Here is a 288,358-nt window from a genome sequence, read left to right on the forward strand (position 1 = left end):
CTCGCCACGTCACCAAGTGTTACTGCAGTGCTGGTTTGAATACAACCGGTGTGTACTAGGCCGCTGGTGCTTGCCAGTTCACCAAAACGCTACCAAAAAAACTGTTAGCGATCGCAGGGATCAGGCCTGACTCTGTGAACGCTGCAGTTATGCGTTTAGTGTTTTGTAAGTGACAGTGATCGATCGATACTGCACTTGGGTGGGCTGGGCCGGGCAGAGGGGCAAAACGCAGGTGCTAGCAGGTATCTGGGCTAATCCCGCTAACACTGCGTTTTTGGGAACCCTAAACTGCTGGGGACGCCAGTATAGATCTGATCGGATCAGATATTGATCCGTTCAGATACTATACCACTAAGGGAGGTGTACGGTGCGTGCGTGGGTGTTAGCGGTACTGGCGCTAAACCTGACGCTGCCTGGGGCTGGTGCTTGCCAGTTCACCAAAACGCTACCAAAAAAACTGTCAGCGATCGCAGGGATCAGGCCTGACTCTGCGAATGCTGCAGTTATGCGTTTAGTGTTTTGTAAGTGACAGTGATCGATCGATACTGCACTTGGGTGGGCTGGGCCAGGCGGAGGGGCAAAACGCAGGTGCTAGCAGGTATCTGGGCTGATCCCGCTAACACTGCGTTTTTGGGAACCCTAAACTGCTGGGGACGCCAGTATAGATCTGATCGGATCAGATATTGATAAATTCAGATACTATACCACTAAGGGAGGCTATGCTGCATGCGTGGGTGTTAGCGGTACTGGCGCTAATCTGACGCTGCCTGGGGCAACGCACATCACCGCCGGGCGATCAGGGGGCTAAACCTTTATTCGGTAATAAGCGGCGGGTACCCTGACACTATAAAAAAAATAAACGAACTAACCAGCGTCACCTGTAACACTTATACGGTGATCAGTGGTGAAAGGGTTAACTAGGGGGCAATCAAGGGGTTAAAACATTTATTAGGTAGTATATGGGGGTCCCTGTCGCTATAAAACGCTGACGGTGAACCTAAATATTTACCTCCCTAACTATCGTCACCAGCGACACTAATACAGCGATCAGAAAAATGATCGCTTAGCGACACTGGCGACAGGGGGTGATGAAGGGGTTAAAACTTTATTAGGGGGGTACCCTAGACCTAAAGGGGGCTAACCCTAACTGTCCTACCACTTCTAACTGTCACAAACTGACACCATGCAGTAATCAGAAAAAAAACTAAAAAAAAAAACTGCTTGGTGTCAGTTTGTGACAGGGGGGGGAGGGGTGATTGGGGGGTGATCGGGGGGGGATTGGGGGTGTTTTGTGTGCCTGGCATGTTCTACTGTGTGTGTGTGTTTTGTGCACTTACATGTCTTCTCTCCTCGGCGCCGGAATGGAAACTGCCGAGCCGAGGAGAGATGTCATCACATCCTCTGCCTGTGTGTACTACACACAGGCAGGGGAGGATTCCCATTGGCTGGGAGCGATCGCGAGGGGGGGGCCACGATCGGATGGTCTCCCCCTCGCCTCTCAACGCTCCCAGTCACAAGCCGACCGCCGCTGGCACCGCCCGCGGGAGGCAGATCACGTATGGGTACGTGATTCTGCCTGCCCGTGCCATTCTGCCGACGTATATCGTCGTTAGGCAGTCGGCAAGTGGTTAACTGACAATTGCGTGGTCATGTGACATTGCACCCAAACAAAATTGACGTCCTTTTTTCCACAAATAGAGCTTTCTTTTGGTGGTATTTGATCGCCTCTGCGGTTTTTATTTTTTGCACTATAAACAAAAAAGAGCGACAATTTTGAAAAAAAAACATTATTTGGTACTTTTTGCTATAATAAATATCCCAATTTTTTTTTTTTTAAAAAAAGCTATTTTTTTCTCAGCTTAGGTTGACATGTATTCTTCTACATATTTTTGGTAAAAAAAAAAAAAAAAAAATCGCAATCAGCGTATATTGATTGGTTTGCGCAAAGTTTATAGCGTCTACAAAATAGGGGATAGATATATATATATATATATATACATATACACACACACACACACATATATACACACACAGGTATACTATATACAGTATCTCACAAAAGTGAGTACACCCCTCACATTTTTGTAAATATTTTATTATATCTTTTCATGTGACAACACTGAAGAAATGACACTTTGTAAAGTAGTGAGTGTACAGCTTGGTATAACAGTGTAAATTTGCTGTCCCCTCAAAATAACTCAACACACAGCTATTATTGTCTAAACTGCTGGCAACAAAATTGAGTACACCCCTAAGTGAAAATTTCCAAATTGGGCCACCATTATTTTCCAGCACTGCCTTAACCCTCTTGGGCATGGGGTTCACCAGAGCTTCACAGGTTGCCACTGGAGTCCTCTTCCACTCCTCCATGATGACATCACGGAGCTGGTGGATGTTAGAGACCTTTTGCTCCTCCACCTTCCATATGAGGATGCCCCACAGATGCTCAATAGGGTTTAGGTCTGGAGACATGCTTGGCCAGTCTATCACCTTTACCCTCAGCTTCTTTAGCAAGGCAGTGGTCATCTTGGAGGTGTGTTTGGGGTTGTTATCATTTTGGAATACTGCCCTGTGGCCCAGTCTCCAAAGGGAGGGGATCATGCTCTGCTTCAGTATGTCACAGTACATGTTGGCATTTATGGTTCCCTCAATGAACTGTAGTTCCCCAGTTCCAGCAGCACTCATGCAGCCCCAGACCATGACATTCCTAACACCATGCTTTACTGTAGGCTAGACACACTTGTCTTTGTACTCCTCACCTGGTTGCCGCCACATACGCTTGACACCATCTGAACCAAATGCGTTTTTCTTGGTCTCATTAGACCACAGGATATGGTTCCAGTAATCCATGTCCTTAGCCTGCTTGTCTTCAGCAAACTGTTTGCAGGCTTTGTTGTGCATCATATTTAGAAGAGGCTTCTTTCTGGGATGATAGCCATGCAGACCAATTTGATGCAGTGTGTGGTGTATGGTCTGAGCACTGACAGGCTGACCCCCCACCCATTCAACCTTTGCAGCAATGCTGGCAGCACTCATACGTCTATTTCCCAAAGACAACCTATGGCGCGGAGCGTGTGCACTCAACTTGTTTGGTCGACCATGGTGAGGCCTGTTCTGAATGGAACCTGTCCTGTTAAAGCCACCGTGCTGCAGCTCAGTTTCAGGGTCCTGACAATCTTCTTATAGCCTAGGCTATCTTTATGTAGAGCAAAATTTTTTTTTCAGCTCCTCAGAGAGTTCTTTGCCATGAGGTGCCATTTTGAACTTCCAGTTACCGGTATAGGAGCGTGAGAGTGATCACACAAAATTTACCACTCCGGCTCCCCATTCACACCTGAGACCTTGTAACAGTAATAAGTCACATGACACCGGGGAGGAAAAATGGCTAATTGGGCCCAATTTGGAAATTTTTACTTAGGGGTGTACTCACTTTTGTTGCCAGCAGTTTAGACATGAATGGCTGTGTGTTGAATTATTTTGAGGGGAAAGCAAATTTACACTGTTATACAAGCTGTACACTCACTACTATACATTGTAGCAAAGTGTCATTTCTTCAGTGTTGTCACATGAAAAGATATAATAAAATATTTACAAAAATGCAAGGGGTGTACTTACTTTTGTGATATACTGTACATGTGTATGCCAGCCCAAGCGTATGACTCTCTTTACTTCACTGCTATGGGCTCTAGACCCAGATCTTTTGTAGCCCTAGCAACTAGGAATGGGCCAAACGGACACCTGTTCGGTTCGGAACAGACCTGAACACCGAACCCCTATTAAAGTCGATGGTACCCGAACATTATATATCAAAAAGTGCCCATTTTGAAGACTTAAATGCAAGTAATTATGCATACAATGGTTATAGGAGTCCGGGTCCTGTCCTGGGGGACACGGATCAATAAAAAAAGTTTGTGAAAAACGTTATTTTTAAATGAGCAGTGATTTTTTGATTTTTAAAGTGAAAGCCTAAAAATGAAAAATTCCTTCCAATATAGTGCCGGGGGGTCCCCTTAGTCTAACTGTAAAGTGGCAGATCTGTACCATGTCTAGAATCTGCTGCAGCAATAATTGAATTTATAAAGCCAAAAAAAAAAAAAAAAAAGACATTTTTCCTGCAAGCTGCCTTTATTTTGCTCAGCAACAGCTGAGGAGCCAGTGTGTATGATGAAGCCACAATGTAGTGCACTGGGAACAAGATTAGAGACTTTTTGGATACATTCTGGTGTCACTTTGACTTTGGATAGAAGTAACAGGTGCATTAAAATTGGTCTTTGGGTGTCGGTGCACCTTCCCGCTGTAACCCTATAGAGATAATCTTGATGAAAGCAAGAATGTGGGTGGCAGGGACTGTATTTTTTTTCCGCTGCAGAAGATGGGGCAGAGAAATTTGCCAGCTACAGTCTACAGCTGGTGGTGTGCTGCTGGTAGATGAGCTGCTAGGACCTTGGACACTGTCACGGAACGTCAAACACTCCGCTTGAGTGCTTCCGTCATATACCACTTCCGCCCAGTCTGTATACAGATATCAGATATTCCAACCTCTCTGAGCACAAAACAAGGCGACACTTGCTTGTTGCTACCATGAACTAACTTTATTTAGAATCAAAATTACAAGACTTTATATGCCGTTGGAACCTCCTCTAACAATACAACTGTAACCTAATTAACCTAATTAACATGAGCTAATTAACTAATCCTTTATACAGCCTAGGTGATTGAGACATGACCTTTTGCCCAGACTGAGTTAATTATCACAGGACACCTTCTCACAATAGCAGCAGCTCCAATAGGAGTCGTCCCGTCTCCTACATTGTATAGAGGACAATGTGATCAGCTCATTCAATTAACATAAACACAGGTAGTTGGAGTGGATGACACCAGCATCTCCTCACAGGATGTGTCCCAACAGTATAATTCAGTCTTATCATTCTAATATGGCATATAAAGGGTTCCCCAGAGTCTGTGTGTTTTGGGGGGACATGGAGCCGAATCCAAAGTAACACCAACCCCAGGGTCCCCAGGCATACAGCTCACAGAGAGCACCATTCCCCCAAATGCTAGGTCCCATAATCAAAAGGCAACAGGCTTGCATTCAGTCCTCTCCAACAGCCTCTGTCCCAGACACCCTGTGCAATACCTTCATCCCTGTCAGCGGAGACTGCTGAAAGGTAATGACTCGGTATCGCAGGGGCAGACAGAAGTGGGTAAGGAGGAGGAGGGACAGATTTGTGCCCCTTTTGTATGGCTTATAGGTGCTCTTGTTAGGCATGTGGTACCCAAATGGTTGGCGTTTTTGCCACATTTGATGTGCCTGTGACACAGTTTGCAGATAGCAACAGTGCGATCTGCTGCAGATGTGCTGAAAAAGGCCCAGACAGCTGAGCTTTGGGGAGTGGGCCAGGAGATAACAGCTGCAGAATGTGATGGAATAGTGAGGTTGCTCTCTACCCTTTCTTGATGCCGACCTCCTTGGGGTTGTGCCGCCTCACCTTCAGTTTCCTCCTCTGCTCTATCTGGCACCCAAGTCGCATCAGATTGGCATTATGGTGATCGGAACCTGGAGTGCTACTTGTGTAATCAGTCATAGTTTTTGGTCCGTATAATAATTACAGCGGTGTGAACTAGTAAGTCTTCCTATTATTACCAACTATTTTTTGCTCTTTCCTCCCAAGCCCCTTTTCCATGTACCCTCATCATCTATATTTCATCTTGATACATCAAAATTTATTTTGATTGGTATATTTTATTCATGTACTTTTCTAGATTATACAATACAACTTCACAGGAAATCCCTGAAGAAGGAATCACATCTATAATATTCCGAAACATGTAGCGTCTCTAAAATGTATCATGTATGCATGTGTTTCTTTGATTAGAACCCTCATTAACATGATATTAGTGTAACAGCTGTATGATATATCCATTGTTTTTAACTTCTTTTGTGATAATTTTTGAATAAAGCATATATTTTTTAGAATCTTATGATCACTTGATCTATACCAATCCTATATCCACCATTGATCACAACCTTATGTTTACCTGCCCCTCGCACCCGTAAAATCCCTGGGGCAATTCTCCAATTTTTTCCACTATTTTGGGATGAGGTGAGGGGTTGGACTTACAGCTTTTTAGACTATTTGTCTTCCAGTTTCTCTTGGTAGTCTGTTCATACATATCAAGTCGCATCAGTGACATCATCATCACCATCATCTCCATCTTCATCATTACCACTGGAGACAACTTGGCAATACGCTATGGCTTGGGGAACATGAATGCCAATTTATCTACCAGTGTTCCTCCCTCTCTCTAGGCTCACGTTCCCGTCATCCTCAACCTCAGAACCAGCATCTGAATCCAGTAATGGCTGGGCATCATCAAGGAGCAAGTGGCTGACGCTGTGGTCAAATAACTCAGCTGACTCCTCAATGGCTGATGTTAGGGCTATGGCAGGAATAGATGTGGACAAGGAGGCAGGTTTATCCACTCTAGCAACTGCAGGGGACTGCACACTTGTCTCTGCTTGTGTGACAGAGGATGAGGAGGATGAGTAAGGTCTAGTAAGCCAGTCTACCACCTCCTCTGCATGCTATGGCTGGATAGCATGGGCAAACTCACTAAACAGAGGAAATGATGCCTGAGGACTGACCACCACGTCCACCTTTGCCTGTGGACACATTTGTTGCTGGCCCCCTTACAGTGCCAAGGGAACATCTGCCTCTCCTTGTTGTTCTCCCAGACATTATTGGGAGGGAGGGGGCGGTGATTATAAGCAAATGTAAAGGTGAAGTTGAAATCTGTTTGTAGATGCACTTTAATCAATGTAAAGAGGTGTTTGGTGCCCTTTAATTTGAGTACTCACACTACAGACACACTCCACGGATACAATATAATATACTGCAATATAATGCGCCAAACGTACAGTGATGCACAGAACTATATGGTGTTAAACTGGCAGTAACCCACACAGAAGTAAATGGACAAAACTATATGGCGTTAAACTTGTAACACACACAGAACTATATGGCATTAAACTGGCAGTAACGCACGCAAAACAATATGGCATTAAACTGGCAGTAACGCACGCAAGACTATATGGCATTAAACTGGCAGTAACACGCAATACGATATGGCGTTAAACTGGCAGTAACGCAATCAAATAGACGGTGTTCAACCGTCACTACACTGACACGATCTGAACTGTCCCTACTCTAGTTATATACTAATGTCAAGATTACTGACAAGGTCTCACTACACTACACTGAAACTATCTGAGGCGTCCCTACTCTGCACACTATGAAAAGCTGAATGATGATCCTCCTCAATACACTCACACTATCCCTAGACTGACACTAAACTAATATTCTACACTGACAATTGAAGCAAAATAGCACAGTATAGAACACTAACTAATAGCACTGAACAGAGCCCTGTTCTATCTCTCTCCACACCAAAATCACACTGAAAATGGCTGCCATTGAAAGAATACTTTTATACTGTGGGGCGGGAATGAGCTATGATTGGATAAAGTCATGATGACAGTGTCCAATCATGACTCTGACAGTGCTCTGTGCCCTAGCAGTGAAAGCTTCAGCCAATCAGGGCTTGCAATGCACTGTTCAACGCCACAATGCATTGTGGACAGTTCGGGGGGGGGGCGAACAAACGGTTGAACGTCCCGTTTGTTCGGCTGTTCTCCGAACGTCCAAACAACGAAAGTTCGGCCTGAACTTATGCTCCGGCTGAACTGTTCGCCCATCCCTACTAGCAACGCCCCTGGTATGCATGCCCCTAAGTCGGGATGCATGTTCCCATCCACAGTGTAACACAGCCATGCCCCCCCCCCCCCCCCCCGACTCCCTCTTCACAGGATTTGACTGGCAGGCAGGAACCTATGGGCGCTCAGTGTATCTTGTGCATCCAGGGAGAGAGTGCAGTGGTGTTGCAGCTGGGACAGCATTGGAACAGTGAGGTGACAAGTATTTAGGGACAGTGGACAGGACAAGTAGTAGACTTTTTTTTACTGTAATAGAGGGAATGCATTAAGGTAAAAAAATGTTTTGAATTTAGAACCACTTTAAATAAGGGGGAAGCACTGTAGCAAATTTCAAATGCCCCCAACATTGATTGACGTTTTTCCTTTATGTTGAGAATGGTGAGTAGCTCCCCCCAGTCCTTTTTGCATGTGCATTGTGGGTTGCTGCAGCACACGTGTTGAAGGCTGCTGTAGTAGAATATTACTACAGTGTATAGATGTGAGGCTACTGCTCTTAGTCAATCTGAAGGCTTTTTTCTGACTCCTTCTCCTCCCTAACTGCATTCTATACAACAAAATAAATGGAAAATCCAGTGTGCACAAATGCACCTGAGAGAATTAGAATGTCACATACTATCCATAGCAGGTGGGGGAAGCTATGAACCTGAAATCTCTCCACTAGAGTCCAAGACGGATACATGAAGGAGCTTGGTGACTAAAACCCAGCATAATCTGCCCCATTAAAAAGCGAAAAACACCAGACAAAAACATTTTAAATTAACATTTATTTATCACAAACATATAACATCACTGACACTTTAAGGCTGTTCTCTTCAAGTACTGCAAATAGAAAAAAAATGCATATTTGCAAATATTGCATAATGCAAAATTTTGAAAAGTTTTTCTTTTTTAAAAAGAGACCACCTTGATTGAAAAAACACACGAAAGGTTAACATTGGACTCAAACACAATTTCAAGTAAATTGAAATCATTCACTTCATCAATCCAGCGATGCACTTTTAGAGAATGCATTGTTTTTTTTTTGTTTTTTTTTTTAAAGATTCAGCTACAGCATAGCAAATGTTTTGATGTAGTAACTTAAACAATGTAAAAAAAAAATATAGGAAGGACTCGTTGAAAACTTGTCTAGATTAAAAAAAAGGCACTTTGTAGTGTGATCTATGAAATATTTCAAAATAAGAAAAAAAGCTGTCCGTCGAACCAATTTAAACTATTCCTGTTGGCATTGTATCTCATTGGCAAAGAATCAGTTAACGGTTTTAGGCACTTTGGTCGTTTTTGCAGAATTTTGGAACTAAACTGACTGATACAGCTATTTCATTTTATCATATAAAAAAGTAAAGGTACAGTAATCGTTTATATTGCAGCCAAATCAGACTTCAACCTTTTTATTTTTTTGGTGGCTTCTAACCTTGTATCTGTGGCTCCATCAGAGCGTTTGCATTTAGTGGCTCAAAAGGACAGAGCATGAAACCATCTCTAATAAAAACAGTCAATTGAACATTAATGTCAGTATTAACCCATACAAGGGTACCAACAGGTGGCTAGCAAGCAGCATCATCTTTAAAAAGGATCTGCAAACTTGCAATTTTTCTATTGATTTCTACTTGACCATGTTAACTGGGTTCTTTTTTAGTGTCTCATAGGCAGACATGGTCAGATCACCTGTGAAGTATTTGCAAGCTTTACATGGTTCCGTGAATGAGCCATGCTTTGCAGTAGAAAAATGGGAACTCTTGCACTCGCCCTTTACTCCTAGTACGCTTTCCAAAACATAAGTAGGTAAGCATAGCACCTGTGTTTTATTCCTCTGAACAACTGCAATAAAATTGCACTAATCAATTATATTGCAAGAAAAGTCTAAGCCTAGGTTCACACTGGTACGGTTTGGCATGCAATTTGACATGTCAAATCGTATGCCAAATCGGTGGCTATTGCCAGCAATGGTACTATCCGAATCAGTGTGGTGACAACTTTGCGGCGCTGCACCGATTCCCAAAAGTAGTTCCTGCACTACTTTTGGCGACTTCAAGGGCGATTAGTATAGACATCTGTGCATGAACCCCCACAGATGTCTTTCAAAACCCCCTCCCGAAGTCGGACTGCATTGCCGTGTTGAAATAGTGCTGAACTCGCACAATTTCAAACCTGCAGCAATGTGAACCTGGGCTTAAGGTATCATTATTGCTCAAGGGTGACATCTATTAGGCCTTGGCTGCTTGTGGTAAAATAAATAAAAATAGCTAAATGAATCATTATACAATAAATAAGCACTATGTAGGAACAACACTGACAAACTGGTATTACTTTTTCCCCCACAATAACCAGTAGCATATTCAGGCTAGGTTTTTGGGATATTCAAAAAGTGCTATTTTTTTCAGTGAATTAAAAACATGTGGACATTCATGTGACCTGAAGGTTTGATAGAAAGGGTATTTATTGAAAATGTCATATTTTATTTGCAATTGCTGTGTTTTAGCTGTGGGCTTAAAGCGTTTGTTACCCCAACACTTCATATTCCAGATACAGTATGTGTCTGCTGTACCATGTACTTGTTTGAGAACATATCTTGTTCTCTTTGTATTGCTTCCTTTGTATGAAATCCCTTGATCATGCTAGTCCCTCTGCTTTTTGATTAAAAACTGACCACACTAAGTAGAACACACCGTGGTCAGACATGTCCCGCTCTGCTTCTCCTCCCCCCAGCTCTCTTGCAGCTGAGAACAAGGGGTATGGGATTACTTCTAAAAAAAAAAAAAATAAATAAATACCTTTTTTAGATCTATATAAAAATGTTTTGCCTTTAATTTCTATTTTGAACTAAATTGTTTTTTTTTACAAGGTGATCGTGGGGTGAATAAAAAAAAAAAAGCCATATCACTGTACTAACACAAGTAATGTTAGTTCAGCAATCTCCCCCACTGTGCTATTGTGTTTGGACAGGAGGACCATCATTGGCTGCAAGCGGTGATCAGGTGCTGGTCGGCTGCTGGTTTTAAAGCATGGTCGTTTGACAGAAGCCATTCTAATAGGCTTCTTTCGGACAGGCAGCTGTGTACACGGGACAAAAGTCGGCCGGTTTCTACTGTAATGGCTGATTTCGGATGATATTCAGCCCGTGTGTACCCGGCATTGGAAGATGCACTGCAAGCCTACGCCACAGATTGGTTAGGCCTGATGTGACTAAGATTCCATCATGTTATTATAACATAGCATTGTTTACAATATATCTATATCTATGCACTTTTTTTTTTTAAATTTAAGATTGACAGCAATGGAACATGTTTTTTCTTTGGAAAAATAAATCTGTTTGCCACAATAAATATATGTACACTGACTCAGTCATTGCCAATTTGCATTAACATGTACTTTTCTAAATGTTTAATACTGCAGACTCACAGATTTTGGGAGGTAAAAAATGTATATTAAAAGGAAATCTGCCTACAAGTAAAGCACCAGATTCAGAATCAGTTGTAAGATTCTATTTCCTAACTCATAGGTTGTGTATAGTAGTTTCCAGGCAATGGCTTATGTTGCAGTGAACCTGAATGGAAGCTTCTAAGACAGTCAGGGCCATCATTGATGAGCCCTGGTCTCAGTTTGACATCAGTTTGAGAGGTTTCTGAGATCATTCAGAATTTATTGACAGGTACATTTGAGTTCCCTTTGACCTGTATTTTACCCACTTCAAGTGGAATATGCTTACTTATAGACTTATATGGTAATGAAAAACCCACTACATGAATGTTTATTTTGCTTCATAATAGATACCCCTACATTTAAAAATTGACTGCAGTGCAAAACAAATACAAACTTGTATTGTCTATATTTAAAAATGTCTGTTTCTTAGGGGCTTTTTTTTTTTTTTTTTTTTTTTTTTTTTTGCTACTAGGCATTACTGCTTGAACTTTTGGCATATATTAACATTGCCTTAAATAAATCAGTGACATTAACTATGTTCATCTGTTTCATGGGCTAAACCATGCTCCAGTGATGTCGCTAATTCCTACTCAATTGATGGTTGAACACCGCTTCAGCCCACAGAAAAAAAAAAATAAGAGAATCAAATTATACTATGTAGCTTTCTTGATTATGTGCTTGTTTTATGATGGAACCTCGAGATCTTAGTTTTTTTTAAGCAGTATTCAGTTGTCTGTGTATTCTTGGAGTTTGAAAACTGCAACATGGGGAGTAGTGAGGGGGTAAATCCCATGTGACATTCAGAATGTGTATTTTTCTGGTCCCCATGCATCCTTATCTTTCCATATTCTTTTAAAACAGTAGTAAATATTGTGATCTGAATTAGAAAAAAAAAAAACTATAAATAAAAAAAAAAAAAAAAAAAAAAAGGTCAAAATAGTTTGCCGATGAGTTCAAGAGTCTGCCAGAGTTCATGGATCAATAAAGGAAACTGCAATATATCTTGTCCCATTTGTCACAGGTAGTCCTTCATGCAAGTGTGTGAGTCGCCCTGGGTGCATAAAGCTCCACCCCTTTCTTGGTGCCTCAACTGAGCAGTTATACCTAGCAAATCTGCATCCGCCTCCCTGCATGAAAAAAAGATCACAGATGTATTATTTTACAGACAGGAATTGCTGATCTTTTAATGATTTAATTCAACCCAATTTTAATATACATAAAAACAACAAAAATTCCACTCAAAATTGATGGTAGTGCTTGAAAAAACACTATTTTAGACATTGTTCATTTTTTATTACTAGGAGAGGCTTTCTTTTAAAGGGAACCTCTTATCAAAGCATCAGGAGGAGAATTCGCATTTCTGCTGGTAAAAGGGATTCTTCAAAGCCATGTTAATTTTTTGCTTTTAGAAAACACATTTCTATGCCCTAGAAAGAAAATATTGTATCCAACTTTACAGCTCTTGCTTTCCATTTACGAAGGGGGTGTGCAACAGTATACAACTTTGTAAAAGCTCAGTAAACTTAAATTATAACTTTTTATATACAAACACACTCACAAAACATATGCTTATATAAAAGCAGCACCAAGCTTTTAGCAAACTGAAAACGATTAAAAACGATTTACACAGGCAGGACACATCGCAAAAAAGCCCAAATACTGACCACCCTTGTTAAAACTGCTGGAGACCAAACGAAAGTGCTCATAGGCATGAGTTTGATAAGCCAATCATACAGACTTTAATGTAAGTTGGAAATTCTTTTCAACAGGTGGTCTTGGCTTTAGATATTATACCATTTCATCAAGGGCATACCTCTAGGCATAGTAGACCATGCAGCTGCAATGAGGTCTGAAGTCACAGGGGGCTCAGCAATACCTGTATTAACAATGATTTACCCAGGCAACAGAAAGGCACGAGAGTCCATTAATTATTATGGGGCCCTGTCACAAATAGTTACTGCCGGATACCTGATTATTATTAGTGACTCTCTAATAGATCACATTTCTAGCAAAAAGAAAGAAATAAAAAAGCCAAGCTGTAGTTACAAAAAAAATAGTATTAGCTTCTGCTTTACATGACAGGAACTTGCATTCAACTAGCCTATTAAAGTGGAAGTAAACGCTTCCATACTTAACACCCAAGGAAGCGGCCATCTTCGCCTCTCTTTGGTTGGCAGTTGCCATGGTGCTGCACATCAGGGCACCAGCCATTTGATGGCTTGACAGTTAGGCTTCATTCACACCTGAGCAAATCGGGAAATGCTCACAGAAACAAACGTTCCATGCTAAGAGAGCAGACGTTTTGTCATGCAAAAACGCTTTTTGGAGCGGAGGGCAACCCATTCAAGTTAATTGTGCAAAAACTCACAAAAATGGAGCTTCAGGTTAAGAGCATACGCATCTGGGAGAGTCATCATTCAAGGCATGCTTTGAATGTAGTTGTTTTAGGGAACTAGTAAATCGATGGCTTTAGTTCCACTTTAACCATCAATATTAGCTTTAGTAAGAATTTGTCCATTCAGAAATATGGATGCTACTATTGCTGAAAAGGTTGCAAGTAAAAGGTTGCATTCTTTAACTTTAAACTACGTAGAGAGTTCTTTACTGTAAGAGCGGCAAGGATGTGGAATTCCCTTCCACAGGCGGTGGTCTCAGCGGAGGGCATTGATAGTTTCAAGAAACTATTAGATAAGCACCTGAACGACTGCAAAATACAGGGATATACAATGTAATACTGACATATAATCACACACACATAGGTTGGACTTGATGGACTTGTGTCTTTTTTCAACCTCACCTATTATATAACTATGTAAATTTGCAATGAGTCAGTATTCAGAATGTGCATGAAACTAATGTTGTGTCAGGACATTTAATAAACACATCCTTCTCCAGAACAGAGATGGAGTGATAAAAGGATAGGAAAGCCCTAGAACTTGCAAATTCAGTCAACAATAGCATTTCACATATTTTAATCTGGCATCTTGAACCCTGTGTTTTTTTTTTTTTTGGTTTAGACCTCTTCAGCTGTGACATGCTATGCAAAAGGAGCATGTATGTTGTAACTTTCTGCATGCCTGTCAAATGTGCCCATGCAGAACAAAGCAATAGTTTCACTTAACCACTTGCCTACTGGGCACTTTCACCCCCTTCCTGCCCAGGCCAATTTTCAGATTTCAGCACTGTCACACTATGAATGACAATTCTGCAGTCATGCAACACTGTACCCAAATGATATTTTTTAAACAAAAAAAACCCCAGCATAACCGGCAATACTGATCAGCTGTGATTGGACACAGATGGTCACATGGTAAAGAACCGCTGTTATTGGCTCTTTACCCCGATCTGTGATCAGCTGTGTCCGAAGGACACAGTGATCAAAGACCCGTGCTGATGCATGCTGCAGGGGACGCGCGGTTAGTGTGATTACAGGAGGACATCCATAGACGCTATCTCGTCACGATGTAGCCGTCTTTCAATTATAGCGTGGGTGGAAAGTGGTTAAAGTAGTTATAAACCTTAAACACGAAATATGAAAAAAGGTACATCCTTCTATACTGCGACCTTGTCTCTCTCCAAGGCTCTGAGTGCCATTTCTCTCTGTTGCCCGAGTCCTCTGCTATAAGCATGATTCAGTTCTGGCAGCTCTTCTCAACACCAAGAGTTAAAATGGTGACAAGGGAGAGAGCTGCAGCACACAGCCTGCGACTGTTTTCCATGCTGTGTGAAAGGGGGGTATATGTCCCTTCCCTCCAATCTGGGCTCAGAGCTGTTGGCTCAAAACCCCACCGCTGCTCCTAGAACTAAGGAGAAATTTGAATGATCTACAGAAGAAATGGCTGCAGATGCAAAGCTACAATTTATGGACAACTTATGTAGGAGGGTTTATTTTCATCTCTGTGCATCACCGAATGCTAGTTACTGGGTATATGTAAGGGTTTACAACCACTTTAAACCTCCAAACCAATACATACTCAACTTTCCTTCACTGCCACACAATTCTGTTAAGCTGCCAGGAGAAAGCACCCTGTATAAGCTACAAGTTGCTTTGGCCATATTAAACACAGGGCTCTCCCCACGCGACTGTCCTAGTACTTGGTGATTGGTCCAATGCTGCCACATGGAATGAGTCACATGATTCCCCATACCCCCAAGAGCCAGTTTTTTTGGGTTTTTTTTTCTCCTGGCTGCTAAACACACAAGTGGTACATAAAGTATCCTAGTACTTGGTAAACACCTTATTTTACACCACTAAAGGGACATAAACTGGCCACACCACACCAATGCAGCCTTAGGGTAGATTTAGATGTGCATCTAAATTGCCCTTTCTTCTGAAGTCCGATCTGTGTTTGGATTGTGCTTCAGAGGCTACAGAAGGTGGGGAAGACAAATGACGATGTGACACCTCCTCACTGCTTATTATAACCCAATTGTTGGAGACAAACACGACAACCATGTGCACTTGTCGTGCTTCCCCCATTTGCTAGAGTGTGTAGCGTTTGGCAGGCTTGCTGCCCATTGATAACTACATCTCAGGTAAAGTTTGCTGCGGGTGCGAAGAATCATGGGCGTGACATGTAAAAAAAAAAAAAAAAAAAAAACTTCTGCTGCCTATTGCAGCCCGTGGGGAGCTAGGGTGGCAAAAAGGCAAAAACAAGTCTCAACCATTCTTTTTTTGCAGCCCCTCCACATGTCCAAATGAAGCCTTAGTCCAAACATTTTTTAAAAATTACCTGAAAATCTTTATCCTTTTTGTTAAGAGCTATGTTGATGGTAAATGTTGAAGCATCATGATGAGGTCTCAGGTAAGACTGTCGACTAGGTGTATATTTCACCACAAAGTTGAGTACAGCTCGGCCCTGAAAATGAAAATCAATACATTTGATCTTATTAAACCAACAGGCTTTTAGGTAACAAGAGCCACAGAAAAGCTATAGGATATACATAAGACTAGTATTAACAGGCCGTTACAAGTAAACACCAAAGTTAGCGTACTATCAAGTCTCAGAATAGACATTAAAAGGGAGACTTACTTTTGTGTAGTAGCCAGCAAACACTTTGAGAGTTACTGGAGCAATATATTCTCGAATAAAGTGGAGCCATTCATTGTCCATTCCAATTTGACTCATGTGAATATCATCTGTTGGAACATTCTCATAACCTCCAGCAATTCGTGTGTCCTAATTACAAGGAAAAAAAAGAGGTGGGTTAAAAAAATAGCTAGGGAAGGTTAATAAAGATTTATTAAGATGAAATCTTGGTTCTGCATGCTTCGGAAGACATGCTATGGCTGCGGATACTCCCACCACAGGATGTACAGCAGAAAAAGGGTTAATTATTGTTAAGGGTGTTTTTGAGTGGATAAATTATTGTAAGATTATTACACTGATTCAGTATATTAAAATAAAAAAAAAGAAGTCACGTGATTTGACGCAACGCGTAGGCACGCAACCGGAAATACGTCAGTGCGGACCGGAAGTGACGTAGCGAGTATCGCTATAACGCTGTTCCCATCGCTGTTTGGCGTTTTTTGTTTACGTTTATGTAAGCTGATTTTTTACCTTTAATAAATCCATTGGCTTTAACTTTATTACACTATTGGAGTCTTTTCAATTACCCCTATATGGAGCTTAACAGTCGGAGGAAGTGACGGCCCCCTCCCCCAGAAGGATTAGGACGCCATCACCATCACTGCACGAGAGTGACCACAGACCCATTGGAAGTACATAGGCACCCCTACTGTGGAATAGAGGCCCTACCAAGTGGAGGAAGTGACGCCCCCCTCCCTCCGGAAGGAGTAGGACGCCATTGTCATCACTGCACCAGAGTGACCACAGACCTATTGGAAGCACACAGGCACTTTTATCGTGCCATAGAGGTGAGAGTTCTGGGAGCCCCGAGTGGGTATCCGTTACCACGAACAGTCACCAGATCACCTAGCAACGCATGTTCACCCACCAGTCACAGTTTATGTTATGTTTTGTGCTTTTACTGAGTGACTTTTATTTGATTAGCACTTTGTCACTATGATACACCTGCTACATGTTTTTTAATCTGCACATATTGCTCTACCCCATTAGGGGATTGTTATTTTATTTTTCAGGTGTGTAGTTTATGCATTTATTCATTTACTTCATTTTGTGTTGCGCAGAATCACTTACACAATCCATTACGATTGTGCCCTTTTTAGTTTATTAGTAGTGTAAGGTGTTCACTATTTGATTTTGCAGCATCACTAAGAATACATCACCACTATTATTTCATTTCATTATTTCACTTAGTTTTAGGTAGTAGCGCAGAAGTCTTTTTTAGATTTTTTGATTCAGTATATTAGTGCTTAAGTGCTCACTTTAGGGGTTAAGAATTTGGGTTACGAGGGATTAAAGCAGCCCTGTCGCTTTACAAAACTTTTTAAAATCAAGCCATACCTGTAAAAGAATACTGTACATATTTCATATAAAGTCCACAAGAAAACGAACACTAGGTACCCCACAAATTTCACTGGTTCTTTTTGCTATAACATTACTCTCTGCTTCAGTCATGTGAAGGTCAGTAGGAGGAACCAATAAGAGCTGCAGACAAGCTAGGACATCAACACCACTGGTAGTGTCAGTTTCCTATCCAACTTTACATGAAGCTTTTTCGAGAGCGCTCAGTAGGAGGGGGTGATGAAGAGACGTGTCTAATTTTACAGGTATAGTTTAGAGCAGCAGTCTCCAAACTGCAGCATTTTGCTTCCCCTTATTCACCCCAATGGGCCATTATTCCTCCCACTAACACCAATAATTGGGGATTATTCCTCCCACGGACACCAAAAATAGGGGATTAGCCCTTTCACTGACATCAATGATGGGGCACAATTAATCCCACAGATACCAACAATGGGGCACCATTGCTCCCATTGACACCAACGATGGGGCACTACTCCTCCCCACTGATACTAACAAAGGGTCACTATTCATTTTGCCAATACCATTGATGGGCACTATTCCTCATTCAACTGACCACAGTCATTATGTCATTTTTTTACTCCCATTGGCCACCAAGTCTGAGGCAATATTTACTCCCACTGACACTAGGGCATTTCTACTCCCACTGGCCACAGCCCACAGTCCAGCCCCCCTAAAGCCTGAAGGGCAGTAAACTTGTCCTTTGTTTAGAAAGTATAAAAATCCCTGGTTTAGAGGCTACATATCATGTGAATGATTTAGGCAATGCATTATTATTTGTTGGGGGAGGTTGTTGAATAAGCATAACAGTTATTTCATCAAAAACTATGTATGCATATTCTCTATGTTGGAAGCCTGGTGTCCAAATCCACCTGCACCAAAAAACATGGTTTTGCTGATCACTGTTGCTTTAGGTAATACTTCTACTTACTGTACTTTTTGAACCAGACCATTGGCCATAATGCTCCATCTCCTCTACAATTTCATCACAGGCTTCCTCAGTAAACACAGGAAACCAAAACACATCTGGACAGGGCTGCATCAAATAAAAAAAATAAAAATACACTTCAGATTTGCACCATATATTTTAGTATTCATGATACAGCTCTACTTTCTTTTACTCATGTTTTAGTACTTGACTAAAAATTAAAGTGGGAAAATAGGATTTTTATTGCCGCTTACCTGTAAAATCCCTTTTCTTGGAGTACATCATGGGACACAGAGCCTTAAGTACTTACTTAATGGGTTATGGGCCACCTTCAGGTGTTGACACTGGTATACCCAATCAAGGTTCACTCCCTATATAACCCCTCCTCCTTCCAGGAGCACATCAATTTTTGTAGCAAAGTAATATACTTAAACCCCATAAAAGAGGGACGGGACCTCTGTGTCCCATGATGTACTCCAAGAAAAGGATTTTACAGGCAAGCTGTAATAAAAATCCTATTTTCTTTATCTTACATCATGAGACACAGAACCTTAAGTAAATACTTAATGGGACATCTCATAGCAATGCTACTTGAGGGGAGGGAGAAACAACCCGCAGGGTACCCACAGACTTGAGGACTTATACTGCTGCCTGCAGTACACTGCGCCGAAAGGTGATATCTTCATACCTCCTTACATCCACCTGATAAAATTTTTGTGAATGTATGCACTGAAGACCAAGTTGCGGCCTTACAGATCTGAGCCATGGAGGCCTGGTACGGCACTGCCCAAGAAGCACTAACCGCTCTGGTAGAGTTCGCCTTAACTTGAAAAGGGGGAATCTTACCTCTTAAATCATAAATTTGAATTATAACTTGCCGTATCCACTTAGCAACAGTGGATTTCGACGATGCCTGTCCTCTTAGGATCCTCTGGCAGAATAAATAAGACATCAGTCTTATGAATCTGAGCAGTTGCCTTTAAATAGATTTTCACTGCTCTCACCACATCAAGACAATGTAGTGACTTCTTTCCTGGAACATGGTATTTGAAAAAAAAAAAAAACGATGGCAGGACAATATCTTGGTTCAGGTGAAAACCTGAAACCACTTTTGGCAAAAAAGCCTGGATGAGGGCGTAACACCACTCTGTCCTCATGAATAATCAAATATGGTTCTTTATAAGAAAGAGCAGCCAATTCTGAAACCCTCCTTGCTGAGGATATAGCAACCAAAAATACTAGCTTCCTTGTCAGAAGGACTAAGGGAATATGCTGTATTGGTTTAAATGGCTGTTTTTGAAATACTGACAAAACAAAAATTCAAGTCCCAAGGGCTTAAGGGTGATTTAACTGGCGGAATAATCCGCATCACCCCTTGCATAAAAACCCCAGGACTAAAGAATGCGTAGCAAACGGTCTTTGAAATAAGATCGATAAGGCTGAGACTTGGCCCTTAATAGTACTCAGGGCCAATTTCATCTCTACGCCTATTTGTAGAAATGCAAGAATTCTGCCTATGATATATCTCCGAGGGTGTCAACCCTTGGATTCACACCTGGAAACATAAGCCCTCCAGACTCTATAATATATAGTTCTGGAAGCTGGTTTCCTTGCAATAATCAAAGTAGAGATAACTGACCCGGAAAGCCCACGTTTCCTCAGAATGTGGGTTTCAATAGCCAGGCCGTTAAATTTTGCATTCATAAAAAGTAGGATGAAATAATCGGCCCCTGTGAGAGCAGGTCTGGCCTTAGTGGAAGGGACCATGGATCCTCCACTGCCATCTTTACGACCTCTGCATACCATGACCTTCTGGGCCATGCTGGTGCTGCCAGAATTACCAGTTTTCTTTCCAGCTTGATTCTGCAAAGTCATCGAGGCAGCAATTAAATAGGGGAAAATGCATAGATCAGTGAGAACTGATCCCATGGCATCACCAACGCATCTGTTCTGCATGCGAATGGATCCTTTGTTCTGGACACAAAGTTGACTAACTTTACGTTGAACTAGATGCTAGAAGATCTACGTCCGGAGTCCCCCATCTTTAACAAACAGCCCGAACATATGTCGGGGTGAAGAAATTGGGAATAATTTGCTGGAGACTTAAGTAGTCCGCATACCAATTTTCTATTCCCGGAACGAAGACTGCCGATAGGCACGGAATATTTCTTTCTGCCCGAGTTAGAATATGGTTCACCTCTCTCTGCGCTGAGAGAATCTTGGTGCCCCCTTTGGTGATTGATATAGGCCACAGCCGTGGCATTGATGGATTGGATACTGTCAGGACAATCCCTTAACCTGGAAGTCGAGGCTTTCAGAGCCAGATGCACTGCCCGAATCTCTAGGATGTTGATGGGCAAGGCTTTCGGTTCTTGAACACTGTCCTTGGACAGTTGTCTTGTCTGTCGTTTACCACTTTCCAGAGTGGTCTGAAGGATCTACCTTTTAGCAAATTCCTTAGTAACCACCAATTGAGGCTTTGGGACACCCTTGGGGACAGCCGCATTGGCAAGTCCAAAGCTTGGATTGTTTTGTTCCAAGCAAATAGAATACCGTTTTGCAACAGTCTTGAATGGAACTGGGCATAGGGAACTGCTTCGAATGAAGCCACCATCCTAACAACCTCATGCAAAGGTAAAAGGAGGGATCTCCTTTTGACCTGACCATCCGCACCAACTCTCTTATGGATTTGCCTTTTGCCTGGGCAAGAACACCTTTTTTCTGGGCTCTATGATCAGACCCAAATACTCCAGCTTTTTTAGCAATTTTAAGGGAGACTTCACTAGGTTGAGAACGCAACCCAGACTTTTCCAGGTGGCTGGTTGTAATGCATACACCTTACTCCGATTGGTCTATTAGCAATAGATCGTCTAGGTATGCCAAGATTGTTTAAGAACTGTGCCCTTGACCTGGCTAGAGGTGAAGCTAGCACTTTTGCGAACACTCGGGGCACTGTAGCTGGCCCAAAGGGCAAGGCTATAAACTGAGATGCTGCTGTTCTATTTCGAACCACAGAAACCTTTGGTGAGCGGGAAATATATGGACATGCAGATATGCATCCCTGATTCTGATAGATGCCAGAAGTTTTCCTCCTTGTAGGATAGAAACTACTGACCTGATAGACTCCATAGAAAAAAGCGGATCTTCAGGAACTGATTTAGATTCTTTTACATCTAGAATGGATCTTTTGAATTTTTGCGTTGATCTGTACATGTACAGGAAACGCATGAAAAAAGCAGTGAAGGTTTTAAGGAACCTAAGAAAAAAAACAGATCAGCTGACTCTACTAGAGGTAGCTTGAAAGAGGCACGAACCATCTCTGCAAGAGATTTGTACCAGCAATCTCTCAGATTGTGAGGCTGAAAAAAAGGTTCAACTCCAGTTGTTTCCTCCGCTGAGGAATAATCGGTTTGCCTTTCTTTCCTGATCACCTGAGGGTAACCCTTCACCCTCTACCCACTGTTCCCTTGATAAGGGATCTAAGGTGGGGGAGGGGGATCTAACATGCTTCCTATCATTGGATAGCGGATGCAGTTAAAGTCGCTAATTTTCCTTCTAGGCCCTGCAGGACGGAGGAAAATGCATTTTCAATCATGTATACAGGGGCTGAATGTTTTTCTCCTCTGGAGTCTGACGGTGGAGGCCATCGCCACTGCCTGGAGGCAGCTGCCCCTAGGCAGGGGAAGGAGTCCGTTTTAAATAAAAGGACATTTATACCTTCTTTTTGGGTAAAAGAGTACCTCTCCTGCTAGAAATCATTTGGATGTATTTGACCAAATTCTCCCCAAATAGTCGCTTCCCATGAAAGGGGAAACTAGTCAGAAGCTTTTTTGCAAGATGCTTAGGCTGACCAACCCTTTAACCACAGGGTCCTATGCATGTGTTTTAGCACAAGCGCAAAACGGGATGCTTAGTGGATAGAGTCCCTTTATGGCGTCTATAGCAAAACATATCGCCCTTGGTAGTTCGGCTACTCATGGGCCTGTTGTGCAGGGACCTCCCTAAGGGCCTCTTGAACTGGTCCTTTTAGGGACTGACAGGTGCCTATTGCAGCGACTGCAGGCTGAGAATGGTACCTGCCAGGAAAAAGTGGATTTTAACAAAAAAAACTTCCTATCTTTAAGCATTTGTGCACGGTCTACTGGACAAGTTATGCTGGAAATCGCAGCACCTACTGCTGGTACTTTCCATCTTGTGAATTTCTCTTCCATGGGATAGAGAACTGAAAAACTCTTTGCAGGGAAGAAAATGCTTATTCGGATGATCCCATTCAGCATAAATAAGCTTTTCTAGTAATGCATGAAAAAGCTGTAAAGGTTTAAAAGAACCCAAGGAAGGGACCAAACTTTCAGCTGACTCTGTTAGGGGTAACATGAAAGTGGAATGAACCATCTCCATAAGAGTTTGTACTATCAATCTCTCAGACTGCAAGGTTGCATAAGGTTCATCAATTGTTGTTTCCTCTGCAGAGGAAAAATCGTCTTTTTTTACGTGATCGCCTGAGGGTAATACCTCATCCTGTGCCCACTGTTCCCTTGGTAAAGGTTTGAGGTGGGGAAGGGGGATCTAGCACGCTTCCTATCCCTTTGGATGGAGGATGCGCTTAAAGCCGCTAATCTTCTTTCTAAACCCTGCAGGGCAGAGGAAAATGCAAGTGTGAGAAGCAGTTGCACCACCAATAGGTTCCAAAGACTCACCCTGGCTTGCCATATCTGTATTTCCGGAGAGGATGACAGTGTGGAGGCATGGCTGGAGTTCCCAGCGCCTGGGGGTGGAACTTTTGTTGCCTTAGTAGTAACCTTGGGAGCCATAGTGCTAAGCACAAAAGTAGAGGTACTCTAAGAACTGTTCTATTTGCTGAGCAATAGTAGTAAAAATAATGGCAGCATAGATTAATCTGATGCTAAACAATGTCTTTCCTGTACTGAAAATGCCTGTGTACACCCCTCACGCGCTCCAGCGCTCCTGTGTCCTATTGCAGCCTTGCTTCAGCTGTTCTGGTGGACATTTTTAGTTCTCAGAGCACAGCTTTTAGCCCCTCACGTGTAAACCTGATTGGCTATGCGTGTGCTTTCCAAGGACGCAGAGTCCACACACGGCGCCGACCGCTTAAGCCACGCCCCTTCCCTGAATCTCCCCCCTCCTCCTTCTTTCAAAGTAAAAACCTCAGCCTCGTGCGTGCAGATAGCTTCGGTCTGAGACCAGGAGAGGAGGCTGCATAGAGGGGTTCCACTCCTCTGGACCTGTATACAGGCAAAACCTTGTTCTATGCGAGGCCCAGGTACCATCCGGTGGCCGCAGTGGCGTGGATGGATCCGGTTGTGGACGTTTTTTAAATCCAGCATGGATCCCTCCTGGAGCTCCTCAGAGCACATCTTCACTCGTGACCAACACCTTAGACACTAACGAAAAAACTGATGTGCTCCTGGAAGGAGGAGGGGTTATATAGCGAGGGAACTTCCTTGACTGGGTATACCAGTGTCATGGCCATAACCCATTAAGTAGTTGCTTTAGGACCTGTGTCCCATGATGTACAATAAAGAAAAGTAATTTTTTGAAATTTCTGTGGAAAATGAATTTGTTTTTACTGGACTATATATCTACCTGCCTATTCAGGGTAAAATTTAGCATGATATTTAAAACCTTAAATTTTACGCATTGTTAAATACACTTTCAATTCGATATCTTCCAATGTTCATCAAAATATTTGCACCTGTTCCTAGGACAGGTATGTATTCAGCATAAAAAAATTAAAAATTTATATATATATATATATATATATATATATATATATATATATATATATATATATATATATATATATATATATATATATATATATATATATATATATATATATACGCCCTTTGTTTTCCCCCCCTTAAAATCAGGAGAGAATTGTGGGTGCGTGTTATACGCCGAACCGCTGCCTCGGAGGGGAAGTAGGGAACGAGCAAAGCCGAAATAGACAGAGCCAAGTGTACTGTGTACACGGCTCCGCTTGCAGTCACGCTCAGTCCCCGCCTCCTACGATTTACGTCCCGCCATTGGAACGGTGTTGTGTCTCCGTCATAGGGGCCGGGCCAAGGGGCAGGATTGCAAGACAAGCCAAGAGGAGCTAAGTACACAGGACATCCGGCTCTGTCCATCTCGGTGGCGCTCATTCCTAAATTGAGTACCAGTAACAATTTAAAACCGATCATGCTGCAATTTTGAGCAAGGCTGCGGATGGACACTGATCATTCTACAATGATGGGCAAGGCTGCAGATGGACATTGATAATGCTGCATTGATGGGCATTTAAAATGTACATTTTTTTCCTTAAACTTCCCTCCTAAACTTGGGGTACGTGTTATACGCTGGCGTGTGTTATACGCCAATAAATACAGTATATATATTAAAAATGTACTAAGATATCTGTAGTTTTGGTCAGGTCTTGATTCACTCACCTCTGCCACACTGCAAAGCCAACATGGAAAAACTAATATTTTATATTTGCAGTTTCACAGCTTCCTGTGTCACATGCCTGGGCATTAGATTATAAAAGAGCATGATGCTATTCTTGTACACTCTCTCCCTTGTAAATCTTCTGAACACCTTATCCCTATCTCCTAGTGCCTAAAAACAGACTGACAACACTGCAATGAAACATAGCCTGAATGGCTTAAGGTAAATAACCTACCATTTTCAAGTAATATAAATTTATTTGAGTTCCAATTACTCTCTCTATATATTTTCTTACCTGTTCAACAAAATTTTCTGTAAAAATCTTCGAGTAGTTAGCATTTATATATTTTAGCTTCCAATCCTGTAAAAAAAAAAAAAAAAAATAAAAAGGAGTTCTCAGATAAAGTAGGTTGCCCAAGTAATTTAAAAGTTTCCACCTATTTACAGCTAATTTTATATATTTAGTATAAAAAAAAATTGTTAATACAATATTTAAAAAAAAAAATGCTGCTAAACTTTTTACTTGCTTACCCAGAATTCCCCTTCTATGTATGGGGTTGGGGAGTTTGGGTTACCATAATTGACCCTGTCTGTAATGTGCTGGCAGATATCTCTATCATTTGCAAACTACATGTGCATCCAGTCTGTCCTAGCAAGGGTTAAAGATATGGGTAGTACATTGTATGTAAATGCAATTGTCCCACAGTATGCCTTAAAGTGACATGAATGATATCCTTATTTCCCATTAATAGCTCTGTAATCTACTTTTCATCAAATTGTTTAACAGCTTGCCTACCGGCCCACGCCGATATACGTCGGCAGAATGGCACAGCTGGGCAAAACAACGTATGGGTATGTTGTTCCTTTTAAGAACCGCCGGGGACCCGCTGTGCATGGTCGGCAGGTGTGATCCCCGCCGGCCACCCGCCATCGCAGGCACGAGAGACAGCATGGGGATTTGTGTGTGTAAACACACAAATCCCTGTTCCATCAGGGAAGAGAAGACACATCTTTGTTCCTACTAAGTAGGAACAAAGATTGTCTCCTCCCCCAGTCAGCCCTATCCCCATACAGTTAGAACACACATTTAATCCCTTGATTGCCCCTAGTGTGTTAACCCCTTCCCCACTAGTGACATTTACACAGTAATCAGTGCATTTTTATAGCTCTGATCGCTGTATAAAAGGTCAATGGTCTCAAAAATGAGTCAAATGTGTCAGCCGCAATGGCGTAGTATCACTCACAGATCACCATTACTAGTAAATAATATATATATATATATATATATATATATATATATATATATATATATATATATATATATACACACACACACATACACATACACAATATACAATCAATATACGCTTATTGCGAATTTATTTTACCAAAAATATGTAGAAGAATATATATTGGCCTAAACTGATGAAGAAATTTGTTTTTTAAAAACATTTATGAGGATATTTATTATAGCAAAAAGGGAAAAAAAGGACGCAAATTTCATTTAGGTAAAGCATTACATGACCGCGCAATTGTCAGTTAAAGCGACACAGTGCCAAATTGTAAAACGTGCTCTGGTCAGGAAGGGGGTAAAATCTTCCGGGGCTGAAGTGGTTAAAGTGATTGTAAACACTCAAAAAAAAAACCCCCGTACACGGATGTGACCAGTGAGATGCCTCCAAGAGTTATTTCCGGGTTTGCAGGCTCCGGCACTGATTAGCTGGAGCTGCGATGACGTCACTCCCGCACATGCGCGTGGGAGCTGCCAATCATGGCACAGCTACTGAAGAAAAAAAAAGTTTTCACCAAACATTGCGTTTTCAACACCGAGATTTAAATTGCTAAAGTAGTTTAGCCTTTACAAATCCAAAACGGGTATAAAAGCACTCACGCCATCGAAAGATTGACTGGGCTCCATTGAAACATTGTCAATAAAATGTTGTTGCTTTAATTTATCTCTGTTGCAAAACCTGTGAGTGCCTCTATTGGTATAGAGTGGTGTTTTGCAATTCTATGAATTTCTTTGTGGGGGAGCAACCAAGCATTACCTCAATGTGGTAACTACCCTTGTGTAATTAGCACCTTTCTAAAGGCTAAACTACCCACTATAGTTACATAAATAAAAATCTCATTGTAAAAAATACCTTTGTAGTGTGATATATAAACAAAAGATAGGCGGCCATTACATACAGGTGGTATACCAACAACTTGTGACAACATATACAGTAAAGTGCAGCACTAATGTGATTCATAAACAGTAAATATGAAACGCAGTCCACATAGTTTTTGTAGTGCAAAAATCAAACAAAAGAAACAGCGATAAGCAGATCTGAAGCCTCCCCACGTGGAGAAACAGCCCATAAAAAAAAAAAAAAACGGAAAAAATATGTACTGTGTGTCCATAGCCAGCAAAACTACACAAGATAACAATTTGAATTTATGTGTAAATTGGGGCAGTCTCCCAATCTGACCACTTTCAGTCCAATATCTAGGAATAATCTTGCCAGCTGGGGCTTATTCAGGAGGAGAAAATCAGACAGCTTAAGACCTCCTCTATGATAAGCCAGTGCAGGAAATGTCTGTGACCCCTCCCCTTTCTTCCTATCTTCATAGTTTGGAGATGAATGACATGAACAGCATGTTTATGATGACCACACTGGAAGATGGAGATTATGCCTGCACATCAAATTGTCCACTAATATCCATGGTGGTCTTAGCCTGAGCACCATCACTATACAGTACTATAAAGCAGGAAGCAGAGTCTAAGTATGTAATGAATAAATACAGCTACCCTTATCTAGACATATAATTGCAAACTACACACAAAAAGAATGTTGACAAAAACATACATATAATTATTGAGGTCATGTTAATCTCTTAGGGCGCACTCACACAACAAAGCATGTAATAACATAACTTTTCAACTGGTTGCACTTTTTTGGGAGGTGGGGGGGTCTCTATATCCTTACAATGGGCTGTGATAAAATGCAATCTATCCATTTTTTTTAATGCACAGGAATTCAGGGCACTGATGTAAACTGGCACAATGGAATACAACAGATCCTAGCATCAGTCATGTGAATGATACAAACCAAAAAATGGTGAAAATACTTGAAATGAAATAAAAAAACAAAAAACATACTTCTAAATAACCACCATTTTAAATTCATTATTTTTTACATCCGTAAACCTTGCACCTACCTGCTTGCACAAACAAAAAAACAAAAAAACAAAAAACACTTTCTTGGATACATACCACAGGATTTTCAAATATTTGCCAAAGGTCGTTGTTATAGTGGGAAATATTGTAGTTAGCTGTAGAAATGAGTCTTCCAAATTCATGACGATTTGTAATGTACATAAAAACACCCTAAGATAATTAATGGGAAACATATTAGTTAGAGTCACTAGCCATGCAGAAAAATGTGAAAAAATAAATAAATAAATTAAAAAAAAAAAAATGTAGAAAATCATACCATTGGGGAAAAAAGTTGCAATGTCAAAAATGCCAAAAATTACCCTTTTATGTAAATTCCAATAGATAAAAAAAAGCTTTTAGTTTAACAGGTTCCAACTTACTTTATTCAATGTTCCTCTCCAGTTAAAATGATTAATAAGAAAGCCTTTACTTAAGGAAAGTTTAGTAAACTTAATTTTACAGTTATAAAGCAGAGTAGAGGCACAAAATGTTTAAAATTCCACATTAAAGGGGTTGCTTTGTTGAGCCGAGAATACGGTATTAAAGTGTACACCTATGCAAAATACAAAAAAATAAAAAAGTACGAGTACATCTCTGCAATATGTACATGACTTGTCCCTTTAAAAATGCTGCAAAGGCAAAAAATACATTTGATCCTGCCAGCAATCCAGTGGGTTCCTGACTTCCTATTTCAGCTGACAACTCTGCCTTTGTTGCACTGAAATCCAAAGCAGTGTTGTCAGCCCTGCCTGAGATCTCCTCTGTTGGACTACAGAACACCTCCCATTATGGTATAGGGGTTGAGATGTTAGGAATTACAGTGCAACAGACACACTATTTTGTCAACTTACAGAGGAATTTAGGAGCTCGCTGGATTTCTGGCAATCAGAAGGTATTTTTCTACTGCATTTTATCTTTGCACATGTCCCTCTTGCATAAAGGGAGGTGTATATATATATATATATATATAATGTTGTTGTGACTGACAATACACATCTATGTCAGCATTGTACATGTCAGCTGTTAAGCAGTTGTGGCATGCTATGCTCTTGCTGGATAATATAATAATTGTTGCAACTTAGGATTTGTTGCAATGGCCTCATATAATGCTCTACAGTTTTAGGATATATAGTACTATGGTAGCATTGTATACTGCGTAAACCTTTTACCATCAGAACATGTCCCTAAAACAGCAATGTTTCCCTACCCACTCACAATAATTTACTTCTACAGCTAAGGATACTTGCACACTGGCGTAAAAAACATTGTTACTACAGGAGTTTTGTGTTTTGCCTGTAGAAGCAAATCAGTGTTATCCTATGTGTCCAGGTACATTAGGACGTTTACAGGCATATTTTGAGATTAACATTTAGAGGCAGGAAAAAAATCCTTCTCATTCGCGTTTCTGATTGGAGCTCACTGGAAGAAAAAAAACCTAAAACTCTCCTAAACTCGTCTACACTTTGTACAAAAAAAACGCACTATATGAGCGTTTTTTACTCCAGAAGAGAACATACTTTTTTTTAAGCCCAGTGTGCATGGAGCCTAACAGTAAAGCTCTGAGTTTACCACTACAAGGTGTGCATCCACTCATTTCCTCTGGTGGGCCCTTAAAGAAGTACAGATTGCCTGACAAAGAAGCATGCATGCTCCAAACGCACACACCACCCACTCTACCCTTAACCCGGAAGTGACGCCAGCGGCTCCGTCTGAGTGTACCACAGTCCCAGGAAGCGTTGGGAGACACCAGCATAGCCGGAACCAGTGGATGAACCCAATATATCACTACATGCACTGTTATCTTTGTGAGTTTTATCATTTATCCTTGGCATAAAATGTTATATCATTGCTGTACTTAGATGGTGCTGCTCTCTTTCTTTATTGGATTCCTACAGAGCCCCTTTAAGCTCTTACAGGGCCTGCAGCAGTCAGCACCTCACCCCCAGAGACTATTCCTTTTATGAACTTTAATTTTATGAACTTTTAGAGACTTTGATTGCCCATGCTCTTCCCATTTAACTAACAGTGCTCTCACAAGTGTGTTGTTTGTTCCTTTAAAGAAGTATAACCAAACCTTTTTTTGGCTGCACTTCTATGTATCACAGGAGTGCAGTTCATTCCGCATTCCTGTGTCCATTTTTCAGCCATCAGCGGGCTCAAGCCAGCTGTTGGTTGATGTCACAGAGCCAGCCCAGGCTCTGAAAAGAACCAGACCATGTGGTCAGGATCCTTCCTGAAGCCTGAACCGGCAGCTGGCTCAGTCTCTCAGTGAGTGGCTGAGAGCCAGAGGCAGCCGCTCCCACTCATTTCACAGCCCAGCATTTCAGTGAGCACTTGAGGGGTAGAGCAAAGAGCGTTGACTGATAATCACCGCTCTATGCTCAGAGGAGAGGGGAGAACTGAACGATTAGCAGTGTCTCATTGCTCAGTTCTCAGTGCAGAGCTGGTGAGTATAAGGTTTGTTTTTGTATAGTCCATACTTCTCTTTTAGGAAGTACCCCAATCCTACACTGCTTGAAGCATTTTAAAGGGATAAACACCAGAAAACGTGCATGTATTGCAGAGATGTACTGAATGTTTGTTTTTTGTTTTTTATTTAATTTGCCCAGACATACACTTTAACTGTTTGTGAACGTCAGTGTTTTTAATTTGTAAGCAGGAAGCACAAAATAAAGAATGGAAAATACTGCGCTAGGTGAATGATATATACAATAAAATTATAAATAATAGTGAATGAAAAGAATCGGCTCTAAGTGAGATACACACAGATACAAAATTATAAAAGGGGGGAGAGTCTCGCTAACCAAGGTTGCAAATTAATACATACATGGTGCCCCAGGACGAAGTCAGCTTGTGACGAAACGCGCATCGGGAGGAGTGGCGTGCTGACGTCAGGTCGGCTTTTTAAATTTGATGCTATATTTTAAACTGCAACCTGTGTATTTTTAATTACACTATGATGAGTTCTTTCCTTTTTGGGTATACTTACCTGGCCTAAGTCCATGGTAACTGGATCATTGAGTCTCCCTGGTTCGATTGGCGGGTGCCCTGCCAATCTAATGCAAGGAATCAATTATTGATTACTGATCTCAACACTCCCTGGATAAAGGCCCTGGCTGGGTTGATAGCCGCAAGCTTATGTAGCTTGCCTTCCGATAAGCAAGCACTCTACGTGGTGGAGGTTCACGAGTCTGTAGCGGTGTTTGGAAGTCGTTTTAAGTTTTTGAATCATTTACGTTATGCACATTCACTTGTTATTTACTATTTATAATTTCGTTCATATATTTTCATTTACTAGTAAATATAAATATATATATATATATATATATATATATATATATATATATACACACACACTTTTTTTTTTTTTTTAATGTATGTATTAATTTGCATCCTTGGTTTTCTAAGCACAAAGGAAGACCTGCAAACATTTCTCATTTTCCTTTCCTCATACAGAACTGCACTAACTGCAAAAATAATTTACAGCCAAAAAATAAAACGCAGCTCAACCTACTATATTGATACTTTACTGACAGTGATTTTTAGGTTTAACTTGCACAACCCCTTTAATATGGCCACCTATATTAAATCAGCAGAAGGTAAATGTATTAGCAAATATTTTTTTCCCAGACCAACAGTTACTCACATATTTATTTTAGACTATTCACAATTAGTTTAGATAAATAATTCCAAATTGGTACTTTCCATTTTGTAGTCTGGGGAAAAAAAATCTGAGTAAGTATGGAAATGGCTATGACTATATAGCAGATGTATTGTGTGAATTTTATCAGCATCCCACACAATATACTCACGGTACAAGGAGATAACCGAGTGTTAAAGACCATTTCTGTCTTTCCTTTTACAGTATAAAGATAAGATTCTTAGGCCCTGTTAACACCATGGCATTCCGGATCGCTGGCGAAATTGCAACGATTCTGGCCACAATTCTGAAACACCGCAAAACGCGTAACACGCTTGCGATCCCCCTTACTTTCAATGGCACCCAAATAGCATCACGATTTTGGAACTTCTTTTGGGCTACAGGCATCCCGCGATTCTGTTTGCTTGATTTTACCACGAATTGTCGAGCGACAATCACAGCACAATTGCGCTGCGATCTGGGTGCCTTTGAAAAAGTAACAGGGATCGCAAGCGTGTCTCGCGTTTTGCGGCTTTTTGGAATCGCGGGCAGAATTGCGGGGATTCCACCCTCGATCCAGAATGCCATGGTGTGAACTGAGCCTTATAGCCAATAAATTAGCAAATTTCAAATCAAAAAGTAAAAAAGTAGCCAAAAAGTGGCAGCAAAAATAAATGGCTTGCAAGATTCCGTTTGGTAAAATATGGCAACCTTCACAAATAGGGGGATGTGCTTATTAGTATTTGAAGTAAAATGTTCATCTGATTTAATTTTTTTCCCAGATTGCAACATAACTTTGCAGTTCTGGAGTTCAAGCATTATAAAAAAAGGCTAAATAAATCCAGTATAATAATAACAAGTCAAAGATAAAAAAAAGTTTAGCCTGTTTTTGGGACCAGGAACACTTCAACCCAGTTTAATACTGGTTTGAGAAACACCTATAGTTAAGCAAAGATGTGTAGCCAGAAGTGTAGCATGAATCCTTGACCATGGTGTAAGCTTTGTGATACTGTGGGTGCCACAACTTGAGTGAGAGCCATTTGCTTAATCTTTGTTTATGAACCTAGGTGAAAACTGCCATTGGTCTGAGGTTTATGGCATGCTTTGTACCTAATGAGCCAGCCAGGCAGGTATTCTTTTATCTTAAGTTGTCCATGTACCTGTAGTTTTGATGACTCAACTGACATCAAGAGAACAGATACTTAGGTTAGGCATTTTGATATGATCCACTATAATGTGCTGGCAGTAATAGGACAAATACAAACAAACACTGACATCATCATACATGTATGGGTAACATGAGACACTGAAAGAGCTATGGTCTCCCAGTGTAACCAGCAGGACTGAACAGTCAGTGTGAATGTCCAGTCCTGCACGCATTTAGAAAGAAAAAAACATTACTGCAGTCCTCAATCATAATGATTATTAAACTATTGTTCTGAGTAAAAGTGTAAAAAATGTTTTTCAAAACATATTTGCCCCTTATTGATCCCAAAGTGTTTTTTTTTTTTTTTTTTTTTTTTTTTGTATTGACCCTTTTATCCCTTTCTTTCCTATGTTTGCAGATTTTTTTTAATCATAAGTATATAAACTTTTTTAAATATGAATTAGTCATACTGTTTTGTAGTACTGAATTAAAAATTGCAGAAACAAATTCTAGTGGCTTTATAAAAAAGGGGAAGATGCAGCATACAAGTTACACATTTGCCAAGCTAAAAAAAATGACATTAAAATTAAAAAAAAAAAAATTACTTTATTCCCAAAATGGAAGTGGAAAAAACAATTGTTTTAATTATGTTAATGGGAATCTGGATTCTCCATCTTTTTCTGTTATTCATAGACCAAAAAGGTAGCTACCTAAGTACAAGTGGACAGCAGCTGTCATTTTTGGACCCAGCACTGGTCCCACCACTGTATTTGTGGATTTGCAAGCTCCATCCATCTCAGCTTGGAGGATAGGAAAACACTTTGAAATCTTTGCCTAATGCCGCGTACACACGACCGGTTTTGCCGTCGGAATAAACTCCGAAGGTTTCTCAGACGGAATTCCATTCAAGAGGTCTTGCCTACAGACGGTAAAACCAAAGTCCGACCGTCCAGAATGCGGTGATGTACAGCACGTATGACGGCACTAGAAAAAGGAAGTTCAATAGCCAGTAGCCAATAGCTTCCGTCTCGTACTTGCTTCAGAGCATGCATCGTTTTTGGTCCGTCAGAACAACAGCATACAGACGAGCAGTTTTCCAGATAGCAATTGGTTCGAAAAATTTTAGAATATGTTCCATTTCTAGGTCCGTCAGAATTTTCAAATAAAAAAGGCCGATGTGGCATACACACGATCGGAATAGACGATGAAAAGCTTTCATCTGACTTTTTCTGTCGGACATTCCGCTCGTGTGTACGCGGCTTTAGGTAACACAGGAACTTTGCTGTACAACACTGTAGCACTGAATACTATGATCCTGTTTGCTATCTGCTTGGAAAGCAAACACCAACAGGATTCATTAGAATATGGAACTGTCCAGATTAGATATAACATTTGCATAATATTATTGGTTTGCGTAGAGAAACTTTCAATTTAGACTCAAAAACAGGTGACGGTATCTGCGCTACAATATACATCAAGCACCAGGCTGATGGCATGCACCAGCTTGGGGTAAAAAAGAACAAGCCAAGCGCAGAGCTGCTGCGGTTTAAAAATGTGGTATCACCCTTATGAGTGGGAGATGAAGCATAGTGAAACAGAAAATTGGATGTCTTTTATTGGAGTCTTGTTTGGTGAAAAGGGATAGAGGCACGTTTCCTCATAAGTGTTACCATGGTGTGGAGGCATCCACCTGGTGCTTGAAGCTAGTGCTGCTATACAGATCCTGCTTATTTGCCTGTTTTATCTATTCTTCTGGTAAGGAGATTGAATTCACACTGTGGTGTGATGCAATCTCACACTGAAGCAGGTGCCTCATTTCTTCCTTTCATTAAACTCTTACAGACTTTTATTTGTTTTTTAGCATTGCTTATGGACTTTTCGTTTCAATTTAGACCATCAAAGTAATATTGACAGACTCATAAGAGAGAACAAAATTAAGTGACTTTTTATTTCTATAGCCACTTGTTGACCAGGCCTTTTCTGAAACTTTTTGTCAAGTTTAAATTAGCATTTTTTGCTAGAAAATTACTTAGAACCCCCAAACATTTTTTTTTTTTTTTTTTTTTTTAGCAGAGACCCTAGAGAATAAAATGGCAATCATTGCAATAGAGTGCCTTGAAAAAATATTCATACCCCTAGAAACTTTCCACATTTTGTCATGTTACAACCAAAAATGTAAATATATTTTATTGGGATTTTATGTGATAGACCAACACAAAATGGCACATAATTGTGAAGTGGAAGTAAAGTGATAAATGGTTTTCAACATTTTTTATAAAACAAATATCTGAAAAGTGTGGCATGCATTTGTATTCAGCCCCCTTTACTCTGATTCCACTAGATTTTAGTTAGGGGTACCCCATTTCCTTCAGAAGTCACCAAATAGAGTCCACCTGTGTGTAATTTAATCTCAGTATAAATACAGCTGTTCTGTGAAGTCCTCAGAGGTTTGTTAGATAACCTTAGTGAACAAACAGCATCTTGAAGACCAAGGAACACACCAGACAGGTCAGGGATAAAGTTATGAAGAGGTTTAAAGCAGGAAATATCCCAAGCTTTAAACATCTCATGGGGCACTGTTCTATCGATCATCCAAAATTGGAAAAGAGTATGTCACAACTGCAAACCTACAAAGGCATCGCCATCCACCTAAACTGACAGGCTGGGCAAGGAGAGCATAAATCAGAGAAGCAGCCAAAAGGGCCATGGTAACTCTGGAGGAGCTCAGGAGGAAGAATCTGTCCACAGGACAACTATTAGTCATGCACTCCACAAATTTGACCTTTATGGAAGAGTGAGACATCCCCAAAAAAACTTACAGCTGTAATTGCAGTGAAAGGTGGTTCTACAAAGTATTGACTCAGGGGCTGAATACAAATGCATGCCACACTTTTCAGATATTTATTGTAAAACATTTTGAAAGCCATTTATTTTCCTTCCACTTCACAATTTTGTGCCACTTTGTGTTGGTCCATCACATAAAACCCCAATAAAATACATTTACAGTTTTGGTTGTAACATAACAAAATGTGAAAAATTTCAAGGGGTATGAATGCTTTTTCAAGGCATTGTATTTTATGTCACACAGTATTTGCGCAGCGGTCTTTCAAACCCAATTTTTTGGGGAAAAAATGCACACTAATGAATAAAGAAAAGAAAAAAAAAAAGAAAACACAATAGCTACCCCAATTATTTTGTATATATGTGAATGATGTTACCCGAGTAAATGGATACTGAACATGCCATGCTTTAAAATTGTGCATGCTTGTGGAATGGCGACAATTTACGGTACTTAAAAATCTCCATAGGCGACGATTTAAACATTTTTACAGGTTCTCTCTTTAGAGTTACAAAGGAGGTCTTGTACTGGAATTATTGCTCTCGCTCCACCGATTGTGGCAATACCTCACATGTGTGGTTTGAACACTGTTTACATATGTTAATTTTGAAGTGATGCACTGCCGAGTATTAATAAAGGTGTGGGTTAATACCCCCTTCACCTCATCCCGATATATATTTAGAAACATATTCTTTTATTTTTCAAATAAAGTATATCTTTTTATTACTTTTGGGCACCTTGTCATACCAATCATAGTATCCATTATTCTCTTTGTATACTCATTTCCCCCTCACCCGCACAATCCCAGGGTCTCTCCTTTTTTATCTGTTTACATATGTGGGCACGACTTGCGTTCACTTCTGTGCGCGAGCACAGAGGGATGGGGCACTTTAAACAAAAAAAAAAAAATTCTCATTTATTTTACGTTATTTTTACACTGTCCTTTTTTTCTGATCACTTTTAATTCTATTACAAGGAATGTAAACATCCCTTATAATAGAAATCAGGATGACAGGTTCGAGAACCCGGAAGTGACATCAGACTTCGCTCTGGTCCTCCAAGGGCATAGAGACCAGTGGTGGCCATCTTGGCCTCACTCGACTTCCTGCCCAGCAAAATTCCACATCAGATCGCTCCCAGGGTTTACTGATCCATTAGATAAGCCTGGAAATCCCTGGAAAAGACCCACGTGACCACTTTTATCTGATGCAGAACCGTCCACAGTAAAAAATGACACCAGGGTTATTGGCAGCTATTGCTGCCATAACACCGGTATTAAACATCAAAATAATGACGTATTTTTACTATGGGCGGGTTGGCAAGTGGCTAGACACTGCACACCACAACATACACTAATATGTGGTGGTGCATACCAATCTATTGACTCAGGATCTATGAAAATGAATGGCACCACAATGAGCTGTCATGTGCACAATGCATTTCTGCAACATAATGTCATAAAACCAGCCTAAAGCTTCTATTCATATTAGAAAGAGCCATAACAAAAAGGTATAAACAAATCTTTGTAACCTTTTTATATATTTTTACTGAGCTTACTGTAAACTATTTTAAAATTGTTCTGCCAATAATTACCGCAAAGAGACCCATGAATAGTGTGTAGATCAAAAACAAAAGAACAGACCAGATCTAGAAGAAGAAATAAATATAAAAAAAAAACCTTAGGGGGTCTGAACATATGGAATGTTTCCGCAGATGGGGAGTCTTTCTGTCTTTGTAAACTCTAAAATGAAGAAGCATCAAGTAAGTTGACTTGTATATCCTCTTTTCCCTTATTTTTTTGCCTAGATTGACTGTGGAAACATGAAAACACAGATTCAAAAATAACAGCTTAGGATGGCGGCTGAAGAGCTGTATTGGAGCTGTATGGACAACATGCAGTTTAAAGCAAAGCTTATGTCTGACACACAACATGGCTTGACATGCCTGCTGACCTTTTCAGCCTTAGAAAAAATGAAATAATATGAGCAGTGAATGAGGAAAGACAACTTTTTTGCTTAACCATGGGAGCTGCAAAGCATATCTAAGCTATTAGCTATGGTAGAAATTATTGAAAGAGCTGATAGAAAGCATTAGAGATGTGCAGGTAGCTATAAAATATAAAAACGACTAAAGTTTGAAATACTTGCCAACTTTTGTTGTACATTTCAATAAAATTTTTAGAAGAAAAAAGAATTGGTGACTTTACAAAGATTAATTCTGATCAGTAACCATAATACAAAATAAGGTTAGCGAATAATCAAACCACAAATATTTGTCCAGAATTGTGCATACAGATGCAACTTTACCACAAACATGAATACATACAATGACAAAATACAAGTCTAAACTCAACCAAAAAGCCAAATTTTTTACTTCTATAAACATTTATAAAATATTAAGAGTTTAAACCTTGATATACAATGGTCATAATTGTAGTTAGGAAGGAAGTGGGTCATGTACTGTAGGTGTATAGGTCATCTTGTTTCTTATACTATTTTACTTTCCCAGTAGTATAAACAAAGATCGAGTTAGCTCATGTTATGTTGGATGAGTATATAATTTCTCGGCAGTGTATCATGCAGGTGCAGAAAACAGATGTTTGCACAACATTGGAAATAATTTAGCAGCAAATTTTAGTTGGCTCGTACTTTTTAGAATAATGTGTAACATGAAAGACTAGACAAACAAACAAAATGTGTACAAATAGACAAAGCTTTGTTACCAAACCTGGGCACAACCTTACCATTTCCCTGGCATTTTTGCATAGTGCCATATCAGGATCCAACCTGTCCAGGATAAAATGGTTTCTCTCTTTTAGCTCAGTCCTAAGAGTTTGTCCTTTGATGAGGTAGACGTTGGCCAGATATGGAATATTCCATACACCTCTGCGTGAAAATACGGTAAGAAATGTGTTAGATGATGGTGCCATTGACTTACTTTAAAAGGCGCAAATGAGCACTAGTGAGATCAGCGTTATAATCCATAGAACAGATTTTGTCAGGTGTAGCTATACTACATGTGCAGTTTTTTTGTTGAAAAGCACCCAGATATGAAGGGCCATAAATGATTTACAACATCTGCTAAGCAGACCAGACCTACAACATTACACTTCTTATCATTTGGTCTACACTGTAGAAACTTGAGAGGTTAATGGGTTGTACAATGGGACTGGGTCCAATGGTGCTCTTAAATTACAGTAAGGGATGTCAGTGGTGATGGTGAAGTCATTGTTAGAACATTTGGTACAAATGAAATGAACCAGTGTTTGGAAAGATTTGGCAATGAACAGGGGATGTTCAGCTAGTAAAAAGTGCAATAAATGCATGCAACCATTCATATTTTCTTTTAGTGTCTCAATACTTGTTTTTTGGTTTACAGGCTTTACAGAGCCATTGCTCTTTACAAAATAAACTTGTTCTAGTCTGAAATATGCATTGACCAATATTGCCTAGCATCAAAGCAAGGTTTCAGGTTTTCTTTTTTTTTTATCTCAGAGATACTCTAATTTGTTTTGCTATTGTCTCTCATAATTTTTACTCATTTTCAGTCTCCTCATCGCCAAGGCAGAAATCCATCCTAATATATGAATTATTCATAGCTACATTTATTTAAATAGAACAAATTTCATTTACTGATAGCACTGGAGCCTCGGCCAGGCATTTGTAGCCAAGTGATGTGTATGCATTGCTGTCAACCAGAACCAATTTTTGGGGACAGTCCCTAATTTTACAGACTAGTACATAGAGTAGTACAAATACTTGGTCTTACGTATATAAAAAAAAAAAAAAAAAAAAAAAGGTTCAGGGCCTTCCAATCCCAGCATTTAATGCTCAGGACTACTGCAGGCTCAGATATATGAATGAAGTGCTTTGGCTACTGCAGAGGAGAGGTACTCCCAACCACATATGAAATTTTGTCTAACATTTATTAAATCCTTTGAAGTCTAATTTGTGACCAGCTCTGTCCCTTATGTCGCAAATAGCTGCATCGCTAATTTACATTTATATGAAAACACTACTTCAAACTTGATTTCCATCCCTTGGCACCAGTCTCCAGCCATCTCCTAATCACCAATCCCAGAGGACGCGGATTACGGGGAAACGCGTCCGGCAGAGTTAAGGCAGTGAGGTTATGTTTGGGCATGCCGGAGTGCCTCGCAGACGCTCTATGATTTTATACGCTGCTTGTATTTTCCGATGTCGAAGTTTGATGAAGCTTTATTAAAATCTGATTTTGTACATATGGCGCTATGAGATATCTCCTCTTTTGCATCTAATATACATCCTTGTTGGGGAGTGTTTGGTAGAGTGGAGACCAGAACACACAGCCCTGTGGTGGGGATAGAGCTGCTGAATCTGGCCATGGGAGTCACTGACTGATGAGAAAGCCTGGTGGTTTGAGTGTCGGTTCCTTGACCCTGTGCCTTTTAAAAAGGGACAGCGCACTTTTTTGATTCTTTAAAACCAGTCTCTAGACAGTCTACTGTACAGTCTACCACTGTGTAATGATAGGATTTTATTGAGCCATGCTCTTCTGAGATGCTATGAGTATTCCCAGAAATATTTAAAAAGCTGGCAATCGTGACTAACATGTATATGAAAGCAGTTTGTAATTTTACAAAATAAAGCTGTATTATTTTTAAAAGGGCTCCCTTTAGGTAAACTATACATAGCAATATAGTGGATGGTGTAAAACAGCTCTTTGTTACTGAGAGAGGCTTCGTGAATCATTCAGTAACAAAGAGCTGTTTTGCACCATCCACTATATCGCTATGTGTAGTGTACCTAAAGGGAGCTCTTTTCATAGCTGTCCAGACAATTCACTGAAACCTAAGTTTTGCCCTTTTTAAATGTGGTAGTTTTGTAACTTTTGGAGAGTCTGCATTGTTATAAATGCCTAGCACGTAGTACTACTTTACAGGAGTGACTGAAATACCAAAAAAATAGGATTTGGTTCACTTAGTTATTACAGGTACAATTCTAATCAAATTACCCATAAGGACCTTAAAAAAAGACAGCTATTGGGTTTCTTCAGGAGGTAGAACAGCAAAAACACGCACAGATGCTAGTTCAGTATGATGTTACTTACACTCTAATGGCTTGAACAATATCTATATAATCTTCTGATCTTGCATAATACCCATCAGGGCTTAAGGCACCCCAAAAATTTGACCAGAGTTGGCCATGACGGGTCACCAGGGGTGCAACGATTTTTCTGGAGAAAGAAAGAACAGTAAAAGCTTGGTTATTTTGCTGTATTATAGTTAAGAAAAAGCCTAACAGTCACACAATAACTACCCATAGGCGAGCAATTAAATAAGTCACTAAACTGCCATGCTGTGGGATAAGTTAAAAGAGAGATATAGGTTTATGAAAAAATAAACATCCATACTGAACTCTGCAGCATAGGAGTGTTGTGATGCTGCCACCATCCCACTTTGGCTCCAAGACCAAGATATGAGGAATCACATGACCACTGATCGCTCAGCATGCGGCGAGACGGAGTCAACTGTCAGGGCAGCTGGGTAGATCCTGCCAATATTGTCAGGATCTTTCCAAAGCCTGGATCTGCTCCATTAGCTAATAGCAGGCAATATTCCACAACAGAAATATACCCACAACAGTACAGCCAAAAAAGCTGGAATGAAGAGAGGAAAGACCCTTAGTGCCACACATCCACGGAGTAGTATGATGGTAATAAGAGAGACAACCTCAACCTGGGCTCCTGCCAGGCCATGTCTCCAAGGTATTTTGCTCCGCCCCGCCCCCTGGAGCTTAGTCATGGGAATACAGCCAAAAAAGCCTTGGTGAGATTTATTTTTTATGATCTCATCTCAAAAAGGAACCAACACACAACCACTATATGAACACACTTAGGAATAATAATAGTAGATCAATCCCAGTGTCAAACCAAAACTTGTTCAAACCAGCAGCATGCACTATTGCATGGCCACTGGTGTGTAATCTGAAGGCAGTGGTACTGATGAGCTGTAACTTTATTAGAACTTTATTGAAATGTCACAAATCGACATTCATGCAGTTCTGTTGACCACAAGGTGGTGGGATTCAGTGTATTGATGTACTTTGTTTTAATGCATACCATTGCAGCACAGTGGTGTGAACTGTCAAAATAGGGCCTTGTTTATGCATTGGGACCCAGTTGGACATGGCTGCCTAGGGCAGTCTAATACATCTGGTGTGAAGGGGCCAATAAAACTTCAGGCATAAAGCTAAATACATATAAACAAGCTGTTTAATTTGAAATAAACCTGCCAAACTATTTATATATCTGTCATTTCACAGAATAGAAGAGAGCAAGCTTAGGCAGAGAATTGATAGAGGTTCTCAGAGCTGAAGGTTTTAGGAAATGAGGAATGCATTTTATTTCCCTAAAAATAATAATAATTTGACATTTTAATGTTTTAAGTTTTTTTTTTTTTTTTTTTTTTAAGAGAAACATTTGAGAAACAATTTTTTTTCTTCCATACTAGGCCTATTCTAGCACTCCTCTCCTACATGTAAAACTCATCATTTTTTTGCTAGAAAATTACTCAGAACCCCCAAAGATTATACATGGGAATAAAATGGCGGTTATCGCAACTCTTTATGTTGCACGGTATTTGCGCAACAATTTTTCAAACTTTTTTGGGGGAAAAATACAGTCACACCAATTAAAAAATAACAAAATAGTAAAAAGTTAGCCCAATTTTTTTGTATAAATGTGAAAGATGATGTTACGCCGAGTAAATAGATACCCAACATGTCACGCTTTAAAATTGGGCACACTCATGGAATGGCGCCAAACTTCAGTACTTTAAAATCTCCATAGGTGACGCTTTCATTTTTTTTTACAGGTTACAAGTTTAGAGTTACAGAGGAGATCTAGTGCTAGAATTGTTGCTCTCGCTCTAACGCATGTGGCGATACCTCACTAGTTTGAACGACGTTTACATATGTGGGCAGAACTTACGTATGTGTTCGCTTATATGCGAGAGCACACGGGGACGGGGGCACTTAAAAAATTTTTTGTTGTTTATTTTACTTTATTTTTATAAAAATATTTTTTTTGATCACTTTTATTCCTATTACAAGTAATGTAAACATCCCTTGTAATAGGAATAGTATGTGACAGGCTCCACATCTCTCCCTCAGGCTGGAAAGCATGAGATAAAAAAAAAACCAAACAAAAACATTAACGATCCCATGCTTTCCAGCCGCGACCGCGGCTTTGTTTACAACTGCGGCCCGGAAGTGACAACTTCACGCCCGGGCCCCTGACGGTCATAGAGAGGACTGATGACGATCTAGTCACCTGAAATCTCTATGCTCGTCTTCCGGCGGCAGCGGATTCTTTCTCCGGGTCCCCCGATGGCACGGGAGAGCCCGGATAAGTACCGGAAAGTGGCGGGGGGGGATGTCCCATCCCATCGCCTGTAAGAATGATCAAGCAGTGGAACTGCCGCTATCATCATTCTTATGGTGCACAGAATCGCCGGCTCTAAAAGTTAATATCTGAATGATGCCTGTAGCTGCAGGCATAATTCAGATATCCCCACTGAAATTCAAAGACGTCATATGATGTCCTTGGGCTGGAAGAGGTTAACATATCATTTTTTTAATGGTTTTGGATCTGCTGAGTCACTGCCATTGGTTTACTAACAAAAAATAGGCTGTTCACATTGCAAGGGAATCTTTCCCCCGAGCTTAGTGAAAATGGTAAAACGTCACTTTGCAAAGAATACCCACATGCTCACGTGGGTAAATTAAACAAAATAGAATTTTTGCTTGTACATGATTGGATGATGGATGTTAGCAGCTTTGGGGAAAATTCTCTTGAAAACGTGATCAGTCCATTTGCCTTTAGTAAACCAACCCCACCAAGTTGAATTGTTCAAAATTCATCTTTTTGACAGTCCCCATCTGGACAGACATCCACACAAAGTAAAAACCGTTTAAAACTCATGTAGTATTACAGTATACAGTACCTTTTGTCTTCTCTACACAGGATGTTCTGCTGGGTGTTGCCATCTTGGCTGATGAAGTCTGAACCCCCATAATCTTTACTTAGGTACAGTTACGGTACTTAAGGGAGCCAAGTGAGGTACAGAACATCTACACCAATCTCTTGGGTGGTAGTTTTGAGAAACATTAGGCCTGCCCTTACATAGAAGCATTCTAATGCAATATCACACTACATAAGGAATCAATATTAATTTTAGGCATCCTCTCCGTGCATTATATACGGCTTTTCAAATGCATCTTACTAGTTTTCTGAGCATTCTTAATGCATTATACAAAGAAAGGGATACAAAATACACCAGTATTTAAATCTAATATGTGAACTGAGTTGAGGAAGGAATCTCCCAGGGGTTTGAAGGAAGTGCTTTCTGACAACCAGAAAATATTAAAAGAAACCTTATGGCACCACTAACGTCAATAATTTATTGTTTTACTACACTTTAAAATATATATATAATCATTGTTATCACCTTCTGTATAAGGGTTGCAAAGAAATAATGCTTGCACTAAAAGATGGAAGTATTATTTACTGTATCCCTAAACTTAAAAGGTAACAAATTATTTTAGAATGATTGTAAGTTAGCCCACATTTCTTTCCCTAGATCACTTTACATGAACTGAAAGTTTATTTATTGTGCATTAAAAGAATGTTCATTAGGCAGCTGCTGAAAGATCTCTGCAAGACTTCACTGTAAAATGACAAGAACATGATTTCTTAGAAACCTGGCAACTAAGATTGCACTACTCATTACAATGTGTATATTGTAGTAACATACCAACCTGTTTTGTTCAATGAGTATTTTTAAAGTCTTTGGATTTGTCAAAACCACATCAGCATCGATGCTAAAGTAATAGTCGCATTGCTCATCCTGTCGGCAAATGTCCCTAAACAGGACAAGAAGATTGTGTTAAAGTAAAATTTAACAATTGCAGATAAATACTGGACTTGAGTTTCTATGCCATTTTACAGCATGCCAATAAGTCATTGAATTCAACAGGTAACAATTGCACAGAAAAATATAAACTTTGTTTAGGGGTCTTTCAAAATATATCAAAATGCCATGTAAAGAAAAATATAAATGTAAATGCTTTTTCTATGCTTGTATAGAACCTTAAAATAAGGAATCCTGTTATGGAGAAACCAGAGTAAAAAAGCCTAGATTATTGCAGTAGTATAAAGGTTAAATCAACAAACACTGGCATCTTAATAGATGTTGGCAACTTGTTTAATAAACTAGCTTATTATATGTCAGAAATTTCTCTGGTAACATCCAAGGAAGAATTTCTAGGTCCACCAGCCTTTACAAAATGACCTCAGGATTACTTACATTTTCATTCCCTTTTCATTATGATTAATGTAGCAGGATAACTGCAGGAGAAGTGAGATTCTTTGGCATAGCTAGAACTTGGATGGGAGGGTCTCTGTTTTAGGATTTTAAAGAAATGTAAGAAGAAAGTACATAACTGAACTTCAGTACAAACTACTGGCCACTCCCCACACTTATAACTGGCCTTTGCAGCAAGAAGCACCTAATAGGATGACGCATGTAAAAAAAACAAAAAAACAAAGAAAATTCCCAGCTCAACTCACCAGCCAGCCTGCAACCAACTGAATTGTCCTGTCTCCTCCTGTTAGGACTGCAGGTAATACTGGAGTGGCTCTGCAGCTTACCCATGTATTTGCAAATGTGTGCCAACTAAACCTGTTTGAACACAAATTGACAGACAGGGGAATTTGGTTGGCTGCAGGCTGGTGAATTGAGGGAATTCTCTTTGGTTTTGTTTTACATACAGTAACTGAACGTACCAGCATTTACTCAAAGCTAAAAAATAACCTTTAAGTGGCCTGACCCTTTAAGATCAGCTTCTTTAGAATAAATACAAGTGAAAATACATGGGATAATGGCGCAGACTGTAGTACGAATAATGTGACACAAGTCCATAGAAAGTGCTTTGAGCTAATTAGCTCTGTGTGAGAAAACAGTCCACTGTAGCAGGGCAGCCTTGCAGAGGGAGTTGAAGCACACTCCAAACATGTGAAGAAAGAGAAAAACATAGGTGCCTCTGAGTAAAGACTGTAGTATTTAAACAAATAGCATTAAAAACTCACATTAGAGGTGTCCTGACCAGCAGGAATTTTTGGCACTCGAGCGGGATTCAGATCCACCCAGGGTCTGGATCCAGCTCGAGCGCCAAAGATTCGTGCTGGTCAGGACGCCAGCTCCACCTGGATTAGAGATGTGGCTACTGCAGACAGCCCAGATGGTGACTGTGCGGTCTCACTGGACTTCATTGTGCCTACTAACAGATACCTCTAATGTGAGTTCTTAATGCTATTTGTTTATTAAATACTACAGTCTTTACTCAGAGGCACCTATGTTTTTCTCTTTCTTTAGAATAAGTAGTATGATTTAATTTTGTGTCCTTGAAGGGCATGAGTCACATTTAAGGGTGAATTGACAGGCCTTTTTTCAGCATTGTAAAAACGCCCGTCACTGCAAGTAAACAAAGAAGACAATGGTTTCCTGGGTGTCCCATTCACATTGCAACACAATACAGAGCTGCGATAAAATGCAAACATGCTGCATTTTATCGCAGTGCACTGTACAGAATCGCATGGCTCTGCGGTACAGCACATATAAAAGAAAAAAAAAAAAGGAGCCATGTGCAATCCTCTGATTTGAACACAACACTTCCTTATAACTGCAGAGAATGGACAGCAGCTGAGAGGTAAAGCACTCTGTCAGCCGTTGGTACCAGTGTAAATGTGCCCTTAATGTTTTCAATTACACTTAGGTTTTTGTAAGGAAGCTATAATTGGTTTGGGGGGGGGGGGGGGGTATTGTTCTAGTTGGTTTCAAAATCTGTTTTGTATCTTGGATAAGTCACTGTAATGGATCATTCAAATCCCAGCTGGGACTTTTCTTGGACTGAATTTCTTGAAAAAACAATAGGCTTTACATGAGAAAAAAAAAAAAAAAGGGAGAACCTAGAAAATCTGAAAATTAATCTAAAGCTCCATCTGCAAGCTCAAAAGTAGAACTTGAAATATTATCATGCAAAATTTCATTTATAAAAAAAATATATATATTTATTATAAAAAAATGTAGGCCTGCCCAGAATAAAAATATTATGAGCAAAACCCACTACATGTTCCCTTTAATAATCAGAATAGCTCTACTGTCAATGTGCCACATTTTATGTTGTACTGGGGCTTAAGATCACAAATGTAGATTCTTAGAAGGTTAAAATCTTCTACTGCATAACAGCAGCTGCTGCTGACAAGCAATCTCTATCTAGTCTTCGAATGTCTCTTTTCTCATCTTAAATAAAATACATAGAATAGAAATGTTATTGGATTTGCCAAAACAGAACATTAATGTGGAATTGCTGACTAAATAAATGGTACTTTAATTTTGTTGACAGTTTGTGGAAATAAGCTAAATTGTGGCAAGGATAGGTTTACTGACATGAAGATATTATTTGCTAAAAATCTAAGCACAACTTAAAGTTATTGTTGGAAAGCAATGATTTAAAGTCTCATTAAAGTTCATCCAAAACTTTTGTAGAAAGCTTGATTTAGGTGCTATATTGAAGCACACATTAGTTGTTCATGAACCTTCAAAATCTATTGGGAGGAGAATCTGGGAGATCCAACATGGCCATTGGTATTGTGATTCTCTTTCAGATAAATCTTTTCAGACATAAAACCCTAATTTACACCCATAGAGTATTTTCAGAACAAAGATTAACAGCAAACTCTGGCCAAAACTTTTAAACTGAGGTATATATTATAGAGAGGGGACAAGTTAGATCCGCTGTTAGGTTGTATTGCCATTTGTGTCCTTGTGAAATTGATCTATCCTCACTTTATGTCCTTGTAACAAGGTGTCATAAGAATAGGAAGTGATATGATTCATATATTTTTTTTTTTTTAGCAGAGCAGATAAACAAAATCTGTCAGGTTTTCGATTACTATCTGTGTCTTCTTGTCTCAGGGACACCTGCATGCTATTTCTTGTGCTGGTGTCAGTGGGACAGGAAATTTGGTGGGAAATCCCCAATAAGCGTACTGAAAATTTTTAAAAAAATTGACAGTAATTATAACCATACTATCTCCCCCAAGAAGTAAGAATAATATTTTTAACAACGCTAACAATCGCCTTGGTATAATTAAAAGTCAGGAGGTCAGGTTGTTCATGTGTCTAACATCCAGCCATCAACTGTCTTGTTTCATAGAAAGCTGTCTTTCATATCACCCTTATAACAAATTAAATCTTTTGTTGATTTTCATTGTTCCAATTGACAATATAATGTCCACTAAAAGAAAGGACAATTAACTCATACACATAACAGAGGTAAATATTTATCCGCATGCATCTAAAGGTGGCATTACATTCCCATGTTTCTTGCTTCTGCTTGTGTGATCTCTTCTTCAGGTCCAACTACTTTAAAAGTCTTAATGACTCCCTTGGCTTTTTCCCAAAACTTCTGGATATGTTTTTCATGATAAACCTCCTGTAATGAAGGAAATGTACCTGAGAAAGTGATATTTTTAAGATGCAGAAGTACATTACTGGAATAATTGGATAACAGAGGAAACAGACACATACTAATAAAAACACAAGCAAAAATGCATAAGCAGCTTTTGGGACGTACAGTATAACACATATTGTTTGGACTTTTTTTAATAGTTGCTGTGTTTTTTGGCTGAACTCCATGGATGTTTTTTTTTTTTTTTTTTTCAACCCGACTTTGTAACTGTTTTCTCACATTCTAACATTTGTGGCCAGCTTTATATTAAAATGAATTTTGTGAACTAGTGATTGTAAACAGCTTTGTTGATTTTGTAACAAATTCCATGATCAATGTCTAAATAAAAGTTTAAATGTGAACATGTCAGAACATTTAAATTCAGTATGAAGTCACAAAAAAATTATAAACTGCATATGGAAGACAGGTGTTTTTTCCCCATGGTACAGGGATAAATTGTAGTAAAATGTTGAGAAATGCTGGTATACAGAGGCTCCTAAATTAATATCCCTGTGGATGCAATTAGAAGTTCAAAACATTATAAACAGTAAGTTTCTTCCATCAAAAGGTGCTCATTTGGATTAGATGTGACTGTTTTATACAAAAACAGTGCTTGGAGTTCTTTAAAGTGAAAAAATATAACAGTGTTAGGCAGCTGAAAACACTGTCACTAAATGCCTCTTGCTGTGAAATATCTGACCTCATTTGCATAAGCATAGACATGCTCCCACTGACCACCACCCTGTGATGGGAGTCACTTTGGGCGGGGGGGCCCGTGGAACCCAGAATCTCTTGGAGAGGTTGGGAAACCCTCATTTCAGCTCCCCAGGCCCCTCGTATGTCTAAGTTACCCTGTGTCTATTAGGGGGGGCACAGGGTGACCAAGAAAGTGAAGGACAACTTCTTAATGGACACTGAGAATGTGGTGGATTACTTCAGATGGGATAGTAATATTTATCGACAATATCTCCCAGAAAATAAAGACTATTCCTGGTTTGTTTGATTTCGAATTATACATGTTCATTGAAAGAGCTGGCCACATTGATCTCTTCAATGTAGGTGCCAGTCTGCTACGGAGGTCTCCTGCTATAGTCTGTTGCCTACTAGGCTGAGGAGGGGGGAGGTCACTGTTTGTATTGTGAATTGTGCTAACTGGGATACCTTTGGTCTCTCCTAGCAAACCCTTGGGGGATGCGTTTATACTTGTAACAATATGTAGAAATTGTATCAGCGCATGTATGCCAAAACCTGAAAGCAGCTGAACACCAGGGTCAAACGATCAAATCCCTCTAAGCAAATAAATAAAATAGGTGCAGCGCTAAAAGCAAAAACACTAACCAAAAAAATATATATAAAATACAATAATCCAGGGATGAAGAAAATAACACTAGGGTAATGTCCTATAAATAATGCAGAGCACAAAGAATGTCCAGATATTAAACATGAATCCACCAGGCAGACGTGATATTCACAGCAAAGATGTGTGACTGATAGAAGGACCCTTCACCAAAAACCGAATGGCCTCTCACCTGGTAACCAGGACCCTTCACAGAAGAGTCAAGCGAGCATTCCCATAGGGATCAACAAAGTGAAGATAAAGGTCCAATGGCAAGAGACTCCTCCAGATAACCACGTAGCAGGGGGTCAGCGTGATTCATATAAACAAAAAGGGGACAGACATAGTGCTCTCCGTATAGTATACTTTATTGAAGGAATATAAAAAACTCACTTACATGACAGGCACTTCACAAGTGCCAGAACGCTGACATAGAATACACACAGCAGAGTGAGTGCGAGCGGTGGAGCATGCGCAGTAGCCGCGGATGACGTCACAACGTCACGTTCTGGACGCGTTGCGTCCCAGTGGGGGGGGACTTCCTCAGCAGATGTCGTGACTACGTGGGCACCCGCGCTATAGAGGTGAGTTGTTATGGCAACACCAAACAACAACGAATGACGTATATCTGATGGGGACCGGCTCCGGAAGTGTCTCCATACACATCATTCGGAGTAAATGGAACCCAATCAGATTATGAAGGCTCGTATCTGCACATACTCAAAGGATTAAAAATATATGATCTGGTGATAAAGCACTAAGACACACATTATAAAGTGTAATCTTAACAGAACAGACAAAAACACCTAGATCGCATAAAAGATAAATATTTAAAAAATTCCCAAATTTAAAATTGTTATTATAACTTTCCGTCATCCGCGACCACCGACTGCTCCCAACAAAACAATATCAAAAAGATATAAAAATCAGATAAGATTATAATCATTAATAAAAAATGTATATAAAATTCCTACCGATCAGATATAAAACAATTAGTGTCGAACTCTACATTTAACCCATCGGGGCACATTACTCCTGTCTCATAAATCCAATGGGATTCTCTTTTACTTAACTGTCTGATGAAATTTCCCCCTCTCCAGTGCTTTGTGACCCTTTCAATGCCCCAGAATTTCAGACACTTAGGGTTTTGTTGATGAAAGATCTTAAAATGTCTGGACACATTGTGGGTCTTAAGGCCTTTCTTAATATTGTTGACATGTTTGGCCAATCTAACATGTAAGGGTCTTGAGGTCCTGCCAACATACTGGAGCCCGCAACTGCACTCCAGCATGTAGACCACCCCAATGGTATCGCATGTGATTAGCTGTTTGATCTCGTACTCTTTATTAGTGGCCGAAGCTAAAAAATTTTTTTTTCGTTTTTTAATATTTCCCTTGGAGTGCCTGCAGGGGACACATCTACCACAAGCATAGAAACCTCCCAAGAAAGAAAAAAGCCTATCTGAGGCAGGTACTGGAGGATTAAGAACACTTGGCGCTAAACGATCCCTTAGTGTGGGGGCTTTTTTGTAGATAAACTGAGGTCTATCCGGCAGTATAGGGCCTAAGACTCTGTCTTGCTTCAAAATAGCCCAATTTTTTTGAATAATTTTCTCAAATTTCCGGTATTGTATGTTGTAATCTAATACCATTTTGAAATTATGACTATCGCTAGTAGGGACCTTGGAAGAATTAGCAATGAGTTCATTTCTTTCCAGTGACATGACTTTGGACACCTCTTCATCTAATATAGCCCGATTATATCCCTTCTGTTCAAACCTGGAAGTAAGGATTTTAGATTGACTAACAAAATCCTCAACAGTGGTGCAATTACGACGCAATCTAATATATTGACCCCTGGGGATGTTACACAGCCAAGAGTTGTGATGGCAACTCCCCAGGGGGATATAAGAGTTGCGGTCAGTGGGCTTGAAATAATTAGTAAGGATAAACTGATCATGTACAATACTAATAGATAAATCCAAAAAAACTACCTTTTCAGAACTGATGGTCCATGTAAGAGATATATTTTTGGAGTTGTTATTTAATGATTCAATGAAGTCATCCAACCTAGATCTCTCACCATTCCAGATTAAGATGAGATCAATGAATCTCCTGTAACACAGCAACTCAGGGGGACTAATTATTTCAAGCCCACTGACCGCAACTCTTATATCCCCCTGGGGAGTTGCCATCACAACTCTTGGCTGTGTAACATCCCCAGGGGTCAATATATTAGATTGCGTCGTAATTGCACCACTGTTGAGGATTTTGTTAGTCAATCTAAAATCCTTACTTCCAGGTTTGAACAGAAGGGATATAATCGGGCTATATTAGATGAAGAGGTGTCCAAAGTCATGTCACTGGAAAGAAATGAACTCATTGCTAATTCTTCCAAGGTCCCTACTAGCGATAGTCATAATTTCAAAATGGTATTAGATTACAACATACAATACCGGAAATTTGAGAAAATTATTCAAAAAAATTGGGCTATTTTGAAGCAAGACAGAGTCTTAGGCCCTATACTGCCAGATAGACCTCAGTTTATCTACAAAAAAAGCCCCCACACTAAGGGATCTTTTAGCGCCGAGTGTTCTTAATCCTCCAGTACCTGCCTCAGATAGGCTTTTTTCTTTCTTGGGAGGTTTCTATGCTTGTGGTAGATGTGTCCCCTGCAGGCACTCCAAGGGAAATATTAAAAAACGAAAAAAAAATTTTTTAGCTTCGGCCACTAATAAAGAGTACGAGATCAAACAGCTAATCACATGCGATACCATTGGGGTGGTCTACATGCTGGAGTGCAGTTGCGGGCTCCAGTATGTTGGTAGGACCTCAAGACCCTTACATGTTAGATTGGCCGAACATGTCAACAATATTAAGAAAGGCCTTAAGACCCACAATGTGTCCAGACATTTTAAGATCTTTCATCAACAAAACCCTAAGTGTCTGAAATTCTGGGGCATTGAAAGGGTCACAAAGCACTGGAGAGGGGGAAATTTCATCAGACAGTTAAGTAAAAGAGAATCCCATTGGATTTATGAGACAGGAGTAATGTGCCCCGATGGGTTAAATGTAGAGTTCGACACTAATTGTTTTATATCTGATCGGTAGGAATTTTATATACATTTTTTATTAATGATTATAATCTTATCTGATTTTTATATCTTTTTGATATTGTTTTGTTGGGAGCAGTCGGTGGTCGCGGATGACGGAAAGTTATAATAACAATTTTAAATTTGGGAATTTTTTAAACATTAATTTTTTAAATATTTATCTTTTATGCGATCTAGGTGTTTTTGTCTGTTCTGTTAAGATTACACTTTATAATGTGTGTCTTAGTGCTTTATTACCAGATCATATATTTTTAATCCTTTGAGTATGTGCAGATACGAGCCTTCATAATCTGATTGGGTTCCATTTACTCCGAATGATGTGTATGGAGACACTTCCGGAGCCGGTCCCCATCAGATATACATCATTCGTTGTTGTTTGGTGTTGCCATAACAACTCACCAACTTATAGCGCGGGTGCCCACGTAGTCACGACATCTGCTGAGGAAGTTCCCGCCCACTGGGACGCAACGCGTCCAGAACGTGACGTCGTGACGTCATCCGCGGCTACTGCGCATGCTCCACCGCTCGCACTCACTCTGCTGTGTGTATTCTATGTCAGCGTTCTGGCACTTGTGAAGTGCCTGTCATGTAAGTGAGTTTTTTATATTCCTTCAATAAAGTATACTATACGGAGAGCACTATGTCTGTCCCCTTTTTGTTTATATGAATCACGCTGACCCCCTGCTACGTGGTTATCTGGAGGAGTCTCTTGCCATTGGACCTTTATCCTCACTTTGTTGATCCCTATGGGAATGCTCGCTTGACTCTTCTGTGAAGGGTCCTGGTTACCAGGTGAGAGGCCATTCGGTTTTTGGTGAAGGGTCCTTCTATCAGTCACACATCTTTGCTGTGAATATCACGTCTGCCTGGTGGATTCATGTTTAATATCTGGACATTCTTTGTGCTCTGCATTATTTATAGGACATTACCCTAGTGTTATTTTCTTCATCCCTGGATTATAATACTTGTAACAATGTGTATTGTATTTTGGGAGTTTGATGCCGGCAAGTCTGACTTGAAGTAGGGATATCTGATTAATAACAACATTGTCTAGGTGGGCATTGAGTCACCCTGGCTGGGTTAAGTGACAAGTTAATTAGCTTTTGTTAATTATGTTCTTGGTTACAATTTGTATTGTTAGGGTAATATGAACAGGAGGGGGAGATGTCCTCCTGTGGTATATATTCTGTTTTAGTTGGTCAAATAGACATTCCATGTTGCAGTTTTGTAACCGAGCTAGTCTCGCCTGGTTCTTGGTTACAACGTGTGGCTGTAATATCTGGTATCTGAGGATCCAGACTGGAGGAAGCAGTTTACTGATGGAAGCACTCAAGCGGAGTGTGGGAAGCGAGTCTGTTACACACCCCATCACCACTAAAACCTCAACTCAACTGACAATGCTTGGGCCTGCTTGATAGGTTGCTTGTTGCATTGTTTGGTGGAGAGATGCATCTTATCGCTTAATTCTCTCTCTTATAATGTAGAGGGCTATATGAGGTTATGTTTTTAACTGCTGCTACTGTTATTTTAGCAGCTTTATTTGTCACAACAGCTTTGCTTTAGAGTGGGAGTAAACTCCCATGCATGAATTTTACCCCTATACAGTAGGCCTATAAAAGTGCTTACCTATAGGTACTGTAAATAATCTCCTAAACGTGCATCGTTTAGGAGATATTTACTGTACATGCAGCCAGTGATGTCCCTAGCGCATGCACTCTGAAGGAACGGCAAACCCATGCTGTTCCTTCAGAGACCTGTGCCATAAGGCTCCCACATGCATGCATGAGAATGACCTCATTGTGGCTCCGGTCATTCACACAGCTGGAGTCTGAACTTGGAAGGAAGACCAGATGAAGATGGAAGCACCTTCAGCGTCCACTGGAAGGCTTCATTTTCAGGCAAGTTTCACATAATGTGCTAGTATGCGATGCAATAAAAAAAAAACCCCAGTGGTTTACTACCACTTTAAGTAATCCGATTTCTACTTTTTGAGAAAAGGTTTATACTCCAGAAATTCTTCCAATTTACGAATTATGAAAAACATTTATGTAAGCAGAACTAAAACACAAAATGGAATTACGTTTAAGCCTCTTGTTACTAATCAATCATCAAGTTTCTCGTGGCACAGCTTACATCATTTTATGAGGCGTTTTCTTGATTAGAAGGAGCACTGATTAATACAACTCATGATGTGAGTGGTTTATTTGACTAAATCCTAGGCAGTTACACTCTGGTTTTTAGTGATTGCTGTTAGATTTTAAGTGATTAAATTGCATGTGCATTTTGAAAATTATCATTAAAAGACTTTTCTATGTAAATTAGGCCTTGCTCATGGTAGGTCAGTCAGCTGTACTATTATGATGTCAATAGGAGTTCTGCTAAAACCTTACTAGGAAATTAAAAAAAAAATAAAATAAAATTTGCTGCAAAAACTAAATCTAAAGAACAACATCTACATGTCTGACACATAGAAATGATTAAAAAAAAAATTAGAGTATGCTATTGTAACTCACCCCACTTCAGGTTAAATCACAAAAAAAATAAATACCTGATTATTGGATGTAGGCTGCTTTGCATATTTTCATTACTTTTAGCACTGTTTAACAGTCTGCTGGAAATGAGTTATCATGAGACCTCCAACATTTGCTATGTATAAACAGAGACACTGCACCAACATGGCGATTGATGCCAGTGAAGATATATGAGAGCAAAGGCTTTCTATTTGATGCTATACCAGGATATTTGTCTAAAGAACAAGTTTTAATGTCTAATCATCCCATCCTACAAACAGGACAGCATGAAAAGAAGAAGTCAATGCTTGTGCACTGGAAACTCAACAGTGCTGACAGCAAAGTAAAATGTGTGCTATTCTGAGACACTCTGCGCACCATAGATTAGATCCATAAATACACACACACACACACACACACACACACACACACACACACACAAGCAGTGAAGAGCATTCACTACCACTACCGGGATTCTGACCAATTTGCAGGAAACAGGAAAGGGGGCCCAAGGAATACGTTGTGAGAAAACCAAAGTAATCAGCATGAGAAAACCAATGAAAATTATTATTATTATACAGGATTTATATAGCGCCAACAGTTTGAGCAGCGCTTTACAACATCAGGGAAGACAGTACACTTACAATACAAATCAATACAGGAGGGATCAGAGGGCCCTGCTCGTTAGAACTTACAATCTAGAAGGAAGGGTCAAGTGGAACAAAAGGTAATAACTGGGGGGGTGAGCTGATGGAGAAAATGAAAATACAGTTGTTAGGTGTGGGTAGGGTAGGCTTCTCTGAAAAGAAGGGTTTTTCAGGGATCGTCTAAAAGCTAATAGAGTAGGAGATAAGCGGACAGATTGTGGTAAGGCATTCCATAGGATTGGAGAGGCTTTGGAAAAGTCCTGAAGGCGAGCATGGGAGGAGGCGACAAGGGAGCTAGAGAACAGGTCTTGATAGGAACAAAGAGAACGAGTAGGTTGGTATTTAGAGACTAGGCTAGTGATGTAGCTGGGAGCTAAATTGTGGATGGCTTTGTAAGTAGTTAGTATTTTGAATTTAATATGTTGGGTGAGCGGAAGCCAGTGGAGGGATTGAAAGCGAGGAGTAGCAGACACAGAGCGATTAATAAGGTGGATGAGTCTGGCAACAGCATTCATGATGGATTGAAGAGGTGATAGACTATGTAGAGGTAAGCCAATGAGAAGGGAGTTGCAGTAGTCGAGGCGAGAGATGACTAGCGAGTGAATTAAGAGCATTGTAGTGTCATTGGTTATATTGGCATATTTGGGAGATGTTGCGGAGGTTGAGGTGGCAAGATTTGGACAGTGATTGGATGTGGTGCTTTAAGGAGAGTTCAGAGTCCAGGACTACACCTAGAACCTTGGCATGCGGGGATGGGCTTATAGTTGTGCCATCGATTTTGACAGAGAGATTGGGGGAGGGAAAGAGGGATATGGGGGAGGAAAAATTATAAGTTCGGTTTTGGACAGATTGAGTTTGAGGAAGTAGTGCGACATCCAGACTGATATATCTGGTAGTAAATTAGCGATACGTGAGGAGACGAAGTGGGCTGAAGGGTAGAGAAATAGATTTGGGTGTCGTCAGCGTAGTGGTGGTATTAGAAGCCATGGGAAGATATCAGCTGACCCAGGGAGGAGGTGTAGATTGAAATAGGAGAGGTCCAAGAACAGAACCTTGGGAGACCCCAACAGAGAAAGGAAGAGGAGAGGAGGAAGTAGAGTTGTAAGAAACGCTATAGGTGCGGTTGGATAAGTTGAAAGAAAACCAGCGACGTAGACAAAAGGCGAGGAGGGGGGGTGGTCAACCATATCATAGGCAGCAGAGAGGTCCAGGAGTAGGAGTACAGAATAGTGTCGATTGGTTTTGGCCATTAGTAGATTGTTTGTTAGTTTTAGGAGAGCAGTTTCTGTGGAGTGTTGAGGACGAAATCCAGAGTAAAGGGGATCAAGAAGGCTATTATCAGCAAGGTGGACGGTCTGACAAGTGCATGTTTTAGAGAGTTGGGGAAGATGGCAGAAGAGAGGGAGAGATTGAAGATGTGGGTTAGAGAGTGTAGCATAGAGCCAGAGGGTGAACGTAGCATTTGCGAGGGAACAGGATCCAGAGGGCAGGTGGTAAGGTGGACTTTAGCAAGTAGTTTAGCAACCATGTGTATATTGGTGGGGTTGAAAGAGGAAAGTAATGATTGTACCTATAGGCATGAAGTGCAAAGCGTGGAGGATATCTGAACAGTAGAGACCTCCTTGCAAAGTGCATCAATCTTCTCTTTGAAGTGATTGGCGATCTCCTGGGCAGTGAGTGAGTTGGCGGGTGGAGGCAGTGGAGAACAAAGTAGAGAGTTGAAGGTAGAGAAGAGTTGACTGGGACGGGATGATAAGTTGCTAATGAGAGTGATAAAATAGGTCTGCTTGGCAGTGAGGAGGCTGGAATTGTATATTTGGAGGGCAGATTTATATAGGTTGAAATCTGAGACTTAGTCTTACGCCACAGGTGTTCATGAGCACGACTGTTTTTTCAGACTTCTAGTATCTGTTTGCCAAGGTTGAAGGGGTTGGGTCCCAATTCTGTGTGTAGTGAGGGGGGCCAGTGAGTCCAGTGAGGCTAGAAGTGAAGCATTGTAGAGTGTAGTGGCTAGGTTGGTGCAGGATAGGGGTGAGATTTTGTCAGAGGTTGTCGGTAGAAGAGTAGAGAAAAGAAGGGTTTAGATAACATAGGTTTCTGCGGGTAACTGTTATGCCGCGTACACACGATCAAAATTTCGGCCCGCAAAAGACCGATGAGAGTTTTTCATTGGAAAATGCGACCATGCATATGCTCCATCTGACTTTTGCTGGCTGATTTCCAGCCAGCAAAAGATTGGGAGCATGCTCTCAATTTTTCAGTCGGGAAAAGTTCCTATCCGAAAATGCAATAGTCTGTGGCAATTCCGACGCGCAAAATCCCTACGTATGCTCGGAAACAATTTGACGCATGCTCGGAAGCATTGAACTTCATTTTCTCGGCTCGTCGTAGTGTTGTACGTCACCGCATTCTTGACGGTCGTAATTTCAGCTGAACTTTTGCGTGACCGTGTGTATGCAAGGCAAAGTTGAGCGGAATCCCGTCGGAAAAGCCGTCATATCTTTTTCCGACAAGAAATCCGCTCGTGTGTACGCGGCATTAGGCGGTTGGAGGGAGAGGAGATTGTGGAGAGGGTGGACTAATAAGGTAGTGATCAGAGAGAGGGAATGGATAGTTAGAGAGGTTGCATGGAGTGCAAAGGTGAGAGAAAACGAGGTCAAATGTATTGCCTTCAGAGTGAGTAGGAGTGTGTATCCACTGCTTCAGGTCAAAGGAGGAAGTAAGGCTGAGAAATTTGCAAGTGGCAGGAATGTTAGTATTAATAGGGATGTTGAAGTCATCCAGAATGATTGTGGGGATTTCAGAAGAAAGAAAATAGGGTGGCCAGGCAACAAAGTCATCAAGAAAGATTGATGCTGGTCCAGAGGGCCTGTAGATCACAGATATCCTTAGAGAAACTGGAGTGAAAAGAATGTAAGATGCGCCATCATTATGTCCAATATTTCCCTCACCCAGTTTGCATCCAGCTAACAAATCAATAAACAATCCACTCCGTGACATGGTTTAAAGAGCCAGATTAAGCAGATCGCTATGGATCATCCTCTCCCGCTACACATTTGGGCCAGAGAAAAGATGAAGAACTTGCTATCCCTGTAGTGGCAACCCTAGGAAGAAGGCAACTAGTTGCAGGTCAAATGACTAGTATGATCTTTATCTACCTGGACTAGTCTCCATTTGGAGCTGAGACTTGGCAGTGGAGACAAAGGGTGGCACGTGCAAAATCGTGCTCAGCCTGCTATTGAGTCACAGTAACTACTGTATTTATTGGCGTATAACACTCACTTTTTCACCATGAAAATTGGGTGCAAATAGTGTATGCGTGTTATACGCCAATACTTCAGTTTTAGCTGCCTCGGAGGGGACAGGGAGGGGGGGCAGGACGAGCACCGTCAGATTACATAAAGTGAGAATCTCCTGTTTACTTGGTGGCCTCTGTAATAGGAACTCCCGTCTCCTGGGCCTCCATTGGACCACTGTTCTGTCTATCATAGGAGATTCTCACTGTATGTAATCTGTATGTAATCTGTCGGCGCTCATCCCGCCCCCCTCCCTGTCCCCTCTGGGCTGCAGATGGGCAACGATCAGGCTGCACTGATGGCAATGGTGAGTCTGCATTGATGTGGACTGATGAGGCTGCATTGATGGCAATGGTGAGGCTGCAGATGGGCACTGATCCTTATTTTGCTTCAAAGTTCCTTATTTAAAATGTAAGTTTTTTTCCTGAAACTTCCCTCTTAAAATGAATGTGCGTGTTATACCCCTGTGCGTGTTATATGCCAATAAATACGGTATTTACAACTGGAAAAACTGGTGGAGGGGACAGAATGAGAAGGACAGCCAGAAATGGCCAAACTAGGGAATGGGTGTAGAGATCATTTATGGCGTGACCGAAGGGCAAACTGAGGGATGATTTTGTCCATTGACTGTCTTTTAGGCTTTAGGAAGGAGTTTGGACTAATAGTACAACATACATTACAAGATGTTCATTTATGTAGAGCTGATAGACTTGCGATCTACCATATGTTAGGTAAATTTAGTAACTTGTTTGTTAAATAGGTTAGGTTTGCCTCTGTTCCAGCTTGGCTGATGTTGTGTGTGTTTCCGTGCTGACCGGTGGATGTCGCTGTTGTCACTGGTCAGTGTTGGAAATGCAACGTGTCGAGGTGTATGGATGCTCTTCTGTTCCGGAGACGGCTGGGTGAAGGTGGTCCTCCGAGATGCATTCTGGGCGAGGGTATTTATGGGACAGACGCCATATTGTGGGTTCGTTTTACAGCCACCTGCTGGCCCTCCTGGCCGACAGGTATGCGTTAGAGAAGCAATCTTATGGTCCTCCGTCCCAGAGCCCCACATCGCTGCGGCGCAGGGGTGGGCTCAGGAGCTTGTCTGGGGCCTACCACAGCAGCCGAGGAATGGTCCTGAGCTGTCTATCCAAAGGGAGGAAGCTGGACAACCGAGGAGATCCCAGGGGAAGACCCATCATGGAAGGATCACGCAGCGTGCTGGTCTGGAGTGGGGCCTGGTGACTCGGTTGGAGGACGTATCCTAAAAGTAACTATACGGCATAGTGTTGCCGGGTTGGCTTAAAGGTTCAAGCACTGTGACTGACGTTCATTGCAGAAAAAAACAATACATCCTGTGGCAGAGGATCGTACCGGTTTATCCCAAACAAGTCTGTGGCAGAGACTTGTTCGTGCTACGTACTGGCTGCTAGGCAAGTGAGAGAGGCCTATCCAGGCGAGCAAAGAGTGTGTCCCATGAGGGGAGCGCATTCTGTTATAATATCCAAATTCTACCAGGACATTTGTCAATCCAGGCGAGCAAAGAGTGTGTCCCATGAGGGGAGCGCATTCTGTTATAATATCCAAATTCTACCAGGACATTTGTCAAGAACCTTACAAGAAGATATTTGAGTTTCTTCTGCAGTTTCCCTTCTGCCTCTTTCCTGCTATTTCCTTAGTAAATTGTTCAATAAAGCATTGAAAATGTACTCGAGTGTTGGTGCGTGTATCGTCCAGAGGTAAACTCAACGGAACCCCTGGACCCGGTGCCGGTAAAACAGAGGGAAGTAGAGTGAAGGTAACAAACCCGCTTAAAACCAGCAGCTCCACTGAGAGTTAGTGCTACATGTGGGGGCGTCGTCCGGGATTTTTTGACCGTCAATTCTCGCAACCCAGAGAAGTGTTTTACCGTGAGTTTATGAAATTTTTCAGGAAGAGAAAAGGTTAAACTGCAGGACTTTATTTCTGAATGCGTAGACGGCGGGCGCCAGTGAAGGCCCGGGAGCTACGTGACCAGAAGAACAAGTGGGAGGAGCCTACCCTACTTGTTACTGCGTGGGACGCGTGTATGTGTTTGGCGCCAGAGAAGAGGAAAGGCCTTGTGATCGTGCTGAGAAGATCAGAGTATGGCCGTGACTTTTCCGGCGATGCAGCCAATCATGGGACCGAGAATGTTCCCTACAAGCACCGTGATGAATACTGTGCTATCTGGAACTCTGCTTGCGGATGCTGGAGTTCGTTTGAAGCCGCAGGGGAGGTTTGTCTTGTATGCCTCAGGAGATGTTGGGGGACTGGGCATGATCTGCCACCGATGTGAAGGATTGGCCGTGCATGTCCGTCTGTTTGGCCGAAGCCCACAATGTGGAGAGTACTTGTTTGTGGTGGAGCAACCTACCAAGTCGCTCCGTGCTTATCGAATGGATTGGGCAACAGGTATCGCCACAGTAGAAGCTGCTACCGCTATGGAGAGAGAACAGGCTACCACTTTGCCTGTTGTTGCTGATAATGTTTCGGAGAGAGACACTGCTGCTGTCGTCTCGTCAGGGGACATTACTTTGATTTCTGCATCCACTACACCTACTCCTGTTGTACCGACTCAAAGGAAGGTGGGATATGTGAAGGCTTCTCGCGGCCGTGGTCGAGGCCTACCCCAGAGGTTACCTGAACCGGAGCTACCACGTCAGGAATGGGTAAGCCACTGATGGGGAATGTATCTGGAACTGTGAGTAAATATCTGCCAGCGGAAGAATTGGGAGACTCGGAATTGGAATCCATGTCGGAACTTTCCGGGGATGATGACCTATTTGAGACTATGTCACAAGAGCTGTTATGGTCACAAAGTGGAGATGTTGCCTCTGCTATGACTCTCCTTGAATGGATAGCCCTGAGTTCTGGGGGGACGTCACCCTGTGTGGAGCCACACAGTACTGTTACTGGGACTTTGCCAAAAGTTGCTAGTTCACTACAGACACCGGCAGGGTCTATGGTGAGCAAATCATTGGATTCCTGTGTACCGCCTGGTATGGGAGAGACAGATCTTTGCCCAAACTTGCACGTTTGCAGAGGATGTTAAACAAGTGTGTAGCTGCCAAGTATGGTTTGGAGTTCCCCTATGTGCCCCAGGACATAATGCAGGTGATTGAGACTAATCGGGAACTTTGGTACAGTGAAGCTGTTTGGGACTATTTGTCTGTGCCTAAGCCTTTTCGAAAGACTGGATGTTCTGTTAAGATGGATGAACGTTTTAGTGGATGTTTCATGCACTGGAACTTTGATCAGCACATCTATGCTGACAAAGTGGTCATCTGCAGGCCCGGAAAAGATGACGTTGTCTATTTCATTACCACCGTGGATAAAACAGGAAAATCACTGACATTGCCAGATCCCCGTTTCTATTGGCGATTCTGGACAAAAGAACTTTGCAAGTAGTTAGCTAGTTAGTGTCAGTGTAAAGAAATCTGCGTGGTCAAGATTTACATATTCTGCTCAGTGTTTTAAATCCAAGGACTTCTTTTTGCTAGCCGGATTTTTTTTCTTTATGTGAAGAGATCATAGTACAGGGATGGACTCCTTAAGTTTATTCCGATATGGATAAAAGGAAGAGAGGCTCATTTTCTCTAAAAATGAGGCTTCGCCCCTGATATTGTACAGTATATATGTGTGTGTTTAATAAGTTTTCCTTTTCAGGAATTATTGGATCTCCTATCAAGCTGGGAGGCTTTTCAGCTAGATAGATAGTAAGGTTATGTACAATCATAGGATGGTTTTGTTTGCGGATGTAAACGTAATGTTTTATAGATGTAAGTCTTATAATATCTTTCCACTGTCTTTTCCTCTCTCTTTGTCTATTCAAGTTATAGGAAACTCAAATACCTACTCCCAGGCTTGGGAGTTACTGTTACTGTTTTTGGACAGACGTTGGGGACAACGTCTACTGCAGTGGGGGGAGTATGTAGTGCTGGTAGATTTGCGATCTACCATATGTTAGGTAAATTTAGTAACTTGTTCGTTAAATAGGTTAGGTTTGCCTCTGTTTCAGCTTGGCTGATGTGTGTGTTTCCGTGCTGACCGGTGGGTGTCGCTGTTGTCACTGGTCAGTGTTGGAAATGCAACGTGTCGAGGCGTATGGATGCTCGAGATAGAGATGGCTCGGTGGAGGTGGTCCTCTGAGATGCATTCTGGGCGAGGGTATTTATGGGACAGATGCCATATTGTGGGTTCGTTTTACAGCCACCTGCTGGCCCTCCTGGCCGACAGGTATGCGTTAGAGAAGCAATCTCGTGGTCCTCCGTTCCGGAGGCCCACATCGCTGCGGCGCAGGGGTGGGCCCAGAAGCTTGTCTGGGGCCTACCACAGCAGCCGAGAAATGGTCCTGAGCTGTCTATCCAAAGGGAGGAAGCTGGACAACCAAGGAGATCCCAGGGGAGGACCCGTCATGGAAGGATCACTCAGCGTGCTGGTCTGGAGAGGGGCCTGGTGACTCGGTTGGAGGACGAATCCTAAAAGTAACTATACAGCGTAGTGTTGCCGGGTTGGCTTAAAGGTTCAAGCACTGTGACTGACGTTCACTGCAGAAAAAAAACAATACATCCTGTACTGGTTTATCCCAAACAAGTCTGTGGCAGAGACTTTTGTTTGTGCTACATACTGGCTGCTAGGCAAGTGAGAGAGGCCTATCCAGGCGAGCAAAGAGTGTGTCCCATGAGGGGAGCGCATTCTGTTATAATATCCAAATTCTACAGGGACATTTGTCAAGAACCTTACAAGAAGATATTTGAGTTTCTTCTGCAGTTTGCCTTCTGCCTCTTTCCTGCTATTTCCTTAGTAAATTGTATAATAAAGCATTGAAAACGTACTCGAGTGTTGGTGCGTGTATCGTCCAGAGGTAAAGTCAACGGAACCCCTGGACCCGGTGCCGGTAAAACAGAGAGAAGGAGAGTGAAGGTAACAAGCCCGCTTAAACCAGCGGCTCCACCAAGAGTTAGTGCTACATTTAGTTTATATAAAAATGTTACACCAAGAAGCCAGTCCATTCAAAACTAGAAAGTTATGGCATATCAATTAAGGGTGGGTTTCACCTCTGAGAGAGCGAGCAATAGATACAGGAGGGAAGAAAAAAAAGTTGGAAGTAGCCCTGTTAAACAGTATGTTACTCATACATCATTTATTCACTTTAAACTTAAACAACCACCGCATAAACAGTTTGTAATAAAAAGCAACAATCCGCCCCTTTTATAGCGTATTAAATTTGCACCATATAAATGCAGGTCCTAATAACAAAAGCTCAGCTGTGAGCTACAAGGTCAATTCAATGAAACAACCAATCAGAATAATTCCATCTAATGGAGATATATGTCAACATGGATAGTTCCAAAGTACTAAAACTTTATGAGCTTTCAAAGCTATAACTGCCCATGTATAACTTAACACACATTTTTTAGATCTCAGAGCTTGTAAAAATTAAATGTAGAAACACAGCTAACAGATATTAAAGCCAATAACACAATATGACTACAAGACAAAAATGGAAATACACATGCTTAACATCTCACAATACTTACACTGTTATGAAGAAAGACCGATAGCTTATCTTTGGGATAGTCAAGTGCCAACAGTCTGCGGAAGAACTCTGGCAGGAAAGGAGTTGGCTGTTCAATAAAGATTCCAACGGTTATATCTGGATAGTCCTAAAAATATAACACCAGTCACTTAAAAAGGAGTTAAAAATTACAATATTACGTTAGTTCATTTAGACTGTTAGATGTATTTCCATCATTTAATGCTTCAGTCAAAGTACATGTGAACAGCAGTATATAGTTACTATCTAGACCAGGGATCTCCGATTTTTTTAAACAAAAAGGTATCCAGACCATCTAAATAAAATGTGAGGCCTAAAGCCGGCCATAGATAGTTCGAATTTTGACCAATTCAGTAGGAACCGGCTGAGATTCACACCATGTATGGGCAGGCTAAATGCAACCAGCCTGCCAGATTTTACATGTGATTATTGCTAGCAGCTTCTATAGCTGCTAGCAAGAATCACCCACCGTCCCCGCCGGGAAAAAACTATGGCTCCATGGAAGGGATCCCCCTGTCAACACCACAATTAATTGGTTAAAATAGGAGCAATAGATCAGATCACTGGTATCAATTCACACGTGTGTGTAGCCTTGTGAAAGGGGTGAACAAGGAAGTTCACACACCAAGGGCATGGGTTATATTTCATTATATTTAGAGGCTAGACTAAGTACCAAAGGAATTTATTGTATAAAATATACATTTTTATTAGGAGGTCACAATGAATAATTATACAACCACATTATATATATATATATATATATATATATATATATATATATATATATAAACACACCCATAACAATAAAAAAATGTTGCCTTCCCACATGTGTACAGACAGTTAAATGTGGGCACAAAAGTTACAGTGCCTTGCAAAAATATTCACCCCCCCTTGGCATTTTTCATGTTTTGTTGCCTCACAACCTGGAATTAACATGGATTGTTTGAGGATTTGCATCATTTAATTTACAGAACATGCCCACAACTTTAAAGATTTTTTTCCTTTTCTTTTATTGTGAAGCAAACAACAAATAGGACAAAATAATAGAAAAAGTCAATGTGCATAACTATTCACCCCCCTAAAGTCAATACTTTGTAGAGCCAGGATTTGCAGCTATCACAGCTCCAAGTCGCTTTGGATAAGTCTCTATGAGCTTGCCACATCTTACCACTGGGACTTTTGCCCATTCCTCCTTGCAAAACTGCTCCAGCTTCTTCAAGTTGGATGGTTTACGCTTGTGAACAGCAATCTTTAAGTCTGACCACAGATTTTCTATTGGGTTGAGATCTGGACTTTGACTGGGCCATTCCAACACATTTACATGTTTCCCCTTAAACCACTCAAGTGTTGCTTTAGCAGTGGGTTTGGGGTCATTGTCCTGCTGGAAGGTGAACCTCCGTCCTAGCCTCAAATCACACACAGAGTGGTACAGGTTTTGCTCAAGAATATCCCTGTGTTTAGCACCATCCATCTTTCCCTCATCTCTGACCAGTTTCCCAGTCCCGACTGTTGAAAAACATCCCCACAGCATGATGCTGCCACCACCATGTTTCATTGTGAGAATGGTATTCTTTGGGTGATGTGATGTGTTGGGTTTGGCCCAGACATAGCGTTTTCTTTGATGGCCAAAAAGTTCAATTCTAGTCTCATCAGACCAGAGCACCTTCCTCCATACATTTTGGGAGTCTCCCACATGCCAATTCGCAAACTCAAAACATGCCATTTTGTTTTTTGCTGAAAGTAATGGCTTTCTTCTGGCCACTCTGCCATAAAGCCCAACTCTATGAAGCGTACTGATTATTGTTGTCCTATGTACAGATACTCCAGTCTCTGCTGTGGAACTTTGCAGCTCCTCCAGGGTTGCCTTAGGTCTCTGTGCTGCCTCTCTGATAAATGCCCTCCTTGCCCGATCCCTGAGTTTTGGTATGAGGCCGTCTCTTGGCAGGTTTGCTGTTGTGCCATGTTCTTTCCATTTGGTTGATAGATTTGATGGTGCTCCTAGGGATCAAAGATTTGGATATTTTTTATAACCTAACCCTGACTTGTACTTCTCAACAACATTGTCCCTTACTTGTTTGGAGAGTTCCTTGGTCTACATGGCAGTGTTTGGTTAGTGGTGACTCTTGCTTAGGTGTTGTAGCCTCTGGGGCCTTTCAAAAAGATGTGTATATGTAATGACAGATCATGTGACACTTAGATTGGACAAGGGTGGACATCATTTTACTAATTATGTGACTTCTGAAGGTAATTGGTTGCACCAGAGCTTTTTATGGGCTTCATAACAAAAGGGGGTGAATACATACGCACATGCCAATTATTTTTTTATTTCTGAAAAATAGTTTTATGTATATATTTTTCTAATTTTACTTCAACAACTTAGACTATTGTGTTCTGATACATCACACATACCGGTAATTCACCATTGAACTAAAGGCTGTAATGTAACAAAATAGGTAAAAAGCCAGGGGGGGGGGGGGGGGGGATACTTTTGCAAGGCATTGTATATTGGTCAGGCTGACGATAGAGAAACCTTTTTTTTAGTCAGCCTGATGCCCAAATTCTATTCTAATACCACACCAGTAGACATTAACCTGTGTACTTACCGACAAGCAATCAACTCAATGTAACCCTCCAGAAATTACCATCTTGTATCTTATAGACCCTATACAGGAGCTAGCAGGAAACAAACCAAAGCACAGCCATAGTAGAGCCACTTGATGCAGCAGTTGTTACAGTAACCATGCTGAGTCATGGTGTTGGAGATCACTGTGACTGATACAACTTTTAAATCATTGCTAAATAAGATTCCAAAGTTTTGGCTAGAGTAAATAACCACTGAGAGCCAGAGATGCTTTCACACCCTGCCCAGGGTGTAACAACTGCTCTTTCTAGTAAGGACTGTGAGCAAATGAATGCTGGAAAAAAACAGGTTTATTATATCTGTATGTCAGACACAAACTCTCCAGATGGCAATTCTTACACATTCAGTTTATGAAGGAAACGGGTCTACTGTTTAGGTTAAAGTCATTCAGCCAGAATAGTTGGATTTAAAGAGATTATGTTTCCATTACAAAAATATAGCATGTTTAAAATATCCACCAGATGAAACCTATGAGTATACAGAGGCTTAGGCTCATGAGTCCCTGGGACCTTCAAGACAATACCATATAGTTTCTTTCATAAATGTATCCCAAGTTTGATTGAGCAGCAGTCAGAGGTTAATCTCTGTATAAACAATGGTTGGTGGGAACGACTATAAAAAATACAGGGAAGGCAAAGCCTATGCTAAGTTTGTCAGTCTAGCAGCTTTGGCATATGCTAGAAGTGCTAGAGTTTAAAAAGGCATAGTTCAAAAAATGCCTTTGCAGATAAAGGGCATCTGCAGATTAAAAAAAAAGTGAAAAAAACACATTTATCAAAATTGGATAATGCCCTTGCTAAAGGTGTAGACCATTTGTGTACTTCATGAAGCCTGACTATGCTCCCAAAGATTGCTTCTCCACAACCTGACTTGCTGCTAGGATGTTGCTAAGACATTCCCACTGTAAAGCCTTGTACGCACGATCAGATTGTCTATGAATTTATCAGTTTTTTGTTACATACCGAAAGTGAAGAGATTACTTTTATACGAAAATTATCGTATGACCGAATTCAACTTCAGTGATGTCATGTGTTGAATTGTTTTTGTATTTCTTAATTTCTGAGCATGCAAAGTCTTTTTTTTCCCCAGACGAAAACTGTACTAATTGAATGAAAATCAGACATTGTGTTCACATGATAAAAACTTTATAGCCTGCACAACCAGTTTTTGTCGTCCGAAAATTCGTAAATTGGCTGTTGAAAGCGCCATACTAACGATCCGAAAATCGTCTGACTAAATTTTACTTCCGATTTTCTTATCGTGTGTACGGGACTTTACTGTTCAAATCCAATGCTGAGCTCAGAGCTACTGCATCAGTGGAGAGAAAGCACATGTGATGGGGTTCGAATCAGAGAAAGAGCTCAATCCTGTGGTGGTGGAGGTGAACAGTAACAGTAGGCATGTCTTAACAATGACCTAGCAGCAAGGCAACATGGTTTTAACCACTTCCAGACCAGCCGCCGCAGTTATCCCCGCAAAACCACTTACAGCTGTACGTTGGCTTGTGGGGTCCGGATAGCAGGCACGCACGGCTGCTGCACAGCGGGGGGGGGGTGGTCGATGCTCGTGGCCGACAGTCGCGATGACCGCCGGCCACGAGCGATCATGACCAGGAGACACAGAACAGGGACGAGTGCGTGTAAACACACACTTCCCTGTTCTGACAGGAGTGACAGATCATGTGTTCCTATTAGCTAGGAACCACGATCCATCAGTTCCTCTAGTTAGTCCCCTCCCCCTTCAGTTAGAATCACCTCGAGGGGAACACAGTTAACCCCTTCACCGCCCCCCTAGTGTTAACCCCTTCACTGCCAGTGACATTTTTAAAGTAATCAATTCATTTTTAATCACACTGATCGCTGTATTAATGCCAATGGTTCCAAAAATGTGTCCGCCATAATGTCGCAGTCACGATAAAAAAAAAAAAAAAAAAAAAATTCGCAGATCGCCGCCATTACTAGAAAAATAATAAAAATGCTATAAATCTATCCCCCATTTTGTAGACGCTATAACTTTTGCGTAAACCAATCAATATACACTTATTGCGATTTTTTTTAAGAAAAAATACATACATATAGGCCTAAACTGAGAAAAAAATTAGTTAAAAAAAAAAAAAATGGGGATATTATAGCAAAAAGTACAAAATATTGTGTTTTTTTTTTTTTTCAAAATTGTCGCTCTTTTTTTGTTTACAGCGCAAAAAATAAAAATCGCAGAGGCGATCAAATACCACCAAAAGAAAGCTCTATTTGTGGGAAAAAAAGGACGTCGATTTTGTTTGGGTACAACGTTGCACGACCGTACCATTGTCAGTTAAAGCGACGCAGTGCCGAATCACAAAAAACGCTCTGGTATGGAAGGGGGGTAGATTCTTCCGGGGCTGAAGTGGTTAAAGGAGAAGTTCACCTTTTGACCAAAAAAAAAAGCAAAATTTTTTTTGTATGTAAAATAACATGTGCATCGATTATTTTTTATTTTGGGAGCCTGTAAAGTATTGCACCAGTGATCAGCAGATCGCTGATGCCATGCAGGTTTCATACAAATTTCATGAAGATCTGCTAGTGTATCAGCTTGCTTGTACCTCATATGAGGAAGCTGATACATTCTGACAGGAAGACTCAATGAACTACCACAGCGCCCTGGTAGTTCATTGAAAACCACAAGCCGACAGCCGCAAAGGACTGTGAATGAGTGACATGGCAGGATGGGCAGAGCCCGGCACGGCCACATCTTTTTTGAATTGTGGCAGCAGACATGGGGAGAAGATCTTTGGTCTGATGTCACAGTGGCAATCGGGGGGGGGGGGGGTGTGCATTAATAACATGTTACACCCTGAAAATGGTGTAACATGTTATGAAAGTTGAACGTATCCCTTAATTTCGGGCGAATTCCTGAATTGGCTGAAATTGCAGCTGTGGTTAAGCCCTGTGCTGAGCTGTGACTGCATCCTGTCAGTTGTAATTAGGGATGAGCCGAACACCCCCCCCGGTGCGGTTCGCAGCAGAACATGAGAACAGGCAAAAAATGTGTTTGAACACGCGAACACCGTTAAAGTCTATGGGACACGAACATGAAAAATCAAAAGTGCTAATTTTAAAGGCTTATATGCAAGTTATTGCCATAAAAAGTGTTTAGGGACCAAGGTCCTGCCCCAGGGGGCATGTATCAATGCAAACAAAAGTTTTAAAAATGGCCGTTTTTTCGGGAGCAGTGATTTTAATAATGCTTAAAGTGAAACAATAAAAATAACATATTCCTTTAAATATTGTGCCTGGGTGGTGTCCTTAGTATGCCTGTAAAGTAGCACATTGTTCCCGTGTTTAGAACAATACCACAGCAAAATGACATTTCTAAGGGAAAGAAAATGTAAAACTACTCGCGGCTATAATGTATTGTCGGGTCCCGGCAATATAGATGAAAATCATTGAAAAAAACGGCATGGATATTACGGGGAACCTTGCACCCAAATTTAAAAAAAATGACGTGGGGGTTCCCCAGGCACATTATACTCTGAACAGCAGTATATTATACTATACGGCCTGCCCTATATGCTCTGCAGAAAATTGGGCCTTAGGTGTTGGTGGTACCAGAACACTGTAAGCCCTCACAGTTACTCTTGGTGGGCGCAGGAATGGGCCCTGCTGTGAAATATTATATCAAACATTATATATATCAAAAGCATCAACAAGATTGAGAAGGAATAGTATAGTCAGCATAGGCAGTCTTCAAGGGATCCCACGTCCATAGCAAATTCAATCAGTTACATCAGCATCAGGTGCTTGATAGTTGCCGATTCAAGCCGGATTCATTTTTATGAATGGGAGCTTATCAACAGAGTCTATGGACAGGCGCATTCTTTAATCCATTACAAACCCTCCAGCAGCACTGAATGTGCATTCAGAAAGCACGCTGGATGCAAGAAAGGCCAGTATCTCTATTGCATATTTGGCAAGTTCTGGCCAGTGGTCCATCCTCAAGACCCAGTAACCCAGTGGATGCTCCAAGTCTGCTCTTGCCCCTAGATATTCCTGCACCACGTAATGCAGACGCTGGCGATGGTTGCTTGAACCGATCAGACCTTGGAGCTGAGGACTGAAAAATTGTTTAAAGGCATCAGTCAGCCGGCCACCTTCTCCACCGCTCTTCCTCTGACTGAACGAAGCATCAGCAACACGTTGTCCAGCACCAGGATATTATAACCTCCCAGGGTCTGGAAAAGCATTGCACAAACCTTTCTTCTAGGCTTCCTGAAGATGTTTCATCCTCTGCTCCATCTGCAAATGCAGGATAAGTTCTGCAACCTTACCCCCGTAACATGGATCAAGAAGGGTTGCCAGCCAGTAATGATCCCTCTCCTTGATACCACGAATCCTAGGGTCCTGTCGCAGGCTTTGCAGAAACAGAGGCCATGCAGCATAAATTTGCAGAGGCATTCGATTCTGAGTCCTCTGGTCACTAAGGATCACATGATACGTAACAACCTCCTCCCAGCCACGTACAACTCCTTGGGTTTCTGGGGACTGAAAATTATCCCTTGAAGACTGCTACTGAGTGTTATCCTCTACATCCATGCTGACACAATCCACCTCCTCTTCTTCCTGTGTGTTTGGCAGGCCCTTGGGAATGCTATCTGGATAAAGGGGGGCTTAAGAGGTAAAGAAGTCCTCTTCCTCCCACTGTTCTGTCTCAAGTGCCCTGTCCATGATTCCACGAAGCGTGTGCTCCAACAGGAAGGCTAGAGAGACATTGTAACTGATGCATGCATTGTTGCTGCTCACCATCCTTGTGGCCTCCTCAAATGGTGACAGGACAGTGCATGCATCCTTGATCAGTAGCCACTGGCGTGGCAAAAAGAAGCCAAGCTCCCCTGTCCCTGTCCCGGTGCCATACTCACACAGGTACTCATTGATGGCCCTCTGCTGTGTGTGCAGCCACTGCAGCATTGCCAACGTTGATTTCCACCTGGTGGGCATGTCACAAATAAGGCAGTTGGTGGGCAGGTTGCATTCCCTTTGAATGTCAGCCAGACGAGCACTGGCACTGTATGACCGGCGCAAATGACCACAGGCTTTTCTGGCCTGCCTCAGGAGTTCCTGTAAGCCTGGATACCTGCTCAAGAACTGCTGCACCACCAAATTCAGGACGTGTGCCAAACATGGAACATGGGTCAAGTGTCCCTGTCGGAGGGCAGAAAGAAGAATGGTGCCATTGTCACATACAACTATTCCTGGCTGAAGCTGGCATGGCGTCAACCACCCCTGAGCCTGCCCCTGGAGAGCTGTCAGAATCTCTGGCCCAGTGTGGCTCCTGTCCCCTAGGCAGACCAACTCAAGCACCGCATGACATCTTTTAGTCTGACTGCTTGCCTAACCCCTTGAACGCTTATGGAGCACCGCTGGTTCAGAGGACAAATCTGCACAAGAGGCCAAAGAGGAAAAACAGGATGGGGTGGAGGATAGAGCTGTGACAGAATCACCATTAGCATTTTGGAGGCGTGGTGGCGGAACAAGCTCCAACAATACTGAACCCTGTCCTGCATCCTTCCCAGCTGCCAGCAATTTTACCCAGTGTACCGTGAAGGAAAGGCAACGTCCCTGCCCATGCCCGCTGGACCATGAGTCAGCAGTAATATGCACCCTTCTGATGACCGCCCTGTCCAACGAGGCCAAAACATTGCCTTCCACATGCTGGTAGAGAGCTGGAATGATCTCCCGTGAAAAGAAATAACGTTTTGGAACCTGCCACTGAGGTACAGCACATTCCACAAATTCACAAAAGGGGGCAGAGTCTAACAGCTGAAAAGGCAGCAGTTGCAGTGCTAGCAATTTGGCCAAGCTAGCATTTAGACGCTGAGCATGTGGGTGACTGGGACAGAATTTCTTTTTACAGTTCAGCACCTGTGGTAGGGAAATTTGCCTGCTAAAATCAGATGGTGGTGTACTGCTAGCAGATTGGCTGCAAGTACTTGGGCCACCTATTGTTATACATTCATTCCTCTCAGTGCAGATTTTTGAGAGGACTGGAGGTATAATAGGGTTGGAGATCCCAGATGAGGAGCAAGGAGAATTCCGCCTTGTTCTTTGATGTGGGTCTTGCAAGTGGTGCTGGCAACGGACTATATGGCAAGTCATCATATGTCTGGTCAAGCATGTGGTGCCCAAACGGCTGCTGTTCTGGCCACGCTTGATCTGCTTCAGACATAAGTTGCACACAGCAACAGTGCGATCTGCTGCACACATGTCTAAAAAGGCCCACACCAAGGAACTTGTACTGTGACATAATGAAGCAGAGCATGATCACCTCCTTTCGGATACTGGGCCGCAGGGCAGTATTCCAACATGATAATGACCCCAAACATACCTCCAAGATGACCACTGCCTTGCTAAAGAAGTTGAGGGTAAAGGTGATGGACTGGCCAAGCATGTCTCCAGACCTAAACCCTATTGAGCATCTGTGGGGTATCCTTAAACGGAAGGTGGAGGAGCTCAAGGTCTCCAACATCCACCAGCTCTACTATGTCATCATGGAGGAGTGGAAGAGGACTCCAGTGGCAACCTGTAAAGCTCTAGTGAACTCCATGCCCAAGAGGGTTAAGGCAGTGCTGGAAAATAATAGTGGCCACACAAAATATTGACACTTTGGGCCCAATTTGGACATTTTCACTTAGTGGTGTACTCACTTTTGTTGCCAGCCGTTTAGACATTAATGGCTGTGTGTTGAGCTATTTTGAGGGGACAGCAATTTTACACTGTTATACAAGCTGTACACTCACTACTTTACATTGTAGCAAAGTATAATTTCTTCAGTGTTGTCACATGAAGATATATACACACACATACATTATATATATATATATATATATATATATATATATATATATATATATATATATATATATATATACACACACACACACACACATACATATACATATACATATACATATATATATATATATATATATATATATATATATATATATATATATATTTTTTTTTTTTATTATTATTATACAGGATTTATATAGCGCCAACAGTTTGCGCAGCGCTATACAACATCGGGGAAGTGGGTACAATTGCAATACAATTCAATACAGGAGGGATCAGAGGGCCCTGCTGGTTAGAGCTTACAATCTACACACACATATATATATATGTGTGTATTAGAAACAGTACACTACAGAATGCTGTGGCCAGATCTTGAATCCTAGTCGTTAACGTGGATAGGAAAATCAGTGTTTGGGTATTCAGACAGCCACTGCTGTGGAGGTTGTTCAACCCATGCCTTTAGCGTGGATAAGGGAATCAATTGATTTTGGCTTGTTCATCCTGTAGGCAGAGTATGGCGGTCCTACAGTAGGTCATAAATTAAGCCATAAAACTCCAAAAAAAAAAAAAAAAAAAATTGTTTTTTTTTTTGCAGATTAACCAGCAATAAACCTGGCTTGTGAGTGAGGCAAAGCCATAGTACGTCACATGCCCTCGTGATATTTTTGCTATTTTCTATCTTTCACCCCTAGCAACACAAAGCAGAGTTGAATAAGGCTGGGTTCACACCTTCTCCACGTGCGGCTCACAGCAGGGGTCCAGGGTGTCCTGGTTTACCATTTCAGGTCCAAATTCAGCTCGAATTTTGGGCTGAATTCGGAACTGAAACAGACCCAAAAACGCACAGCGTTTTTGTGCAAAATGCACCAGACCTGCTGCGGAGATATGTGAATCGGCTCCATAGAGAGTCAGTCAAAATCTCCTGCTATTGCGAATTGGATGCAGTGAAAGTGCACCCAATTCGCAATGGTGTGAACTGAGCCTGAGCCTGGGTTCACACATGTGCGGTGCGAATTGAAGCTCAGGTTTCACTGGGGAGATAAAAATCTCCTGTTCAAAGGAATCACTGCGTTTTAGCTCAGGATCAGTGAGCAGGGAGAGGGGGAGGGAGAGAGGGGGAGGGAGAGAGGGGGAGGGAGAGAGGGGGGGAGGGAGAGAGGGGGGGAGGGAGAGGGGGGGAGGAGGGAAGGAGGGAGAGGGGGAGGTGTAGTGAGGAGAAGGAGAAAATCCATGTTCAGAACGCAATGCATCTGCGAAGCAGATGCGTTCCCATAGAAGATAAGGGGCTCGTAATTCGCACCCCAATGCCCAGAAAACACACACGTTTTTTGTGCAATGAGCAGTGCGAATGCAACGCACATATGTGAACCAGATGCATTCATATGAATGTATTTTAAAATGTCCTGCAAATTAGATGCAGTGTAAGCCGCATCTAATTCGCATAGGTGTGAACGGGGGCTAAATGTGATCCCCTGACCACAGCTCAGTAAAAAACAAAAATTAAAAATGATTACCGACATGCACTGCCAAAAAATTAGTTTTGTTTTCGTTTCATGTGTTTTTTTTCGGGTCATTTGTTATGATCGAAGTTCGTTATTTCGAATAAATTCCTAAATTTGAAAATTCGGAAAGAAAGAAAATCCGAAAGAACGAAAATCCAAAAGTCACTAAATAACTATTACTATTAAATTATAGGTATTGGAATTTCCTTTCAAATTTGGCTGTTAGTCAAGGTAACGAATACAAATTTATCTGAAGTTATCCAAAGTAACGAATGCCATATCTAAATGAATGGAGCGTAACAAATTATTAATCAATAATAAAAGTTTTTATTACTGTTATTATTAATTCGTAATGTTCCATTTGTTTAAAATGTGGCATTCGCTATTATGGATCATTCATAACTTTGGATAAATTCGTTTTCATTATGTTCACCAACATCCAAAGTTTAAAGGAAAGTCCAATACATAATTTAATAGATGGTATTATTAGTTATTTCAGATTTTCGTGTTTTCAAATTTTCGATTTTCTCAATTTCCAAATTTCTGAATTCCGGAAAAATTAAAAATGGGTTTTCGTTAATTTGAATATTTCAGAATTAACAAATTTGTCGAATTTCTTCAAAAAACTCATTTGGAACTAAAATAATTGCACATGTCTAGATTTTGCATGAAATGTTTTGCCAATTCCTGAGCTGCAGAAACAGTTATTAATGCCATGTGGAGCCCAGGGCCAAGTAAGATATTTTGTACAGATGGATACATTTATAGGAAATTACAGTAAAAATTACAAAATTAATCTGCTCATTGTTTCACATTCAATATCATGCCCACCCGGATCCAATTATATTAACTTGAGCTATATCTTTAGGGTAGAAATATTGTGATCTTCTAGGACTAAAAATAAAAATATTAAAAGAAATTGTATTTAAGTATAACTAAAGTCAAAACTTTGTTAGTTTTGGATAGAGTGGAAATGGATTAGAACACCTGTCAGGTTTTTATTGCTAAAAAAAAACAAAAACAGAGGGTGCATAAGCCTTGCGCATTACCTTTGCAACACTAAAATTTATTTATAGGTAAAAATAACACTCACAAACGAGAGAGAAAATAAAGCAGATTATAAAAAGTCCATCATATGTATCATCCAGCAGGATCCGCTGGCCAGTAAACTGGGGTGGGATGAAGATCCTGCTGGATGATACATATGATGGACTTTTTTATCATAGTCCTCTGTTTTTGTTTTTTTTGTAGAATATCTTCTGGGTTCTCTCTGACCTGGTGTGAGTGGCAGCACAGCCGATGTGGTATTGTGATTTGTGGAGATTTTCTTCCCTACTTATCCCACTGCAAGCTTTTGAGCACAGGAGCATTTGTTTCTTTAGGTTTTTGTTGCTGTCTGTGCTCCCGTTAGCGAGATTACTTCTCTCTATGTGTCCTGTTTACCATTATCATTGAAAGTGAAAGTAAAAGAAAATCCCAAATTTCGGGGTTGTCCCCAGAATTGTTTCCAGTGGGGACACTAGTTCTGGCGACCTGGAGTTCCCCAAGCAATTCCTTTAACCCCTCGCCCCCTAGTGTTTAACCCCTTCCCTGCCAGTGTCATTTACACAGTAATCAGTGCATTTTTATAGCACTGATCACTGTATAAATGCTACTGGTCCCAAAATATAGTGTCAAAAGTGTCCGATGTGTCTGCCATAATGTCGCAGTCATGATTAACCACTTCAATACCAGGCACTTAGACACCCTCCCGCCCAGGCTAATTTTCAGCTTTCAGCGCTGTCGCAATTTGAATGACAATTGCGCGGTCGTGCTACACTGTACCCAAACAAATTTTTTTATCATTTTGTTCCCACAAATAGAGCTTTCTTTTGGTGGTATTTGATCACCTCTGCGGTTTTTATTTTTTGCGCAACAAATAAAAAAAGACCGAAAATTAAAAAAAAACACAAGTTTTTCTTTGTTAATTTTTTGTAAATAAGTACGTTTTCTTCAATGATGGGCACTGATATGGCTGCACTGACGGGCACTGATATGGCTGCACTGACAGGCACTGATATGGCTGCACTGACAGGCACTGATATGGCTGCACTGACAGGCACTGATATGGCTGCACTGACAGGCACTGATATGGCTGCACTGACAGGCACTGATATGGCTGCACTGACAGGCACTGATATGGCTGCACTGACAGGCACTGATATGGCTGCACTGACAGGCACTGATATGGCTGCACTGACAGGCACTGATATGGCTGCACTGACAGGCACTGATATGGCTGCACTGACAGGCACTGATATGGCTGCACTGACAGGCACTGATGGGTACCGATGAGGTGGCACTGATGAGGTGGCACTGGTATGCAGCACTGATGGGCACTCATAGGTGGCACCGATGGGCACTCGTAGGTGGCATTGATTGGTACATATGGGTGGCACTGATAAGTGGCACTGATAGGTGGGCACTGATGTGCACAGATGGGCAATGACAAGTGGCACCGATGAGCAATGACATGTGGCACTGATGGGCAATGACAGGTGGCACTGATGGGCAATGACAGGTGGCACTGATAAAACTTATTGGTGGCATTGCTGGGCATAACTGAAACATAACGGTGCCAATCAGTGCCCATTTGTGGGCACTGATTGGCACAGATTGAGCACATTGGGCACATGTGGATGGCCATGGGGTACATACCTGGCCATCCACATGTTGCCCCTTCCCTGGTGGTCCTAGTGGCGATCCCTGGTGGTCCAGTGTGGTGAACTGAGGGGGGGCTGCGCTGATAAACAATCAGCACAGACCCCCCTTGTCAGGAGAGCCGCCGAACGGCTCTCCTCTACTCGCTTCTGTCAGACACGAGTGAGGAAAAGCTGATCAACGGCTCTTCCTATTGACATCGTGATCAGCCGTGACTGGACACGGCTGATCACGTGGTAAAGAGCCTCCGCCGGAGGCGCTTTACCAAGATCGGTGGAGTGGTGTGTCAGGCTGACACACCGCTCCACCAATCGCCGTGGGCGCGCAGCGGCTTGTAATCCTGCTGGACGTCATATGACGCCCAGTCAGGATAACGAAACCACTTCCCGGACGTCAATCCGCTGTAGGCCGGGCGGGAAGTGGTAAAGAAAAAAAAAAAAATCGCAGATCGCTGCCATCACTAATAAATAAAAATTAATGATAAAAATGCAATAAATCTATCCCCTATTTTGTAGGCGCTATAACTTTTGCGCAAACCAATCAATATACGCTTATTGCGATTTTTTTTTTACCAAAAATATGTAGAAGAATACATATCGGCCTAAACTGAGAAAGAAATGTGTTTTTTTATATATTTTTGGGGGATATTTATTATAGCAAAAAGTAAAAAATATTGCTTTGTTTTTCAAAATTGTCGCTTTTTTTTGTTTATAGCGCAAAAAATAGAAATAGCAGAGGTGATTAAATACCACCAAAAGAAAGCTCTATTTGTGGGGGAAAAAAAAAAAAAAGAAAGGACATGAATTTTGTTTGGGTGAAACTCCGCACAACCACGCAATTGTCAGTTAAAGTGACGCAGTGCCGTATCGCAAAAAAGTGCTCTGGTCAGGAAGGGGGTAAATCCTTCCGGGGCTGAAGTGGTTAAAGTGATACTAAAGTCTCATATTTTTTTTTGTTAAAAATAACAAACATATTATACTTACTTGCTCTGTGCAGTGGTTTTGCACAGAGCAGCCCAGATCCTCCTCTTCTCGCATCTCTCTTTGGTGCTCCTGGCCTCTCCCTCCTGTTGACTGCCCCCACAGCAAGCAGCTTGCTATGGGGGTAGCCGAGTCGAGCCAAAGCTCTGTGTGTCCATTCAGCCTGGCCCCACCTCTTCTCTCTGCTCATTGGCTCACTGACTGATTTACAGCAGCGGGAGCAAATGGCGCTTGCTGCTGTGTCCGCCAATGAGGAGGAGAGTCCCGGACAGTCAGTCTCTCTTGCAACATTGCTGGATGGAGATGAGGCTCAGGTGAGTATTAGGGGGGCTGCTGCACACTGAAGGCTTTTTGTCTCGATGCAAAAAATACATTAAGAAAATAAAAACCTTATTACTTTACAACCACTTTAATTTGCAAGGATTTCCTCACTTCCTGTTTTGGCTACGGGACAGAAAGTGAAGGTAAATCTCGGGAATGGGACACAGATGGCAAAATATAAGTTGACAGGGGTTATAACCTTCCTTTACTGTATCAATAATAAAAATAAAAAATTGCCTATAGTGCAACTTTTTACCTGCCCAAGTTAGGTCTGAGATCTACAGCAATATGGCCCATTCATGAAAAATGGCAAGCCCCTCTGATTTTCTACATACCAGAAAGCCATTGTGCATTGCACTGGAGGATGTGAAGGGGAATACATGCTTGCGCTTTAGATGGAGAACTTTTGAGATGGAAACACCGGACTTCAGGAATTCATATAGCTCTTCACAAGATGACAAAAAGTGCATGCAGACACCTCTATCTGATTTCAAATTCTTCTCTGACATTTATTACAGATTAAGCCAGACAAGATGGTTTTGTTTTTTAGGATGGTTCCTGCTCTTTAAATTAAAGTTAAATTATACTATATTTACACAAACATTTTTTTTTATATTATCATTGCCTTGCATGCTCCCTATTTGTTCTTGGTTATAATGCAGAATGATATTTTCAGAGCAAACGTGTTTCAACTTCCCGAGATTTTCTTTCAGTTTTGCAATGTTTATATCAAGCCTGTGCTGTAATTTACTGGTTCCCGTTTGTCAGCTATCCAAAGCAAATCACAGATTCGGACACAGTTGTTTTCCTTTTGTTTACCAGTCTGGAAACAGTCTTCCAAAATAACACATATAATCAATATCTAAACATAAACACACTTATCTTTCATGGTCCAAACCATTCAAGCTTGTGCCAGAAGGGAATTCCGTTGTGCTGAATTCTATTGTTTTTTTTTTTTTTATTATTCAGAACGGCTACTGTTCTGTTCTAATCTGAGTTTATATGGTTCTCCTATGTCATTTTACAAGCCCAGAAGTGACTGACATGGACCAAATTAACATCAGACACGTAAGCCATGTCTCCAGGATTATGTGACAGGAAACCAAGAAATGAACACGGTGAATTACAAAACAACTTAATACAAGGTGAGACCCAGACTGTATATTCCCAAAAAAAACAGTATGACCGAGGATGAAAGTGGAACATCTGTGAAGGTTTATTTCCAGCACATCATACTTTCCCACATTAGGAATTGTCAAAGCATGTTTGTTCTAGACATAATACTATAAATGACAAAATACAGCCACAGACTTAACCTGCTGAGTCTTCATTCACTGCTCATTCAGAAACTGACCTTCTGGATTTTTATGTTTTCATTAAGGGTGGTGTTATATGGATGACATCTATTTTCTTTCAAAACATAGAAATGCTGAAAATGGCTCTGAATAAATGGTGCCCAGTGTGATTACTTCACAGGTTATGTAATGCACTCCATATAACTTCCCTTCTAAAAAAAAAAAAAAAAAAATTGGCAGCTCTGTTGAGAATGGCATACCTGATATAGTGATGAATGCACATCATATCATAGCTATTCTGTTGAGATTGACATGTTTGATGTGGAGAAATATGGATAACATGTTCTGCCCTATGTTTGGTTTGTATAGGGCTCAGCAAACTTCAAAGAAGTTCAGATGGCAAATCTGAATCCCAGTCAAAATCAATAGGAGCCAGGTTTGTCAAATTAAAAATGCCACTTTTCTGGGCTATTAAGCAAGCAGGCATGAAAAAACAAAAACAAAAAAAAAAAACACTGCGCTGGGAGAAAATAAACTTTTTAATATTCGATTTGACCAGGAGCAGTGATTTATAAATACTTACAGTGAAATGTAAGAATACCCAATTCCTTTAAATAACATGCCTGGGGGGTGTTCCAATCCTGTTTGTGAAGTGCTGCAGCTGCACTGACATTTACAAAAGGAAAAAAGGGTTTACAATTTCTAGCAAATGACATGCCAATAACTTTTTTTTTTCCAATCAGCAAACAGCACACAGACCCCTCCAATGGTCTGCTGTGTATACTGTGATACCTTAGAAGCTGGCAACAAATAATAATTTGATAACAATTTAAACGGTATAATTTATTTTACTTTGTAAATGTCATAAGGCACATCCTACAGCAGAATGAAAACAATTGTATAGAGCAGCCCCAAAAATGCATACCAGACCCTCATGCAAAAAAAAAAAAAAAATTGCGTGAGACACCCAGGAAATCATACCAGAACCTTAATCTGAGCATGCAGCCTGACTGACCAGTAAAGGAGGGGGGACATCAGCATGTACATTCCCACAAACTATACCAGGTCCCATGCCCCCATAGGTCTCCTCCTGGAAAGCCCCTTGTCCCCATATTGATAAGGACAAAGGCCTCTTCCCCACAACCCAGGCTGATGGTGGAGGGGGTCTGCGGGTGAAGAACTTGGAATCTGGAGGTCACCTTTGATAATAAGGGGTCCCCCAGATACCACCCTACATGTGAATGAGTATGGGGAACATAGCACCCCTTCAAATAAAAATGTAAACTAGAAATACACCAAAATGTTTGACGTGTCCTTTAACAAAACAAATCCCAAAAAACTGTCTCTTGATGAAATTCCATTGTCAATCACAATGCCCACCAACTCGCTGAATAAAAAAGAAAAAAAAAAAAAAAAAAACAAAAAAAAAAAAAAAAAAAACACACCACCAATGACCTGGTGCGCCTATCCCAATGGTACTCCCAGCCCGGTGACAGCTCCCTGAATTGTCATCAGTTTATATGGGACGGAGTGAGGATGCAGGTGACTGACATCACTGACTAAATATGGCCATGGCAATATTTCAGCACTGCGAATACCTAAATATGGCCAGTGGCCAAATTTGGGCAGTGAAGGCAATGCTATCCCTGCCTCTTAAAGCGACAGGGATTTCTGATGACATCAGTGGTTTCTAGGGATTTAGTGAGTGCAAGCACCTGTGGCATCCTTAGCAACAAAAGAAAGGAGGAAGGAACCGGTCATCTATAAAAATAAAAAAAATTAAAAAGTCGATTAATTGAAGGAATTGGTTGGGACGTTATATGAAGCGCAGCTAAGAAAGTAGGGGTATAAAATCACGATAATGGATTCCAAAACATATACATTAAATAAGGAGGATAACACGATAACATGAATAGGACCTTGGCAATTATACAGAACGACATAATTCATAAACAATCTATGCATAGGTATATGGTAAAAAAATTGTTCCAGTTCATGAAAGATATTATGTTAATAATAGTAATGATTAATAATCTAATTCATAGCGTTCGTATTGCTGAATCTCAGAATCACAGGATTGTATCGTATTGTTATGTTACACCATACAATCATGTGATTCTGAGATTCAACAATACGAACGCTATGAATTTTATTATTAATCGTTACTATTAACATAATTATGTCTTTCGTGAACTGGAACAATTTTATTAGCATATACCAACGCGTCTATTATGAATAGATGGTTTATGAATTATGTGGTTATGTACTGTATAATAAACCCAACCAATTCCTTCAATTAATTTTTTTATATATATATATATATATATATATATATATATATATATATATATATATCTATCTATCTATCTATCAACCACTGACACCACCTGCCTGCTGGAGTTTGCATGTTCTCCCTGTGCCTGCGTGGGTTTCCTCCGGGTACTCCGGTTTCCTCCCACACTTCAAAGACATGCTGGTAGGTTAATTGGCTTCTGTCTAAATTGGCCCTAGTATATGAATGTGAGTTAGGGACCTTAGATTGTAAGCTCCTTGAGGGTAGGGACCAACGTGAATGTATATGTAAAGCGCTGTGTAAATTGACAGCGCTATACAAGTATAATAATAATTATTTTATATATACATACATACACACAGGGATGGAGGCAGATAAACGTACCCACTCATTGCCTCATACAAAGTCCCACAACCCTCCTTCCCCCTCTTTAATCTATTAAAAAAAATGGAGGTAGAAATACTGCTTCTATATATGATATTTGGCTCCCGCCAAACAGGGGCCAAGGGGGGAAAAGTTCAGACATTTGTCTCAACAGCCAAAGTTCAATCCCAATCTAGCTTTCGGACCAAACCCAATGGGGAAGATTTCACATCATATCATAGCCATTCTGTTGGGAATTAAGATACATGCTTGAGAAGGGGATACATTCACATCATATCATAGCCCTAGCCAGATGTAGATGACCATCACACCATCTACTTTCTGTCTGCTAGGCTTGACCTAAACTATACTGCAAGTTCTGCTTAAACTTAAGCAATCTAGGCTGCATGGTGGGAGGGACCCTATTTCCCTGCATGTCCTCCATTTCTTCAACAGTAATAATTTTAGATTTTGCCAGCAGCTGGCCATTCAGACACCAACACATTCTAGGGCCACCATTATATCCTAAAGGAACATAGTACAACGAAAAAAAACTAGCAGACCAAAACCGCAGGGGTCAATGTATTGTCTTTGCTGCTAAAACAACATCCTAAAGGACAAAACGGCCATCAGGATAGCATTAAAGAGTAAGAAAGATGGCCTAAAGTGGTTCTAAAGTCCTAACTTTTAACATTTTAATTAATTCCTTGCATTTGAGCTGAAGTCTCCTGCTGCCGTCATTCAAATCCTCTGAGGGAGCAGGATACTGACACACGGAACATGGAGAGTACCGAGCCACGCGCAGCACAATCCCGGATCCCGCAGCGAATAGAGTACGGAGGGGAGGGCGGGATTCGCTATTCCCTGCGGGATCCAGGATTGTGCTGCGCGCGGCTCGGTACTCTCCATGTTCCGTGTGTACCGGCCATTAATAGAGGATAATTCTGCTTTCAAGCTTTCTGGATGTCTGCTTTTCCAGTAGTTCCTGTGAGGATATACATGCTGAAGGTTCAGATCAAGAATATCTGATGATTCCTTGTAGTCATTCCATACCCAGCACACATCAGCTTTACTGTGAGGAGACTCAGATCCCTCTATGAAGGTTTTGAGGACTCCAGATTCCAATCACCATTGATTCCTTAGGTCCCTTCTCCATTGCCGGTTGGCAATACAAGCTCGTTTGACTCCTAGAACGTAAGTTCTTTGCGTCCAAACTTTCTGGTAAGCCTGCATTGCACTCTGGTGGTGGCACCATCACATGGATATTCTCACCTTTCATCTACTGTATTGGCTATTCACATGGTGTTCAGGATCGTCCCACTCCGATTTGGATTATGATTAATCACCGCAGAAGATTGACACTTGGATATTATTAGAGACTTTATTTTCTATTTTGTTATATAATTTTTCACTGCATGTGTTACATGTATAATTCATTATCTATTATGGATATTTAATTTGGCACTACAGCGCTATACTTTGATACACCCAATGTAAAAATATGTTAATAGTTTTACAAAGATTAAGATCCCTGCTGCATTTTTCCATGTTCCCTGCTAGTAAAATGCACTGAGTGATTAGCCAGACCTTGGGAGGCTATGCCTATGGAGGAGCACAAGCACTTTAATTATAAAATACAATCTTTAAAAAAATAAAATGTTGTGACTGGTCAGGGATTTAATCATGCAGGCGTGTAGAGTCACTGATAGTTTACGGTCACTGTTTAAAATGAAGACTAGCAGTCCTATCTGTACTCTAGACATTATGGAAAGCTTGTTAGCAAAAGACGCGGTCATGGCATCAGAGAACACCTGGCTGGCACAAATGGGAGTTAACACAATTAAGAAATCTGGCAGAAAGCAGATCAGATCTGCTCAAGGAAGAACTTGCAGTTACAATAAGGTTTCTTGTAGAGATGGAAACTGTCCAGGCACAATGAACAATGTTCCCTTTTGTAAGGAAACAGTGATGCCTATTTAAGAGGATCCAGGACATACTTTACCGTCTGTGTCAGTTACTGAGGGTGTTGTGGTTGTATACTCAAAAATTCAAGGATTAAGTGAACCTAGGGTCATGTTGCTGCACCTGAAGATAGTTTAGCTGACCTGTACTATAAACACCAGCCATTAGAAGCTAGCATCTGTATAGAACATATACTCACATCAATTGTTGATAGATCAATGGTGTCTAAATCACAATTTCGACATTTGATTTCAGGTGTCCACAAATCAGGAACATAATTTCCAAAGTAGTTTAGTTGAACCTTTAGAGAAAAAAAGAAACATACATAATACAGGTTAGTAAATAATATGCAGTACAAAACATACATTTATAGTAAAGCTACACTATAAAAAGAAATTAAACCCTGTGCAGCTACACCAGTCATGCTAAGCAGCGAAGAATTTTGAGACATAAAACACAGAGTAAAAGAAGTGTTAAGTAATGTTTGCACTTCAATACACTCTTTTATAGACATTTGCTTTAAAAGGTGTCAGTATGAACGCCGTAAAGCAGGTGTTTCAGTGCTGCTGTAAAGGAAATGACAACTGTCAAAGACATTAAATACCCTGTAAAGTTCCTTTATAGTGGTTGCTCGGTAATTTACAAATTGTTAAAGTAAGCCCTGATCTGCTATGGAAATAATGACATCAACTTTTAGCCTGATTACTTAAGGTTTAACTTCTGGCAGATATAACATACTCTGTAGGCAGTAATGATTACCTACATGTATGGCTTTACATAATGCAAGCAGTGTTTACCTGAATAAAACTTTGTATCAGCCTCTTGCAGTCCCTGTACAGTAGAACTAAGATTTGGAGAGGCAGAAACCACAAAAGACAAATCGGTTGTGCTGCAGTGCTCATGTGCGAGCAATGAACATGCTGATGGGAGGAAAAAGCAGAGTGACGGAGATAAACTCATCAGTTTTCAGTTTCTTTCATTGTCCAGTCAGTGGCTCTGAAGTGTTACCGAACTACATCAGAGAAAAATCAGGTATCCTCCCTGCCAGAAAGAGGCTGTGTGATTTGGACGTGCTGTATAAGGCAGACCATAGATTATGTGATTTTCATTCCTACAACCACAGGTTACAGGAGAGGAAATTGCTCTATTCCCCCATCAATGCAGTCAGTGTTGATGGGGGAATCCTTCCTGTGGAGCCATTGTGTTCTTCTGGCGGGTGGGGGGCACAGGGATCCATCCCTGCAGGAAAATACAGTGGTTATTGCTACCGGCTATAGCCGCTGGCATGAATGGCATGTGAGAATTCTACATGCTGGGCGTACCCAAGTTTAATCCATGGATCAACTTGGGTACAATCAGCCTAACCATGGAAGGTTAGAATCTTTGGTGGTCCCTGCTGAACTGGTTGAAATATAAACCATCAGCAGCCTAAAGTGGTTGTATAGTCACATCTATTATATTATTTTATCCTCTCTGCTTTAGGAACATATTAAATGCAGTATGTGTGTTTTTTTTTTTTTTTAATGATAAAGCTAAATAAATTCTTTGACCAGCTCTTCTGTGTGGTTACAAGTCCCCCCCTGCTCTCCTTCTTGATCCAATTAGTACAGTGGGAAGGGCTGAAATTCCCCTCTGACATTGCAAGCTAGCAGAGGGAGGACATGTGACCACACAGCAGAGCTGGGCAAAGACGGTATTTAGCTTTACAATTTTTTTTTTTTTTTAATATACACACTGTACTTAATGTGTTCCTGAAACAGAGAGGATAAAAGTATTTACTGTAACACATGTTACTTTACAAAGGGGGAGGAGCAGCTGCAGCAGAGTACTCAATCAGGGCAGAATGAGAGGGGAGGGGATTGAGTTCACACACACAGACTACGGAAATGAGAGAGGGAGGGGGGATATGCAGAGACCCTGAATACACAGCAGGATGAGGTAAACTGACCACGCTATCAGGGATCAGCAGCCATGATAAGAGTTGTCAGTACACACAGGGGAGCATAGGAACAGGTGGGGTCAACCAGGTATTGTACAACATAGAAAGGGACAATTTACATGGCAAAACCACTGTGCTATATCTCATGCCTTTAAGGGACAGGAGATTTTTTTTTTTTAGGGTTACAACCACTTTATATTTCAAAATTGGACTGACAGCTGACAGGAACTTAGCAGGTGATACTACAATAAATGTTTTTTATATATGTAATTACTTTTTGCCTGGAGTTCAGCTTTAAAGGAGTTGTACACACTCCCACATACACATGATTTAGAGCTCTGTTTGCAGAGCTTAGAAGGTCCCCACTTTAAACAGCCTTTGTTCAACTGCTTCAGCCCTGGAAGATTTTACCCCCTTCCTGACCAGAGCACTTTTTGCGATTCGGCACTGTCGCTTTAACTGACAATTGCGCGGTCGTGCGACATTGCACCCAAACAAAATTGAAGTCCTTTTTTTTACCACAAATAGAGCTTTCTTTTGGTGGTATTTGATCACCTCTGCGTTTTTTATTTTTTGCGCTATAAACAAAAAAAGAGCGACAATTTTGAAAAAAAAACGCAATATTTTTTACTTTTTGCTATAATAAATATCCCCCAAAAATATATAAAAAACTATTTTTTTCCTCAGTTTAGGCCGATATGTATTCTTCTACACATTTTTTATATAAAAAAAAAAAAAAATCGCAATAAACGTACATTGGTTTGCGCAAAAGTTATAGCATCTACAAAATAGGGGATAGATTTATAGCATTTTTATGTTTTTCTTTTTTTTACTAGTAATGGCAATGATCTGCGATTTTTATCGTGACTGCAACATTATGGCGGACACGGACAATTTTGACACATTTTTGGGACCATTGGCATTAATAAAGCGATCACTGCGAAAAAAAAATGCATGGATTGCTGTAAAAATGTCTCTGGCAGTGAAGGGGCTAACACTAGGGGGCAGTGAAGAAGTTAATGTGTGTGTCTTCCCTAGTGTGTGTTCTAACTGAAGGGGAATGGGGACTATGCAGGGAAAATAACAGATCGCTGTTCATACTCTGTATGAACAGACGATCTGTCATGTCTCCCCTCAGAGAACCGCAAACTGTGTGTTTATACACACAGTTTGCGGTTCTCCATGTCTCAGCGGCGATTGCGGGAGCCCGGCGGCGATCAGGACCGCCGGACACTCGCATCGGCTCAGGGGGCGTGCCCCCTAGTGGCCACAGTTTGAAGCGACGTTACATAACGTTGTTTTGCCCAGCTGTGCCATTCTGCCGCAGTACAACTGCGGCGGCAGGTCGGCAAGTGGTTAAGTAACATTTCTGTGTCCTGTGTAGCTCCAGTTTCCCCAAAAAGCAATGTAGTCGTGAGTAATCAGGACACCAAAGAATGACAGCTCATTGGTGGTCTTGTGGTACTGAACTTTTCTCTAATTAAAATGTAAAAAAAAAAAAAAAAATCTCTCTGAATCCACTTGACCTTGTAGCAGACAAGATATGTAATTTTAAAAATATGTGCACTTTTTACAAAAAAATATGTTGCCGCTGGCTATGTCATTTGTGGGCACTTGACCTCAGCAGAAGGATGGTCAGGAGTGCACACATCCGACAGAATTTCTATGTGTGTGTCTCATCTGGAAGCAATCAGTCAGTTACTGTCCAAGGTTTTTTACATTAATGTGGTGATAACTAAGACTCATTCAGGCAGGATTACACAGCAGACTAAAACCATCATTCACAGACACATATCATTTGAAGAGTCCACTGCACAAATCAGTGAACACACATCAATCATTGTGTCCTGTACGAGTTTACAAAAGTTGATCATTACTGGGTCGGAACAGTGCAGCAGAGAAAGAGGGGGAGTATTCACTGATTTTTAGCCAACTATAGGAAAATTTATAAAAACACTCGATCTTAAAATGATATATTTTTTTACATTAAAGTAACTCCTTTCCACAGAGCCTGCTGCCTTATTTCAGTCTGTGACTATCCTCTTTCAGGCACCGTGGATTCCACTAAAATGTTGAGTCAGATTTTGCATTTGCATTAATCTTATAATCTTAAAAATTGTGTTTTAATTGATATACTTTTAAACTGATTTTTACTATAATAAAAACAATATTGTATACATGACACTCTAACCCATTACACTGCCTGTGCATTGCATTATGAGCTTTGTAAAGGGAGCACAGCAATAGCTGTTTACCTTCAGAATGTCTCTCTAGAATTGAAAGTTACAATTAAACTGTACTGGGCAGCTTGAAGGCTCCCTTTATATTAGATTGTTTTTATTATAATGCACAAATTCCAGAATCAAAGCTGAATACCAGGAATTCAGCCACTTTGTAAAAAGTGAAGACACGCTGGGAGGTAAAGAGGTAGTAAACTGCAGTGGATGGAAAAAAAAAAATCTCCTGTAAGGCAATGTCACAATGTGCTAGTATGCATCACATACTAGCACATTATAAGAGCTCTACCTTAGAACGAAGCCCTCCAGCGCCATGCTGTCACCATTGAGAGGGCTGACATCTCCCCCCCCGGTGCACACAGGAGCCACCTTTTACGGCATGGGCTCTGAAGGTCCGACACTGTATGCCGAACCTTCAGGGCTTATGTGCCATTAACGTCACTGACTGCATGCACTCTGAATATCTCCTAAACGGTGCAAGTTTAGGAGATCTGCACAGTACCTACAGGTAAGCCTTACTATAGGCTTACCTGTAGGTACAAGTGGTAGAATAGAGTTTACTACCACTTTAAATCCAACTAGGCATATGACATCTCCTGGGGACTTCTCTCTATTACTTACATTTGACTGATTTATTTCTCTGTCCAAGAAAGACACTCCTGGATCTGAGAGGAGAGCAGCACACAGTGCAGCTATACCTGTCCCTCCCCTCTGCTCCCCATTCACAGAAGCCTTTGTATTTTGTGAATATGTTCACATAAAACCAAGGTTTCTGTGAATGGGCAGGCGGTAGGGATGGGTGGGTTTAGCAGATGCAGTGACTCTACTATTGAAGATGCAGAGCTCAGAAGTATCAGCATTTGGGCTCCCAGAAATATAGTGGTCGCTGTGTTCCAGGAGAACTTTAAATCTATTAAATATAAATAGAGATACGTCTAGGGCAGTGATGGCGAACCTGGCACTCCAGATGTTTTGGAACTACATTTCCCATTATGCTTAATTACACTGCAGAGTGCATGAGCATCATGGGAAATGTAGTTCCAAAATATCTGGGGTGCCAAGGTTCGCCATCACTGGTCTAGGAGATGTCATGCACCTCCTTGGACTTAACTAATATTGTGCCTTTACTTAAAGAAGCTGATTTCCTGGAATTCAGCGCAAACATATTTTATTCGATCTGATGTCTAATGAATAAATAGGACTATAATGAGACATGAAACACATTCCATGCTTCTGATTATTATCTCTAGCTTTAGAAGCCATTTTCCCTTCTTTCACATGAAAGTGGTAAATTCTGAATATCTTTAAATTACAAGCTCAATTATCACCGGTCTGTTGGAGATCACAGACTAGTAACTGGAAAAAAAAAAAACTATGAAACAGCAGAAATGATTTAGGATTTAAATAGTTGTTAGTAATGGTGCTGCTAAGGCTACTGGTAGAATTCATGGAGCCCCACAGAGCCTACCCATCAGCTCCCCACCTCCCAATCAAAAAAATAAAATAATATTTTTGCTAAAAATACAATAAAATCATTATTAGTGAATGCAAACACAACATAACTTACAAAGTCTCTGCTCAATCTAAAAGATAAAACTGTAAGGATATGTGGGTGAAAGAGGTGTTAGGGCTTATTCACATGGGCCTATACAGTGTGAAAATGTATTTTTTTTTTTTTTTAATGTGGCTGGAGTTGTGTGCAGGCAGCCTATGTGTTGCTGTTGGGATGCAGCAGCTGCACGAACACAACTCCAGGCCCTCATTTGACAGACGTGTGTGTTCAGGTGTACGGCCCCTGGACACAGACAATGGGGTGCAAAATCTGGTGCAGCTCTGCATGGTAGCCAATCAGCTTCTATCTTCAGCTTGCTCAATTAAGCTTTGGACAATAAAACCTGGAAGCCGACTGGTTTCTATGGAGACCTGCACCAGATTTTGCACTCTTCAGTTATAATAAAAAGAACCCCATTGTGTATTCAGGGCTACTTCCCAGCACTGAACACCTGTCAAATTAGGACCTGCAGCTGTGTTTGTATAGCCCATGTCCCCATGGTGTAACAAGCAGCTCCAGAAGCATGAAAAAAACTGCTGATTGACACTGTATGGATCAGAGAACTGTGTGAATGAGCCCTTTAGTTAAAAAAAAAAAAAAAAAGTACAATTTTTTAAATCATTTTGTGCAATATTTTTATACACCTTTTTAGAATCTTTTTAATTATTTTTTTTTAACAATTTACTGGTCACCTGCCAGTAACATACTTCCTGTCCTAAGGTTACAATGTTCACTTAGACCCCATACACACTATAACACTTTTGTTGTCGGATTTCCTTTAGATTTACCAAAACAATGTAGTGCAAGGGCCTGCCTGATTGCATACAAATTAAAACTCTTAAGGTTTGACCTCATATTATATGGTTTTGGTAAATCTGAAGGAAAAAAAAAAAAAAAAAAATCTAATCTACAGAAAATTGTATAGTGTTATGGAGAAGCAGTGTTGTCACCCTAGGGCAGAACTACAGAACACCTTCACTCTCCTTTTTTCTACACCATAGGGCAGTGAAGGCAAACCTTGGCACCCCAGATGTTTTGGAACTACATTTCCCATGATGCTCAAGGACACTGCAGAGCGCATGAGCATCATGGTAAATGTAGTTCCAAAACATCTGGGGTGCCAAGGTTCGCCATCACTGCCATAGGGGAAGGTGTGTCACAGAGATGATCTGGGCAGGGCTGATAACCATGCTTAATTGAACACTGCAGTGTGCAGAGGAAGTTACAATTGCTGGTTTCTGGTAGGATCAAGAGGTTGTTTTTTTTTTTTTTTTTTTTGCACTTCTAGTGGAAATATTACAAAATGTTTTTAAAAAGATATATGTAACAGACCAGAAGTGTCAAGCAAATAACTTTGTCGTTAGGGTTCACATACACTTTTACAAACAGCATGGGCATTCCTCGACATATTTGAAACACTATTAGAAAGAAGCTCTAAAGATCCATCTTTAAAAAAGGAAAAGACCATTTAATTCCATTAAATTAAAAAGTGAAATGAACCATGGCTGGGACCTATAATTGAAGGGACGTGTAGTTCAATATTTTGCAATCCCACCATGAATCATCCGTTTCTGTTCCATTTATTCAGTTGGTGTTCCATGTGATAGGCTGGAATTTCTTACTGCCTACTCCATCTCCGACCATGTACTGATAAGGACATCTGCTGTAAAACTCAACATACGCAGCCTCTTACACGTCTTCTATTACCACATCTTTGTGCTGTTTCACTTCTAACACTACCATAATACCTTATTAGTTTATGCCTAGGGACTGTAAAAAAATAAAGTCTGATGATGAGACCAAAAACCACAAGCTAATGTTAGCAGGAAAAGAAGCAAATGTTTTCCAGATGACATCAACCTATCACAGTCTGGCCCGTCTCTTGTAAGACAGTTTTTCCTCCTTTCATACAATTTCCTTCTTTCCGTGCTACTTGACTAAAACGAACTCATGTGGGAATTCAGAACCATCTGAACAGACATTTAACCCAGCAAGCATTAGCAGGGCCCACACAACCCAGACATGGGCATCAGAGGTCAGAGAATTATGAAGTCAGACTTCCTTCACACATATAATCTCCCTTCGAAGTCGACACTGAAAACCAATTCTAAAAGAAACGGTGAGTCACTCAGCAAAAAGGAAGGTTTTTATGACAGCGGGTTCCCAAAAGGAATATACGGTACATCCAGCTCAGTATTGTATTTTATTGTATTTAATTTGCCCAAGAACAAACAGTACATCATGGTTCAAGCCGTTCTTGAACTTCACTTTGGGGGGGGGGGGGGGTTTACTGTAGACAGTGGCAGTACTAAGAAAAAAAAATATGTAAATGTAAAAAATAAAAAGACATGACAAATTATTTTTTCGTGGATCCTAAACAAAAATTAAAACTGCAGATATTTTAAGTTTCCAGGATATGTTTCAAATACAATTATTGATTTAAAGAGGAACTGCAGTCTGCTCACATAATTTGTATTTGAAACATATCCTGGAAACTTGAAATATCTGCAATTTGAATTTTTGTTTAGGATCCATGAAAAAAATTATTTGTCATGTTTGTTTATTTTTTACACTTTTTTTTTCTTATATAGCCCACTTTCTGTTTCTTGTCTGGTAAAAAGCCTAGGCTTATGACCTTAAGCACAGCTCTCTCTTACTCTTGTGAGCGTTTGCCAGGAAGGGAGGGGGGATGAGCCATACGAGGGTCAATGAGAGCTGCAGAGCTGGAGGTGTGCCTGTGTGTGAATCCAGGAAGTAAACAAGCAGCAGCTCCAGCTCCCCACAGTTAAAATGGCTGCAGGCAGACTTCATGCAGCATATTTGGCAAGTTAAGAACCGCAATATATATAAAATAATATGCAAAGTGGTTGGAGGGAAGCTTCAGAATGGCAAAGATGTTTTTACTACAAATTATGTGAGCAGACTGCAGTTCTTTTTTAATCAATAATTGTAATAAAAACATCTTTGCCATTTTGAAGCTTCCCTCCAACCATGCATATTATTTTATATATATTGCGATTCTTAACTTGCCAAATATGCTGCATGAAATCTCCCTCCACTGAGTCTGCCTACAGCCATTTTAACTGTGGGCAGCTGGAGCTGCTGCCTGTTTACTTCCTGGATTCACACAGAGGCACACCTCCAGCTCTGCAGCTCTCATTGGCCCTCATATGACTCATCCCCCCTCCCTTCCTGGCTAATGCTCACGAGAGTAAGAGAGAGCTGTGTGTGAGGTCATAAGCCTAGGCTTTTTACCAGACAAGAAACAGAAAGTGGGCTGCATAAGGTATTTACTGGCAGTAAAAAAAAGTTTTACTATCCAATGTTAAAACAACAAGGGCAGAAGATTTAATAGATGGAGTTGAAATAATGACTGAAGGTCTGCTTTAAATGCATTAAAGGCGATGTGGAGAAGCTATTGTGCAACTGACAACTCCTCTAATACAGTACTGACTGCAAACTAACAACTGCCAGTTATAGTGTAACATCATAAAAAACTATCAATAAATGTGTATTACATGATGTTCATACTCAGTCACTGTGAGATTCATTCTCTAGTCTGCAAAAAAACTGATTGATCCTGCTGCTCTCTATCTCCAACTTCTGTTCACATCTTCTATTTAGCTAAGGATTTTGCACATGCTCAGTGAGTTTCTATGCTGAGCAGTTCCTCCCTGTCACATCTGAGCAGCCCATGTGACCATAAAGTCACACATGTGGGTGTATACAGAGTGGTAAATGACAACCCACTCCCTCCCTCCTCCTCTATGCCCACTAACCAGCTAAACACAATGGGGGTGGGATATTACATGTAGATTAATGAAGGCTTCGCCTCCCTCTTATTCTAAGACACAGGCTGAAGGAGCTTGGAGGTTTGACTGGTAAAAATCTGCACACACCATGTTATTGCCAAAAAATAAAGATTTGATCTCAAATATATATCTGTATGACCATTTAAACCCGTTTATTAAAATTATTTATTTTTGCTCTGTATTCCAAATGCTTTTTTTTTTTTTTTTTTTGAAGAGGTGACAGGCAGCAGAGGACTAGAAGCTCCTACTGCTTAGGTTTCCCTGCAGACAGGCTGGGGAAAGATCTGGGTCATGTGACAGCTGTATATGGATTAGGAAAAAGGTACTTAGTTGTTTTTGTTTTAATTAATATAATTACAGTGCCGTCATCCATATACAGAAATAGAAGGGATAATGTAAATTAAACAGTGTGTGTTCATTATCACTTTAACTATTCCTTCTCTGATTTGTTTCAGATTTTCCACACAATACATTTTCACGAGTTCTACAGCTGGTTCCCTTTGTTTGGCATCAGTAAGTTTTCTTGTTAGGCTCTTGCAATGTGTCCTGGCTTAATCTGATGGAAAGGTCAAAATGTACTTTGTAAAGTAACTGAATATGGGTACATGTTTCATGGACAAGGAAAAATCATAAATTGTATCTTTTTCATTTCTATTACAGGAAAAGAAGAACTGTTTTACGGCAACATCTAACAGCTCAAGCGCTATATTTATCTAATATAGATTTGGAACTTTTTTTTAATTTTGTGTATTTTTTTTCTTGCAATACTGTATTCTAAAAACATTTTTTTTTTTTTTTTTTTTTTTTAGGCACCACAACCGGTCAAATATATTTTACTAGCTCAAGTTCCAAAGATTACCTACTGTGGTAGACTGCGCAGTAATCAGATCAAGAATTGTTAGATACATATAGTTAGTAGCCAACTTCTAGCTGTATACATATTTTTACTGTACCTTGGTAGGGCCGTTTCCGTGTATTAAAATTGGAAAAGTCTCATACTGGGTATTCTGTGCTCTGGCTCTTGGACCATCGAAGTAAACTACAACCTCATCTGTAATACACAACAGAAGCATTAATACAATAATAATAAACAGGCAAGAACATTATATGAACAGACTAATCCTACATCAACCGTAAGGCTTGGTTCACCCGGTTGTGGTGCGTTCTACCCCACTTACTGTATATGGGGGTTTTTTTGTATTTGTTTATGTTTAGTAGTGTGCTGACATCTAGTGGTAGTTTTAAGCCACTGCAACTGTATCACTGAGATTTAGTTTCTCCCTCCTCCCCTCCTGTTTTTTGCTAGTTAGTTCAATACTAGCTAGACCCTATCCAACTTGTCCATGTTCCCCAAGTCGGTGTTAGTACTTCACAGGGACAGGGCTTAGGAAAGTCATGGTCTTCTTATACTTCAAAAGACTGGGAAAACATAATTTGTACTGCAATTACCTGAAATAAAAATCGCGTGGTGCTCAACATCTTTGGCTTATTGAAGAGTTAAAGTGGTTAAGTCCAGTTTTTGAGTTATACCTTCAGGCAGGCCTAAAATAAGGCTTACGTGTAGGTACAGTAAAAATCTCCTAAGCAAGCACTGTTTAGAAAGATTTACTTTAGTTGCAGCTGGTGATGTCTCTGACGCATGCGCACTGCGGCACCATGGCATGCCGTCACTGAGAGAGCTGTGCCATGGCCAAGACTTCCGTGTGAATGCATAAGAGTGACGTTTCTGTGGCTTGGCCATTCAAATGGCCGAAGCCTGCAAACCCAGAAGGAAGACCGGGTGAAGATGAAAGCCCCGGCAGTGATGAGAGTGCTCTGCTGGAGGGCTGCATTTTTAAGGCAAGTCTGTCATAATGTGCTAGTGTGTATGGGCATACTAGCACATTATGGCATTATCGTGCAGGGGCCTAATTTTGTTTTTGTTTTGTGTGAAACTGCATGTATATTTGTTCTGTACAAATTCCCCTGACTATTTTCTCTCCAGGTTGGATGTTCGTCATTCATAACAACATATTTCCTATGATAATCAGCTCCATCTATTGTTCATAATGTGGTATTTTCATGAATCATGCTATTCTTATGAATGAAGAACCTCCTATCTGGAGAGAAGATAACCTAGTAACATTTGTGTAGCAATAACTCACGGTGGAGCTGCTGGTTTAAAGCGGGCTGTTACCGTTACCTTCGTTACTTCAATTTTACCAGAAGCGTGTCTAGGGTCCTGTTGAGCTTAATACCAGACAGTGTAGGCACTGGACACTTGAGTATCTTTTCCAAGGTTTTAATAAAGAGTAACTGAAGGAAGTAGCAGGAAAGAGGTAGAAGAACAGTTGCAGGGAAGTTCAAATACCTTTTCTTTGTGTACTATTAGGAATTGGAATCTTGTAGTTGAATGTACTCTCCTTTTAGAGTTGAATCTTTGCCCGCCCGGATAGGTTTCTCTCACTAACCTAGCAGCCAATACGCAGCACGAACAAAAGTCTATGCCACAGACTTGAATGTAATAGAAACCCGTACGATCCTCTGCCACAGGATGTAATGGTTTACGATGAATAGCAAACACAGCACTAGAACCTTTAAGCCAACCCGGCAGTACTATGTGGTAGGTTAACTTTAGGATGCGTCCTCCAACTGAGTCACCAGGCCCCTCTCCAGACCAGCACTCTGCATGATCCTTCCATGATGGGTCCTCCCCTGGGATCTTCTCAGTTGTCCAGCTTCTTCCTGTAGGACAGACAGCACAGCACCATTCCTTCGCCACTGTGGTAGGCCCCAGAGAGGCTTCTGGGCCCACCCACACGCTGCAGCAACGTGGTCCTCCCGGTCGGAGGACCACAAGGTAGTACTCCTAACACATACCTGTCGGGCAGCAGGGCCAGCAGGTGGAACGAAAGAACCCTAAAACATGGAGTCTGTCCCATAAATACCCTCTCCCAGAATGCAACTCGGAGGGCCACCTCCGCCAAGTTATCTCCGGGACAGAGGAGCACTTATACACTTTAACGTGTTGCCTTTCCAACACCGACCCATGGTGACAACGACACCCACAGGCACAGTGTAAAACTACATGCAACACAGCCAAACTGGAACAGAGGCTAAATCTGTCTATGTATGAACAGGTAACCCACTAAATTTACCTATAAGCGGTAGATATAAAATCTACCAGCGCTACATTTGATTTTGTCAGCAATCACAAAGAACGAATGTACATGCAGTTTTGTAGGAGGAATATCTTTGCATATTATTTTATATATACACATCAATAATTTAAAGGGAGTGAGTGGAGTATGAGGACATGCAAACACATTGTTTTAAGGTTTCTATATTTTCCAGTAATTAAAATTAACGTGCATAAAATGTATCAGTCTATTTGCTGTAAGCAGCAAAAAAGCATGATACTCATGTCCTCGTTAAAGAAGAGTAGAGCGATTTGTAAAACAAATTTTGCCTTTGCTAAATTTATAGTGAAATTGGCCTCTAAATGTTGTCAGGTTTAATTTAGAGGGTTAAAGAAACACACATGTTTTGCCATTTTCCTTGTTTTTTCCTCACCCAGTAGCTTTAATATATATTTTTTTAATACAGTTACTTGAAAAAGTATTCATACCCCTTGAATTTTTCCACATTTTGTTATGTTACAACAAATAATGTAAATGTATTATTGGGATTTTATGCGATAGACCAACACAAAGTGGCACATCATTGTGAAGTAGAAGGAAAATGATAAATGGTTTTCCAATTTTTTTACAAATAAATATCTGAAAAGTGTGGTGTGCATTTGTATTCAGCCCCCTTTACTCTGATACCCCTAACTAAAATCTAGTGAAACCAGTTGTCTTCAGAAGTCACCTAATTAGCTGTTCTGTGCAGCCCTCAGAGGTATGTTAGAGAATCTTAGTGAACAAATAACATCATGAAGGCCAAGCAACACACCAGACAGGTCAGGGATAAAGTTGTGGAGAAGTTAAAAGCAGGGTTAGGTCATAAAAAAAATAACCCAAGCTTTGAACATCTCACGGAGCACTGTTCAATCCATGATCCAAAAATCGAAAGAATATGGCACAACTGCAAACCTACCAAGACATGGCCCTCCACCTAAACGGACAGCAGCCAAGAAGCCCATGGTAACTGTGGGAGGCGCTGCAGAGGTCCACAGCTCATGTAGGAGAATGTGTTCGCAGGACAACTATTAGTTGTGCACTCCAAATCTGGCCTTTATCGATAAGTGGCAAGAAGAAAGCCATTGTTGAACGAAAGCCATAAGAAGCCATATGGGAGACACAGCAAACATGTGGAAGAAGATGCTCTGGTCAGGTGAGACCAAAATTGAACTTTTTGGCCTAAAAGCAAAGCGCTATGTGTGGTGGAAAACAAACACTGCACATCACCCTGAACACACCATCCCCACCATGAAACATGGTGGTGGCAGCATCATGTTGTGGGGATGATTTTCTTCAGCAGGGACAGGGAAGCTGGTCAGAGTTTATGGGAAGATGGGTGGGGCCAAATACAGGGCAATCATAGAAGAAAACCTGTTAGAGTCTGCAAAAGACTTGAGACTGGGGCAGAGGTACACCTTCCAGCTGGACAACGACCCTAAACATACAGCCAAAGCTACAATGGATAGGCTTAGATCAAAAGCATATTCATGTTTTAAAATGACCCAGTCAAAATCCAGACTAAAATCCAATTGAGAATCTGTGGAAAGACTTGAAAATTGCTGTTTACAGACCTTCTCCATCCAATCTGACAGAGCTTGAGCTATTTTGCAAAGAAGAATGGGCAAAAATGTCACTCTAGATGTGCAAAGCTGGTAGAGACATCCCCAAAAAGACTTGCAGATGTAATTGCAGTGAAAGGTGGTTCTACAAAGTATTGACTCGGGGGGCTGAATACAAATGCACACCACACTTTTCAGATATTTATAAAAAAAAATTTGAAAACCATTTATCAGGTTTCTTCCACTTCACAATTATGTGCCACTTTGTGTTGGTCTATCACATAAAATCCCAATAAAATACATTTACGTTTTTGGTTGTAACATGACAAAATGTGGAATTTCAAGGGCTATAAATACTGTTTCAAGGCAATGTAATTATAAATTTCCTTGACCCAGTTTTTTTATTAAAAAAATTACATATATTTATTACAGTACAGTATAGAATATAAGAAATCCCTGACCAGGTGTGAGACTGGCTGAAAGGGTTGAGGACAGTATTTAGGTGTCACCTAAGTTTGTAACCTACACATGGTAATGGACTCAAGAGTTTGTGCATCCTATGGCGAAAACAAGCTTTTTGCCTTTTTGACAGAGATTAGTAAGTTCTGGTCTGGGTCCTGAAACCTGGAAGCCTTTTAGAGCTTTAGGTGGGACACCTCCATTCCTAGGTCTACATCTTAGGCTGCCCCTGAACTGTCCTCTATGTTATCTTATCAGTACATGTACACAGGGTTGTTTATAGTCATTTCTAGGCAGCTGAGTTTAGAAACATTTTTTGGAAAGCAAAAAAAAAATGTGTTCAGGAGGGATGTTCAGAGGCATTTGAAACGCCAAACGCATGTAACAGCTTGTAAATATGTGTAAATGCGGTAACTCGCGTTTAGCCACGTTTCATTTAAAGGCGCTTTTAATTTTTGACTATTTGAAAAAAAAAAGAAAAACGCTTCTAAATGCATACGTGGCTAAACGTGGCATTTTTAAATGTCGGTAACTATCTGTCAAGTTAAATTGTTCAGGAGAGGTTGTCCCCTGTACATTAAGCCTTAGAAGATAGCCAGTCTTCCCGGATTGTGCAACTTGGCACAGGTCCTATTGTTTAGGAGCTAACTGAGGCTCAGGACTCCTTCCTCTTCAGGAGGCAGCTATGAGACAAGTGAGCAATGTATGTATGCCTGAAAAAATGAATGGATTCCCCCTTCTACACAAGTGAGGGGGATGGAGGAACCCTCCCCGCTGTGCTATTGTATTTTGACAGCACCGCTGTCAATATAAACGGATTAGCGCTGCAGCCGAGGCGTGGATTGAATAAAAAAGTTTCCAAAATCCCCATTCGAGAGACGTTGATCTAATGACCGACTTCTCTGGAACAGGAATGGCCATAGATGGATCAATCTTTCAATCCATCTATGGCCAGCTGTATTTCACCAGGTCAACATCTACATGGGATAGTTTGGTGGCATTAGTCAAGAGACTACACAAGTTTTTGTTGTTTGAATGAATAATAACCCATAAACCCTGCTGTAAAAAACATTTTCTTTTAAAGAATTATGAAGTGTGGACTGCCCAAGCTCCTCCCTCTACTTACTTTTCTATTTCAAGGTAGGCATTCACTCCATGCTCTTGAAACACCCTTTCATAATTTAGTGCAGGCTTCCCAGGCCACCCCTCTCTTGACAAGCAAGGTATGGGACGCTATAATAAAAACTGTTAGGGGTATCCTCTTTTACTCTGATTTGGCACAATGACCTCTTTCCAAAGATTTGCAAATTACAGGGCTTCCAGAGATGAGAGAAGGATTGAGTTTACACCCTGTCCCATCTTTATGAAAATGGGTCTCTGAAGTTCTATGCACAACTAACCACAACGAATTTGCACTTAACCCTAAATGGTTTTATCCTTCAGCTGAGACACACTATACAGGCACAACCAAACCCGGCTTTTGTCTCTTTTTCCCATATGTATAAAATTGGTAATATTGTTTGGGCATCCTCTGAAGGCTTGATCTCAGTCTGGTTTTTATTGAAATCCCCACTAGTTTGCAGATCATGCTGGGAGAAGGACATAGGCCCCCCCTCAGATGATAATTTCTCACAATCCCTCAATAAGAATTCTCTCTCTCCTTCTAAGAGATTTACCCAGGCCTTCATTTTACTCGGGGTATACAGAACCCCTAAATTTGTACACACCATTGGGATGTGAGAAAATCCCTGTTGTGATAGGTGTGGTCATTCTGCAGGATCCCTTATCAACCTCTTGTGGCAATTTCCCAGGTTGATGAGGTATTGGGCAAAGGTTATGGTTACCTTGAATGGTTTACTGGGGACCAGCTTTTTAGTGGAGCCCCTCATGTGCCTTTTAGGCTACAATGACTTTTCCTGACTGGGTAACAAATCTTAAATATATTTCTTATGAAAACCATAGCTATTATCTTGGGAATACTGTGCACAAAATGTAATGCCATTTGGTTCAATTGGATTGAATATATGCACCCTCTCTTCTCCTAGGTCTCTGTGTCTCTCACCATATGTAGTTTAGCCAAGTATTCTTTGTATCTGTATGGATGACTCAGGTATTTCTCAAGCTCCAGGTCTAAATACTGGATATTTTGCAATTCTATTTCCTTTACTGTTGGTTTGGTCGCTCTTTTTATTTATTTTTGTCTTCTGCCCTGCGTGGCGGTTTGTTTCTATGTTAACTTACAGAAACCCTTCTTAAAGTAATATTAAAAGGTAATTAAAAATAAATAAAACCTATGTATTATACTTACCTGCTTCGTGCAATGGTTTTGTACAGAGCAGCCCTGATCCTCCTCTTCAGAGTCCCCCCGCCGGCTCTCCTGGCTCCTCCTCTTCTCCGAGTGTCCCCATAACAGGCCCCTTGCTATAGGGGCACTTGTACATGTCCCTCCTAAACCCTGCTCTGTGTGTCCATAAAATAAACAGGATGGGGCTTGGGCCCTGCCCCCTCCTCACTGGCTGTGAATGACAGCAACGGGAACCAATGGCTCCCTCTTCGTACTCTCAGAAAAATGAGGGAGCAGAGATCCGGGAGAGCAGATGCTCTAGTGTACACTGATGGATTGCAAATCAGGCTCATGTAAGTGTGTGGGGGGGGGGGGGGGGGGCTGCGGAGGGAACTGCACACTGAAGTTTTTTTACTTGGGGTCTTTTTATACAGGCTACAGATGCAAATACCACAATAGAGCCAGGGAAAGTTGAACGTTCTTAAAAGACTATTAGGTTGCATGAGCAACACCATTCTTATTTCAGAAATGTCACAAACAGGCTATTTCTGTCATAACAAACTTTTAAAAGATGGGGTTGACATTTCTACTTCTCAAAGCTTCTTGGAAAATCGTTGTAAAATTGCCAATATTTTTTGTCTTCGTTCTACAATAGCAAGTAGTCTAAATTCACTGTTGGGCAAGAAGCCAATCAAAACCTAACGTTCATGTCATTTTGAATACATTTGGGCTATTTTATTATAGCAGTTAGTTTAGTATCTACAAACTGCTGTATACATTTCACCCTGTTGGAGAAGTGTATATCAGGAATTTATACATCATGAGCTCAATGCATAAAGTTACTATAATCCATTATTGGATCAATGTAGCAAATTTTATAAATTAACATTTAGCTGAAGTGAAAGAAAAGTATAACTTACCAACTGCTCCATTTAGATTTTGGAAAATCTGAGATTTGTGATCCAGTGTAATGTTTATACGCTCCTGTACAGAGGGCAAAAAAGAGGAAAACATGATCTTAAAAATGGACATTGTTCTTTTCAATCCACTGTAATAAAGCATTTTTTTCTGTATAAATTAGATGCAACTAAAACATTGAAAAAGAAAAAATATATGTCAAGGTTAAAGTGATAATAAACCCTCAGTTTTTTTTTTTTTTAATTACTTACCGAGTATGCAGCGTCCTTATTTTTTACTCCTTGCCTATGTCCCCCTATAAGCTTGTGCCATAACCACTGCCCCAGATTTCCTGTTTCAGGTTGACTAAATTTTCTTTCAGCATCCTATGAAGCCACTCTTGCATGTGGGGACTAGAATTGTGTCTCCCTACACTGCATGTATCAATAGAAACACACAGCCCCATAGCCTAGGATGGCAAGGCATTCCCTCGCTCTTCTTTCCTTCTCCTTCCTCCTGCCGCCAACTTCCCTTCCCCAAGCGAAGAGACTGACTGGAGGAGACTGCACTATCCACTGCTAACTCTTCCCTGTGAAATCCAGAAGTTCAGGGAAACCGCACTAAGAGCAGGGACCAGGAGCATTGAAAGTTGTAAACTGCAAGGGCTGGGGTAAGAGGTCATATGCTGCTTATCAGTTTACTGTCTAGTAACAGACTGGGGTAGGGACAAGACTCACTGTAACTAAATGGCAGCTTAAAAAAAATCTCACCCTGACAGGGATATGCTGTGTGGCAGTGTTGTATAAATGTAAGACTTGGATGAACACACATGGAGCCCCTTGTGTCCATCCTTACTGCTGGAGCAATTATTCCAGCCAGAATTTGGGTCAGTATGTGGTTTGGTGGATTGTGGCACTGATCCAAAAAAAATTTTTTTTAAATGGGAGAGGTTTTTTCCTTCTGAATTATGACTATATACAAATTTATTATAAAGAACAAGATTCCTCTGGTTTGGGACTTTAAATGGAGGCAAGGCAATAATATTATAAAAGTACAAAATTTATGCATGCTATCTTATTTTTCAATAAACTTTAATGTTAAAAAAAAAAAAAAAAAAGAAGTACAAAATTTCTCGGACAAACAATAAATAAATCAACAAATGTAATACAATATAAATATAAATGAATGCAGATAACTGATGATAAAAGAAACATCTATATAAGGGGAAAAGACCAGCTTAAAAAGAAGGGGGAGCTCGCAAAGCAATGTGCAATCCCTTATATGGATGTTTCTTTTATCATCAGTTATCTGCATTAATTTATATTTATATTGTATTACATTTGTTGATTTATTTATTGTTTGTCCAATAAATTTAGTACTTTTATAATATTATTGCCTTGCGTCCATTTAAAATCCCAAACTTGAGGAATCTTGTTCTTTATGATATGCTGTGATGGGACGCATAGGCAACCTAGTCGGCTAGATGAGGCAAAGCCCTACCATTACTTTATACAAATTTATTATTTCTTGCACAAGCATTGAATGCCTACGCTGGCAAAGCAAATTTTTCCTTAAAATACTTTGAGTTAAGCAGTCTGTTACCCTCCAGCAACACATGCATTGATATACGACATTAATGTAAAAAGATCCTAATATTATTATTATTATACGTGTTACAAAATGGCCTCTGATGTAATGTGTTAATATTTAGTGGGAACATTCATGATGGGACAAAATGCAGATGCACAATATTTTCAAGAAATGGTTAACTTGACACAAAAATTTGATTTGTTTTACGTGAGTACAAACAGTAAAAGGTACATTTGTGACATGTGCTGCCACCCTTGAAAGTCCCAATTTTTGGTTTCTGTACACAAAAGATGTTTATTGGTTGTTTAGGTCATTTTTTGTATTACTTAAAAAAATAAAAAAATAAAGTAATTTTACAAATAAACGTTTAATATAGGGTACCTTTGTGACAATGTAATTGCAAGGCGTTCTGAGCCTTCTAAAAATGATAGCCTAGCAGTAAGCGCCCTCTAGTTTCTGTATTCTTAGACTACGTTCACGATGGTGCCCACCCTCTTTTTTGCACATTCCTGTGCATTGCGTTTAGGGCAGCCTATTGATTTCAGTGAGCTGCCCTACACACAAGAAAAAAAAAAAAAAAAATAAGTCCCTGACAAATTTTAAAAATCATGCAGCCTCAAAATGCATGGTACTTCATGCACGTGTTCGCAAAATGCTTGGGAGGTTCCATTAAGAATTAATGGCACCGCCGCACATCTACAAAGGGGCAGCTTGTTTTTGTGTGTTGTGCAAAAGCGTGCAATTTTTTGTGTGTTCCTGCAACACACTGGTGTGAACAAAGCCTTAGTGAAAGGACTAAACAGCCCATCTGTTAAAGATATTCAAACCCTTTTATATAAATGCACTTAATTTTCAACAGAATTGTAGTTTTGGGGATAAATTACTAGATGGAAAGTTATTGATTTACGGTTATCTATTTCAACATCTATGAAGTTAATTAATTGAAAGGAACATCACACTCTAGAATGCCAAAAAGGCCAACAGATGTTAAATATCAGGAAAATAAAAAACTGAGTAATACTTTGGCAGCCATTACAGAAAAGCCTTATTTTATACCGCATTTTAGTCCACATTTATCATACTAAACCCACAGACATACAAGTATGTGTTTTCATTTCTCTCTCTCACATAAAAAGAAAAATGATGTCAAACTGAACATAATATATTTTACAGGTGTGCACACTACTGAAACACTGGCTACAGTAAAACGAATGTGGAATATGGCCATTTCTTTAATTTCATAGAAATATAATACTGAGACAGTACATTACTACATTAGAAGGCTTCTACATTATTGGTTTTACTAAAACATAAAAAAAATGTCCAAATATGCTAGAAGATAAAATAGAGTAGGGCAATGGCTATACAGATACATGAACACAGTAAAGTGATCCCACTCAACCAACTAGACTCAATTTTACATCCATTAGAGTTAAACAGGACCTGAGTTATGTTAGCAAAAAAAAAGCAGATGGCAAAGGACTAGTCAGCAGTATTGCCTGTAGGCTCCTTGCAACTGACCTTTTCCCCATACCTTGTTCCGCAACGCCTAGTTACACACCATGGTTGGTTTACTAAAGGCAAATAGGCTGTTCACTTTTTAAGGTAGGTGAAAGTACAAGGGAATTTTATTCATAGCTTAGTAAATATGGTCAGTTTGCACCTTAATCATGTGAAAGGAAGATAAAAACAGCATTTTTGCTTTTATACAATTGGATGATGGAGGTGGGCACAGCTTCACCTCATTCACTAAGCTTCAGGGAGAACTCCCATTCAAAATGAACAGTCTAGTTGCCTTTAGTAAATCAACCTCAATGTGTCTGTGTGTAGAGGTGGCCATTTGGTAGGTCAGACACAGAAGGAGGAAATGGAGGGCACATACGGTGGGGAGATGGAGATCAGGGTTAACATGCAGAAGAAGGGAGTTAAAGGAGCTAATATAGAGGGCACATAGAAACAGCTTTGAGAGAAGATGTAAGAGTGGATGGGTAAAAGGGTTAAAAAAAAAAAAATCCTACAATTAATTGCAACTCCGCACAACGAATCGAGTGCTTCTGCAGATCCTTCATTCACAAACCTTTATTGGATTGATACGTCCTCTCTTCCTCTATTGTAAGAAGAAAGGGAGGGTTCTCAGATATAAACACTATATTGATTCATTGCGTCATCACAGTGATTATAGAGTACAGGGCCACTCGGACCAGCTCTGTACATTGCATCTGTGTTCTGAGCTATCCGGGTTATGGCTTACATAATTATTGGGCGCAGCAGCCATCTGTGCATTATTTCAGCAATGTCATTTATAAATCATGATCTGATTGTAAGAGCATTGCAGCGTCATTGCCACACCATCACAAGAAGCTGCACTAGGTGGGCCTCGCTGGCAGAATCAACAAGTACTTGTGAGACCTTAGGGACCAAGAGAAAAGAATAAGTGCAGATGCACGTATGATTACGCTCATCAGCACTTTTTTTTTTTTTAAAGATGAACTCCAGCCTTATCATTCTTGAACAGGCTCCACTCCTGTACTAAAATGGCTTCCACTGTACACAGTGAGCTTCTCACAGTGTGCAATAGAAACTGAAGCAAGTCAAAGCCTTGGATTTCAGTTCTTTAAACTAATAAACGTGCACCATCATATGGGGCCCTGCTTAAAGCAGTTCTGCCTGCAAAGGCTGGCTGTCTAGAATGCCCACACCCCAGACTGGCACCCACCCAACTGCTTGCTTCAGATTTAAGGTCTACTTTAACATATAACTAAAGCATTTAATCTTGCATAGAGTGGAGAAAGATTAGAAAACCGGTCAGGTTTTTATTGCTGTCTGGGTCCCTGTTAGAGAGATTCACTCTGGTTACCCTGGTTTGACCTGCTTACCATTACTGCAGAAAGGGAAGGAAAGTCCCACATTTTGGGTGATCAGAACAGAGGAAATCTTTTAGTGGGGACACTAGTACTGACCCTGGTGACAACGAGGAATTACGTCACTTTGGAGGGATTTCCTCTCACTTCCTGTTTTGACCATAGGACAGGAAGTGAAGGGAAATTTCACACAGAGGACAAAAAAAAAAAAAAAAAAAGAAACGATTAATATTATAACCCTTCCTTAAATTGAAAAAAATAAAATGTTGGCTATAGTTTTACTTTAAGTATTCTTTGTGAGAAGTAGATTTTACAATGTTGACTGGAGTGTACCATTATCTGACACACGTCAAAAGCGAGTGAAAGTTTACTTTTATTACATCCATAACAGCTTCTAATTTTAAGTGCAAGTGCCTAATAAACTGATATCCCTAGTTTCCTTTGATTTAGGCACTAATGGACATTGCAAAACTTCCCGCCCCAACTGTGTATGCACAATGGCTAAAACTGATCAATTTACAAGCCATTAAAAAAAAAAAAAAAAAAAGCTCCAATTTACCAAACAATGAAAATCCAGGTAGGCCAATACTTGTTTCTAGTAGCTGTGCTGTATTTTCATGGTATTTTGTATTAGAAAGCGTACTATGTTTACTGCTCTACTCATTTCCTCTGGTGGCTCCTGTGTTTACAAGTGACGACAGCATGCCTATTCCAGCAGCTCAGACTTCTTCCTGGTCTCTCTGGTATGCGATATGCACTACTGAGCCCTTTACTCTGTGTTACGCATTGAATGGGTGACGATATTCCACGCTTAGGAGAATAGGAACAAGGAAGGACTGCTGCCCCCCTAAAAATGAAAATCACCTACGTGAAATCCAGTGTACAGAAATTGCTATAAACAGGGGAATTGGCGCTGTCCGGCTATATGTGCATTAAATAATGATTCCTACAAGTGTAAGAAAAAAGGAGGCATACATGTAGAAAAAATAATAAAAAATAATAAAACAATTAATATGCGTGTGACCAATGTATTGTGGGAGCTATTAAAGTGCAAACAACACTCCCAACAGGTGTTAGAATAATAAAGTGCAACTTGCTCCTGAGATAAATATATATGTGCCAATTTCTCAATAAGAACCAACTGCCTATGCATGTATAGAAATGTGCCCAAAAGTAAAAACAAAAACTCCGAAATAAACACTTATGGCAATAAAACAGTATTGGCAGTAAAGAACAAACAATTATGACAGTAAAAAATCCCCAGCATGTGTGCATAAAAAAGTCCAACAAAGCAATGTGTGAAAGGTAAAGAAAATATATATGTGAAAAACAACAAAAATGTATAAAGCAGTAAGTGTCCAAAATCAAAGTCCTAAAGTGTAACCTTTTGGTGAAAAAAACGTGATTTCAGCATTGACTGGTGTTGTCCCCGTCCTTCACTGCACCCCCACTCGTGCTTACACTCACCGGACTGCCTAAACCCTGCAGGGGTAAAAGGCATATGTGGAAAATCCTGCGATGGCAAAGTCCAGGAAGCGGTCCTCCATCCAGGGGTGTTTATCCTTCTCTGATGTTTTTGTATCCCCAAATGTAAGTGATGTTTAACATTTGGGGATACAAAAACATCAGAGAAGGATAAACACCCCTGGATGGAGGACCGCTTCCTGGACTTTGCCATCGCAGGATTTTCCACATATGCCTTTTACCCCTGCAGGGTTTAGGCAGTCCGGTGAGTGTAAGCACGAGTGGGGGTGCAGTGAAGGACGGGGACAACACCAGTCAATGCTGAAATCACGTTTTTTTTCACCAAAAGGATACACTTTAGGACTTTGATTTTGGACACTTACTGCTTTATACATTTTTGTTGTTTTTCACATATATATTTTCTTTACCTTTCACACATTGCTTTGTTGGACTCTTATGCACACATGCTGGGGATTTTTTACTGTCATAATTGTTTGTTCTTTACTGCCAATACTGTTTTATTGCCATAAGTGTTTATTTCGGAGTTCTTGTTTTTACTGTTGGGCACATTTCTATACATAGATAGGCAGTTGGTTCTTATTGAGAAATTGGCACATATATATTTATCTCAGGAGCAAGTTGCACTTTATTATTCTAACACCTGTTGGGAGTGTTGTTTACACTTTAATAGCTCCCACAACACATTGGTCACACGCATATTAAATGTTTTATTATTTTTTATTATTTTTTCTACATGTAGGAATCATTATTTAATGCACATATAGCCGGACAGCGCCAATTCCCCTGTTTATAGCAATTTCTGTGTTACGCATTGCCAAACCTTGCACCTCGTGCGATATGCAGTTCAGAGACCTGACCACACTAACCATTTGGTGTGACATTTTGTGCACCTCTTTACTTCTCTCCCTTGGGGTTCAGGGGCAGTTGGTGGGGGGGGGGGGGGGGGGGAATACAAGTACCTGCCACCTACCATTCTCTAACAAAAAAGTCTTGCTGATAAAGTATACCATGGGAATTAAGTTACAGCATCAAAGGAACTAGTGGGAATCCATAATTATGCCAGCAAGAAGATTAACCAGCAATTCACAAGGACATAACACCTCATCACAAGACTGGCTTAAAATGTTTGACTATGACAAGGTGTCCAAAAATCTAAATATTTGTAAAGGAATATTAAAGCCAATAGATGCAATATATATTCTCTGTCTTACCCGTTGAAGCACGTCAAGATAAACTTTGGTGTAGAAAAGCTGATCATCGTCATTATCTTGCAATGTCCATTGTTGTACAATGTGTTGTATATTGGGTACATAGCCAATAAATCCTGGAATAAAAATATTTACTTGAGTATTGTAGCATAAGTAACTGCACTAAAAAATTAAGTATGGAACAGTTGAATTTGTGAAAAAGTTACATTAAAGCATATTTTACAAAAAATTAAAAGCACTGTTGGGTTAATAAACTACTCCTGCTAAATATTTCTTGAATGGTGGGTTCTTACTTAAAGAATAATATGCCTATCTACTGAGGGCACTGCTGGTTTTGTAGAACGCACAGTTGAGAGCACAGCTTTTCAGTCAGATAGTCATTATCCCAACAATCATGGTATTAAAGAGGTTATAAAGCCTAAACATTGTTTTATCTTAATGCATTCCTTGTATTAAGGTAAAAAATGTTTAGGCATCTGCAGCAGATTGTGGGACACAAATTATATCGGTGTCAGGAGGTGCCAGCATGCAGTTCTGGCACATTTTGGCACACTAAAATGTCTGGTTCTAATAATCCATAAAGGTATAATTAGCAATAACAGATCCAACTACTGACTGCTAACACATAAAATAATAAAACAAACTGTTCTAATCCCTAGTTACAAGCTTTACCCCATATAAACTTCTTGACACGTTATGGATTTAATTACGTCTAAAATGGAGACAGATTAGACTCTAGAGAATACAGGGTTAATATGTGGGAAGCTTCACCGGAGATTCAAATGAAGCATGATAAATAGAGAAAGGCAGCTATGAAAACCTCTGTGTTTCAGCCAGGAGTCCCAGAGAAAAGGTCAACATAGACTGATTGCAGGCTGTGCAGTTATGCGTTCCATGCATTCACAGTACAAGCACTCTGTTTAAACTTTGAGCAAGATCCAAACCCAGCTTAGTTCTTCCTGGCTAGCAATTTCACTGAAGGTGGTAATTTAAGGGGAACTTGGTAATTTGAAAGTATAGCTCGACTGTTGTTCTAAATAACCAAGAATAGCAAGAAAGCAAAAGTGATATGCTGACCAACACAAAGCATTTTAGTTTTACAAGATCCTGCATTTCCATTATGTTACGGCACCTTACGGACCCTGACAAAAAAATAGCAAAAAGAAATAGACTTTTGCTTTACACATATATTTAGTATTGTCATTTTTTTGACAGCAGCATTCACATCAGTCTTTACACCCCCCCCCCCCCCTTCAAAAAACATACAATTGAATGTATCTACCACAATTGTACACAGGCCAACACTCATTAAGGTCAACTTGGCAAGCCAATAAACCTACCAATATGTTTTTGGGTTGTGGGAGAAAACCAGAGCACCCGAAAGAAACCCATATAAACATATGGACCCATACAAACTTCAGGCTGATAATATTCTTGATGGCGATAGAACCATTAACCCTAGTGTTGCAAACCCACAAGTTTTTAAAAATGTATACCTATTCCTCTGCCATGTAGTTTTGGTAAAGCTTTGACAATTCACACCAGCTGACAAGTGTTATGCAGAGAGCACACCTACTGGTGTGCGTTGCATAGGGGCAGTGTGATGTCTTGCTTGCCTTTGCCATCACACATTCAACAGCTTGCCTTTTTTTGTTTTTATTTTTATTGAAATGCCACACAATGGCATTTCATTCAACTCTTTGCACTGCAGAACGCTGCAATGCTGTGCAGTACATTTTAATATACTGTGTAAAAATAAAGCAAACGCATGGCAGGGACGCTAGGGTCACAAATTGAATGATGGCTTATGAGAAGATCCACAACAGGCAGCTCACTGCTCATATGAACATGTATGAGGAATCCACAAAACAAAGTCATTCAGGAGCATTACATGTCATCTCCAAGGTCACAAGAAGGCCAGGCATAGCAGTATAAAACAGTGTATTCATCCACATGGTATAGTTAATATATTGCACACAAAAAGGTTAAAAAGTATTGCCAGCTTGCTAAATTGGAACAAAGCAATCACATACTCTCATACAGCGGAATCAGGGGTGTATCCAGACCTAGTCTCATGGTATGGGGAACTAATCCTGGATGACAACTCTGTGGCGGCTTATGATCAAAGTGAATTTCTGGTGTCTACCAGGGCTCAGTCCGCGAGAACTGTGGACCGGAAGTGACAAGGGTGGTGACCCAGGAAAGGGGCATGCCCTAAAACATGTGGTCAAGACAATTGGCTTTTATCATCATTCCATCTACTTGTGATTAATTGCTGCCAGAACATCCAGCGATCTACCCTTCCAGCAGTTTTCCTTTGGAGTGTTTCCACCAGCCCGTGACATCACATCCAGGTTACCACCCATGTCACTTCCGGTCCACAGTTCTCGCAGACTGAGCCCTGGCAGACATGGAAATTCACTCTGCTCATAAGCAGCCACAGAGTTGTCATCCAGGAGTAGTCCTCTATACCATGAGACCAGGTCTGAATATACCCCTGACTCTGCTGTCTAAGGGTAGGCGATTGCTTTGTTCTGATTTGGCAAGCTGGCAATACTTTTTAACCTTTTATGTGCAATATATTGATTATACCATTTGGATAAAAAAAAAAAAAAAAAATTACTGCTATGCGTGGCGTTCTTGTGACCTTGGACATAACATGTGGCGGCTCCTGAATGACGTTGTGTTGTGTAAAAATAAAAATCGGTCTTACGTAAATCATTGTACACCAACAAAGAATGTTGGTGTAAACTGAAACAATAGGACATAAGGCAATTGCCAACGCAGCTCAATGATCCTTAAGCCTGGTACACACCAATAGTCTCTGGTCATGGCCGCTGTACTAACGAACTAACCTTAGTACAGCGATCTCCCCCGCTGAGCTATTGTGTTCTGACAAGGGGACCCACTGGCTGAGAGCACTGATCGGGAGGCGGTCGGTTGCTGGTTTTCAAGGATGCTTGGCAGGCTTCTGTCGAACCGAATGTCGGCCGTTTTTTATAGAACTGCGACAATGGGCCAATGGGCCCGTGGTTACTAGGCTATAGGGCTAGTTTTTATGAGCTTTTTCTTGCAGCATTAACCAAGCACCTCTTTCATTTTTTATGCCTGTAGCAACTAGTTAGCTTAACTATTTTTACAGAATCATAGAAAGTCAACATACGAAACTTATTAAACAGTTCCAAAATATTATACAGGAATTGAGACGCATTCCCATTGACTTCTAATACAGGAAGCGTCCAGACGTTTCAACTCCTTCCAAGCACTGCTTGCAGTCACCAAGTCTAAGCAGTGATGTGAAGCAACTAAACACTTGTTTAAACAATGAACTTGTATTAACATTTCCTTACACTTGCAAGATTATGCAAAGTGTTTGGGAAGCATTGTTAATATTTAAAAGTGGTTCTTTGTAAAAATGAAGTCAGTAGTTATAAAACTGTAGCGACTGAATTCTAATAAAGAGCCACTCATCTGTCCCAGGATCCAGTGATGGATCCAGTCGGTTCCTTCACCGGTATTCTGTGACTGATGCAGGCATCTCAACTGTGGGCAGCTCCATAGAATTGCGCCTTGTGACTGGTCCTGCAGTCTTCTGGGACTGGTGTGGGCAGGGAGGGGAGAAGGAGAATTTCAGCTCGAATTGCCTAGACAACCTGTCATAACCAGATACCTGCTCCCCCCAAAAATTAGGTGCCAAATATTGGGGGGGGGGGGGGGAGTGGAAACTCCCCTTTTTTGTGAAGTTCCACTTTAACACCGGCCATTAACTCAAGTGTGATTAAGCTTTTACAAATCAAAGTGATCAGTTCTCCCAGTTCCCTTTGGTGATCTACAGAACACCTCCTTGTATATTTTGGTGATTTACACAGGCATACCTTCCACAACTACATATCTCACAAGCTATTTCCCTATACACAATGTGTGAGCAGACTTGCGAGGGTGAAAGCAGCACTGTTTTGCTGGGAACTAAATACTCAATGTATGGATGTGAAGAGGGAGTAGGGGTGGGGATAGTTAGAACTATGTAGTCCAGCAGGCAGGGTTGAAAACGTGTTGAGATTTTAGTGCAGAAATGACACAGTGTTGTCAGCCCCAACAGGAAGTTAGGAGCACACTGATATATAGCAGATCAACATGTACATTTCTGTACTTGCAGTGTTTTTAAATTAAATTTTAAAAAAACACGGGGAAGTGTGCACATATTGAAAATGTGTACTTTTTTTGTTTTTGTATTTTTTGCCCTGACATACAATTTAAGGAATAACCTGAAAGTGAGGTGCTTAGAGACCACCAGATTTTACTATAGTGAAAATACTCTGACTCGCAATGGAGTTTAACCTGTCTTATCTGTACAAAGAAAGCATAATATATGTTAACACTGAAATTGTCTCCTGGCAGAATTTTTGTTTTACTTATGGAATTAAATTTGGTTAAGAATAGCATGGAGTTAGCACAAAAAAAGGTTACCTCCTGAGTTAAGAAATCGTTTCCCACTGCGCACCACGGGGTACTTGTCCGCTAATCTCTTGTCAGGCCAGACTAATGCTTCTGCAGCAAATACAACCTTGTGCTTTGTTTGCTGGAATTTTGTGAGCAATTCTTCAGGGCCTCCAGAAAAGATGACATCATAACTAGTAAAAAAAAAAAAAAAAAAATATTTTAACTGTGGGGTTATATTAAACTCCTTTTACAAAGCAAAGGTAATAGTCTATGAATCATCAATGCATGTTCTGAATACTATACAATTCTGTCCTTTCTACTCCATATAAATTAGAGATGAGAAGAATGAGTTTTGCAAAACTGATCATGAAATTCATAAATTCCCAATAGACTCAACAAACCATCACATGAAGAAAAAATATTGATAATAATAGTCAAAAATATCAAAGAAATAACTAAACCATGGTAACACCACCACCCTTTCAAATGCTTGTCCACTGGTCAGCAGTAAAAATATTATCAAATGGCATGTGTGCAAATAAAATTAACACTAGCTATTCTAAAGATGATGCATGTAAAAACATTGGCCATCACTCTACAAGCGTATCACATCAAAATATTCAAAACACAAGTGAGCTGCCTAATCGGCTGTCACTCAGCAAATTTTCATTCCATGATATCCTCTGGAGAAGAAATAAAATATCCAACAGATGTGCACAGGAAATTTATACGCAAGTCATATTGTGCTGATACCATTTCTTTTATCGTTTATAGAGCACATACTGGCAGGAAAGAATGGAAGTACCCAACAATCCACAGATATAATTTTGCCCAGATGTACACAAAATAAACTTGATCGAGTGTAAGAAGCTTGTTTCCAAATACGAATGGATTCCTTGCATAGGCGTGCCCACAGAGTGTGCCGGGTGTGCCCAGGCACACCCTAATCCCCCCATGCACATTAGTGTTATCGTTCTGTGTAGCAACAGGATCATGGGAAAGATCTCCCTCTTACCGGCTCTGCCATAAGAGAAGTGTTTATCCTTTTCTCTTTCACTGTGCCAGAAGGGAGATCGATGTGCTGGGGTCATATATATGTAGATACATACACATGCATGTGTGTTTGAGCTTAAGGGTACACACCCTAATGCATTAGACTGCGCACACCTATGATTCCTTGGTAATCGCAAAGCCATATAATACCAAGTGAAATTACAAAGCTTCAGACCTATGCATATCGAAAAAATATGTCCATAGAAGATTCTGATAAGAAGAAAACTTCCACTATAGATTCAGGCTTGTTTGCAAACAGACAGTATTTGTAGTACACAAAATTCGTTACCAGTAACAGCGTCAAACCATACTCCACTGAGCTTACAAAATTTGAATTGTGTATGCATTGGCATATATTCATAAAGAGATCTTCTGGTTTAAATTTTTCGCTGGAGATGCTAGCACTATGATATCAATTGTCCTTCCGCAGGTAGGCAGTCTATGTAACTGTGGGGACATAGCAGGCAGACAGACACTGTCACTAGGGGTTTTCAAATCTGGACAAGCAGCTGTATCCGTACAGCCACTGCATCCCCACAGAGTTACATGGGCTGCCTACATGCAGCTCCTAGTGGATTGAAATAACATGGCAAAAAAAATGAATTCTGTGTGTAAATAGGATGGCAGTTAGTGGCAGTGCCAATCCAGTATTCAGTAAAACATGAAAGTTCTTGTATGTACAAGCAAAAAGATGTGCCAAAAATGTCCAAAGTGGTTATACTCCTCCAAACTGTAGGCAAATCTGACTGCATTCACTGAAAGCTTGAATCTGACTGGTTTTGCAGTATCAGTTTGGGTTGCCCAAATTGCTTTTCTCACAAAATTACCAATTTCAGCAAAAGTGAAAAATCCTAGGCCTCTTGCACATGGGAGGAGTAAAAAATGCTGAGTTTTTTACTGATCTGAAATTAGATGCATTGTCTACTATGAGAGACTGAACACAGCTGAGAAAAGATCAGTAATAAAAACTCTGGGTACAGAGCAGTAAAACCAAAATAGAAAATTTTACATATGAGTTTAATTTACTCATATGCATGTTTGCTCGTCTAAGCATGTTGACGTGAGTATAAATGAGTATATTACAATACTGTCGATGAAGAAGAATTTTACTTGTCTACAAGCTTACGCACCTTTACTCGCCTATACTCAACATTACACAGTTTTTGACCACCTTGAACATGGGCGTCACAAGTTCCTGAGTAAACATCAGTAAATGACAACGCCTGTGTGCAAGGATCCTAAATCTTGCCCACAGAGAAGCAAAGACAAAATTTGTTTGGAAAATAAAAATATACCCACTTTAAGGAAGAAAACCCTCTAAATATAGAGGGGTATATTTTGGATAGCTTAGTTTATTTCATGCGCTTTGTATTTTTTTTTGGTGTCAAATTTATTTAATAATTTGTGTACTGTCTCCCCCCCCCCCCCCCCCCCCCCACTGTCTGCATTTTCCTACTGGGCACTTTCACCCCCTTCCTTCCCAGACCAATTTTCAGCGTTCAGTGCTCTCGCACTTTGAATGACAATTACTCAGTCATGCTACACTGTACCCAAATGAAATTTTTATCATTTTATTCACACAAATGAAGCTTTCTTTTGGTGGTATTTATTCACCACTGGGTTTTTTATTCTTTGTGATACAAGCGAAAAAAGAGCAAACATTTTGAAAAAAAAAATATTTTCTACTTTTGGTTTTAAAAGAAATCCAATAAAATCAAACTTTGTCATAAAATGAAGGCCAGAATGTATTCTGCTACATGTCTTTGGTAAAACAAATTCTGATAAGTGTATAATTGGTTTGTGTGAAAGTTCTAGAGTCTACAAGCTATGCTACGTATCATTGAAAATTGATGTACTGATGGCCTCTCATTTCTTGAGGCCCTAAAATGTCAATAAAATACAAATACCCCCTTTTTGGAAAGACGACAGTCCAAAGTATTCAAAGTATCTAGTAAGAGGCATAGTGAATTTTTTGAAGTTGCAATTTTTTTCCCACAATGCTTTGGAAAATGAAAACTTTTTTTTTTTTTTTGCCGCAAAATTGTCATATTTACAAGTTTTTTTTCACGCACTCCATAGGCATACTTGCAATTACACCCCAACACACATTCTAATACTCCTCCTGAGTATGGCGAGACCACATGTGTGAGACTTTTCCACAGCCTGGCCACATACAGATGCCCAGCATTCAAGCAGCACCTTCAAGCATTCTGGGAGCATAAAATTACCCATCTAATGTCATGACTACCTATCACACTTTCACACTTTTGAAGGCCCTGGAGCACTAGGACAATGGAAACGCCCACAAAATGACCCCATTTTGGAAAGCAAATGTCTTTGGAAAATGTGGAAAGAAAATGAAAAACGCTTTTATTTTATTTACATAAAGTTGTCAATTTATAAGAGATTTCTAACGCATAGCAAAAATGTGAGATTTCTAACACATAGCAATAATGAACACAGGCACACTGGGATCATGCAGCCACGCTACAGCACCCAGTACCTTAACCACTTACAGACCAGCTGTTTGACGTTGAATACCGGGATTATGGCAGCATATAGCTACCATAACCCCGATATCTTTTTAAACAGCGGGCGGTCCGTTTTCAGATAAAAGTGGCCACTGCGGCGGACTCGCCAGAAGATCACTTTTATTGGCGATGGGAGAGGTGCCCCCCTTACCGCAGCTCCCCGGTGATCTCCACCACTTACTGAAGCCGTCGGTAGCGGCGGAGGCGATCGGATCCTTTCCCCTCTAAGGCATGGAGTAGAGTGAGGGAAAGATGTCCCCCACTTGCCTCCATACCATTGGATGATAGAAGTGACATCAAACGTCACACGTCACTTCCACCCAATGGTCTTAACCACTTGCTTACTGGGCACTTAAACCCCCCTCCTGTCCAGACCAATTTTCAGCTTTTAACGCTGTCGTACTTAGAATGACATTTGCGCGGTCATACAACACTGTACCCAAATTAAATTTTTATTATTTTTTCCCACAAATACAGCGTTCTTTTGATGGTATTTGATCACCTCTGCGGTTTTTAGTTTTTGTTAAAAAAATTGAAAAAGACAGAATTTGAAAAAAAAAGAAATATATATATATATATGCCCATCAGTGCCGCCTCATCAGCGTACATCAATGAAGGAGAAAAATTACCTGTTTGCAAAATTTTATAACAAAATATAAAAAATATATATATATATATATATATATATATATATATATATATATATATATATATATATATATATATATATATATATATATATATATATATATATATATATATATATATATATATATATATATATATATATTTTTTATATTTTGTTATAAAATTTTGCAAACAGGTAATTTTTCTCCTTCATTGATGTACGCTGATGAGGCGGCACTGATGGGCACCGATAGGTGGCAGTGATGGGCACTGATTGGGCACTGATTGATGGCAGCACTGCTAGGTGGCACTGATTGGCACCACTGGTGGGCATTGATAGGTGGCACTTGTGGGCATTGATAGGTGGCACTTGTGGGCATTGATATGTGGCACTGCTGGGCACTGTGGGCACTGGCAGGTGGCAATGAAAGATGGCACTTGCAGGCACAGATGAGACATATGTGCCTCCTTCCTCTTCGGGACTGTTGTCCCTTTGACATAAGTCGGTGATCGGCTTTTTTTTCCTCCTCACGCTGTCAGCGTGAGGAGAAAACAAAACCGATCACCGAGCTTTTGTTTACATCATGTGATCAGCTGTCATTGGCTGACAGCTGATCACATGGTAAGGGGCCAGGACCGGCCCCTTACTCGGATCTGTGATCACAGCGCGTGCACAGGGGAGGACGTCCCATGACGGCCTCCCGGAAATTGAGGTCCGCGCTGTAGCCGTCATTCAGCTATGGCCCGGACCTCAAGTGGTTAAAGGTTTTTTTTTTTTTTTTTTTTTTTTTTTTAATTGAAAAAAAATAAATTAAAAAAAAAAAAAAAAAAAAGGACATTTATTTTATAAGTGTAAGCTTTTAAGTGTAAAGGTGAGATCTGAGGTCTTTTTGATCCCAGACCTCACATTAAAGAGGTCCTGTCATGCTTTTATTCTATCACAAGGGAGGTTTACATTCCTTGTAATAGAAATTAAAGGGACACAACATTTTATTATTTTTTTTTTGTAAAGCGCCCCGGCCCACCAAGCTCATGTGCAGAAACGAACGCATACATATATCGCGCCAGCATATTAAAACGGTGTTCAAACCACACGTGAGGTATTGCCGCGATCGTTCGAGCGAGAGCAATAATTCTAGCCCAATACCTCCTCTAACACATAACTGGTAACCTGTAGAAATTTCTAAACGTCGCCTATGGAGATTTTTAAGGGTCAAATTTTGTTGCCATGCCACGAGTGGGTGCAATTTTGAAGCATGACCTGTTGGGTATCAATTTACTCGGCGTAACATTATCTTTCACAATATAGAAAATTGGGCTAACTTTACTGTTGTCTAATTTTTTAATGCAAAAAAGTGTATTTTTTCCAAAAAAATTGCGCTTGCAAGACCGCTGCGCAAATACAGTATGACAAAGTATTGCAATGGTCGCCATTTTATTCTCTAGGGTGTTTGAAAAAATATATATATTATGTTTGGGGGTTCTAAGTAATTTTCTAGAAAAAAAAACTGATTTTAACTTGTAAACAACAAGTTTACAAAAATAGGCCTGGTCATTAAGTGCATTCCAGGAAAGCGTGCGTTGGGAATATGGACTGAGGTACATTCATTTGACGCAAGTTGCACCACTTTTAGAACACATGGGAGCCGCTTTGAAAAGAAGTTTTTATGAATTCAAGGGAGTGTGTTTTGACATAAGAATGAGTACAGGACAGTTGAAATGACCGTCTGTAACCCTCAATAGCAATTTAAAGCCCATTAAAAAACAAAAAAGCACCTTAAAGAATATATACACTCAAAAATTAAATATATTTTGCAGCTTATCATAAGAGGTAGTGGGTGCATTTTGTTTTATTTTTCAAGCCAAGAATATTTTCATCTACAGAAAATATCTGTTGATCTTGCCAGAAATGTAGTCTCCTTATCACATCAAGTGAGACAAAACTAAAACCAATCTCATCTTTCTTCTGTAAAGTGGGTGGCAACCATGGCTCCCACCACAGATACAGGAAGTGTTTTATCACAGTATTACCAGGTGAAATTTTAAATTAAAAAAAGTAAAAAATAAAAACTAATGCAGCAAAGAACTGCAAAGCTGCAAAATCTTACATTTTGAGTTTTTGAATTAAGATATGCTTTAATTTTACATTTCCTAATAACTCCATTGCATTTCACCTACTTGATGATGTTTTGTCAAAATGTCATGATTTTCACTGAGATTTCAGAGAAATTAAAGATCTGAGCTTTACTCATCTTTAATATAAAACAATGAAAACAATGAAAGGTTACATGCATGGCACAAGTTATTTTATAAAAAAAAAAGGCTGCCAGACTCTTTGGTGCGGAGGCGTATTTATGTAGGAGCTCAGGGTGATGTTTTCTTCCTAACAGTTGCTATATCTATTTTAGACAATGTTAGCACTGTAGTCCTGTCAGAGAAACAAGAAGCAGATACAGATTTTTCCACCGAAGACTTTAAAGTAATCACACATCGATGATAATCTAGAAAGGGCACAAATCTGTGAAATGGAAATATAAATTCTGAAACGTGGCCCTTAATTGTGCACAATTTTTCATCATAAGGCATTTCATCCATGTCTCCAAGAGGGAGTTGGGTACACTTATGCACTTACAGGAATGTTAAAAATGTTCATAATAATCCAACACATAAATCAGAGTGCAGGGAAGTGTGAGGAGTTTAGATAATTACATAATTACTAGATAATTTTATAGTTTTTAAATGTAAATTTGTTTTAAGTCCTTGCAACCCTTTTATTCATCGTTTGGCCATAATTATTAGGGCCCCCCCCCCCAAAAAAAAGGTCTTTTTGCAGGCCAGGGAATGATAGGAAAGTTCTTAACAGAGATACAAACACACGGTGCAAAGTTCTTTCCTGCAACCACAGGTTTCGTACAACTCCCCCATCAACACAGACAGACAGTGCTGACAGGGGAATTCTTCCTGCCGAGCAATTGTCTTCTCCTGGCGGGGGTAGGGGTGGGCGGGGGAAGCCACCCCGCCGGGAAAAGACTGTAATTATCGCTAGCGGCTATAACAGCCACTAGCAATAATTTCAAGAGAATCTGGCGGGCTGGTTGTAACCAAATTGATTGATCAATCAGCTTGGTACATTCAGCCTGCCCATTATCGATTCGAACCATGTATGTACAAATGCAGAGCTTTGCCCTTTGGGACTTTAGATGGAGAGCCACACAGTCAGTAATAAAAACATAGGGGGTTATTTACTAAAGGCAAATCCACTTTGCACTACAAGTGCACTTGAAAGTGTAGTCGCTGTAGAGCTGAGTATATGGAAGGAAGGGTAACCCATTGAAATCTATGGTATCCTACTGCAATGAATGGAGTGGCAGCCTCAGCCTGGACTCCAACCAGGCCACGCCCCCAATGCATTTCACTCCCCCCCGGAGCTTGGTCATAGTTTGAGTATATGCCAGCAATAGAACTGGGAAAAGGTGTCATAATGCCAAACAGTTGGCCCAAATATACAAATCCATTACACAGTTACATACAGCAATCAATTAGTCCATGGTAAATGGGTCATAGCATCTATAGTGACCCAACACGTTTCATGAGTTCAGTCTCACTCTTCAGGGGTTGATGCATAGACATTATTTATAAAGTAAAAATGGTTAAAAAAATATAACACATTTGGTTTTGAACAGTGTGTGGCCGGCCTTCGAGATTCGAAAAGGCTTCCTGTCCCACGGATAATGTATCTTCCCATTTCTTGTCCTGAAGAATTGGCACAAGAATTAAAAAGTCGCAACCTTCTCATGGAGGTTACAGGCAAAAAAAGGCCTGAAAAAAACACATTAACGATTTTTTTTTAGATGTCGTCTGGTGCCTGTTTCGCCAACTTTGGATAGAAGTAACAGGTGCGTAAAAAATTGGGTGTTGCTGGTGCCTTCACACCGTAACTCTACAAAGGTCCTCTTGATGAAAGCAAGAATGGGCCTTGCTGTAAAAAATTGAAATGATATGCACCTGTCAAACAGGTGCGAAAAAATTGGACCTTGGGTGTTAATTGTGTCCATGGAACCTATACCAAAAGATTACTTCAAGATAAAATCAACACCCACAAAACTAGGCAGCCTAGACAGTCTTGCAGAGATTTCAGATCCCAAACACATTTAATCAGCAACATCGGCATCAGGGACTTGATAGCTGCTGCTAATCTAGGACCGATTCATTTTGAGAAATGTCAGTTGGTCAACGGAGTCTGTGGACAGACGCACTCTTATCTGTTGAAAAACCTCTGGCAGCACTGAATGCCCATTTGGAAAGCACGCTGGATGCAGGGCAGCCCAGCAGCTCAATTGCATACTGGGCAGGTTCTGGCCAATAGTCTATTCTCATGACCGACTAACTCAGTGGAGCGTCTACTGGAAAGCTCTCCGTGTCTGTTTTTGTCCCTAGATAATTCACCATATGATGCATACGCTGCCAATGGGATGTTGAAGCTGACAGCCCCGGGCGTCGAGGACTACGTGCAAAGAAATAGCGACTGGGAACCTGTAAATTGAATCCACCAGATAGAAAAGGCAGGAGTTGTAAAGCCAGCAATTTGATCAAGCTGGAATTTAGATGCTGGGCATGTGGGTGGCAGGGAGTGTATTTTTGTTTTTCACTGCAGCAGCTGGGGCAGAGAAATTTGCTTGTTATACCATCATCCCTGTAAGAGGAGGCTGCCAAGAGGTCACCATCATTAAAATATAGCAGGGGTAGAGATGAAAGGTGAGGAGAAGTAGTGTGTCCCTTGTGTGTGGCTCTTGCCAACAGGCTGAGTGGTGGGAGGCTATATGCCTTTGCAAGCACGTGGTACCCAAATGGCTGGCGTTTTTGCCATGCTTGATCTGCTTGCGGTGGAGATTGCAAATTGCAACAGTGTGATCGGCTGCACGTGTACTAAAAAAAGGCCCACACAGCTGAGCCATGGGAAGTGGGCCGGCTGAGAAGATCTCTACAATCTGATGGAATAGAGTGACTCCTCCCTACTGTTCCATGATGGCTGCCTCTGGAGGACATCCTGCCTCATTGGGGTTGCGCCTCCCCCTCACTTTCCTCTTCTGCCCTATTAGGCACTCAAGTTGGGTCGGTGACCTCATCATCATCATCCCTTCCATCTGCATCATCACTGGAGTCAACTTGGCAATATGCTGTGGCTGGGGGAACATGACTGTCAAATTTGTTTATTAGTGTTCTCCCCTCTGTGCAGGCTCGTGTTACTCCCTTCCTCTACCTCAGAACCAACATCAGAATCAAATAATGCCTGTGCATCGTCAAGGAGCAAGTGGCTGATGTGGCGTTTTAAAAACTCACCTGACTCCTCCATGCATGATGGTGGGACTATGGCAGAAGTAACTGTGTACACGGTGGCAGAATTAGTAAGCCAGTCCACCACCTCCTCTGCATGCCAAAGCTGGATAGCACAGGCAACATCACTAAACACAGACAAACATGCCCTGCCTGAGTATGGACCACATCCACCTTTGCCTGTGGACACAGACACTGCTGGCCCCCTCATAGTGGCATGGGAACGTCTGCCTCTCCTTGTTGGCCTCCCAAACATGATGGGGGGGGGCTTATTATCCAAATTTAATAGATACTAGGAAACAGGTGATTTAATGCACTTTATTGAATGAAAAGTGGTGTTTGATGCACTTTAAATTGAGAACTGCCGATGACAAAATCGAAAAAACTATATAAAAAAAAAAAAATTAAAAAAAGGGGGGGACACCAGCTTCACAGTAAAGCAGTGTACACACAAGCAGAATGTCCGACAGAAAGAGTCCGACGGAAGCTTTTAATCGTCTATTCCGACCGTGTGTGTGCGCCTCAAACTTTTTTTTTTTTTTTTTCGAAAATTCTGACGGGCCTAGAAATAGAACATGTTCTAAATATTCCCGACGGAACCGATTCCTAATCGGGAAAACTGCTCGTCTGTATGCTGTTCCGACGGACCAAAAACGATGCATGCTCTGAAGCAAGTACGAGACGGAAGCTATTGGCTACTGGTTAGTGAACTTCCTTTTTCTAGTCCCGCCGTACGTGCTGTACATCACCACGTTCTGGACGGTTGGACTTTGGTCGGACTTTGGTTTGACCCAAGACCGCATGAATGGAATTCCGTCGGAGTTCCATCGGAGAAACCTTCGGAGTTTATTCCAATGGTAAAACCAGTCGTGTGTACGTGGCATAAGAAAAACTTCGGCTGACAATTAAAAAAAAAAATGGGGACATGCAGGGGATCAAAAAAAAAAAAAAAAAAAAAAAAAAGAAGATGCAGCAACCAAAAAAAAAAAAAAAAAAATGTGTATATAGCACTAAAATGTAATGTAATGCTGTTAAACATTGCACTACACTATACTCACACTAACTCGCTAGTAGCTAAGTAGCTCTCCACTCCAACAACATACTGCAAAAGGTTCCTGTGGGAAGAAACCTTTTATAGTGTGGGGTGGGACTATGAGCACTGAGCCATGACTGGGTAAAGTCATCATAACATTGTCCAATCAGGGCTTTGACAGTGCTCGTTTTAGGTTCTTTTCATACTTAGGTGGAGAAATTAGCTAGCTCTTTTGAGGACCGCTGTCTTAGGTCAATAATGTGTGCAATTTTAAATGTAATATAGTATATTATTAATAATTATCCCTGGTCAGTTACTCATTAACGTGAGAAACAGCCAGTGCTTTTTACATCAAGAGGACTGATTAAGAGAATATTTCACAGAGCTGTAGGCTGGATTAAATATGTAGAATGTAGTCCCATTTATGATATGGGTTGGATATAATGATTTGTGCTTAAACTTTTTCATCCCCACAGAAGGAAACTGTATAAGCATCTTAAAAAAGGCTATCTTATAATTTATCCATTTCAGTTGCTTTCAGAATTAAACCTGAATTCTAAGTACAAGACTGACCAATCACAGATTGTTGCCTGTATATATCATCTGATTAGGCTGAGACATATTTGAAACGCCCAGCTCAATGCAGTTGGATATTTTCACTTACAGGCCAAGTCAGCTTCCTAGAAGCGGACAAGAGAAGTCTGATAAACAGAAGATGTGGTTGCCGCAGTGAGACAGGCCAGAATGAATAAACACTAAAAACAGTTATCTCACTGTCCAGCAATCCTGCTGTACCTGCCTTCATCTGGATGTCTTTATTACACAGGAGCTTACTGTTCATGTAAAGGCCATTGTTTAACTGCCTAGAGACAAGTGGGCTGGAAAACGCATTCAATAAAAGGAAGATTTATATATGCATCCTACAATTACGTCAAAATTACTTTAACAGAGCACAGTTTGTTTAGGCATTGTTTAAAGACCCGTGTTTTTCTTTTGCTTAACCTCTATTGCCCATTAAAAAGTTTAGCTTAATTACCAGAACAGTTTTGAGCGTTTTATTCCATACATGTATTCACAAAGCCTAACTCAAAAAAGATTTCAACGTGTGACCAATTTTGAAGTTTCTTAAACTTGTTTAAAGAAAAAAAATGTATCCTTATTCCCATGTCTGTTAGGTATTTACATGGGCCTGTAGTGTGAAAAATTCCACCTATTATATCTGATTGTAGGCCACATGTTGACAAATGATGGTAATCTCTGGAAAGACAAGGTGCTGCATTGTTTTTATGTAATCTATAGCAGTACATATCAGTTTGAATCATTGGTCCTCCTAAAAGATCACCAGACAAACCCAACCGTCTAAAAAACTATGGTTAGATAAGCCACAAAGTAGATGGCAATGTCTTAACTGTATACGGCATGTGCAGTGAAGGCCACAGGGAACTTTTTGATATTTGTCATGGAAGTAGTAACCTTCTCTTCCATTCATACGACATGGAAAATCATTTTATGGCTGAACTACAGATGAGATTTTCCATCATACTGCTGCATGCCTCTGCAACAAATGTAAGTTTACATGTCTTGGCTAATTGGTTTGAAAAACGTATGCACAGTCCTGGAAAACTATGGCACTGAAAGATCATTCACAGTAGATAAAATACGATTATACATTTGTAAGTAAAAACATTAACAATAAAGGCAGTATATGCTTGTATGTATAGGAGAGTGCATTTCACTGTGAACCCCTACAATCTGAACTTGGCTTCAGTTAGTGTGGGAATATTGCTAATGTAAAACAGGTCAGCTACAAAGTATTATCTGCCAAGCCTTGTAAAGGATTGTTAGAACACTAATAAGGTCAATTACAGGGGTATTTAAAGTTACAATGGTGAAATGAACAATGGAGGAACGCTAAATTTAAAAAAAAAACAAAGATTGTCAGTTACGATGTCATGTTCTAGGCTTGTTTTCTAACACAAGTTTGACTGTGGGATCCAAGTATAGTATATTTTATTTATTAGACAGTGACATTATTAATTAGCACAAAAATGTAAAAAAAAAAAAAATATGAGATCATCTCATGATTCAAGATAGATGTTTAGACGTCTTTTAATCCAGACAAATAGCTGGATTTGATTTACATGAGCTCACAACAGCAAAATACAGCTGTTTAACAAATTGAATTGGAGAGATTTTCCCTTTGGAGTGGAAGTAGCATTGACACTAGAGTGTTTCAATATAATAGAAAAAATATGGTTTCCTAATAATCTGTATTACACCCAGGCTGTCAAAGGGACAGGAAGCATGAAAAAAAGAAAAAAAAAAAAAAACTTCAGCACAAGAACAGAGACAGTAATAAAATCTCTTTAGTAAGAAAAGTGTTTTTGTTGAAAAGATTTCCCACCATTTCCCATCCCAGTGAAAGGTAGGTATGAACAGAAACACAAATATAACCAGATGGTGAGGATTGAGTTGGCAATTAAAAGGGTAATCTACAGTGGTGAAATAATTATTTGACCCCCCTGCAGATTTTGTAAGTTTATTCACTTACAAAGAAAAGAAGGGTCTAGAATTGTTATCATAGGTGCATATTAAAATTATAGAATATTAACCAAAAATACAGAAAAAAAAATCATGATACAAATGCTATAAATTGAGTTGCATTCCAGTGAGTAAAATAAGTATTTGATCCCCTACCAACCAACAATCATTTTGACTCCCACAGACTGGCTACAGTAGGTGCTCATGTGGTACACAGATTAGTCCTGTCAATTTTTAAAAGGTGCTCCAAATGACAACTCCTTATGAGTATAAAAGACATCTGTCCACAGAATCTCTTTCTTTCATTCAAAACTCACCATCATGGGCAAGACCAAAGAGTTGTCAAAGGACGTTAGGGACAAGATTCCAGACTTGCACAAGGCTTGAATGGGCTACAAGACCATCAGCAAGAAGCTTGGTGAGAAGGAGACAACTGTTGGAGCAATTATTCGCAAATGAAAGAAATACAAAATAACCATCAATCGCCCTCGGTCTGGAGCACCATGCAAGATTTTGCCTCATGGGGTAAAGGATGATCATGAGGGATCAGCCCAAAACTACACAGGAGGAGCATGTGAATGATCTCAAGGCAGTTGGGACCACAGTCACCAAATAAAAAAAAAAACATTGGTAACAAAATATGCCACCATGGATTGAAATCCTGCAGTGCCCGCAAGGTCCCCCTCAAGAAGGCATATGTACAGGCCTGTCTAAAGATTGCCAATGAACATCTAAATGATTCAGAGAAGGATTTGGAGAAAGTGATGTGGTCATATGAGACCAAAAATAAGCTCTTTGGCATTAACTCGACTCGCTGTGTTTAAGGGAAGAAAAATGCCAACTATGACCCTAAGAACACCATGCCTACAGTCAAGCATGGAGGTCGAAACATTCTTTGGGGCCGTTTCTCTGCTGAAAAGGTCTTTGCCGCATTGAGTGGCCAACGGACAGGGCCATGTATTGTAAAATCTTGGATGAGAACCTTCGTCCTTCAGCCAGAACACTGAAGATGGGTCATGGATGGGTCTTCCAGCATGACCCAAAACATACCACAGAGGCAACAAAGGAGTGGCTCAAAGGAGAAGCACATTAAGGTCATGGAGTGGCCTAGCCAGTCTCTAGACCTTAATTCTATAGAAAATTTATGGAGGGAGCTGAAACTTCAAGTTGCCAAGCGACAGCCAAGAAACCTTAAAAATTTTGAGAAGATCTAGAGAGTGGACCAAAATCCCTCCTGAGTTGTGCGCAAACCTGGTAACCAACTACAAGAAATGTTTTATCTCTGTGCTTGCCAACAAGGGTTTCTCCACCAAGTACGAAGTCTAGTTTTGCTTGGGGATCAAATACTTTAACTCACTGAACTGCAATTCAATTTCTAACATTTGTATTATGTTTTTTTCAGGATTTTTGGTTGACATTCTATCTCTATCATTTAAAAATACACCTAGGATAAAAAAAAAATTACAGACCTTTAATTTCCTTGTAGGTGGCCAAACTTACAAAATCTGCAGGGGATTAAATAATTATTTTCCCCACTGTACATGAACAGCTACTGAGAAAAACATGGCAGTTGCCATTGCCAACTTCATTCTGCTGGACATGGCTGTTATTGTGATCCTTTAATTAAATTGTTTCAGTCAATAAAGTGATTGTAAAGTTATTTTTTATTAAAATAAACATTTTATACTTACCTGCTCTGTGCAGTAGTATTGCAGAGAGAGGCTCTAAACTTCCTCTTCTGGGGTCCTCCGCTGGTGCTCTAGACTACTGCCCCTCTCTGAGTGCCCCCATAGCCACCCACTTGCTATTGGGACACTCATGTGGGCTGAATCCTGAGCCAGGCTGTGTGCATCTATAGACACACACAGCACAGCTCGTCCTTGCTCTTGCTCCCTCCTCACTGGATTTGATTGGCCGAGTGGGAGCCAATGACTCCCGTTGATCTCAGTAAAGTCCAGGAATGCAGGAAGAGAGCGCAAAGCTGCGATGGATCGAGAGTGGTGTCAGGTAAGTGTGTGTGTGTGGGGGGGCACAGACAGTGGAGGGTTTTTTACTTTAATGCAGAAAATGCATTAGGGCAAAGAACTTTCTGCCTCTAGAAACACATTAAACCTGATTAAGTATCAAAATAGGGACGTTCTTCCAAGTTCCCTGGTCTGCGTATGTCAGTGGGGTGGATTTACTAAAGGAAAATAGGCTATTTACTTTTCAAGGGAAGCTGCACTTTGCAAAGGGAGTATTTCCCAGAGTAAATTCTGTGAAATTTCATTTTGGAAAGACGACCCAATCACATGCAAGGAAAATCAAAAAAGCACAGCATTTTTGCTTACATATGTATGAATGATGCAAGTCAGCAGAGCTTCACCTTTCACCACTTTGCAAAGGAATTATTCCCAGAGCAAAGTGAACTATCTTTTTGCCTTTAGTAAATTAAACCCTCATGGCTCATAGTATTGAAAACAATAAAACAGCATTACATTTAGGCAACTAGAGGAAGGACAGAATGTTTCCTCTTCTTGTTACTGAGCAATTTAATCACATGATGACAATTACAAATGCGATTACAATCTTAATAGCTAAACTACACTGATATACACCAGTTTCCACATGCAAACATCCCAATGATAAAAAGACAAGGTACATCTACCTACTGTATTTTACATGGGTTGCCTGAAGCACCAAGCTTACAGATGGAAATGAATTATGACGACAGGTAGACCTCTATCAAAGCATCCAACATAAACCAGAAGCCAGAGAATGGCTCATTCCACCAGGCTCCATAACTAAATATCACTTTGGGTTGATTATTTAGTAATAAGTCATGCTAAATGATAGTGTAATGAGCAGCAGAAGACCATCAGATTCTGGCATAGTCTCCATATTTCCAATGTCATAGTGGAAATCTGTAAAAGGATATGGGCACTCATGGCATTGCTCATAAACTGGTAGCTGGAGATTGAAAATAGATAATTATATAATCTTTAGTGATCAGTTTTTTTCCCTCTTACTGACAAGGCATTTTTTTCCTGTACTGACTAGCCATTTTTTCCCCATACTGAACAGACAACTGACCATGCATGTTTTTCTGCTACTGACCTCCTTCCATCTACTAACCTCTGATGTTGAGGCATTTTTTACAGCAACGGATGAGGATTTTTTTTCCCTCTTACCGACCACTGATGTCAGAGTATTTTTTGTTTTTACTGATCACTTATGATGCAATTTTTCCTGCTACTGACAGCTAACACCTGGGCATTTTTACCTATCACTGACACCAGGGCATTTCTCTCACCTTTAAACACGGCTGCCAGGGCATTTTTTTTCCTCCAACTGAAGACTATTGTGGGGGATGTTTTTCTTTACTCCCACTTAGTGGAAGCTTTTTTTTTCTCCTACTGACACTTGAGCATTTTCACCTACTATCCATTGCTAATAATATTTTAATAATGCCAGTTATCAGAGGAAATAATCTGTAAATATGTCATATTCCAGGAATGTTAAGTACACTAAAGAGGAAAAAAAATTTAAAAAAAGCATGCAAATGGACAGAACACTGGATACGTGATAAAAGAGGAGTCAATTTTCAAAAAGGGGCCAAATTTAACAGTAAATTTAAAAAAAACATTTATTTTAGCGACTAATCGTAGATTTCCCATTTATCATTCTTTTCAACACTCTCTATGTCTTTAGTACAGAGGATCAGTTAAATGTCTCAGGTTTTCCTGATTATGATTCTCTATTTTTCTTGCCTAGTTTAAGTTACCTAAGCATGACTGCTGCACTGCCATGGGTTGACTAGGAGGTCAATATTGCGTGCAAATATCTGTAACCACCAGGTCAGAAAAACAATCTGCCAAATCTGTATTCTGTGCAGATTATTCCTTAGATTTAAAGGAATCTTTAATATGAATCAAGTATTTTTGAATGATAAAACTGATAAATCTTAATATATAAAATGCAGCCATCTAATATACTGTATCAATTGAATTCATCCATAAGCCCCCCAAAAAAAAAAACAAAAAAAAAAAAAAACACACACCGCACACAAAAATAATCCCCCCTTTTGTACAATTATGCAATATTGTACCACTTAATTTCCAGCAAACTTGTAGTTGTAAGCTTCATTCTATGCATGAAGGTAAAAAACAAACAAACATTCTGTGTGCAGCATGCCCCCTAATACTTACCTGAGCCCCCTCTTGATCCAGCAGTGTCCACAAGAGCCTTACCTCTCAGGGGACTCACACTCCTGATTGGCTTTTGGCACCAGCGGATGCCATTGGCTCCCACTGCTTTCATTCACAGCCAGTGAGTCAATCAGGAGACAGAGGGGGCAAAGCCGAGCTATGGCTAAGTGTGTGAATGGACATACAGAGCCACTGCTCAGGAGTGTGCCATCATGGGTGCCCCCACAGCAAGCTGCTTGCTGTGGGGGCACCCAGCAGGAGGGGGGAGCCAGGAGCACCAGTGTGGGACCCGAGAAAAGGATTCAGGCTACTCTGTGCAAAACCACTGCACAGAGCAGGTAAGTATAAAATGTTTGTTTTTTTTTTTTTTGTTTTTTTTTTTTAAAAACAAGGGCTTTAATATCGCTTTAAGGGAGCCTGTCCTATGACAATTCAAAGTAAAGTAAAAAACACTCATGCGGCTATGCACCTTATATTTTCTTGTAATTCTAGGGGCAGGTCTGAGCCATACCCTTAAAAGGGCTTAGTATCCACCAGTCTAGCTATTGGCTACTCAGGTGTTAGGCAATGCAATGTGGGAGCCAAGAGAGTCTTGTGTTCCCTTATACTCAGAAGACCTTGTTTCTTCTCAAAGTGGCTTGGGAAGCATGTGGAAACTATGTGACAAGCCTTTTACATTGTTCTGGATGTGAAAACGTTCAGACTTTGTAGAAGTGTTAGTTTACACTAAATTCCTTTTGGCATTTGCAGTCTATTGCAGTGCATTTTACTTATTTTTTTCTAGGACACAAATGTATTTTTACAAACTTAATGCAACATTTCTTGGGTTTTATGAGGGGAAAAAAAATGGAACATGAAGTTCCAGTGAGTTCCCAGAACAAGTACAACCCAAAAGTTTACCCATAACTATAATTAACAAAACTACCAGTAAACCACATGAGTGTGACCATTATGAAAATAGCATGATAAAGTCCCAAGACAAAGCTTGACTGAGTTACATAGTTACATAGTAGGTGAGGTTGAAAAAAGACACAAGTCCAACCTATGTGTGTGATATAAATTAAAAAATAAAAAAACTGCACTTGGAAAAAAAATTTTTTGAAATAAAAGCAGCGGTTATAAGTGAGGCACACCAATACAGAAAATAAAAACAAAAAACCGCGCTACAAAAAGTTTTATAAAGGTGTATAGTCCTATACAGAAAAAAGTCCAACAATCATAAATCTTAAATGGGTGACATGAAATTCCTCAATAGTTCATATATTGTAGGGTGAAAATTCAGATGAACACATCTATAAGGTGAAGCGCTTACCAGAAGTAAGCCAAAAAACGGGCGAGTGGCTTAAACCCAGCCTGGGCCTTTGGAGAACGATCCCAATGGAGCAGGAAGGTCACACTCGTACCGTGTGTTCAGATCCGCCAAGGATTATCCAAAAATCAGATGTCAAATTAATATGTGCAGATTCACACAGATGAAGTCTAAACACCATAAGAAGTGACACAGGATATGAAGTTCCAGCGAACCTTGTGAAAATCCTGCTTACCAGATGTCAAATATGGGTGAGCAGATTGACACAAACACAGACCGAAATCCCGGCAGGAACAGCATGGATACGTCCTGGAAATCTTGACCCGAGCTCAACAGTGCATATTGTATAAAAAAGGGGCCAATAGTGTGATACTGTATGTAACTGGGGTTTATTAAATTAAAATAACACTTACAATATAAAACGAAAAGTAAAAACGATGCCGGCCAGCACTAAGACAAGCTCCTGTCCTCAACAGGGCGACGTGGTGACGTCAGCACGTCCTTTCCAGACGCGTTTCGTCATACGTTGACGTTTTCAAAGGGGAACGGGCAGCGTGCTGAGCCACCACTATTTATGCGCACACCAAGCCTCGCTCTGAGTCCTGCTGTGGGAATCTCAGAGCGCCATCTTGAATGAGGGCACTAACAATATATATCCAAAGGGAAGATAAGGAATGGAGCCAAATAGTATAAAAAGGCCACCAGACTCGCATCCTTATGATCTAAAAAGCCAGGTACAAATATATGATCATCAAGTGACTAGCATATCAAAAATTATTATTAAAAAATATAAAACATTACCATTACATGTATAGCACTGTAATAAGAGGACCTCATTAGATGTCAGTCCACAAATGGTCAGGCCCCCCATTGATTAGGGGCATAAACAATGGCTTATATATTGAATTAGGACCAATTCATAGAGAGCAATGTAAGGTATATAAAACCTAAAACTGCCACTATAAAATAGGTATAATGTCAGACATAACGAAACAATAAGTTACCTCTACACAATAAACTTAATACTGGAATAAAAAATGGGAATTGAATTACTCATTAAGTGCAAGAGTTGTTAGGCCCCATATAGGCTGTGGGCGAGATCACTGCTCACATACCCCAATTAGACCGGCCTTAGCTCATACAAAAAAGGAGAAAGAGGCAGGTACAAAATATGAAAGGCAATATAAAGCAAATCCTTTCCATACCACACGCTTGCCCAGAAGGATAACCTCTTGATTAAAGAATATTATATATAAAAGAAATATCCTAAAAAATATTTTTTTATGGTTAAATCTATATCACAAATTTAACCAAGAGGATAACCTCACAAAGAACAAATATCCCTAGGAAAAATAGATGATTGGATTTCAAAAATTTGGTTGGTTCTATTACACCTTTCTTGGTACCCCCAAATTACACCAATATTCAGGAATTGTCAATAAAAGCATTGACATCCACATCTATGTTTAGTCCATGGGGCGTGTAGCTTTTGATCCTATGGATCCAAGTCATTTCCAATTTGGAAATCTTTCACACCATGGAACTCCCTCGCCAGTGAGGTTTGTATCGGTCAATCCCTAAAAAAAGGGTGTTGGAGGGATCTCTATCATGTGCCAGACGATAGTGTTTGGAAACCGAATGATTCTTAAAGCCTGTGAGAATATTGGTGATGTGCTCATTGAGCCTTACTTGGAGGGGACGCTTGGTCCGCCCCACATATTGCAAGCCACAAGGGCATTGCAACATGTAGACTACCCCCAAAGTAGAACAGGTGATGAATGGGGTAATGAGATGAGTTTGGCCTGTCCTAGTAGAAACAAAAGACTGGGTCCTCCTATTCGAGCAAGAGTTAAAAGAACAGTGTTGGGTTTGTTCTTTTAACTTCACTGGCGAGGGAGTTCCATGGTGCGAGAGATTTCCAAATTGGAAATGACTTGGATCCATAGGATCAAAAGCTACATGGACTAAACATAGATGTGGATGTCAACGCTTTTATTGACAATTCCTGAATATTGGTGTAATTTGGGGGTACCAAGAAAGGTGTAATAGAACCAACCAAATTGTTGAAATCCAATCACCTATTTTTCCTAGGGATATTTCTTTCCTAGGGATAGTTCTTTGTGAGGTTATCCTCTTGGTTAAATTTGTGATATAGATTTAACCATAGATTTAACCATACAAAATATTTTTTAGGATATTTCTTTTATATATAATATTCTTTAATCAAGAGGTTATCCTTCTGGGCAAGCGTGTGGTATGGGAAGGATTTGCTTTATATTGCCTTTCATATTTTGTACCTGCCTCTTTCTCCTTTTTTTGTATGAGTTAAGGCCGGTCTAATTGGGGTATGTGAGCAGTGATCTCGCCCACAGCCTATATGGGGCCTAACAACTCTTGCACTTAATGAGTAATTCAATTCCCATTTTTTATTCCAGTATTAAGTTTATTGTGTAGAGGTAACTTATTGTTTCGTTATGTCTGACATTATACCTATTTTATAGTGGCAGTTTTAGTTTTAGTTTTTATATACAGCTTACATTGCTCTCTATGAATTGGTCCTAATTCAATATATAAGCCATTGTTTATGCCCATAATCAATGGGGGGCCTGACCATTTGTGGACTGACATCTAATGAGGTCCTCTTATTACAGTGCTATACATGTAATGGTAATGTTTTATATTTTTTAATAATAATTTTTGATGTGCTAGTCACTTGATGTTCATATATTTGTACCTGGCTTTTTAGATCATAAGGATGCGAGTCTGGTGGCCTTTTTATACTATTTGGCTCCATTCCTTATCTTCCCTTTGGATATATATTGTTAGTGCCCTCATTCAAGATGGCGCTCTGAGATTCCCACAGCGGGACTCAGAGCGAGGCTTGGTGTGCGCATAAATAGTGGTGGCTCAGCACGTTGCCCGTTCCCCATTGAAAACGTCAAGGTATGACGAAACGCGTCTGTAAAGGTCGTGCTGACGTCACCACGTCGTCCTGTTAAGGACAGGAGCTTGTCTTAGTGCCGGCCGGCATCGTTTTTGCTTTTCGTTTATATTGTAAGTGTTATTTTAACTTAATAAACCCCAGTTACATGCGGTATCACACTATTGGCCCCTTTTTTATACAATATGCACTGCTGAGCTTGGGTCAAGATTTCCAGGACGTATCCATGCTGTTCCTGCCGGGATTTCAGTCTGTGTTTGTGTCAATCTGCTCACCCATATTTGACATCTGGTAAGCAGGATTTTCACAAGGTTCGCTGGAACTTCATACCCTGTGTCACTTCTTATGGTGTTTAGACTTCAGCTGTGTGAATCTTCACATATTAATTTGACATCCGATTTTTGGATAATCCTTGGCGGATCTGAACACACGGTACGAGTGTGACCTTCCTGCTCCATTGGGATCGTTCTCCAAAGGCCCAGGCTGGGTTTAAGCCACTCGCCTGTTTTTTGGCTTACTTCTGGTAAGCGCTTCACCTTATAGATGTGTTCATCTGAATTTTCACCCTACAATATATGAACTATTGAGGAATTTCACATCACCCATTTAAGATTTATGAATGTTGGACTTTTTTCTGTATAGGACTATACACCTTTATAAAACTTTGTAGCGCGTTTTTTTGTTTTTATTTTATGTGTGTGATATGTCAGTATTCATTGTATATCCCTGTATGTTGCAGTCATTAAGGTGCTTATCTAATAGTTTTTTAAACTATCAATGCTCCCCACTGAGACCACCACCTGTGGAAGGGAATTCCACATCCTTGCCGCTCTTACAGTAAAGAACCATCTACGTAGTTTAAGGTTAAACCACTTTTATTCTAATTTTAATGAGTGGCCACGTGTCTTGTTAAACTCCCTTCCGCGAAAAAGTTTTATCCCTATTGTGGGGTCACCAGTACAGTATTTATAAGTTGAAATCATATCCCCTCTCAGAGTGAATAAGTTCAGTGCTTGCAATCTTTCCTCATAACTAATATCCTCCAGACCATTTATTAGCTTAGTTGCCCGTCTTTGTACTCGCTCCATTTCCAGTACATCCTTCCTGAGGACTGGTGCCCAGAACTGGACAGCATACTCTATGTGCGGCCGGACCAGAGTCTTGTAGAGCGGGAGAATTATTGTTTATCATTTTATCTCTGGAGTTGATCCCCTTTTAAATGCATGCCAATATTCTGTTTCCTTTGTTATCAGCAGCTTGGCTGAGACTATCATCTACTAGGACCCCCAGGTCCTTTTCCATCCTAGATTCCTCCAGGGGTTCTCCCCCCAGTGTATAGATTGCGTTCATATTTTTGCCACCCAAATGCATTATTTTACATTTTTCTACATTAAACCTCATTTGCCATGTAGTTGCCCACCCCATTAATTTGTTCAGATCTTTTGCAAGGTTTCCACATCCTGCGGAGAAGTTATTGCCCTGCTTAGCTTAGTATCGTCCGCAAATACAGAGATCGAACTGTTTTACCCCATCCTCCAGGTTGTTTATGAACAAAATAAATAGGATTGGTCCCAGCACAGAACCCTGGGGGACCCCACTACCCACCTCTGACCATTCAGAGTACTCCCCATTTAGCACCACCCTCTGAACTCGCCCTTGTAGCCAGTTTTCAATCCATGTACTCATCCTATGGTCTATGCCAACGGACCTTATTTTGTACAGTAAACGTTTATGGGGAACTGTGTCAAATGCTTTTGCAAAAACCAGATACACCACGTCTACGGGCCTTCCTTTATCTAGATGGCAACTCACCTCCTCATTAAAAGGTTAATAGATTGGTTTGGCAAAAACAATTCTTCATGAATCCATGCCGATTACTGCTAATGATACTGTTCTTGTTACTGAAATCTTGTATATAGTCCCTCATCATACCCTCCAAGAGCTTACATACTATTAATGTTAGGCTAACTGGTCTGTAATTCCCAGGGATGTATTTTGGGCGCTTTTTAAATATTGGTGGTACATTGGTGGCTTTTCTCCAGTCACCTGGTACCATTCCAGTCAGACTGTCAGTAAAAATTAGGAACAATGGTCTGGCGATTACTTGACTGAGTTCCCCCAAGTACCCTCATATGCAAGCCATCTGGTCTCGGATTTAATAATGTTAAAGTTTCCCAAGTCTAATTTTAATTCTGTCATCTGTTAACCATGGGAGGTGCTTCCTGCAATGTGTCATAAGGATAAACACTGCAGTTTTTGTTACTGAAGCCCCTCAATTCCCTCGTGAAGACTGAGGAGAATAAATTCAATACCTTCACCATCTCCCCATCCTTTGTAACCAGATGTCCTTCCCCATTCTTTATGGGGCCAATATGGTCTGCCCTCCCTTTTTTACTGTTTACATTCTTAAAGAGTTTCTTGGAATTTTTTTTGCTCTCCTCCGCTATGTGTCTTTCGTGTTCTATCTTAGCCGCCCTAATTGCACCCTTTACATTTCTTATTGCATTCTTTATAAAGTTTGAATGCTGATGATGATCCCTCAACCTTTTACTTTACTTTAAATATGCATTTTTACATTTGAGTGAAGCCATTCAGGACTTTTGCTCACTCTTAAATTTATTACCCAATGGGATGCATTGGCTAATTCCCTTATTTAATATGCTCTCGAAGCAAACCCAACTCTCCTCCATGTTCTTTGTTCCTAAGATTTTATCCCAAATCATGCCTTCTAACAAGGTTTGTAGTTAGGGAAGTTGGCTCTTTTGAAATTCAGTGTCTTTGTATTCCCCTTATGTTTTCTATTTGTGTGATTTACACTGAAGCCAATTGACCTGTGATCGCCGTTTCCTAAACTGCCCCGTATTTCCACATCCGTGATCAGGTCTGTATTGTTGGTAATCAGATCCATTAATGCTTTATTTCTAGTTGGTGAGTCTACCATCTGACCCATAAAATTGTCCTGCAAGACATTTAGGAACTGGCGAGCCTCAGAAGAATGCATGGTTCCCTCTGCCCAGTCTATGTGTGGACAATTAAAATCCCTCATTATTATAACACTTCCCATCTTTGCTGCTAATCCAAGTTGTGATAGATCTGTCTCCACTTCCTCCCTCAGGTTAGGGGGCCTATAGCATACTCCCAGTAATATTTTCCCCTAGTTTCATCCCTTTGGAGCTCTACCCATAAGGATTCCACCTCCTCCCTAGCTCCCTTAGTGATGTCATCTCTCACATTCACTTGTATTTTATTCTTGATATATAGGCATACCCCTCTCCCTTTTTTACCCTCTCTATCCCTGTGATAAAGGGTATACCCTTGAATGGTTGCCAGCCAAATCATGAGAGCTGTTGAACCAGGTTTCTGAAATTCCCACAAAATCCAAATCCTCCTTGTACAACAGTATCTCTAGTTCATTCATCTTGTACGCCAAGCTCCTGGCAGTGGTGAATATGCCACGTAGTTTAGATCAGTCACATACGATCCTCTTATTGGGTGTAATTTATGAAGGAGTTTATGAATCGTTTCCCCCTTTTGGCTTCAGATTTGGATCCACTCAGGTGAAAAGTATAAGAATTATTTAGGTTGGAGCAGACAGAGATTGGTGTAAGGCTTTGCTTATACTTGCATTGACAGTAAGGAGGTATTTTACCGCCTCCTCCCTGCCTGTTTGAACCTTTTAAACCCCACACCAGCATGCCGCAACTGTGTACATTGCACAATGTTGCAGGGCACCCCCATTCAGTTGAATGGGCTACATTCAGTGGGTAGTACTTCTGGCTGAATTATTAGTGGTAACATTTTATGCTGTATCACATTGCAAAGCATCATAACCCCAGCTTATATACACACCGTTCGCTGTCTTTTCAGCTTAATGGAGAACGAGGGGTAAAAACGTGGCTCACTCACGGGTTTTTACCGCCCCCTAACTGCATGTATAAACTAAGCTTACCAGTTCTGTTTGTGATGACCACAAAAATGCCATATGATGCTGCATAGATTTATATAAGTGCTTGATGCTCACAAAAGCACAATAGTTATCCAAAGTATTATATGTACTTGGTGGCAAATGGGAATTAAAGTGCTTCCCAAGTGAGAAGGCTTTCTTTTACCTTAATGCATTCCCTGCATTAAGGTAAAAACCTTCTGCATGCAGCTCTCCCCATACTTAACTAAGCCTGAACTTGATCCATCAATATGCATGATAACTGCAGATCTCTCAACTCTCTCTCTCATTATTGGCTCAGAGACTGCAGTGGGAGCCACTGACTCCTACTGCTGTCAATCACAGCCAGTGAGGAGGGAGTGGGGCCAAACCACACTTTGCGTGTCAATGGACAAACAGGGCGGGGCTTGGTAGCAAGCACACACTAGTGCCCCTAGAGCAATATTATTTTAATTTTAAAAAATGAACCTTTACAAATCACTTTAATTGGTATGCTGCATTGTTCAATTTCATAGGTTTTTTTTGTTTGTTTAGAGTAACCATACGAGCACAACTATACTTTGGGCTGCTGGATGGGAAAGTGGATTTAGATATCTTCTAGCAGCTGTTATCCTTTAGCGTCTAGAGAGATCATTAAGCCAACAAACCTGGGTAACTATGACCCCTCATTGTGGCATAAAAAAAAAAAAAAAATAATGAGGGTAGAGATTTGCAATTTAATTATAGGACAGTACCCCTGCTCAGTGGTTTGTAAGACCCCTTTCACACTGAGGTGCTTTACAGGCGCTACAGCGCTAAAAATAGCGCCTAGAAAGAGCCTCACCTGTGTCTCCAGTGTAAGAGCCTGAGTGCTTTCACACTGGAGCGGTTCGCTTGCAGGACGTTAAAAAAACTCCTGCAAGCAGCATCTTTGGAGCAGTGAAGGAGCGGTATCCTAAACCGTTCCTGCCCATTGAACTGAATGGGCACTGCTGCCGAACCGCCAGCAAAGCCACACTGCAGCGGCAATTTGCAGGTCGTCTTAACCCTTTTTCGGCTGCTAGTGGGGGTTAAAAGCGCCCTGCTAACTGCCGAAAACCCCCGCTAAAACTACAGTAAGGCACCGCTAAAAATTGCCGGCGGCAACGACGCCCCAGTGTGAAAGGGGCCTAAGTTACCTTTCTGCAAGGGGATACGTATTTCAAGTGCACTCTCTGAGAAAACAATCATTACCCCTGTACAAGTTTTATTTATTTTACTTTACAGGATACTGGGATAATAAACTACTAAAAAAGTTTAACTGTATATAGATACGGTATTTAAAAGTAGAAACTTGTTTCATTGGTTCTTTTTTTTTTTTTTTTTTTAATATAGTGGGCAACCTCAAACTCGGATACTGTAGATTTAAGAGATATAAAGAACAGTCTTCAATGAAAGAAAAATTACATTTGTAAGAACTGGCCCTTTAAAAAAAATACAGTTTAAGAAATAAAAATGTATTTGGTGTGCATAAGCATCAGGCTTTATTTAAAACATTAAAAAGTTACCTGTCTGTAAAAAGAACTATAAGGTCCTTCTGGTCACTTAAGGTTTCTAACGCTTCCTTCAACAGACGAACTTTCTGGCCTCCTCCTATTGAATTTGTTACATCTCCTCCTTTCCAGTCTAGTCCTGTGCCTAGAACCTACAAATATATCAGAAACACATGTATAAGTTGATATTTTTTTCAATATAAGATCATAAGGTGGTTTAAAGGCCAGGTCACAATTAAAAACACATTTAAATGTTATATCTGAGGCGTAGCAATAAAAAACAAAAAGGTTTATGCTAATGGCAAATGTATTTTCAAGCAAACGTTGGATGATAAACAAGATTCCAAATGTACAATTCATAAATAACAACCAGGTGTTTTTTCACTCTGGTCCAAACAGGAACCTTTTATTTTCTGTCAAATGTTATTAATATAAAAAAAAAAAAAAAAAAAAAAAAAAGGAATAAGCATATCCAAACTTCACTAATAGACCATAAAGTATTGGTGTTCTGAAGTAGGCAAAAAAGTACCCTTTTTGTTATTCATTGCATATCTTGTACAGTGGCTTCTTGATTTGACTAAATGCTAATCATTACTTTATCCACAACCACAAGATATAGACATGGAAGAGAAATAAGTTAAAATGAATTTTAAGCAGAAATGTTTTTTTTTGCAATTATCAACCTGACATAACAAAATCTAACAATCAACTTCTGTCAAATAGGGATGGTCATAGATGGATCAGAATTTGTCAGGTCCCTGCTGAACTGGACACATTTTGATCCATCAATATCTTTACTGGGGAAGGGGGCACAGTAATGACTTAATAGGTCTTCTGATCATACTTTTCACCAAACAAAAGTTAGCAGCATATGCAGGAATTGACAAATGATTGGCATTTCATTTCAGTGGGTACCATACATATCATAAATCTAATTTGGCTGTGGGGAGATTACAAACAACCGATTTGTAATCTGCATGCGAAGGCACATGCAAACACAGAAGATATCTCCTAAACCGTTCCGGTTTAGAAGATATCCAGGGTAGCTACAGGTAAGCCTTATTATAGGCTCTCCTGTAGAAAAAAGTGCGTCGTAAGGGTTTACAACCACTGTAAGAGGGAGAAACTGATTCTGTTGAAAAGGTACTGTTATATTCAAGCTAAATCATATATTTATATGCTATATGTTATAACATAATAATATATCATCGATTCACTGTGAAATTACTGGTTGGAAGTTATAACTTCAAACTTCAGTAATTTGTTCGTTAAGCCACCTGCTTGAGTACAGCCTTTAAAAATATAGTAAAAATTACCTTAAAGACAATATATAATAATTATTTGTATATTACTTACTTATGGTAATTAACCCCTTGCCACCCAGGCCAATTCTGACACTTCTCTCCTACATGTAAAAAAAATCATCATTTTTTTGCTAGAAAATTACTCAAAACCCCCAAACATTATATATATTGTTTTAGCAGACACCCTAGGGAATAAAATGGTGGTCGCAACTTTTTTTGTCACACGGTATTTGCGCAACAATTTTTTTAGATTAAAAAAAAAAAAAAAAAAAGCGTTTCATGAATTAAAAAATTTTTTTTTGTGTAATGTGAAAGATGTTACGCCGAGTAAATGGATACCTAACATGTCAAACTTTAAAATTGCGCACACTTGGAATGGCGCCAAACTTCAGTACTTGTAAATCTCCACAGGTGACGCTTTAAAATTTTTTACAGGTTACATGTTTAGCGTTTCAGAGGAGGTCTAGTGCTAGAATTATTGTTCTCACTCTGATGTTCACGGCGTATGTAACCTGTGTGCATCTGGCTCCGATACTAGCCAGCGCCTCACCAGCCACTCACCTCGCTGCACGTCCCCGTTTTAAACCTCTTGTAATGATTTGTAACTGTACTGTCTCCCTTCATTTTGTAAACTGTGCACACACCGTTGGAGCTATATAAATCCTGTATTATAATAATTCTAAATTGGAAAGGCAACAGTAGATATGGGAAGTTGTTTGACATTAAGTAAAGACTGCCTTTATTGCGGATATGGGCAGTTATACCTACAATGGCCGTAAAATGTGCTTAAACCAATGGGTTCTGAAAAACTATTCGGAGGATCAGTAAACCTTGGGGAAACACTGAGTCATGCAGATGGAATCCCAGTAATGCCCCATACACACGAGCGGAATTTCCGTCAGAAAGAACTTGTAAGGTTTTTCCGACGGAATTCCGCTCAAGCTTGCCTTGCATACGCACGGTCTCACAAAAGTTCTCTGAACTTTCGACCGTCAAGAACGGGGTGACGTACAACACTACGATGAGCCGAGAAAATGAAGTTCAATGCTTCCGAGCATGCGTTGAATTGTTTCCGAGCATGCATGATTTTTTGAGCGTCCGAACTGCATACAGATGAATGCATTTTCCGATAGGAACTTTTTCCAACCGAAAAATAGAGAACCTGCTCTCAATCTTTTGCTGGCTGGAATTCTGCCAGCAAAAGTCTGATGGAGCATACACACGATTTCTGACCAAAAGCTCTCAACTGACTTCTGCTGGCAGAATTTCTGATCGCGTGTACGCGGCATAATGCTTGTGATTCAAGTATAAAACCTTCAAATGGAAAAAACTCACATGTTCAGGCATAATTAAACTCTAAAGAAAATACATACCTTCACAGTGTAGTCAAAGTACTTAGCGGATTGCATGAACCGAAGGAATCCATCTGTTTCTTTTGTTGCAACAGTTAAAACCAACAGCTTATCTGAAAGATTGAAAAAGACAAAAAATATTAACATTTCAAAATATAATATGACCCACTGAAATGAAAGTGAAGCATGACAGGACAAAACATTGTAGTTTCAAGTGCATACATTTACAAGAGAAAAAGATGTAGGACCTTAAACAACTTTAGATGCATCCTATTCAGGTAGTGACAACATATAGGTGTTGATTTACCAAAGGCAAAATAGGCTGTTCACTTTGTAAGGGAAGTTTCACATTGCAAGGGAATTTGCCCTAGAGCTTAGTGAATGTAATGAAGTTTCATTTTACAAAGAATACCCAATCACATGCAAGAAAATTAAAAAAAACAGGAATGTCCCTTCAGATGATTGGATTGGATGTCAGCAGATCTTGAGCTCTTGAGAAAAGTTCACTGCAAAGAGGACAGTCCCTTTGCATTTAATAATACAATCCCACAGTTTGTCTGAGAGGAGACAAAACTATTCCCAATATCATCATGTAGCACCCTCTACCAATAGGTAGGTGCTAATAAGATTTTTACTAGGAGATTTCAGCAGAGGCAAAATTAGTCAGGCCCAAGCTAGGCCGGTCTGTTTTGATATGGGGGCTGGGAGTGGTCAGAGTAACAGTGGGTGTGACCACCTGTGCTTCAGTTCTGAGGCGCCTCCCTTTACTTTCAGGAAGAATTTTCTTGAAGAGGGGTTGGGCCTAGAACTGGAGTGGCAGGCAGCTCATGTGGGAGCCATGACCAATCCCCAATTGGTACTGACAGGGGGCAGGCCTCATATATAAGCTGAGGTAACATGCCACTGGGGGAGTTGTCGGCTGAGTTAAGTGGAGGATGGAATACTAGACAGCAGCAGGAGGGCACCCCCATCGGGGGGGGGGGAGCCGATCGCAGGAGGAGGCCCAGGGGGAGCTGTGAGGGAACTTTGTCTTTACATGGTCATTGGCAATGTCTTTATCATCGCATGGTCATTGATAAAGAACTCCTGGAGCAGAGGGGCAGATGTAGCTGTCGGAACGTATGATCTGGTCAAGTTCTCCACCAAGGACTCAGGGCAGAGAAAGGTCAGTGAGTGTACCACAGTGGAGGGCTGGATGTGCCAGAAAGTTTGTGAGGGAACTTTACTTCTACATGGTCATTAGCAAAGTCTTCATCATTACACGGTCAATGATGGGGAGCCCTGGATAAGAGGAGAGACAGTGGGGATTTGTGTCAAATCGATGTGGCCTGAGGGCACAAGTTGTGCAAGCTGGGCTGGCTGGGACCAGTAGTCCACCGTCCAACATGTGCTTCTAAATTACTAGGCCTCCGGGGAGAGGTGCTGCAGGCCTCTGGCCTAGTAGTGGCAAGCAATCAGAGCCAGCTTAAGGACTTATTCAGGGTGGGTCCTTCCGACAGAAGAGAATACAACATTATTTTTCTTCAGAATTAAGTTTTGTGCAGGAGGAGAGGAGTTCTGGGAACATCACCCTTGCACGGTGAAGAGTGATGTCCTCATCCCTTACACCAGTGGTCATCAACCCTGTTCTCAGGGCCCACTAACAGGCCAGTCGGAGGACCACGAGGTAGTACTCCTAGCACATACCTGTCGGCCAGGAGGGCCAGCAGGTGGAACGAAAGATGAACCCTAAAACATGGTGTCTGTCCCATAAATACGCTCTCTCAGAATGCAACTCGGAGGACCACCTCCACCGAGTTATCTCCGGGACAGGGGAGCACTCATACGCTTCAACGTGTTGTCTTTCCAACACCGACCCATGGTGACAACGACACCCACAGGCACAGTGTGAAACTACATGCAACTCAGCCAAGCTGGAACAAAGGCAAATCTGACTATGTATGAACAGATAACCCATTAATTTTACCTATAAGCAGTAGATTGAAAATCTACCAGTGCTACATACACCCCCACTACAATAGACGTTGTCCTCAACGTCTGTCGAAATAACTCCCAAGCCTGAGAGTAGCTATTTGAACTTAAAACTTGGACGAGGGGGAAGAAAAGACAGTATAGGAATATTACAGTTTTAACAATTATAAAACAACACCTTTACATCCTTAAAAGCCCAGCCGTAAACCCACTAAATTTACCTATAAGCAGTAGATTGAAAATCTACCAGCGCTACATGTGTATTTAGCTGTGTGCCAGGATTTCAGCTTTAACCACTACACATCCACGCTATGGCCGAATGATGGCCACAGCGCGGACCTGAATTCCCGGGAGGCTGTCATATGACAGCCTCCCCTGTGCACGCTCTGCAGGGCACGTGCCGATCGCGCTGTGATCACCGATCCAAGTAAGGGGCCGGTCCCGCCCCTTACCATGTGATCAGCTGTTAGCCAATGACAGCTGATCACATGATGTAAACAAAAGATCGGTAATCTTTTTTTTCTACTCACGCTGACAGCGTGAGTAGAAAAAAAAGCCGATCACCGGCTCGGATGTAAGGGACATCGGTCCCCAAGTGGAAGAGGCACATCTGCCTCATCAGTGCCACCAAATAGTGCCACCTAACAGTGCCCACAGTGCCACCTAACAGTGCCCACAAGTGCCACCTATCAATACCCACCTGTAGTGCCAATCAGTGCCACCTGGCAGTGCTGCCCATCACTGCCACCCATCAGTGCCCATCACTGCTGCTTCATCAGCATACATCAATGAAGGAGAAAAATGACCCGTTTTAAATTTTTTATAACAAAATATAAAAAAATAAATTTTATTTTTTTTTTTAAATTCATTTTTTTATATTTTTTTTTAACAAAAAGTAAAAACTGCAGAGGTGATCAAATACCACCAAAAGAAAGCTCTATTTGTGGTTAAAAAATGATAAAAATTTCATTTGGGTACAGTGTTGTATGACTGCGCAATTGTCATTCAAAGTGCGTCCGCGCTGAAAGCTGAAAATTGGTCTGGATAGGAGGGGGGTTTAAGTGCCCTGTAAGCAAGTGGTTAAAATGAATAAGCACATCCAAAAAGTGGTTTAGTGTAAAATAAGTGTAAGCACAGTGGCTCAGTGGTTAGCACTTCTGCCTAGCAGAATGAGGGCCGTCATTTCAAATCACAACCATGGCACTACCTGCCTGGAGTTTGCATTAGTTTCTTCCGGGTTCATTGCTTTCCTCCCAAGACATGTTGACTGGTTCCTGTCTAAACTGGCCTTAATATGTGTATGTTTAAATGTGTGTTAAGGACCTTTGATTGTAAGATCCTTGAGGGCAGGGACTGATGTGTATGTACAATATATATGTGAAGTGCTGCGTGACGCAACAGTACTATACAAGTACCTGAAATAAAAATAATTAATGGAAAGCTCCAGGACAGTGGTAAATCATAAAATGTGTTTAGGTTGGGAGCGGATGCAACGCCTCGACTGAAGACTACAAAGCAGTTCTTAACATCTTGTGATTGCAAGCTCTAATACAAACATTCTGAGAGTTCTTATGCAGGATGTGATTGCAATATACGCAACTGTTACAAGCATGTGGAGTCTAGAAGAGTTTTCTGTCTGCTAGGACCAAAACCTAATGGAATGCTAAAAGAATTAAAAAAAAGGGAAAGAAAAAGAACTATTAAATGTTACATATTTATTCCTAATGTTTTGTTTGAGTTCTCCTATATAGTTCCCTTTTCACAGTGCTTATAGATAAATGAACTTTAGAAATATTAAATAAAGAGGATACATGATAAGGCATTTACCATATAAAACAAATACAAGTAAATAGTAGCGCTAGTAACTAAAATCATATAACACCCAGTGACAAGTGTTGGTGACAGGTAAACGGATACCGTACAAAAATATATACATATGACCATAATCCCTGACTAAATACCATATTTATTGGCGTATAACACTCACTTTTTTACTCTGAAAATAGAGGGTAAATCATGCCTGCGTGTTATACGCCGATATCTAATTTCACCTACAGGAGGCGTGGGATCGGGCGGTCCTCCCTGGGTGCCACCTATTGGGAGGGTGTCAGGCCGGCCGCCCTGCCTCTTGGCCATGGAACTGCGCTGCCAGTAAACTAGTGCCAGCCCCCTGTGACACACCCCCCCCACGTAGCCCAATGTAAAACTAAGCTACTGAATCCGCTCGCTGTGACTGCTCTCCTCCTCCCGCTCTGCCTCCTCCTCGTGTGTAGCATTTGATTGGAGGAAGAGAGCAGTCACCTGACCATCAATGAAGCAGAGGAGAGCAGTCTCATGACCGGGATGAGAAAGCGGCGTTAATGGAGGAATGTGAGTGACACAGGAGGAGCGGTACAAGAGAAGGGGCTGACAGTGTGAAGTTCTCCTAACTCTAGAGTATGCCCACAGCACTGTCCCTGTCCCAGCGCTGAGAGTGAGGGGGGGGGGGGGTCTTTATAATGAAAGGGGGCTGTTTGTTGTGCAGGGGCTGTGTACTATGCAGGGGGGCTGTGTAGAGTTTTTTCCTGAAACTTCCCTCTTAAAGTTAAGGTGCGTATTATACGCCGATAAATACGGTAGTCCATTTGTGAGACATGATGTCTCAAGCAATATTGTAATCTTAAATTCTTCTTATAACAACGTTACTGCACTATTGGAGCACTTTGTTTTATTATATGTAGAGAGTTTATGACATCGGGTTCACGATTGGATATCGGTGGATGTTTAACCCTGTGAGGGTTGATGCCAATTTGCCGACCGTGAGAGTGCAAGGCATCTTCATCTGGTGAGTGCATATCCAGAGGGGAGTGGAATCACCAAGTGCACATGGTGTGGTGGAAGAATTCAAGATTATTTTTTTGCTTGAGACATCATGTCTCGCATATGGACTAGTCACGGATTATGGTCATATTTATATATTTTTGTATCATGAGTTTACCAGTCACCAACAATTGTCACTGGGTGTTATATGATTTTAGTTACTAGCGCTACTATTTACTTATTTGTTTATATGGTAAATGCCTATATTTTGTTTCATTTAAAGTGGCAGCTTCTTATTTATTTTTAGATTTAGTGTGTCCCTGGCGCAGTGGTGGGACCTCAAATGTGGGTGTATGGATCTTGTGGACCATCAGATTTTATTTAAAAGATGGTACATGACAAGAACTGCTATTTATTAAAGCAAAAAGTAAGATAGTTTTTTCAAAATTGTCGCTCTTCTTTTGTTTATAGCGCAAAAAATAAAAACTGCAATGGTGATCAAATACCACCAAAAGAAAGCTCTATTCGTGGAAAAAAAAAAAGTCGTCAATTTTGTTTGGGTACAGTACACGACCACGTAATTGTCAGTTAAAGCGACGTGGTGCCAGATGGCAAAAAATGGCCTGGTCATTGAGCAGCTAAATCCTCCGGGGCTGAAGTGGTTAAACAGCAAGGCTAGGCCTGCATGTACTAAAGACAAAAAGCCAAGGCTGGGGCTTTCCTACTAGAATTAAGGTACTACAGAGGATACAGCAGTGTAAAAGTTGCCAGAAGCAGGACAGTTTTAAATCAGCGATAATAGGCCAAAATAACCGTAATAAAAGGTGATGTGGTTCTGGCAGTGATCAGACAGTGGCGGCCCGTCCATAGAGGGCGCACGGGTGCCGCCCCCCCCCCCATCTATCCGTCAGACCACCTGATCTACATATCAGGGCGCCGGGTGCATGGATTGCAATGGGGGGGGTGTGGATTTTTGAAGCACGTGATTAGAGCCAGAGGATCTAATAGGCTTTGAAAAAGGGTGGGCTCGGGGCACAGAGCATGGCGTCCCGATCGCACCCTGTTGTGTGGATATAGCGAATGAATTTTCGCTATTTTAAACACTAAAGTTCCTCCCTGCCAATCAGGAGGCAGGTTGTGAGAACTGTTTCCTGATTGGCCTAAGTGTCAGGTGATCCTATTGGATGCCTAGTGCTTAGGTGGAAGAGGAACAGTATGCTGTAGGAGATGGAGGAGCGGACAACGGAGCCGCCACTCCCCACACCTCCGGGAGAAGGAAGAGAGGAGATCACAGCCCGAACCTATAGTACGCTGTGAGGAAGAGCATACACCGGAGCCGCCGCTCCCTGCACCTTCGGGCCACTGCCCGCAGCTATGGCTGCCACTCCCTGCACCTCTGAAAGAAGGAGAGGAGATCACAGCCACGATGAGGTAAGTGACAGAGCAGCCGAGGGTGGGGGGGGTGCTATCATTGCTGCTCCGCCGGCTGCCCTGAGTGTGGGGGGTGCTAGCAGTGCCACCCCCCCCCCCCCCCCCCCAAATTAAAAACCCACCAGCCACCACTGGATGCAGTGTGCTGCAAATAAATGGCAGCACCAAAAACAGATAGTCAGTAACAGGTAAGTTTAGCACATTATAGTTTAAAAACAAACAAACCTTCTCTTGGGCAAATCTGCACACAAGATTCTCTTCAAACCTATACAGTAGTAGCCATAAATCTGAACCTCATCCCCATTGAATACCACTTTTGGCCAATGGGGTCATTCATCACTGTCATGTTCCATTACCAAGGCTTAGGAGGGAATAGTGTGTGAGGATAAAAATTTGAACATTATGGGCCCTGATTCAGACGACTGACCTGGCATGCAGGCACCTGGATGCACCACTGGGTAGTGAAGCTACTTTCCTTCACTTCAGGGTCTTTTAAAGAGATGTCATTGTTTTACCATGGTGGGGCTGTTTTAGGGACAATTGACCAACACGGACAGTCTAGAAAGAGTTATTATAAAAAAGAAATGCACTCCCTCTATTCTGAATAGCTCTATAGATTTGTTTGGATGTCATGAGATGTTCATAGCTCAGGAGAACATTTTTCCAGTGTCTATAATAGAATAGGAAATGCAGTTGTACAGGACAGCTTTAGTTGTGTCTCGCAGTAATTAAAGCGGGGGTCCATCTATCTATCGTTTTTTTTTTTTTTTTTTTTAGTTCATTCACAAACTTTTCTTCTCAGCATTACATACTCACATATTGTGTGTAATATGTCCGCCTGTGTCAGATTTCGTCAGAAAGAATAGCATTTATTTCCTGGATGTGGTGAATGCTGTGCTCCCAGCATTCACCGCTCGTTCCCGCACATGCTCAGTGGCATCCTGGGAAGCCTGAGACTAGCTCCCAGGAGTCTGGGAGAGGCTGGAAACACGCCTACTCCCACGGGAGGAGAACCAGGAAGTGCAAAGAAGAATAGAAAAATAAAAGGTAATTACGGCGATTTAAATTTTTTTAAACGGCATGTCAGCATCTAGGCAAGGAAGAGAATACATACAGATATTGTTCAAAATTTGGGTGGAACTCCGCTTTAATTGATCCCAGGTACTGACAGAACAGTGGCTAGGAGAAATCTGACCTTTTTATATCCCAGTCTGGGGGGAAATTACAGAAAATTAGGTAATGAACATACCAAGACTGAAGATCATAATCAGGTGACTTTTTATTGATGTGGACAGCTCGACAAGCCTGAGGTGACTATGACTGAATTTATATTATACACAGGAAGTCTTTTCTGAAAACTATTTGAGCTCAAAAAATTTAAAGAAAATTCTTCTTTACCACAGGTTCCCTTTAGCTGCAACAAATGGTTTATATTGCCCTTAAAGCTAACTTGTAGGGACATTCAGTACAGTTAAATGTCGAATAGACCTTTAAATCACTCAGCCTCCGATTCCTGCATTATAATGCAGTAATATTTTAGAATTGCACCACACACACATAAAACGTTCTTCAGATATAAAGATACCAACTTCACATGAAGTCATTGGTTTGGCTAGCCTTTTCCTACCTTCTGCTTCTTGCCTCTGGCTGTTGAATTAAGGTCAACAGAAAACTCTGGACAGCTGCACTCCAAAGAAAATTTCTTGTGCCTTTTATTGAAAAATTGGGATCACACTGTACAAGCCACAGCAAAGTGATACAAACAAGAGCTGACGCGTTTCACACTACAGAAAGTGCTTACTCATAGTTCTGGCTGTTGACTGTAACGGATGAACTCACTAAGCAAAAACAAGGTGCAGGAGCCAGTCAGGCCAAGGTTTTGCTATATTTATAAACAGAAAAACCTTGTTTTTGGAATTCCCAGAAGCTAGAAAAGATTACCGAAAAATGTCTGAATGCACCTGAGTATTAGTGCTTTAAAAAAGGTTAGCTTTCACTTTATTACACAAAGATAATTTAATTTACAGAATCAGTGGTATGATATTACAGAGACCAAAACACCACTTTAAAAAATGACGCCTATTTATAAAGCGTAGCTATGTGCTTTGCAAATCTACTTGGGAGAACTTTGTCACATGACAACATGCTGCAAGGTACACACCACAGCCCGCATTTTATGAATGGGCCACAAATCAGTCAGACATATATGTAGCAGCATGCGTATAAAACGTAACTAGAAAAACACATTACCTTTTATTAATGTCTTACCTGCACAGTATTGTGTTGCTTACTAGTAGGTATGACGAGCTAGTATATAACTAGTGATAGTGCCCATAGGGGCCAGACAAAACATTGCTTTTGTTTTTATTCAAAACTTTGTGCAATGTAATTCATATGAATTTTTTTTCTTTAAATACTCAAAGTTTTGACCCATTATTTTTCAAAGCCATATGCCTGTTTTTTGTGCACAAAAAAAAAAAAAAAAAATTCTCTCACGTCTCACTAATTTAAAAAGCAAATAAGTGTAATAATTTACCATCACTGCTCAAATTACAGTTTTAAACCAAATGTTCTCTTAAGTAAAAGGTCTCTGTTTTCCCAAGATGAGTTGCAAAACTAGGTAAAGCCTATAGCAATGTTTCTTGACTTCTGTCCTCAAGTACAACCACCAACAAAGTCTGTGGAATGCCCAGGAAAAAAAAAAAAAACAAAGCCTACTTACCACCAGCTTGCAGACAACCAAATTGACCTATCTAACAGTACGCGTTAAAAACAGGGGTTTAGTCCGTACGCATTTGCAGACGCATGCGTGAGCCACAGAGCCTTGTCACGGCACACTTGTATCTGTGGTCCTAACACTAAACTGTGAGTGTCCCCACAGTGGAGGCACATGCATTCTAATGGATAAATGAGAGCAGGTGGACTGAAGGGGAGCCCACCCCTCCTTAAAAGGTACAGGAGCACACCAAACACCCAGCAATAGCACAATGGCTGCAAAGGTGTTGGTGCATTGCTGGACCAATACAAACACACATGTGATAACAAAAGCTTGCCACCGCCCTCATTTATAGCTGGCTACCACAGTAAGCGGCATTGGAAGGCTAAAACAGGTACCAACAAAGTCTGGGGAATGCCCAGGAAAAAACCAAAGCCTACTTACCACCATCAGGATTTCCCTCAGATAAACGGCTGTGCTAATTACTAAAGGCAGTGAAACTGATCAAATCACCGGTAAAAAAAAAAAGGAGAGCCTGAAAACCTGACCTGTTGGGGGTATTTGAGAAACATTGGCCTATAGGACTGTCCATCAGCAAGTTTGGAAAACAATGGTTAGTAGAAGACAATTGTAAACAACCCAGGTTCCCATACTCACACTCTTCATGAACAAGCTTGTGTACCATTGTATAGAGCAGACAAACCCAGCCGTGCTTGATCTCTGGGCATAAATAATATTGTATTCTAAATTTTCTATCCCAGCAATTTTTTCCTTACAAGACACATCAGAGCATTCCATTAGAAAGCTGATGCTTTGTATACGAAAGCAGAAAATCAACTCTCCTACATGCTATTGGTACAGGGTTTGTTAACCCTTCCTGCAGCACTTGGCAGTTTAAAAAAAAGTTAAAGATCGGCAACATTTTTACTGTACGCGAGTCTTGGCTACATTACATGCAAAAAAAAAAAAAAAAAAATCACAAGGTTTGAACTGGACTTCATTAAACAGCAACTCCACTTTTGTTGAGAAAAAAAAAAAACAAAATCCCCTCTTGGTGATCAATGTTGCATTGCAACGACCAACAAACTTTGCTGTAGATTCCTACCCGTTTCTGCTCTGAAAAATTATGAACAATATGGCAGTGACATTTTTATTATTATTCAGCTGATGCACTTACAGTGTTCGAATGAGTAAAACGCAGGGTCCGCATCTCTTTATAAGCAAATAACTTTTAGTTGCAGAGGATGCCTAAAATCTGACTTGTATCTTAGTGCGGACATTTGGGAAAATGAGTCAATCACACAAGGAGGAAATTACATTTATGAATGATGTTCTGTACACCAACGGAACGCCTCCAGATTGCATTGAATTTTACAGAAAATGACAGTGCTGCAGCAACTGTATATAAAAAGTAAGTGGAAATCCTGAGCGGCAGTCACAAAAGAGTGGAGTGACTTTTAAATTGTTTTTTTTTTTGTTTTTTTTTTTGCTTTTTTCCCACAAAGTGGGAGTTACCATTTAAGTTTGCTGATCCTTTACTGAGTGGAAAGAAAGAACCAGTGAAAGATCGATTACGGTCTATTTATTGAAACAAAACACAGTAGAAAGGTCAGTTAGGTAATATCTGAGGGAGAACAGTTATTTATTTTAGTCTGGGTTAGAGAACTGCTCTGTGATTGGATTGTTATGGTAACAAGGAAATTTGGTATTGAAAACAAATATTTCAGCTAACTTTAATTGAAAAATGCAATCGAGTTACCATTTTTTTCCACCTGGTTCTTCTTAAAATAAACATTTCTATTAACAAAACATTCTAACACCAAGCTTTTAAAGTTCTTGTTCTGGTGACAAAAAAATAAAAAAATAAAAAAATCCTCCAAGTGAACTATATACAGTGCAAAAGGTTATAAGTTTTTTTTTTTTTTTTTTTTCTCAGAACAGAGAAAGGCAAGACTGAGTTTTGCAAACTTTGCCCTTTGAAAAATGCACTGCAAATAAGGCCCCTATCACACTAGTGTGACTTTTCCTGCGACTCTGGACATCAGAGACGCATGACAAGTCATACACCATAATTCCAATGATAACCGTTCATATCTATGCGACTTCAAAGTAGTCCCTGTACTACTTTGGTCCAACTTTGTTGCGATTTGAGGTCAATAGAACTCAAGTTTACACAGACATTCCCTGAAATTGCGTCAAAATCGCTGGAAATTTGAGCAACTTTCAAGTCGCGGCAGTGTGAAAGGGACCCAATTGGTTTGCCAATTTTTTACCCAATTATCTTTTTAAAAGGTACAAAACTACAAATTAAAGTGATTTACCACTTCGGCCCAAAGATTTTACCCCCTTCCTGACCAGAGAACTTTTTGCAATTCAGTACTGCGTCGCTTTAACTGACAATTATGCTGTCGTGCAATGTTGTACACAAATAAAATTGACGTCCTTTTTTTTCCCCCACAAATAGAGCTTTCTTTTGGTGGTATTTGATCTCCTCTGCAGTTTTTATTTTTTGCGCTTATAAACAAAAAAAAACAGGGACAATTTTTGAAAAAAAAACAAAAAAAAACCCAAAAACGCAATCTTTTACCTATAATATCCCCCCCCCCCCCAAAAAAAAAAAAAAAATTATATATATATATATATATATATATATATATATACTATCTCTACTCACTCTCTCTCTCTACTATCTCTACTCTACTATCTATCACTCTCTACTCACTACACACTACATCCCACCCACCCACCTCCCCCACCCCACCCCATCAATATACCATATGTACAGGGGGTCCCCTAGTACAAACATCCGACTTACAAATGACTCCTACTTACAAACAGAACGAGACAACAGGTAGTGAGATGAAATCTACCCCTAGGACGGGAAATTCTCTCTGTAAGAGTTATCATGGGGAACAGGTACCCTCCACAGCTGCTTTATCACCAAGGCTTGTTTCCACAAACGACCCAAAATTTATCTAAATCCAACTGTCATTGGGACAGAAAGTGAGGTGAAATCTTCGGACAGGGGAACCCACAGCAAAACAAATGTTACAGGGGTGTTAACCCTTCCCTGTGCTATCCAAAAAGCTGAAAAATAGTTTTTTTGTTCTGACTTACAGATTCAACTTAAGAACAAACCTACAGTCCCTAACTTGTTTGTAACCCGGGGACCCCCTGTGTGTGTGTGTGTGTGTGTGTGTATATTTATATATATTATATATATATATATATAATATATATATATATATATATATATATAAATAATCGCAATAAGCGTATATTGAATGGTTTGCGCAAAAGTTATAGCGTCTACAAAATGGGGGATAGTTTTATGGCATTTTTATTATACATTTTTTTTTTAACGACTAGCCTCGTTTTGGATGTTAGGTGTTTACATGTTTAAAACAGGTTTTTCTGCTAGAAAATTACTTAGAACCCCCAAACATTATATATGGTTTTTCTTCTAACACCCTAGAGAATACAATGGCGGTCATTGCAATACTTTTTTTTGCACCGTATTTGCGCAGCGGTCTTATAAGCGCACTTTTTTTGGAAAAAATTCACTTTTTTGAATAAAAAAATAAAACAACAGTAAAGTTATCCCAATTTTTTTTTATATTGTGAAATATAATGTTACGCCAAGTAAATTGATACCCAACATGTCATGCTTGAAAATTGTGCCCGCTCGTGGAATGGCGTCAAACTTTTACCCTCAAAAATCTCCATAGGCGACATTTAAAAAATTCTACAGGTTGCATATTTTGCGCTACAGAGGAGGTCTAGGGCTATAATTATTGCTCTCGCTCTACCGGTCGCTGTGATACCTCACATGTGTGGTTTGACCACCGTTTTCATATGCGGGCGCTACTCGCGTATGCGTTCGCTTCTGCGCGTGAGCTCGTCGGGACAGGGGGGTTTTAAAAATTTTTTTTTTATTTTTATTATTTATTTTTAAATATTTTATTTACTTTTACACTATTTAAAAAAAAAATAAAAAATTGTGTCACTTTTATTCCTATTACAAGGAATGTAAACATCCCTTGTAATAGAAAAAAGCATGGCAGGACCTCTTAAATATGAGATCTGGGGTCAAAAAGACCTCAGATCTCATATTTACACTAAAATGCAATAAAAAAAAAAAAAAAAAAAAAAAAGTCATTTAGAAAAATGACATTTGAAAAAATATGCCTTTAAGAGGCGTGGACAGAAGTGACGTTTTGACGTCGCTTCCGCCCAGCAGTATCTTGGAGACGAGTGAGCGCCATCTTGGCCTCACTTGTCTCCAGACACACCAGGCAGAAGGACGCGATCGCCTCCGCCGCTACCGACGGCTCCGGTAAGCGGCGGAGGGCACCGGATCGCGGCGGGAGGGGGGGGGCCCCTCTCCCGCCACCGATAAAAGTGATCTCGCGGCGAATCCGCCGCAGGGACCACTTTTATCTGAAAGCCGGCCGCCGCACGAAAACGGGGATACCGGGGTTATGGCAGCTAGCTGCTGCCATAACAACGATATCCCGTTCAAACTTAGGACGTATATATACGTGCGGCGGTCGGGAAGTGGTTAATATTAGTAATGGCAAATCTGCGATTTTATGCATTACTGCGACATTAAGGCGGACACGTCAGACACTTTTGATACTATTTTCACTTTTTCTTAATATCAACACCTATATTAATTCTTCGGGCTGTGAATTAATTTAATTTATTATTTATACACCTCTATTAATTTATCACGAATATTTTTTTGGGGATCATTATGTTTATCATATTGTTGTTATTCCCCAACATATGATCACTACACGTCATTGGAGGATTTATTGGACACTTTTACTTTTGATATTTATTAATTTATTTATGTCCGTTTACATGGCTAACTTTGCACATTGATTTTTCACGTTGTATGTTTTACCCATTTAGGTATTAAATTTAATACCACTAAGTGTGTACATTGTATCATAGTGTTATTCAGGGACTTATTTTTTGTGACCACTTTATTCAGTTTTACTACTTTTGTTACTATTTCAGATCATTGTCATTTATACAGCTATCAGTGCTATAAAAATGCACTAATTACTGTGTAAATTACACTGGCAGGGAAGGGGTTAACCACTAGGGGGCGATGAAGGGGTTAAGTGTGTTCTAGGGAGTGATTGAACTGTGGGGGGGAAGGGGCAACCTAGGACAGGACAGCGATCACTGCTCCCGATGACAGGGAGCAGTGATCTCTGTCATGACACAAGGCAGAACAGGGAAATGCCTTGTTTACATAGACACTTCCCTGTTCTACCTCTCCACAGCGCAATCGTGGGCCGCCGGAGAACATCGTGTTCCCGGAAATCTCGGGCAGGCGGGCGCATGCAAGGCAGAAAATTTAAAAGGGACATACCTGTACGCCCATTTGCTTGCTTGTGCCATTGTGCCGACATACATCTGTGGGTGGCGATCGGCAAGCAGTTAATAAGGATATTTATTTATTTTTTAAACAAACATGTTGTATGTACCTGTTCTAAACTTACCTGGCTTTACACAGAGAAGCATTGATCCTCCTCTTCTGGGGTCCCCCGCCGGCACCTTCAGCTCCTCTTCTGTGTGCCACCATATGAAGCAGATTCCTATGGTAGCACATGCGGACTTGAACCTGGGGTCTGTCTGTCTGTCTTTCTATTGATATACACAGTGCAGCTTGGCCCTGTGCTCCACTCCCTTGTCATTGGATTTGATTGACAGCAGCAGGAGCCAATGGCACCATTGCTCTCAGGCATAGCGCTGGATGGAGATTAGGCTCAGGTATGTATTAGGGGGGAGCTGCACATAAAAAGGTTTTTTACCTTAATGCAGAGAATACATTAAACTGATACAACATACATCTAAGTACCATTATTCTAATTAATATACAGCTGTCACATAACATAACCCAGTTCTACCCCAGCCTGGCTGCAGTGAAAAATAAGCATGAAAAGCTTCTAGTCATCTACTGCTGATCACATGTTCTAAAAAATAAATAATATCAATAAACTGTTTTAAATTGGCATACAAACATATATTTTAAATCAAATCATCATTTTGGTCTGATGAATTCAAGCGTGAGGAATACAACAAGTTCACTTGGCTTCCAGTTCTTCTAATCCAATTGTGGGGATGTGCTGGAAAAACAAGTGTGATCCATGGAGGCCCCACTTCATAAAATGTACAGGACTTAAAAGGATCCGTTACTGATGGCTTGGCACCAGATACCACATCATACCTTCAGAGGTTTAGCGAAGACCATGCCTTGATGGGTGGTCACCATTTTATGGCTCATCTGTGTATATACAGTTTGGTTCACATACATACATATTTATTATATATATTTGGAGACAGGCACAATTTTCGTTTTTTTTTTCAGATATTTACAAAACATTTTCAAGCGATTAGTTATATAATGGATATGGGATGAAAGTGCACACTCTCGGGTTTAAATTTGAGGGTATGTACAGTATCTCACATAGTGAGTACACCCCTTCACACTTTTGTAAATATTATTATATCTTTTCATGTTACAACACTGAAGAAATGACACTTTGCTACAATGTAAAGTAGTGAGTGTACAGCTTGTATAACAGTGTAAATTTGCTGTCCCCTCAAAATAACTCAACACACAGCCATTAATGTCTGGCAACAAAAGTGAGCACACCCAAGTGACAATGTCCAAAATGGGCCTAAAGTGTCAATATTTTGTTTGGCCACCATTTTTTTCCAGCACTACCTTAACCATCTTGGGCATGGAGTTCACCAGAGCTTCACAGGTTGCCACTGGAGTCCTCTTCCATGATGACATCACGAAGCTAGTGGATGTTCGAGACCTTATGCTCCTCCACCTTTGGTTTGAGGATGCCCCACAGATGCTCAATGGGGTTTGGGTCCTAAAATTTGTACTTGATATTTGTGTTCAACCTCTTGAATTAAAGCTGAAAGTCTGCACCTCAAATTCATTTGGATTGTTTTGTTTTCCTTGTATTCTGGTGGCAAACAGAGCCAAAAAATATGAAATGTGTGCCTGTATCCAAAATATATATGGACCAAACTATATTATATATACATACACACACACACACACACACAGTATTTATTAAGTTTCTGTGTATGCTTAATAAATTGATGTGATTTTAGACAATTGAACTCTGATTTTGTATTTACTGATCTAAACACTTAAAGTTTACTTTGTTTTTTTGTTTTTTGACATTTGGCATTAAAGTGGAACTCAGATCCATCCCTTTTTCCACAGATATGCAGGGTATAATGCTTGTTTAGTCTGGGCGGGCTACCATTCATGGTGCCGCAGGTTCCCCCGCCCCCACTGGTAGTGAGAGCCAGTACCCCAAGGCCGCTTCTCTTCAGTCACAGTACGCCTTCTCTCAGCAATGTCATGTCTGTTGAGGACCTACCTACTTCCAGGATGGTAGAGAAGACAACTAGAGCATTTGCTATTGCAGGACCATGGAATAAAAGGTTTGCTCTATATTAGCTCCCCCCTTGCTAAAACAAGCATTTAATCCCCTGTATATGCTGTTGGTAAGGAAGATGGGGAAGGGGTCACATTTGATATTTTACACCGAATTGGAGTTGGGAGAATGTAGAGTCAGATGGGTGAGTGGCTTGTTTAGAAGTTTGGCAAAACTTCTTTATTTTGTGGCTCTTTTCAGCAGAAGCATTAAAAGCATGAAACACATTTTCCTTAATCTTTAGGCATTTCTTTTTTTCCCCATTAAACCCTTTCTAAAAATAGGATGTCAAGCCAATATTTTTTCCACTTTGGAAAATGGTTCAGACCCTCAGTCTACCAGTTGGGGAGATTTCTCGCTTTCTGTCTCAGTCACTACTTTTTACAAGGACAGGGAGATCACAATAAAATTACTTTTTTTACAATAAGTTAGGGCAAGGCTAGAAGTTCTGTCAAATGTTTATCGCGGTTTGTGTCCTTGCTGAAGATTTTGCCTCACTTAACGCCTGGGTTACAACTTTTGCGCTGGGGAATTAACTTTCCCAAATAAGGAACAAACAGCAACCAGAACTGAACTTGCACTTCTTTACTCTTCCAAAATGAAAGACGGACATTTTTACTTGGAGTTACACTTCAAGACCACCACTATTTGGGGCAGATACAAAAATATGACCTGAAAAAAACTTTACACCTAAATTTGCATTGTGTGGTGGGAATAATGTATGGCTGGTTTAAATTTGTAGTAGATATAGTGAGCAAATTATTAGGGGAATTCCCAAAAGTATTTTTGGGAACGTCCACTAAAATGTACTATGCATAAACCCACAAACATTAAGTCTACTTTGAAAGCCTATATTTTAGAGCAAGCATGGTTTAACATATACATTGCCTTATTACATCTCATCCAAAAAAGGACTATAATTACTACAAAACCTTATATTCAAAAGGGTTTTTATAAATACTACAAAAAATAAAGTGCATTGACTCTTGTTCTTTAAAGTTATAGATAGAGCCCCTGTGCCACATAGCAAGGTCACATACAACATCAGATTTAAAAACTGAAATTAAAGTAAACAATGTAACATCTGCATTAGGGGAATCAAACACATCCAGCTTATTGCCATTAGAAATGTTTTGCCCTTAGAAATATTTATCTGAAATTGCCAGAATCACTATTAACTTCCCAGGTAATAGGACATGGCTTAAAAACAAAAGGAGAGAGGGGAGCACATTGATCTATCCCAATAAAATCATTTTAATAAAAGATATTTAAATCAAATATGCAATTGCACTCACATGTCCAATAGATAGGGCGCTTTGTACATGGCTACACCGGAGGGAGAATAGCTACTACTGGGTGGCAATAAGTAGTGAGATATTCAAACTGACCTCTTCCTCCATCTACATACTACTGTCAGACCAGACAAGATGGCAAATGTCTGCGCCTGTTGGAACTTTCATACCAAAGGTCTCCACTGAGAGTGACTACAGTAGAACCCATTTACTTCCTCTTGGGCTACACAGAGGGTTTACTGCTGTAGGCACAGTGATGTGTTTCAAGGACAGTGCCCTATTTCTGAAGCCTGTTGCTCTATGCAAATAGAGCGAGTTTAAAACGTAAAAAGCTATGGCATATGCCCATAATTTGTTAGCCCATTGTGCCCTGGTACAAATCCATATAACTGTTGGCAACACCTGTAATCCTCCACCAGGTTATATTAAAAACGTACAAAATTTTAAAGTTTCTGAGATTTGCAGCATTTGAAAATGTCCCCTCTCAATAAGCAGAAAGTGTGTATGAGGATCGCCCCATTAGAGTCAGTGGGAAATAACTTAGCCAAAACAATAATGGAGCAGGAATGAAAGAAAAGGTTTCACAAATGTGTATGGAATCAACTGAGCATAAGAAAAGATCTCATGTTCCTTTCTCAGTCTGGTTATGGACACATTGAGGTTTATTTACCAAAGAGGTAAAGCATATTCACTTTAAAAAGGATTTTTCTCTTAGTTTAGTGAATGTGGTAAAAACTCTCCAAGGAATACCCAATCATGTGCAGGGAAAATTAAAAAAAAAAAAAAAAAAAGGGATATTTGCACATAAATGGTATGATTAAAGTCAGCAGAGATTTAACTCATTTTAATAGCTATGGGGAAATTCAGTTTGCCAAGTGAACAGCCTACTACATTGGTAAATCAACCACTCTGAGTATTACTCTGAGTAAACATTACTGGCTATGTCAATCACTACAGGGTTGCAAGTGTGACCCTCAGCCTTGAATTGACCACATAAAAAAAAAAAAAAAAAAAAAAAAAAGCTTACTACCCATAATGATACGGAGGTTTAGACTGCCGGAGGCCTAAATCCCAGAGCAGTAGGCAGTTCGCAACACCATTATGCTGTGGCATACTAAAGGGATAAAGTTTGCGGGAAAAGAAAAAAAAAAAAAATGTATATGTATATAGAACATATATTATACATATGGTGAATAAATATGTCTAAAGCCTACATAGGTAAGAAGAAGGACAAGCCATATACAGTCAGTAGACTTTGTTACATTGGTGTCCCATGACCTGTATGAAGTAATCTGTGGCCAAGTGCAGTTCTGTGTTCACGGAACTGTACATTCAATTTTTCCTGTCTTGTTTACAGCAATTTATTACCATTATATTAACAATTACCAGCGAGCATGTATAAAAAGACTCATTTTCATCAGTTACATTAATAATCAGAAACCACTCTTGTAGGATAAAAACTCATTTCCATGCAGCTGATAAAATGTAATTGCTAGCTTTACTTTCCCAAGCTTTTTTGTATTTAATAGCTCAAACTGCAATGTTAACCTTTAAATTAAAAAAAAAAAAAAAAAAATACATAAAATGTATGAAGAAGCATAGCTAGACCTGGGACTGTTTTAGTTTATGGTATTATAATCTAACTATAGCACTGAAATGTACTTAGTGAACCAGAGCCACCAGTACTAAAATAAAAGGATTAAATAATGGCAGCTTAAGTGACCAATACTGTTCGGTTTCCTTTCATTTTGAAATTTTAGAGGTCAGTGGATACAGTTTAACAAATGATCATCATCTTGAAGCAAACAGACTTGCCAAAATCCCGAAAGTGAATTTGCCAAAATAAAAAGAAAACAAAAGAAAGGCATACAAAATGTATTCAACTTACAGAACACCTGTCAAAACTCAAACCCCAAAAGATTAGCACTGGATCAGTAATCAGGTTAGTTTACAAGGTATAGCACAGTTTTTTTATTTTTGAAGGGCTGTTGGGGCAAAGGTTCAATTTTTCTTCCTTTTTGGCTGAAGCTGGAATTGGGCTTTAAAGCTGAACTCAAGCGTTAGCTTCCCTTTTCTATAGCTATACAGGCTCGTCTCAGGTACTGATAAGACTCCGTATAATTTCACTACACAGTAAGCTTCCCACAGTGTGCAATAGAAGTGGTTTTGAGTCTGATGCTGCCTGTCTTATTTTCTGGCTGAAGGATGTCCAGCATTATCTAGCCCTCCTCCCGAGTTTTACTTTCTCTTGCCTGCCCCTTTCATTCACTGGCTTTCAGGTTTTTTTTTTCAATCTTGGGGGCTCAACATCATAGGAGGGTGTTACCTAGGGTGATTTGCATGCAAATTGAGTCTGCCTAGGAATGCCCACTGCTTGCATCAGGGTACTGTGAGGTTTTCAAGAAGCTACAGTATTGTACAGCATCCTGTTGGTTCCTCCGACTATTCATGATCTTCCTGCATTATATAGAGAAGCACAAAGACCCAGTGATGTCACAGGGTGAAAAGAAGGAATGTAACAAAAACAGAACGATTTTATTAACAAGAGTTATTAGCATATAGGGGAGGAATAACACAGAAGGCAAAATATGCAGATTAAACGTGAGCTTAAATAAATGTACTAATGCCTGTAAAATGAATATAAAGAAATTGACTGTGTATAAGTCAGGGGTCTCAAACTGGTGGCCCTCCAGCTGTTGCAAAACTACAAGTCCTATGAGGCATTACAAGGCTGACAGTTACAAGCATGACACCCACAGGCAGAGACATGATGGGACTTGTAGTTTTGCAACAGCTGGAGGGCTGCCAGTTTGAGACCCCTGGTATAAATTGTGAGGCACTGGCTGGAAGGTTTTGGACAGTGTTTTTGTTCTTCTAGGTTTCTGACCTACACATGGTGAGGGACCCCAGGGTTTGTGCCCATTACGAAAATAAAACAAGCTATTTAGGTTTCTCTGAGCTTAGAAAGTTCTGGCTAGGGCCCTGGAGGATTTGTAAAGCTTTGGGTGGGATAGAGCCTCCATTCCTAGGTCCACATCTTAACTGGCAGCCAGACCTCATTATTATTTAGCTATGTAACTGAGGATCAGGGCTCCTTCTAGTGGCGGCCCATCTATAGGGGGCGCACGGGTGCTGCCCCCCCCCTTCAGGCAGTCAACAAAAAACATTTTTAATACTGGCCCTTAAAAAAATAAATAGAAAAAAAGGTCTATAAGTGCACTGTGTTTGGACGCTGGACCCAGTGCACTTATGGGAAGCACCACGTCTATGCAATCACAAGATTGCAGACTCATCATTTGCGGGCTTTTGTCCCACCTTGCGGCGCATTACGAAGAGCCGAGTAGCTTTCGCCCGGCGCTCATAGTATCTATTACTCCAGCCAGGCGGTTTGATTGACATCCGAGTTAGATGTCACTTCCCGTTTTCTCTCTCCCATTGCACCCGAGAAAACCGGAAGTATGAGGAGCGGACTCCTCCATCGCCGCTGCCAGTGTCCGTCTGAAGGAGACACCGCAGGAGAGGACACCACAGCAAGGTAAGTGTCGCTGTGCCGGTCCGGACCTCCCACAGAGAAGGGGGGAGGGGGGTTTGATGGGACACAGGCTGCATTTAATGGCCACAGTGGCGCTGCGTTTGATGGGCACAGTGGCGCTGCATTTGATGGGGTTTTTTTTCAGAACTTGTTTGCGCCCCCCCAAAAAATTTAAAGCACCAGCCGCCACTGGCTCCTTCCATTCCAGGAGATACGTGTACTGCTGCGTTTATGCACAAACACGAGGAGAGTGTTTATTCTGGCCTGCATTGTTTGGGCCATCTGCAGAGAGAGACATTGTGGCCTATGCAGTAACAGAGTTGTGAGCAGACAAAAAAAATAGCCTGAAGGCTGTATTGTGTTGTTCAGTATGATGCTAAAAAATCCTTGTGAAGGAATTTGTGTTTATGAATAAAACTTTGGAAGAATGCCCTTAAACCACACATTGGTGAATGGACCGAGTCCTTGAACCCCTATATTTGAAACAAACCCTCACAATATATCCTTTTTTTCTAGGGCATTAGCGGTAAGCAATACCTTTGACGTCATCTGATCTTTTCTTAGACACAAGTAAATATAATTCTATGCAGCAATAAAAAAAAAAGGCAAAATGATCTTCATATTACTAAAATGTGGTTTCTTTGTTCTTAAACATCTAGGTCATAATGCAGGGAAGTCTAGCCTGGAAAAGATAATTACATTTTTATTGCTGCTACTTTTGGAAGCAAAGAGTATGCTTCGTACAGACCAAAATATAGTTGGTGAGCCAGTCAGTTGAGACACCATTATTGGAGTCTTTGTTTGAAACGATATCCAAGAACAGTTGCACAAATATTTGCCTTTAGGGAGGCTGTGACTCTAGATAGAAACCTTATTAAAGCCTATACTAATGCCAAGTACATAATGTTGCCTATTTGCCATGAGCTACATAAAATAGTAGCCGACTGCTTCTCCAACCCACCTTATGTATCCAAGTATCCAATAATGTAAAATTACTTGTCTACTTAAAAGGTTCCAGAAAAAGCAGCAACTAAAGAAACATACAACTGCTTGCATACAACAGTCAGAAACAAAGAAACCATTAAAATAAACACAGAAAAGATTAAATAAGCACTCATCTTACTGGTAATTTTTCATAATCACATGTAACAGAAAGAATAGCACCAAAACAAGCCAGAACCTCTAATATTATATTAATTTAGATATATAAGCTAACACAAATGTTTATATTGGTTGTTATTCATAGGGTCCATATTCAAAATCAGGATTAGTGATGAACTGAACATACTTGGTTTCGGTTTGGTGAAAATTGCTAATGTTCAGGAGCCAAATCTGAACCCCACTGAAGTCAGTCGGGGCTACATTTTACAGTAAAACAGCCGTTAAAGTATTAGATTCCCCCCCCCCCCCCCCCGACAAAATTGTACACCTGACCCTTATCCATGCAGCCTGGAAAAGGTGGGGAGGGGTGAACATGTGTCCTGCCGCCCCACAACCATAATGGATTCCCTTGGCAGAGCACCGTGTCCCTATGTTGACGAGGACAAGGGCATCTTGCCCCACAACCCTGGCTCAGTGATTGTGGGGTTATCTGGAATTTGGAAGACCTCTTAGCAATTAGGGGGCATTCAGATACCACCCCCTTACATTTAAGTCCCTTGAAAAAGAAAAAAAAAAAAAAAAAAAAATTACCCCAGGATGTAAATCCATCACCAATCACAACATCCACTGATTCAGTCATGGTATCTGACACTTGCTGACCCGCCAGAAAAAAAAAACAAAAAAAAAAAACAAAAAACACACCACTAGTGTATTGTGACCAGTTCCCTCAGTTGAATGACAACTCCAGTTCCTGCCACAAAAATGTAAACAAAAAGGGATTGGGTCTCCTTGTTGAAGTTATTGGCCAAATATGACAATGACTATATTTGGTCAATGACCTCAACCCTTCCTCCCTCTATTTGAAGCAAGATATACATTTTAGGCAAAAAAGGAATTTTCCAGCATTAACCAACATTAACCCCAGACCTCTTTCCCTCTGGAGAATTTCACAGTATTAGGCTTTGCTTTTACGTTGTTCCGGTAGTGACAAGCAGCTCTCATTACTCCCTGTGACATCATTACCACATTTGTAAAAATCTTGCAGGAGCAGCTGCTAGGAGCTAAATACTGATACAGGCATATGCTCCAAAAGACATATACGGAATGGTTTTTAATTTTGCCTGGACATACACTTCAGCCCCAGAAGGTTATATCTCCCTAATGACCAGGCTATTTTTTGTGATACGTTGCTGCGTCAGTTTAACAGACAATTGCACAGGCGTGCGGTGCTGTACCCAAACAAAATTGATGTCCTTTTTTCCACAAAGAGCTTTTTGGTGGTATTTAATCACCTCTGCGTTTTTTATTTTTTGCGCTATAAACAAAAAAAGCACAATATTTTGTACTTTTTTTGCTATAATAAATATCCCTAAAGCTAATTTTTTCTCTGTAAAAAAACAACAAAAACCTGACAATTTTGAAAAAAATTAAATATATTTTTTACTTTCTGCTATGATATAGATAAAAAAATAAAATTATACACACACACACACACACACACACACTAAAATAGGGGTTCAATACATGGATTTTTTTTATGTTTGTACTGTAATGGCAGCGATCTGCGATTTTTAGCTGGACTGCGGTGGACAAAATCTGACCCCAAGTGACACTTTTTGGGGACCAGTGACATTATTACATTGATCAGTGAAAAAAAAAAAAAAAATGCACTGATCAGTGTATAAATGACACTGGCAGGGGAAGGGGTTAACACTAGGGGGCGATCAAGGGTTAAGTGTGTTCCCTGGGTGTGTTCTAACTGTTTGGGGGCTGGGCTGCCTGGGACAACTAAGAGATCACTGTTCCTGAGCACTAAGAACAGCAGATCTCAGAGTTGTCCCCTGACAGAACGGGGATCCACCATGTTTACACTGGCAGACATCAAGTCAGCGGGACCCGCAGACGCGCGCCCGCAGTTTAACATGCAAGGACCGACATATGGGTACGTTGGTTTGCGCAGGAGAACCAACCTGCCGCAGTATATACACTGTGGCTGGTCGGCAAGTGGTTAAGATGACCCTGTAATGGCATGGAATATCCACTACACTGATAAGTGTAACTGAAAAAAGTCTTATTGGTTGCCATGGAAAGCAAACACAAAGTTCTCCTTTTGGCTGATTTCACATTATAAATTCTGAACTTATGTCTAATGGAAAAAACAGAATATAGATTAAATGGTTATATCGTTGAACGTTTGTTTTCAGTGCTTTGGAGTTTGCATTTTACTTTTTTTTTTTTTTTTTAAAGTACAGGGCTTTTATTGCCTTCAGATTCATAAAATTAAACATCCTTAGTTGTAAGTATTAAATCCATCAGTATTTGGCATACAACTGTCAAACATACAAAGCAGTATTTAAAATGCTTCTTAAAATGTTATAGTTTTTTTAGCAAAGTAGACAGCCAATGCCTTCCAAGAGGAATTCCCTTTGGCCAAGCAAGAATGGAGAAATAATAAAATCTCCAATAATTTTCCTCACACTGTATTAAGAGAACGATTTCCAGAGTATTTCATACATATATGCCAATGGTTCTGTAAATGAGAAGGAGAAACAATACTTGGAATGTGTTACTATGGCCTAGTGCACAGCAATAAAACATGCCATCCAAGGTGAGTGTGCACAAAATTAAATGAACATAAAACACGCATTTATATTTAGCAAGCAGATGATGTAACAATAAAATATAATTAGGGAAATTGCTTGCTTTCAATTAATGTCACGTCCTGCAAAATCCGAACTCTTGGCGACAGGTTATTTAGATCTGCCGATTTATTTTAGAGGAGATAAAACTGGCTGAAAGTACTTAAAACTGCATGAAAATTTGGTATGCTACAGTTTGAAGTGTTTAACAAAGTGATCACACTATGATACGGTATTGGGGTTGATTTACTAAAGGCAAAAATAGGCTGTTCACTCTGCAAAGGAAGTTGTACTTTGCAAGAGGATTTGCTCCAGAGCTTTTTAAATGTAGTGAAGTTTCACTTTGCAAAGAATAACAAATCACGTGTAGGGGAAAAAAAAAAAAAAAAAAAAAAAAACACACACAACAACAACAACACAGATTTTTGCTTGCACATAATTGGATAATGGAAGTCAGCAGAATGTCACTTTATTCACTAAGCTCGAAGGCAAAAATCCTTTGCAAAATGAACAGCCGGTTTGCCTTCAATAAATCAACCCCAATATAGCTATATGGACACAACAAAATACCAGATTTCACCTGTAGTTGGCAGTGTAAAATTAAATCTATACCTGCAGCGTTCAGTCTGAGTAAACCCAATTCAGGAAAGGAGTATTTAATCCTATTATTTTAAATAAATGGGAGATATCCATGCAAAATCTGCACACACTTTTCCAAAGCAGCTAATCACAAGATTTTGGGATGTTTGAGGGAATTTGTGCCCATTTAGTCATGGACCATTTGTGAGGCAAGATACAAATGTTGGATGAGAACAGTTGGCTTGCATCAATATTGCAATTTATCCCAAAGATGTTCAAAAGTGTAGAGGTCAGGGCTCTGTGTAGACCACTTAAGTTTCAACAAACTAAATTTACCAAACTACATGTGCAGTATATGAACCTCGCTTAATGCACAGGGACCTAGATATAATGGGGAAAAAACAAAACAAAACAAAACCACGAGGTTGGAAGACCACAATTTTCTCAAATGTTTTTGTACGCGATTGCATTAAAGCGGTATTAATCCCAAAAGCAAAAATGTATTATATTGCAGCTTACTGATTCCTAGATGTGATGGCTGCAATCCTTTTCTTTTTTTAAAGTAATATTATAGTCTATTTAACAAAAAAAAACAAAAAAAAAAACAAACAAACATGTTCTACTTGCCTCCTCTGTGCATGGGGTTTTGCACAGAGCTGCCCGATTCCTCCTCTTCTCGGGTCCCTCTTCGCTGCTCCTGGCCCCTCCCTCCTGCCAAGTGCCCCCACAGCAAGAAGCTTGCTATGGGGTCAATAGGAAAAAGCGCTTTTAAGTGCTGCATTTCCCAAATGTATTGCAAACAAGCAGTTAAAAATGCTTATATGATTTTCAAGGGAAATGAGCATGTCAGTATAGATCTTGTGTAGTCCTTGTAACATCCATGTAGTCTTATGCTTCCATGTGGGGAGAGTCGGCTAGCAGCTGTCAACCCAGGAGAGCGGGGAAGGAGGCGGCGAGATGTCAGCCCCACATTTCCGGGAAAAAGTCTGGCGAAAGAGTGACCTACGCATGCTCCGAAACGCGTTACCACCCATCACCTGACATCACTTCTGGCTGCTTGCGTTCCAGCGTGGTGCTGGAAGTCGGGCTGACATCTCGTCTCCTCGCTCCCCCGCTCTCCTGGGATGATGACAGCTGCTGGCCAGCTCTCTCCCCACATGGAAGCATAAGACTTAAGCCTCGTACACACAGTACGATTGTTGGCCAACCGAGCGTCTGATTTTTGTCAAAAGGGCGTGTGCCAGAATCTTGTCTTGCATACTAACAGTACACAATTGTCATGCCACAAACACAAATGTAGTGACGTAGCACGAGGAATTTCAACTCTTGAGCACCACCCTTTGGGCCCCTTCTGCTAATTTCCTGTTTGGTGAACAATGATTCCAAACATATGTGTTTGTACTTTCGACTTGTGTGACAGATTTGTATTTGTGTACTGACCATACGAAAATCTAACGTCAAGCCATCGTCCGCCGAAAATTTACTAGCCTACCATCCAACATTTGTTGGCCGATAATTGTACAATAATTGTCAAAAGGAGTGTACTAACAGTAAGATTTTCCCCTGCCAACAATCGTACCGTGTGTACGAGGCTATAGACTATATAGGATTACACTGATCTTACGAGGACTACACAAGATGTATATTGATATGCCCATTTCTCTAGCGAATTGAGAATCTTTTTAACTGCTTGTTTGCAATAAATTTGTGAAATGCAGCACTTAGAAGCGCCTTTTCCTTTCTCTTTCTGATCCATAGAGCTGCTTCTGCTCACTGAAGTGCCGCTATAAGTGTCATTTCTAAATCGCTGTCTGGAACCGGATGGATTAACCCTTTCAGAAGCACCCTCGTCTCTCCAATTTCTCAGCTTGCTATAGAGGCACCATTCAGACATGGAACCTTGGCTCAGCCCTGCCCCCTCTCTTCTCATTGGCTCACTGGTTTTGATTGACAGCACCGAGACTATGGCACCTGCTGCTGGTATCTCAGGCAATCAGGAGGAAGAGTCCCAGTCAGCCGAGACACTCGTGCAACATCCCTGGTTCGAGATGGGGCTCAGGTAAGTATTGGGGGGCTGCTGCACACAGGAGATTTTTTTATATCTTAATGCATGAAGATAAAAAAAACTTCTGCCTTTAGAACCACTTTGAGGCTCCCATTTTCAGTATCCCACAAAAGTGAGTACACCCCTCACATTTTTGTAAAAATGTTATTATATTTTTTTCATGTGACAACACTGAAGAAATGACACTTTGCTACAATGTAAAGTAGTGAGTGCAAAACATGTATAACAGTGTAAATGTGCTGTCCCCTTAAAATAACTCAACACACAGCCATTAATATCTAAACCGCTGGCAACAAAAGTGAGTACACCCCTAAGTGAAAATGTTCAAATTGGGTCCAAAGTGTCAATATTTTGTGTGGCCACCATTATTTTCCAGCACTGCCTTAACCCTCTTGGGCATGGAATTCACCAGAGCTTCACAGGTTGCCACTGGAGTCCTCTTCCACTTTTCCATGAGAACATCACAGAGCTGGTTGATGTTAGAGACCTTGCGCTCCTCCACCTTCCATTTGAGGATGCCCCACAGATGCCCAATAGGGTTTAGGTCTGGAGACATGCTTGGCCAGTCCATCACCTTTACTCTCTGCTTCTATAGCAAGGCAGTGGTCATCTTGGCGGTGTGTTTGAGATCGTTATGTTAGAATACTGCCCTGCGGCCCAGTCTCCACAGGGAGGGGATCATGCTCTGCTTCAGTATGTCACAGTACATGTTGGCATTCATGGTTCCCTCAATGAATTGTAGCTCCCCAGTGCCGGCAGCACTCATGCAGCTCCAGACCATGACACTCCCACCATCATTCTTGACTGTAGGCAAGACACACTTGTCTTTGTACTCCTCACCTGGTTGCCACCACACACGCTTGACATCATTTGAACCAAATAAGTTTATCTTGGTCTCATCAGACCACAGGACATGGTTCCAGTTATCCATGTCTTTAGTCTGCTTGTCGTCAGCAAAATGTTTGTGGGCTTTCTTGTGCATCATCTTTAGAAGAGGCTTTCTTCTGGGACGACAGCCATGCAGACCAATTTGATGCAGTGTGCGGTGTATGGTCTGAGCACTGACAGGCTGACCCCCCACCCCTTTAACCTCTGCAGCAATGCTGGCAGCACTCATAAGTCTATTTCCCAAAGACAACCTCTGAATATGACGCTGAGCACATGCACTCAACTTCTTTGGCTGACCATGGCAAGGCCTGTTCTGAGTGGAACCTGTCCTGTTAAACAGGTGTATGGTCTTGGCCACAGTGCTGCAGCTCAGTTTCAGGGTCTTGGCAATCTTCTTATAGCCCAGGCCATCTTTATGTAGAGCAACAATTCTTTTATTCAGATCCTCAGAGTTCTTTGCCATGAGGTGCCATGTTGAACTTCCAGTGACCAGTATGAGAGAGTGAGAGCGATAACACCAAATTGAACACACCTGCTCCCCATTCACACCTGAGATCTTGTAAAACTAAATGAGTCACATGACACCGGGGAGGGAAAATGGCCAATTTGGACATTTTCACTTAGAGGTGTACTTACTTTTGTTGACAGCTGTTTAGACATTAATGGCTGTGTGTTGAGTTATTTTGAGGGGACAGCAAATTTACACTGTTTTACAAGCTGTACACTCACTACTTTACATTGTAGTAAAATGTCATTTCTTGAGTGTTGTCACATGAAAAGATATAAAATATTTACAAAAATGTGAGGCCAAAAGTGCCCCCTGTGCTCCTTCATCCAGAGTGGGGACACTAATGCACAAGGTGCGTTACTGGCCAGATCACCAGAGAAAACAGGGAAAAAGCCAAATAAATAAAATGTAATGCAGTCACCACATCTAACGGATTAAATGATAAACTACAATACATTACTTTTTTGGCTTTTTAATATCGCTTTCACAGTACCCTTCACTGCAAACAACTGAACTGAGTTTGTAGGGAACACATACTTATGACCATAGTGGGTGTGATGGTCACAAACTTTTTGGCCATATAATATATATATATATATATCTTTTTTACTTTCTGCTATAAAACATGCCCCCCCCCAAAAAAAAAAAAAAAAAATTTAGGCCAAAATGTATTCTGCTACATTATTTGGGTAAAAAAAAAATCCCAATAAGCGCATACGGAGTGGTTTGCGCAAAGCGACTTATAGCGAGACTACGATATTGTGGCAGACAGTCTGACACTAGTTGACACATTGTGGGAACCAGTGACACCAATACAGTGATCAGTGCTAAAAATATGCACTGTCACTGTACTGACACTGACTTGGAAGGGGTTACAACTCTAGGGCGATCAAAGGGTTAACTGTGTGCCTAACCAGTGTGTGTTTACTAGGTGTGCTGCTCTTACTAAGGGAAGTGAAAGACACAAAAGACACAAAATCCATCACTTACTGTCAGAACAGAACTCTGCTTTGTTTACATAGGCAGAGCTCCGTTCTCTCTCTGCCTGATGATCAGCAGGTGCCGGCGGACATATTTTGGCCTGCACCTGCTGATTGGCTTGTACGGTGTCAGATAACAGGACAGCCGCGGAGCGTGCACCCCCTACTGATCACATACTAGGTATGTGATCCAGCGCTGAACAGCCGCCCTGCCGCAGTATATGTATGGTGGGTGGTCTGCAAGTAGTTAAAGGAATAGACACTGTTCAATTTGCAAAGTGAATGCTTTCTAAGCCTACTGAATATAGCGATGCTGTGTTCGATTCAACACACATACGTTGCTGGTAAAAATCCTGTTTTAGGTTTCTCAAGCACACGATTGAGTATTCAAACTGAATTGAGATTTTGCCTTATTTACCATTATTCACTATGACAGACTGTTGCAGAGGGTGGCAATACATCATGAATTCCTTTCACAGAACCAGCCATATTTAGAGACCTAGGTTCCCACTTTCCCATGATAAATGTATTCTTTGTAATAGAAAAAAAAAAATCCATCATATCTAAACTTTAAACACAGATTTTGACAAGTGATACTTTTTCACAGTATGAAATGTTATTTTTACACGTTTTTCCCTCTAGAAGAGAGCAAAAAGGCATTTCCAGCAAGATTTATTTTAATAATGAGAACTGCCACCTGAGTTTAAATTAGAACAAGGGCAAGGACATTTTAATTAGAACCAGTCCAATCTAAAATGGACCAGGGCTGATAAAGTTACTAAAATAACAATGCTAAACATTGCATAAGGCCCCTCTCACACAGGGTGGACTTTGCCAGGAGTCAGCTTGCTTACAGTAGAATCTGTCCGCTGAGCAGGAGGATGACTGGTCCATGTTCGTTCCACTTATGGAGAATGCACACAGACACAACCCGCTCTCCACTATGGGCAGTCGGATGTAAATGGACCACCTGTCCTTTTTACACCCAACTGCCATCCGGCCCGCTAAATGGGGAACGGATCCCCATCGGTATGCTTTTAGCAGGTCAGGTCGGATTGGATGTAAGCGGTGTAAACGGAAACATGTCCATTTACACCCACCGCTTCATAGAGGAGAATGGAGGGTCCGATCAAAAAACGGACAGGCGGGCCAGATAGGTCTGCTAGTGTGAAAGGGGCCCAACAGTGCACATGACAGCGTTGTATTTCTGGTAAGATCAACAGCTATTGATTGAACTTAAATATACAGATATACCAAAACACTTACAAGTATATATTTATTAGACCAAAATGGAGCAAACAGAAGAAGTTCAGCATCTGATTTGACATATACTTTAATACCAATAAGTATCCTGACCCTGCTAGTGCCTTGACCATAAATAGCAACTCCTGACAGCCTTCCTGTAGAATTGGGAATTTTGGGTCTTCCCAGCCACCCCTTTCACATGAATAGTTTGATCAGATCCGCCTGTCAGTTATTCTGGTGGACCGGATCGGACTGTTCATTAACCCCCATGGACTGGGGAGTGTAAATGGACTTGTGACCGGTCTGCTAAAGAAAAAAAAAAAGCGAAGGAGATCCATCTAGGCAGATCAGATTGGAGGGCAGTCAGGTGTAAAAAACAGACAGTGAAGTCAGTTTACTCCCAGCCATCCATAGAGCAGAGCGAGCTCTGCCTGTGTCAGCTTTGCATAAACTGAGCGAACATGGAACTGCCCACTCTGCTCGAATCAGGAGGGGATCAGTGGACAGATCCCCTGCTGATCTTAATGGAGTCTGTCCCATGTGAAAGGGGCCTTAAAGTGATAAAGCCTCTGTTTATTTAAGCACTTTCAACAGCTGATCCAATCATTTCCTGCCGTATGCTGTTTCTTTATCTTTTAAATCCTTGCCTGCATTTCTGTTTAGCCTGGTGCCATGACCACTGCCCCAGATTTCCTGTTTCAGGGTGACTTCTTTCACTTGCAGCATCCTATGGAGCCCCCTTTGCATTCAGGGACTATACTTGTTATGTATTCCTGCCAGTGTGGGCACCCCCCCCCCCCATCCATGCGCCCGGCCCCTTTCAGGATGGATGGATTTCTTTGGCAGGGTGGGAGGATTTGGTATATTTTGAAGCACCTGATTAGAGCTAGAGGCTCTAATAGGCTTCAAAATAGGGCAGGATCAGGGCGCAGAGAGTGCGCCCCGATCCCACCCAATTGTGTGACCATAGTGAATTAATTTTCGTTAGAAAATTTTCAACAGGCTCCAACAATTCCAACAGTACACCGACTTCTACCCATAAAGGAGTCGAAATTATGCCAGTCCCAAACATAGTCTAAAAACATAGACACAGTGGACAGGAAGTGGGGAGAAGCTGTGGAATGCAGAAGTGTCAGAAGGAATCAGAAAAAAAAAAAAAAAAAAAAAAAGGAAAGCTGCTTTTTAAGTACTTACTAATTAATTGCACATTAAACAAAATGGGCACAAATAACTCACTAATGGAATTCCCAGAAGATATGAAAAAAATCAAAAAAAAAAAAAAAAAAAAAAAAAAAAAAGTGTGTGCGTTTGTGTTTGGGGTACCAGCTCCCATTTCCAGTTGGATCGCCTAGGCGATTCCATCAGAAGTCCCAACCCTCCCTGTAAAGCGCTGCGGCATCGGTGCTTTTAACCCTTTATTCGGCCACTAGGGAGGGCTAAAACAGCCCTGCTTGCAGCCGAAAAGCACCGCTATAACAGTGATAAACCACAGCTAAGTTTAGCGGCGCTTTACCACCAACCCCCTCCGCCTAGTGTGAAATTGGCTTAAAAGTTAGCATCTACAGCATTTGTAAAAATTTTTTCAAACAAACAAGGTGAAGAACCTCCTTGATGAGGATTCCTTGCTTTTCAGAATACTGTGGCTGCTTGGCTACATTGACACCTTTATATTGTTTATTGTATTTTCTTCAAGCAAACACATGCAAGGTTTCAGGCTTTGTATAATTCAAATTAGGGGCAGGTAAAGTTTCTAAAAAGACCTTTGTTCTATCATTGGGCATGACCCCGCTAAGTTCAAGTATGTGATTTTTAATGTTGCCGTTACCATGTCTACGTCTTTGATATAAAGTTACAAGTGATGCCACAGAAGAAATCAGCTGCCACGATGTCAAAACCACACAATGGTTCATGTATATCAGAGGAGCGGCTAGAAACCAAAATAACTTCAATTAACTTTAATAACAACCAATTTTCAAACTATGAGTTAGAAAGCAAGCAATACTTAAATGCAGTTCGGGAATACATACACAAATTAAAGTAGTACATCTGATGAACTTTTACTAGTTTAAAGTACTTTATCTTTCAGGTTTCTCACTTTGTAATGTGTGTTTTTTTTTTTTTTTTAGACATTGGGAAAGTGGTATTAAACCCAAAACTGCAATATATTACACCTTACCAATCATTAGATGGACAAAAAAAAATAATATGGGTATAAAAACATGAAACATGATTAGAAAAGGTGGAATTGGATTTTAAATATTTAAAAAAAAAAAAAAAAAAAAAAAAAAAAAGGAGAAAGGAAGGGAGGAAAGGAAGGAAAGGAAAGGAAAGGAAGGAAAGGAAGAAAGAGAAGAAAGAAAGGAGCATCCAACTGGTTTAATAAAAAAAAAAACTGTAGAGTTCCGATTAGGTGTTCCTTATCGGTTTACAACCTGGACTGAATGGAATTACATTTGTAAAACTGGGGGTAGAAATAATTAGTGGGTTTGTCCCCAACAGACTTTAGGGTTAAAACCAAACGGTATTGAAAAAAAGAATTCCAGGCAATCTGTGATTTGTAATGTGTTTAGTGCTGTACTCCACAAAATAATTAAAAACTTTTACAGAAACACAATCAGCCAAATCCCAATTTAGCATTAGTGCTTCCAGAGTCAACTCCCTGCTCACTGGATAGAGCTTGGTACAAGTTCACCATCGAAAAAAAAAAGAAGGAGGCTGTACAAAAAGGACAAAGCTTTCAGTAGGTAAAACAGAAAGCATGGATTTTAACTGTGTATTTAATGCTTTGCCTGGAATTTCACTTTAACGCTGGAGTTTAAGAAAAAACAAAAAACAAACCTGGGCATAGACAAATGGAAATTTGGGCTGGTACAGCAGGGACTGGCCAAGTTTTGATCCGTGTGTGGCCCTCCGAGTTCAACATAAGCTGATCATTAAAATTAACTTCTGTTGAATGGACCTGCTGGAAAACTTGACAATAGCAGCTGCTGATCAGTGTAGAATGACCGCAGAGAGTCCTGCTCTCAGAATACACTGTACTGGTGGAGAGGATTCCTCCATCCACCTTACTTGTATGGATATAGGAATCGGGAAGCTGTTGGAGGAAATACAGCTGTCAGGTTTAATAAAAGGGGTGGTCCTGTTGCCATGAAAAATATAGCCACGTCCCCTCCGATTCCCGTCATCCCCACCCAGCCGAGAGAGGTGCTGATTGGAGCTGCAGCCATTTTGCTACACCCGGAAGTCACTGCTGCCTATGTTCCAGTATGATGCTGGACAGCTGTACTTTCGCCAACTGTGATCCTATGGAGGTCTATATGGGTTTATGACAAGCCTTGATCCCCTTTTAACTAGTGAGTGCATTTTTATTCTCTTTTATACTTTTTGAAAAATCTCTACACCTAGGTGCCCTCTTGTGTTTGTTTTATGTATATGTGGATTAGGATCTTAATACCCAATCTGATAGGAGCTGCATCCACTTCACCTAGTGTTCTCTGCCACTCTCCTGGTCCCATTATGTGCCCAAATTAAATGACAGTTTGGGTCTAATCAGTGTAATAGCCTATTCATTTTCTTTGGTTTTCATACAGCGCTGCAGTTTGGCAGCACAGACCTGGCTACTGTTGTGGTCACCATCCCCATACCTTCTCTCCCCCCACTCATACTTACAGGGACATCCCCTAGTTTGTGGGAACACCACGCAATCTTTGGGAAGGCTGGCATTGCAGATTGGAACCACAGACAGGATGTGGGAAGAGTCAAGTCATCACCCTAGGAGTCAGTGAAAAGCTGCTGGCCATGCCCTACCCACCACATACTTAACAGTGTTGCCTACTGGGATATATTTCTTGCACCTATACCTGGGTTAGGAGGGACTTTTTTTTTGAGCATTCCAATGCCAAATTTTAGGCCTTAATGTACTGACTAGTAGGGAAGGGTTTGATAAGACTGCTGGACAATTGCAATAGCATTGCCCCTTTATACTGGTGAAAGTTCTGTCTAAGATTCAGGGGTCACTTTCTGGTAATAAGCCTTCTTTGCTTCACCATCTGTATACTTTATTTTGCCAAATTTCACATACTTGTTCGAGTGATTACTGGCGTTTCCATTTCTTTGAAGAAATGCATAAAAAAAAAATGAAATAAAAACAAAAAAATGAAAATGCAGACGCACAAGTGTGAACCTTGCTTGGAGGATAAGTACACTTGTAAGAGGGCAATTTCTAACATTTCTTTTCACATTAAAATAAAATGCCTGTACTATGCTTTCTAAACCCCAGGACATTACTTGGAGTAACTCTAGAAGTTTACAAGCTATAAATAGATTGTGATGAAAGGAATGTCAATCTTTCCCACACAGCAGGTCACTCCTCTTGTTGGGATTTGACACTCACATCAGGGTCACCACATTAGTATGCTCTACTCCAGAATGCCCATACTGGCCTCTCATTTGTTTACAATGAAAATGTAGGCCAATCTTCCACATATATTGTGCACCAAGCCTTTTATCTCAGCTGTAAACGTGATCAAGGCTCTGATGTCTCCAGATCATTTCAGTGCAATCACACTTCGTGCTGTACTGTAATATGACGAAATGCAAATGTGTAATGCCAGATCAATAAAAGGTGTTTGCTGGTTGGCTGTCTCTGCATTTAGTAGTTTCTCATTAACAGACTTATAATATCCAGGCAGCCAATAAAATTTAAGGCCAACTCAGAACACCATTTTAAATCTAAATACATGTTCCAGGTCAGAAAAGGTTTGAAATGGAACTCCAGGCAAACAGATAAGAGTTAAAAAAATAAAATAAAATAAAAAAAATATTATATCCTATGAAAGGATTTTTAAATTCTGTACAACTAATCTTGATGTATACACATCTGCCACACAGCACAGCCAGCCGACATTTTCTTTTTTTTTTATCCAAAAACAAGTTTTATTGAGAAAAAACATATAAAAACATACCGACATTACAATTATATTCAATACAACAATTTACCTTGGGTAACATTATAATTGCATGCACCGCAGATTGTATAAATGATCTAGCATTTCCTGAGTCATTGATTTACCTAACTACTTGGCTTGGGAACACAGTATAACCCCCTTTTTTTTAATCTTTTTATTAATTACTTAATAACCCCTAGTGTCTCACAATGAATATAAGAAGAAAGCAAGTTAAATAAGGGTATATATAGCATAAAGAAGAGGTTCCAACTGTATGACATGTAGTACCTCACATACCCATACCCAACAATCTTCCCACGACCAAATCCACCGGGCGAGCCCAGGAACATTCAGCCAAGGCCCCCATAGTTTCTCAAACTTCTGTGGGCAGTCTCTGTGTTGGTAAATTATTTTTTCCTTCCGCAACAGTTCCCCTATAGCATTAATCCATTCTGTAAGAGCAGGAGGCTCTTCTGATATCCAATGTGTCATTATTAGTTTCCGTGCCATAAACATAACTCTGGTAATTGCCACTCTAGTACTTTCCTCCCATCCCAGCTCATCTATTACATTAAGCAGGCAGTGTTTTGGATCAGTGGGCATCGCAACCTGAAATACCCTGTTAACGGTGTCCACCACCCCCTTCCAATAGAGGTGGAGCTTTGGGCACCTCCACAGTAGGTGGATCAGGTCCCCGTGTTCCCTTTTGCATCTGGTACAGAGTGGAGTGGGCCGGAGACCCATAGCATGTAGTCTATGGGGGGTATAGTAAACTCTAAGATTGATGTATAGTTGTGTCAATCTCTGCGTAACGTTTAAAGAGCAAGTAGGTACCGCCTGCAACACCTCTTCCCATTGTTCTCCATTAAGCGGGCCAACATCCTTCTCCCACTTGGCCAGCATACCTAAAGGGTGTTTACTTAAAAAGTTCTGTAGTAGCATACTGTAACATTGAGATATAAATCCCTTAGTATTGGTAACCCCTGCAATCAGATTAAACAAAGGTGTAGGAGAGGGGATCCAGTCTGAGGATTTACTCTGAGCCACCACAGCATGTTTCAATTGCATGTAGTAAAACTGCATAGACTGTGGTAACTCAAAGAGCCTCTGCAAAACCTCAAATGTGTGCATTTTCCCATTCTGAAAAATCTGTCTAATATATAGCACCCCATATCTCCTCCACATCGCCCCATGTTGTAGCTTGGCTAGTTCTGGGTACATAGCATTGAACCATATTGGATTGTAATCTGTGTACCCTGTCACTCCCTGTAAATATTTGGTCTTGGACCAAATTTTATGAATTAGGTCATAGGTTGGGTATTGCTTATTTGACTTACCAACATCCAACGCCTCCAAGGCTGTCGGGACAGAATCTCTTTTTACTGTGTGCAGCATTACCAGTTCAGAGGAACTACTCATAGTTCTCTCTATCTCTGTGTCCGTGTGCATTAAACCTATTAATTGCTGCAGCTGCGCAGCTATATAGTAGAGCCAGGGATTGGGGAGGGCAAGCCCACCCTCATCCTTAGGACGCTGGAGATGTTAGAGTTTAATCCTTGGTGCACGGCCTTTCCATATAAGCAATCTAAAGAGGGAATTGATAATTCCGAACGTCTTCAGGGTCACTACCATAGGTGCATTATGAAGTACATATAATAGTTGGGGCATTAAAATCATTTTTATCAGATTCACCCTGACTGCAACCGACAGACAGAGCGAATTCCATGTTTTAATCCATTCTCTAAATTTTTGTAGCAGTGGGGATATATTTAATCTAGCGTAATCTCTGATCCTAGGTGTCACCTGGATCCCCAGGTATCTGAATGAAGTGGTCAGGGGCACAGTGCTATTGTTGGGGGGGTCCCCCCTTCATCAATAAGCATCAGAGAGGATTTGGTCCAATTAATATGGAGTCCCGAATACCTGCCAAACTCCACTATGGTGGTCATGGCTTCTGTAAGAGATTTGTCTACGTCTCCAAGCAGGATCATAGTATCGTCAGCATATAGCATCAATTTTTCCTGCTTGTCTCCGTATCGAAATCCGACAATATCTGGGTTGGCTCTTACTTTAATTGCCAAGGGTTCTATGGCTAATGCAAAAAGCAGGGGTGACAAAGGGCACCCCTGCCTCGTGCCTCTCCCCAAAATGAAGGTGTGTGACATAGCCCCCGATGCCCGGATAGCCGCTTGCGGGTTGTGGTACAACAGGCGCACCCATGATATAAATACTTCTCCAAACCCAAAGCTTTTAAGGACTCCCCGCAAGTACTCCCACTCAACGCTATCAAAGGCCTTCATAGCGTCCAGTGATAGCAAAGCCCTCTGTCCCACATTATCAGCCGCAGACTGCATATTAAAGGTAAAGCCTTCTCAGGTTAACCGCCGTCGACTTATTGGGCATGAACCCCGCCTGGTCCGGGTGAATAATCTTTGTGATGGCGCCATTCAATCTCATCGCAAGGACCTTAGCTTAAAGCTTAATATCACTCTGTAGTAAGGATATGGGCCTATATGAACCAGGGTCTGTCGGGTCCTTTCCAGGTTTCAGTATGAGTACTATGTTCGCCGTGGTCATAGAGGGGGGCAACCTCCATTTCTCCCGGGTCGCATTGAAAACCACTAGTAATTTAGGTAAAAGTATTTCCGCGTATTGTTTATAGATCTCTATAGGTATCCCGTCCGCCCCGGGGGCCTTACAATTAGGGAATGCCGCCAGAGCCGTCTGTAGTTCATCTAAAGTAAGGGGGGCATCTAGAGCCTCCCTTTGGTCATTTGTGAGATGTGGGAAGTCAATGTCCTGTAGATAGTCCATTAGTTCCTCCGGGGTATATTGCCCCGTTGGAAGGTACAGACCCTCATAGAATTTAGCCAGTTCCACCAGTATAAGGTCAGGGGAGCTCACTAACCTACCCTCAGATGTTTTAATGGCTCCTATTGCCGGTGAGCACTGTTGAGAGTTAGCTATCCTTGCCAGGAGACGCCCAGTACTTTCTCCCTCCTCATAAAACGCCAACCTGGAGAAGAATAGCTTTTTCTCCGCCGTTGAGGACAGTAGCCGCTCATAAGCAGATTGAGCCGACTGCCATGCCTCTCTAGCGGAGTCAGTCGGGGTACGCACATAGGACTCCTCCAGGGCCCCCACCTGCCTTTCAAGTTCCTTCTTATGCTCTGATGAGTTCTTCTTTACCTTGCCTATTTCTGAAATGAGCAAACCTCACATATAGGCCTTAAAAGCGTCCCACTGTTCCATCGGGGACTGTAAGAATTCCCGGGCATTCAGAAATTCCCCCCATGCTCCGCTCCATCTCACTGTGAGTTAGAAATAATTTTAGCCAAAAGGCGTTAAATTTCCATGGGGCTCTGGGGAGCCCAGATTTCGGGGATATAATCAGGCTAATCACTAAATGTGAGTGATCTGAGACACTACGGGGCTTATACAGCACTTCTGATACGGATGGGAGCATGGCAAGGTTACCCACAGCCAAATCAATTCTAGACAACGTCCCGTGAGTCTTGGAGAAACAGGAGAATTGCCTTTCCTTCGGATTCCTTAGTCTCCATATATCTACCCAACCAACCTCATTAAGCAATGGAGAGTCTCTCCGTGTGACAGGGACCCCCAAACTGGGGTGCCTGTCCACGGAAGGACTCAACCAGCAATTGAAGTCCCCCACTATCAGTAACGGCAGATCCGGTCGCCCCATCAAATAAGTTAGCAGTAACAGGAGAACAGCCGCTGTGAACGGCGGGGGTACGTACACACAAGCCAATATACAGTTCAGCTTTCCAACTCTGCAATGTAAAAAGACATACCGTCCCTCATCATCTATGCATACATCTAATTCCTGAAAGTCTACAGAGTTATGGATCATTACACTCACACCCCTTGAATACGAGGTGTGAGTGGAGTGATATGCTTTCCCCACCCATGCATACTTGAGACAGCATCTAGTTTCGGCCGTTAAATGGGTCTCCTGCATACACAAAATCATAGGATGGTATTTTTTCGAACATGTGGAAATCATCATACGCTTAAGTGGGGAGCTCAAACCTCTTACATTCCAAGAAATTATTGGCAGTTCAACCATTGGGCAAAACTATACATGACTTCAGAAATTGGGACCTCTTAAGAGTCTCGTTCAGATTTCCCCCTGATATACCTGAGTCTACAGGGGCAGAAGGGGTTGGGGGAACCTCCCCCAGAGAGATTGTTGGGGTCCTTGTCTTCTCGTGTTGCTTCCAGCCGAGGAGTACAAGCCTGATTTTAACTTCAATGACCTCGGTAATGAAAGTTAGTACAGTGCAGTACTTCCAATAAAGATCTCCCTGGTGATGGGTTTCTCGGTATGAGTAGAAAAAATGTAACCAAAACAACAGACCAGGCTGTCAACCGGACAAGCCCATGTAACAGCCGACATTTTCTAATTGCAGCAAGGCACCTTCAGGTCTCACCTCTCTGGCACCAGCCTGTTAAGCTGGTCACACACTAGCAGAATTTACTTTGACACTTTTCATTGCAAGAATGTTTTTTTGAATCATTAGTGGAATCACATTAAATGTTAGTTTTCAACCACAGTGACGAGAAAATTTAGAGGATGAAGGATAGAAATTTTTTCCCCGACTGTTAATTCATTACAAAATCAAATGTTAAAAGCAAACAAAATATTCAACTATTTTCAAATGACATTCAGATGTACTGCAAATTTTCGTAAGAATTTTTGTTTACTATTCCACTCGCAACGTGAAATCACAAAAAGTAGTACAGAATCTACTTTTTGAAATCTTTGCGGCGCTGCAAATACGGCGTAGCACCGATTAGGACAGTGGCAGCACCGGCAATTGCCGTCGATTTGACAGGTCAAGTCGCACCAGTGTGAACCAAGGCTAAATCACAGTACCAGCTGTACAGAATCTAAAGACCTTTGGCATGTAAACAGTAACCATACATTTCAAATATGTATTTAGCCATTTGGCTGGAGGTTCACTTTAACATTTTAAATCAGTAATTAAAGTAAAAATTGAGCCTGTAAGATTGCTATTCAAACCAGAGGGCAGAAGAAGCTATTATGCCTACATCATCCTAATTTTAAATGTATTTCATATTCAAATGCCCCCTTTGTGACTTTTCTACCTGAAAAGTGTAAATATTTATGTAAAAGTAAATCCAATAGTCTTAAAATTTTGCTGGCATTTCGTCAGATATGGCGCCCCGTCAGAATGTGTAACGGAAGTGATGTTTCGTCGCCGCCATCTTGCTACACACTCCGCACTCCTCCACAGTAAGGATACACTAAGAAGGGGGCAAGCGGACATCTTGTTACATCTACTGGAGTTTTGCATTTTACACTTTTTTTTTTTTTTTTAAATCAAATCCTTTAATTTTTATATGCAAACAACATTGAAACAATACAAAAGATACAAACAAAATCACATTAAACCAGGCACATCCTAAAAAAAAAAAAAAAAAAAAAAAAAAAAAAAGGAAGGAGCAGTAAACTCACTCATGGAATTTCTTAGGGAATATGTATGTTTTTCAAAAAGAATAACCCTATTGAGATCTAAAATCCACTCAGATACAGTTGGCGGGTAAGGAGAGGTCCACTTAAGAGCAATCTGCCTACAAGCAACAAAGAGTGCGCACCTTATATTGTCACCAATAGAGGAAGTATAAATGGACGTGTCGCAATAGCCCAATAGACATAAAAGTGGTTCAACCAGAATGTTGGTATCCAATAGACCGTTTAGGGTACCAATCACCTCTGCCCAGTATCTTTGGAGTTTTGGGCACCGCCACAAAAGATTTATTAGCCTTACCTGTGTTGCCGCATCTAGCACAGGCTAGCCCAGGTTTCAGTCCAATTGTATACAGAAACTGAGGAGTTCTATAGACTATGGAGAATAAAAATCTGTGTCAGTCTGTGTGATGGGGAAAGAGACACCCAGGCGAAGACCGGAGAATATCATCCCAGACCTCCTCAGGGATGGGGCCAATATCTTTTTCCCAACCAGCCCTAGAGCGGATGGGAAAGTAGAATCCTATCCGACAGTACCCTATATGTAGCAGAAGTGAGACCCTCTTTTGACCCTGCTTGTACTATTTTGTCAAGAACGAGGATAGGGGGGGAAATTATCCTACCAGAAGAGAATTGGGCATGTAAAGCATGTCTTAGTTGAAGAAATTGATAGAACCAATTAGATTGTACAGAAAACTCTCACCTTAGATCTTCAAAGGATTTAAGTATACCGTTCTTGTAAAGCTGTGCTAGAGCTGTTATAACTAAATTTTATCCATCTCTGAAAGTCTCTAAGAGCCATAATTTAAGGAAGTTTATAATTTTCCCATATGGGAGTGTATCTGATAGGATATGAGACACCCAGGGTTTTTTTTTTTTAACTGTATCCAATATTTTACACATCAATGTACAGGTGGGCATATCTGCGAGCGAACCGCCCCCTCTTGCACCATCGAGAACATAGAGTGGTAGCCGGCCATTAAACGCATAAGAAAATAATCGTCTAGCAGGAAGGGGTATCTGCTCAGGCTCCCATCCAGCAAAGTGCTGCAGTTGAGATGCAAAACAGTATAACCTCGGGTTAGGAACTGCCAAACCACTTGCATTTTTGGGATGTTGTAAAGTCTCCAATTTAATACGAGGGGTTTTGTTCCTCCATATTAATCGCCTAAATATGGTGTTGATCTTGCTGAAAATCTATATGGGTATCCATATAGGGCATTATATAAAAAATAAAGAAGCTAAGGCATCTATATCATCTTGATTAAATTGATGTGTCCTATTAAACGATAGGGGGAGCTTATTCCAGGTTTATCTTTGATTTTGGAAGTATATTGTCCACAACGTATGACTGTGGGGAGTCAGACATAGTTATACCCAAATATTTTATGAAAGAAGAAAAAATAAAAGCTGAAGAAAAAAAAAGGAAAGCTATCTTTTCCTCCATATCCCCCCTAATCAAGCTGGTAACATCGGGAGAGCCCCGGATAATACATGCCAAAGGCTCTATAGCCAGGGCAAAAAGCAGGGGCGACAATGAGCACCCCTGCCTAGTGCCCCGGGAGAGTCTAAAACTAGTAGATTGAAGGCTATTGACTCTAACCGATGCCGCCGGAGAGGTATAAAGCAACCGCATGCACTGGCAAAAGCCAGAGCCAAGCCCAAATGTTTCAAGAATGACCCACAGGTATGGCCATTCGACACTGTTGAAGGCCTTGATTGTGTCTAAACGCCAAAAAGGCACAATTTGAATGACCCAGAGCCGGGACCTGCATATTTAAATATGAGCGTCTGATATTAAGTGCAGTTGACTTGTTGGGCATGAATCCTACATGATCTGAGTGAATATATTTGATAACCTTATTTAATCAAGTAGCAAGTATCTTAGCAAGAATTTTAACGTCTGTGAATAATAGAGAGATTGGTCTGTAAGATTCAGGATGTAGCAAGTTTTTATCCTTTTTGGGTAGAACTACTATTACCGATTGACCCATAGTGTCTGGAAGCCAACCCAGATGAAAAGCCTCATTTAATGTACCAAGAAGGGCGGGAAGCATCTCTTTATTATAGATCTCTATAGGGAGACCATCAATCCCTGGAGCCTTGGAGTTAGGGAAGCTAGCCACCGCACTTTCCACTTCCAGTAGGGTGAGAGGAGCATTAAGAATCTCTCTCTCTTCTATTGAAATAGCTGGAAGATTAATATTGGCCAAATAGCTAGATAGCTCTGCTGAGGTATAGTCAGCCCAAGAAGTATATAGATCCTGATAATAGGACTTAAAAATGGATAGAACAGTAAACTGAGTTTATATCGTGAAATACAGTACTTACAATTCCGTGTGAATGTTTACTGTACATGTTGAATTTTAAAAGCAGCGAACTTCTGTCCGATTAGCAAACCTGTGAGACCTGCACGCTTGCTGCAGCTTTTGAAATACAATATCTAAAACAGTAAGACGCAGCTCTAAGTATTGTATTTCACTATATAAACACAGTTTACTGTTAAAAAAAACGTGTAGGATGCAAAACTCCCGGGGGTGTAACAAGATGTCCACTTGCCCCCTTCTCAGTGTATCCTTACTGTGGAGTGTACCAGGATAGCGGCAACGAAACGTCATTTCTTTTAAACATTCTGACGGGTCGCCTAATCTGATGAAGCACTGGCATTTTATTTAAACTGATGAAGCCAGGAGATTGGAGAAAAGAATGTGAAGCTTTAAACAGATATAGAAGTATAAAAAAAAAAAAAAAAATTAAAATTAAAAAGCAAAATAAGCCCTGGTCCACATTGGAGCGGTTTGACATGTCAAATCGCATGCCAAAATCAGCGGCAATGGCACTGTCCGAATCTGTGCGACACCGCTTTTGCGTCACTGCTCCAATTCCCAAAAGCAGTTTCTGTACTACTTTTGGCGACTTCGGGGTGCGATTTCCAAAGACATCTGTGCAGCAACCCGCACATATGTCTCTGAAATCGCCCTGAAATCGGGACTGACATACGGGAATGAAATTTTGCGAATTCAGCTGAACTTGCACGATTTCATTCCAGCTGTCAGTGTGAACCTACACTTAGTATGAGATTCAATTGCCTCAAAGTATTCCTCTATAATAAAAAAATGAAAATGAGAATCAGATGTTCAAAATTAACCAGAAGTGTGCTTTATTGTTTACTGTTAGTAAGAATAAAATTCTGTTTGCAGATGGATCAGAGCATCTTCCATGAAAACATCTGGGATTTGTACCTAGAAAGCATTCAGGAGTTAAACAGAAGGATTAACATTTGAGTCGGTGTCTAAAATAGAGATTTGCCACCCCCCCAAGTAAGAAGAACCAGGCTTAAATAAATATTTAGTAATACTGTTGTCTCTTTTCCTTTTCCTCTGCCAACCACAACATACACCACAGCTTCTAGTTGATCTCGTTAGCAGACAAATGTCATTTATTTGAGGCTAATCCAAACTGCTACTTCACCATGTAAAACTGGGAATATAACAAGCAGCACAATGATTGCTGGAAATAAGTTAGTCATCTACACAGTACCATAATTAGAGGCACACACGACTTAACTCTAAATCTGACCTCAAATATAAACATAGTTTAAACTGGAGCTGAAACATTCTAAGGCTCAAGTGAAAAAATATTTTCTTAAATTCATATATTTTTTCAGAATCTTTGGCTCAAGGCCATAGTATACAAGATTGAACCATAATAGATAAGTACAGTACTTTGTAAAAGTTTTACGCAGGTGTGAAAAATGCTTTCAAATATAGAAGTGTTGTTAAAAGTACATTTTTATGAAATTAACATGCATAGTTGAGTTGCTTAACCTTGTTTCCATGTCCTATGCAAAAAAAACATAGGGCCCGGGGTGCAGAAAAAAAAAAAAAAAGACAGCAGGTGCTCTGGACTGATAAGTCAAAATGTGAATAATAATTAGTGTCTGCAGGCAACAGTGATGCATAGTGGAGGTTCCTTGCAAGTTTGGGGCAACATTTTTGCAAATGGAGTTGGAGCTTTGGTCAGGATCAATGGTGTCCTCAATGCTGAGAAATACAGGCAGATACTTATCCATCATGCCATACCATCAGAAAGGAGTGCAACATAAATTTAGCTGCAGAAGACAACGACCTTAAACATACAGGCAAATGTCATTAAGAACTATCTTCAGCGTAAAGAAGAACAAGGAGTCCTGGAATTGGTAGTTTGGCCCCCAAAGAGCCCTGATCTCAACATCATCGTATCTGACTGGGATTACATAAAGAGACAGAAGGATATGAGGCAGCTGACATCCACAGAAGATCTGTAGTTAGTTCTCCAAGATGTTTGGAACAACCTACCTGCAGAGTTCCTTCAAAGTGTACCTAGAAGAATTGATGCAGTTTTAAAAAGGCAAAGGGTAGTCACGCCAAATATTGATTTGATTTTCTCTTCTGTTTCTTTTATTTTTATCAATTAACAAAATGGAAAGTAAACTATTAATGTGGTTCCAAAGGTTCAAGGTTTCAGGTTTTTACTGTGTGCAGCCCACCCCCCATTCTTACCTGAGCCCCATCTAGATCCTGCGATGTGCATCAGAGCAGTGGCTCTCCTGGGTCTCTCCCCATTGGCTCACACAACAGCGCATATCATTGGCTCCTACTGCTATCAATCACAGCCAGGGAGCCAAAGAGGAGAGCGCAGGTGTAGGGCAGAGCTGCACTGTGTGTGTGTGAATGGGAGTGAGGCTGAGACTTGCTATTGGGAGCACTTGGCAAGGGGGAGGAACCAGGACCACCGTCTGGGATCCAAAAAGAAGAGGATCGGAGTTGCTCTGTCCAAAACCACTGCACTGAGCAGGTAAGTATAACATGTTTGTTATTTTTTTTTTTTTTTTAAAAGTAAGATTTCCCCACACTTTGGGGAGATATGTACTTTGTCATGTCTGGGTAAAGCATAAGACTATAATAAAGCTACAAACTGCAATTTAAGAATAAATGGGGCCCTTGACTCAGATTTTCTACGGGTTATTGAAATGGTCACTGGGCACACTGGATCCAGTTCAGCGGCAAGAAAACAGGGACACCCCTTAGGAATAGGGAAAAGATGAAGAATTGTGAATATACATACAATCCAGTTTGTGCCAAACAAATGTCCAAGAGTTCAAGGTTTTTGAACATTTATAAAAGGTTTCATAGTTAATGCTATGCATCATTGTTATTAAAAACCTTGGACTCTTGGATGTATGTCTGTCGCTCTCATTGGATTGCTCAGTACATATAAAAAAAATTAAAAAAAAGGGGGGGGGGCATTAAATTTTGGTTGCAATTCTAATTTAATCAACAGGTGAGAAATCACTCAGAAAATAGCATATCATTGGCAGCAATTATAGTTTCCCATTTGCGTTTGCTCTTCACTAACCAATCCATCAGCAATTTTCTAAAACAATTCCATGCCTAAGTTCAGAGCCGTCTAAAATGTTGGACTTCAGAAGGAATTCATAAAACTCTTCACTTTCTTGAAAAATTATATATGCTGAGTAAAAGCATATTACTCACGACATTTGCCGATTTTTTTTTTTTTCCTAATAAAGTAGATATGCCAAAAATATGACATATAGAAAAAAAAATTCTGGAGTGGGAACAGCTAGGGGATAAGTCATTATGGTCAAAAAGTTAACAGAAAGAAAGGAAAAAAAAAAAAAAAAGTAGTGTCAGCCACTGAGAAATATGTGTTCTAGGAAAACTTTGCATCATAACCCCGCGCAACCAGATGCACAAATTTCCTTAAAAAAAAAAATATAGTACATTAAATTTAAAGTGGTGTATACTACTTGGAAAGAAGATTAGAAATAAAACAGATGCTGCCTTCCTGGGCTTTAATCTGAAGGGTCACAAGGGCAAACGAAAAAACAAATATCTTAACGTTCTAACATGAAGCCCACCAGAATAACCATAATATAGGTTTCTGGTCACCGCTGACTTTGACGGAAGGGGGAGACTGACGGGAATGCAGAGGCGATCAGAGGCCTCCTAACCTTAGGAAGGAGGCAGATCAGGCAGACATGAATCTGGGCTGCAGCTCCTCGCATAGGGGGCCATTGCTTCTCCTCCCGGCCGAACAGGAAGTGGGTCCTGACCGAGACCCGATTGGCTGGGAGTCCCAAGACACCCTGGCCAATCGGGTCCCAGGTACTGCTTCCCGATTAGCCAGGAGGAGAATCAGGAAGACAATAGCGAATATTAATTTGCCATTGTCACACAAGTGGACGGGCTCGGCCCACCCACTTGTGTGACAATAGCGAGCCCACCCTTTTTTGAAGCCAATTAGAGCCTCAGACTCTAATCATGTGCAAAAAAAAAAAAAAACCCAAAAAAAACAACCCCATTGAAATCCATGCATCCGCATGAAGATTAGGGGACCAAACCTATGGACAGGCCACCACTGTCTACAAGTGTGCATTTTAAATCAAGGGCTAGGTTCAGCCCCTTTCAGATAGAGCTGAATCCGTCCAAGCGGATCCACCTGCTCAGTGAGGGGGATCTCTCTTCTGATCCCCTCTGAGCAGGCAGAGGACAGGTCCGTGTCAGAGTGGACAAGGACAGAGCCTGCTGTTCTCCGTAGGGCAGTCAGATGGAACCTGCCTGTCCGTTTCCATACGATTCTCATCCGATCCCATGGACGTAGAAGCTAAGGTCCCTAACTCACATTCATTAAAACACATACCAGGGCCAATTTACTCATTAGCGTGTCTTTGGAGTGGGGGGGGGGGACTGGAGTACTCGGAGGAAATCACTTCCGAAGTCGGACTGACATGTGGGTATGAAATTGTGCAAGTTCAGCTGAACTCGCACAATTTCAATCCCGCTGTCACTGTGAACCTAGGCTAAAAAAAACAATCAGCTTCCAGGTTTTTTTATTTTTTTATTTTTTTGATTTAGCATTCTCCAGTTTTAGTAGATCAACCCCTCTGACTTTCTTGAATATGGACAGCAAAAATGGCAGCTATGTTTTTAGGCTTTTTTTTCGTTTTACTGATCTCGGTTAATCGTTAATTTTTTTGATCGGTAGGCTGCCTGCCCTGGGGCTGTTTTGGGCCAAGCTGTGGCTGCAGCACAGCGCTCCCTCCTCCACTATATGTCACACACAGTCTGTGGGCATCTCCCGCTGCGTGTCTCCGAGCTGAGTGTGAAAACTTTGGCCTCCTCCTAGATCAGCTCGTGTGATAGACGCTGTTTATCACACGAGCTGATCTAGGAGGAGGGCGGGACTTTTCTCACAGTGCGGCCAAAGTTTTCACACTCAGCTCCGAGACACACAGTGGGAGATGCCCCCAGTCTGTGTAATCCAGGCACGGACTACAGTGAGGCTGTGATTATGGGCACGGTGAGACTGCATTATGGGCATGGGAAGGCTGAGTTTATGACGTATGATGTCCTAGCCATGCCCCGCTATATCCGTCTTCAGCCGTTGCCATAACAACGTTGCTAAATCAGCTAAAAGTAGTTGGATATGTATGTGCGTTATAATTAAATCGAAATTAGTTGATTAAAAAAAAAATAAAATAAATAGGATTAATCGAACACAAAAATTTTAATCAGTAACATATATACACACACACACATTTATTTATTGATGGCACCATATAACTACCTGTAATCAGGGCTTTTTTTTTCCAGCGGGAACACAGTACTGGCACCTCCAGCACTGAATGTATGTAATGGCAAGGAGTACTGGGGTATGTTGGAGGGTCTAATAATGTAATAATGCTGGCTGCTGGGGGGGGGGTGAATTGTTGCTGGGAGAGATCTGCTGTTGCTCGCTGTTGGAGATTCTATTGATGCCGGGAGATCTGTAGTTGCTCCTGGATTGGTATTTTGTTGTTGGAGTCCATTGTTGCTGGGGGGGGGGTCTATGGTTGCTGTTGGAGATCTCTCTTACTACTTTTCTTGTTATTAACAAAATCCATTCAAAATTACTTGGCACCACAAAATTATACTTGGCTCTTTACTCTCTTAAAAAAAAAAAAAAAAAAAAAAAAAGGGAGGCGCTTCCAGGAGGTGGGTAGGGGGTGGAACCAAGGAACGGTGCTCAGAGGTGAGTAGGGGGAGGAGACAAGGGGTGGCTCAGAAGGGAGGAGTTCCTGCACCTATTCTCTGGTGACTGAATGTTTTTAACCACTTCCCGCCCGGCCTATAGCAGAATGACAGCCAAGTGGTGGTTCAGTTATCCTGATTGGGCGTCATATGACATCCAGCAGGATAACAGCTGCCTTGCGCCCATGGGGGTGTGCATCGCGGTGATCGGTGGTGCGGTGTGTCAGTCTGACATACGAGGCTCTTTACCACGTGATCAGCCGTGTCCAATCCCGGCTGATCACAATGTAAACAGGAAGAGCCGTCGATCGGCTTTTCCACATTCGCGTCTGACAGACACGAGTAGAGGAGAGCCGATCGGCAGCTCTCCTGATGGGGGGGGGGGGTCTGTGCTGATTGTGTATCAGCGAAGCCCCCCCCTCGGATGCCCACCCAGGACCACCAAGTATGTCACCCTAGACCACCAGGGATATGCCAATCAGTGCCCAGGCAGCTGCCAATCAGTGGCAATTAAAAATGCCTGCCAGTGCCACCAGTGATGCCTATATGTGCAGTCTATCAGTGTCAGCCACCAGTGCCACCTTTCAGTGCCATCTATCAGTGCCACCCATAAGTGCAGCCTTTCAGTGCACACCAGTGCCACCTATGAGTGCCCAGTGCCGCCTATCAATGCCCGTCAGTGCTGCATATCAGTGTCACCCACTAGTGAAGGAGGAAACTTACCTTATTTACAAAATTTTATAACAGAAACAAAAGAAAAACTTTTTTATTTTTCGCCCTTCAAAATTTTTGGGTTATTTTATTTGTTTAGCAAAAAAAATAAATAAATAAAATAATGATATATCGCAGAGGTGATCAAATACCACCAAAAGAAAGCTCCATTTGTGGGAACAAAAAGATAAACATTAAGTTTGGGTACAGTGTAACATGACCTCGCAATTGTCATTTAAAAAGTGACAGCACTGAAAGCTGAAAATTGGCCTGGGCAGGAAGTGCCTGGTATTGAAGTGGTTAAACATACATCAGTTGTACTGAATTTCCAAACATGTAAAGTATAAAATCAGCCAAATCTTTTTTTAGTTCTACATAGAGAACAGGAGGGTCAAGTCGTCTGAAGAACCACCGGGGAGATTTCTTCTTTTTATTCCAGTGACAACGCTGTTACTGGAAGAAGAGGAAGTTCCCCAAAAAATGACAAATAAAGAAATAAAGGTTCTAACTCTTCTCCAGCCCCTTTTTTTTTTAAAACTCACTGCTATTTTCTAAACTGCAGAAAACACAAGCAGTAGTAAGTCTACATAGTCTTGTTTAGACAGGAACATGATGAAGACAGATCACTGTTTATACCTCCCAGTATAATCTATGCTGCATTTATCTTCAGAACTGTTTCAGAGCATTACTGTGAAAACACAACATTTCAGTGACATCTTCCATGTTTCTCGGTGCAACTATTAGTACAGAATTAGAGCAGCTGAGAAACTGAACGACAATGAATGGCAAAATGAAAATCAGACTACACTCAGAAGGTAGGCCATGTAAAGTGCTATTAAACACAAAACCAAAAAATGTAATATATTGCAGCTTACCAATCCTCAGATGGGGTGGCTGCATTTGTTTTATTTTATTTTTAGGCTTTTTCATTCTGTTTTCACCTGGTGACCTGGCCAGTAACACACCTCCTGTATTAAAGTGCCTCCACTCTGGATGAAGGAGCACAGGGGGCACTGCTGGACAGCAGAATTGTAAGACTGGGGGGAGGAGAGTGTTAGACATACTAGCAGATTTAAATACACAAACAAATTGAAGTAAAACACCAGCAGGTATAGAAAGCTTTTTTTTTCCCCTTTTGGGATAACGGTTTCAAATGAATAAATTAAAGCTGATCATCGTTATCACCTCTGTCAATAGCAAATGGTTCGTCTCAAAAAAAAAAAAAAAAAAAAAAAAAAAAAAAAAAAAATTCATACTTACCTAGGTGGATGAAACATCTGTCCCCCACTAGTTTTAGGGCTAAGAACCAGGCAATCAAAGACCACTGATCGCTCAGTTCTCAGACTTTCACGACTATAGAGCTGGTGACTATCAGTCACCGGCTCTCTGTTCTGCCCCCCCTGCGCTCACTGGAACTCTGGGCTGTGGAGGGGGTGGGAGTGGGAGTGGCTGGCTCAGCCCTTCAGCTGCTCACAGAGACTGAGCCAGGTGTCAGTCCAGGATTGTGGGACTTTATTGATGTGATCTTTCACTAGCCTGGACCGGCTCTGTGACTTCAGCCTGCTGTCTGCTGAAAACGGGTCACAGACGTGCAGAACAAACTGCACTCCTGTGATTCACATACATTTTAGCATAAATAGCGGTCATGGGATCACAGAGCTCCAGCTCCGCTGTATAATGTGGACAGCAAAACAACATGGTTGAACAGGGACGTCACCCACTGGTGCTGTAGGCATTGTCGAAGCAGAGTTTCTTTCCAAAAGTCACAGCAGTCAGACAGAGCTTTGTGGTCACATGAAAAAAAACAAACCAGTTGGCATCCTTTTTAGGGTGGGAATCACATACCCACATGTCCTGTGTTTACCGTTGTGCATGCATCTGCACAAAGCAGCTGCTCCCAAATGTCATCAGACTGCAGAGGACATCAGGTGAAGGCACAGAGCCGACTGGAGTGGCTCTGTGCCGTGTGATTGCTGTGACAGCCAATCACAAATGTAAACAGTGTAGTACAGTATTTAGAGTGTTATGGGGGGAGTGTGCTTACGGTGTTACTACACAGCTGGCAATTGTTTGAGAACACAGTGTCTTGGGGGAGATTTAAAGTGTCAGTGACCACCAATGTTGAGAGAAAGGGTGGAGGGTTTTAATATACCACTAACCATCAAGGATTGTGGAATTGTTTTGAAGAGGGTTAAAATGCCACTGACCATCAAGCAGGCTGATTTGCTTTGAGAACAAGGGAAGGGGGGGCTAGTAATGTGGCACTCAGCACTAGTTTACTTTAAAACCTATTATATATACACACACACACACACACACATTTATATATTGCCTACATTTTAAAAAGTTTGACCACTATACTGTTAGCACTGAAATTATATAAAATGCACTACAACCACTAGTATAATGTTTTTCTTACCGAAAAAATAAAAAATCTAATATACATACCACCTAAAAGACGTCTTTATATTTAATATTTCAAAATAAGCATTTGTATGCACAGCGCATTTAAAGGTAAAAGCATTAAACATTATATCCTGTAACACTGCACTGTGAAGATAGTTTGTGCATTGCTATTTTTTATTTTCTTTAACTAACAAAGCAAATACTGTATCAGAGTGTGGGTGTAATGGCCAAGACAGCTTCTCATGCATTTCCTGCAATTTCCACAGCATTTTCCACAAGGATCTTATTGTGAAATCGCTTTGGCCATTTAAAAGTATAAACAAAGTATATGGAAAAATGTTACCCCATCCCAGGGAAGGTGACAGAGACTGCATAGTGGAGAAAATGGGCAGCAAATACTATTTACATGTCAGAATTTGGTGAGCAGAGATGTAAATTCCTGGTTAGTCTGAAGAGATGCCCCTGTCTCAGTAAAATATAAAATCGGGTCATATGGCAAAAAAAAAAAAAAAATTGAATGCTTTTACAATCCCACTGCAGTCTCAGGAGCAACCACCCCTTCTACTTCAAATGCACTTGCAGTCTTTTCTAAGAAGTCCTAATTCTTAAGTGCAGTAACCCAGAGAAGCGAAATTAAAAAAAAAAAAAAAAAAAAAAACTGAATTGTTTTTAAAAATGAGTAGTAACACTTTATTGAGCATCAAGATGTTATGGTTTCTGGAAAACACAAGGATATTAACAGACACTTTGCAGACAGCAGATTTTTTAAAAATCCAGCATTCCGGATTTCTTTTTCATGTCACTAATGTCAGGGCTGGAGCACATAGATATACACTAAAAACCCTGCATCCCTTGCTACCCTTCAAACTTAAAAAGGCTGTGCTTCTCTCCAATAGCCACTAGAAGGTGCTGCGCCCTATGCAAGTACATGCTTTTGTCTTTATTTTTCCATTGAATGGCAGTTCTTCATTTACCACTATTTCTTCTGGTTTCTGGGTCTGTCAAGGGAACTCTTATGTATCCAGATACTGTATCAGAAAAAACAATCTTTTTTCCATAATGGAATTTAGAATGGGTAATAAAGCAGATGCAAACATAAACATAGCCAAAAAATGGTTCTGAACCAGTTAGTATAACCAAAGCATCTCTTTGAAATCAGCCCAACACTCACAAGTCCCAAAAAAACTAGAATGGTGTTTTTCTACAAATGCAGTTAATCAAAAATAATTGGTTGAAAGGTAGCCAAAAACTGACCATAAAACATAGTGTAAGCTCTTATGAGCAAGGCTCTCTTAACCCTCTTGTATTTTATTGTAACTGTACTGTTTCCCCTTTATATCATAAAGCACTGTGCAAACTGCACTATATAAATTCCAAATAATAATAATAAAATCTAAGGATCATTGCAATATTTTATATATTAAACCTGAGGTTTTGGGATACAACACCATAAATATTAGTTGTAATGGTGTGTATCCCAGTAGCTGCAGGGTGTCTGCTTCTGGTAAAAATCTGCCTTGTTGTGCCCGATTCAGAGTCAATGGATACCGCCCTGAGCAACTGTCTTCTGGCGCTCTGAGAGTTAAGCTGGCCATAGATGGATCGAAATTTGATGGTTGAGCGGGGAACAGCCAAATTTTAATTTTTCAATCTAAAGATCGACTTCTGTCAAGCAGGACTGTTGAAAAACTTTTGTCAGTCAGTGGCTGTAGCCGCTGATCAGTGTATTCTGACAGCAGAAAAGTTGCAACTGTCAGAATACAACAGCAAGGTGAGGAGAATTTCTCCTTCCACCTTGCATGTGTGGATGGGGGAATTTGTTTGTTTTTTTTTTTTCCAATTGGCCCTCCAGCTGTTCCAAAAAAAACGCAACACGTCATACAGTACCTCCTCTGTACAGTTTGTTTTGCACAGAGTGGCCCCGATCCTTCTCTTTTGGGGTCCCTCAGTAGCACTCCTGGCTCCTCTTCTCGAGGGTCCCGTTGGAGAGTTGCTCTCCCTCGGGGGCACTCGTGCAAGCATGCTCCCATGTCCTGCTGCTGCGTCTATTGACATAGACAGCAGGACTTGGCCCCGCCCCCTGCATCATTGGATTTGATTGACAGCAGCGGAAGCCAAAGGCTGTGATGCCATCACTCTATCCAATGAGGACCCAAGACACCAGTTGGAGCTGGTGTTCTCGTCGCTGGAAAGACCGGGTTCAGGTAAGTAAAAGGGGGGCTCTGGGGGAGGGGCGCTGCATCAGAATGCATTTAGGTGAAAGACCACAAGGGTTTACAACCCCTTTAAAAGCAGTCGCTGCCACTAAGAAAAGTTTTGCTACTTACCCGCCAAGATTCAGTCTGCCCTCTCCGCCATTCACAAACTCGTACTACTGCACTCCCACAATGCATTACATTCTGGAAATGGAGGGAGAATAGTTGAATGAGGTTCTTTTCCACCCATTCACAGAATGCATTGCAGGACAATAGTAGTAGGAGTTTTGTGAATGATGGTGAAGGCAGAATGGGCAGGTGAGCGATGCAACTTTTCTCAGTAACAGCAGCTGCTGCTAACTCTCACAGCGTCAGAAGCTCAGGACAATAACTGGCAGACACAGCAAGGAGGAATTTGTACCAGAAGCAGCTGCCTGCAGAATACACACCATTACTTATATCTAATGTGTTTTGTGCTGTACCCCAAAAAAAAAAAAAATTTCTACAGTAAAACTCAGCTTTTACATTGAAATACAATTTGTGCAATTGGAGGAAAGTTTTTCACCTCAGTCCACACAAATGGACACCAGATACAGATTCTTAAGTCTCTGAGCGCTCAACACACCAAATGAAAGTTGTAGTGTGGCCAGCTGGCTTGTCACTGTGCAAAGAAGTTATTTATCCTGATGTCAGAAGGACATTCGCAAGGACAAAACATTTTTTGAATTTGATGCTGAAGTTCCTATTATTTTCCACACTGAGTATTTTTCTAGGGCCCTGGTGCACAACCAGTGGCTCTCGGGACCCCTGAAGACTGTAGTCTGTGTTTTTGTATCTAAATGAAAATTGTACAAGAACATTTTATAGTGTATGGCCAGCCTAACAAGAAAGTTAACCACCACTGTTCTCGGGCTTGTGCATATGGGCTGTGGAGGTGCATTAAGTGTGTCCCATTCCTATTGGTTCTGAAACACTTTCTACTGGTGGTAAGTAACTTAAGCTACTGATGCTTGCAAAGAAGTTTTGAATCAGATTGGTAAATGTGAGAAGCAGCCTAGTACTGGCATTCGTTTAAGGCATTCTGCATGTCAGAAACAGCAAGAAGGCTGCAGTGGGCACTATCAGAAATTGCTCCTCTGCATCTCATGAATGGGTTCCTCAGGATCACCAGATGAAAAAAAAAAAAAAAGAAAAAAAAAAAAGCAGAGTGGACAGGTGCACTACAAGAATGTCTGACTGTAACACCAAAGTGCCAAGCTGTTTTTGCTCCTTGTATTCTTTTCAACAATGAACTTAAAATTTTGACTGAAGCACACTTATTTTCCAGAGTGGCAGTGGGAGGTGAGTAGAAGACTAAACTGAACCTGTCAGAGCAGCAGTTATCCATCACTTTTAAAGCTCCCTCTCAGTACTGGAGGCTGTAATGGGCAGAATGGATGTTGTGCTTGTTTTAGGGCAAGAAAATCACTGTATGATGCTGCATTGATGTGCTGCCCTGGAACTAGCATAGCTTTTTCTTATTACTTGGCTCCATGTGCACTGAATGGACCTTCAAAACAGAAGAAGTCTAAAGATTGTAGGAAATGGTCCTCCCAAAGTGCCATAAAGCCAATCCACCTGCTCTGATTCTGCACTGCAGGAATGCTCGGCATGAGCATAAAGAGGTTGAACTTATCTAGCATTGGGTACAGAGGTTAATACAAACCTGACAGTGAGCCTAACCCTTCACCACTAGCCTTTTTAATGTAGGATTTATAACTACAGTAAATGAACAGTATAAATCACAGATTCTTCGCAACTCAAGGCTGCAAGCTAACCATGAGTTATAGATTGACCATACATCAGTAAAATTGTGTTCAAAAAAAGTTTCATTTTATGAACATCCATTCAATTTTCCTAAAGCTTAGTGGGGTCAAATTGGCAATTGTCTGACTGTTGTGACGGGAATATTCCAAGGAGCAGGAGGGAAAATATTTCTTGAAAGAACAAAAATAAATTGTGAATGCACATTCAGGAAAAAAAAAAAAAAATCATACAAGGCACAAAACGAACCTGCTCAATACATCAAGGATTCCATTCAAAAAGCAGGTGTGGACAAAATGTTAAGGTCTTTCGAACGAAATTAGTTAACTCAGTGATGGTAAGATGGAATGCTCCGATAAATTATTTTTTAGAGTTTCTGTACAAAGTTCTACTGGTGTATGGCCAACTTTAGACTCAGAGCTTTCTACTTCTTTTCCCATTTCCTCCCACTACACAAAAATGTACTAGTATGGGAAAGTAGGTTAGGTGGATTCCATTCAAACTGGCCCTTGTGTGAGAGTCTGCATTACTGTAATAGTAATGTTAGTTTGTTAGCTTCTTTGATGTGAATGATATATTCCACAAAGCACCTTAGAATGTGTTGGGTCCATGTAAATGAGCAGAAATAAATACCAAGATTTGCTTGCTTGTAAATCCTGTGAGTAGGTTAGAAAAAAAAAAAAGTTCTCCTACATATAATACAACTAATGGGAATGTAATACACACAAACACAGACAACTGGTATCCTACTGCAGTCAGACTCATTGGCTCGACCTTGCTGACTACATTACAGTAATCTGGTAAACTCATAAAAGCAGGTTGCTTTGGAGAACATCTTGCAGTAGGAACTGCTCACTGGCCGATGTCAGTCATTAAGAAATACAGATGAAGATTGTGGGGTTTTGCCAGCTTCCCAAGATCACAGCAGCCAATTGTACTTAATAGGAGTCCTGTAGTGAAAGCACGTCTCAGTCCGCTGCCTGGCTTGGGAAGATTTTTCCATTGGGAGCTGAACTTTGAAGATCTGCCATTATGAAATTTTGTTTGGTAATGTAAGACTGTTTTAAGGTTTCCTTTTCAGAATCATTACCTCTCCATGTTTAAGGCGATTTATTAACACATTTATTTTTCACCAATCCAGTTATATCAGGCAAAGAATATTTCGTTGGGTTCGGTTACAATAATCTTACTAATAAATTGTCTACAATATTTCATAGGCACAACAATAAAAAGGGTATGAGTGTCTTTTCTTTATAGCCAGGATTTCTATATACAAGTAGAGCAGTTGAATACCTATGGCTATACATAGCTGATGACCTATAACTGTTAAAGTCTAAATATATGCTATATTATATTGACCCTTAACTTATTCTAGCAAGTGGGAAATCAGATTCAGTGGGGAATCAGATATATGAGGAATCAGAGGGCCCTCTGATTCCTCATATATTGACATGTATAATAACTGTACTGTCTGCCCTAATATTACAAAGCGCTGCACAAACCATTGGAACTATATAAAGCCTGTATAATAATACCCTCTGTTATATATCAAAAAGAAATGTAAATATATGCATTTCTAAAATCCAATAAAGAAATAAAAGTTTAATATTAAAAAATATATATATATATATATATATATATATATAAATAAATAAATAAATAATATAAAAACCACACACACACACACACACACACACACACAATTATATCAACAATATGAAATATAATTGGTTGCTATGGGTTATCATCGACCTTCACTGTTAATTTTAATTTGCAGAAACAAACAGGAAATCACAGGCAGTTCATTAATAAAATATATAAAAAAAAAAAAAAAGGAAAAAAAATAAGTTTCAGACTTTCTTGCTAGCAGAAAGAAGATTGCAGTGATCCACCCAAACCACAACGTTCTTAACTCTTATGCCGCGTACACACGGTCGGACTTTTCGTCTACAAAAGTCCGACAGCCTGTCCGACAGACTTCCGGCGGACTTTCAGCGGACTTGCAGCAGACTTTCTAACGAACGGACTTGCCTACACACGACCACACAAAAGTCCGACGGATTCGTACGTGATGACGTACACCGGACTAAAATAAGGAAGTTCATAGCCGGTAGCCAATAGCTGCCCTAGCATGGGTTTTTGTCCGTCGGACTAGCATACAGACGAGCGGACTTCGGGGTCCGTCGTACTTACGACGTAAAGATTTGAAGCATGCTTCAAATCTAAAGTCCGTCGGATTTTAGGCTAAAAAAGTCCGTTGAAAGTCCGGAGAAGCCCACACACGATCGGATTACCAGCCAGCTTTAGTCCGTCAGCGTCCGTTGGACTTTTGTAGACGAAAAGTCCGACCGTGTGTACGCGGCATTACAATACCAAATAAGTGTTCACTGAAAACAACACACTTTATATAAAGTAAATACAAGCAAGAACACAGTGATACCCATTAAACTGCCTCTTGAATCATTTACTAGACCAATTGGGGAGATCATTAACTGTGTAAAACAAAGCATGGCAATATAACGATGCAGCTTGCAGGGTGCGACTCCTTGTAAGGAAAGTGTCACTAAACTCTGGTTTTAAATAAAAATCTATTCTAGTATATATTAACTCAAAAAAATACTTTTATTGCAATCCAGCTTCCTGTTAGAAGGTGGCTACTTTTATTCTCCATGGTCCCACTGTATACAAGAATATAGCCGACCCGCTCGCTCCTGAGATGAACTAGGGATCATGGTGTAGTGTGCATAGAGAATTGCACATGGTCACAACTAATGAGCAGTGCAGGTTTGGGAGCTCACAATTGTTTTTCTGTAACAAAAGTAACAATTACATGCATACAAAATAATAATAATAATAATAATTCAGGGCTATTAAATAGTGGATGTGTATGGAATATTTTTGAAGAACAAGGATAAAGTTTAGTGTCACTTTCACTAGTGGAGAACACTAGTGGATAGTTTAATAATGCAGCTAGCAGGGTGTGACTCCTTGTAAAGAAATAACTTGAAAATTAACAATGTATCCATTAAATGTCTTCTGCTGTGTTCATGTTCTAGTTTACTGCCCAGAAGGATACTTAATTTGACATAATTGAAATAAAACTCAAGGTCATGGAACAATGCACATTCCAGAATCCCCAGATCAGAACAAAGAACCTAGCAGATCCTTCGCACCAAATAAAGTCCAATCGTAATGGGGGAGATGTGGATACGTGCAGAGGAACGTGTAAAATAAACACAGCCTGCTGTCTGGGACAGTCAATGAATCACTGTGTGAGCACCTTACAAAGAAAGCAAGTCCCTCCAAGTTCCTCCAAGTCCTCAGATCACAGCAAACCTCTACAATCCACAGCATGCTGCCCAACCCACATTTTATTCATTCATTAAACGCTTACTTTTATATGCATGTCATCTATACCTGATTATGTAACAGATGACACCTCTATGTAGTCATAGAGGGAATGAGCTGGAGTGATCAGCATTAACATATACAAACGTCTGCTATGCCTATTTAATGCATAGCTTTCAATAAAAGTCATGTCCCTGTCTATAACATAATAGAATAGATGATGGACAGCAGTTAGGATACAGGAGAGGCAGTGATGACAGCTACTCCCTATGATGACACCCAGCTTACCTGTAGAGATCAGAGGTTGCTCTGTGGCTATGCTAAGCTGAGATAACCCAATCAGATAGACGGCTAGTCTGAAGAGTTGGAAGTGAACAGAGCCCCAAGGCATTCTTCCTTGTGGAGAGTAGCAGCAGCAGCTGAGAATGACTGAAGTGTGCTCACTAATGAGAGGGATAGGCAGCTCTAGAGAGAGCAGCCAGCTGGCCCCTCCCCTCCTCTGCTGGCCTGGGAAAAGAAGGGGGGAGATAAGTCATCAGCGACCCTCAAGCCTTCCCTGTCAGGGTGCTGGCTGTGTGCACTGCATATAGGGGTAGAACTCCTAGCAAAGCCTTTATCTTCCAAGTTTTCATTTCTTGAAAACATAACACATTTTTGTTTATACAGGCAGCAGTGTAATATTACTGATTTCACATGCATTCATTTCATGGGGATGGGACATAGACAAAGCAGAGATGAAATGACTCAGAAGAGGAGCCAGGCTCTCCAGTATCTGCTGATAATGCAGAATATTTAGAAAGGAATAGAGAAAACAGTAAAGATGCCCAAAATTCAAAAGCTGCTGTGTGATCACTGATTCATATTCCTGGCAGTGTGCTCTGTGCTCTGATCCTTCTTTATTCAGGAGTGCTGTACTCTCCAGAAAGTCCATATTCCATAGGGGTGCTCAAGCACAGAAATATTGTGTGTGTGTATATATATATATATATATATATATATATATATATATATATATATATATATATATATATATATATATGTTCATGTGTGCTCTGTCAGTTTAAATAGAGAGAAATGGGCGATTAATCTACTCTCTATAGTGGGGAGTCCATGCATGAGAGTTCAAATGCAGCAAGAGGTGTGTAGATGGTCATAGATAGGCTGACTCTGGATGGCTGCCGGCTCATAACAAGCTAGAAGGGTCTCTGTAGACAGTAAAAACAAAGACAAGAGCAGCGCCATCTAAGTGCAGCGTGATAAAAACATTTTAATATAGAACAGACAATTTTAAACTCACAAGATTGTAGAGATTACAGTGCATGTGAAATGGTATAGGAAGTTCATCCACTCCTGGGGGAAGGGGGTCGGCTCGCATGTGGATAGGCAGCTGATGTTCCCGGCTGCGCTGGTGGCTCATAGGGGTGCTCAATACTACATCCAAAATTCAGGAAAAGTGGCTCCACAGCCAACCAAGCACAAAGGTGTAGATGGAGCTTGCAGCATCACTTGAGACAAGGTTTCAGCTGGCATTAGAAGATACAGTATGTCTTGTATCATAATAATTGTTTAAAATGTAATACATTATACATAACAACATATAACAAATGAAAACATTGAGGACTGCTTAAAAAACAAACACTGAACTCAAAAAGCACAAATCAAATAAATTGCAGCTTACCAATTCTTAGATGTAGTGGCTGCTTTCGTTTTTTATTTTAGTGTTTTCATTATTTACCTGGCGATCCAGCTAGTAACGCACCTTCTGTCTTAAAGCGGAGTTCTGCCCCCCCCCCCCCTACGCATACTGTAGCTGCTGACTTTTAATATCGAGACACTTACCTGTCCTGGAATCCAGCGATGTCAGCACCCCAGCCGATGTTTCCATCGGCTCTTGGGTGCTGCCGCCGCCATTCATGGTGAGGGAAACTGGCAGTGAAGCTTTGCAGTTTCACAGCCAGTTCCGTGCTGCACATGCGCGAAGCGCGCTGTGCTTTCTGAATGGCCCGACAGCGGGGGAAGGAGGAGGGGGGCCGCGGTGAAATCTCTTGAAAGTGTGGACAGGTACCTGTCAAAAACAGCGGAGGGGGGGAGGAAGCAGATAAGCAGGGCTTCCACTTTTGGGTGGAACTCCGCTTTAAGCTGCACATAAAAAAAAAGCACAGATTCCTTCATGCACACAAATGAGGTGGATGGAGGAATCCCCCCAGCCTGGACATTGTATTCTGTTAATGGGATTGGGTGCTGTCAGAAAACACTGATCAGCAGTAGGGATGAGCCTGACATTCGAGTAAACGTTAGAGAAATTCCTGTTGTTCGGGAAATTTGAGTGCCCGTGGAACGCGCCATAATGAATGGCCATCAACATGGGGACAAGGTGCTTTGGGGGGGGGACCACAAAGCACCCTCCAGATGTTGAGGGCATGTGGCCTGGAACGGTTCAGGAAGGGGAGCACTCTCTCGCCCCCCCCTTTTCCTGCAGCCTGCCAGGTTGCATGCTCGGATAAGGGTCTGGTATGGATTTTGGGCGGACCCCTAGGCCATTTTTTTACATTTTGGCTCGGGGTTCCCCTTAAAATCCATGCCAGACATGAAGAGCCTGGTATGGATATTTGGGGGACCCTCACGCAATTTTTTTTAAAATTTTGGTGCAGGGTTCCCCTTAATATCCATACTAGACCCAAAGGGCCTGGTAATGGACTGGGAGGGGGGTCCCATGCCGTTTAAAATTTTTTTTTAATCTATATTGCCGAGACCCGACAATTCATTACAGCCGCGAGCAGTTTTAAATGACATTTTTCCCTTTAGAAATTTCATTTTTCTGTGGTACTGTGCTAAACACGGGAAAGTTGCGCTACTTTACAGGCATACTATAGACACCTCCAGGCATGATATTTAAAGGAATGTTTCATTTTTATTGTTTCATTTTAAGCATTATTAAAACCACTGCTCCTGAAAAAACTTCAGTTTTTAAAACTTTTTTTTGCATTGATACAAACACTTTTTATGACAATAACTTGCATATAAGCCTATAAAATGAGCACTTTTGATTTTTCATGTTCGTGTCCTATAGACTTTAATGGTGTTCGTGTGTTTGCACAAATTTTTTGACTGTTCGCAAGTTTTGGTGCGAACCGAACCCGGGGGTGGGGGGTGTTCGGCTCATCCCTAGTCAGCAGCTGAATACGTTTTCTGACATGTCTGATTGACAGAAGTTGATCTAACAACTTCTGTTAAACAAGGACAGCTACACAGGGATCAAAATTTGGCTATATCTGTTGAACCAACCAAATTTCAGCCTGTCTATGCCTAGCTTTAGGGTATCTCTACTTTGGATGGAAGTGTAGCAGTGATACTTTCAGACTGCAGCATTGTCCCGAGAGCTGAAGTAGTTAAGGACTAGTAAGCTGCAATATATTATATTTTTGGCTTTTGGTTTAAAGTGTTACTAAACCCAGGACCCTGCATTCACTATATCTGGTCTCCCACAGTACACAGAACATGGAAATGCAAATATTTTAGTAAAGATAAACTGCTTAATACCTTTTTTCATCAGCAGTGTATAGCAGTCCTATGGCTTCTATCAGTGTCTGGCTGAGCACTGGTTAAAGCTTGAAGGAGGAGTTTTCATTCTCCTCTGACTGTCCTGTGAGGCTGTATGACCCCCGATCCTCTGTCTGGACAGTGATGATTGGCCCTGCACTGATCACATGCACCCTCCAAAAAAAAAAAAACCTCTCTAGCAATACACACTAAACTGTGCACGTGCATAGTGCCCCAAGACTCTGTACTATCAGGAGAAAAAAGGGGAGGATCACAGAAGACAGGAACAAACAGCCCTTTTTTACACAATGTGCAAGATTAACAGTTAATCCTGTGAGTTAAACAGTATGTATCAAGCATGCATTACTGCATATACAGGCTGATGTTACTGCTGTGGGTTTAGTAACATTTTGAAGCCCAATTGAAGTTCAAAAGTTCAAACTGAACTCCAGGGAAATTATAAATCCTTCCTTACAGCTGGACTGTGTGCAGCAGCCCCCCCCCACAATACTTACCTGAGCCCCATCTTGATCCAGCGATGTGCATGAGAGCGGCGGATCTCCTGGGTCGTCAGCAGGACCTGACACAGCAGGTGCTCATTCCTGTGCAGTAGGGGCTCATTCCTACTCAGCAGCTGCTGCTAATTCCCGTTCAGCAAGTTCTAATGCTAATGCGCATGTGCAGAGTCACAGACCAAGACAAGCAAGGACTGGAATGGGGATGCGCAATGGCGCATCCATGCAAACATGTGCGCGTACATGTTAGCGTGTGCACACATCCATAGATTCTGGCATCCAGTAGCCTATTTAAACTGAGAGTCTGCCTAGTTTCAGTGCTGGATTGTCTTCAGCTTTGGTTTCTGTGCTCCCGACTCTTATCTATGTCTGCTAGCCCTGTTCCTGCTACATCTGACAACTCTCTTGGATCACCCCTGCCTGCTATATCTGTTTCTTGCTTATGTTACTGATCCTGGCTTGGATTTATGACTACGGCTCCACCTCCTGATTTGGTACCCCACCGCCAGCACGTTACTGGCTTCTACCTGTTCCAGACCTTGCAACTGATCCTGATTCTGCATCTGTCTGCCTGGCTGCCTATGAACAAGGCTTGTGACTAGACTCCATGCCACCAATGGAAGTTACAGCTCACTCCCACAGCTGCCAGGCATCTACACCCTTCCACTGTCCTAGCAGTCTCTGTCTCCACTACCAGGGGTGTTTGGACAGGAATTGTGCAAGAGGCCACCCTCATCATCTTGGGCTCCACAGTAAGGTACGTGACAATTCCATAGTCTGTTATGCCTGAGGCAGGATACAGGCTGTGCTTGAGCGGGGGGAACCTGTTCAGTTGGCAGGCTGTGACTGAGAAGGGGTATGTGCCAGAGGCAGGCTGTGATTGGTCGGGTGTGTGATGGCTAAACAAACTAGCCAGTACCTCTGAATGGCCAGCTAAAGGATAAAAACTGACCACACTAACACAGATCAGCTTATGTGCTTTGTGTGGTCAGTTTAGAACAAGGAAGAAAGAAGACTGGCAGGATCAAACAGATACTTCAGATGGAAGAAGTACATGAAAATAATCAAGAGTATGATTTATAAAATACACATATATCATATGAAGACATAGAAAAACATAAATATTTAGGGTAACATACACTTTAAGCTTTAAGGAAGAAGTTTAGTCTATACAATACCGCACATTTTTAAATACTGCCTCCCCGGTGCCCCATTCCCCTGCATATATGATTTAGCATTCGTTGCACATTTGTTCATGTTTTACTATGCCTTCATGTGACTACAAAGCTCTCTCACTACTGTGTAAGTGGGCTGTATTAGCCCCAAGAGCACTGGGGGGGTGGGGGTTGGGGTGTGGGAGGGTTGTTAATACAGCCCACCAGCAGCACATTTACACAGAAGGGATGGAGCCACAGGACCTGACACAAGTACCTGTCAAGAGTACCAACTATGTCTGCCCTTTCTACCCCCTCCTCCTTACATAGAAGCCATATTACAACCATTGTTTATTTAGCGCTTTTCATTGATGGAAGTTATAGTATAGCTCTATATGAATGGAGGAGGGGGGGGACAGGGGTGGGCATAGCCGTCACTTTTCATGAGCGCCCAGTGGCGGCTTGTGGTATATTGGGGGGGGTGGCAAACAATGCACCCAAACCCACCTCCCCTCCCGTGGGTCGGTTGGGTCCGCACACAACCACCACAACCATCAGTCGGTCGAAGAGCCCGCACTTACCTGCAGGCAGTGCTTCCCTCCGGGTGGCAGCTTCATCCCCTGCGTCTCCTCCAGCGGCCTCCACCTCTCCTCGCTCCTCCTCTCTCCTCGTCATGGTCCAAAAGGTTCGCTTGTCGTTTTGCACAATCGGGAAAAAGTTCTCAGGACCCACTTCCTGATTGGTGGGGAGGAGATTCAATGTGACAATAGTGAATATTCTTTTGCTATTATCACACAACTGGGGGTCCTCGGAGCGCAGTGCTCTGAGCCCTCCCTTTTTTGAAGCCTATTAGAGTCTCTGGCTCTAATCAAGTGCTTCAAAAAAAAAAACACCCCCCCATTGGAACACATGCATCTGGCGCCCCAAATGTAGAGGCCGGATGCATGGACAGGGGGGCAGCGCCCCTGCGTCCCTAATGGACGGGCTGCCCCTGGTAGCACCTAATGTTGCTAGAGTGCTAGTGATAGAATTTAAGTTGTGTTAGTGTAGGTACATTTTTAGGCTTGGCTGGCAGCCAAGCCTGCGTTTTATTTTCTGGGTCAGGGTTTGAGTGACTCAGGTAGGCTCCCACATAGCAAGGATAACTTGCCCCAAATTTGTGGCAGTGTTGAATTGTAAGTTTGTTAACTTGCTGCACATTTTCACTGGCAAGTTGTACAATTTGCAGAACACTTGAAGCACAAGTTCTAGTTAACACTTTTCCAATTTGTAGCAAATTTGCGTGGCAAGTCTCTAGCAAGAGCAAAGTTACAGTAGTGAGTCTACAGCAAGAGCAGACTGCTAGTATACAGCATAAAAATCCAGCCACAGTGACTCCGGTGGTGGGATGATTATTGCACAACATAACTGAACAAGAACTTGCAGCAGACTTGCAGAATTTTTGCAAAGAAATTTGATCTGGAGTCATGCAATGTGGACTTGCTGCAATTGTGCAACAAACTTGTAAAGCCTGGCAAGTCTAGCAATAGCTTAGCAAGTCAAACTTGCAGCACAATTACTTGCTATCTGGGCTGGATGACTCATAGCAGCATCTCTGGTGACTCCCCCTGCTATCTGGAAACTGGGAAAAGATTCCAGAAGCAGGTGGGAGGGGTCTAAGGGGAGCTATCTGGAGTGTTCTGAGGGCCTTGACCAATCCCCAACAGAAGGGTTGGCCGGGGGCAGGCTCCCTCAAATACTCTGGGTCAGCTCAGCAGGGGCAGTGTGGAGTTTGGCTGGAAGACAGAGATGGAGTGTTATGCCCCGTTCACACGATTGGATTTTCAGACAACAAAACCGTGGATTTTTTCAGAAGGATGTTGACTAAAACTTGTCTTGCATACACACGGTCGCACAAATGTTGTACACAAGTCCGTCGCACAAAAGTTCACGCATGCTCAGAATCAAGCAGAAGGAGCCGCACTGGCTATTGAACTTCCTTTTTCTCGGTTCATCGTACATGTTGTATGTCACGCGTTCTTGACGTTCAAAATTCTGAACGTCAAGAACGCGGTGACGTACAACATGTACGATGAACCGAGAAAAAGGAAGTTCAATAGCCAGTGCGGCTCCTTCTGCTTGATTCTGAGCATGCGTGAACTTTTGTGCGACGGACTTGTGTACACACAATCGGAAAATCCAACGACAAGTTTTGTTGGCGGAAAATTTGAGGACCTGCTCTCAAACATTTGTGGGCGGAAATTCCGACAGCAAATGTTCGATGGAGCATACACATGGTCGGACTTTCCGACAACAAGCTCACATCCAACATTTGTTGTCGGAAAATCCGATCGTGTGTACGGGGCATTAGGATATCGAAGGAGGCGGAAGACAGCCACGCGGGCTGGTGAGTGTTGCAGTCAAAGGACTGAGAGCATTCCTGAAGGGACTGGGTACAATCAGTCTGGGATGGATGCAGAGTCAGTCTGGGAGGACTGTGGAGAAGTAGCCAGGAGGGCTAGTGAAAGGGGAAGCTGTAGCCAGATGGGCTGGCAGTACCTGAAGAAGGGGTACTGGGATCAGTAGCCACAGGAAAGGACAGCTAGCAAAGTCCCTGCCTGCAAAGGGCATTCACAAGGATCTGACTGAGTCAGTGTTGGATCAAAACCAAAGTGCTAGCTGGTCCTGGGAGTTGTAGTTCTACAAGCAAGTTAGTGCTGGAGGTAGAAGAAGAGGAGTGTGTATATACCGGATGTACGGTATATAGGTTGAGTCCCTGAAGAGTTCTGTTGATCAAATGGGCATCCCATAATAACCCATCCCCATCCAAGTTATATTCCCCTAAATAAAAAAAAAACAAACAAAGCTGCAAGGAATGCTTCTTGACTCCTGAGTGTATGGAAAATTCATGTGCCTGGCTGTGCAGAGTGGGAGATGACATTCACCAGCGGCTCCTACGGAGGTAGCACTATACTCCAGCTGTATGAACTACTGGAAGATTACCACTGCGAGAGAGAGTGTGTGTGTGTGTGTGTGTGTGTGTGTGTGTGTGTGTGTGTGTGTGGAGGGGGGTGTTTAGAGGACAGAAGATTTCATCTAGGACAGCTGGCACCAGTACAGGGGACATTTCTCACTACAGGCATGTACCATCTATTTTGCTGATTAAAAAAAATAAATAACTAAACTTGGGCTTTAAAGGCAAACCATCCAAGCCCTAACCCCTTAACACTAACCCCCTAACGCTAGCCCCCTAACCCCTAAACCCTAGGCCAGGAAACAAGCACATTCAAAGGAGAGTTTAGTAATGCAGCCTCCATTTATCTCTTATGGCAGTGTTCCTTTAAGGTCAGAAGTGGTCCTCTGCAAAATAGAAACTTTGGGATCCTCTTTTCAGTCATTAGTTTCCATATTTGCTTCTGCCTGGGAGAGTTTTAAAGAAAACCTACCATATGCATAAAGTTCTGTCAAATAATCGATCAGTCAAATGATGAAAGGCAATTCTACCTTATTTTTTTTCCAGAACCCTGGGAACCAGTGGTGTACCCAGAGTATTATAGTAGCCAGGAGTGTGTTTAAAATCCCTGTCTACCATCTCCCATGTATGAACAACAGCACTGGTAGACAAGTGGTTAAAGTATTTCTTCAGCTCTGCACTCTACTCACCTTCCCTCGGCTGTGCATTGCAATTCCCTTATAACACATTACTTGGCTTCTCTTTCATACTTAAGGAATAAAGGAATTTTAGTGACTTTTCAAAAAATTTCCTGAATATACTAAAATGCTTTAAAGGTGTTCAATTGCATGGTATAACTGAGAGAACCATGTGATTGACATTATAGCCCTAACACATATGGCAATACAGATCCAAATACTGGTAGTACAGAGTCTAAATGACACGAGTATCACTTTACAAAATATGACTTGGACTAAATTACTGTATAAAAGTTCAGATAACGATACTCCAGTGGGCTTGCTTTGGTGCACACTTACATTTTATAGCCAATGGTCATGTCCTCTCTGGGCATGGGCTTTAGGACATCTCTTTCTCTACAAGGGGCTTCCACTCTAGTCTTGCATCCTGCTGTTCTCTTCCAGAGTAGCTCCTCCACCTAACTCATCAAGACTATTGCCTACTGGTGTTCTTGGCTCCTCCTCCCTTCCAAGTGCCCCCATAGCAAGCCACTTGCTATGGGGGCACTTGTGCGGGGTCACCCCTGAGCTGGGCTATGTGTGTCCATTGACACACACAGAGCAGCTCTACCTCACCCCCTGCTCCCTCCTCACAGGATTTGATTGACAGCAGCAGCTGATGGTGCTCTCTGGCACAGTGCTCTCATTCACAACGCTGGGTGCTTAACATGAAAGTTTTTTTTTACCTTAAAGTGTTACTAAACCCAGGAGCCTGCATTCACTATATCTGGTCTCTCACAGTACACAGAACATGGAAATGCAATCAATCATTTTAGGAAATATAAACTGCTTAACCACTTCAGCCCCTTGAAGGATTTACCCCCTTAATGACCAGGCCATTTTTTGCAATACGGCACTGCGTCACTTTAACTGACAATTGTGCGGGCATGCGACCTTGTACCCAAACAAACTTGACGTCCTTTTTTTCCCACAAATAGAGCTTTCTTTTGGTGGTATTTGATCACCTCTGCTTTTTTTATTTTTTGCGCTATATACAAAAAAAGACCGACAATTTTGAAAATTTTTTTTACTCTCTGTTATAATACATATACAAAAAAAATTATAAAAAAACAAATGTATTCATGAGTTTAGGCCAATATATATTCTGCTACATATTTTTGGTAAAAAAATCACAATCATTATAGCGTCTACAAAATAGGGGAAAGATTTAGGGATTTTTAATTTTTTTTATTGTTTTTACTATTAATGGTGGCGATCTGCTATTTTTAGGGAGACTGCGACATTGCGGTGGACAAATCTGACCCTAAGTGACACTTATTGGGGACCAGTGACACCAATACAGTGATCAGTGCTATAAAAACGCACTGATCACTGTATAAATGACACTGACAAGGAAGGGGTTAACACTGGGGGGGATCAAGGGGTTAAGTGTTCCTTAGGGAGGTGTTTCTAACTGGCAAGGGGACTGACTGACTGGGAGAAGAGAGAGATTGCTGTTCTTAAACACTATCTCTCTCTCCTCCCATGTCAGAACAGGGATCCGCCTTGTTTACACTGGCAGATCCCCATTCTGCCTCTCTTTCCCGCAATCGTGGGTGGGCGGTGGACATCGAGTCCTCCGGCGGCGGGCGCACACCCGCAAAAGCTAGTGCACGGACCGCCGTACATGTACGGCGATTCGCACAGGGGAGACAACCTGCTACAGTATAACTTCGGTGGCTGGTCGGGAACTGGTTAAGGCTGGGCTCACGCTTTTGTGAATTGGATGCGGGTTTCCCCGCATCCTATTCGCATAGCAGGAGATTGTGAACGGCTCTCTATGGAGCTGATTCACACATCTACGGAGTGGCTCCGGTGCGAATTGCACAGGAGTCCTGTGCATCTATTGGTCCATTTCAGGTCTGAATTCAGCCAAAAATTCAGGCTGAAATTGGATCTTAACCGGTGAATGGAGACCCACCGGAACCCCTGCTGTGAGCCGTTCCGTGCTCTAGTGTGGACCCAGCCTAATACCTTTTCTCATCAGCAACATATAGCAGTCTTGTGACATCTATTAGTGTTCAGCCAAGCACTGGTTAGAGCTTGTAGGAGGAGTTTTCGTTCTCCTCTGACTGTCCTATGAGGCTGCATGACCTCTGACCCTCTGCCTGGACAGTGCTAATTGGCCCTGTGCTGATCACATGCACCCTCCCAAAAGAAAAAAAAAACTGTCTAGCAATACACACCTAACTGAGCATGTACAGAGTGCCCCCAAGGCTCTGTACTATCAGGAGATAGATTGGGGACAGTGGAAGAAGGGGAGGATCAGAGAAGATGGGATCCAACAGCCTTTTTTACACAATGCAAAGGATTAACCCCTTAGGTTCCACAGTGAGTATAACAAGCATTTTTTACTGCCTATACAGACTCATTTTACTGTCGTGGGTTTAGTAACACTTTATTGCAGAGAATGTATTAGGTTAATAGGTTAATATTAGGCTCCCCGCTAAATGGCATTTTATTTTTGCATTTATGCATTTTTCCCACTCAGGCCTTTTTTTTTTTTTGCAAAGTTTCTTTCCTCAAACTGAACCCAGGTCATCTCTGAAGTTGGAGTTCTGACCCTCTTCCTCATGCATCCTTCTACTTTTTTAACCAGTCTGGAAAAAATCAGAATAACACTATATTAAGTGAGAAAATATCTTACTAAAGGTGCCATGCAGCAAGGACAAAATGTACCAGATTTACATAAATTACAAAAAAAAAATGATATTTTTGGAGACAAATGGAGATAAATTGTATAAGGGGCATTAACAAAGACATATAATATATTACTAACGTCATAGATTGCCAGAGCATTTACACATTGGCAGGGACATTACTGTACATAAATTATAAGGGATGTAAATGCACAAGAACATTTTCCTAGGTAACCAAAGACATACATTGTCATAATACTTACTGGCATCACAACAGACACAGGGATGTGTATTTCCAGAAAAATTTGCAGAAAACAATATTTTATGGGATGCTCATTATTAGAAACATCTATTTTTTATAGAAATCACAAGTGAAATACAATAACACAGATGCAATTTCTTGAGAAATTAGCAAAAAAAAAGCTTATTACCAATGACATACAGTACAAGGGGACTTTAACACATTAAAAAGCACATTACCAAGGGAATTTAAAGAGAAGGTCAACTAAAAAAATAATAATAAATAAATAAAAGTCAGCAGCTGCAAATCCTGTAGCTGCCGACTTTTAATAAAAGGACACTCACCTGCCCAGGGACCCAGTGCTGTCCTCATTGGGCTATTTCTTCACTAGCCTTCGGGTTCCCAGCGTCAGCATCCTTATGCCGCGTACACACAGTTGGACTTTTCAGCTACTAAAGTCCAACAGCCCGTCCAACAGACTTTCAACAGACTTTCGATGAACTTTTGGTGGACTTTCAACAGACTTTCTAACGACCGGACTTGCCTACACACGATCACACCAAAGTCTGACGGATTCGTACGTGATGACGTACACCGGACTAAAATAAGGAAGTTGATAGCCAATAGCTGCCCTATTGTCAGTTTTTGTCCATCGGACTAGCATACAGACAAGCGGATTTCTGGGTCCGGTGGAGTTACGATGTAAAGATTTGAAGCATGTTCCAAAAAGATTTGCGACTGGAAAAGTCCGCTGAAGGTCCAGAGAAGCCGGATTTGGTCCGTCGGCGTCCGTCGGACAAGTCCGGTTGAAAAGTCCAGCCGTGTGTACGCGGCATTACTGTGCGCAGCCAGCTATGCAGATTTTGGCTTCACAGCCGGCTGCGCACTACACATGGCAAGCTGCACTGCGCTTTGTAAATGGTACCTGTCACATGTCCCAGAAGACTGTGGGGAGGGAGGGGGAGAGGAGAACTTCTGCTCTGATCGCCTAGTCAATCTAAGTGGAAGTGGGAGTGGGTACCTGTCAAAACTAGGTACCAGCTCCCCCCAAAAAAGAATTTCATGCCAAACATGGCAGAGGAGGAATGGAGGAGGAACTTCCCCCTTTTGGGTGAAGTTACACTTTAAGGAACAGGTGGTAAATCACCTAAGGCCCCTTTCACACATGCGGACCGTATGTCCGTATTTCATCCATCCGTTTTCGGATGAAATACAGACATACATGCATCCCTATGGGATAGCGGGTGTCAGCGGATGTACATCCGCAAACACCCGATGTCGTCCGGCTCCGCTCTCGTCCGATTCTGCGGACGGAAGAAAATCCTATTTTTCTATCCGTCTGCAGAGCGGATCGGATGAACACGGACAGACGGTCTGTGTTCCTCCGATCCCCCATAGGAGAGAGCAGAGATCTGACAGGGCGGTCCCTGCACAGTGTGCGGGTCCCGCCCTGTCATTTGCCTGCTCAGCTGGGGAAAACGGAGCGATCCCCGCTGAGCAGCGGATGTTCACGGGGCGGATCAACACGGATCCGTCCCGTGTGAAAGGGGCCTTACTTTTAGGAGGCTCTGTCTCTAACTTATGAAACTGCAGGTAGAAGCACAAACAATACAAGTATTTTAAATACTTACAGTACTTGCTGTGTTTGTCTTCGTCAGATATTATTTTTTATACTTTGACTACTCCTTTTTCTAACACAGCCCCCTCTGTCTTTGAATATCATAGCCCTCTCTTCTTCTCGGTGTGTCAAATAATGTTGGTGCTGGCAGCTCCCCCTCCTCTCCTCTCACCTAAATAACTGTAGCTGCCAGAGTAGAAGCAAAGGGCAATAAGACTAAGGATAAGCCTTTCTCAACTATGGTTCCTCTAGAGGTTGTTGGGGGTCCTTTGAGCAGTGACAGATTGACCTCCCATTTGATAGTGCCTGCATAGTCCCAGGGCCAATGACACTTGGCAGAGCCAGCTGTTGGACGCCAAAGATCTTTTTAGTTGTCTGCAAGAGTGGGAATTTGGCCACCACTGTAAGCTTCTCAACTAGCTTTAGGTCTGGACTTTGACTAAATGCCCTGTACACATGATAGGATTTTCCGACAACAAATGTTCGATGTGAGCTTCTTGTCGGAAATTCCGACCGTGTGTAGGCTTCATCGTACATTTTCTGTTGGAATTTCTGACAAGCTAAATTTGAGATCTGGATCTCAAATTTTCTGACAACAAAATCCTTTGTCGGAAATCCTTTGTACACAATTCTGACGCCCAAAGTTCCACGCATGCTCGAAATCAAGTAGAAGAGCCGCACTGGCTATTGAACTTCATCTTTCTCGGCTCGTCGTATGTGTTGTACGTCACCGCGTTCTTGGCAATCGGAGTTTCCGACAAGATTTGTGTGACCGTGTGTATGCAAGACAAGTTTGAGCCAACATCCGTCGGAAAATAAACATAGATTTTGTTGTCAGAATGTGCGATCCTGTGTACAGGGCATAACATAAGTATGTTGTATGTATGGGTCATTGTCTTGCTGGAAGTTGAACCTCCACCCCAGTCTCAAGTCTTCTGGAGATTCTAATGGGTTTTCTTCTAAGATTGCCCTGTATTTGGCTCCATCCATCTTTCCATCAACTCTGACCAGCTTCCTTGTCTCTGCTAAAGAAAAGCTTTCCCACAACATGATGCTTCCACCACCATGTTTCACAGTGGGGATGGTGTGTTCAGGGTGATGTGCAGTGTTAGTTTTTCACCACACATAGCATTTTGTTTTTAGGTCAAAACGTTCAGTTTTGGTCTCATCTGACCAGAGCACTTACATCCACATGTTTTCTGGGAGCATGATTTGCACTATATTTAAAGAGACAGCACTTGGCACTTTAAAAATTGCATGATTGATCATCACTTTCTGCATGTATGAAGATACAAGAATATTGAACTAATTTATGAATGACATTTTTTAATGTATTTATCCATTCTTTTATTGCAGTCTTAGTTTTCCGCCACACACAGTGTTTTGCTTTTAGGCCAAAACTCCAATTTTGGTCTCATCTGACCAGAGCACCTTCTTCCACATTTTCTGTGTCCCCCACATGGCTTCTTGCAAACTGCAAACAGAACTTCTTATGGTTTTCATTTAACAATGGCTTTCTTCTTGCCACTCTTCCATAAAGGCCAGATTTGTGGTGTGCACGACTAATAGTTGTCCTGTGGACAGATTCTCCCTCCTGAGCTGTGGATTTCTGCAGCTCCTCCAGAGATACCATGGGCCTCTTGGCTGCTTCTCTGATTAAAGCTCTCCTTGTCTGGCCTGTCAGTTTAGGTGAACGGCCATGTCTTTGTAGGTTTGCAGTTATGCCATACACTTTACATTTTCAGATGATAGATTGAACAGTGCTCTGTGAGATGTTATATATTTTTTTAAAACCTAACCCTGCTTTAAACTTCTCCACAACTTTATCCCTGACCTGTCGGGTGTGTTCCTTGGTCTTCATGATGCTATTTGTTCACTAAGGTTGTGTAACAAACCTCTGAAGGCTTCACTGAACAGCTGTATTTATACTGAGATTAATTTACACTCAGGTGGACTCTATTTACTAATTAGTGACTTCTGAAGGCAATTGGTTCCACTAGATTTTAGTTAGGGGTATCAGAGTAAAGGGGGCTGAATACTAATACACACCACACTTAGAAATTTATTTGTAAAAAAATTGAAAACCATTTATCATTTTCCTTCCACCTAACAATTATGTGCCACTTTGTGTTGGCCTATCACATAATATCCCAATGAAATACTTTTACGTTTTTGGTTGTAACATGACAAAATGTGGAAAATTTTTAAGGGGTATGAATACTTTTTCAAGGCACTGTATATAAAGTCAATCTAACTTGCTATAACTGCCCCAGTTATGTCACATTGGCCAATGAATGTTGAAAAAAACATTGGCTGGCAAATTTGGGGACCTTGAAGAAAGCATGACACTCCCTAGCAAACAGCAGATTACCCATAGTTCCCAACTGTCCCTGATTTGGAGGGACTGTCCCTGATTTGGAGCAAAGTCCCTCTGTCCCTCATTCCTCCTCATTTGTCCCTCATTTTGGTCTGATCTATATAGTTGTATATAAAATGCACTTTTTATCATTCAAAAAGTGTTTTCCAGTGCTAAACCTTTCATCCATTTTCTAAATTGCTGCATTTGTACATTTTAAAAGCCAATATAAAGGAATAATAGTGGTAAAAAAAAAGTCCTTGTGGATTTAATTAACCTTTTTTTTTGTTAATCCTCCTTTAAGGGGGTGTGGCAGGGGGCGTGTCCTATGCCTACATACATTTGTTAGTAGGTGTCCCTCATTCCTATAGCAAAATGTTGGGAGGTATGGATTATCTTGTATGATGTTAGTCTCTTACCAGACCCTCTTCTTAGTCTCGGGATATATGCCCTGATTCAGTAAAAGACAAGCTCTAATCAGACAGGGACAGGAGTTGCTGTGACCTCTCTCTTTCAATCCTGCTGACACACTCCCTCTTTTCCTTCCTTACAACTGGTTGGATAACTCCCTAGTACAGTCAGGTCACACCGGGCATCAAAATCACATCTCACACTGCACAATGAGCAGTCTTCCTAATTGTAGTCTGCTATGGCAAAGTTCCGTACAGACAGCAGCCCAGACCTTTTCCACACCTCTCCAGCTTTAAGACTGTCTTCCCTTTTCCTCTCAGCTGCAGACCCTCTTCTCCTTGCTATGTTATATCAGCCAATCACCTCCCAGATCGAATCCGATCTAGCCAAGAGGAATGCCTACTACAATGGGGACACTCCGAAGACAAGCATTGCAAAGTGGTCTCCCTAAAGATGGCTGCTGCACTTCTGTATTAATGAGTTTTCATTTTAACCCTCCCCCCACTGCAGAAGGATAATATAGTTGCAGCAAAGGAAGAAGTTTCACACCTATTATCAGCCACAGTCCAAGTTTTACACATATAACCTTATGGGAAATTTTTTGTTAAAATTAATTATTCGGTGACAGGGTCCCTGTTAAAAATGAGCAGCTGGGGCTTTCCCATGGGTGCAAGACTTTTACACAAGACATCTCACAGAGAAGACCTCCAGATTGGTCCAGCTCCAGATTGGTTGAAGCCCGTGCCTTGAGGTAGGTGCTTTTGAAATTTGGAAAAGTTTTATCTGCCAACGGATTTATAGGAGATATAGACAGCTTTTCTGGATAGCATATCCAGCCAGCACGTTTGTGGGGTGGTGCAGCGTGGGGGTAAACACTCCAGTTGCAGAGAACAGAACTTATATTAGTAAAGTGGAAGTAAACTTCCATCTCAGAATTTTACCTATAGGTAAGCCTATAATAAGGCTTACCTATAGGTAGTGTAAATATCTCCTAAACGTGCACCGTTTAGAAAATATTTACTGTACATGCAGCCAGTGACATCACTGGCGCTTGCGCTCTGAAGGAAAGTTCCTTCAGAGCCCTGTGCCGTAAACAGCGAAGTGACGTCATCAAGGCTCTGGCCAGTCACAGAGTCGGAGTCCGCAAACCTGGAAGCAAGATGGATGAAGATGGGAGCGTCTGCAGCTCTGACATCTCGCCACTGGAAAGGCTTTGTTTTAAATTAAGCTTCACATAATGTGCTAATATGCCATGAAGAAATTATGTTCTTAGTTTCAGGCATTATTAATTGTTAGTCTGATAAAGAAAATATTCAATCCAATTCCTGAACAAAATGTCCCCAGATATCATTATACTGCTTTATTATGCCAAAGCCATTTTCTGTTGCTTTATATGCCCTGTTGAAAAGCAGTAATTGTTTCAACTGAAAGGTCTTTTCAAAAATCTTTAGAAGTGTTTATATCTGTTCTGGGGGGTGTTTAAAAATGTAATGTTTAGAAAGGTTTCAAAAGACCACTGAACACTGGCTTCTTTCTTACAGTCAAGTAATATACATTTTTATAACAACAGGATTATTAGGAGTTCAAGCACCTACTGACAGAAATAGAATTCAGTATAGCCAGGGATATAGGCAAGCTCCAAGCCTTGACCTTAAGGCCCCTTTCACACTGGGGCGGTAGGGGGCGTCGGCAGTAAAACAGCGCTATTTTTAGCGCTGTTTTACCGCGGTATTCGGCCGCTAGCGGTGCGGTTTTAACCCCCCGCTGGCAGCCGAAAAAGGGTTAAATCCACTCGTATAGCACGGCTATAGCCGCGGTATTGCAGCGGTATAGCCGCACTGTCCCATTGATTTCAATGGGCAGGAACGGTTTAGGAGCGGTGAATACACCGCTCCTTCACCTCTCTAAAGATGCGGCTGACAGGAGATTTTTTCTTCTCCTGCCAGCGCACCGCTTCAGTGTGAAAGCCCTCGGGCTTTCACACTGAACAAACAGCGGAGGCTGTTTTGGGGCGGTTTGCAGGGGTATTTTTAGCGCAATAACGCCTGCAAACCGCCCCAGTGTGAAAGGGGCCTAAATATGTTCTTGACCAAGTGACATGCCCTCATTACCTATAACTCCTGTCTAACAAATGAATAGCTCACAGATAAAATAATGAATATGAATCATTGTTTTCAGCCAATAAACACATTCTTAAATTGGTTCTGTTGATGTCGATTGGGCTGAAGAAACACACGTGCTTTAATCATACTCTCAATAGACCCGCTGGCAATTTTCTTTTGTCACAAATTAAAAAAACAAAAAGGGCCAATGTATGCTGTGCCTGTGTCTCCTGCATGTGTATGAGTGGGGTCATCTGCACCTGTGCATGTGGGGTAACACTCACGTGGAGCATGCTCATCAATGTCCGGGGCCATGTGGAGACTGCGGTCATGTGAAGAATCAAACATTAAGGCGGTTCCCCAACTTAGAGATTACCTTTTTATTGTGTGCAGTAAAATACAGAGTTCCTCTGAAAAGCGACTTATCTCATGTCACTACACACTGTAACTTGTATATGTTGCATTAGGAGGGACGTTCTGAGCCTATGCTCACTCTACCAGTCCAGTGTACCCCTGTTACCTCACTCCCAGTAACAGAATTGGGTCCCTCTGAGCACCTAGAGTGGACCTCATGCATGCTATTATTTAAGGTTATGGCCTGGTACCACGTGACCAGGCCATAGATCTCTATAATGCTTGTCTGCTCCCAGTTGCTATGGGAGATGGACTGCTGGGGAGGATGCCAGTACACCCCAGCTATCGGGGGGACCTGTCACCTTACCAGGTACCAAACTTATTTACTGGTTGCCTGTAGCTTGTTGTTTTGCTTGGTTACCCATATCAACTACTCTTCCACTTGTGTCAGGTTAACCCTCTTGTAGTAGTGTTCCTTCATATCCCATAGTGCAATTACAGACCCAGGTACTTTGGAATATGCTAGAACCCGCATGCACCTTTTGAATAACTTCAGATCAGAACGGTTAATGCAACTGTTGAAATGCAGCATGACAATACAAAATGAATAACGTCCAGTCACTAATCCTAACTAAGATAGTGTAGTGGCCCAGGCATACCTCTTGTGAGTGTCAGGAACCATGAATCAGACTGAGACAGAAGTGCAGAAAAAAATCACACTTTTTAATAAAATGGTAAAATGGTATAAACAGAGCAAACGTAGTCAAAACATAGACAGAGTTCAGTAACCAGAGCAGGTAGTTGGAACAAGCCAGTGAAACAAGAATCCAGTAAACAGGATCAGGAACCAGAAGGGAAGTCAGCCAGGCAAAAGTCTTTAACAGGAAAACACAGAAGAGAGTATCCGGATATGTTGACCAGGCGAAGGCACAGGAGATCTGATCCAGGCAGTTTAAATAGATAGCAGGGCTAGCTGACGAGCAGAAATGAAGACCAGGTGAGTCACTGTGGAATGAAGAGTACTGGCAATTAACCAACAGCTGAGCACAGAGTTCTAAGAAGGAAAGGCTGAGCCCAGCCCTGACAGTGAGACAAAAGTCCATGTAGGCATTGTTCATGACTGGATGCTGTCCATGACTCCCGATAACTTCAGCGCCACTCTTGTGCTCACAGGTGGCTTCACTCCATTATCCATCCACCAGCCAACCCACTGCCAAATCCTTGATATCGGCTGTCCCCCTCTTTATATAACAGGTGCCAAAACCAAAAGCACAGGAACTGAACCAAAAATTTTAACCCCTTCCCCCATCTGGGCCAGCTGCTACACATATACATTTCAACCTGCCTACATGCATTTTACTTACCTGAGCCCTGGAACTTGACCTGCCAGGGACGCGCTGTCTCTCTGCCCAGGGTTCACGGCTCTTGATTGGATAGATTGATAGCAGTGCAGCCATTGGCTCCTGCTGCTGTCAATCAAATCCAATGACATGGGCACCAGGGGGTGGGGCCGAGTCATACATTCGTTTGCTATGGACACCGAATGCTGGATTCGGGAGTGAGCCCACAAGATAACCCCCTCGGGGAAGCGCTTCCCCGAGGGGGTTATCTGATGGGGGGAGCAGCTGCGAGAGCCGCCGGGGGACCCCAGAAGAGAAGGTTCAGGCCACTCTGTGCAAAACAAGCTGCACAGTGGAGGTAAGTATGATATGTTTGTTATTTTAAAAAAAAAACGAACCCTTACAATCACTCTAAGTAAATGCATACTAAGTAATATTTAAGTGCATGTAAAGTTGCTGAAAGGTTCACTGTAACGCTTCAGTTATATGCTACATACAACCCTAACTGGAAATATTCAGTTTAAATTTTTTTTGTAAACAAGGCAGATCGCCGTTCTGTGAGAAGGGAAGGCTGTGATCTTGTGTTCCTACAAAGCAGGAACACAGATCTCTGCCTTCCCATAGTAAAAGCACCTCCCACATAGTTAGCAAGCACACACTCCCTAGGCACACATTAAACCATTTTATCACCCCTGACGTTAACCCCATCCTTGCCATTGTCATTAGTACAGTGACAGTGCATAGTTTTAGCACTGATCACTGTATTAGTGTATCTGGTCCCCAAAAAGTGTCTCTTAGGGGTTTATTGACTAAAGCTAGAGAGGACAAAATTAGTGACAATTCTGCAGAGAAACCAATCTACTTCTAACCTTGTTTAAATAAGCTTTAGCAATAAAACCTGGAAGGTGATTGGTTCCTCTGCAGAATTGTGACTAACTTTGCCCTCTCTAGCTTTAGTAAATCAACCCCTTAGTGTCTGATTTGAATGTCGCAGTCCTGCTATAAGTCGCTGATCACCGCCATTACTAGTAATAAATAAATAAATAAGTAAAAACTCCATAAATCTATCCCATAGTTGTAGATGCTATAACTTTTGTGCAAACCAATCAATATACGCTTATTGTGATTTTTTTTTTACCAAAAACTTGTAGCAGAATATATAGTGGCCTAAATTGATAAAGAAATTTGATTTTTTCCATTTTTGTATTGGATATGTTTTCTAGCAGAAAGTAAAAAATATTGTTTTTTTTTCAAAATTGTCAGACTTTTTTTGTTTATAGTCCAAAAACTATAAACCACAGAGGTGAACAAGTACCACCAAAAGAAAGCTCTATTTGTGGGAAAGAAAGGGACATAAATAGGGATGAGCCGAACACCCCCCGGTTCGGTTCGCACCAGAACCCGCGAACGGACCGAAAGTTCGCACGAACGTTAGAACCCCATTGACGTCTATGGGACTCGAACGTTCGAAATCAAAAGTGCTCATTTTAAAGGCTAATTTGCATGGTATTGTCCTAAAAAGGGTTTGGGGACCCGGGTCCTACCCCAGGGGACATGTATCAATGTAAAAAAAACTTTTAAAAACGGCCGTTTTTTCGGGAGCAGTGATTTTAATGATGCTTAAAGTAAAAAAAAAAAAAGTGAAATATTCCTTTAAATATCGTACCTGGGGGGTGTCTATAGTATGCCTGTAAAGTGACGCGTGTTTCCCATGTTTAGAACAGTCCCTGCACCAAATGTCATTTTTAAAGGAAAAAATCTCATTTAAAACTGCTTGCGGGTTTAATGTCATGTCGGGTCATGGCAATATGGATGAAAATCAGTGAGACAAACGGCATGGGTACCCCCCAGTCCATTACCAGGCCCTTTGGGTCTTGTATGGATATTAAGGGGAACCCCGCACCCAAATTAAAATAAGGAAAGGTGTGGGGCCACCAGGCCCTATATACTCTGAACAGCAGTATACAGGCCGTGCAAACAAGACAGGGACTGTAGGTTTGTTGTTAAGTAGAATCTGTTTGTAATTTTGAACATTTTTAACGTGTTTAGCTCCAGCCAAAAAATCTTTTCTAAGCTTTTTGGAAAACATAGGGAAGGGTTATCACCCCTGTGACATTTGTTTTGCTGTCTTTCCTCCTCTTCAGAAGATTTCACCTCACTTTTTTGTCCCAATGAAAAATGTTTTTTGAAAATTTGGGTTTTTTTGTGGAACAAGGATTGGAAAGCATCAGTGGAAAGGAGAAATTGTTTTCCCATATTAACTCTTACAGGAGAGAATTTCCCTTCCTAGGGGTAGATTTCATCTCACTTCCTGTTGTCTCCTTCCGTTTGCAAGTAGGAGTCGTTTGTAAGTTAGATGTTTGAAAGTAGGGTCCTGCCCTATATACTCAGCAGAAATTTGGGCCTTAGGTGTTGCTGTGGCCACAACACTGTAAGCCCTCACAGGGCCCTGCTGTGAAATATTAGATCAAGAATTGTAATTACATGCCCCTGTTGAACAGGAGCTGAAAAATTAGGCCTTAGGCACTGGTGCTGGTGCCACAACACTGCAACCCCTCACAGACACTCTAGTTGGAACGCAGGAACGAGCCCTGCTGCAAAGTATTGCTTCAAAAATTGTACTTACACGCCCCTGTTAGACAGGGGCAGAAAAATTGGGCCTTAGGCACTGGTGCTGGTGCCACAACACTGCAACCCCTCACAGACACTCTAGTTGGAACGCAGGAACGAGCCCTGCTGCAAAGTATTGCATCAAAAATTGTAATTACACGCCCCTGTTAGACAGGGGCAGAAAAATTGGGCCTTAGGCACTGGTGCTGGTGCCACAACACTGCAACCCCTCACAGACACTCTAGTTGGAACGCAGGAACGAGCCCTGCTGCAAAGTATTGCATCAAAAATTGTAATTACACGCCCCTGTTAGACAGGGGCAGAAAAATTGGGCCTTAGGCACTGGTGCTGGTGCCACAACACTGCAACCCCTCACAGACACTCTAGTTGGAATGCAGGAACGAGCCCTGCTGCAAAGTATTACACCAAAAATTGTAATTACACGCCCCTGTTAAACAGGGGCTGAAAAATTGTGCCTTAGGCACTGGTGGTGGCGCCCAGAACCAAAAATGTTCTTACAAGCTATCAGCGTGATGATTGAGGAGGAAGAGGATAATTACTCAGGGATAGTCACTCAGCATCAGCATAGCCAGTCTTTGAAGGGATCTGAGATTTCAAAAAAAATTATTCGGTTACATCAGCATCAGGTGCTTGGTAGCTGGTGGTGATCCAAGACTCATTCATTTTTATGAAGGTCAGCCGATCGACCGAGTCGGTGGACAGACGCACCCTGTGATCGGTTACCACGCCTCCAGCAGCACTGAATGTGCGTTCCGAAAGAACGCTGGATGCAGGACAGGCCAGTAGCTCAATTGCATACTGTGCAAGCTCTGGCCAGTGATCCATCCTCAAGACCCAGTAACCCAGAGGATTTTCGGTGGGAAAGGTGTCCAAGTCTGATCTTGCCCCTAGGTATTCCTGCACCATGTAAAACAGACGCTGGCGATGGTTGCTGGAACCGATCATACCTTGGGGCTGCGGACCAAAAAATTGTCTGAACGCATCGGTCAGACGGCCACCTTCTCCACCGCTCCTTCTTTGACTGACCGAAGCCTCAGCAACACGTTGTCCAGAAACAGGAGTTTGTAACCTCCCAGTCTCTGGGAACGCGTTGCACAGACCTTTCTGCAAGGCCTCCCGAAGATGTTTCATCCTCTGCTCCCTCTGCGATGGCAAGATAAGGTCCGCAACCTTACCCTTGTAACGTGGATCAAGGAGGGTTGCCAGCCAGTATTGGTCCTTCTCCTTGATACCACGAATACGAGGATCCTTACGCAGGCTTTGCAGGATCAGGGAGGCCATGCAGCGTAGGTTTGCTGAGGCATTCGGTCCGGAGTCCTCTGGGTCACTAAGAACGACATGGTCCGCAGCCACCTCCTCCCAGCCACGTACAAGTCCATGTGTTTCTTGGGACTGATCCCTTAAAGACTGCTGCTGATGCTGAGTGCCAGGCTCCACCTCCATACTGACACAATCTTCCTCCTCCTCCTCCTCCTCTTCCTCCTCGTCCTCTTCCTGTGTGATCGGCGGGCACGCAGGAACACTGTCTGGATAAAGGGGGCCTTGAGAGCTAAGGAAGTCCTCCTCTTCCTGCCTCTGTTCTGCCTCAAGTGCCCTGTCCATTATTCCACGCAGCGTGTGCTCCAACAGGTGGACAAGGGGGACAGGGTCACTGATGCATGCACTGTCACTGCTCACCATCCTCGTGGCCTCCTCGAATGGTGACAGGACAGTGCATGCATCCCTGATCATGGCCCACTGGCGTGGGGAAAAAAAACCAAGCTCCCCTGACCCTGTCCTGGTGCCATAGTCGCACAGGTACTCATTGATGGCCCTCTGCTGCGTGTGCAGCCGCTGCAGCATGGCCAACGTTGAGTTCCACCTGGTGGGCATGTCACAGATTAGGCGGTTCTTGGGCAGGTTAAACTCCTTTTGGAGGTCCGTCAGCCGAGCACTGGCATTATATGACCGGCGGAAATGCACACAGACTTTCCTGGCCTGCCTCAGGACATCCTGTAAGCCCGGGTACCTGCCCAAGAACCGCTGCACCACCAAGTTAAGGACGTGAGCCAAACAGGGCACATGGGTCATTTGTCCCTGTCGGAGGGCAGAGAGGAGGTTGGTGCCATTGTCGCAAACCACCATTCCTGCCTTAAGTTGGCGTGGCGTCAACCACCTCTGAACCTGCCCCTGCAGAGCTGACAGAACCTCTGCCCCAGTGTGGCTCCTGTCCCCCAAGCACACCAGCTCAAGCACCGCATGGCATCTTTTGGCCTGCGTACTTGCGTAGCCCCTTGAACGCCTACGGAGCACCGCTGGTTCCGAGGAAGAGGCCATGGAGGAAGAAGAAGAGGAGGGGGTGGAGGAGAGAGGTGTGTCACAATCAGCATTTTGGAGGCGTGGTGGCGGAACAACCTCCAACACTACTGCACCTTGTCCTGCATCCTTCCCAGCTGCCAGCAGAGTCACCCAATGCGCCGTGAAACTTAGGTAACGTCCCTGTCCATGCCTGCTGGACCATGAGTCAGCGGTAATATGCACCTTACCGCTGACCGCCCTGTCCAGCGAGGCATGGACATTGCCTTCCACATGCCGGTAGAGAGCCAGAATCGCCTTCCGTGAGAAAAAGTGGCGTTTGGGTACCTGCCACTGAGGAACCGCACATTCCACAAACTCACGGAAGGGGGCAGAGTCTACCAACTGAAAAGGCAGCAGTTGAAGTGCTAGCAATTTTGCCAAGCTAGCATTCAACCGCTGGGCATGTGGATGGCTGGGAGCAAACTTCTTTCGGCGGTGCAGCAGCTGGGGCAGGGAAATTTGCCTGGTACAATCTGACGTCGGTGTACCAAAAGCAGATTGCCCACAAGTACTTGGCTGTGACACACCTAATTCTACACCTTCATTCCTCTCACTGCAGGTCTCAGAGAGGACTGAAGGTCTAGTGGGGTTGGAAATCTCAGCTGATGAGGAGCAAGGAGAGATCCTCTTTGTTCTTTGGTGTGGGTCTTTTAGATACGCTTGCCAACGAACTGCATGGCAGGTCAACATATGTCTGGTCAAGCATGTGGTACCCAAGCGGGAGATGTTTTGGCCACGCGAGATACGCTTGAGACATATGTTGCAAATAGCAGCGGTGCGATCTGATGCACTCGTCTCAAAAAAGGCCCACACCAAAGAACTTTTTGAATAACGCGCAGAGACTGCAGCGCCCTGCACATGTGGAGCTTTGGGGTGTGATGCAGTCAATGTGCTGCCCTTAGGCTGGCCCCTGGAGGGCATCCTGCCTCGTTGGTGATGTGCCGCCGCCTCCTCCTCCTCCTCCTCCTCCTCCTCTCTCCTATCAGGCACCCACGTTGAGTCAGTGACCTCATCATCCCCTCCCTCCTCATCACTGGAGCAAACCTGGCAGTATGCTGCAGCAGGGGGAGCATGACTGCCAGATTGCTGTCCTTCTTGGGCACCCCCTCTGTCCGTGCTCATGTTACTGCCTTCATCGAGCTCAGTATCGTCATCAGAGCCTTCCAAACGCTGGGCATCCTCCTGGAGCATGTACCCAACACTGTGGTCAAACAGTTCGAGGGAATCCTCATGAGGACATGGTGGAGCTAGGGAAGGAGTCACTGATGACATTGAGCTGAGGGAAGAGGCCGCTGCTTTGCCAGACAAAGCACCCTGGGCATGGGTGAGAGAGGATGAGGAGGATGAGGACGGCTTGGTCATCCACTCGACCAAGTCTTCCGCATGTTGCGGCTCAACACGGCCAGCTGCCGAAAAAAAGGCCAAGCGTGTCCCATGGCCACGTGCTGATGAGGATGCACCGTCTCCACGACCAGCACTAGACACAGAGCCTGCTTGCCCTCTCTTATTGGCTTGTGACTGTCTGCCTCTCCTTCTTGGCCTTCCAGACATACTAATGGCCTGTAGCTGCACTAAGCTGGGATAGAACACCTGTAATTTTCTTCAGGTAGCTTTATATACTGTAACCAGACAAGCCTGCCTGTCAGTAGGAAGATAACAGGAACGGATCTAGCTGAACACTGTGAGCAGGACGCACTGTACTAAATGTAAATAGTCTAGCTGCCTGACCGTGGTACTAATAGGATCAAATAGAACACCTGTAATTTTCTTCAGGTAGCTTTATATACTGTAACCAGACAAGCCTGCCTGTCAGTAGGAAGATAACAGGAACGGATCTAGCTGTACACTGTGAGCAGGACGCACTGTACTAAATGTAAATAGTCTAGCTGCCTGACCGTGGTACTAATAGGATCAAATAGAACACCTGTAATTTTCTTCAGGTAGCTTTATATACTGTAACCAGACAAGCCTGCCTGTCAGTAGGAAGATAACAGGAACGGATCTAGCTGAACACTGTGAGCAGGACGCACTGCACTAAATGTAAATAGCAGGAACGGCTCTAGCTGAACACTGTGAGCAGGACGCACTGCACTAAATGTAAATAGCAGGAACGGATCTAGCTGAACACTGTGAGCAGGACGCACTGCACTAAATGTAAATAACAGGAACGGATCTAGCTGAACACTGTGAGCAGGACGCACTGCACTAAATGTAAATAGTCTAGAAGATAACAGGAACGGATCTAGCTGAACACTGTGAGCAGGACGCACTGCACTAAATGTAAATAGCAGGAACGGATCTAGCTGAACACTGTGAGCAGGACGCACTGCACTAAATGTAAATAGCAGGAACGGATCTAGCTGAACACTGTGAGCAGGACGCACTGCACTAAATGTAAATAGCAGGAACGGATCTAGCTGAACACTGTGAGCAGGACGCACTGCACTAAATGTAAATAGTCTAGAAGATAACAGGAACGGATCTAGCTGAACACTGTGAGCAGGACGCACTGCACTAAATGTAAATAGCAGGAACGGCTCTAGCTGAACACTGTGAGCAGGACGCACTGCACTAAATGTAAATAGCAGGAACGGATCTAGCTGAACACTGTGAGCAGGACGCACTGCACTAAATGTAAATAACAGGAACGGATCTAGCTGAACACTGTGAGCAGGACGCACTGCACTAAATGTAAATAGTCTAGAAGATAACAGGAACGGATCTAGCTGAACACTGTGAGCAGGACGCACTGCACTAAATGTAAATAGCAGGAACGGATCTAGCTGAACACTGTGAGCAGGACGCACTGCACTAAATGTAAATAACAGGAACGGATCTAGCTGAACACTGTGAGCAGGACGCACTGCACTAAATGTAAATAGTCTAGAAGATAACAGGAACGGATCTAGCTGAACACTGTGAGCAGGACGCACTGCACTAAATGTAAATAGCAGGAACGGATCTAGCTGAACACTGTGAGCAGGACGCACTGCACTAAATGTAAATAGCAGGAACGGATCTAGCTGAACACTGTGAGCAGGACGCACTGCACTAAATGTAAATAGCAGGAACGGATCTAGCTGAACACTGTGAGCAGGACGCACTGCACTAAATGTAAATAGCAGGAACGGATCTAGCTGAACACTGTGAGCAGGACGCACTGCACTAAATGTAAATAGCAGGAACGGATCTAGCTGAACACTGTGAGCAGGACGCACTGCACTAAATGTAAATAACAGGAACGGATCTAGCTGAACACTGTGAGCAGGACGCACTGCACTAAATGTAAATAGCAGGAACGGATCTAGCTGAACACTGTGAGCAGGACGCACTGCACTAAATGTAAATAGCAGGAACGGATCTAGCTGAACACTGTGAGCAGGACGCACTGCACTAAATGTAAATTGCAGGAACGGATCTAGCTGAACACTGTGAGCAGGACGCACTGCACTAAATGTAAATAGTCTAGAAGATAACAGGAACGGATCTAGCTGAACACTGTGAGCAGGACGCACTGCGCTAAATGTAAATAGCAGGAACGGATCTAGCTGAACACTGTGAGCAGGACGCACTGCATTAAATGTAAATAGTCTAGATAGAAGATAACAGGAACTGATCTAGCTAAACTGAATACAGTGTATATATATATATGCAACACCTGGGATGCATATATATACACAATACACTGTAAGTGCAGCTAACTGACTGACTGTTCTGCCTAATCTATCTAACTCAAATCAAATGACACTGTCTCTCTCTCTCTCTCTATCTCTCAGCACACCGGAACACACACTACACAGGGCCGCCGTGCAGGCGGCCTTATATAGTGTGGGGTGTGTACTAAATCCCCTGAGCCATAATTGGCCAAAGCCACCCTGGCTTTGGCCAATTACAGCTCTCTCTACTGACGGCGCTGTGATTGGCCAAGCATGCGGGTCATAGTGCATGCTTGGCCAATCATCAGCCAGCAATGCACTGCGATGCCGCAGTGAATTATGGGCCGTGACGCGCCACACGAATTTGGCGCGAACGGCCCATATCGTTCGCAATTCGACGAACGATCGAACAGCCGATGTTCGAGTCGAACATGGGTTCGACTCGAACACGAAGCTCATCCCTAGACATAAATTTTATTTGAGTACAGTGTTACACGACAACGCAATTGTCAGTTAAAATAACACAGTGCTCTATTGCAAAAAATGGCCTGGTCACGAAAGGGGGTAAATCTTCCAAAGCTGAATTGGTTAAATGGGAGATTTACAGTGAAGGAAAACAGTACACCTCTCTGAACAGTGTCTGGGAGGCTATGGTTGCTGCTGCACAAAAAAGTAGATCGTCAACAGATCAAGATACTGACAGACTCAATGAATGGATGACTTATGACTGTTATTGAAAAGAAGGGTTGCTATATTGATCACTGATTTTTTTTAAATTTCAGAAATGTTTATTTGTAAATTTTGAGTTGTTTATTTATTATTCTCACATTAAGAGATGAAAATAAACAAGTGAGATGTGAACATTTTCCTTTTCATTTTCGTTTTTCATTTAGTTGCATAATACAGTAATTCTGCAAACTAAGGATTCATGCAAACTGCAGCTCAAAGGAGCTCTAAGAAGTGGCTCCTACAGGCTTTTGAGCTCTTTTGAGCTCTCATTTTTCTGCCTAGAAATCCTCCTTCATGTTAGCCAATGTGTCCATGCACACTTTGGCTTTTTCAGGCGTTTTCCGGCATATGCTCCTACAGGCAGAAAAAAAATCCCATCAAATGTTTTTGAGAGAAGCTAGTGCCCCAAAGAGCTCAAAAGAGCTAAAAAAAGCTCAAAGAAGCTCGAAAACGTGCAAAAACATGTATTCCAGATTTTTGTTTTGTTTATACAGTGCTTAAAGAGGAAGTAAACCCTGATGAGTGTTACTTCCTCTTTGTTTCACTGCAAAGGTAAAGCATAATGGGCTACTATGCATCGCATAGTAGCCCATTATGTGACACTTACCTGCAGGAGAAGCCCGCAAAGTCACCGTCTTCCTCGCTAGTAACGAGCATCCATTCTTCACCCCTCTTCCTTCCAGGGCCGGGAACTCCGGCTCTGTGACTGGCCAGAGACGCGCATGCGCGCAGGAGCCGGCTTTAACGACATGTACCCAAGCTAGAAACGGCACAGCGTGCCCTTTCTAACTCCGGCGCATGCGCAGAAGAAATCGCCCTACGGCGATTTGCAACCGTGCAGGACTGGGAGATATTTCAAGCACCAACAGGTAAGCCTTAATCTAGGCTTACCTGTAGGTTAAAGTGGTTGTAAAAGGTTTACAACCACTTTAAGAAAATACTATCTAGGAGCGTTTGTGGGAAAAAAAAAAAAAACGCTTATGCTCAAAAAAGCTCAAAGGAGCTCAAAAGAGTTTCAAGAAGCTCAATAAAAACGTGCGCAAGAGTACAAAAAAGCGCAAGCTTCTTCAAGCTGAAATAAAATCTCAAATGCCTGTAAAAGCAGGCTTTTTTTTGAGCTGCAGTGTGCATGAGCCCTAATAGTTGCCCAATAAATGTGCACACATAGATATTCTAAGAAACCCAAAACCTCACTTTTTATCTTCTTAAATATTCAGGTTTGAGGTTTATTAACATTTTGGATTGACCGAGAGCACTGTAGTTGTTCAATAATGAAATGAATCCTCCAAAATACAACTTGCCTACTAATTGTGCACACCGTGTATATAACATACTTTGTAGATGCTTTAGCTTTCACACAAACTAATTAATATATATTTATTGAGATTTTTTTTTTTTTTTAATGAAAGACATGTAGCAGCAGAATACATTTTGGCCTAAAATTATGAAGAAATGTGATTTTATTGGATATGTTTTAGAAAAAAACTTTTTTTTTTTTCAAAATATTCTTTTTTTTTTAATATTTATATTGCAAAATTAAAAAAAAAAAAAACAGTGGTGATCAAATACCACCAAAAGGAAGCTCTATTTGTGTGAAAAAAAAAAATTATATAAATTTACTTTCCGTACACTATTGCCTGATGCCTGACACCCAATTTCCAGTTAAAGTAGCGCAGTGCTGAATAGCAAAAAATGACCTGGTCATGAAGGGGGTAAAACCTTCTGGAGGTCAAGTGAACATGGAAATACCTGGGTCCCCTCAGGTCCCCAGAACTATTTTCCCCATTGGAAGATTTCCCTTCTTTTACTGTTCTGGGGACAACCAAAATTTGGGATTTTCTGTTACTTTCATTTTTTGATTATAACGGTAAACAGGACTAATAGAGGCGGTGGATTCCCCTAACGGGAGCACACTAACACAATGGTTTATCCTTACAGTATCATTATGCAACAGAGATTACAGGAAACTAATTTGGCATTTTTCTTCCTGTTCTGTTCTGTTTATTTGACCTGTAAAAATATATTGAAATTAGGCCGTAAAAGCATCTGTTTTGCAGTAAAGCCCTGCCCAATAAAAGGAAAGCATTTGCAACAATAATTAAAATGAAAGTATCATCATACCCATTTTGGCTTGAGAAAAATGTTGTGAAACCAGGTTACTGTGGGAAGGAGATTTCCGCAGAACTTATATATCATATGTCAGTTTAAATATGTTTGTATAGCGAGAGCTAGGTTCACATGAGGTAAGCCAGACATACAAGGGGAGTAGGGCCTCTACACAAATACTTCCAGCTCTCAAGTGTATAACAGCCACACAATTATCTTACGTTAGAACATTCTGGCTTTACTTTTTCATGTTTCCCATAAGTTTGTAAGGTTTGTGTCCATTGAAAGAATTAAAACAGAATATCTGAGTACAATACAAACTATTATTAGCATACAAAAACGACTCCACAATTAACTTTAAAAAAAAAAAAAAAAAAAAGGTTAAACAACGGACCAATGCTTTTTTCAGACTTGGTGTTTAGAAGTTAAAATCATTTTTGTTTTGGTAGAAAATTACTTAAAACCATCAAACATTAGAATAAAATGGCGGTCTTTGCAATACTTTATGTCACACGGTATTTGCGCAGTTGGCTTACGAGCGCAATTTATTGGGAAAAAAAATGCACATTTTTTAATATACCGCACGTGTGGTTCAAACACCATTTTCATATGCGGGCGCAACTTAAGTATGCGTGCGCTTCTCTGCGGGACAGGGCTCTTTACATTTTTTATTTTTTTCTCATTTATTTTACTTTTTATTTTTTATTTTTACACTGTCCTTTAAAAAAAAATTGGGTCACTTTTATTCCTATTACAAGGGATATAATAGAAAAAAAGCATGACAGGACATCTTAAATGTGAGATCTGGGGTCAAAAAGACCTCAGATCTCACATTTACACTTAAATGCAATAAAAAATAAATAAATAAATAAATAAATGTCTTTTTTTTTGCAAAAAATAATAATTTCCCCTTTAAAACCATTGGGCGGAAGTGGCGTTTGATGTCACTTCCGTCATCCAATGGTATGGAGCTGAGCAGGGGCTATCTTTCCTTCACTCTGCATTCAATCTCACAGGGGAAAGGATGCAATCGTCTCCGCCACTACTGATGGCTCCGGTAAGAGGTGGAAACCACCGGAGCGTGGCGGGATGGAGGGAGCCTCTCCTGCCCCCCAATAAAAGTGATCATGTGGCAAATCCACCACGGAGACCACTTTTACCTGAAAGAGGACCATCCACCGTTGAAGAGGATACGGGGGTTATGGCAGCTATCTGCTGCCATAACAATGGTATTCCACTTTAAACAGCCAACGTACAATGACGGCGGGCGGTCTGCAAGTGGAATTGCGAATTATGATTTTGTTCTTAGTTTGAAACAAAGTTTACTAATGATTAGACTCTAATACAGCATGTCAGCTAGCTTTTCAGCCTTCTTCCTTGTTGGCCTTACAATCTTGATTTCCAATCTCTGCTTACAGTTTGTTCCCAATCGGGGTAGATGGGATATGGTCGTCGGGAAAATCGACACTACCTTGTACCCTTTCCATTTCGTGTTCTATAAAATGTTATGTAAAATGTGTAATAAGCAATGTTACATGCGTTGTAAAGAAATATCCTTTGTCAACTATTTTGGGTTCTGTTACCTTAAAATGTAATAAAAATGCAAAGTTAAAAAAAAAAAAAAAAAAAAAAAAGAATTAAAACATTTTGCACACATATGAAGCATAATCCACAAGCAGATCATGTCTGGGGTGTGCTTACCCTAAAGACAGTGATGTCATTTTCAGTTCAGCCTGTTTAATATAAAACACTGCAAGAAGAATCGAAAGATCTTTTATTCATCTGTTAGTAATACACACTTTTGCAATGAAAAAGAAAAAAAAGCAGCTGCGCCCTGCAGGAAAATGGGACATTTTGATCTAATGGCAAATCCTCAGAAGCTTTATACTAAGCAACAGCAGTAGGTTTAGGAAATTGGTCTACCAACAGTGTTGGCTTAATTCCTCCAAGTCATGACATTTTTCATGGGAAAAAAAAAAATCTCACATTCATCTCAAAACTGGGACTGAATAGCAGCTGTGGCATTTTATGAGCACGCTATTTGTGCACATGACCAGACGTTACTAAGTGCAAAAGACCAGTGATGTTTATTCACTGGCATTACTGCTAATAAAATAGATTTGTTTGAGCTGCAGCCATTTTTGTTAAAAGGATACTAACCACATTCCATACCTCACAACTTTTGAACTTGAGAATGAGGGACATGTGCTAGTGCGTGGGACAGAGTGTGTGCAAAAAAGTGGGTGGGGCCAAATATGATAGAGGGAGGGGCTTACAGGCAGTGGTTAAACAAATCCTGGGCTTCCTGGTGCCTAAATATATATATATATATATATATGTGTGTGTGCGCACACTGCGCTAATGAAAAACACCTGTTTGTGCTGCCACTTAATATTCAGTAAACATGCAAATGAGGTGAAACTAATTGCAATGTAAAAAAGAGACAAATAATATTCTACAAATCTCCTAAATATTAACATTGTGAAATGATCATCATAAAAACACCCATACATAATAAAAAGTGTCCATATAGCATATCCAAAAAATATGCTCCAACATATGCAAATCAATATGGTAATACAGTCCAACTTAAAGTGATGAAAAGATAGTGAAACAAAATCTCGTTGATCCACTAACATCCTTCCCCAAAGTGATGTGTGCCAATTCCACTTCCTCAAGAATAAAACTTACCAGATGCTGTTGCCATTCACTCTCGTGTCTTGCAAATATCACCTTAATAGAATAGATAGAAGAGCTGCTTGTACACGCCAATCTCCATCCAGATCAATAATGACACTCTCCACATGTGGGGATAGAAATTGAGACAGAGCCTCCAATAGTGTAAAAACACCTTAAGGTAATCGGTTTATTTAAAGTAATGCACTTACATCATAACAGATTCAAAATCTCCTTGTTAAAATTCCAAACATGCCAGGTGACTCAGTGTTCTGATCTCCTCATAGCTTCCTTCTTACACTTGGAGTCACTGTCTCAGCATTGCCGTGTAGCCATGCTCCGACACGTTTCGTCACTATTGACTTCATCACAGGGGGGTCTAAAAAAAATATGCTTTGTTTGCTTTGCCATAAGCTGGAGTCTCAGGGATACATATAATCCTCAAAACAATCATTTAAAAAATACTTCCAATACATCTGGTTTTGTATACAATGAAAATAGACAGAGAGCTTATAATAGCAGGAGATTGTGACTGGCTTTCTATGGAGCCAATCCACACATCTCCGCAGCGGCTTTGGTTGCGAATTGCACAGGAGTCCTGTGCGTCTTTTGGTCCATTTAAGGTACCAAAATTCGGGCTGAATTGGGACCTGAAATGGTGAATGGAGACGCACCGGTCTCTTGCTGTGAGCCACTGCCTGTTCCAGTATGAAGCCAGCCTTAAACTTTACACATTTTGTCATGTTACAACCAAAAACGTAAGTGTATTTTGTTGGGATTTTATGTGATGGACCAACACAAAGTGGCACATAATTGTGAAGTGGAAAGAAAATGATGGTTTTCAATTTTTCTTACAAATAAATATGTGAAAAGTGTGGTGTGCATTTGTATTTAGCCCCCCTGAGTCAATACTTTGTAGAACCACCTTTCACTGCAACTGCAATTACAGCTGCAAGTCTTTTTGGGGATGTCTCTACCAGCTTTGCACATCTAGAGAGTGACATTTTTGCACATTTTTCTTTGCAAAATCGATCAAGCACTGTCAGATTGCATGGAGAGCGTCTGTGAACATCAATTTTCAATTCTTGCCACAGATTCTCAATTGGATTTAGGTCTGGACTTTGACTGAGCCATTCTAACACATGAATATGCTTTGATCTAAACCATTCCATTGTAGCTCTGGCTGTATGTTTAGGGTTGTTGTCCTGCTGGAAGGTGAACCTCCACCCCAGTCTCAAGTCTTCTGCAGATTCTAATGGGTTTTCTTCTAAGATTGCCCTGTATTTGGCTCCATCCATCTTCCCATCAACTCTGACCAGCTTCCCTGTCCCTGCTAAATAAAAGCTTTCCCACAACATGATGCTTCCACCACCATGTTTCATGGTGGGGATGGTGTGTTCAGGGTGATGTGCAGTGTTAGTTTTTCACCACACATAGGGGGTCATTTACTATAACTCCAAGAAGTACTGGGCACTATGGCAAATAATAGAGCCAATTTTAGCCAAATGGAAACAAAACGGCGAATTTGCGCATGAAAATCAGCGATATAAGTGGAGAACAAACGTTTGTAAATTCTAAATTGCCGCTAATTAGCGCTTCCGCGTATATACAAATGCCAATTCTTATCAAGTTGTTATATAGCAGTGTACTGTAGCCATGATCCATGTATGTGAAAGAAACATTTTTTTTATCAGAGATGTGCTCTAGTTCCTGTGCATATATTGATTTATATTGCAATTAGTATTCCTATTTTTTTTCCTTCTTTTGCTAAGAAATACAGTTCTGAATGATTATTACATAGTAATGTCTGCTATTCTGTAAAGTTACATGTATTAAACATTTAGGTTACCTATTTGTTGTATGTTGTTTTTTATTTTTTAATTTAGGTGACTATAAAGCGGTAATTATTTATATTCATTCTTTAATCATACTACACTATTATGCAGGTCTCATACTTAGCACAATGGCTTAGTAGTCTGCTCAGATGTCTCCACAGCACTCACGGTACAAGTTCAAATACCAGCCAACCTACCATCCCCCAGCTGTGTTTATTTTTTCAGTGCACAAGCGAATTAAAATTAACAAACAAAAAAATGTAATCTGCCCATTAGTTAGTGTGTGGTGTTTGGAATTTCACACCATAATAGTATTGAATACTTACATATCATTGCATGCATTTGAAGAGTTAATATAATCAGCCAAATTTAAAGTGCATTGGCTAATTGGCATTCACCTATTTTCAGCATATGCTGCTTTGGCTAATTGGCTAATAGTCATTTGCTTTTTTTTCACCAATTCAATCTTTTAGTATTTCTCTGTGGGATTTGAACCCATGAGTTCTTCAAGGTAGAAGTGCTGACTGCTAGCCTATTGGGTGTAGCACAGTCATAAATAGAAAATACATAGAAAATACATTCACTAGTGTTTGATGTTTCTTCTCCCCGAGCTGTCTCTCCTGCTGCCACCATCTTCCCCCACTGATGTGTTCTTCAGCGCAGCCGGTTACCCACTAATAAAAAAAAAAGCCGCTCTTTTTGTGGCGGTCTTCTGTGGCCATCCGATAATGTCACCCGGAGAGTCTGCTCCATGGCTATGTAAGAGACGCCACACAGCGGGTGACAACACAGCAGAGGAAGACCACCATGGAAAAAGAGCAGCTTTTTTTTTATTAGCGGGTAACCAGCGGTGCGGAAGAAGACAGCAGATGGAGAACATGGCAGCGGCAGGAGAGATGGCTCTGGGAGAATACAGCTCGGGGAGAAGATGGAGGAGGGAGAGACAGCGTCTGGAGAAGATGGCCAAGGGAAGAAGACAGCTCAGAGCTATTTTACAATAAAGGACTTGTCAAAAACCGGCTATTGATTTTTTTTACATTTCACTGCTTTTTTTGGTGAATGGGTAGGGGTAAAATGTACCCTATACCTATTCACATAGGGGGCAGGATCTGGGAGCCGACTTTTTAAAGGGGGCTTCCAGATTCTGATAAACCCCCTGCCTGCAGACCGACAACCACTGACCAGGGTTTTCGGGAAGAGGCCCTTGTCCCCATCAACATGGGGAAAAGGTGCTTTGGGGCATGTGGCCTGGTAAGATTCAGAAGGGGAGGGTGCTCACTCGTCCCCCCCTATCCTGACCTCCAGGCTGCATGCTCGGATAAGGGTCTGGTATGGATTTTGGGGGGCCCCACATCAAATTTATTTTACAATTTGGTGTGGGGTTCCCCTTAAAGTCCATACCGAAGGGCCTGGTATGTACTGGGGGGACCCTACGACATTTTTTTCCTTGAATTTTGGAATTCCATACCATAATATTATTGAATAAGTACATACCATTGCATGCATTTGAAGAGTTAAAATATGGAATAAAGCAAGCTGATGTGCTTTGGCTAATTATGCTTCTGAGTACAATGCACACTTCTAGGAGGTAATGCTGTCAGTGGGATTTGAATTCATGGCTTGAACTTTTGGGGGCAGCAGGGTATACCGCTATGCTACAGAGCTGAGCACTTACCTACAGAGAAAATACATTTACTAATGTTTGATTCAATACAATAATGTTTTGCATTTCAGGCATTAATATTATAGTAACAACCATGCTCATGCCAATGTGCCGATGTGGCATTGGCTAATAGGCGTTCGCCTCTTTTCAGCATACGCTGCTGAGTACAATGCAAGCTTTCAGTAGGTGATACCATCTGTGTGATTTTCAGCCATTTGAGCACAATTATATTGAGAACATATGTTTACTAGTGTTTGATGGTGGGACTACTTTATATTCTAGGTATAAAATAGTACTCAGCACAGTGACTTAGGCACCTTTCACACCTGTGTGACCTGAAAGTTGCGAGATTTTAATGCGACTTTAAGCAATGCCTGTGTAATCTTGAGGTCTATGGACCTCAACTCGCATCAAAGTCAGACCAAAGTAGTACAGGGACTACGTTGAAGTCAGTGTTACTTGAAGTCGCACAGATATGAATGGTACACATTGAAAATCATGGGGTATGACTTGTCATACGACTCTGATGTCCAAAGTTGCACAAGTGTGACTCAGCCCGACTTTGTCAGCGATTTCAGAGACATCAGTGCACTTTCCTGCACAAATGTCTAGTGAAATCACATAGGTCCCAACTGTTCTCCTTTAAGAAGGTGTCCTATGCCTATCTACTTTTGTTAATAGGTGTCCCTTATACGCATCTCAAAAAGTTGGGAGGTAAGAAATCGCCCCCTGAAGTCGCCCAAAGTAGTGCAGGAACTACTTTTGGGAATTGTTGTGGCGTCGCACCAATTTGGACAGTTCCATTGCCATCAATGGGCACCGATTTGGCCTATGTGAACATGGGTGAAGTTGCATAGATATTAGAGCTGCACGGTTCTGGCCAAAATGAGAATCACAATTTTTTTGCTTAGAATAAAAAGATCACGGTTCTCGTGACATAAAATCTTTCACATTATCCCACAAGAAATTGGGCTAACTTTTCTTTTTTTTTTTTTAAATCATTAAAGTAATTTTTTCCAAAAAAAATTGCATTTGAAAGGCGCAAATACAGTGTGACAAAAAATATTGTAACAACCACCATTTTATTCTCTAGGGTCTCTACTAAAAATATATATATAATGTTGGGGGGTTTTAAGTAATTTTCTAGCAAAAAAAAATGATTTTAACCTGAAACCAACAAATGTCAGAAAAATGTTTAGTGTTTAAGTGGTTAAACTTTCCTCACTTACACAGAATTCTATTTAATTGACAAATTGTTACAAGGTTTCTAGTCAAGTTCACTGATAAAGAATGTTCTAATTCTTGGCAGACTTCCTGGTTTTTCGGCTGTGGCTTCAGAAGAGCAGAGAGAGTTCTTTGCAATAGCAAGAATCGTGAAACACTTTTTTCAAGATCGTAAAGGGGAAAAAAAATTACGATGACGATTAATCGTGCAGCTCTAATAAATATTAATGGAAATCAAGGGGGACAACTTTTCATGTGACTCTGAGGTCCAAAGCTCCATGAAAAGTCACCCAAGTGTGAAAGTAACCTAATACAATTAATTGATAACACCTTTGAATAAGGCCCCATTTGCACTTGTGCGACCTTAAAATTGCACAGCTTTGTCATGACTTGAAGCAATGTCTGTGTAATCTTGTGGTGTATGGACCTCAAATTGCATCAGTCAAACCAAGGTAGTGCAGGGACGAATTTGCTACACCTTCAGGATGCACAAGTGACAATAGGGCCAAATTCAAAGGTGTTATCCTTGAATCTCATTCACACTGCTGCGACCTGAAAGTCACCCTATTTTGTTGCCACTTTGCCGCTGCAACTTGGCCCCAACTTCTGGGAATGCCTGTGTAATATTGTACCCGATATACCTCAAGTCACATGAAAGTCACACCAAAGTAGTACAGGGACTACTTTGAAGTTGGTGCGACTTAAAGTAGCACAGATATGAATGGTTGTCATTGAGAATCATGGGGTACAACTTGCCATGCAACTCAGAGGTCCAAATTTGCTGGAAAATTCGCCCAGCTGTGAAACAAGTCATATATATTTTAATAAAAGGATCTCTCATTTATACTTGCAAAGTCCTTACTGATTTACATCAGCAGAACAAATGCAGGAAGTGATGTGTGCACATGGGACGGAAGCAAATGTGTGGTGATGCCAAACAAATCAATAAACCCCACCCACACCAAATCTAACTATGACATCCACCCCGCATTGATTAAGTACAAGTACATATCCTACACTTACCCTGCCAATGAGCAGCACCTCCTCTCTGCTAAAGAGACCTCGCCATGTCCACCTAGATGGAGATCCTGACCAGCACAGGAACTTCCGGGTGCATACAATGACTAATTTCCAGGTCAGAAGGTGAAACCACACTTTTGATTGCAGCTGCGAATATTTGATCTCAACCATGATTAGTATTTTTTTATTTTCAGATATGCAAATCTATATTTCTACATATATTTGAAGGTAAACTTAAGGGAGTTTGCTAAGAAATGGTGTCCCTGGGTTAGCAGCAGGTGAATTACAAAGGCAAAAGGCCCAGTTTGAGCCCTGGTTCACACTGACAGAAGGAGGAAATCGTTCAGCTGAACTCCCACAATTTCATTCCTGCATGTCAGTCCCGACTGTGGGGCCAACATCAGTGCAGGTTTCTGCACCAATAGCAAAACAAATCGCACCAATTAGAACAGTGCAATTGCCACAGATTTGACATGTCAAATCACACCAATGTGAACCAGAGCTGACACATTCAAACACTGCCTATCCACCAGCTGAATTCATTACCTACAACTCTCCACAGCTGTTAATGATAAAGGTGGAATCTTTATATAGAACTTGCAGTTGTGCAGAAGCCTAGGTTTACATTGGAGCGATTGGTCATGCGATTTGAGAGATCAAATCACATGACTATTGGCAATGGCACTCTTCCAATTGATGCAACATTTTTTTTGTGGCACCGCATCAATTTGCTAAAGTAGTTCCTGCACTACTTTTGCCGATTTCAGGTGCGACTTCAATAGACATTTGTGTATGAAGCCACCTGAAATCACGCTGACCTTGCTACTTTGAAATCATGCTACTTCAAGTGAAGTAGCACAATTTCAAAGTAGCATGTGAACCAGGGCAAAGAGATTCGTTTTTTGGTGCACAAATACATATTGAAATAAAATATAAAAGAGATATTGCACTTTCCCAAAACCACCACCCACAAAAACTAAAGAAAGAAAAGTATAAGGAAAAAAAAAAAAACCCCACACACCACAACAAGAGCTCAATGTACTTTTATTTTACCAGCAGAAAAAAAATAAATTTACATTTACTAGCTTCAAAAAAATTTGGACAGGATATATGGTACTACATTTAGCAACGGAATTTTAAGGGCCCTGCTCATAGGAGCTTACAATCTAAAATTAGACAAAACCTTAGAGTGGACACAGCTTTAATTTCAGTGTATAACGGGCAACACATCACATTATTATCTGAAAGATTATAGAAACATACTTAACAGTCATTCTTACAAAGCATTCCAACATAATATTGCAAAAGACTTATTCAAAACACCCACCACCAGCCCACAATCCACACATACATACATTGATGACCATGTTCTGCTGGAAGCTGCATTTCGGTGTACACGATTAAACAAGATCAAAAATAGTAGGTCAGCAAATGCTTCCAAACGATGTTTGCATGATCAGACAGGAACAATACACACACAACATTGACAGCATGGCCACATAAACCCACTTTTGATTGAAAAAATGCACAAGAATTTCATCAAATCTTCCAATATCATTCCTTCTCCATCACAACAAAAAACCTGACCTTCTCAGGCCAAACGAACCCCCTACTGCAGGCCTTTATATAAGAGAGGTTGTATTGTTAGCACACTGACACACCCAATAGAAGTACACGCCCACCAGTATCTTTCAATCTGTCTCTTCATGTATGTCTAAAGTAATCGCACCTGATGGGCAGGAACACATAATAGTGTTCACAACTGTGTTAGCCCTTGGCTATGTGCGTCAAATCTCCAACTACAGGACAAAGATCAAAGTCCATTTGCATCCACATAAACAAAGCAACAGTTTTCTAAGCATATGTACCTGCGCAGTGTAAACCCTAAAATTTGAAATGTCCAAGTCCCTGGGCATGATTAGTGCTAATAAACATTAACATCAGTCCCTGGCTGCAATGAGCTTCCAATATAAAGTCCAAAATTAACATTCTTACATTAGAACCTCTTTCAACAGGAGACAAATAAAATGCCAGCATGTCTTTAGATTGTGGTGAGAAACCCACACAGGGAGAACATATAAACTTCAACACAAGGATTAGCATGTTGGGGAATTGAACCAACATCTCAGGTGCTGCTAGACAGAACTGCTACCCACTAAGCCACCAGGCAACCCCACACATGTTCTCTGCATCTCTGTGGTGTGAACCAGCCCTAAGTCCATAGCCATGCTCAGTGTCACAAGAAATATACAGTATATTGGCCTAAGTATTGGGATGCCTGCCTTTAAACACACATGAACTATAATGGCATCCCAGTATTAGTATTGGGTTCAAAACTCATTTGGCCCACCCTTTGCAGCTATAACAGCTTCAACTCTTCTTGTCCACAAGGTTTAGGAGTGTGTCTATGGGAATGTTTGACCATTCTTCCAAGTGCATTTGTGAGGTCAGGCACTGATGTTGGATGAGAAGGCCTGACCTACAGTCTCCTCTCTAATTTATCCCCAAGGTGTTCTGTTGTGTTGAGGTCAGGACTCTGTGCAGGCCAGTCAAGTTCCTCCACCCCAAAATCACTCATCCATGTCTTTATGGACCTTGCTTTGTGCACTGGTCCAAATGATTTGGTGGAGGGGGATTATGGTGCGGGGTTGTTTTTCAGGGGTTGGGCTTTGCCTCTTAGTTTCAGAGAAGGGAACTCTTAAGGCGTCAGCATACCAAGACATTTTGGACAATTTCATGCTCCCAACTTTGTGAGGACAGTTTGGGGAAAGCCCCTTCCTGTTCCAACATGACTGCACACCAGTACACAAAGCAAGGTCCATAAAGACATGGATGAGCAAGTTTGGGGTGGAGAAACTTGACTGGCCTGCACAGAGTCCTGTCCTCAACCCGATAGAACACCCTTTGGCTGAATTATAGTAGAGACTGCAAGCCAGGCCTTCTCATCCAACATCAGTGCCTGGCCTCACAAATGCACTTCTGGAAGAATGATCAAACATTCCCATAGGCGCACTAAACCTTGTGGACAGCCTTCCCAGAAGCTGTTCTAGCTGCAAAGGGTGGGCCAAATCAAATTTTAACCCTATGGACTAAGACTGGGCTGCCATTAAAGTTCATGTGTGTGTACAGGCAGGTGTCCCAATACTTTTGGCTATATAGTGTATCTGGAAAAGACTTACAATGGTGGTGGAACCCTCCTACACATAACTACTACATTTAGACATAATTACAGGACCTGGGAGATGAGACAACTTCTCCACATGCAGTAACATGGTTGGGATTTGAACCCAGACCCTCAGAGATACTAAGCAGAAGTTCTAACCTCTAAGCCACAGAGCTGCCACGTGTGAGAGCCTCCTACACATAACTACACATAAATACACATAAAAACACATAAATACTGCATTTCTATGGACATACAGGTGATGGAATTACATTACTCAAGAGTTATTCTTCTTGATTTATTCTGTGATATTTGGTGTTTTTTTGTGGGTGAGAGTAGAATATTACCCTCAAATTTTTGGGAATTACATTTTGATTTCTGATGTTGGTACATTTCATATTTTTTGGGCTCAAATTATGAATATTTGGAAATAATACAAAGCACAAAAAAATGTGATTCATTTTAAATTTTCATCAGCAATGGTATTGTTTGTGGATTATAAAGACTCCTGTGTGAGTTTGGGGTAAAGATTGTTGTGAGATGAAGAAAAACAAGTGAAAGTGACAGAGAAAAATATATTTTACCAAAACATCAAAACATTCCACATTCTAGTATTCCTAAAATCAAAATATTTTAAGTAGAAGCAACAATGTTGCAAAGGAAAGTTTATTTCACAGAAAGATACATTTCATCTCAACATTAAAAGGTTTTTTTGTGAAAGTTACAATTGTTCCATTAGAATCAGTGACTGAAACTTCATTTGGACTAAATTAGAGCAGATTTTAACTCCCAAAAAATGTTCTCTAATTAGCTCTCATTTTGGTATTTACTATACCTCCAGGTAAAAAAGACACTTGAGTTAAAATGAGAGTTATTTTCAGGTCTGAGCATGCTCAGTTGTGTTGGCACCTAGTTGTCCAAAACGGGGAATTTTTCACTTTTCAGACTTTTAAAGATATTTCAGTGTAGAAATCACTTTTTCACACAGTTTAAAAGCAGATTACCTTTAAATAATATACTGCATATTTCAGTACCATTTAGGCAATTATATCATGCTCTAAAAATTATTTCCATGTGCAATTCTCTAGGTTTTAGCAGAGTAAGGGTTTGGGCTCTATTTAGTTTCAGGGAGCTATAGTAAATTCGATTTTGGGAGAATTTTCTCACCAGCGCTATAGTGAATACCGTTTTAGCGCGAATTAGCGCTATTAGCGCTAATTCGCGCTAAATTGCCGCGAATTAGCGCTAAATTGCCGCGAATTAGCGCTAATTCGCGGCAATTTGCGCGAATTAGCGCCATAGCGCTATAGTAAATGACCCCCATAGCGTTTTGTTTTTAGGTCAAAATGTTCAGTTTTTGTCTCATCTGACCAGAGCACCTACATCCACATGTTTTCTGGGGAGCATGATTTGCACTATATTTAAAGAGACAGCACTTAGCACTTTAAAAATTGCATGATTGATCATCACATTCTGCATGTAAAAAGATACAAGAATATTGGACTAATTTATGAATGACGTGTTTTTTTATGTATTTATCCATTCTTTATTTTACATAACTTCACATTTTTTTTTCAATTGTTTATTGCAAAATTGGTTTAATTGTTTATTGTAAATGTATTTATCACAGTGTAGCATTGCTTGAACAAATTAACATCAGAAGGAAATGTTATCTCAAATGTCAGAAATATGCAACATGACAATTACGGCTCATTCACATTAGTGGTTGTAAGGGTGGTAAAACCATGGCTCAACCACAGGGTACCTCACCAAGTGTTCCCTCCTTAGCTCCGACCATAATGCTTTGGTTTTTTGACTGCAGCAGGAGTTATTACCGCTGACACAATGGGGGGCACTAAGGCCTACCAACCGTGACCCATTCAAGTAAATGAGGACGCTCTGCAAAGCGCTACTTTTTTAAATCGTACCATTAATATTAGTAATATTGGTTAGGGGTATCAGAGTAAAGGGGGCTCAATACAAATGCATGCCACACTTTCACATATTTATTTGTAAAACATTTTGAAAACCATTTATGATTTTCCTTCCAAATCACAATTATGTGCCACTTTGTGTTGGTCTATCACATAAAATCCTAACAAAATACATTTACGTTTTTGGTTGTAACATGACAAAATGTGGAAAATGTCAAGGGGTATGAATACTTTTTCAAGGCACTGTATATGCGTTATGCAGTCGGCTAAAGGTTAAACAGAAATCTTATTATGTACTGTGGGGAAACAACCCTATTATCATACGCATTTCAATGACATGTTTATATAACTTAGCAGGTGTGTTCATATGTGTTTCATAAATCCAACAATCACTTCCAAATCTTTGTTCTCAAACTGTCATGTTGAATTTCAGTTTATAATCTTAGAGACAACCAGTATGCAGCAGATTTTTCACTAAAATCAGTATAACAATTTTTAATTTTTCTTTTTCTTTGCTACAACAGCACTGATAGGAAAAATATTTGGTTCAATTAAATTACTTGCTGCAAGAAACAGAGATACTATTGTGCGATGTTAGAGAAGAAAGTTTTAGTTACTGTCATCTCATTTAATGTTGGTTCACACGGATGCAACTTTTGATGTGACTTGAGTCACACAGATTCGCATGACAAGGAAATCACAACATTTTCAGTGGTGTCCATTTACATCAATGGAACTCTGTGTGATGCTATTTGGAAAAGGTTCCTGTGCTACTTTGTTTTTTTGGGACCATTGACATTTATACAGAGATCAGAGCTAAAAAATAGCCACAGATTACTGTATAAATGTCATTGGCAGGGAAGATGTTACTGACAGTGCGAGGAGAAAAAAAGCCGGTCACTGGCTCATCAGCAAGGGACATAGGTCCCGAAGAGGAAGAGGCAATTCTGCCTCAATTGTGCCACTAGTACCCCCTGCCAGTGCCACCTGACATTGCCACCTGACAGTGCCCACAGTGTCCACCAGTGCCACCTACCAATGCCCATGAGTGCCACCTATCAATGTCTACAAGTGCCACCTATCAATGCCCACAAGTGCCACCTATCAATGCCCACCAGTGGTGCCAATCAGTGCCACCTAGCAGTGCTGCCTATCAGTGTACCAGATCAGTGCCCATTATTGCCACCCATCAGTGCCCATCACTGCCACCCATCAGTGCCCATCACTGCCACCCATCAGTGCCCATCTGTGCCAATGAAGGAGAAAAATTTACCTTTTTTAAAAATTTTATAACAATATATAAAAAAAAAAGTATTTATTTTTTTAAAGGTGGTCTTTTTACATTTTTTTAACAAAAAATAAAAACTGCAAAGGTGATCAAATACCACCAAAAGAAAGCTCTATTTGTGGGAAAAAAATGATAAAAATTTCATTTGGGTACAATGTTGTATGACCGCGCAATTGTCATTAAAAGTGAGTCAGCGCTGAAAGCTGAAAATTGGTCTGGATAGGAGGGGGGTTTAAGTGTCCAGTAAGCAAGTGGTTAAAGTGATACTAAAGGCTATTTTTTTAAAATTAAAAATAACAAACATGGTATACTTACCTGCACTGTACAGTGGTTTGGCACAGAGCAGCCCAGATCTTCCTTTTCTCGGATCCCCGTTTGGCGCTCCTGGCCCCTCCCTCCTGTTGAGTGCCCCCACAGCAAGCAGCTTGGTATTGGGGCACTCAAACCAAGCTGCAGCTCCCTGTGTCCATTGAGACACGGAGCTGGGACCCGGCCCCACCCCCTTTCTCTTCTCATTGGCTCAATAACTAAGATTTACAGCAGCGGGAGCCATTGGCACCACGCTACTGTCTCAGCCAATGAGGAGGGGAGTCCCAGACAACCGAGTATTTTGTGCAACATTGCCGGATCTAGATGAACCTCAGGTAAGTATTTGGGGGGCTGAGGGGGCTGCTGCACACAGAAGACTTTTTATCTTAATGCATTAGATAATGCATTAAGATAAAAAAAAACTTCTGACTTTACAACCACTTTAAGTTAATTCTCTAACAACAACAGATGCTTATTGTCATGCATCCAGATGTGGTCTGGAGCTCTAAGTTGGAGCCCTAACTCAAGGTGCTTTCCAGTAGGCACTCCTCTAAAAGTCATACCTTTCACGTAGTGCTAGTGACAGGTACACGTTAATTTCGGAAAGTCTGTTGTGAATGTTCATACAAAAGCTGGGAACATGGGAGTCCAATAAGCTATGCATTTCAAAATAAGAAATGTCAAAAGTGTTATAAAAAAAAAGTTTCACCCAAGTTCTTATAACAGCAAGAAGAAACACCCACAGTAGGAATCGTGTTTATTGTAGTTCAGAGCTAGAAGGTTGCCTTACACCCAGAGCATTATCTAAATTTGGAGCAAGCTTAATAATGCCATCCTCATGTAGGTGAGTGCAATAGGAGTCAGGGTGTATGGTAAGAATTTTAAATTTTTACTTTTTTTTCAGATTTTTATGTTTGCCTTTCAGTACGGTTTTTTATTATCTATGGATAACAGCTGCAAAATTTTGATGCAAAGTCCACTTAAAGCAAGGGTGATTTTTTTTTAACTATTAAAGGAATCTTCATGTTATCTCCTAAATTGCAATTTGTTACCAGCGCATAACTATAGTAATGTATTCACAGGTGACAATCTGAAGCAGACCTTAAATTACCTAGCTTGAATGTTAAATATGTCACATCTGGATTGTGGTGTCTAGACATCAATACATGGATTTGAAGCATTTAAGCCCTGCTGTTTTTAATAATAGACTAGCTTTTAAATCTTAAAATATGTGTTCCAAATATAGCAACAAATAATAACAGGTGTAACTGTGATCACTATGTTTCAACTCCCTTGAAAATGGTTTAAATTACAACGTGCAACTTCATATTACCATTTAGGGATTCTCTTGTTCTGTGTAGGAAATAACTGTCTTGTTGCCTGTGCAGATCATTTTTAGAAAGCTAGGAAAAAAAGTCACAGTCTACTTACCCATCCTGCCTAGCCCTCCTGACCAAAACACCCCTGCCCCAGCTTGTTACTTACCTGAGAAGGACAGCTGCAGCCTGCCCATTATTTGCATCCTCCAGCTCAAATAATTTTCATTACCTTTGCAGTGAGCTCTCATAGACAAAGAAAATTGGGAGATGGTCCTATACAAGTCTATCAGGACTCACTGTGCAAGCCAGTGGTGAAGAATATTTGAAGAAGAATATGGCTGGTAGACATGTGGCTGGTCTACTCAGGTAAGCTCGGGGTGCTAGTTTAGGTCAAGAGCACTAGATAGGGTGGTTAAGTATATGTACCTTTCAAGCTTTCCAGAAAACATATTCATACAAAAATAATTTGAATTAGAAGGAATAATCAGGTTAACTGATCATGGAAAAATACATGGAGAATGACCACATATCAGATCTTCAGTAAAACTGTAGTTCTAACTGCCTAAAGCCTCGTACACACGATCGGATTTTCCGCAAAGTGTCTGACTTTTGTCCGAAGGGCATGTGCCTGGATTTTAGTATGAATGAGAGAGAAGGGGTGTGTGGTGCTACCTAAAAAACCCTAGAAGCTGCTATGTTATAGGGAAAAAGTCAAATAAAGATATTTATTATTTATACAGTTGAGTGGGCTAAGTGATATGTAGAAGGTTTCCACTCAACTGTATAAATAATAAATATCTTTATTTGACTTTTTCCCTATAACATAGCAGCTTCTAGGGTTTTTAGGTAGCGCCACACACACCCCTTCTCTCTCATTCATACTATAATTTGGGGCACCCCTTGTGAGTGTTCCGTTTTTAGGGGAGGCAGCAACCTTTCCTGTTACTGTGTAGGCCTGTCCTAAGCGCAGTGTTTCTCTATTTTTTTGTAAAATGTGCCTGGATTTTGTCTTGCATACAAACGGTAAACAATTGTCAGCCAACAAACAAGAAGATAGTGACGTACTAGATGAACTACGAGCCGATAAAGAGGAAGTTCAATTCTCAGGCGCCACCCTTTGGTCTCTTTCTGCTAATTTCGTGTTAGTAGAAATTTGGTGAGTGTTGATTCGCGCTTTTCATTTTGCGCTTTTCAGTTCATTTCTGAACGGCTGTTCCTCAACCAGACATGTTGTGGAATCGGAGGAGATAACGTTATTTTTTATTGGCCTTGGAGTTATTGCTTTTACCCAAGTCCAGTCCAGGACCTGGAGTAGGAAGATTTCATGGACCAAAAATTGGTTGCTTTATTATTCGTGACCAGATATGTAATATGCCTTTGCTGCGGGAGCTTCAGGAAAATAATCCGGATGATTTTCGGAATTATCTCTGGATGACGGATCCCTGCTTTCACCAACTCTTGGCATTGTTGACCCCCTATATTAAGAAGCAGGGCACATGCATGAGGCTTTTATTTATTTTTTGGTTGAATAATGATTTGATTTGGTATATTTTCTATATTTTTGGATGCATAGAATGCACTTTTTGGTTAAGTTCTATTGGCAGATAGCATGTCTAATTTTATTTGTTTTCTTTTTTTAATGCACAATAAAAATTGAATAATACTTGGCTATGTGTTTTACTTCAAATGACAGTTTGGGAGTAGGCAGTTACATTTAAAAAAATACAATGTAAAATTAACAAGGGGACACCAACATAGTTGTATCTTTGATCTTAAAAACTATGGATAATGAGGTTGTGGTAACTTGCCCAAAAAAACAAACAAAAAAACAAGCATAATAATATTATTCTTGATACTAGAAAATAAAAGCCTTTTAAAATACGTTTGGCAGAAATCCATCAGTATTACCAGCAAGGCAACTATTAAAGAAGAAGAGAATGTGCGCTGCATTTCGAGATTTCATAATTTGCCACGTCACGAATGTGAATTCTCCATTACGAATGCTAGTTTACAAGACCGACCGCTTCTGGCTCATCCTTGCTTCCGAGCATGCGTGTTTGTACTTTGGACTTTTGTCCGACGAACTTGTGTACACACGCTCGGAAAATCCGACAACAGACCGCCGTCTGCGGAAAATTTTAAAGCCTGCCATCCAACATTTGTCCGCAGAAAATCTGACAATTGTCCGATGGAACGTACAAACGGTCGGATTTTCCGCCAACAGCCTGTGCTCACACAATTCCCTTTGGAAAATCCGATCGTGTGTACGAGGCTTTAGTCCTAACAAGCTTGCAGCAGTTGTATGGGAGTTGGAAATATATTTCTGTTTTGTAGGCTGTATCCAGTGTTTTTGGAAGCACATCTGGCCATTGAACCTTAAAAAATACATTCATGGCTCCAGCCAATATGGTAGAAAAGATAACATGTAACATTTTTCGTTCAGAAAATGCGAGCATGCAAGATTTTTTTTTCATATTCCATAAAAGAGCACTTCAGCTGGCAACAGAACAATAAGATATTCTTATACTGTATATTTGCCAGCAATCCACAACATGAAACCTCTATTATGATAATGTAAAAGTAATTGAAGAAGCATTTACATAATTGGATTATATTCCCCAAACTTGTTTTGTGCACTGGTCCAAATCATTTGGTGGAGAAGGGATTGTGATGTGGGGTTGTTTTTCAAGGGTTGGGCTTGGCCCCCTAGTTCCAGTGAAGGAAACTCTTAAGGTGTGAGCATACCAAGACTTTTTTTACAATTTTATGCTCCCAACTTTGTGGGACCAGTTTGGGGATGGCCCCTTCCTGTTCCAACATGACTGCGCACTTTGGGGTGGAGGAACTAGACTGGCCTGCACAAAGTCCTGACTGTAACCCGATAGAACAGCTTTGGGATGGATTAGAGCAGAGACTGCAAACCAGTTCTTCTCGTCCATCATCAGTGCCTGTCAAGGGACTTTGGACAGTGATTGGACGTGGGGGTTAAAGGAGAGTTCAGAGTCCAGGACAATTCCTAGGACCTTGGCATGTGGGGATGGGCTGATAGTTGTGCCATTGATTTTGACAGAGAGATCAGGGGAAGAGGCACATGGGGGAGGAAAAATGATAAGTTTGGTTTTGGATAGAATGAGTTTGAGAAAGTGGTGTAACATCCAAACTGATATATCTGATAGTAAATTAGTGATACGTGAGGAGACTGAAGGAGTGCGGTTGAGAGGTAGATTTGAGTGTCATCAGTGTAGAGATGGTATTGGAAGCTGTGGGAGGCTATCAGCTGATCCAGGGAGGAGGTTGAAAATAGGAGAGATCCAAGAACAGAACCTTGGGGGACCCCAACAGAGAAAGGAAGAGGAGAGGAGGAAGTAGAATTGTAAGTAACGCTAAAGGTGCGGTTGGATAAGTAGGTAGAGAACCAACGAAGAGCACAGTCATGGAGACCAAAGGCATGGAGTTTTTTTTAAAGGAGGAGGAGGTGGTCAACTGTATCGAAGGCAGCAGAGAGGTCCAGGAGTAGGGGTACAGAATAGTGTCCCTTAGTTTTGGCCATTAGTAGATCGTTTGTTAGTTTTAGGAAAGCAGTTTCTGTGGAATGTTGAGGATGAAATCCAGACTGAAGGGGATCAAGAAGGCTATTATCAGCAAGGTGGACGCTCAGTCGGTTGTAGACTAGACTTTCAAGGAGTTTGAATAAAAAGGGGAGCAAGGAGATGGGGGCTTTTTAAGTATGGGGCTGACAAGTGCATGTTTTAAAGAGTTGGGGAAGATGCCAGAAGAGAAGGAGAGATTGAAGATGTGGGTTAGAGAGTGTATAATAGAGCTAGAGGGTGAATGTAGCATTTGTGAGGGACCAGGATCCAGAGGGCAGGTGGTAAGATGGACGTTAGCAAGTAATTTAGCAACCTTGTCTGTAGTGTTGGGGTTGAAAGAGGACAGTAATGATTGTATATGTGGGCATGAGGTGTAAAGCGTGGAGGGTATCTAAACAGTAGAGATCTCCGCACAAATTATATCAATCTTCTGTTTGAAGTGATTGCCGATCCCCTGGGCAGTGAGCGAGTTAGTGGGTGGAGGTAGTGGAGGACGAAGTAGAGAGTTGAAGGTAGAGAAGAGTTGACTGGGACGGGATGATACGTTTTTAATGAGAGTGATAAAATAGGTTTGTTTGGTAGTGAGGAGGCTGGAATTGTATTTTTGGAGGGCAGATTTATACTGGCTGAAATCTTTCTGGGACTTCATCTTACGCCACAGGTGCTCGAGAGCACAGCTGTGTTTTTTCAGACATCTAGTATCATGTGTTTGCCAGGGTTAAAGGGGACGGGTCCTGATTCTGTGTGTAGCGAGAGGGGCCAGTGAGGCTAGAAGTGAAGTGTTGTAGACAGAAGTGGCCTGGTCGGTGCAGGACAGGGGTGCGATTTTGTCATAGAGGTGGTCAGTCGCAGAGTAGAGAAAAGAAGGATTGAGATGGCGAAGGTTTCTACGGGTAAACGTTAGGTGTTTGGGAGGGAGGGGGCGGAGGAGAGGGAGAGAGTGAAATTAATAAGGTATGTATCAGAGAGAGGGTAAGGATAGTTGGACAGGTTGCATGGAGTGCATAGGTGGGAAAAGACTAGGTCAAGAGTATTGCCTTCAGAGTGAATAGGAGCATGTATCCATTGCTTCAGGTCAAAGGAGGAGATTAGACTGAGAAGTTTGGAAGTTGCAGGAATGTTAGTATTAGTGGGGATGTTAAAGTCCCCAAGAATGATTGTGGGGATTTCAGAAGAGAGCAAGTAAGGTAGCCAGGCAGGGAGGTCATCAAGAAAGGATGATACTGGACCTAGAGGCCTGTAGATCACAGCTACTGTATCCTTAGAGAAACTGGAGAGAAGAAACAAATGCAGCGTGCCTCAAATGAGGAGAGTGACAGAGAGGGAGATGTGTGAAGTACTTGAAAGGTGCTATGTAGGGCTAAAAGGATTCCAACACCCCCTCCTTTACATCCACTGGGTCTGGGGGAGTGAGTCCATTCAATCCAGTTGGATTCGTGAAGCCAGGTTTCGGTAACGGCGGGTAAAGGAATTAGCAATAAAGAGATTGTGGAGGGAGGTGAGTTTGTTACAGACAGAGTGAGCATTCAAAAGGGCGCAAGAGAAAGGGAGTCTGGTCTTGGGAAGAAGAGTAATGGTAACTAGATTGTGTGCATTGCAGCTGCAGCCAGAGGGTGTAGGGTAATGATTGTGTTGAGTACAGTTAGGTGAAGAAGGCGCAGGGTTTGGGGATACATCACCAGAGGATAGGAGAAGCAGAAGGGTATGGAAGGTAATGTGGGAGTGTGATATATATGAAGGGACATGCCCCAGTGGTTTGGAGTATTGGGTTTGTGGATTTATGCCGCGTACACACGACTGGACTTTCTGGCAGAAAAGGTCCGACGGAATCGTTCCATCGCACATTCCGATCGTGTGTGGGCTTCATCGGACTTTTTCTTTCAAAAATTCTGACGGACCTAGAAATAGAACATGTTTCAAATCTTTCTGACGGAATCAGTTCCTATCGGGAAAAACGCTCATCTATATGCTGTTCCGACGGACCAAAAACGACGCAAGTGCAGCTATTGGCTACTGGCTATTGAACTTCCTTTTTCTAGTCCCGTTGTACGTCATCGCGTTCTAAATGATTGGACTTTGGTGTGATCATGTGTAGGCAAGTCCGTTTCCGCGGAACTCCATTGGAACTCCATCAGAACTCCGTCGAAAAAACCGTCAGAGTGTATTCTGACGGAAAAAATGGTTGTGTGTACGCGGCATTAGAATTAGCAGGAGTTGTTGAGTACAGTAATAAGGAGAGGACAGAAGGGAGGGAGATATATATATAAGGTGTGGGGTGGAGAAGAGGTGTGCAGGAGAGTTAGTTTAAGGATAGAAGACACAGCTGTCAGAAGGAGTGGTAGATATTGCATTTTAGAAGGGGGAGGAAGAGCTGAAAGTGTAAACAAGGTCACCTATTTACACTCTCTATGTCACTGTCTCAATCTGTCCTGTCAGAATACAATGTGCCAGTGGGGGGGGGGGGATTCCTCCTTTCACTTAGTTTGTGTGAATGGAGGAAACTGTTAGCTCCTTCTCGTCTACCCGTCTATGGCCAGGTTAAGACTGCAGGAAACTAGGTCAGTGTGCAGAATAAAAGTGTGTCAAATCACAAATTCTGAAAAGCATAGGTTAGGATTAGAACCTCTTGTCAGGTTTACATTGCTCTCTATGTCACTCTGGGGATAATCACTCTCTCAATTTGTCCTGGGGGCCATTGGCACTGGGGCTGAAAATTAAGGAAAAATTGAAATTCTGAGTTGTCACCAGAACAGGAAGGAATCTTCAAGTGCAGACACTTGTCCCAATGTAAAGAATCTGGGAGAGGATTTCCCTAAATTTGAGATTTTTTGTCACGCATTGTTGTCTACAGAACAAGAAGTTATGAGAACTCTTACAGATGACAAAAAGAAAAAAAAAACTGATATGGGTTGTAGGATCTCTCTGCAAAGAAAAACAAAAGTTCTAGCTTCAGATATACTTTGAGGATGCCACTAAAGCCCAAGATAACAGAATGATTTCTGGAACATTTTGTTAGGCAGTGCCTCATTACAAAGACAGTACAGAAAACTATGAAGAACAACATACAAAAATGTTGGCTTTCAGACAACTAATGTACATATTGGTTAGTACAAACAGTGTGGAAAATGCACAGAACAAAAGAAGTGATGGATTATACAGGAAAATATGTCATATGAGGAGGAAATGATTATTACCATAATATTTAACATGACATTCGTTTTGTTTTAAATCCACAGTACAGTAGTACTTGATTCCATTTAATCCTACATAAGGCTGTAATCTTTCTAAGATGTATATCGTCAATGCCATGACAGAAGCCAAGCTGAGTTTTTGTAAAACTTTATTTATAAAGTGTGAATTTTCTCCTTGAATCCTTTACTTGTGTATGTTTTGAATATTGCCTAGTAACCAGCCACATACGCTGGGTCTGAAGGAATTCTTGCTGTTTTCACAGAGCAGTGGGCGAGGGCATGTAATGTCGCTGTTTGTCTGTGCCTCATTTACCTTAAGGAATTTTGGAAAACTGCCAAACCTGCCAAAATATGTGGTTAGCAAGACACATCATTTTACTGAATTCAAATAACAAAGGTATATGATATACAGTGTATATACTGTATATGTAGATAGATAGATAGATTATATATATATATATATATATATATATATATATATATATATATATATATATATATATATCTACATACACTGTATATATGCCGTAGTTCTTTGTATAGAAGGAAGTTAGGCCTTATCATGGAAATTATTACTGCTACTTGCAAATGTGAATTTTCTATATATGAGATCATATGCTTTAGGCTTTTGCCAAAGTCTATTCTAGAAAAAAGCTCCTGTTCTAGAAAAAAGAAAATAGATTAGGTTTGATCAGTGTTTTTCAACCTTTTTTTTTAGTCAAGACACTCCTTAAAATTATGGGCACACCAGCCTAAGGCCTTGTTTACACAGACGTACTTAAATGCCCCCCCCCTTGAGAGGACCACAAGTGTCTCATGCATCTGTGTACAGGCAGTTCCATTCATGTCAATGGGGATGCAGTGGCTGCATAAATTCAGACGCTGCTCCCAATTTGACAATTAATACTTGACTCCACATCCTTCTTACTGTCCCGGCCTGCTCATTTGGAACTGACCTTGACCTGGCTCCTGTTTAAGCTCTTGTCTCCTGACTGTTGCTGACCTCAGCTTGCCTGACCACATACCTGTCACCTGCATCTGCAAGTCCTGTGATGACATCTTGCACAAGCTTTCTACTTTTCAGCTTCTGCCTCACTGCAAGATCCAGTTCTTCTGTAGGCCAGAAACTGCTACAGGCACCAATGCCACCCCATGTCCTGTCTAATCCTGTCATTATTCTCAGGGGGAAAAGGGATAGGAGGTGTAAGAAAGCGCTCTCTCATCAGTTAGGCCACTACCAGGTACAACACAGGGAGCAGTGACAGCACAGCACTGGATGGCTCTATTTGACAGGTAATGGGGCGTAAACACAGTTGGACTTTTCGACTACAAAAGTCAGACGGACGCCGACGGACCAAATCTGGCGGACAATCCGATCGTGTGTGGGCTTCCCCGGACTTTCAGCGGACTTTTCCAGTCGCAAATCTGACGGACTTTAGATTTGGAACTTGCTTCAAATCTTTACGTCGTAACTCTGCCGGACCCAGAAATCCGCTCGTCTGTATGCTAGTCTGACGGACAAAAACCCACGCTAGGGCAGCTATTGGCTACTGGCTATCAACTTCCTTATTTTAGTCCGGTCGTACGTCATCACGTACGAATCCGTCGGGCTTTTGTGTGATCTTATGTAGGCAAGTCCGTTCGTTAGAAAGTCCAGCGCAAGTCCGCCAAAAGTCCATCGAAAGTTTGTCGGACAGGCTGTCGGACTTTTGTAGCCGAAAAGTCCGACCGTGTGTACACCTCATTGGCGTCTGTCATAATCTGCTGGTATTCAGTGCATACCAGCACAATATGGCATAATTGTGCAAGGGCCACACTTTTAAAACATTTTTATGGCAAACTTTACTACCTCTTTAACACCGACGGGGTGCTTACAATGGTCAGCTTTTATTTATTTATGTAAAACCTTTATTCTAAAAAGAAAAAAATGTCGCTCTAACAGCTTAAAAAGTATTAGTTGGAATTCAGCTTTAAATTATTATTCAAGTCCATGTAACTCTGCCAGTGCATCTACAGCTGGCTATAGATGGATCAAAATTTGGCCAGGTCAGCGGGGGACCAGCTGAATTTCGATTCATGTAAGGCTGTTCCTGCTCATCGAAAGTTGATCTAATGATCAACTTCTGTAGAATAGAAATGTTCAAAACTTTTCTATACCAGCCAGCTGCAGCCAATGGGCTGAAGACGCTGATTACTGTATTCTGACAGCAGGAGTCCCACTGCCAGATTAAAATGGCACAGCAGGGAGGATTCCTCCATTAGTACTGGTTCACACTTGTGCGATGCGATTATGATGCAAGTTTTTTCATTGCATGTTTGGTTATTACCAGCGCGATTGTATTGCGAATTCAATGCGAATTTATGCACTTAGAATGTAAATTAGGCACAGATGCGATTTGTGCTCAGGCCAATAGAAAAGGCAAGAAAAAAATGGGTGTTAACTTCCTGTGCTCTTCCCTGTTTTCCTTTGTGGGGAGAGCATTGTCGTTGAGGAGTGTGGCTTCTTTGTGAGTAGTCAGTGGGGATTTTGATTTGTGGTCATTATGTTTCATCATATGCCGTTGACCATGGCAGCAGTTGTTACTGCTACTGCTGCCCTGATGGACAAAGCCAGGAGGAAGAGGAGGAGGAGGAGGAGGAAGAGACTGATGAGTACAAGAAGATATTGGGTATATCCAATTATTCAAAATAGGGAAGAGAGAGGCCAGTTCAGGATCCTCTACAATGATCTCAGGCAGCATGAGGAGAAGTTCTTCAACTATTCCCGGATGTCAGTAAATAGGTTAGACCTGTACCCCTCTTCCTTCTCCTCCTCCCTCCTTCTTACTATCTATCACTGACATGCATCCCACTGACCACCAATCCCACTGACCACCAATGTAAGGGCATGCATCCCACTGACCACCAATCCCACTGTCCACCATTGTAAGGGCATGCATCCAACTGACCACCAATCCGACTGACCAACAATCCCACTGACCACCAATGTAAGGGCATGCATCCCACGGACCACCAATCCCACTGACCAACAATCCCACTGTCCACCAATCCCACTGACCACTAATGTAAGGGCATGCATCCAACTGACCACCAATCCAACTGACCACCAATCCCACTGACCACCAATCCCAATTTTTCTTTATTAAAAGCATAAAATCACTATATATAATATACATAAATATATACATATTTACATAAATGAAAATAAATATAGCAAATCTGCTCTCAAACAAAAAATGACTTTACAGCAAAAACAAAACTCATCATGAACATGTCATTATTGGGGATAATCTCATTACGACTCACACCACTACACCAGACATCAAACCTGTGAGGTCAAGAAACAAACCCGCACCCATTATGCATGCAGCCCTTCTTCAAAAAGAAGATACTAACCAACAAAAGCTACGGGAGTGAAAGAAACAGAAAAAGAAAAGAGCTCCTCACCCAGAGATGGGCAGTTCACCAAAGGCAGGTCTAATATTCCTCCACACCCTTTTCCGGACCGCCCGAGGCTCCCTGCCCTTCTCAAGATTTGCGAATTTTCCCAACCTCACCCAGAATATCGTGCACCACCACCTCAACAGAGAGGATTTTCTTCCGCAGGGTAATCTGACACCGTGCATTCCATGTGAAGTAGCAGACAACTATACTAACTAAAAACAATGTATCCAAATCAAAATCCCAGCGAGTCGGGAATGCCCTGTACACCCACTCCGCATAACTCATGCGATAGAAAAAGGGGATGCCTAGAGCCCTCCCCACCCTTTTATACACCTCTATGTTAAAGGGACACTGCAGCAAAAAGTGGTCCATAGACTCCACTTTACCAACACACTCCGCTCTAGGACAATCCCGATCATCCACAGGGCGATGCTTCAAGTTCCCTCTGACATAGAGCCTTCCATGGAAAGCCAGGCTTGATCCCTAAACTTCAAGGGGATTCTTTCTAAATTGATTAAACGCAACCCCTCCCTCATTACAGAGCCTGGGCAATCCCTTAAGGCCAGTGACACACTGAAAGCAGAGCTCAAAATCCTCTTCTCCAGAAGCTTCCTGGGGAGGGACTTGATATCCTCCACTGTCACCTTCCACTGCCGAAGTATTTTCAGACACGGGGCAACATAAGCCGGGAGTTTGCCATGTCGGACTCTCAGATTTTTCACTGGCCCGGCATCTTCCCAGCATCGCAGAAAAGGCCTGAAACAAGACTGAAAAATGCCCACCCATCCCGGCGGGTTCTCTGCTAGCATGTTACCAAGATTGTACTTGTAAAAAGAGCAGAGAAAAGAAAACTATTGGGTTGACCATTCCTAGGCCACCCTCCCGCCTAGACAGGTAAGTTACATTGCGTTTGATCAGGTTCAGCCTACTTCCCCATAACAGCTGGAAAAAACAGCTGTACACCCTTGCATAGAGAGATGCTGGCAAGATACAGATGAAGCTGACATATAAAAAGATTGGGACCAGGTACGTTTTGATCAAGTCAACCCTCTCCCTCAAGGAAAGCTTCCATTTCTTCCAGCTACTTTGCTACTTTGGCATTGGCACACACCAACCTGCTTTCCCAATTTCGATGACCATAGTCACCAGGACCAAATTTGATGCCCAACACTTTAATTTCCTGCTGGAGCTCTGGGAAGGCATCCGGAAATTCGAAGCTTTCACCCTCCTCACCTATCCAGAAAACTTCACTATTTCATGGTTGACTTTAGAACCAGAAGCCTCCATGTACTGCTTTATCACAGAGACCACCTCCTGTGCCTCCTCCGTCCCAGAGACAATAACAGACACATCATCGGCATAGGCCACGACCTTCAAAGGTGGCACACCAGCAATGCCCAAAGGCACCCCGCACAAAGATCCACTCTCTAGCCTTCTTATGAAGGGGTCGATTGTGAATACATATAACAGGGGTCTCAGAGGACATCCCTGGCGTACGCCAGAGCCAACCTCAAAAGGCCGTCCAACCCAACCATTAACCAGTGGGAAGCTCTCAGCCCTCTATATAATGTCTTCAGCCAATCTATAAACCTCCCCTGCAGGCCGTATCTACCAAGTAGCAAATACAGGTACTCGTGATTGACTCTATCAAAAGCCTTCGCCTGATCCAATGCCAGCAAGTACTTTCTCCATCCAGCAGCCCTGCATCACTCCAAAGCCTCCCGGACAGCTAAAAACACTGAAAAGGTACTTCTACCTTGGACCGAGCAGTGCTGATGACTGGACAACAAATCGCCTGCCACTGACGACAAGCACCAAAAAAGAATCTTCGCCAGGATCTTTCTATCAACATTAAGAAGACTGATGGGGCGCCAGTTCTCAATCATTTAGGGGTCTTTACTTTTTGACAGAAGAATCACAGCGGATTGCCTCATGAAGGGAGGGAGCGAACCCTCTTCTAGACAGCCGTTATAAACCTCTGCTAAAAAGGGAGCCAGAATGGACTTAAAACACTTGTAGAATTCAGCTGTCAACCCATCTGGGCCAGGCGATTTTTAGGTAGCCAGCTTCTCTATAGCATGAACTACCTCATCCACTGAAATTGGTTCTGTCAAATCCAACAAAGGCAACGTACCATTTCCCAATCCTGGAGTAGAATCCAGAAAGCTTCCCATCCTGTCCCGACAAAGGTCCTTTCTTCCCAGAAGGTCTGCGTAATATGATCTGAAGATCTCCAGGATTTCTGATCTGAACTTCACCAGGGAAGCCGTACTATCCCTCAGGCCTATGACCGTCTTAACTGCTATGCCCTGCTTACAGTTCTGGTAAGGATCAGGTGAGTGATATTTTCCATAATCCCTCTCCAGAACCAAGGAGGCATGCCGGTCGTATTGACACTTCCTAAGAAGAAACTTCACCTCAGAGATCTCCCCTGGATCTCCTCTATATGAGACAAGACGATCAAGCTTCCTCCGCAAATGCTGGTAGGCAATGTACATACCAAGCTGCTTCTTCTTACTTATAGCCTTGAAAAGTCCAATTGCCTTTTGTTTCACAAGCTCCCACCACTCTGACTTACTGCTGCAAAAGTCCAGAATAGAAACCTGTGCCTGAAAAAAATCCTCAAAGGATTGTCTTACCTCTACATCTTCCAGGAGAGCCAAATTCAGTTTCCAGGTACCCCTTCCCCTGGGTGGAGTGTCCGAGGCATTCAGAGTCACAGACAGCATACAGTGGTCAGAGAACTCCACCACCCTCAACTCTGGAGCCGAGAAAGCAGAGTTCTCCTTTAAAAAAAAAAACTATCTATCCTACTCTGACTATTCCCTCTCTGAAATGTGAATCCTGTGCTGCCAGGGCAGTGCTTAATATGCACATCTACCAGGCCTGCTTGTCTCACCATATCTCTAAGAAAAACGCTATTGTAACCCAGCCTGTCTATGGAGCCTCTCCTGTCTTCAGGCCTAATTATGGTGTTAAAATCACCTCCAAAAACAACCTGCTGGGACGTAAAAAGGAAGGGCTTGATCTCTGCGAGGAGACATTTCCTGCCCCATTTTGACTGCGGTCCATAGATATTGATCAGGCGCAGGTCCTGCCCCCTAACAGAGACGTCTAAGACCATGCATCTCCCCATTTCTACCTCAATTACCCGCCGGCATGTTACCATTTCGGTTTTAAAAAGGACCGCAACTCCGCTGCAGGGCTCAGCCGCAAGAGACCAAAAGGAGGGACCGCATCTCCACTCCCTTTTTGCTAGATGGACATTAGCCAAAGTATTGAGCCAGGTCTCTTGCAAAAATAAAATCTCGGTATCAAACACGCTGAGCAAAAATAAGGCAAAATCAAGAGCTCTTGCAGATTTAATGCTGGTGACATTAATGGTCGCCACCTTTATCGGAGTGGGAACTGCCATTAGGATGATTGGGGTAGTCATTTCTTAACCTTTGCCACACTCTCATCACCAGAAACAGCTCTCTTCAGACTACATCATTCCCCCTCATCCATGGATGATATAGAGAAAGATATATCAGACATCTCATCATCTGACAAAACTGAAAAAGTATTACCAAGAGGAATCCCTCCTGGGTCCGACTCTGACCACTTTACTTGTTTTCCTCTTCTTCTTTTTCTTCCTCCTAAACTTCTCCCACCCCTCATCATCCGAATCCCCCTCAACAGAGGGTGAGACATGGGATATGGACACCCTTCCATCAGCCCCACCCCCATCCAACACCCCCACACTCCCCTGACCACGTTTTTGCTGCTGAGGGACAGGGACTGGAGGCTGAGAGGGAAGATCCGCTAAACCCGTCCCCCCCCCCCCCCCCCCCCAGCAGCAGCAACAGAATCCGAAACAACTTATGTAACAGACACAGGAGGGACAGACTCAGGGACCACATTACTAGGGGAAACAGAATCTGGAACAGATGTAACAGACACAGGAGGGGCACACTCAAGGACCACATCACTAGGGGAAACAAGATGTAACAGACACAGGAGGGACAACAACAGTTTCAGCGGCCTCATCCTCCTTATCAAGCCTCTGCAACTCAGCCTCCAATCCTGGCAAGTTATGTAATGCCTCCGGGCATTGACTATAAGGATGACCGAGCTTTTGCCACAAATTGCACCTAATTTCGGTACAATCCTTAGCCAAATGGTCCAGATCCTGGCATAGTGAGCATTTCTTACGGGTACAAGCAGATGCAAAATGGCCTTTTTCCCCACATTTATTACAGAATTTAGGCTGACCCTGGTAAAAAATAGTCAGCCTATCCCTCCCCAGAAAGGCTGAACAGGGAAGGTGTTGAACTACATTGCCCAGCACCCCCAGTTTTAGTGACACTGTCCAAGCCCCTGTCCAGATTCCATGCTCATCAAAGACCTTCCGCAGTGGAGTGAGGACCTCACCATATCGGCGGAGCCATACTATTAAATCAGCCTCTGGTATGGATTCGTTGCGCACCAGTATCGTCACCGATTTGATCAGAGGCTGCCTGGAAATCACCTTTGGCACCAAACCACTCCACTGCAGAAGGCCCTTACACCTACTATACCTCTCCCAAAATAAATCCAAACCCTCAGGCTTTACAAAGGATAAATCAAATTCATAACTTCCCATTGGGCAAATCAAAGCAAATATATCCAAGGCTTTAAACTCCATTTCTAAAACCAACTCAGCCACCCTCCCCCTTACTGGTGGGGTCCCCTCCCCCACCCACTTCAACTGAACCACATTCCTTCTCCTGTACCCACCAACCATCCCACCACCAAACCTCCCCAAATTGTGACCACTAATATTTACAAAATTCCCTCCACCCTCCTTGGCGTGACTTCCCAAAACTGACGCATAGCTGCCCAAATTCCTCCCAGCAGAAGAAACATTTGCGTGTTTTGAACCATCTGACACATTTCTCGCAGATATCGATTGTGCAGACCAAATCTGTACAATCGATATCTGCGAGAAATGTGTCAGATGGTTCAAAACACGCAAATGAGTCTTTCCTCTGCTGAGCAGGGAGAGCAATGTCATTTTATTTTTCCCAGCAGTATTAACCCCTTCACCACCACCACCCACCATATTCATTGTTTTATCATTACTGTCATTCTTAATACTTGCTGGTATATTCACAGTTCCTGCAGTCTTCCCAACAGTGTCAGTTCCCACTGCTGCGCTGGTAGAATCTTCAGCTGGCCTGTTCTCTTCCATCAGGACAGGACTTTCAGCAGTCTGGTCTGACACATCCATGGCTTCCACTGCACATGGTCCAATGTGCTGATCCCCTCCCCCATCAGCATCAATTAGCTCTGTTGGAACACAGGGAGGCTCAGGTGAGGCAATCTCTTTGCAGGTGTCAGCCATACTGTGTGAAACACATGCAACAAACTTGGTAGAGGAACTACTGGTCTCAGCAAATGCAGGAGTAGAAACATCCATGTTCAGGGTGTTTGGTGCAGGTCCATCTTCATTCCCTGGTTTATTTTTCTTCTCATCCTCAGGGATTTCTGATGGATGATCAGAAATGGCAAACTTGTCTGCTCTCAGGGGTGACTCCATCTGCTGGATGAAGGTCAGGGTGCCATGCTCACTCTCAACCCCCTGGCTGGTTGCCACTGGCAATTCCAAGGCCTGACATGGGGGGAGAGGTGCAGAGGCAGATGGACCCGGGTCATCCATTACCTGAGGCTGCTGATCCATGCAACTTGCTGACGACTGGCTGATAAATCTCCTCTCATTGTCAAATTTTTCTTTAAAAGCTCCACTTCTGGCTTTCAACTTCTCCAACAATAAAGTTTGCTGCTTTACTTTTTCCTCCAATCCTTGTAACACAGACTTCATGGCTGTGCGATTTTTACTCCATGCCTGGAAGTATTTGGCTCTGAAGTTTTTATGCTCAGCTTTCAAAACTTTAAGTTTCTCTTCACCTCTTCCAATCGCCCTAAAACGATCGATAATCTTCTGACTGAAGACACTTGCATCCACTCCAGGGCCTGGACCCACAGTCAGATTCTCCATCTCCTCCTCACTAGACCCTGTGTCATCAGGGGGATCCCTCCCTGGGCCTCCCCCAGGATCAGGCATTATTCCTGGGCCAAGCTAACAGGCAAGGCCCAGGCTTGAAAAAAGGCTGGTTCTCAGAGAGCTCTTTGGGTGTGTCCTCCTCCTCCTTCCCACTGACCACCAATGTAAGGGCATGCATCCTACTGACCACCAATCCCACTATCCACCAATCCCACTGTCCACCAATGTAAGGGCATGCATCCAACTGACCACCAATCCCAATGACCACCAATCCCACTGACCAACAATCATACTGACCATCAATGTAAGGCATGCATCCCACGGACCACCAATCCCACTGACCAACAATCCCACTGACCACCAATGTAAGGGCATGCATCCCCCGGACCACCAATTCCACTGACCACCAATCCCACTTTCTATCTCTTTTCTCCTTTTACTAGAACTCTTGCCTCTTACCATTCTACCATTCTATTTGATTTTGTGTATGGGCTTTAGCCTGTCACTTACATTGGTTTTGTGGTTTTATTTCTTAGTTTCGATGAATTACTTCGGCTGCTTAGTACACGTTTGGAGTATCAGAACACCACCTTTCGAAATAGTGTGGAGTCAGTGGAAAGGTTTTCATAGATATACTTTGTGAAATTTTATGCTATGCACCATAGTAAGCTATAGTAAGGAATGCAAGTGATGCAGACAGATATGATGACAAAATTGTCTTCCAAAAAAGTATTTATTTTCAAAAACTTGTAATTAGTTTGTTAGAAACAATCTAACTCCCTCTGACTCTCTAAATTCCTCTGACTCTCTAACTCCCTCTGACTCTCTTACTTCCTCTGACTCTCTAACTTCCTCTGACTCTCTTACTTCCTCTGACTCTCTTACTTCCTCTGACTCTCTAACTTCCTCTGACTCTCTTACTACCTCTGACTCTATAACTTCCTCTGACTCTCTTACTTCCTCTGACTCTCCTACTTCCTCTGACTCTCCTACTTCCTCTGACTCTCTAACTTCCTCTGACTCTCTTACTTCCTCTGACTCTCTAACTTCCTCTGACTCTCTTACTTCCTCTGACTCTCTTACTTCCTCTGACTCTCTAACTTCCTCTGACTCTCTTACTACCTCTGACTCTATAACTTCCTCTGACTCTCTTACTTCCTCTGACTCTCCTACTTCCTCTGACTCTCCTACTTCCTCTGACTCTCCTACTTCCTCTGACTCTCTTACTTCCTCTGACTGTCTAGCTTTAACTTAACTGAACTTTAATTCTAAGTTACAAAACTTTATTAACTGAAACTCTACCTCTCCACCTCATCCTCCCTGTCATCTCCCACTCTCTCATCCTCCCTCCCTCGCATCTTCATCTCCACTTTCCCCCTAATCTTTTTTCTCTCCATCTTTATTTCCCTGAGGCATTAAAAATATGATAGCATTTTGGAATACACTATTCAAAATTACAAAAAATAATTTAATAAAAACATAACGCTAACAAAGAAAGTATGGATTTTCAACATGAAGTTGGTAACGGCATCAGCATGTAGTCATCTACAAAATCAAAAAACTTGGTGAACTATGTTCATCAGGCTTGGTTAAATCATGTCATTGTAGTGTTGCTGTTGAAGAGCTCGGTGGTGTTAGCTGCAAGGCTTCACCTTGTGTTGAGGGATATTTCCTCAATGGCACAGGTGGGGATATCTCGGTATCCGGTGGTTCACTTGGGGACCCATGTTGTCGATAGGGTGTAGGCATGTTTGAGGCAACTTCAAACGATCAATTGCGATATGGATAATGACTTGGAACTATCGGTTTGTGCTGTTCCATTGGTCTTGTTACAAGTGGAAATTGATTTGCCATGGACGGTATTTGCTCGTAGAGCTGTGGTGGTCTGTTTTGTGTTGGGACATGGTAAGATGTTGAGTCAAGTGGTCTCATATGCATTTGTCTGCTGATATCCATGATTCTACTTGGGCGTGAAATTACTGAGGAAACAGGTGAAGGAATGGGATATGGGATTCATGATCTGGGGGTCTCATACATGCTAGAGGGTTCCGAAAAACTAGGGTTTGGTGCAGTATTTGAGGCAGAAGAAATGGGAGTAAATATTTGAGTACTAGGACTCTCATGTGTTGGCATAGAAACATGGCGTGGCACAGTGAAGGAATGGATGCAATGTTGCACTGCAATGCTCATATTAAAGTAATGGTCTGGCAAGACCTCTTTGAGAAGAGGCACCAAACTAATGGCAAACATAGTGTGAGGGCATCGCTGGGCATCGATTTGTTCAGTGATCCCTGACACTATGTGTAGTAATTTATTGGTCTGGTCTTGGTCTTCAACCTGTTCTGCTGCCCTGCTGCTTTTCTTCCTGCGGGAAGTAGATGCTTGCCTTTGCCTTCTGCTGGAAGGTGTAGAAACGTCCGTATCCTCATTATCTGGCTCCTGAGCAGAGGACTCATGTACCTCGATCAGCTCACCCTGGAGCTCCATAGATGAATCCTCCTGATTTGTGCAAGCAAATGATACTCCTTCATCATTGTTCACACTAGGAGCATGCTCCTCCTCCCCCTCCCCCTCCTCCTCCTCCTCCCAACTTGCTTCCGTGCTGCAATACAAAAAATTTAAATTGGAACTCTGTTATGAAATAAAAAGTATAAAGCTGATAAGGGGTGAAGTAAAAGATAGGGGTAGGACAGGTTACGTAGATAGAGATGGTAGAGTGACCGATTCATGTATGATAACTTACTTCCTCAATTCTAGAACTGGCTTAAAAAAATCCATGTATCTGGCGAAGGCATAGGGACGCTTTGGGGGGGCACCAGACCCACTCCTTGCTTCACGCTGCAGTCTCTGGTGTCTCTGAAGTGTGCCCTTGAAGCTCCGCCACCTAGTGCGTATGAGTCCTTCTGTAATAAAAAAAAACATAACTAATTTATTTTATATCCTTTTTCAGGTACCTAGCAACAGCAAATTCATTTGCCAGCTTACACTGCGAGTTCAAATTGGGAAAATCTACGGTGAGCACAATTGTGCGGGACACCTGTATTGCCATCTGGAAGGTCCTAAGAGATGTGGTCATGAGAAAACCAAACAAAGAGGAATGGAACACCAAAGCTGAGTTGTTTTGGGAGCGCTGCAACTTCCCTAACTGTGTTAGTGCCATAGACGGCAAGCACATCAGAATTGTGAGGCCAGTCGGTAGTGGGACAAAATTTTTTAATTATAAAAAATATTTTTCTTTCGTTCTTCTGGCAGTGGCTGATGCAAACTACTTGTTCACCTACATAGACATTGGTTCTGACTCCAGGATTTTTTCCCACTCAAGTTTTGGAAGAATGATTCGGGAGAACGTACTTGACCTCCCAAACGAACGACCACTCCCTGGAACATCTGAACCCTCTCTCCCTTTAATATTTGTCGGTGATGAGGCTTTCGCTCTTTCAGAAAAAATGCTCTGGCCATATGCTAACCGGTCACTGTCTGTGGAGAAAGGGGTCTTTAATTATCGGCTAACAAGACCACAAAGAGTTGTGGAGTGTACTTTCGGAATCCTGGCAAACAAATGGCGATTTCTTCACACCCCAATAACTCTAAGCATGAAAAACGCCATAATTGCCGTAAAAGCTGCCTTTGCACTCCACAATGTCCGCGAAAAAGATGGATACCTTTTCGAGGACTCTTTGATGGATGAGATTGAAGGCGCAGATTGGACACATACAAGGGGCAATTGCAGAGGGGCCAGCATCCGTGAGCAATTTACTGACTTCTTTATGAGTCCTGTCGGTCAGGTATCATGGCAGCTTGATGCCATTCAATAAAGACCAATAACTTTTTACCTGTCAATGCTGCATCGTCTACTATCTGTACTTTTTTCAATAAATGTGATAAAGTTTTATTGTTCAACAGTGTGTCCATCTATTTTTTGCACTTTATGTGTCAACATACTGAGCATGCAATATCATTCCACAACATTACATCGGTGGTCAGTGGGATTGGTGATCAATGGGATGCATGCCCTTACTTTGGTGGTCAGTGGGATTGGTGGTCAGTGGGATGCATGCCCTTACATTGGTGGTCAGTGGGATTGGTGGTCAGTTGGATGCATGCACTTACATTGGTGGACAGTGGGATTGGTGGACAGTGGGATTGGTGGTCAGTGGGATGCATGCTCTTACATTGGTGGTCAGTGAGATTGGTGGTCCGTGGTATGCATGCCCTTACATTGGTGGTCAGTGGTATTGTTGGTCAGTGGGATTGGTGGTCAGTTGGATGCATGTCCTTACATTAGTGGACAGTGGGATTGGTGGACAGTGGGATTGGTGGTCAGTGGCATGCATGCCCTTACATTGGTGGTCAGTGGGATTGGTGGTCAGTAGGATGCATGCTCTTACATTGGTGGTCAGTGGGATGAATAAATAGAAATATACTTACATTTATGTTTGCAAACCTGAGGTGTGAAGTCATCCCAGTCTGTATACAGACTTTTACAAATTTCATCCCAGCCTCTGCTCTTCTGGGCATTATTTTTGTATTCTTCAATCCGGCTGTCCCATATATAAGGCCTGTCACGGACAAGTCTGATGAGCTCCTCATTATCAATGCTGTTCCGATGCCTGGGGGCCATCTTGACTGCTTACAGATGGACATGAGACAGGAAACAGGAAGTGAAGGGGCAGAACTGGAAGGAGGAGCTGGAGGTGAAGAATTTGCACATATTTGAACCAACAATGTGCTTCCAGAACGATTTACATTAATGTCAATGGAGACTAAATTCGCAACGTAACGATGTAAACTCGCACAAGACCCTTTTTTTTATCGCATCGCATTCGGAGAGGAATCGCAACGCATATATGTGAACAACTGTAATTGAAAACAATTACTTTTTGGATGACATGCGAATCTAGTTTTTATTTAACACAGCGCATTCGTTATAAACTCGCACAACTGTGAACCGACACTTAACCTTGCTTGTGTGGATGGGGAAATCTGATCCTTTTCTTTGGATCAGCCCTCTTGCTGATAGAAAAAAAAATGCTCCCTTTATGGTCAGCCTAACACTACCCTCTCCGCAGGTTGGCAATTCAGCTGTCCAAAGAGTGTAGCCGCCCTAACATTGTAAACGTGTTACTGGCCAAATCACCAGTTTAAAAGAAAGGCATTAAGTGTTGGTTCTACCATAAAATAGAAATGGCTGTCCCTAAATGTGCTCTTGGAAAGTCTTGAATCTTGGATAGTCCACTTTTATGACATTATTTTTTGCATCACGTTATTGAATACTCTAAGTTGGGAACTTGAATAGTTTTGAGTAAGGGCAGGGCAGTATGGCTTCACCTGTACTTGCAAATATATAAAACAAAAAACTCCGTTTTTTATTAAAATGCTGAAACACTTTAATGTTACTATTTGTGCTAACAGGCTGGAATGTTTACTGGGGGATTTTGGTATTGCTGAAGATAACAATCATTGTTACATGATATAACCTTGTTATAAATCTATGGAGAGCAGATACTTAAAATGTGCTTACCATCATTTATACATCCTTAGTCATGATAAAGGGAACATCCTCATAGATTTGTAAACTCTTTTTTACTTTAGTCTAGTTTCTCACAGTAAATGAGCTGTACATCTCAACATCTGTTCTGGGCTGTTTATCAAACACAGTGAGTTCTTTTAATTATGGTCATATAGCTGTCAGGGCAAAGACGAATTAGCTCAAGTGGAGATCACGGATGTTTGGATGGTGAGATTGTTGGCAGCCCAGACTATGGGTGATTTCCGTTACCGACCTGGTTCAATTGTTGTCTTGCTGTTGATTTGGAGCTTAGCCAAAGAAACATGCTAGAACAGATGAGAATTCTAAATGTTACCTCTATTAGAAGAGAACAAACAGATGATCTGATTTTACTATTTAGAGTTTGTTCAAACCAGTCATAGTCCAGGGCTGTGATTTTTTTTTTTTTTTAACTCATTAAAGTAGGGAAAGCCATCCTTTAAGGACACCTTGTTTTGTACAGTGAGGAGAAATTATGTATATACTGTATACATTAGTAATTAAATCACTCTGAGCTTTTCATGATTTTAATTGCAACTAACATTTTTATTCACCACAATAGCATTAACTTGACCAGAAACTGAAACTAATAAACTTTCATAACATTCTTTTCGTTTATATGATTGCTCTATTCACTAAACTTTATATTTATCAAAGAATATTCCGTTTGCAGCAATTAAAAACATATGTAACATAGTCAGAATATTATAAAGCAACCTTATTGTGGGAATAAACAATGATGAATAAGCAAAGGTTATGTGCTTCAATGAGCTTGCACCTAACCCACTCAAACTTAGAGTGTTACTAAACCAAAGACCCTGCATTCATTATATCTGGTCTCCCATGGTACACAGAACATCGAAATGCACTTATTTTAGTAAGTATAAACTGCTAAATACCTTTTTTCATCAGCAGTTAGAGCAGTCTTGTGACTTGTATGAGTGCCTAGTTAAAGCTTGTAGGAAGAGTTTTTATTTCTCCCACAATTGTCCTATGAGAATGCAGGACCCCTGACCCTCTGTCTGGACAGTGCTGATTGACCTTGTGCTGATCACATGCACTCTCCCAAGAAAAAAAAACTCTCTAGCAATGCACATCAAAACTGAGCATGTGCAGCCTGACTCCATAGACTCTGTAAATATCAGAATATTTTTAGGAGACAGTGGAAGAAGGAGATGTTAAGAGAAGACAGAATCAAACAGCCTTTTTACACAATGCAGAGGATTAACCCCTTAGGTTCCTCAGTGAGTATAACAAGCATGCTTTACTGCATATACAGACTGATTTTACTGTTGTGGGTTTAGTAACACTTTAAAACTTTGCTTTTATTTATATTAAAATTGTGTTCATCTCTAAAAGCTCCTCATATGGCTTAAAGCGGAGTTTCACCCAAAAGTGGAACTTCCACTCATTATACTCCTTCCCCCCTCCAGTGCCACATTTGGCGCCTTTTGGGGGGGACAGCATACTTGTCTTTCACAGGTATGCTTTCCCCATTTCCGGGAGCCTCAGCCGTGGGTATTGACGTCACGGCTGGGGCTCCCTCCTCCTCCTCCCCCTGTCGCCGGGCCAGTAGGAGAGAGGAGCGGAGTGGAGCGCATGCACAGTAGGGTTCCCTTCGTGAAGCAGAAAGGCTACACTGTTGGGTTCCCTTACTCACAATGGAGGCGGCATGCGGTGCCGACATTGCTGGACTCCAGGACAGGTAAGTGTCCGATTAAAAGTATGTGCAGCTGCTGGCTTTTAATTTTTGCAGCGGTGGGCGGACCTCCTCTTTAAAGAAGTTGTAAAGGCAGAAGGTTTTTTATCTTAATGCATTCTTTAGATACAGATGATTAACCTCACACCATGTAACAAGGTTCTCTGTCACAGTCCTATATGGAGCCTCTTCCCCATCCCTGATACATCCCACTACCGCAGAGTCATCAGAAAAATTCTGAAGATAGCAGGACTCTGTCTGGTAGCTGAAATCAGTGGTGTAGACAGTAAAAAGAAGGGGAGAGAGAACTGTCCCCCTGTGAAACCCCAATATTGCTGATCACCCTATCTGACACACAGTCTTGCAAACGCATTCTCAATCCCCAGTCTTGGCTGATATGCAAAATGCAAGGGGTCTAAACATTTACTAACCATAAAATAATAGGTTTCCGTTGTGTAAACACAAATACAAAAGGATTTTGCAATATGGAATTATAGTTTAAACATGAAAAATAGAGCATTAGCTAAGAAAGTTTACCATTGGGACATTGGAGAAATGGTTGCTGAAAATGGGGCTTATGTGAATAATAAGTTCTAGTTAGTAGTTTTAGCCAGAAATAGCCACTTTCATTTTGTCTTGGCTATTTTAAAATCAAACTAATAGTCTATTGATAGAAAAAAAGCTTTCAGAAAAGACAATTCTTATTGATTATAAACTTTTAAACTTTAATGTATATACAGAATAAATATGTATAACTTTTATTTATAAAACGTTATGTCCTATCTAGGGTAGTCTGAACAAAAATGACAACCGTCCCAATTTATAACTAGCTTTTAGCATAAGGTGCAGATGGAAGGGCTTTGCACAGAACACACAAAAAGAAGTTTTTCCAGCACACGTTCCAGCTAGCCAGCAAAAAAAAAATTTTAAAAAAATCCACTGTCAAACAATTTATACTAAAAACAGAGGTTTTATTGCTGAAAACTAATGGAAACGTAAATGACACAAGTTACGTTACATGCTATCAAAAATACCAACACTGAGGTATCATAATTGCCATTTATCTCTATATTCCACTCATTGGTTTTGGAAAAAGTCTTCTTAGAATTTTTTTCTAATGCCGCGTACACACGAGCGGACTTGCCAACAGGCTAAACTCCGTCCGCATTTCCGACGGAAAGATTTAGAACATGTTCTATATCTGAGTCCGTCAGAAATGCCGACAGAAAAAGTCAGATGGGGCATACACACGGTCGGAATGTCCGACCAAAAGCTCCCATCGGATTTTTTCTGTCGAGAAGTGTTGTACACGGCATAAGGCTCCATGCACACTGGAGCTCATTAACGGCCATTCTGAATGTCGGATTGCTGGCAGGAAAACGCTGCTTTAAAAACGCGATGTACCCCATACTCATTCACATAGGGTGGGGGGCCGGGATTTGGGGGCCCCCTTATTAAAGGGGGCTCTCAGATTTCAATAAGCCCCTTGCCCAGCACCCCCCGCCCCGAAGCACCTACCCCCATGTTGAGGGCATGCGACCTGGTATGGTTCAGGGGGGGGCGCTCGCTCGTCCCCACCCCCTTTCCTGACCGGCCGGGCTGCGTGCTCAGATAAGGATTTGGTATGGATTTTGGGGGGACCCCCACGCCATTTTTTCGGCGAAGGGGAGTTCCCCTTAAAATCCATACCAGATCAAAGGGCCTGGTAGTGTCCGAGGGGGGAACCCCACGCCAATTTTTTTTCATTTTGGCGGGGTTCCCCTTCATCCTCAGCACACAAGTCGCACTGCAAGTCGGATCATGATGATCCGACTTCTGGTGTGACTTCTATTCAAATCAATGGGCTCCCATAGGGAGCCATTGATTTTGAATAGAGGCAGAGAAATTCCAAACGAGGCTTAACGCTCTTTTTACAGCGTTAACACTCGTTTAACACCTTTTACCGGTGTCTGGCGTTTCCAGTACGGCTCTTGAACGTGATTTTATGGCTTTCAGAAAATAGCCTATAAATTCCACTGCTGATAAATGTCCAAAAACGTCCATGTGTGTATGGACACATAGGATAACATAGAGTGGACTTTATGGGCTTTAAAAAAACACGCAAACTCCAAAAAATGGCTGTTTATGAGCTCCAGTGTGCATGGAGCCTTTGAAATGCCTGATATTAACTACTGTTAAACTTCATTACAAAACAAAAAATGTTTACTAGAGTTACTGTTTACTGTCATAATATATTTTATTTTAAAGAGGGGTTTGGTGCTAGAATTGTGTCTTGCAGAACTCTCATTATCATGATACTTAAATTCCAAATAATTTAGCAACAGCAATGTGTTAAGGTAAAAAAAAACATACTTAGATTGGATTGACATAGGCTTCTAGTGTATTAGGGAAATTTAGTAGGTTTCCTACTGGTGTTCTGGTGTTGGGACTAATCTATCTCTATCTATCTATCTATCTATCTATCTATCTATCTATCTATCTATCTATCTATCTATCTATCTATCTATCTATCTATCTATCTATCTTTTTCTTGTCAGATTTGTTTTATTAGGTATTAACAATTTATACAGTCATGTACAGATGCCTCATAAAGTACAATTGTGAAGATAGCTCCAAGACACATTATAAGATGATATATACTCTATAGTTCAAAAATAGGCATAGTAATTAAGAGAATTTGTTCTTAAAAGTGTTTGGGAAAGATCGAAATCCAATAAAACTTGGGGCACATATCCGTGTGGATTATGTACACAGTGTGGAGTTATTGGAAGGAGAACCATGATAACATTACCTAATGGGGAAAATGTCCAGCTACGGCACTTTGTCAATTGCAGGACACGAGGTGTTGTTTACTTGATGCAATGTCAATGTGGGGCCTTCTATGTCAGGAAAACCCGACAGGAATTCGCCAAGAGAGTTGAAAAACACATACACAGCATGTGCATAGGCAATCTTTACCTACCATCAGGTAGACATGTAGCCAAACAACACAATTATAGGATGCCCAAAGTCAACTTCACAGTCTTGGATAGACTCCACATACCAACTAGGGGGGTGATTGGAACAAGGTCCTGCTCCAGCGCGAGATGCGCTGGATCAAGCACCTTAGGGCCACCACCCCCCCTGGTTTAAATAAAACAGTGAGCTTCAGGCCCTTTCTAGATGGCTTTGGTTCGAGTAACACAGACTAAAGTCACTCATCACTCTCCCGCCTCTGTCCTTATCCGTCTTTCCAGGCCTAATACCTCTCTCACTAGTCTGACCTCTCCGCTCTATGGGGTATCCTTCACGAAGCCCTTGCTCGCATATGAGTACAAGACAAGAGATTTTTCTACCTTAGGGGGTTTTCTAGATAGATACTTAGACAATTGTCTGTATGTGATTAAGTTTGTGATTTGTGATCACGTCACCAAAATCCACCTGGTTTGGGCCAGTACTCCTAAGCCATCTTCAGGTGGAATTTTGTGATTTAATATCCTTTTTTGTTGTCCCTATTATTATTATTATTATTCTTGTTTGTCCGTTTCCTGCATCTTATCATCCCCTTCTGCATCTCGGGGTTGCACCATGTGAGGGTGGACAGTCCCTCCTCTTAGGTGGGTATTTACCCCAGATGCCCTATTCCTACCCGACACAGGGGGGCCCCAATGTTATACCATACATTGGGGCCTCCCCTATCCCCCCGCTCGAAGTGCCTTTCGAGCAGGGGTCCCTGTGTCGGTGGTTGCTAGTCCCAGCTTCCCCTCTCCCACTCGACTTATTGTGAGTGGGATATGGGGACCATTTTGTGGTTAAACAGGCTCAGGTTTATTTATTTATGTCCCCCCCCCCCCGCAGGTATAATCCATCTTCCTCCCCAGCTGGCTGGTCCACCTGCCGGGATTCATCTTGACAGGCTGTCATTTCAGCCTTTTTCAACCAGAAGGTCTATGTGTGGTTTTGGGGGGGTTTCCCATATGAGACCAGCGCATCTACGGCATCGATTTTCGTTGTCTTATGAGGTTTATTTATCTATTTTTTTCAAGTATGGGCACGGCCCCTTTCCAACATGATGGCCGGCCCATACATGCTGCTCCACGTCGCGGTGAGACGCACACCATCACGGCACGCATGCGTGGTGAGACACATGCCGTCGCAGCACGCATGCGCGGTATCCGCGGCGGCGTTCGTTGCCATGGTGATGCTCTGCGTCCTCACGTGGAAGTACCTGATGGCGGCTCGGGCAGGCGAGCCGCGCCATTGGCTGGCACTGCGGCCTGTCCCCGCCCACACCACATAAAAGGACGCCAGAGACGGCAAATGGCGTCACTCCTCCTTCAGGAATCACCCAGGGCTATCAGTGCACACGGATTGCTGGACGCACATGGACTGCTTGACTGCTTTAGGCTACTTTGACCTACATCCTTTGGGAAAGTAAGTGCTTTTTGTCCTACACATCCACATTAGAACAGTACCCTCTCTGGTGGGGAGGGGGAAAGGAAAATAATAATAATAAATAAAAAAAGGGGGGGCCTGTTATAGCCCCCCACCCTCCCAATATTATCCTTTATTCATTACTCCTTATCTTTGCCCTATTCTAGATAGCTATCAGAAATTTGATGCTGAAACGCCAACACTTGGATTAAATCTACTTATCCAGCCATCTTGTAGGAGATATAGGACACTTTTAAACCCATGGAGGACTAGGACTCCATACCCTGACATTGGAGATTACTTTAACCCACGAGGTGCTTTAGGAGGATGTAAGTAATGTGACAGCTTCCCAGTGCGGGAAATGTACACATACATATATACAATTTATAACATTATTACTTTGTTTTTTTCAGACTGTGATGCATTTACCTGAAGAAGACTTTTCTTAGAAATAAACATGTTGAAACGCGTTGGAATTCCACTACTCGACGCCACGGCTGTTTATCTGTGGTGACTGTATCGGGTAGTGTGATGTATCACTTTCTTCTAAAATTCTCCTTTCACTAGCCAATGCACTTTTTTAATCACTTGCAATGTGATATCCTTACCTTTTGTGTATATATAGTTTTTCTTGAATATTGTAGTTCAATTCATTATTTCTATTATTTGTAATTTTTGTACTTTTGTATTTATTAACTCTGATCGATAATAATAAAATTGATTTTTACTCAAATTGACAATTTCCATTGCCTTAAAAATCCCTTCAGAGGTTTATATACTTTTTTATATATTAAAGAAGACACATTATTATTAAACAAGAGGTTATCGATCTTCAAAAATCACACATAGCATAAACATGAAAAATGTCAGGCTAAACTATATAGAGGGATTTAGTTTGAATAATGTGATGCAGGGGATATGGACTTCAGCTGGAAGTAAAGGGACCTCAGTGACATACCAAATGATGACTGGGTGAACTACTGAAGAGATATGTGATGTAGCTGAGACTCTTCAAACTTAAGCTGGCCATACACTTTTTTACGAAAAGTAATTCAATTTTTTACTTGTTAGTGGGGCCAAATTGACATTTGTTAGTGACATATAAAAGCTCAATTTGTTTTCTTGAACAAATAAATATTCAACAGTGTATGTGGTTTTCATTCATTAAATTACATTAATTCTAAAATTAATGTTAATCCTTTTTGCCCAGCCCTGATATCCCTTTAACTGGGCTACAATTCCCAGTTATGGGGGGGGGGGCTCTGCCTGATCATGTGACCATTATGATTGGTTGTCACATTAACGGGAGTTGGTGTTCTGTCGAAATAGCCAACTCGTCCAAATCTCCAATTACGTCACTTCTGATGACTCTCCAGCAGCAGATTTAGACGAATTGGCTGTACTGGCCATGTGCACGCGTGCACCCAACAGAATAACAGAAACCCCCAGCAGCTGATGGAGAACTCGATGCGTTTTCCTCGCCGCAGTGCATGCGCAAGGTACCTCACTATCCTTTTTGAAAACTTGTCGAATTCTCCAACAGCTGCCAGGGGTTTTCTGTTATTCTGTCGGGTGCACGCGCATGCATAGGCAGTAGAGCCAGCTCGTCAAATACGGCTGCTGGAGAGTCACTGTAAGTGACGTAGTTGGAGATTTTAACAAGTTGGCTATTTCGACAGAGCACTGGTCCTGCCCAACATATGTATCCATGGGCGGCAGAAGTTTCTGTGCCGGAAGCTTGTAGGGAGTTGCGCTCAGTACAGAAACTTCTGCCAGCCATGGACGCATATGTTGAGCATGTGGGCATTAAAGCCCTTTGCCAATGCGCATATGCATTATGTGGGTGGCAGGAAGTTAAAAGCAAGTGACATTTTTAAGTATTTTCAAACAACATTTATCAAATTATCAAATGAACTGAGAAATTTTGTAATGTTTGAATAAATATTTATACAAATGTTTGTTCGGAAGTTGACTAGTGTATTGCCAGCTTTACATGTTTACATAGGACCTTACTTTATTACTGATCCAATAATCTAATAATAACCCAGTTGATAGCATCAGTGAGGATGGACTACAGTCATTTGGGAACGAACATGCTTTTCTATGTAGTTAGCATATATAGAGGGACACAACAATGCCATACATTCTTATGTAAAGTAGCACCAGTTTCACCAAGAATGATGCTAACAAAGCAGCTGGAAGAAACAAACATGTCTTCCTTTACTCAAGTGTTGGGACTTTTCTATTTCCAGCACTTTGGGACATTATCACATGAGAACGCATTACAAGGAAAGGTTTTCTAAATTATCAATAGTGAAAATGTGTGAAGCCCATAGGAATTTGTTATATTTGGAGACATGTTCATATCATCAGAGTAGAGCTCTACTCTGTTCATAATAATCACATTATACTGTGGTATCCTTATTTATGAAGGCAATGGTCAGTAATGTGGATAAATGGAAAGGCATACATTTTTAAAAAACACAAATTATCATGGGCCCATTTGGTATAAAGGAGAGCTGTCTAAGAAAAATACAGAGTGACTGATCCAGAATAAGTATGCAAATTATTAAAGCCTCATTCTAGCCTTCCCTCTTCAGCTATTTGTTAAGAACATCTGACGTTTCATCAATGTGTGAGAACTAGAAAAGGGTTGGGATGAGTGCCCTAGGTAATATATGTCTGTGTGAGGTCCGCCATGTTTGTATGCCTTGTACCATGTTTATTTATTTTGGCACAGGAAGAAAATCCATGAGCCAATAGCTGTTGCTAGGCTCCATTTATCAAGAACAACTAAAATTTCACACTTGTACAGCCCATAGAAAGGTAATTTTCTGACTGTTCCAATGAAGAAGTTTAAATTAATCATCTGCACATGGGTGGCATGAAGAATGAACAGTAAATACAAACTGTCATTCTAGAACTTTTTGTATAGGTGTTCTGCTCGTTAGAGCTTACAATCTAGGAATTAACAATACAACATGATGAAAGCTAACTATGTAGGAATTTTGTTTATCTTTATATGAGATTCATTGTTCAGAGATTGGAGGGAATCCTTTGTGAAATGTGATGGCAGACCTTTCATATAGATTCAAAAAACATTGCAATTGCCTGTAACAAAAATCTATTTCTTTCTTTTTAAGATAAGATAAGTAATGGTTAATACCCAGTTTTTTTGTTTTCTTTTAATTTACTACTAGCATCCCCTGAAGACGTGCATTCGCATGAAACGCATTGGAGCAGGACCTATACACTGATGTATCACCACCACTTCAAAGCTTGGAACTGGCGGCTCTCTTTATAAGTGCACTGTTTCATTTGTTTATGACAATCGTTTTACTGGCATTTGGATGACGCCTTTTACTTTTATGTGGAATTTATACTTTTTAATAAATATACTACACTATGTGGTTCCCTGCTTGTGGCTCTGTGTGGTGAGCGCTTTTTTCACAAACAGTATCAAGCAAACCTATTGACTGTCCCCAGTGGTGAGAAGTGGTACTGTGGGGTGTCCCCATTGCGAGAATGAAGCTGGTTGACCACGTGTGAAGGATCCTGTTGACAAAAAGTGCATGTTACTACTTACCTCTGGCAGCTTTAATGTCGGCGAGTGCTTTTTAGCTCTGTTGCTCACGCAAGGTGGAGAGAATTTTCATTAGCTGGTGGAAGACACTTTCTTTGCGGTGATATTTTTCATGTATTTTGGACTCTTTTGCATTGGACTTTATTCACACTGATTTATTTTTATCATCATTTTTTAATATTGTGGATGCTTTTTGCACATTATGAATGCTGTATTGATAGCACATGCTTTAAGTTTGTAATATTCTACATTTGGAGGGGCTGCATTTTTTTCTTTGTTGGTTTGTTTGGGTACTGTATATTTACCTATTGCAAGCTGCCCATTTCTTTTCTTTAGTGCTGACCCCCTTTTATGTTTTAATTCATTCATTTTTCTTTTTATGTCTGTGTCCAATATAGCAGAATTCCATTTATTCCCTGGCCCAACCAAACCAAAAGGACAATCCCCTTTTAGACAGTTGTAGCTGAAGAGGTGTCTCTATTGAAAGAATTCTGCTCATTTCCTGTTCTTATGAAAACGTGACAACTCTAACATTTTGCACTTCTAATTATTTTATTATTGATTTATTGTGATTTATTATTACTATTATTATTATACAGGATTTATATAGTGCCAACAGTTTATGCAGCATCTTACAACTTCTGGGTAGACAGTACAACTATAATACACTTTAATACAGTAGGAATCAGAGAGCCCTGCTCGTTCAGGGGCGGATCCAGAGCCTAGTCTCGGGAGGAGCACTACCAGAAAATACTTTTTTTGGGGTGAATTTAACAGGGAAATGGCTGGTGTTAGCACTTCAATCATCACGGCACCATGGTTGTTATGGTGTCAGGATGATTGAAGCGCATTATTACTATTAATACATTGTTATAAAAAAAGAAATAGTTCAACTCACCATAATGCAGAATGAGTGGGAGCCCCGAGCGTGTCACTGTCACCTGCCACACGTTGCAGATTGTCACTTGCCACGTCACCTGACACTAGATGAAGATTGTCACTTGCCACAATTTTCAGATTGTCACTTGCCACGTCCCATGCCAGACATTGCGGATTGTCACTTGCCACGTCGCCTGTCACCAGATGCAGATTGTCACTTGCCACCTCCCATGCCACACGTTGCAGATTGTCACTTGCCACATCCGATGCCACACGTTGCAGATTTTCACTTGCCACGTCCCATGCCACACGTTGCAGATTGTCACTTGCCACGTCGCCTGTCACCAGATGCAGATTGTCACTTGCCACCTCCCATGCCACACGTTGCAGATTGTCACTTGCCACATCCGATGCCACACGTTGCAGATTTTCACTTGCCACGTCCCATGCCACACGTTGCAGATTGTCACTTGCCACGTCGCCTGTCACCAGATGCAGATTGTCACTTGCCACCTCCCATGCCACACGTTGCAGATTGTCACTTGCCACATCCGATGCCACACGTTGCAGATTTTCACTTGCCACGTCCCATGCCACACGTTGCAGATTGTCACTTGCCACGTCTCATGCCACACGTTGCGGATTGTTACTTGCCACGTCCCATGCCACACGTTGCGGATTGCTACTTGCCTGCTATAATTGTCTCTCACATGCTGTGTCCCAGTCAAGCAGCAGAGAGATGATGTAATCTCTCTGCCGCCACGGCTGCCTGCACACTGCACAGTGAGGGCGGAACTGCAGGGATACAGGGTGGGCACTGGGCGGTGAGAGATAATGTTATCTCTCTGCTCCTCCACCCGCCGGCTCCCTGATTGGCCAGCAGCTGCTTTCACACTGTCACCGAGCTGCACAGCTGCTCACCAACAGTGCCGCCCGCTGTCCCTCCCCACCGGAGCCGCCCGCTGTCTCTCCCCACTGGAGCCACCCGTGCTCTCAGCCGCGGAGCCGCCCGCCGGCTCTCTCACCCACAGGGATGCCTGCCCGCCCACTCACTCAGTCTCACCCACATTCTCGGAGGGGGCAATTGCCCCATTGCCCCCCCCTGGATCCGCCTCTGTGCTCGTTACGGCTTACAATCTAAGACTATTATTTTATTATTAATTTAGTATTATAGTATTTTTTATACAAGCGACAATGATCACCAGGACAAAAAAGAGAGGGCAAACCTCCCAATCGGGGACATAGACAGCAATAAAAACCTGACAGGGGTTCTAATCCTCTGCCACTTTATCCAAAACTAAACTAGATTAAAAGAAATTGCTTGGGCTTTACATTTGCATTAAATGTGAGGTCTTAATAATTGTAACCTTATAAAACAATAAATCATCCTAGGAAATACAAGAGGTGCAGATAGTATAACTGACCCTAGCGCCATTACGTCATATACAGGACCCATAAATTAACAGTTCTACCGTAAGCTGTGCATATGTTAGATTCTGTGGAAAATGATGGAACATTTTTGCAGGTGTATTATTTGGTATGAACCATTTTTTTTTCCTTGTTCTGTTTATTATTTGGTAGGTTTATTAAGCTAGAAAAAAGAAGATACACACATTTTTAATAAGAACTCACACCAGGTGAGCCCGGGAGTACTGGTTGCCGTGTCCGCTGTCTGTGGTGGCTGCCGCTTTTGGACGCGCCCTCTCGGCTCCCGTTACTGATCTTTCGGCTGGCCTGCTGACCTGGACATCACGTGGTCTGGTGCTCATACCTCGTAAGTTTATATGCCCTACCCGGGTTTCTTGGGTGGAATTTTACCAATATTCACCCAACTTTGATACTGAGTATCTACACATTTTCTATTGCAGACAATTCACATATCTGCTCCTGAGGAGCGGTTTTAAGCCGCAAAATGCATCGAACTATTTGATGTTGTAAACCATTTATACATCTATTATGATATGAAAGCATTTGATAATCCTACCCATTAAGGATTCAAGAACTACTGACCGTGCAGTTGTTACCTTTTTAACGTTTATACAACTTGTAAACACTGGTGGACCCCTAAAACTTTACCATTATTGTACATGATTGTAAACATGTTATTACTAGTTTTTGCCAGTGTAGATTGCAGTGCCTAGTTACGGGTGCATCTTCATATTTGTGCAATTCTATGTTTGTTAACCATGTTTTTATGCAATATTAAACAATTTTTACTTCCCACCATTTTGTTCTCTTTGTCACCACGAGCTTCATATAAAGTCCCACTCTTCTTGCTACACTTTGCTGCCCTTGGCCGCATTAGTGTTTGTTTTTCGTTTTAATAAGAACTAGCAAGGAAAGTGGAATTGGTAAACTTACCTCCATGACTAAGCCCCGTGGGTGGGGTGAAACATGTCAGGGGGTGTGGCCTGGATTGAGTTAGGCTGAGGCTGCTATCACCTATCACTCGCCAAGCCTATATGGTGTGCGGCAGCTGAGACTTTTTTTCCTTATTCTGTTTATTATTTGGTAGGTGTTTTAAGCTATAAAAAGGAAGATTAAAAAAAAAAAACTGTCAAGGAGAGTGGAATTGGACGTGTAAAGGTTGTCTGCAGGACTTAAAGGGGTTGTAAACCCTCCTGTTTTTTCACCTTAATGCATCCTATGCATTAAGGTGAAAAAACTTCTGACACTGACCGGCCCCCCAGCCCACCCGTTTTACTCACCTGAGCCCGTTCGTTCCCTTGGCAGAGACATACTCACCTTCTCTGCGTGGGGTTCTCGGCTCTTGAGTGGATAGATTAATAGCAGCACATCCATTGGCTCCCACTGCTGTCAATCAAATTCAATGACGTGGCGCATGGGGGCGGGGCCAAGTCTGGCATTCTGTGTCTATGCACACAAATGCTGGACTCGGGAGTGTGCCCGCAAGGTAACCCCCAGGGAAAGCGCTTCTCACAGGGGGTTTACCGATGCAAGGAGGAGCCGAGAACACCGCTGGGGGACCCCAGAAGATGTGGTTCGGGGCCACACTGGTCAAAAAAAACTGCACAGTGCAGG

At 41.4% G+C, this 288,358-nt stretch overlaps 1 protein-coding gene and 1 non-coding gene across 3 annotated transcripts; both read right to left on the reverse strand.

Moving 5' to 3' along the window:
* Positions 1 to 8,518: 8,518 nt before the first annotated feature.
* Positions 8,519 to 205,580, reverse strand: PLOD2 (procollagen-lysine,2-oxoglutarate 5-dioxygenase 2). Of its 2 annotated transcripts, XM_073625893.1 has the most exons (20): positions 205,404 to 205,580; positions 144,914 to 145,005; positions 142,252 to 142,388; positions 115,254 to 115,417; positions 110,790 to 110,902; positions 103,666 to 103,729; positions 96,236 to 96,333; positions 85,942 to 86,043; positions 64,842 to 64,967; positions 48,258 to 48,379; positions 44,642 to 44,746; positions 40,932 to 41,057; positions 38,587 to 38,728; positions 37,522 to 37,584; positions 28,275 to 28,388; positions 25,314 to 25,379; positions 18,575 to 18,679; positions 16,228 to 16,374; positions 15,928 to 16,053; positions 8,519 to 12,321 (listed from the first exon to the last, which is right to left on the reverse strand). In XM_073625893.1, the coding sequence occupies exons 1-20, from the start codon at positions 205,504 to 205,506 to the stop codon at positions 12,166 to 12,168; spliced, it is 2,271 nt and encodes a 756-aa protein (XP_073481994.1). In that variant the 5' UTR covers positions 205,507 to 205,580; the 3' UTR covers positions 8,519 to 12,165. The 2 variants fall into 2 exon arrangements, with proteins under 2 accessions (XP_073481994.1, XP_073481995.1); XM_073625894.1 differs by lacking the exon at positions 37,522 to 37,584.
* On the reverse strand, positions 127,166 to 127,300 carry LOC141141643 (U6atac minor spliceosomal RNA). Its single transcript, XR_012244184.1, has one exon. It is a non-coding gene; the product is annotated as a U6atac minor spliceosomal RNA (small nuclear RNA).
* Positions 205,581 to 288,358: the final 82,778 nt, after the last annotated feature.

This window comes from Aquarana catesbeiana, linkage group LG04 (genome assembly GCF_042186555.1).
Source record: "Aquarana catesbeiana isolate 2022-GZ linkage group LG04, ASM4218655v1, whole genome shotgun sequence".
Lineage (NCBI taxonomy): Eukaryota > Metazoa > Chordata > Amphibia > Anura > Ranidae > Aquarana > Aquarana catesbeiana.

Excerpts from the sequence above, each read along its gene's own strand:
- PLOD2 (XM_073625893.1), bottom strand. The coding sequence starts at position 205,506 with ATGCCTTGGGGCTCTGTTCACTTCCAACTCTTCAGACTAGCCGTCTAT. Across the intron at positions 25,380-28,274 it reads AAATATTTGAAAATCCTGTG|GATTGGAAGCTAAAATATAT; the intron begins GTATGTATCCAA and ends TTTTTTTTACAG. Across the intron at positions 18,680-25,313 it reads CAGAAAATTTTGTTGAACAG|CCCTGTCCAGATGTGTTTTG; the intron begins GTAAGAAAATAT and ends TATTTGATGCAG.